General features: G+C 36.2%; 10 protein-coding genes across 29 annotated transcripts; 6 read left to right on the top strand and 4 right to left on the bottom strand.

The window, feature by feature from the left end:
- Positions 1-569: 569 nt before the first annotated feature.
- Positions 570-31,113, bottom strand: LOC306883412 (soluble guanylate cyclase 88E-like). Of its 5 annotated transcripts, none has more exons than XM_079438648.1 (13): positions 31,043-31,113; positions 29,471-29,543; positions 14,605-14,755; positions 11,489-11,648; positions 9,455-9,515; positions 4,747-4,861; positions 4,498-4,627; positions 3,952-4,098; positions 2,934-3,080; positions 2,747-2,829; positions 1,941-2,050; positions 889-973; positions 570-722 (listed from the first exon to the last, which is right to left on the bottom strand). In XM_079438648.1, the coding sequence occupies exons 6-10, from the start codon at positions 4,839-4,841 to the stop codon at positions 2,752-2,754; spliced, it is 597 nt and encodes a 198-aa protein (XP_079294774.1). In that variant the 5' UTR covers positions 4,842-4,861; positions 9,455-9,515; positions 11,489-11,648; positions 14,605-14,755; positions 29,471-29,543; positions 31,043-31,113; the 3' UTR covers positions 570-722; positions 889-973; positions 1,941-2,050; positions 2,747-2,751. The 5 variants fall into 5 exon arrangements, with proteins under 5 accessions (XP_079294774.1, XP_079294775.1, XP_079294773.1 ...); XM_079438649.1 differs by having other exon boundaries at positions 9,488-9,515; XM_079438647.1 differs by having other exon boundaries at positions 29,471-29,628; positions 31,043-31,091.
- On the top strand, positions 8,007-21,304 carry LOC306883411 (myozenin-2-like). The gene is made up of 6 exons (XM_079438644.1): positions 8,007-8,068; positions 9,453-9,537; positions 11,481-11,638; positions 14,858-15,020; positions 16,752-16,935; positions 20,285-21,304. Exons 2-6 carry the CDS (start codon positions 9,462-9,464, stop codon positions 20,466-20,468), a joined length of 765 nt encoding a protein of 254 aa, XP_079294770.1. The 5' UTR covers positions 8,007-8,068; positions 9,453-9,461; the 3' UTR covers positions 20,469-21,304.
- A 787-nt stretch (positions 31,114-31,900) lies between the features above and the next one.
- LOC306883050 (long-chain-fatty-acid--CoA ligase 1-like) lies at positions 31,901-53,188 on the bottom strand. Of its 14 annotated transcripts, none has more exons than XR_013785320.1 (22): positions 53,121-53,174; positions 47,507-47,719; positions 47,299-47,413; positions 46,994-47,058; positions 45,890-45,991; positions 45,150-45,249; positions 44,706-44,881; positions 43,242-43,274; positions 43,042-43,093; positions 42,701-42,774; positions 41,230-41,307; positions 40,963-41,097; positions 38,121-38,255; positions 37,921-38,016; positions 37,758-37,830; positions 37,577-37,665; positions 36,738-36,854; positions 35,629-35,772; positions 35,130-35,231; positions 34,909-34,980; positions 33,679-34,278; positions 31,902-33,155 (listed from the first exon to the last, which is right to left on the bottom strand). XR_013785320.1 is itself a non-coding variant. In XM_079438119.1 (21 exons), the coding sequence occupies exons 2-21, from the start codon at positions 47,699-47,701 to the stop codon at positions 34,138-34,140; spliced, it is 2,094 nt and encodes a 697-aa protein (XP_079294245.1). In that variant the 5' UTR covers positions 47,702-47,719; positions 53,121-53,188; the 3' UTR covers positions 31,901-34,137. The 14 variants fall into 14 exon arrangements, 2 of the variants coding, with proteins under 2 accessions (XP_079294245.1, XP_079294244.1); XR_013785321.1 differs by having other exon boundaries at positions 33,811-34,278; XR_013785326.1 differs by lacking the exon at positions 53,121-53,174 and adding an exon at positions 49,423-49,599 and having other exon boundaries at positions 33,811-34,278.
- A 17,126-nt stretch (positions 53,189-70,314) lies between these two features.
- Positions 70,315-73,751, bottom strand: LOC306883028 (arylsulfatase I-like). The gene is made up of 2 exons (XM_079438084.1): positions 73,448-73,751; positions 70,315-72,155 (listed from the first exon to the last, which is right to left on the bottom strand). Exons 1-2 carry the CDS (start codon positions 73,729-73,731, stop codon positions 70,763-70,765), a joined length of 1,677 nt encoding a protein of 558 aa, XP_079294210.1. The 5' UTR covers positions 73,732-73,751; the 3' UTR covers positions 70,315-70,762.
- Positions 73,752-82,773: 9,022 nt separating this feature from the next.
- On the top strand, positions 82,774-88,361 carry LOC306883718 (uncharacterized protein). The gene is made up of 9 exons (XM_079439134.1): positions 82,774-82,918; positions 83,481-83,536; positions 83,630-83,646; positions 83,813-83,890; positions 84,780-84,841; positions 84,940-85,081; positions 85,795-86,748; positions 86,852-86,946; positions 87,935-88,361. The coding sequence occupies exons 1-9, from the start codon at positions 82,802-82,804 to the stop codon at positions 88,016-88,018; spliced, it is 1,605 nt and encodes a 534-aa protein (XP_079295260.1). The 5' UTR covers positions 82,774-82,801; the 3' UTR covers positions 88,019-88,361.
- A 2,250-nt stretch (positions 88,362-90,611) lies between these two features.
- LOC306883409 (coagulation factor VIII-like) lies at positions 90,612-132,699 on the top strand. The gene is made up of 25 exons (XM_079438642.1): positions 90,612-90,829; positions 92,356-92,453; positions 92,546-92,668; positions 93,229-93,441; positions 93,568-93,741; positions 94,073-94,297; positions 95,253-95,499; positions 95,580-95,760; positions 97,774-97,861; positions 98,180-98,397; positions 100,510-100,660; positions 100,815-101,024; positions 101,607-102,693; positions 103,130-103,295; positions 103,802-104,044; positions 104,577-104,805; positions 105,318-105,500; positions 106,013-106,129; positions 106,259-106,330; positions 106,652-106,737; positions 107,339-107,500; positions 108,421-108,565; positions 130,418-130,566; positions 131,176-131,358; positions 131,824-132,699. The coding sequence occupies exons 1-25, from the start codon at positions 90,681-90,683 to the stop codon at positions 131,977-131,979; spliced, it is 5,055 nt and encodes a 1,684-aa protein (XP_079294768.1). The 5' UTR covers positions 90,612-90,680; the 3' UTR covers positions 131,980-132,699.
- A 5,583-nt stretch (positions 132,700-138,282) lies between these two features.
- On the bottom strand, positions 138,283-196,549 carry LOC306883712 (monocarboxylate transporter 8). Of its 2 annotated transcripts, none has more exons than XM_079439125.1 (7): positions 195,479-196,549; positions 171,530-171,674; positions 165,398-165,878; positions 150,547-150,690; positions 149,458-149,686; positions 146,646-146,885; positions 138,283-143,166 (listed from the first exon to the last, which is right to left on the bottom strand). In XM_079439125.1, exons 1-6 carry the CDS (start codon positions 195,879-195,881, stop codon positions 146,665-146,667), a joined length of 1,623 nt encoding a protein of 540 aa, XP_079295251.1. In that variant the 5' UTR covers positions 195,882-196,549; the 3' UTR covers positions 138,283-143,166; positions 146,646-146,664. The 2 variants fall into 2 exon arrangements, with proteins under 2 accessions (XP_079295251.1, XP_079295252.1); XM_079439126.1 differs by lacking the exon at positions 138,283-143,166 and adding an exon at positions 146,341-146,368 and having other exon boundaries at positions 195,479-196,242.
- Positions 196,550-207,474: 10,925 nt separating this feature from the next.
- Positions 207,475-212,900, top strand: LOC306883155 (LRRN4 C-terminal-like protein). Its single transcript, XM_079438270.1, has 2 exons — positions 207,475-207,803; positions 210,506-212,900. The coding sequence occupies exon 2, from the start codon at positions 210,513-210,515 to the stop codon at positions 211,248-211,250; it is 738 nt and encodes a 245-aa protein (XP_079294396.1). The 5' UTR covers positions 207,475-207,803; positions 210,506-210,512; the 3' UTR covers positions 211,251-212,900.
- Positions 212,901-214,192: 1,292 nt separating this feature from the next.
- Positions 214,193-241,435, top strand: LOC306883510 (protein transport protein Sec24B-like). Of its 2 annotated transcripts, XM_079438812.1 has the most exons (24): positions 214,193-214,428; positions 215,931-216,536; positions 216,658-216,804; positions 218,308-218,418; positions 225,775-225,858; positions 225,947-226,110; positions 226,201-226,385; positions 226,508-226,610; positions 227,676-227,802; positions 228,273-228,382; positions 228,474-228,586; positions 228,669-228,787; positions 229,655-229,710; positions 229,898-230,104; positions 231,314-231,437; positions 231,520-231,678; positions 233,040-233,213; positions 233,330-233,440; positions 234,636-234,811; positions 235,041-235,178; positions 237,434-237,538; positions 237,648-237,740; positions 239,501-239,604; positions 240,425-241,435. In XM_079438812.1, the coding sequence occupies exons 1-24, from the start codon at positions 214,383-214,385 to the stop codon at positions 240,537-240,539; spliced, it is 3,477 nt and encodes a 1,158-aa protein (XP_079294938.1). In that variant the 5' UTR covers positions 214,193-214,382; the 3' UTR covers positions 240,540-241,435. The 2 variants fall into 2 exon arrangements, with proteins under 2 accessions (XP_079294938.1, XP_079294939.1); XM_079438813.1 differs by lacking the exon at positions 218,308-218,418.
- Positions 241,436-252,150: 10,715 nt separating this feature from the next.
- Positions 252,151-256,006, top strand: hopx (HOP homeobox). The gene is made up of 2 exons (XM_079439148.1): positions 252,151-252,440; positions 255,796-256,006. Exons 1-2 carry the CDS (start codon positions 252,279-252,281, stop codon positions 255,871-255,873), a joined length of 240 nt encoding a protein of 79 aa, XP_079295274.1. The 5' UTR covers positions 252,151-252,278; the 3' UTR covers positions 255,874-256,006.
- The last annotated feature ends 839 nt before the right edge of the window (positions 256,007-256,845 follow it).

Below are 256,845 nucleotides of genomic sequence, written 5' to 3'. Positions count from 1 at the left end.
TCGTTAGGACCGAGCTCCTCGTTTTGTTCTGGTCGTTCTCCAGCTGGTCCTGTCTCCCCTTCACGCCCCGTGGTGGCAGTAATCCAAAAAAGATCGCAGTCATCCAAATGATGAAAAAAGTATTACCGTAAACAATGTATTTTGCGACACTACGAAATAAACGATAGAACATAATATGAAATAATATGAACGACTTTTTATTTGGTCCATCCGATATATATCGTCATATCGCACAGCCCTGCACTGAAGACTGGAGTAATGATCCTAAAAATTCAGCGGAATAAATTACATTTTCATTTATTTTTTTCAAATCTTCTTTTAAATTAATAATAAAACATGCCTTATTTAATTTTTAATTGATTTATTTTTATTATTATTAATTAATAAATAAATGCTGTTTTGGTGAGCATAATACATTTCTTTAACAAACAAAAAAAACTCTTCTACTTGGTCTCATAACAGAAACTGAAATGTCTGTTTCCTGCATAAATAATCAAACGCAGCAGAAGTGATGTGTGAAATTATTGAGCCTGCTTATGATCTACTGAAATATATTGAACAACAGTGATTAAATGAGCCACTCTGTCCCTCCTGCTTTATTTTCACATCACTTTGAGGAAACAGTTAGCCAGTACAGTAAGCAAACAACACACAGACAGAGAAAGATCAGACGATTCTTGAGAAGAGCTGCAAAGTGTCATCTGTGATGGTAAATTACCACACTGTAAAAAAAAAAAAAAAAAAGTTGAGCCAAATTTTAAGGCAACCAGCTTCAGCAGATTTTTGAGTTTTCTCAACTTATTTTTTTAGGAAATATCTAAACTTTTTGTTGTATAAACTTAAAACAAGAAGTTGAGAAAACTCAAAAAATCTGCTAAAGCTGGTTACCTTAAAATTTCTAAGTTGGAACATGAGCGTTTCCATCTTTATCTCTCTTTCCTTTCAGCCAGTACGTCTCAATCTCCACATTCCCCTGACAGAGAAAAACAGATTACATCAATAAAGTAGTTGTAGTTTGTTGACGGATCGGTCATATCTTTCAAATGAAACCATTATCCCTGTATCATGTTAAAATTACGAGTATGAATGTTATTTTCTAAATCAAACTGATAATTTGATTCAATACAAGTCACTAAAAATCACAATATGAAAAAGAAAAACAGGTAAAAACATTTAACATGATACTTCTAACAATCTACAAAAAAAGAGGTATTTAAAACTATTTTAAATGTAACTTTTTTTTATTTAATAGGAATATCAAACAGTATTTTAAATGCATATTTTTTACTTTAAAGTTTTTTATTTAATTTAAAAAAATGGTGTCTGTATGCTTTCCTGAAGCTCAAAATAGTCGCAAAACCCCTGCATTGTTTATTTATTAGTTTGCTAAAGCAGCATCACTATTATTATTGCTCATTATTCTTTCCTCGTTAAACAGCACTAATTATAAAGGTGGTTAGACAGGTCTCGGATCAGTTCACTGGATCTCAGATGGTCCTGTTTGAGAAAGTTTTGAGTAGATTTTTCAGTCCAGTTACTTAGTGACTGATCTTGATGGTGATGGTACCGCGTCTCTCAAAGATAAAGTGACTTCCTTTCAGGTGCTCATAAGTAGCGCTGCTCAGCTGTATGTGCATTTCCTATAAATAACAGATCAGTCGATCAATAGAGTCAAATGTCAGTCAGACAGCAGGCGTTCAGGCCTGTGAACGGCCACTAGGAGTTCAGTTCTGTTATAAACAGAGGAATGCTCAATAAAACCAACAAACATCAATCTAATGAGTGTGTAATATTATGGGGGCTTTTGATTAAAACTGCACTAACCCCATCATTCCCGTTTCAACGAAATGCTCAAATTAAGGACACACAAATGTGTGTGCAATATATATGATGAAGTATAATAAAGTCCAAATATGAATTATGTTGCACTTTCCATCTACCTTCCCATTGCTCTCCATGGCAGATGCCGTGTGGACTGTATCACCATGAAGACCGTAGCGAGGCATCTTGTGACCTATGACCCCAGCCACCATCATACCAGAATGAATTCCTAAGAGAAGAATGAAACAGGTCAAAATAGCACAGTCATAATAAAATATCAGTACAAAGTCCTTGTCTAACAGCTCTTTTTAATACCTAGTGAGCGTTTTGAAAGAAACCAAGACTTATGTTTGGCAAGAATGCATTAAATTGATCAAAAGTGAGGGTAAAGACATTAATGTAACAAAAGATGTTTCAAATAAATGCTGTTCTTCTGAACTTTCTATTCATCTGCTGACATTGATAATGTTTCTTGAGCAGCAAATCAGCATATTAGAATGATTTCTGAAGGATGTGACGCTGAGGACTGGAGAAATGATGCTGAAAATTCAGCTTTGATCACAGCAATAAATTACATTTTAAAATATATTCAAATAGAAAACAGTTATTCTAAATTGAAATAATATTTTACAGTATTACTGTTTTTGATCAAATAAATGCAGCCGTGGTAAGCATAAAAAAACGTATTTTTAAAACAGTTTAGAAAAATCATCCTGATGTCAAACTTTTTAGTGTATATTGCATAAAATTGTTCATTATTTTGCAAAAAAATAAAAATGAATGTAAATAATGAAAAAACTAATTCTAAATTTAAAATAAAATACTGTATTCAGTAAATTAGTTAATTAATAAGAAAAGACGTTCCCACACGAATCTGGATATTGTTTCCGTTGGACGGGTCTTTGAGATGATCAATAGAACGAACCATATCTAGAGCCATGTCACAAATATTGTGAGTGTGATACTTGGTCTTTTCTGGAGCGCCTGCCACCACCATGTAGGCATCACCTATAGTTTCAACACACACACACACACACACACACACACATCAGTGTGAGAAACATCTGTATCAACATGTGATCGTGCTGGAACCACAGAAGAAATGCGCTCACCTTAAACACTCTGTGATTCTCACTGAGTGTGTCGAAGAGTGTGTACATGGTGTTGAGCATGGAGACCACCTGCGTGGGAGTGATACGACTGCAGATACGAGTGAAGCCCACCACATCGCTGAACAGGATGGTCACATCAGGAAACACCTGAAAATGATCAGACATAGTGATGATCAAGTCGAAACTACATAAAATGATTAAACCAGTCAGATGAAAATGAAAATTGTAAATGTGTGCCATCAGAATGAGAGTCCAGACAGCTGATAAAAACATCAAGTAATCCACACCACTCCAGTCCATCAGTTAACATCTTGTGAAGTGAAAAGCTATGTGTTTGTAAGAAATAAATCTTTCTCTTCTGGCCAAAATACCAGTCCATATTTCATAATAACATTCCTCCAGTGAAAAGGTGCATCGCCTGTTGTCCTCTCACATTAAAAGCAGTTTTTCACTTCACAAAATGTTAACTGATGGACTGGAGTGGTGTGGATTACTTGTGGATTATTGTGATGTTTTTATCAGCTGTTTGGACTCTCATTCTGACGGCACCCATTCATTGCAGAGGATCCAGTGGTGAGCAAGTGATGTAATGCTACATTTCTTCAAATTTGTTCCCATGAAGACACTCTTGACCTGCCCCGAGGATGAATACATTTTAAGGACATTTTTGGGTGACCTATTCCTAAAATCTGACCCATTCCAAAAAGTTCACTAGCTTCACTTGTTTAAAAAATGTTGAAGCTCATAATTAATTGTTGCTTGAGGTTTTTTTTTTAAGAAATTAATACTTTTATACAGCAAGGATGCTGAAGTATGAAAATTCAGCGTTGCCATCACAGGAATAAATAATATTTTAAAATAAAATTAATATTTTGTTGCACAAGATTTTAGAGACAACATTTTCAATAATAAAAACAAAAACTTTCATGAAAATCCATAAATCCAAATGGAAAAACAAGACTAATTGGTTTAGACACTCGTAACACCTGCATGAAATTAAAGGTGCAGGTGTTCTAACCTCACAGGTGTTCACAGCTGGTTCTCCTTTCCGCAGTCGCTTAGCAACAGGTTTGGGAATCATTCTGTTCAGAAGACCATCCGTCTTTTTTATCTCGTAGTCCAACATTTTCATGCTTTCCTCTAACTTTCTGGATTTCTTTTGCTCCTGTGGGACAGAAAGAGAAAGACAAAGATATAGAGAATGAAGGACAGGCAATAAGAGGAGAACAGGTCTGTGATGCCCTTAGCATGTGTTGTTGAGAATGCTTTTACACTTTAAAATAGACCACTAAGGGAACCAAATAAAGGAAAGAAATCAGTTCTCCAATGCAATCCAAAACTGAATTAAAAACAGATATACAAATTGATTAAAACGATACAGACATTAAAAAAGATACTGAATGATACTGAAATAGTTTTTCTTTGTTTGTTTGTTAGTTTTTTACATATAAGTCTAAATTCTTTCTCAGACCCCTACAGTGCAAGAGCAAACTGAGCCGAATGACACATGGAGCAAACTGAGCCTGATCTGGATTTCTGCAGGCTTGAGGCCCGACAGCTGTACCTGTATGAGGGCTCTCTTGAGCTCTTCAGACTGCTGAGTTCCTGCCAGCACCAGATCTCTGCTCGAGTCATGCATGCTCAGCTCATTGATGTACAGACCTATCTTAAACATGGCACTCAAACTCTCCATGCTGCAAAGACAGCACACACACATACAAAGAACCTGTTTTTAAGCACTATAATTATTATGCATACAGAAAACAAACAGAAATACACCCGCACTGTTTAATGTGTGTGTTTTGTGTCTTACACTGGAGTGCCCAGGAAGATGATGGACTCCCACTCTGGCATGTATCTCATCTGACCCAGTTTCAGGCAGCGGCTGCCATCACCCCAGCTCTCCATCGCATTAGCACTGTTTCCATCTGACACCATTAGAGGACAACAAACATGTTAGCATTACTTTATTCATGTGTTTTCCTCTTAAACATCAAATATAGTGAAGCTAGACTTAATTTCGATGTTAAAGTCAACCCAAACCGTCATAATATTGTTTTATAACTCATTTATTCACCATCATTTTGTTTAAAGACCCATATGACTTTCAAATGAATCAAATATTATTTACTGGCATAACTGTGTAGAGTATAAAAATATATTAATAAATGCATGTAAATATATAAAATTGCAGTAAATAAGTAAATGAATAAAGTGCAAATAGAAAACTGTCATGATATTTTTTGTCATTATAGAGCTGATTGTATTGGTCACTTTTTAATTATATGAAAAAGAGCATCTGGGACATTCTACTGGTGTTCTACTGGAATAAAGAAAGGTCTGAAATAACATAAACGTGAGTAAACAACAACAGAACTTTCATTTTTGGGTGAACTCTCTCTTTATATCACTGTCCAAAATGGGAAGAATCTCAGTAATCTCAGTTCAATAAACAAGTTAATATTAAGCGATTTGCATTTTAGGAACACTGTCTGATTTTGATCTGTTTCGTCAACGAAAATTGTTCCAAACAAACTGGTGGTTTTAGTTTGATTTTTAAAGGATAATTTCAGTGATTTAAAACATTTCATATTTCTGTATTTACAACTTTGTATTTAATCACATAACTGTATGTATGCTCAGTTTTGATTTCAATTTCATTGTATTCAGTTCCTGTTTTGTCTGCCTTAGTGATCTATTTTATAGTTTTATAGTGATCTAGTTATTTCTCCGTTCTTTCTCTGTTTTCCCACCGCTAGTTTCAAGGAGGGAAAAAGCTTGCGGGCTATGTGCAGGAGTTTATTAACAGCTGCTGCAATGACCTCCCCTTGATGGAGTGTTTTAGGTGTGGGCTGGATCCCTGTTGGACCCTGGAAAAGTACATCAATTTTGCACCACGGGTAGATGGAGAGCTCACGCCTGCCTTGATGAACGAGCCAGAGACTGAGAAGTGGACAGAGCCAAGAATTTCCCCAGAGCATGAGCTCCACTGTGAGTCTGACCAGGTGTGCGAGCCGGTGGTATTAGTGGAGCTCAATACTGATTGACTGGGAAATGGAGGTAGTGCTTCCCACCTTGCCACCATTGGTTCTAGACTCCAGCACTGCTCCTACTCCTCGTCCTCCTCCAGTGCCCCTGCCTTCCCTTCTCAGTTGGACTTTTACAGCTCGTTGATCCGCATTCTTGGGGGTGGGGCGTGCTTTAAAAAGTATGCTGTGTTTTGGTTTCATTTTCATTGTATTCAGTTCCTGTTTTTTTGTGTCTTATGCTCAGTATACATTGTATGATCTCGGGCTGTCCCAGATGAATAATGACCAATGTAAAACAATCACTGGGATTTCTTTGGTTGTGGCTCCTAAACAGTGGTCCTGCTACGTCATACTGTGACTGTTGTCACGGTCTTGCGAGTCTGGTATGTGGGATTCCAATAAGGTATCTATTGTCCTCTGCCTCTTTGTTTTCAGTAAACATAAAAACCACAAACGACGAAGCGTGATTTATCTTGCTCTATCTGTTTACCATTAGCACATGCTGATGACATTTTATTTTTCTATGCTAACTTACTAACGTCATAGACTACAATTCAATCCATGTCATCATCATCCAGTCTATATATGCAAGTTTATTAGATCAATGTAGTACAGTGTGATTTGTAATCATCTAATAAAACTGCTGAAATCGCACAGACTATAAAAGGTTTTTGTTGATCTAGCTAGTTTTCCTTTATTTATTCACCTGTCTGGATTCAGTTCATTATCTTGAAGTTCCTCTATTTCTGATCTTCCTTTGTCTGGTATTGTAACTGTTTTGTTGCTGTTTACCTGTGGATTTATCTAAATTATTTAATAAATACTTTTATTCAGGAAACCTCCTTGTTTAGCATCCTCCTTTGTCTTCTTCGGACACTAAATGTGACAATAATATTGTTATGAATTTAAATGCATTCATGCCACCTCTGAGCCTCATTATACAGTCTATAAATATGCCTAAATGCCACTTTTTGTGTTCTATGCCATCTCTGTAGTGCAAAGATTTTAATTTAGAATTTAATTTTATTGGTAACTTATTCTTCCTGATTGCGATTCATTCTAATGGAATCTATTGTTTTAATTTTGAAAAGATTATAAATATAAGTTAATGAATTTGACAAAGGAAGACATTTATAAAGGTTATAAAAAAATGTCATTACACAGATAAAAAATACTCCTGCAAATCACTTTAAGGAGTCAAATATTGCCTCGTAATGGGGAGGTTAACAGGTTTAATAGGTTTCTGTTTGAATGTAAAACATTTGAACAAAAGTATTAATAAATAATAGAAAAAAGAAAATGGTTATTTTAAATTGCAATAATATTTTACAATATTGCTGTATTTCTGATTAAACAAACGCAGCCTTGGTGAGCAAAAAGGACTTTAAAAAAAGCATTAAAAAATAAAAACATTGTAAAATATCTTATAGATTCCAAACTTGGTAACTAGTGTGACATTTATTTACACTTCAATACAGAAAAAGGCAACCATATAAAAAAGAGATTGCATATGTATACTTCTTCTATATATTGTATACTTTCAGTAGGCTTTCTTGTATACTTCTTTTATACCTCAATTGTGTCCTACAGAAATCAACAAGATTAAATGCAGAGCAGATTGGAAAACGACATTTCAAAAATTATCTTAAGCTCTCAAATTGTGCTCGGATCAAACATCACATTCAAATAGTTCTCAGAACCTTCAAACTCTCCCGACACTAAATGAACTGAGCCTTTAGCACCGCATTTAAGCTCAGGTCAAAGGTGAAGGTCCAACTGTGACCCTGACAGTGAGACTAAATGGATCTTAACCAGGACTGAGTGACGATCTCCAATGACAACAAACACAAATACAAACAGACATACAACATACAGACCAGTCCACACGCAAAACTGGCATCAGGTTTTTATTATGGGGGTCAGCAGGGGTGCGTCAGGGACTAAATGCTTTGCCCCATTTAGCTCCTGTCGTTTGGCTAAATTAGCAGCGATGATGTCATTGGGCAGGGGCTGAGATGAGTCTATAGAAAAAAGCTTCACACTGCTGCGCTTTCACACTCAGATCAGCCAACACACCGCACATCATCTTCTCCAGCACACACTCAGGTAAGCCAGAAACTCGCTCGTCTGGGTAAGAGGGATGTGGATGTGTGTGTGTGTGTGTGTGTCTGGACATGTAATCCGCACAGCAGCCGTGTAAACGCACAATGTCCAATCAGATGTAATCTGTCAAATCTGAACTTTTATCATGACAAAATGCTTCCTGTAACTTCAATGAAGAGCAGCTAAACTAAGCCAATAAATTTAGTGGAGTTAAAAAAAATAAACTGAACATTTTAATCAAATGAAATTGAATGAAAAAAAAAAAAACATACAGTAACTCCAGTCAAAAGATTCTGTCATAAAGCATTAATTTTTTAAGTAATTTCACACAGAGTATAGTATTATCAAAAATTAACTTTCATTAGGGACCAATATTTACTCTCTAGAGTTGACTTTTATGGGCATTGTTTACCAGATAAAACACCCTGCATGTCATTTTTTAAAGTCAAATACTAATTCAATATCAGTTATCATATGTACTGTTACCTATTAAATCAACATGTAAGTTATATTTTATGCAATATTATAATTTAATTTATATTAATTAAATAAAATGTGCAATTTTCAATAATAACACAATTATTTTATTATTACAATATAGTACAATAATATAAAATAATATATTGTAATAACACAATTATTTTATTATTACAATGTATTATTTTATATTATTGTTTAATATTTTATCAAAATAATATAAAAAAAATTATTAAAAATACATTGGATGCTATTATGTTGTGCAATTCAACTCAATATTCAACTATTAGAATATAATTTTTAAAATCAAAATATTTAAATGTTACAATTACAATACACGGGAATTCATTACAAAACATTACTAGTCCAAAACTACAGCAGATATTAATTTTAAAACATCTTCAAACTCTCCCGAGACTAAATGATCTGAGCCTTTAGTGCCACATTTAAGCTCAGGTCAAAGGTAGAGGTCCGGCTGTGACCCTGACAGTGAGACTAAAACATGGATCTTAACCAGGACTGAGCGACGAGCTCCAATGACAACAAACACAAATACACACAGACATACAACATACAGACCAGCCCACACGCAAAACTGGCATCAGGTTTTTACCGTGGGGGTCAGCAGGGGTGCGTCAGGGACTGAATGGGAATTCATTATAAAACTACTATTACTAGTCCAAAACTAAAGCAGATATTAAATTTAAAAAGTCTAAAAATAATAATAATAATAATAATAATAATAATAATATAATTTGTAATTGAATTAATAAAATAATAATTACATAATAGCTTAAATATTAAAAATAATAAAACTACTATTATTATTATCATTATTTTCATTATTATTTTTATTATTATTATTATAAGCAGGATATGAAACATTTGCTGTGTTGTGATGTGTGTTCAGACCGAGAGGATGCAGATGGCACAACGTAGTCTCACCAAACAGAGACAGCAGCAGGCCATGATCCTGAGCAGAGAAACAAAGGGAGGTAAGACACACACACACACACACACACACACACTACAAAAATACTTAGATGAAGCCCTATAGAAGCAAAAAACACCCATTCTTACAAAATGACATATCATGCTATAAAATAATCAGAGCAATCATATGGTGATTGCGGACGGACTTCAGACTTGTAAGGACTCATATGAGAGACGGTGCAGTTGATTGACAGGAGCAGAACAGATCAAAGCAGATTCTTCCTCAGTCACTTGAGTGATTTAAACAGAGGGAAATCTCCACATCCAACATTCCTGAAACTATCCCAACGCCTCAGTGTGTTTGTTTGCGATTTTCCATTGACGTAAGCCACAGCATGTCCATCCGATCTGGCATCACAGCAACTCCAGCTCAGCTGAATCTGACTCTGGAGAGGGAATTTTATAAGAATAAGCAACGGGCCGCTGCTAGCATGAGCCCTGGCAGGAATGCCCTCACTGAAAAGGCCACTTGAGGGCGAGTCCATTTCTCCAAGGGTTCCACATTCTGCAGTCTAATAATAATCATCACTGTTACCCATATAACACAACAAACACAACAGCAGCGGTGACAGAAGAACCCGAGAGCAATGACAATGCAAGAGATCAGATCAGTCAAAAAAAGAGCGGCCCTAAAAAAACATTTGGACAGTAAAGCCCCACTTAGAAATGTTACTAATAAAATATCAGTCCAGACCTTTAATCATGAGGCATGAGACGCCACCACCAAATTACATCCTCATAAAGCACTTTACACCACTGTGCAATTTTGGGATCGGTAAGATGTTTTTCATCTTTCTGAAAGAAGCTCACAACAGCTGCATTTGTTTAATGGCAGTTGGACCCGAAGTTTGTGGGTTCGAGTCTCAGGTCCGGCAGGGATTGTAGCTGGGGGAGTGAATAACCAACACTCTCTCCACCTTCAATACCACGACTGAGGTGAGACCCTTGAGCAAGGCACCGAACCCCCAACTACTCACCGGGCGCCGCAGCATTGGCTGCCCACTGCTCCGGGTGTATGTTCACTACTGTGTGTACATTTGGATGGGTTAAATGCAGAGCACAAATTCACCATACTTGGCCACACACCACTTCCCTTTTAAGGGAAGTCGTGGTCTAATGGCTAGAGAGTTGGACTCGTAATCCAAAGGTTGCGGGTTCGAGTCTCAGGCCGGCAGGGATTGTAGGTGGAGGAAGTGAATGTCCAGCGCTCTCTCCACCCTCAATACCACGACTGAGGTGCCCTTGAGCAAGGCACCGAACCCCCAACTGCTCCCCGGGCGCCGCAGCATAAATGGCTGCCCACTGCTCCAGGTGTATGTTCACGGTGTGTGTGTGCACGTTGGATGGATTAAATGCAGAGCACGAATTCCGAGTATGGGTCACCATACTTGGCTGTATGTCACTTCACTTTCACATTTTTTTTTATTATCAACTTTTTTTGAATATATTTTTAAATGTATTCTTGTGACACAAAAAAAATTATTTTCTGGAGCCATTACTCCAGCAGGGATATTATAATGAACTAAAACTAAAACCAATGAAAAAATGTTGTTACTTGAAATAAAAATGTGTTAATTGAAATAAAATTATTTCTAAATCAAAATTAATTTGAAAAAACTATATAGACATTTCAAAATAACAAAAAAATAAAAAAATAAAAGCACAACAAAATAACTAAGACTTTAAAATTAACATGCAAGCAGAAAATATAAAAATAAAATCTAAGTATATCAGTGACACTAAAATAACATACAGCAAAAAAAAAAATCTATGAGCCCAAAGTTGAATACATATGTATTAATCTATTAATCATTCAGTACCATGGTAAAAACTGTTCCAAAAACAAAAACTCTTATGAAAATGATGTCCATACTGTAAAACACTTCACAAAGATCAAGGATGAATGACACTGATGTCACTAAAGCGAGCGTATGTGTGTGAGAAGGTCTGAACCTTGGGAAGAAGATCAGCGTTCCTAGGGATGTGATGATGGAGGAGCTGAACCTGAACACCAACAGAGGATCCATCATGTTCCAGGAGCGCCAGAGGAGAGTGGAGAGATTCACTCTGGAGAACTCAGCAGACGGTCCCTTCATCTTATACGTAAGACACCCTGTTTTAAGACACACAATACTTCCATGAAATTTTGGGGAGAAAATTTAAAACTGAAATAAAATATATACAACCCGAATTCCAAAAATTTTGGGATGTTTTTTTTTTTTTATTTGAATAAAATGAAAAAGAAAAGAATTTCAAATCACATGAGCCAATATTTTATTCACAATAGAACATAGATTACATTTACATTTAGTCATTTGGCAGACGCTTTTATCCAAAGCGACTTACAATTGGGGAATACAAAAAGCGATTCATCTTGAAGAGGCAATCAGACAGAGGAAGTGCTCGTAACACCAAGTCTCAGTCATTGTTCAAATAAGTACAAGCTAGTAAGGGAGGGAGAGAAAGATAGAGGGAAAGAGTGAGGTTTTTTAATTTTTTTTGAGTTTAGGATGAAGTCAAGTACTGCCGAAAGAGATGAGTTTTCAGTTGTTGCTTGAAGATTGACAGGGATCCGGCATTCCGTATAGGGGTGGGAAGATTATTCCACCAGCCAGGAATGGTGAACGAGAATGTTCTGGAGAGTGATTTTGAGCCTCTCTGTGATGGTACCACAAGGCGTCGCTCACTAGCAGATCTCAGACTTCTGGAGGGGATGTAGGTTCGTAATAGTGAGTGGCAGTAGGAGGGTGCTGAGCCTGTGGTAGTTCTGTATGCAAGCTGTGTTGTGCAGCAGGCTTTGTCAGAAAGGGCCTGATCTTTCTGATGTTGTGTAGTGCAAACCTGCAGGATCGAGCAGTCTTTGCAATGTGCTCTTTGAAGGTCAGCTGGTCATCAAAGATTACACCAAGATTTCTGACCGAAGTTGATGGGGTAATCATTGATGAGCCTAACTGAACCGTGAAGTCATGCTGTAGGGTCGGAGTGGCAGGGAAGACTAGAAGTTCCGTCTTTGCAAGGTTAAGCTGTAGGTGATGTTCTTTCATCCATGCCGAGATGTGCGCCAGGCAGCCTGGGATCCATGCACCGTTGGGTCATCTGGTTGAAAAGAGAGATAGAGCTGTGTTTCATTGGCGTAGCAGTGATAGGAGAAGTCATGTGCATGTATGATGGGACCCAGCGATGTAGTGTATGTGGAGAAGAGGAGGGGTCCAAGAACCGATCCCTGAGGAACTCCAGTGACCAGTTGATGTGTTTTGGATACCTCCCCTCCCCAGGCCACCCTGAAAGATCTACCGGTGAGATAGGATTCAAACCAGCGAAGTGGAATCCCAGTGATGCCCAGTGATGAGAGGGTAGACAGGAGAATCTGATGATTGACAGTGTCAAAAGCAGCAGAAGAGGACATGTTGTAGGATGGCTGGATAGGAGAAGTTTGGATACTTCTGCCTCGGTGAGGGGACAGAAGGAGAAGGTGGGAGGTGGAGGTGTAGATAAAATAACAAATGTTTAAACTGAGAAATGTTACAATTTTACAAATTTTACAATTTTATCCACAAAATGAGCTCATTTCAAATTTGATACCTGCTAGGTTATGAGTTTCTGGAGTTTTGATGTTGGAATTTGGTCCCATTCTTGTCTGATATAGGTTTCCAGCCGCTGAAGAGTTCATGGTCGTCTTTGACGTATTTTTTGTTTAATGATGCCCCAAATGTTCTCTATAGGTGAAAGATCTGCACTGCAGGCAGGCCGATTCAGCTCCCGGACTCTTCTACTACGAAGCCATGCTGTTGTAATAGCTGCAGTATGTGGTTTTGCATTTTCCTGCTGAAATACATTTCGTCTGGAGGGGAGCATATGTTGCTTTAAAACCTTTATGTACCTTTCAACATTCATAGTGCCTTCAAAAACATGTAAGCTGTCCATACCATATGCACTTATGCACCCCCATACCATCAGAGATGCTGGCTTTTGAACTGAATGCTGATAACACACTGGAAGGTCTCCCTCCTCTTTAGCCCGGAGGACATGATGTCCGTGATTTCCAATAAGAATGTCAAATTTGGGCTCATCTGACCATAGAACACTTTTCCACTTTGAAAGAGTCCATTTTAAATGAGCCTTGGCCCACAGGACATGATGGCGCTTCTGGACCATGTTCACATATGGCTTCCTTTTTGCATGACAGAGCTTTAGTTGGCACCTGCAGATGGCACAGCAGATTGTGTTTACTGACAGTGATTTCTTGAAGTATTCCTGGGCCCATTTAGTAATGTCAATGACAGAATCAGCCCAATGAGTGATGCAGTGTCGTCTGAGGGTCTGAAGACCACGGGCATCCAACAAAGGTCTTTGGCCTTGTCCCTTACGCATGATGTTATGCACTGTAGATGATGAGATTTGCAAAGCCTTTGCAATTTGACGTTAAGGAACGTTTTTAAAGCATTCCACAATCTTTTTGCGCACTCTTTCACAGATTGGAAAGCCTCTGCCCATCTTTACTTCTGAGAGACTCTGCCTCTCTAAGACATTCCTTTTATAGCTAATCATGTTACAGACCTGATGTCAATTTTTGTTTAGACCTGTAGCCATCATCAAATTTGAAATGAGCTCATTTATTGGATAAAAGTGTAAAATTTCTCCGTTTAAACATTTATGTTATCGAATAAAATATTGGCTCATGTGATTTGAAAGTCTTTTAGTTTTCATTTTATTCAAATTTATAGCTAGTGAACAAGAGCAACTTTTCTCATTTTATTGTTTAAAAAAAGTACTAAAATAAACTAAATCAGCTAAAACTTAATAAAAAGTATATAGAAGCACACACACAAATGCATGTGTGTGTGATAAAAAACAATGATAAAAACAAATAAACAAGAAAATTACTAAAACTTTAACTAAAATATAACAAAATTATAATTAAATATAATAGTAACAATACATAAAAATAAAATCTATTTCAAAATATGAATAAAAACTCTAATATTACATTAAAATCAATGAGAGTATAGTAACTCTTGAATACTTAGGCTAATTATGTCTATGAACAAAAGAATAAAAAAGAAACTCACAGGTTCATAGATAGCAAATATAAGGTCATGTGACGGATATGCCCAGAATATTGCCTGGATTTACTGCAAGAATCCATTTGATGAGGTAATGAAACCCGTCTCACGTTCTCCTGCTGGGCATCCTTTATGTCAAACACTCCCAGCTGCAATGCTACAGATTAGAAAAGACAGATGTGGCTTCAGGTTAAAGGTCATGCATATATGCTTTACAAGACACTGGATAAATTGCTCTGTCCTAAACATCTTCCATCAGAACAACATGGATCAGAACCAAATCCAGAACCAGAACCACATGATGACAGACATGCAGGGAGGGAAAGAAAACCTGCTGTATCCAGTGGCCGGTAAACACAGCCTCGTCACCACCCTCAAGAACACAGTTGCCAAGAAAGGAAGCCCTAACGTCCTGGCACCAGGTACACACACTCTTTTGATTATTAATTACCAAATACATGACTTTTATTGTCATTTCTCACAAATGGGTTTCGATACGTTTCATTATATCATTGACTTGAGCAAACTTGAAATCCAAAGTAGCCTCTGAAATTGGTACCTATACGCTACCACCTAGTAACCATTTAGGATATCCTAGCAATTGCATAGCAATGGACAAAAAAGATACTCTGAACACAAGAGCAACTGCTTAGCAAAACCCTGTTAACCACATACCTTAGAAACATGACAGTGAGTTTTGCAAAAACAAGCACAGCTAACATTTTATATAAAAAAACAAACATAAAAATCTAATTTATATTTATAATAACTTTATTTTATAATAGTTTTAATTATACATATTTAACTTTAAATTGTCTTAGTAAGATTAATAATTTGTGTTCATAATCTTGACTCAAAGCGCATAAAAACTTGCACTGTAAAAATGACTTTAACGTAGTTTTCATTTTTGTATTACTAGTTTATATGTCTTCCAGTAAAATATCTAAAAATATTTTAAAAAAGACAAATACCCTTGTTGAGAACAGTGCTGTTATTGCTAACTACCAATTTAAAAAACTATTACATATGAAATAAATACTATACAAATATCACAACTTTTAAAAATTGTTTTGGTAATTCAAATAAAGTGTAAATAAAAATCAAATCAATTAAAATATGAATATTAGATGAAAATTTTATACAAAAAATGAAAACAAAAACGAACATAAAAACTGAAATAAGATTAAATTGAAGTACAAACATTATTAAAACTTAAATAAATTAAAGCTATACATGAACACATCTTTTAAATAATAATACAAATAAATGACAAAAGAACATAAATTTACTAAACAAAAAAATAAATAAAAAATGCAAAAATAAAAAGCTAATTCAATTTCTTAAATACTGTATTTATTACAGTAAATACATTAAATACTGTGTGTGTGTGTGTGTGTGTGTATGTATATATATATATATATATGAAATACTTAAATACATAATCCATGACAATTGTGTCTTTAATATAAACTAGCATATTTATTTCATACAATAACGAAATTTTTCGTTATTGTATGAAATAATTATTTCATATTTCATACAATAACGAAAAATATGAAAAATACATACTTTAATATGTAGCCTATTTATTAACATACGTATAATTAAAACTAACAAAATAATTTACAAACAATAAATATATCAAAAGAATTGAAAAAATAAATAAATAATTGGTCCTCTTTAATATATTAAGTATTGGTCCTTCTTAAATACATTTATCTTGCTTCAATAATTTTTAGATATTTTAATTAACTGGCAAACAGACAAAACTGATCGTTAAGAAAATGATTTTTGCAGTGCATAGAAACACATAAGTGTATTTCTGAATATGAGGAGCATGCTTGTATGTATTTCTGACGTCTCTGAGAGCAGCTTCGCTCTTCACTCATCTGATAAACTGTAATCATTAGCTCGTTGCTGTGCTTAATTATCTCCGTCTAATGTTCTTCCTCCGTCTGTGGAGCCCTTAATAAACATCCATCTCCTGTTTCCATCTCCTTATCTGCCCGTGGCCCCTGAAGGGACCAGTCTGGATGTCCGCTCCTGGGCGAGCTATGAGCTAAACACCGTAGCATGCTAGAATGCGCTTCAGGACAGCAAAGCTCCCTCTATAATTGGCCTGTGAATCACCAAGCACCATCCTATCCTTTTAGGCTACTCTGGGCCGCTTAGAGAGATCCCTCGAGAGAAATTCAACGCCACGGTGATCCCGAAGTCTTATTGTTCACCATGGCAGGAAGCCCTGGGAGAAAATGAAGAGCTTGTGTCTTCACTCAACCCTCAGATAGCGGAGCCGCCACAGAAACTCCCTCCAGCGAACTACAGGTGCTTCAACAGGTAAGATAGTACCTTTCAGGGAAAGTCTGTTCACTTGGCGGCCATATTTGAAACGGAGAAATTCTGAAATCATAGAAAAACCAACTTACACACTTCCTTTTGAATTCCATTTACACATTTGACATATGTAAAGTCTTTGATTAAACTACAATAATAACACAAAAATTGGAATTAGGTCGCGTTTGCTACACTGCAAAGACTCACTAATTTAGTCCATCAACAAATTACAATTCTGTGAAAAATATAGTGCAGCGCATGACATGGATTTCAACACTGTTGTTCAAATGTTTATGGTCGGTAATATTTTGCATTAGGACACTTAATTGCATCATTTACTCTGCTTACATGTAAAAGCATGTTGCTGATTGTTAATTGTGCCAAACTTACTTAAAGTTTTTGTTAAAGATTATATATTATATATAAACATTCAAATAAAATAGCCTAATTGGGGTTCTTGAAACTGATCAGTGTAAATTCTGCATTTTAAAATAGTTTAATTTAAATTTAACTTTTGTGATATTTACAAAACAACCAAATTCTTTTAGTGGAGACTGCAATTAGGCCTATTTGATTGAAAATACAGTAAAAACAGTAATATTGTACAATATTATAATCCAACCTGAATTTTCAGCATCATTACATCAGTGTCACATGAAATATTTCTCAAGATTATAAATGTTGAAAAAGCAGAAAACGTATGCATCCAACACAACCGAGGTTCTTTCGAAAGATCACCATGACCTTTAATGCATGACAAATACAAATGTCTTGCAAATGACGAGTTTTTCTTCAAAAGCGGTTTTGTCAACCTTGTACCTTGGTTTTTAGGTGAACCGGTGCAAAAGACTGCTGAAAGTAACATAGCTCCAGCTAAATGTCTTTTAAATTATTACATGTAAAAAGATTGCAATGGGTAATTTATTTCAGTCAGTTCCTGTTATTTTTATAATACACATCAGATGGTCAATGAACAGGTTATGAGCATGCCGTCTGACTCTAACTATTAACTATCCTTCATCATGACTGCTGAAACAAAACCGAAAGAGTTGCATCAAATGGTTCATCGATGCATCACAATAATGTGACACAATATAGCCTACTGCAGCCCATGTAGGGTTGGGATTCCCCTGTAACAGCTTCTTTATTTGGGAGGGATTAAGTCTTCATTCTCTGCGGTACCAGAAAGCCGAGGCAAAATATGATATGAGAAACGGCCTTGAGTGTCACCAAGACGTTTTGGCACATTAGCTCCATGCGTGCTGATGGTGTGCCTTAAATAGACCCAACAAGACTAATCCACAATATCAAATTATGAAGTCCACTTAAGAGAGCTGCGACGTTTCCACTGCGTCTTCCCATTTGAAACGGGATCCGCAGAGGAGCGAACGGCTGAGGAACTATTTAAACGCACCGCCGGCTTCTCCTGTCACGAATTTCAGAGCCTCAAGACACATTGCGCATACAGAAGATCAGGTTTCTCAGATACAAACTATAATTGCGTCACCATGTGGAGTCAAATCCAGAAGCAAGAATATCTTGAGGCTGCAGGACTGTGTCCATCAAGTGACTTATAGTTTTGAAACTGAACAAAATTACATGCAGTTTCTTCAAACTTCATGCAATTTTATTCCAGATGAATTATTGGTATTGAATACCAACTTTACACCATCAAGTTCTCACTGAATCGGGATTATTCTCATTAACTAATATGATTAAAAACATTTTTAGCAAATAAAATGAAGCTGGAATAATAAGTTAAGAATAAATAATTTTAGGTTGAAGCATTAAAATTACTAACTGTAATAATATATATATATATATATATATATATATATATATATATATATATATATATATATATATATATATATATAAAGAGTAACTGTAAATAAAACCTGAAATTTAACTAAAACTGAAATACAAATAAATTAAACCTAAATATTAAAATAACAACAAACAAAAAAAAAACTTGACTTTTTTTAAACCCCACTTTATCACTCGTGTGAATTCTAAGTTATTCTGTTCTCTTATAATAGGACTAAAGGCAGTGTTCTAAAGAATGGTACTGGCTGTCATGTTACTGTCACTGATTAAGACAGGGGAGGGCGGCAGTCTGTAAAAGTTTTACGGGGTGGGTTTTCTTTATGTTAATGGGTTTTTAAAGGCAGACTTGAGTTAATTCATTTGCAGTGGTACAAATTTCTCTCATTTGTTCAGTTCACTTATTTGTTTGATAGTAATGACTGAAATTAATATAATAAGTTGTAATGTCAATGGTTTAAATGGCCCCCATAAACGTACAAGTTTTTTACAACTACTGCACGAAAAAAGGTTGACAATGCTTTAATCCAGAAAGCTCATTTGTGGATGGATGATGTTCATAGATGCAATAATAAATATTACGAGGTGGTCTCTTTTGCTGCGACTGACAATAAAACTAAAGGTGTTTTGATAACTTTTTGAAGAAATTTAAATATTTCCATTTTAGACAGAATTGCCTGTACATCCCTTGTGAAAAGTAATTCTCCCTGATCCTAACTGATAACTCCGTTGTTTCCGCTTCGGTTGTTTGCTCTTTTCTCCTCGTACAATCACGCAGACCATTGTTCTTTTTGTATTCATGTATGTTTTTTTTTCATGTACTTGAGTTTGTCTTTAAAAAAACAAAAACAAATTGTTCACAAAACAAAAACAAAAATAATCAAAATGAGAAAAGCACATAACAAAATTATTGAATATGAAACTAAAATATAAATATTATATGAAACATGTAAACTAAATAAAAATATTAAAAGGTTGCCTTGGAAACGAGCTGAAATGTGTTTAAGTTGAAGAATGAAAATTACTACTTGTAAAATAACTGAAAAAAAAAAAAATATATATATATATATATATAAATAAATGAAAATTACAATAGTTATACATTTTATAAATTCATAAAATATCGAAAGGTTGCCTTGAGCTGAAATGTGTTTAGTTGAAGTTGTTAAACAGAGCTTGACTAGATACGATAGACTAGATATTAAAATTATTATTTGTAAATAAAATCTCAAATTTAACTAAAACTGAAGTAGAAATAAATGAAACCTAAATAGTAATATATAAAAAGAAAACAAAAAAAAGACAAAAGCACATAAAATTACAAAAAATTTGACTAAAATTAAAATGAAAACTGTAAATATAAAAATATAAATGAAAACTACAATGAAAATACATAACTATAATAATTACAAATATTACAACAACACTGCATTGAATATTCAGAAATATGCCACATGATGAAAGTGAATGGGTTGTGAGAGCACTTGTAGATTCAGTTCAACTCTTCTTCATGTGGTTTTTGCTTTAGAGCTGCAGTGCCATTTGGAGGTCCTGTGCGCAGTCAGAGGGTGATTCCAGTTATTGGCTTTGAAGCTCTGGAGGCTCCAAATCTTTCTGGCATGACCTTGGCCACCATGTCCAAACGACGCAACTTCAACAGAGCCCCGCGGGGATGGGGCATCAGATACTCACCCGAGTCAAATGACCTGTGAGCTCGGTGTTGATCCACACCTGTAACATTAGAGGAAAAGACTGTCGCACTGTAAAGACCTGCGCTTTGCACTTTCAGCCCATCCCATTATGTTCCCTGCAGGTGAAAGGCCACAGGAGAGCAGCTGAAAAACATTAGGATGAGGAGATGGTTTTTGCGCAGTGCTGGATGAAGGAAGTCTTGGCTGTTCTCCTAAACCGTTAAAGGAATAGTTCAGCCAAAAATGACAGTTTGCTGAAAATTTTATCCATTCAAAGATGTAGATGAGTTTGTTAATTCAAGGGAACAGAGTTGGAGAAATGTAGCATTACATCACTTGCTCACCAATGGATCCTCTGCAGTGAATGGGTGCCGTCAGAATGAGAGTCCAAACAGTTGATAAAATGTTCAGCAAATTGTCTTTTTGGATGAACTATTCCTTTGACACTGCAATACAATGAGAGCTCAGTCCAAATCTTATAATTATTCATAATAGCCTCTGGCATTTCATAATTGTAGACATGTAATATGCGGTGTTCACGGTAGTGTTTCAAGTGTGCAGCAGGGGCCCCTAAAATGTGTTAAGACACTTTAAGGACATGGAAAATATGCGTTTGATATTGCATTAGATGACTAAATATTAAAAATCTTTGTTTTCACACTCTTTTTTGTCATGTTTTTCTTGTAAAATGTGTTTGTGCATCTTTCTTAAAATAAGAAGCACTTGCTTTGATATGTTGTGTCTAATGCAAAAGTGTCTAAACAGAGCAGACTGTTCATTTAATGATGGCTAGTTTCGTGTTCACAAAAGAAAATGGTAACGGCAGTTTCTTTCAATAAAAATGACTTGTTGTTTTGGAATTTCTTTTTTCATGTTACAACAGAAAAAACCTGAACTGACAGTTCATTAAAAATCCTTCAGAACACAAAGAAAAACAGAGAAATATTAGAAAACATCAAGTTCTTTTTACACTTAAGAGAAGCAAGTCAGTGGCTATGCAACTATTGTTTCTTTAAAAAAAAAAAAAACATTTTTTAACAGTTGCATCCTTTAAATAGACACTACATTTAATTATGTTAAATCTCTAGATGTAAAAGTGAATGGCATATGTGTGAGGATCTAAAAAAAACTGTACAATAACAATTCAAATTAAGCAATTCTTTTTTCACAAAAAGAAAATGAAGCCTACTTTAGGACCCTAAACATTTGCACGAATTAAACACTATTTATCCACCCAAATTGTCAGTAATCTACAGTAATGCAACAACTAACTCATTGTTTACTTTCATGTGGGACATTTTTCATTTTTGCACAACTGTAATTACAATTTGGGGGAAAATGGGTTAAATTTTTCATGTCAAACTGCAGAAAGTCCTAAACGGCGCTTCATTTTCAATGTAAACTCAAGTTAGCATTTTGATGATGTTTTAAACACTGACTTATGATAATGAGGAGGAAGAGAGTTGGTGTCTGAAGTAAGATGGGTAAACTTTAATAACAAGGGCCTATTTGTTGGTATATAAGATGTGACTGAGGCATGATGATGTGGCACTGAACCCACAAGAGCACCCCCAATCACATGACCATACCATAGTGTACCAGTCAATCACTCTGTATGATGTCACAGATCAGATTCCGCCTGCTGATGACATCACCTTCACAGATCAATAACCGCAGCAGCGAGGGAATCTTTAATTAAAATAAGTAAAATTAAATGAAATACATACTTATAGGGAGACCTGGTACTGGTTCAAGTCTGGTGCCCATCTCATCAAACTCGTCCTTGCCATCCTTCCCTTTAGCGGCCTGTGATCGGCCCCACTTCACCGCCAGCCTGCGGCCATTAATGATGAGCTTATTGAAGGTTTTCTCTGCTGCAAGCTCTATTCCCTGTCACGTGGCAAACTGAATGAACGCGCACTGCTGCCTCTGAACCAGCGTGATTGTACGGATCTCAGTACCGTACTGGTACTCTGTATGTAAAGGTGCGTTCACGCCATATCGTAATAACCGTAATTACGAGATACCAACTTGTAAAAAGCATTCACATCCTTGTAGAACGCTCTCGGTTACTCACGTAACCTCGGTTCCCTGAGATGAGGGAACGAGACATTGCTATGGGAAATACCCTTTCCTCAAATACTACTGAAGCCTTATTGAATCACGCCAGTTAAATTTGCCAATGGCGTTCAAGCGCGCAAAATATGAACGGGAATCCAACTCTATATAAGTCAGTGCTTGTACGTCATCCATTCAGAATCTTTGACTGAAGCAACTTGGCATTCTAAGATCCTGAGCTAGGTGACACGGCAATAAGCGCAATGTCTGGTTCCCTCATCTCAGGGAACTGAGGTTACGTGAGCAACCGAGAGCGTTCCCCTTCGATTCGGTCACTCTACATTGCTATGGGAACGTATAAAATCCCGCCGTGTCACAGCGATGGAGCTTGGCTCGACTAAGTATGTCAAATTTCACATTTGGAGCCATAATGAGTAAACACAGGTAAACACAGCTCAGGTCTACAGGACCTAGTCGAAACCATGTAAAAGTCAGTGGGGGGCGCGGCAACTAGACGATGCTGTGTCACACCAGTGTCGGAGTTAACTCGGGTGAAACAGAGAATGTGAAATGGCGGCGGCTTCGGCGCTTTGACATATATATTAGTTGAAATTGTTTAATTTCAATGAAATCATGTGTTTTGATGCAACTCAATAAGCTGAGTAGGCGTGTGCGCTGCTCGTACTGACAGCACATGCGAGGCAAACAACGACACATCTAGGTCATAAAACCTCGCAAAAGTGCTGGATGACGACCCGTCTGCCGCCATACAAATGTCCTTAATAGACATGCCATTTGCTCAGGCCCACGAGGACGCAAGTCCGCGGGTTGAGTGGACAAAGCAATTGTGTCAACGATCCAGTGTGACAGCCTTTGCTTGGACACAGGCAGGCCTTTTGTACGTCCACCAAAACATACAAATAGCTGCTCAGAGAGTCTAAACTGTCTAGCACTCGATATAAGTGCGCACCGCATGTACAGGGCACAGCAAGAGTGTATTAAGCAGCTTCGTCCCGGCGTGTGTTTCGGGGCGGAAAGCAGATAGTGTTATGACCTGCGCTTTTAATGGAGTAGAAAGCACTTTAGGCACATAACCTTTTCTAGGCTTCAAGGTGAGTCTGAAATCACCTGACCTGAATTCAATACACGAGTTGTCATTTGAAAGCTCCTGCAGGTCTCCAACTCACTTAACAGAGGCCAGCGCTGAGCAGGAGCGCTGTCTTGAGAGAGAGCACTCACAAGCTCGCTGATTGGATGGGTCCAGTGAGAGCGTCAAGCACAAGCGCCAAGTCCCAAGTGGGTAGAGTAGAAGGGCGAGGAGGGTTCAGCCTTCTTGCTCCTTTTAAAAATCGTATGATCAGGTCATCTCTGCTGATCGGGCGATTTTCGACATGCGCGTGAAAGGCAGTTATATCGGCCACATATACTTTCAACGTGGATGGCATACGACCACTATCAAATCGCTCTTGAAGGAAGGAAAGAATTATTGGTATTGGGCAGTTGATTGGGTCTCCGCCCCGCAATATGCACCAACTTGAAAAAACTCTCCATTTATGTGCGTAAAGACGTCTCGTAGAAGGAGCCCTAGCCTCAGAGATAGTGTTCAACGCGCTGAGGGAAGTGCATCTGTTACTGGCAAGCTCCGTCGAGCGGCCAGACATGAAGGCTCCATGACTCTGGATTTGGGTGCCATATCGTTTCTTGTGCCTGAGAGAGGAGGTCTCTCTTCAGTGGGATAATTCACGGGGGGGCTACCAGCATCTCCACCAGTTCTGGGAACCACGGCTGATTGGGCCATTTCGGTGCCACTAACAGAACAGATTCCTTTTCCTCTCTGATTTTGCAAAGCACGCGAAGCAGAGGTTTGACTGGAGGAAAGGCATACTTGCGTACTTTCGGCCAGCTGTGAGCTAGTCAAGTCAAGTCAAGTCACCTTACTTATATAGCGCTTTTTACAATGCAAATTGTGTCAAAGCACTGCACAGTATCAAAAAAAGGAAAATAAAGTGTCAATAAGTTTGAATAGTGTCTTTGCAATAAGGTCGGCGATATCGCTGGAAATTAAGCGTCCCCAACTAAGCAAGCCAGAGGCGACAGCGGCAAGGAACCAAAACTCCATCGGTGACAGAATAGAGAAAAAAACCTTCGGAGAAACCAGGCTCAGTCGGGGGGCCAATTCTCCTCTGGCCAAACAAACCAGCAGTTCAGTTCCAAACTGCAGCAAGTCAGGTTGAATGGGCTCAGCTGGTTCCAGTGGTCTTTTCCGATGGCTGTCTAAGTGGCGGGGTCCTCAATGGGGATCTGTCTCTGGCGTTCATCCAGGTGTTTGGCCTCTGCCTACGATCAGGGACACATACGTCATCTCCCGGCGCTGATCCTCCATCTCAGGTGTTCGGTCATCTCAGATCATGTAATGGTTAGATCCAGACTGAAGTTCTGTAATTCCTGGCTACCACGGGATGTTAATCAGGTAGTGGGGGTGGTGGGGGTGGTGATGGCGCAGTGGATAAGACACATGCCTTTGGTGTGAGAGACCCGGGTTCGAATCCACTGTGAGACACCAATGTGTCCCTGAGCAAGACACTTAACCCCTAGTTGCTCCAGAGGCGTGCGACCTCTGACATATATAGCAATTGTAAGTCGCTTTGGATAAAAGCGTCAGCTAAATGAATAAATGTAAATGTAAATGTAAATGTAATCCCGTGGCAGAAACGTAGAGACAAGCAGAGACATGATTAGCGTAGCTGCTGTTCCATCTAAGCAAAAATAAATTGTTCAACCCAAGCTAAAGAATAATAATAATGTACATTTGATCAGATATAACTGCAGTACAAGATTATAAAATGCATTATGTGTATGCTTGGCTAAAGAAATGTGTCTTTAATCTAGATTTAAACAGAGAGAGTGTGTCTGAACCCCGAATGTTATCAGGAAGGCTATTCCAGAGTTTGGGAGCCAAATGTGAAAAAGCTCTACCTCCTTTAGTGGACTTTGCTATCCTAGGTACTACCAAAAGTCCAGAGTTTTGCGACCTTAGAGAGCGGGTTGGATTGTAGCGTGGTAGAAGACAAGTTAGGTACGCAGGAGCTAAACCATTTAGGGCCTTAAAGGCAAGTAATAATATTTTGTAAATGATACGGAACTGAATAGGTAGCCAATGCAGAGACTGTAAAATTGGAGTAATATGATCATATTTTCTTGATCTGGTAAGAACTCTAGCTGCTGCATTTTGGACTATCTGTAGCTTGTTTATTGAAGATGCAGGACAACCAGCTAGCAGTGCATTACAATAGTCCAGTCTAGAGGTCATGAATGCATGAACTAGCTTTTCTGCATCAGAAACAGGTAGCATGCTTCGAAGCTTGGCAATGTTTCTAAGATGGAAGAATGCTGTTTTTGTAACATGGGAAATATGATTTTCAAAGGACAAGTTGCTGTCTAAAATAACACCCAAATTTTTGACTTTAGAGGACGTAACAGTACATCCGTCTAGTTGCAAATTATAATCCACGAGATTCTGTGTACGGTTTTTTGGTCCAATAAGTAATATCTCTGTCTTATCTGAATTTAGTAGGAGGAAATTATTGGTCATCCAATCTTTTACACTTTTTACACAATCTATTAGCTTAGATAGTTGAGAAGTTTCATCTGGTCTTGTTGAGATATATAATTGAGTATCATCAGCATAGCAATGAAAACTTATCCCGTGTTTTCTAATAATATTTCCAAGGGGCAACATGTAAATTGAAAATAGCAGAGGACCTAGGACAGATCCTTGTGGTACTCCATACTTTACTGGTGATAATTGAGATGACTCCCCATTTAAATGAACAAAGTGGTAGCGATCGGACAGGTAGGATCTAAACCATCTTAAAGCCTGTCCTTGAATACCAATATATTTTTGTAATCGATCAATGAGTATATTATGGTCTATAGTGTCAAACGCAGCACTAAGATCAAGTAATACTAGCAATGAGGTGCAGCCTTGATCTGAAGCAAGTAGTAAGTCATTCGTAATTTTAACAAGTGCAGTTTCTGTACTATGATTGGGCCTGAAACCTGATTGAAATTCTTCATAGAGATCATTTTTTTGCAAAAAGGAGCATAATTGAGTAGACACAACTTTTTCTAAAAATTTTTACATAAACGGAAGATTTGAAATGGGTCTGTAATTTGCCAGTTCATTAGAATCTAGTTGTGGTTTCTTAATAAGAGGCTTAATAACCGCCAGCTTGAATGGTTTTGGGACGTGACCTAAAGATAACGATGAGTTAATAATATTGAGAAGCGGTTCTTCTGCTACAGGTAACAACTCTTTCAGTAGTTTAGTGGGTACAGGATCTAATAAATACGTTGTTGGTTTAGATGCACTGATAAGTTTATTTAGCTCTTCCTGTCCTATAGTTGTAAAGCACTGCAGTTTTTCTTTAGGTGCGATGAATGAAGCTGAAATACTAGACGCAGTAGAATCTACATTTGTTATTGTATTTCTGATGTTATCTATTTTATCAGTAAAGAAATTCATAAAGTCATTACTATTAAACTGTGAGGGAATGATTGTTTTGGTTATTATCTATGAGTTTGCGGATATGCTCTACCCTGGCAGCTTTTAGAGCCTGTCTATAGCTGGACATACTGTTTTTCCACGCAATTCTAAAAACTTCTAATTTAGTTTTTCTCCATTTGCGCTCAAGAGTACGAGTTTCCTTCTTGAGAGAATGGGTATAACTGTTGTACCATGGCGCAGTACGTTTTTCTCTAACCTTTTTCAATTTGAGGGGGGCAACAGCTTCTAATGTATTAGAGAAGATAGTGCCCATGTTGCTAGTCATTTCGTCTAGTTCATGCGTATTTATGGGTATACAGAGCAGTTGAGATAAATCAGGCAGGTTATTTGTGAATCTGTCTTTGGTGGCTGGAACAATAGTTCTGCCCAGACGATAACGCGGAGCCATATAACTAACATCAGTAATACGCAGCATGCACGATACAAGGAAATGATCAGTAACATCGTCACTTTGAGGTACTATATCTATATCAGTAAGATCAAGTCCATGCGATATAATTAAATCTAGCGTATGATTAAAACGATGAGTGGGCCCGGTGACATTTTGCTTGACTCCAAAAGAGTTTATTAACGCAAGTCCTAACGCATCGTTTGTATTATCAACGTGAATGTTAAAATCTCCGACAATTAGCAGTTTATCAACATTAACTAGTAGATCTGAGAGGAAATCTGCAAATTCTTTTAGGAAATCTGTATATGGCCCTGGCGGTCTATACACAGTAGCCAGAGCAAGAGATAGGAGAGATTTCTTTTGCATATCTAACAGTGTAACATTAAGCAGAAGTATTTCGAATGAGTTAAACCTCCTGTATCCTGTTTTCTGAGTAACATTGAGAATATCACTATATATTGTTGCAACACCGCCGCCACGACCAGTCTGACGGCTAGTGCATCCACTCCCAGGGGAGAGTGTGTCAGATAATAAAACAGCGGGCAGTGAGTGTTCTCCGCTGATGCGAAGAGATCCACCTCCACCCTGCTGAATACACTCCAAATCATATTGACTTTCAAAGGATGTAATCTCCACTCCCTGTGGAATACCCCGGCCCTCGACAGTAAATTCGCGCTGTAGTTCAGGCGTCCGGGGACATGTACTGCCCGAATGGAGAGGAGGTGTCGATCTGCCCACAGAAGGAGGTCTCTCGCCAGCCGCAGCACTGGTAGCGAGTTCACACCGCCTTGGTGATTTATAAACGCTACCACTGTCATGCTGTCCGTCCTGATGAGAACGTGACATGAAGAATGTCTGGGAGAAAGCACTCGAGCGCTAGGTGTACAGCACGGAGCTCCAGACAGTTTATGTGCCATGACTTCTCCGTTTCTGACCATGTCCCGAAGGCTGGTCTGCCATCGCATTTGGCTCCAGAAAATAACGACTGTAGAAGCCGCTCTCGCGGTCTGTGAGGGGCGCCGTCTCTACAGCGCGCTTTGCGAGAAGATTGTGTATTTCCTCTCACAGAACTGAGGCATTCCGCTCCCGTACAGTGGACATTAACACATTGTTGAAACGGGGCAGTCTGCAGAAGAACTGAAGCGTGTAGCCGTTCTTTATTGATTTCATAACCCACTCTAATACCTCTGGTAGTGCCTGCCACGCTTCCATGGTCAACATGGTGTAATATATATATATATATATATATATATATATATATATATATATATATATATATATTTTTTTTTTTTTTTTTTTCTATTTTATTTCAGCTAGATGCCAAGGAACCATTTCTCATTTTCATTTAGTTGTACTAAAGTAACTAAATAGCAATGTACTAAAATAACTAAAGCTGAAAAAAAATTCAAATAAAAACCATATAGACATATTTAACAAAAACAAAACAAAAAAACAAAAAATGACAAAATTAAACATTACTATAAAATAAAAATCTAAAAATAAAAACTCTAAATATTAATAAAAACTATAATACTATCTCAATTATGCTCAAATGATACTGCTGATTTACAAAAAGGCCTACAAATTAAGAAAGAAGATTTTTCAAATGTATGTTTCATTCAAATACATGTACACTTTTAGTTTTAATGACAAAAAAAGTAGTATTCAAAATGTATAATTTAGCATACAATTTGATAAGGACTGGAACAATGTGTTTAAATTCTCAATTTAATGTAAAAGAACTTCACAAAATAAGCTTTTCCCCACACATTTTCTGTCATTTTTTGTCACTGTTAAGATGTAGTAAAACACCCACAGATGTAGCAGAAAAATATGTGGCTTATGTTTGCATTCTCTTCTGTCACAGGCCATAATCCTAACCTTGAAATCAGGATCAGGCATATATTAAAATCATGGGTGTGAAAAAGGCTGAGAATTGAACAAATAATTGTAGTCCTGCTCAGAGGAAGAGATTTTCTAGTTTCGGTTCTGGTGTGTAACTCTTACCGTACTCCAGGTCCAGCAAACACGTTTAACAGACGTTCTTCATCTTACTGCAGGTCTGACACACCTCAGTCTTCTTGAAGCGCATCCGTACACCAGGACACCAGCGGAAAACAGTGCAAAGGCAGTGTTGTATAAACAATAAGCATATGACAAGCAACCTATAAAACATTTGTATGGCATGAGTTCAGGCTTTCAAACATCCAGTGGTATAACCTCAAGAAAACCTGACAATATTCATGATTGAAAATCTAAATAATTGTTAAAAAACACCTTTTATCATGGAAAATACTTTTGAAAACTTTTTTTGAAAATACTTAAGATACATATAAGATACAGTCAGTTAATTCTTAACATATTAAGTATACAGTCATGTGCATTCAATATGCAAAACCAACTTTTTTCTTCATGATTACATAAATTGCATCAAAATGTTGAAACTGATAGATAATATAAGTCATCCAAAACTGTATTAAATTAGCATAATATAAATATTACATTTATAATTACTTGGCATATGCATTTAAAAATATATTTTTCGTCATCTCAGACAAGCTTTTTTGTCAAATGTTGACCCATTTCCAACAATAAGTGCTTTACTGTATCTTCACACTTGCTTTAAGATGTTGTATAAATTCCTGATCTCTCTAAACTGCTCCCTCAGCAAGTTCTACCATGTCATTCACCTCATTAGAGGAGCTAAAGATAGTTTAAGCAATCACAGCAGCACTGATATCTGCTAAAGGAGAGAGAGCTGGCGTTCCGGATACTCATGTCTTTATGGCTCAGAAAGGGACAGATTTTCTGCTCACTGCTGAAACAGCTTCTAGTTCAGGACAGCCAAAGCGATTATTTGGATGTTTGAACAGAACAGCATGTGCTGACATTTGGCGCATCTAAAATCAGTTGCCTGTGTGTAAATATAATGTCATGAAGACATAATGGAAACAATGGATATAAACTGATATAAACAATGGAACAGCTGGATAAAAATAAATAACAGAGACAAATGGGATATATAAAGCCTTCCTAGAAATCCCAACCATGAAATACACAAAAACATCAAATGCATATTGGTTTAACTAGCAGGTGAATTAGCAGTTGTTGTGGCGTGACCAACTTGAAGACATGTTATAGAGTTTATGATAAGCTTTGTCAACGTTTTGAAATTTATTTTCATTTGTCTCTTCTAAACTGATATATTTTGTGAATTGCCGAGTGGTTACGAGAGAGTAAATAATAAGTAAACAAACCTTTTATCGTGATAATGCCAAAAAGCATCATAAAACTCATTACTAATATTTGACAGTAAAGATATTTGTAGAAAATATTTTAAACTGATATTAAGACCTTTATTAATCAAAACATCTCTGTAAACTTCATTAACGATTATAGTCTAATACATATCTGAACAGCAAGCACGAGCAGAGTGTACGAATTATTATTCAATTTCTCTCAGATGAAAATGTGTTGTTAAAATCTCTTTCTTTCAATAAGCCAAGAAACAGACACAGTTTTGATGCAGTCTGCAGTGAGTTAAGTGTTTGATAATCATTAAAACATACAGAATCTTACCAGTTCTGTCTGTTATAGGTGTTTGGAGTGAGGGACGTCGCCATTCCACGCACGCACGACGTCTCGACGTCACGCATCCTCTTAACAAAGATGTTTTTGGGGAGAGAATAATAAAACCAATAAAGAAAAAAAAATGTATATTAATGGTTTACTTAAAAATGATTAAAATATTAATTTGTGAAAATTAATTTATAATGAGAGAGAGAGAGAGAGAGAGAGAGAGAGAGAGAGAGAGTACTGTGTAGATTTTAATTCTTAATTTAAAGTTTTCGTGTGTTTAAAGTGTATTAACTTTTATTTTAGGACATGTAAATATCGGAATTAATATATAATTATTTTTAAATAATTCTTATATTTTTGCACACAGGCATGCCAGTACATACATTAACCCAATTTTGTATTTAAATGCAATTATAATAATAATACTAATTATTATTGAACAAACTAATGAATAAGCACTATAACTAATATATTTTGAACATGCACAATTTGGATAATCCCATGAGATAAACTGCATGTCTTGTCTCTTTTTTATAGAAATATAAAATAATATTCTTGATAAACAATAACTTTAAAAAATAAAATAACTATTATATAATGTATAACTAAAACAGTCATTTTTAAAAGGCAGTTAAAATGAGCACATAATACATTTCCACCTACAGTAACTTATTTTGCTACATTTCATGTAAAATACTTTGAAATTACAATTTCAACAAATCAGTTAAATATATTTACTAAATGGCAATTTTCATTGATTCTTTCTATGCAGTTCTAACAGAAAGTGCAAACTGGAAATAAATAGTTTTAGATGAACCTATAATTAAATTTTCATAGAAAACAGCTTTAACCAACCCTTCATCTTCCATAAATCATATTTAATTTTAATCATGTACATCTCTTACACAGAAAATTTACATTATTCATTATTATCACAATGATGTATTTTAGTACAACTGAGTCATTTTAAAAGTGCACTTCAGTTTTTCCACACATGACAGTTGTTTTGGCTTATCTACAGGTCATTTCACACACAAGATAAAGCTTGAATAAAACAAACAATAAAAACAACCTGTGCATAATAAACACATAATTACAATGAACATGAAGCAGCAACCATCAATGAAACCAGAGGACACGTGGAAAGCTCCTGTATTCTGCAATGCTGTTACAGCATAATGATATGAGACATGTCACATCTATAATATTATACCTGAAAACATCTGTCATTCACATAAATAGCCAACTAAATTAGATGAGAATGTAAGCTGTCTTAAAGGCAACATTAAAGATGAGGAAAGCATCATATAGACAGCATATGGCTTATATAGATACATATTGTGATCACACAGGCTGTGTTTAAACTCAGTGGACCTTATTCATGAAACAAGCAAAACTAATTTGAGTAAATCATTCATAAAAACTCATTTTTGAACCATTTGCACACATTTTGTAAGGCACTATCATTTAGTAAAGCTGCTTTAGAAAAAGATCTATATAAATATATATAATTACATTGAAAATTTAGCTGAACAAAAATCTGATTTGCTAGTGTTTCTTGAATAAAGGACAAATAACAGTCGTTTTCCTCAAATACAAAACTTCCCTTTTTTTATGTCCTGTTAATAAAGAGTCCAGAAAAAGGCTTCAGAACACTCAAATATCTACTGGAAGACAAAATCATGAAATATTTCCCACTCTCCATCTAGTGTGGAGTGTGTGCTTCGTCCTTCATGTTGATTGTGAGGTACAGTACAAACATTTTGGCTTATTTTTATTTTTTCCTTTTTTTTGTTGGTATGTGTGTGTTTTCCTCTCTCATCAACAACACTCAATGCAGTTGATGTCCATTAATAAGGAACATTTCTCCCTGAGATTGTACATAATAGTTCCCAAACACACACATACACAATGTAGCTACTGCTGCTGAAGCAGTAGTTTAAAAACATTTTAAAGAAAGGCTTAAAACTTAAAAATGTAGGTTTGCTGTATGAAAGAAATAGTTTGTTGAAAATGTAGATTACTCAATCCATCCAAGATGTAGATACGTTTGTTTCATAAGAACAGATTTGGAGAAATGTTACATTACATCACTTCCTCACCAATGGATGCTCTGCAGTGAATGGGTGCCGTCAGAAAGAGAGTCCAAACAGCTGATAAAAACATCACAATAGTCCACAAGTAATCCACACGACTCCTGTCCATCAGTTACTGTCTTGTAAAGTGAAAAGCTGCATGTTCGTAAGAAACAAATCCATCAAGATGTATTAACTTTAAACTTTCACCTCCTGGCCAAATACCAAAAGTCCATAATAACACTTCCTCCAATGAAAAAATCCATCCGCTGTTGTCCCCTCGCATCAGAATCCACCAATTGATTTAAAACAGTTTTGGTTTCACTTTTAAATGGTGCTTGATCTGTGCATATTTCTTTCCTGATTCAGATTAGATGACTTTCACTGGAGAAAGCAATTTTATGGATAGAGGACTTGGATTTGTATCTCACAAACATGCACCTTCACATGGACTGGAGTCATGTGAATTATTGTGATGTTTTTATCAGTGTTTGGACTCTCATTCTGACGGCACCCATTCACTGCAGAGCATCCATTGATGAGCAAACGATGTAATGCTACATTTCACCAAACCTGTTCTTATGAAGAAACAAATTAATCTACATCTTGGAGTGAGGATGAGTACATATTCAGCAAATTTAAGCAGAATGGCATGTTTGGCTTATCTATATCATATCATTAGAAAAAAACTGCTCTTAAATAAAAGAGGAATATTATTTTGTCCTCAATATAACAGCATTAGGTTGTTTTTGTTCGTGGATTTCTCTTCCCTTTCTCTTAAAATAGTCAAAGGCAAAAATGATGGTGTCAAAATGTAGACACATTTCCCTGAGGCGGGATCTTTAAAGCTGAAATCGAGTGATGAAGCTTCGAGTAACACAGCTGATCTAGGGTATATAATCTTATTCTGAAATGCATATAAAAAGCTCTCTCAGGCCTCTTGTTTTGAACCAGCTCTATTCAGGAATGGGACCCAGATCAGCTCTGTTACTCCGAAATATCTGAGGCACTTCCTCTGCTTTACATTTTGATGATGGAGTAAAGCTCATCGATCTGTTCCCTGAAGCAGTTCCTGAGATCAGTGCGTTTGGCTTTCAGCGTGGGCGTCAGGAGGCCGTTTTGGATGGAGAACATCTCGGTGTGAAGAGCAATGTCCTTCACCTGAGAAGTGATGATGATGAAAAAGCAGTCATCATTTATTAAATAATTTCTTCATGCATTTTAATGCAAAAATTAGGCCTAAATTTAAGATTTATATATTTGAACTGCATATACGATTTCCATCCTAACAAACTTAATGTGATGCATGTTTGCCAGTCATACTTAAATGAAACAGGTCAAATTTCTGTAATAGTACTAATAAACAATGCATTGTAAATGCACAATAACTAGGTTTATATATCTGTCACTAATAAATCAAATTCGCTCAATTCTCATATGCATTTTAACTAAGTGAATATTGCTTGTTCCATATATTAGCCATATTCATACTTCTTAAATATACATATGTAATTATTTTCACAATGAAAATATTTGATCATTCAAAGTGCATTGTTTGCATGTATTTTGACAATATGATTATTTAAATTAAATTAAATCAAATGCAAATAATTAATAATAAACTAGGCCATCATTTCTTGGAGTGCAGAAATCTTGTTTCTTACCGGTTTCGTTTATATATAATTCACAAATATACAGCACACATCAAGTTTATTAGTTTAAAAGTTAAAACTGTATAATCCAATTGAATGGAAATTAATATTTTTTTGAGTGCATCAAGGCAAACGTCACCTGTTCAAAAGACTTCAGACCACTTTCTTTACCCAATTTGACAATATCCTCCAGAATGGCTTTCTTCACCGCCTGAAAACATAAAAGATACATTATTTACTCTCAAACTTTGTGATTTTTTAGATATTTACATTTTATTCAAGACCCAAATATACCTATGCATGCAACTCTCTGAAAAGTGTGGAAGTGAATAAAAATGCACCTGGAAGATCTGTCTTTACCTTATTTTTGCACAGTTCTTCATATGAGCCCTCTATGCCTCTCTTCTTGGCCCAGCCGGGAAGAAAGTCTGGATCAGGCACAATGATGGCTACCAGACAGGCCTGCGGAGAAAATGAGAGAACAATAAATAATAATGTCACGGTGCACACACGAGGAGGACACAGGAACACGCAGACGAGGACGTAAACTCAAATAATAGTCTTTACTGAACACATCAAGGCAGGGCAAGACAAGGCTTACAGACAGGAAACACCGGGGGTAACGAGTAGACCAGACGAAATCTAACTGAACAGACAGGACTAATATACAAGGGATAATCATAGACAATTAGACAAACACGGCTGGACAATAATTAACTAATGATTACATATAACAAGGACAGGAAACAAACCAAATATGGAAACATGAGGCGGGAACACATGACACACACGACAGAGGACTGACAAATAAAGGCTTGTTCTGTAATGCCTCCATCTGTGTGTTGTTCTCTCTCCTCACCTGCAGACTGTCTCCATGTACGAAAGCCTGCGCTACAGCTTCACTCCTGATGTAAATGTTCTCGATCTTCTCTGGAGCGATGTATTCACCCTGAGCCAGCTTAAAAATGTGCTTCTTACGGTCCACAATCTTTAGAGTGCCATTCTGCAAAACAAAAATGGTGTGGTGGTTGAGTATATATATGTAAATAGAGTATTCATACAATATAAATACAATATAAAATTGATACAATATTCATACAATATAAATAAATAGATTCTTTCACTAATAGCTGAAAACTATAAATTAAAAGAACTATCAAAATATTTCCAAATAGTCCATTTAAATACTGGCATATTTTACATGAAGTAAACCTGTTCTGTTAAAAGAACCAGTAGCTAAATGGTTATTTAAAGTATGAACATTCATGAACATACACTTATGTTAGAAAATTAGTTCATTTGTCATGCTCATCAAAAATTTGCATTATGCAAAAAAAATAAAAATGAATTGTCAGTGATTGGGTGTTTGTTTGTTTTTTAGTGAAGTGGGGTGTTTTATTTTAAATAAACTACTATTAAAATGTTTGGTAAAACTATTTTTTTAAGAAATTAATCCTTTTATTCTTCAATTTTTATTGATTGACAAAAGAATTCCATTTCAAATAAATGCTGTTTCCATAAAAATATTAAGCAGTAAACTTTTTCAGCATTGATAATAAGAAATGTTTCTTGAGCAACAAAGCAGCAAATTAGACTAATTTCTGAAGGATCATGTGACAGTGAAGACTGGAGGATTGATGCTGAAAATTCACAGTAATAAATTACACTTTTAAATATATTCAAATAGTAAAAAGTTATTTTAATTTGTAAAAATATTTAATATTACTGTTTTTACTGTATTTCTGATCAAATATATGCAGCCTTGATGAGTAGAAGAGACTAAAAACATTTTAAAAACTCAAACTTGAGTAGTTTTAATTCCACTTGTACACATTTAATTATGATGTTTTATTATTTTTTATAATGCACCAAAATAGTGGATCTAAATTCTTCATTTTCTAAATTAGAATAAAATGTGCCTGTGAAGTGTGAACGCAGAATGAAGGTCCTATATTAAACCACTCTTACCGGCAGCCACCTGCCAATGTCTCCTGTGTGAACCCAACCGTCTTTATCAAGAGCCTCCTTCGTCTTCTCAGGGTCTTTTAGATACCCCTTAAAAACATTAGGACCCCTCACACACACCTGCCAGAAACAACACACAACACACCTGTCAAATGTGTGAAAGACCACATGCAAACACACACAAGATTATTACTGTTAACTAAAACTAAAACCATGAAAAAGTTTAATTTTTTTAAATAAAATAAACATTAACTGAAATAAACATTTTAAGTTTAAGTACTAAAATAACTAAAAATAAATAAACTGAAGCAAATAAAAAAAATTCAATTTAAAAATGAAAAATAATTAAAACAAATGGTCCAACTTTATATTGTGTCCCTAATACCATGTGTACACAATATAAAGTGAGACCAAACTTTCAAATTAATGTGAAAACAAAATAAACAAAAAAACACAATATTAACAAAAACTATAGTGTCTGTTTTTTTTTTTTATATATATATAATTTGTCAACCTTTCCAAAGCATTAACAAAAAATTTGTACAACTGCAACATTTTTAATTTATTTCTCACATTACCTCTTTCCACCACAATAAAAACTTTATTTACTGTATACTTAATATACAAATTAAGTATATGGAAGGCCTATATTTAAATTACAGTATAACATATATATATATATATATATATATATATATATATATATATATATATATATATATATATAAAATGAAAACTGCAATCTTAATCTTTGATTATTCATGGTCCACACATATAATATGACTACATAAAATCACTACAATAGTATCTCATTTATATTAAAACAACACAAACACACACACCTCTCCCTCGCCTTTAGCTGCATAATAGTTCATCTCTGCCACATCCACTAGTTTGATGTCATTACAGGGCAGAGGAGCTCCAACATGACCTGCAACGACACAATAAAACAGTCAACATAAACGTGCAGCTGTGTTAATAACTGCACATGCATCAGTGTGTGTGTGTGTGTGTGTGTGTAACCTGCAGTCCAGTCTCCAGGTAGTGTAGTTGTGCTGCCAGCAGTGCATTCGGTCTGACCGTATCCTTCATAAAACTGTAAGGAAACAACATTTAATTCACAAACTGCAGCATAAAATACAGTGGAATAAGTTTAAATTAATGTGTTTAAGTGATCAAACTGTACATGGCAGCCCAATGCAGCTCGTAGGAAGGTGAGAACAGGAGCTGATATAGGAGCCGCTCCGGTCAAAATCATTCGAACGTTTCCTCCAACACTGGCCTACAGGGGGCAGCAGAGACCCATTACTACACTAAACACTTCAACTCTTTCTAATTGTGTCTGGACAGAAGACACAGCAAGCACATTCTCAGGTCAATATTCACCTGGACTTTCCTGAAGATGATCTTATCCCACACACTGTCTCTCCTCATGATCCCACTCTTCATCTCGTTCTCTTTCCTCCTGAACGCAAACTCCAGGATGCGTCTCTTCAGGGGACTGCTGGCCTGTCCGTAGATCTACGAGAGGGTTTCACTACATTACTACTACACTAGAGCATCTACAGCTCTGTTCACACTACAAGCGACACGCAGCGACAAAGTGACACCATCCCATTTATTTCAATGGAGAGCTGGCAACACGACCAGATGGGGCGTGTCCAGCGATGCAACAAAGCTCAGAAACCTTCAACTTTATGCAAATGAAGAATGACTTTCGGGAGCGACAGTCAATAGGAAAGAAGACGGTTGAGCTCATGTGATTGTTCTCTTCTCAGCCATAGATAAACATATGCAATGGAAGAAAGTAGGCATTTTTGTTTGTATGTATACGGTTTTAATTTAGAATTAGATTACATTTAGTCTTTTGCCTCCAAAATGTTTGTACTCAGCGGCAAGAAACCTGATTCGCGGTCAAGGCAACCAGTAGCGACGCCCACTAGCGACCTCATCGCCAGCCCCTTGCAACAAAAGTCGCTGCTAGTGTGAACAGGGCTTGACACGTAAAAAACACTACGAGAGGAAAGACATAAATGAGGTGATGGATCACAGATCATACAGGAATACAGTTATAACGAATGGTTACAAAATGTTTTACTGAGGCAAATGCAGGGGTTAAAGTAAAAAAATAGCCAATAGCCCTTGACAGGCTCAGACTACAGATTATGGTGGGCTATTTGAAACAGCAATACCAAGACAGGTTACTCTCTACAATATGGTGCAAACACATGTAACATTTTAGGATGCTTTTGATATCAAGTTTTGCTGGTAAGCTTTGTCCTTGACAGGGTACAAGATGACCTACAATCTAAAACATGAAATTTCTGTTTCATTCAAAATAAATAAATGGTAAATTAAATACTAGAAAATGAATATAAAATAGGAAATATACAAAGACAGTTTACTACAGAAAACTGCAGTTCAGTTCAGTTAACAACAACAAAAAACATTAAAATGCTCCAAGAACTGGTAACTTAAACAGGGTTCGTACAGATACTGCAAAATTAAATTCCAGGATTTTCAAGGACTTTTCAAACATCACTGTTTTGGTTTTCAGGGAGAAAAATCAGATCTCACTTTGTTGTGATATCACACAATATTATTATTTTCTTTCAAATTCTAATAAATAGACTAATAAAACAAAATGGCACAAAAAAAAGTGCAGCACATGCAAAGAATGCAATGACTGTGGCAACTTTAATATTTGAAAGGATACTATGGCAAAGTTATTGCTTTCCTTATTCAACCAGCTTTTTTTCCTTTTCTTTTTTTTTTCTTCATGAATATATGAATGACCTGAAGAATGAAAGCTATACCATACATTTGGAAAATGATGAGCTATATCACCGTTTATTGACACTAGGGGTGTGACAATACACTTAGCTCATGAGATGAGACTAAATACAGATACTTGTTTTAATACTTTAGGAAATTGTCTTTTAACTGCGACTCTCTATTATGCGCGACTCGTGTTTATAAGAGCAACAATTTCTGATTGGCTAGTAATGTTTGTTTGGTTGAGAGTGAAAGCTGTGTTCCTCTCATATTATTGGTAGGCGAACTCAAGGACTCGAACGTGATATCAACAAGTGATCAACAAATGTAGGAGGACTTTCTTTTTTTCCCCACAGCCAAACGCTGCACAGTGCCGGAGAACTTTAAGCCCTGCAAATGATCAGTTAAGAAGTAACAGTAGTAGTACAACTACAAATAATGATCAATTATTATTAACATATAATAATAATAATATAATAATAATAATATATAATAATAATCAAAATAAGTTGTATTTTAAATCATAAAGAACTATATTACTATTTTCACAGTACTACTATTAGGCTGTAAAATTAAAAAAATATTAAATAATAACAACAACAACAACAATAATAAATTTAGCTTTTATTGTTTATTAACATTTATAAATATATTACAACTGAACTAAAACTACTGTACTATAAAAAGGGGTATTTATTCATATTAATAATAATAAATAATTATTAAAATTATTTAATATAATTATTAACTTTTTTGAATCATTCAATTGAATAAAACAATAAACATTGCAATTTTTATAATACTATTTATACTATTAAATAAAATGAGCATTTAATAATGATAATATTACTGTTAAATCAAATATTTTATTATTATTTTAATTATACAAATTAAAATCAAATAATCAATATATCGCAATTGCATTAAAACTACTGTACTATAAAAAGAGGGTATTAATAATAATAATAATACTAATGACCATTTATTATTATTAAATAATTATAGCAAGCAATTGCAATAATACCATTTGTAAAATTAAATAACATTAGTATGTAATATTATTAATAATATTAATAATAATACATTTTACTTTACAAAAACAAAATTACAATATTAATTTGTTTTCAAACATTAAACTATGACAATAAAGATTGAATCTATTGAGCTATTATTTTGGTGGGAAACCGCAGGGAGAGATAAAGCTTCTCTTTTGTTAATAACAGATTTAGAAATGATTTGCAGTACAAATTTGGGAAGATAATTGATGAGTGCTGCATTTTTAAATGTATGCTATAATAAGCAACTCAAACCCACAGCATTTGCAGAGATGGAGTTAGTATGGATCAGCATTTAATGAAACGCATTTTAAATATATCTGAAAACAGCCAATTTGCCCCTTTGATTTACACATTCCTGTTTGCTGCAGGCTCTTATACTAGATATGTGTGCTCACCTTGTCAAACATGCGGTTCAGCAGACGAGGAACCACAGGAAATATGGTGGGCTTCAGGGTCGTGAGGTCATCCATCAGAAATCGAATGTCACCCTGGAAGTATCCGATACGTGCGCCGTGCATCAGAGTCAAACCCTGAGAGTGAGGAAACAGCAGCAGTCAACATGAACAGACATGAGGTGTCACAAGCAGTGCACCATTTTTAAACCATAAATAATGTGTTTATTAAAAAACTACTTGAATAACTTAAAAGCACCCGGCACAGACCTGTACGACTCTCTCAAACATGTGTGCCAGGGGCAGGTAAGAGATGTGTGTGTCCCGAGGACTGATGGGACAGGTGGGCTGCAAGACAGAGGTCAAATCAAATGTGAACAACAGAAATGTGCAAATGACTCATTTAGCTGATGCTTTTATCCTAAATATGAAAACTGAAGCATATTACAGGTCTAGTCTCCCTGGCGGATCACTTTGTTCAAATATAAGTCACTGACTGATTATTAAAGATTTCTATGTGACCATGTATAAATTTCAAATGACTAAATAAATTTCAGTAACACTTTACAATAAGGTGTCATTTGTTAACATTAATGTATTATGAACAAACAATGATCAATACATTTATTACACTATTTATTCATCTTTGTTAACGTTAGTTAAAAATATAGATATAAAATATAAATATAAAAATACAGTCATTGATTGTTAGTTCATAGTGCATTAACTAATGTTAACAAACACAACTTGAGATTTTAATAATGCATTAGTAATGCTGAAATGAACCTGTTAACGTTCACCAGAGCGACAATCGCACTGAAGCGGTTTTTTCCCCACTAGTTTAATGTTTATGAATGAATTTAACGTGAAAGAATATCGTTATTTTTCTTGAAGCCCTCCTGAACAACATGTGGTGATGTAGGTGCTGTTTGATCTTTTTTTGCAATTCTGCAATATATTTCAGATATATTTTACTCATAAGAATTTCTAGGGGTGCCAGTAATTGTATCCAACATGTATTTGAGAAAAAAAAATAATAATAATTCATAATGATATTTCCCCTCAATTTAAATTCTTATTCTCCAAAGAAAGCTTAGATTTTTATGATGTTTTTAAATAAAGATCAAAAGGATTACCAATGCACATTTATTTTCACAGCCTTCTTTTATCATATTTACCAAGGGTACCAACAATTCTGACCACATGTGTAACTATAAAAGAAATTATTAAATTATAATTTATCAAATTAAAATTAAAACAAAAATACAGTAATTTCAACAAATATTACACATTGTAAATTAGCATTATTTTTTTCGTTACAGTAATAAGAATTGGGGGTGAGATGTGCTTTGTCATGAAAGTGATTAAAATTGTACTTTAAAGTAAAATATAATAATAATAAATACATTTTTCATATCAATATTATTCTGATTATTTTTTATTATAAATTATAGAAATTAAACAAATCAAAAATCATTAAATAAATATTTTACTATTGCAATAATAAACCAAACATGCACAACAGGATTTTCCTAGCTAGTCACTTGGCTGACACGTTTATCCTAAATATCCATAATACATTAACATATTAAAGGGTCCAGCCTCCTGGAGGATCATTTCTTACAAATGTAAATATAATGCAACTCAAAGTTTTTTGCCAAAAGTTGAATAAAATAAAACAAATAGTGAAAATTATGTTCTGCTTGACAAACTGAAGGCTATTATTTGAGACTGCATTTACCTTTGTGACACAGATGAAGGCAGAAACATTAGACACTACGTTTTTGTGGGTGAGCATCGCTCCTTTAGGGTTTCCTGTGAGAAACGAGAAACTTTGTGTCCGTCATAGCACTCAATTCACATGTGGCCTGAAATTCTCTTTCAAATTGATATTACAAACAAGAATTTGGAGTGCTATAAGAGACATTTACATTTCTGCATTAGTCAGACACTTTTATCCAAAGAACATTACATTGCATTGAAGCCAAATGTACATTGATCTCAATTCATGCATTTTCTGGGAATTGTACCATGATCTTTATGTTGCTAGTGCCTAGAATGAAGTAACCAATAAAAACATACCTGTGGTTCCACTTGTAAAACAAATAATAGCTAAGTCATCGGGCTGAGGGGGCTGCAAATACAGGAGGAATTAAATAAATTGAGAATTTTAAAGAAATAATAAATGCAGAGAAAAGTAGCATCCAGACTTTTTCCAGAAACAAACCTTTTATAATTATAAAATATACAATGGCAAACTGAAAAAGAAACTACAGACTAACCACAGGATGCTGTCGATGAGCCTTGCCGATATTCTGCAAAGGAAGGGAAACTTATTTAAATAAATGATGGAGACAGAGGAAGTTCAGTGAAAGAGGAAGAAACTGCAGGCGTGAATGAGGTTTGTGTTTGCGCTAAAGACCGAACTGCAGACTGAAAGCAATCAAACACAAGAACAGCCAATATAAACAGGAAATAAAAAGTCAAGTGCCACATCAAACTCAGAAAGTTAGCAGTGTAAAAAGGAATTACCAAACTGAAGTTCACAAGATGATGAAATGGTAATTAGATAATACGAATGTAATCAATATAATTAATTTATTAATAATTGAATAAATAAAAAAAACTATTGATTTTAAAACAAATATAAAAACACTTATGCAACTTGCATTATGAAAACATTAAAATAAAGACAATCACAAATTTGTAAAAAAGGCTGAGTATGTTTAAATTGGAAATACTAACATGCTGTAAATGAATGCTGGAAGATACATTCTGTATATGCTTATTTGATTTAACATTGTATGTAAGGCATGTCTCTCGTATGTTGTTGTGGGGGGGGGGGGTTCAGTTTTGTTTTTTGTTTTCTTTTTGTCAAAACAATAAAAAGTTTTTAACTAAAAATCATAATATAATATTAAAATAAATAATACAAACTAAAAACACTTACAATTATGAAATTTAAATAAACTTAAATCATAAAAATATAATATTAAAATAAATACATATTAAATTAAAACATTTTAAATCACAAAAAAAAAAAAAATACAAATGAGAAAAAAAATAAAAAAAAACGAATTAAAAGAAATACAAATACAAAAATATTATAAAAATTTAATTTAATATAATATAAAATGTAATATTAAAATAAATAACATTAAAATACAATTAAAAAATACTTAAGCAATTCAAATACAAATTAATATTAAATCAATAAGTGATATTAAAATAAAACAAGAAACACGTGAGCAACCTAATTAAACCATAAAATTAAAATGTATTAATATAAAAACAAACAAATATTGTATTTGTTTATCTGCATGTCATGTGACCAATAACATTCCTCAAAGAAACGTGAACATGCAAGTATGTTTTGAAATTAGTGAAATATAATATCTTTTTTTTTGGGGGGGGGGGGGGGTATTGTACTCTATGGTATTCTATAGCGTAAATACTATGGTGCTTTAATATGATATTCATACAGTTCATCCAATGCCATAACGGTCACATGGTACTTAAAAAAAAAAAAGTTAGTAAGGCTTGAAGGACGTTCTATAAATAGCAGCTGAAGTGTCAGTGAGCTCTGAGGGCAAGCGTTCAGTTATGCAGGTCACCCAGTTACCACAGCTGATCCACGATCCGGGTCACTGCAAGACAAACAAACCCCACCAGACACAAACACACGCATCGATCCCTTTCACTGGGGTTATACAAAGATTTGAGCAGGCAATCTGCGCTTTATTCACCTCTGCGTCTCTCAGACTGATGATGTCGATGCCGCACTGCTGTGCTCTGCTAACCAAATCAGCGTCAAAGTTTTCTATGAGGATCAGGGTTTTGACTGATTGCTGCCGGCCCGAAACACAGTCCAACAGCAGCTTGGCCTTCTCAGGTACGTCACATATGACTGTAGAGATGCAGGCTGCAAAACGCACACAAATGCGTGTAGTAAAACAGACAAACAATAATAAAAAATAAACAAATACATTCATTCTCTTGATCTTGATGCTGAATACTTAAAGTTAGGAATCCCTAACCCTAATATGTTGACCTAGCAAACACCAATAAAAAGACAGCAGGGACATCTTGTATGACACACATCTACATGCATACTAAAAGCAATGACTAATAAATAAACTTAATGTAAACACACTATTTCAAGATAAAAACTGCATAGAAAGCTGACATACTTTTGTCGAGGATGTAGCTTATCGCTTCTGTGCCCAAAGTGTCATACAGAGGAACTGATATCAGAGAGTATGTGTAGCAGGCCAGCTCTGAAATCGTCCACTGGAGAAAGATTTCTGACATTAGTCACAAAATATTTGCAATCTCAAACGTTAGAAGATGAACTGCACATTCGTTCGTTGTAACCTGTTTGACACAAATTCAGAGTCCCAAATAGAGCAAAAACTCAAGACAGGAGATTCTAAAGTTGTCATTCCAATTTAAATAGAAAAAAAGAGATTAATGTATACATTTTAAAGGTGAAGTGTGTATTTTCTGCACCATTAACAATCGAAATGGCAAATAATGCTTTAAAACTGTTTTTTTTTTTTTTTTTGGCCTGAAGCAATGGTTTGATATTAAAAAAAAATGATGGATTTGTTTCTCAAAAACATTTTGCTTTTCCCTTCCCAAGATGTTAACTGATGGTCTGGATTGGTGTGGATTACTTGTGGATTATTGTGATGTTTTTATCAGCTGTTTGGACTCTCATTCTGACGGCACCCATTCACTGCAGAGGATCAATTGGTGAGCAAGTGATGTAATGCTACATTTCTCCAAATTCAGCGAATTTTCTGCAAATTTTCCATTTTGGGTGAACTATTCCTTTAAGGTGAATTACATTCATTTAAACCAGGTTAAAATCTAAACACAAGCGTAAAGTTACTTTTGGGCAATAAATCACATATTTATTAGTTCTGACCTCTGGTCTGTTCTGAGAAAAGATGCCGATGTAGGGGTCTCCATCCTTCGAGTGTCCTTTGTGCAAAAATGCTGATCCCAAATTCTCTGCTCGCTCAATCACCTGATGAAGAGGAAATAACAAATAACTTAACCAAACCAGAATACAATTTATATGCAGTTCACTGTGCACAAGAAGGGGGAAAGAAAGGATCTATTACATCAACTTATTTCTCTAAATAGTTTCAATTCAAAGAACTTCATTTTTCCATTAGGAACTTCATATGTTAAAGGTTATCAGTGCATGCATTCAGTACCATGTGCAATCTATGTCGCTTATTAACAAGACAACAACCTGCACTTAAGAGGTCTGTAACCCAAAATCATCTTTTCTACAGGTGTGTCGGATGCTCTGATTACACGTCTCACACAGATTAGGCGTTTTGAAAGAAGAACATAATGTCTCACTGTATGAATTACTTCAAAGGTTTTACAGCATGCTAGATGTATATATTATGTAAAGTTTTTTTATGAAATGACCCAGTGCACCAGGTAACTTATTAACTTGAGAGCTAAGAGAACAGTAAATGTGAGCTATAATAAATCCCAAAGCTCAACTAAGGATGGGCGAATGGTATGTACCAGTGTGAGAGACGGGACAGTTCTGCATTGTGACATTTTACATTTGTACACTTATGTCTTAAAACACTTCTGTTTTCTGTGATGGATTTAACATTGTGAAATCTGCTGATTTAAATATCACCAAGGTAAAGTTATGAAGCATCAAGCATCAGAATCCTTTGAAAATTATGAACAATACACAGCATGTCATAATTTCTAGCAAAAGTATGTTTATGAATTTACTGCTGTTGAGTTTAATAATAGATGCAAATGTCCACATATTAATGCAAAATATGAATTTTAATAAATTATCTGAATTCTAATTATTACTGATACCCTTAAAATTTAATAGGAAATATAAAATAAATGTATTGCTTAAATACAAAAATAAAATAAAATCTTAGTGAAAATATCGGAAGACTTACATAATTACAAAAGCATGTATCAATTACAGAAAGCATGGATCAAAACAGAAACAGACATGGATGCAGATGTGTCATCCTACCTCTGAGTACGAAAGCCATTCATATGGCTGCTTTGGTTTTCTTGATCCCAGACAGGGACCGTTATCTAAAAGAAAAAGTAAAGATATCACATAAAGGCCAATTTGATTTTTCAGTTTGTTGTTTTTATACAGTAAATTCATCATCATGTGATATATTAATGCTGACCACTTAACCACAGGTTGACTTAGTATTTCATTGCAAAATATAACTATATTATGACCCAAACCTTTATATAAAGTTAGATGTATGCAACTTTATTATTTATTTATTGCTTCAAGGTTAAAATAAAAGCAAAAGTACATACTTGACTCCCTCAGACCCCTGTGAAACCACTCATACATGGTCTTGGAATCCTCATAGAAATGGCTCAAGAGCGGCCCTCCGTTTAAAACCGCCCCTCGACGAGCGAATTCTCCAACCTGATCGACAAAAAGCAAATGCAAAGTTTTATATCAAATCTCTGATTGCAATAAGACAGGCTTTGAGTTCATCTTAATGTAGTATTATCTTACCGGCAGCTCTACTGACTGCATGCGCAGGTCACAGGGTGCTTTGAGGGCTTTGGGTCTGGTGGCGAACCAGTACGCCGTGACGGCGGTGAACGCACCCATGCCGAGAAGGGTGTTTGTGGAGAGGCTGCGGAAATAGTCCCTCACCTCAGACAGCTCAGGGATTCGCAGCTGCTTCAACACCTCATGTGCCTGCATGACTACAGCGAACTCAATCTGTAGAGGACAACAAGGGTTAAATTAGACCCTACTGCACTTATACCATAATACAGGGAAAAATACTTTGATATTACCATATTTATGTATCATGAAATAGTAAGGAACTTCAAAAGATAAAAACAAACAAAAAATACAAAAAAACTTAAGCAGAGCTAACGTTATCTGTTCCTTGTTTGTTGTAGTGTTTGTTTCTGAGTTTTCAAAATTGAATACAAAAGACAAAAATAAATAAACAAATAAAGTAATGTGGTTTACCATGGTACATGTCTAAAGAAACGGAATTTATTAAGAAATTAAATATATACACACAGGGTACAACAAATCATGGTACTTCTAGAAAACACAAAAGAGTCTTGTTTTGTTTACTTGTTTTTTTTATTGTGACTATTTTGCAAGCACATTTTTTAACCCAAATAAATTACCATAATGCAAAATTTCAAAAAGATCAAAAAAAATAAGAGAAATGTGTTTGTGTCTGGCAGGAAACTTTCTTATTGCCCTTCAGTGATTCATGAAATCAGTTCTGTAAAATCTGTTTTTATTGGCACATTATTGAGCTATAAAATCCTGTCAAGTGTTTTGAAATATTGTAGGAAACCCATTGATTAAATCTTAGCAATCAATTGGTAATCAAAGTGAACTGTGACACATTATCTTTGCAGAGAAACAGTCAGTGCTGAAGGGTCAAACTGATTAAACGATCTGATGTTGTGTAAGGTTATCTTCATCTACTACACCTTTGATTCAGCTCACATCAAGCTTTGCTTTTACATAAGAATAAACCTTCACAGCAATCAACAACTCCTGTCATTAAACCTAAATTTGACAAAACAGGCTTCTGGGCAAAATTACCACCAACATCTAGTGTTCTCTAGATATTTTGCTTTGCAATATTATTTTCATGACTACGAAGCACATTTCCCCCAAATTTCTAATACATCAAATTTACAGTATTACTAGAATACATTTTACAAGAAAATACTTTCAGACTTTAAAATTTCACTTTTAATTCAATGTGTTACTTGCAGTTGGTTTGTTATTCCTGAGTGATTCTTTTGTAATAAATTCTTAGTAAAACTGTTTCAAAGTAAGTCCTACAGTGCACTGATCATCAACATTTTTAGTTGAACAAAAGGAAAGTTTTTTTTTATTTGATCAGTTTATCACAGAACGTAAGGATTTTAATATTGAACAGGTCCAACTACACATTATAACCATATTCAAGTCAACTATATAAACTACAAGTTTCATTTGCAACAAGCTAACTCAGATAGCAGCAGTATTAGGGCCATGAGTCACCTTAGTCAGCTATGTGATTCATGTTAAACCTTGCAAGGACGCGTTACCACTTTAACCTCTCACCCACTTCTATTCTTACTGCCCTGGGGCAAATCATTCTGAGAAACTGCCCTTGTAAAATCAATCATGAATGCATACAAACAACACAGAGTTAAATCCTGTGGAGACTTGGAGCTAAAATACTATGAACCATTCAATATCCTCATTCATTCAGAACAGCAAATACTAAATTCTCTGCATTCTGACAAAAGCAATTATACTATAAAATAGTTTCTTCAACTTTGCTAGTACACGCCTTGCTTGAAAACCTGCCCTTCCTCAAGGTGTTGACGGCAAAGTCAAGCCATCTCAAATCACCCGGCAAGAACTCAACATTACCATCACACACACACACACTTCACCTGAGACTAGGAGAATAAGGTACGTCCAAACTTGGGCGGCGTTGTGCTTCCCGCACCCACAGAATCACGCCAACAGGAAGGTGAAACGACCAGGTGAAGGTAAAAACAGTTCAGTCTGAACAACTACAGGTTGAGTTTGTGCGCAACCACGGGTCAGACCCCTGCCGACCCCTTCCTGCTCCTTATTGGACAGACACACACTCTTAGAACCCGCTGCATCAGCCAATCACAGCACAGGAAGTCAAACAAGCAACAAATAATAGTTAAAGTCCTAAAATAAAACACAACTGACTAGATATGATAGTTACTGTCTCGATACTCAACAAGAACTCTATGCTGATTACATTACGCTGATGTTCTGTAATAAAAATTGACTTTATTACTCAGCAAGGATGCATTAAAATGAACAAAGGTGACACCAAAACATTTATAATGTTACCGTCTATTCATCAAAAAAAATAAAAATTATTAACTATGGTTTACACAAAAATAGCAGCACAACTGTTTTCAACACTGATAATAATAAATGTTTCCTGAGCAGCAAAGCAGCATATTAGATTGATTTCTGAAGGATCATGTGAACATCTGAAAATTCAACTTTGATCAAAGGAATAAATTACATTTTAAAATGTATTCATTAGAAAACAGCCATTTTAAATTCTAATTTTTGATCAAATAAATGCAGCCTTAGTGAGAATAAGAGACTTCTTTAAAAACATTACAAATTTTGACCCCAAACTTTTGAAGAAATTTAATGCCAATAAACCGCTAAATTTCAGCCTAATTGATATATCAGTCAACCACTTTAATAGCTTCACACTTCTGTTTATTTATCAAAGATCTCCTTATTATCTCACTGTGCTTGGTGTCGGCCCATCAAGAGGAGCTGATAAACATAAACACTTTGTCTCATTCCACTGGTGTACAAACTTTCCAGGGCAAAGGTAACATGACCACACAGCCACATCCTTTAAACTCTTCCTGTGACAGAGGAGGGGTGAGTGAGACCAATGACAGACCCTCAGGCCGGTCACCCGATGGGCGCAGACACAACCCCCTCCCAGAGAAAGGCTGCTATTTAAAACCAGTGGCACAACAAATGGAAAACAGTGGCATGAGGATGAGTGGAACAGATCCAGATTTATTAAAGGCATGTGATTTAATGACCAGAGACCAGCGGACATATGACATCTGCATTAAGCTCAAGAACAAGACAGCTTTCCACTGATTTGAGGTGTAAACTTTAGTGCAATGTAAATTAACTCACTTCAAAATCAAAAGAAAATCATTTTGCATAAACATATATATAAATAAAATAACCAGTAAGATTACTTGCATTTTTCATGACATTCCCAACAAAATTCTCACTACTGTAATATGCCTCTTTTTGGGTCCCACTGGTTTTTTTCTTAGTCATTCATTATAAATTAGATTAATATTTACTTGTCAGACATTTTATCAGCATAAAGGCAGGACAGAAAATAATACTACCATTGCATAATCTTCTATTCAAAAGGTTGGGGTTGTGAAGATGTTTTCATGTTTTTGAAAGAAGTCTCTTCTGTGCATTAAGGCTGCATTTATTTGATCAAAAATACAGTAAAAACAGCAATATTGTGGAATATTATAACAATTTAAAACAGCCGTCTTCTATGTGAATATATTGTAGAATTTACTCCAGTCTTCAGTGTCACATGATCCTTCAGAAATCATTCAAATATGCTGATTTGCTGCTCAAGAAACATTTCTGATAAGTAATACTGACAACAGTTGTGCTGCTTAATAATATGGAAATAACATTTTATTTCAGGATTTTTAAATAGAACATTTAAAATAGAAATCTTCTATAACAGTACATGTCTTTATGCACTTTTCAAAAAAAAAAAAAACTTTAAAAATGAAACCATAAAAATGGCCCTAAAATAGGATTACATTTTTATGCAAAGCACAATTTCTTAGGCTTTATGGTGAATTATGACACATTCTTGAGAGGTTTCATGAGATTCACTTCTCTACTATTCACTCTAGATCATTTCTTTCAGTCATTCAAAAGGAATACGTTGACATTGTTTCAAAACCCATATGACAGACATGATTGCATCACACTGCATGTCAAACACTCACTGACAAGTTCCAATGAGATTGAACAAACAGAAATGAGTCAGGATGTGCTTACCTCAGCAATGACCATCAATAAATAAATATTGACCAATCAATCAGCAGATGTATCGTTCTATCCATGATAAAGGACACTCAACTAAAGGCTAGTCAAACTGAGAAGTGGGAAGTGGTATCTTTGATTCAATTTAAAATATAACTGTGCTGCAACTATTCAGGAAAAAAAAAAAAAAAAAAAAAAAAAAAAAAAAAAATCACAACATTAGACAATTATGAGTCTGTTGCATCACGGATCAGTGGATCTTATTTACAGCTTTAGACAATAATGAACCTAATAAACCAGATTAAATCAGACAGGCAGTATCAGGTCTGACCTTGTGATATCTATCACATGTCTCTGACCGGGACAAAGGTTGAGTTTTACTCTGCTTATGAGTGTTGACAAAATATACACTGCCATCTCACTTATAAATTCTTGAAAGATATGTGACCAATAAATGCATGGATGAATACAACAATCAGCAGCATTCATTATTAATAAAGATGAACAGGTGTGGTCTACAGGCACCCATTCACACGCTTAGACGCCCATGACCTTTTGTCCTGCGTATCAGGAGTCGTTTTCCAAACCCTTAGTTTCCACCATACCTGTTCATTAGCAACACAATGACCAAACCAAACAAGCCCTGCACGAATACCAAATTATACATGAATCATTGTCTTAACCCAAACCAACCATCTACACAACCACAATGAGGGCAAGAAATAATATACAATCACAGTGTGTACACTACAGCTTCACAGTAATGGCAAATTTGAAATTGCATGAAACTGCATTCATTGTTTGTTTCCCATGAAAGCCTATTATTTAATACTAAACCTTTAATTTATGCACACAGGTGATTTCCACAGGTAGGAGGGATGTTGGGAATGAAAACAATAAACAGAAACTTTGCTGTTGCCATACAACAAGGTCAGAAGGGACACAATGGATCTCATGTAAGACGACATTCAATATAGGCCACAATACTTTAATACAGATTAAAGCTCAATTTTAAGGAGGAAAATTAAAATCTATAACTGTACTTTTGCTAAACCACATGATGAATGCATTTAGAAGTCAGCAAGTTAAATTAAGAACTTGAGTCATAGTATGCAGTCATACACATATGACAGATTACTTTCTGTCTCTAATTCCCAAACCAAGAGCAGCTTTAAATATTAAATACATAGGCTCTTTACAAAACACATGCTAAGTTAAAAGTAAGGGTTTGCACTTCACACAATGTGTATTTGTTAAATTATTAAAATACATATCCAAACAACAACAACTAAAGTCGAAACTGGAATAAAGAGGAGTTCATAGTGTCATATTTCAGTCTCATACACACATGCTCTTCAGCAGTCATCCATATGCATCAATGACACGTCGCTATGTTGCAAAACACAATCAAAGCTGCTACTATATAACGCATTTCATTACTCAATAAAGAATAAAATACATCAAGAACTGCAAAAGACTTTTAAACCTTTTAAGACTTAAGACTAACCTTTTAAAGTATTTTAAGACTTTTACTGACCTGTATGAGACAGAACCCTTCTGATAAACGCACGTGCGTGTCTGACGGCGAGCGTTTACTACTTTTTCCGCTGTGTTTGGTCGCCAAAATCCGCACCAATCAGAGGCGCCGTACGAATGGACAGACTGTTAGGAGGCCTGTGATTGGTCGCTCGTTTGACTCGCAGTAACCCGCGTTTAGGACTCGTTCACCTTTGCACAGACTTTCACAAGCGGGAGCGCGCGCAGGTGTGAGATTATATCAATATCATATCTATACTACAAGAGATCGATAAATACACCTAGTATGTGTAATAATTCAGCTGTATTGATCATTTAATATGCTAAATATTTACTATTTATAAAAAAAAAGGTGTCGGACACATAGTATTATACAATATTGTAATAGAAGCAAATAGGCTACGAAAACTTGAGCTTTATTGATTAAATAGATTAAAGCAGCGAACCGAGTATTTTTTTTTTTAATGACACGTGTGGATTCAATGCGATAATACTGATCAAAACGATAAAATAGCGACATTCTTGTTCAAACGACAGATATATACTGCTAAAGATTCCACTAATAACATTTTCAAGGAATATGATAAACTAATGTTGATATATTTATTTTATTTTTATTTTTTGGATGTGTGACTGGGCCATGTTTGTGCTTAAGTAATAAATGAAAACTCTAACAGTTTGAATCATAAATTCAGTCTGTTTGAAGATTGTTTTCTTCTTAAAATTACTGCAATATTTATAAGCTGAATTTCTCAGTACAAAGACCTGCATGTATAAAATGATGTTCTCACTTTAATATATATTATATTTAAATTATATTGACTTTAAACATCAACCTGAATCTTCTAGAACTTTTAAAATCAAGTTTGAATTGGTTAAATTATTTTGATGATTTAATGGGGAATAAGATCTATATAGTCATTAATAGAATATTTTATTTAGACAGTATTTGTTTACAGTATTTGTTTAGTCAGTTGTGCATATGTGTAAAGTTTTGCTGAAGAGTTAAATGTGAAGTTTCTATTAAAATAGCATATACACACATTTACACACATACAGAACAGGATATATCTGATAGATCTATCTATAGATCTATCTATCTATCTATCTATCTATCTATCTATCTATCTATCTATCTATCTATCTATCTATCTATCTATCTATCTATCTATCTATCTGTCTGTCTGTCTGTCTGTCTGTCTATCTATCTATCTATCTTCATTCTTTCTTTCTATCTATGTATCCATCTATTTGTCTATCTATTCAAAATGTATATATACTGTATATGTTTTTCAAAAAAAATTTTTTTAACTAAGACAGTGTTGCTTTTCCCTTTGGACTGATTTCTTTTTTAAATATATATTTTGGTATATTTTATTAATGTAATAGTCATTTAACTTCTTAAGAAAATGTATCTTGATTTAATAATGTTTAAATATATGTAATGAAACAAATACTGAGGTAGAAAGACATTTTTGCAGTGCACTGTCTGTCAGTCTCAAAGGCAGTGTCAGTCTCAGTGGATCAATAGTCTCAGGAACTGTGGCAGTCTCTGAAGTAGAGGCTGTAGATGTTTTGGAGGTGGCTGCAGTAACAGAGACTGTGGCGGTAGTTGTAATGGTCTCTCAGGCAGTGGCGGTAGCAGAGACATTGGAACAGATCATAGCGGAAGCAGAGACAGTAGCAGTCTCACAAGTGGTGACCCTTTCAGAGTCAGTCCCAGTGCCAGTCCCAGAGTCAATCCAAGAGTAAGTCCCATTAGACAGGCACTCCATGCGAAATCTGAGAGCCAGTGGGAGTCCCAGAAGGAGTGGCAGTCTGAGAGCCAGTGGGAGTCTCAGAGCCAGTGGGAGTCCGAGAGCCAGTGAGAGTCTGAGAGTCAGTGTCACTCTGAGAGCCAGTGGGAGTCTCAGAGCCAGTGTCAATCTGAGAGGCAGTGGGAGTCTGAGAGCTAGTGGGTGTCTGAGAGCCAGTGGGATACTCAGAGCAAGTGTCAATCTGAGAGCCAGTGGGAGTCTCAGAAGGAGCGGGAGTCTGAGAGCCAGTGGGAGTCTGAGAGCTAGTGGGAGTCTGAGAGCCAGTGGGAGACTCAGAGCCAATGTCACTTTGAGAGCCAGTGGGAGTCTCAGAGCCAGTGGGATTCTCAGAAGGAGTGGGAGTCTGAGAGCTAGTGTCACTCTGAGAGCAAGTAGGAATCTCAGAGCCAGTGGGAGTCTGAGAGCCAGTGGGAGTCTCAGAAGGAGTTACAGTCTCAGTGGCGCAACAGTCTCAGGAACTGTGGCAGTCTCTGAAGTAGAGGCTGTAGATGTGTCGGAGATGGCTGTGGTATCATAGATTGTGGCGGTATCTGTAACGATCTCTCAGGCAGTGGCAGTAACAGACATTGGAATAGATGATGGCGGCAGCAGAGACAGTGGCAGTCTTAAAAGTGCTGGACGTTTCAGAGTTAGTCCCAGTCTGCAAAATCTGAGTGCCAATGGGAGTCCCAGAAAGAGTGACAGTCTGAGAGCCAGTGTCAATCTGAGAGCTAGTGGGTGTCTGACAGCCAGTGTCAATATGAAAGCTAGTGGGAGTCTCAGAGCCAGTGGGAGTTCCAGAAAGTGTTGCAGTCTGGGAGCTAGTACGAGTCTCAGAAGGAGTGGGAGTCTTAGAGCCAGTGGGAGTCTCAGAGGAAGTGGGAGTCTCAGAGCCTGTGTCAATCTGAGAGCCAGTGGGAGTCTCAGAGTCATTGTCAGTCTGACAGCCAATGGGAGTCTCAGAGCTAGTGGGAATTTCAGGAGAGGGAGTCTGAGAGCCAGTGGGAGTCTCAGAGCTAGTGGGAATTTCAGGAGAGGGAGTCTGAGAGCCTGTGGGAGTCTCAGTAGGAGTTGCAGTCTGAGAGCTAGTGGGAGTCTCAGAAGGAGTGGGAGTCTTAGAGCCAGTGTCAATCTGAGAGCCAGTGGGAGTCTCAAGAGGAGTGGGAGTCTCAGAGCCAGTGTCAATCTGAGAGCTAATAGGAGTCTCAGAGTCAGTGTCAATCTGAGAGCTAGTGGGAGTCAAGATTCAAGATTCAAGATTTTTATTTGTCACATACACAATTATACAGAGTATAACCAGCAGTGAAATGTAGGTCAGGTCCGCTCCAAGGACAGCGCAATTATATAGAATACAAATATGAGAAAAAGAAAAGTAGAAAAAAATAAAAGAATAAAATAAAATAAAAGATAAAAAATATAAATATAAATGTGCAGGTCAGTATGTTGGTGACTTAAATAGTAATAAAGAGGAATGTGCAAAAAAATGTGCAAAAAAGTTGTACAGGGTATTTAAATAGCAGCAATATGAGGTAGAGAAAAATTATGAATAGCTTATTGATATGGTGATATTTACATGGAGTCAAGTGATGTTATGACACAGAGTTAGAGTTTAGGAGCCTGATGGCCTGGGGGAAGAAGCTCCTCCTAAGTCTCTCAGTTTTTGCCATCAGGCTACGGAAGCGCTTACCAGATGGAAGCAAAGTGAATAGACGGTTACCAGGGTGATTTGAGTCCTTGATGATTTTGACAGCTCTATTTTTGGCAGCGTTTGAGGTAGATGTCCTGCAGAGAGGAGAGAGCAGACCCTGAGATGCGCTCAGCTAAGCGCACAACCCTCTGTAGTGCTTTGCAGTCCTGATTCGAGCTGTTTCCATACCACACTGAGATGCACTGAGTCAATACACTTTCTATGGTCCCTGAATAGAAAGTTTTCAGGATTGCTGGTGAGACCCTGAATTTCCTCAGCTGTCGCAGATGGTACAGTTTTTGCCTGGCTTTCTTAACCAGTGTTTGGATGTGTGTAGTCCAAGTCAGGTTCTCGGAGATGTTTACACTGAGGTACTTGAAGCTACTCACCCTCTCCACAGGGGTCCCACTGATCATAAGAGGAGTGTAGGGCTGCTGCTGTCTCTTCCTAAAGTCCATGATCAGCTCTTTAGTTTTGCTCACATTCAGAGAGAGACAGTTGTCCTGGCACCATGATGTGAGTCTCTCTACCTCATCCAAGTATGCGGTCTCATCATTGTTGGAGATGAGGCCCAGAACCACAGTATCATCAGCGAATTTGATGATAGATGTGGAGCTGTGAGAGGACACGCAGTCATGCGTGTTATAACAAACTCCTACTTCTATGGGTAAAAGTTTACTATAAATCTGAAAGTCTTTTGGGAAGGGATCTACATACCAACTTATCACACTCGTTAAACTGTTTGATGTCAAAAAAAAACAATAAAACAGAAAACTGACTTTCTTCGCAGAGATGTATTATGGAAAAAAATAAACAATAGAGAAATGCACAATAGTAAACACAAAACAAATTAACAAACCATAATCCAATAGTACAAATGACTCAACCAACAAATATGAATACAAAATGAATAGTCATAATGATATGAGCATGTAATGTCGGATGCAACGAATGTGGTGATACTTATATGCCACAGTCCATAGGGGAAAGAAGAACTCTTCTAGTCTAGACAATGTAGATGCACACAATTACTCAATCCTTGTTAACAGTCCAGGCCAAATTCAATACTCCACACAGCAATTCCAGACACAAGCCGAAAATAGTTCTTCTCTTCTTGATTAATATCCCGTTTCGGTAACCCAAGGCAAATGAGATATTATGCCGGTAAATTAATCCTTTCTAGTCCCAACATGTACCATGAAGTAGAAAATGGACCATTGGTACAAAAGAGGGTAGGTAAAAGGAGTCATTTTTGATTGAGCATAAAACGGTACGTTTCCCAATCAGGACATCAGTAAAGGCAAGGTTACCAGAGGGAAGCCATGTTTTCCTCTTACCAAACAGCTCTCCTTCTTCTACTCCCTACCTGTATTTAAGCTTAGCATAAAGGAACAATAGTGTCCCTAATGGTGGGTAGTAGAATAACACTATAAGTAACATTTAACTGTTACAGTGTAGAGAGAGTAGAGCAGGGGACTCAGGACACAGCCCTGTGGGGCTCCTATGTTCAGAGTGATGGAGTTTGAGGTGAACTGGCCAACTTTCACCACTTGAGGTCTGCCGGTGAGGAAGTCTTGAATCCAGTCACAGAGTGAGGAGTTTAGGCCAAGGTCTGTGAGTTTAGAAGCCAGCTTGATGGGGACTATAGTGTTGAAAGCTGAGCTATAGTCAATGAATAGCAGCCTTACATAATTCCCATTGTTGCTGTCCAAGTGTGTGAGGGAAGAGTGGAGGACGTGAGAGATGGCATCGTCAGTGGATCTATTTGGGCGATAGGCAAACTGAAGAGGGTCCAAAGTATCAGGGATGGAGGAGCAGATGTGGCTCTTTACAAGTCTCTCAAAAACCTTCATGACTATAGATGTGAGGGCAACTGGGCAATAGTCATTCAGGCAAGAGGGTTTATTGTTCTTTGGCACAGGGATAATGACAGATTTTTTGAATGAGGTGGGAACCACAGAGGTAGCAAGGGACTCATTAAAGATGGAACAAACCACGAGCTGATCGGCGCAGGACCTCAGAACACGGCCGGTTATCCCATCAGGTCTGGCTGCTTTCCTGACGTTCACTTTCTTTAGCGCCCTCTGAACCTCATCCTCCGACACGGTGATTACAGGATCATTGCTGCTCTGCCTGCTGCTTCCTGACACGCTGGACGGCAGAGACGCGCCGCCGCCGTTGCAATCGAAACGGCCGTAGAAGATGTTTAACTCGTCGGCCAGCAACGGATCTGCTCTCACCTCCGCGGAGGATTTGTTTCCGAAGGTCCCTGCCACATCCGTCGAGTGTCATTGAGCTGGAAATGAGACTCAATTCTCTCTCTTTATCTGTGTTTGGCGGCTCTTACTGCGCGTCGTAGAGCATAGCACGATGCTTTGTACTCGCTCATATTCCCGGTCAGAAGAGCCTCATTGTAAGCGGCAGTGCATGTGTTAACCACAGCACGGATTGTTCTGTCCACCCACGGTTTCTGATTGGAGAATGTCCTTATAGTTATTGTTTCTGTAGCTTGCTCGGTTAGCGTGTTTACAAAGCTTAATGCTACATCCGTGAACGCTGACGTCAGAAGAACTCGCCCAGAACATGTCCCAGTCGACATCATCAAGAGCCGCCTGCAGCATAGCCTCTGAGTGGGAGGACCAGCGCATCACTACTCTCTGCACCGGAGGATCCTGAACGAGCCTTTGTTTATGTTCCGGTGTGAGGAAAATGGCGGCAAATGACCGATTTGCCAAAAGCCTTTAGTGAGGGGGCTTTGTAGGCATTCTTGAACTGAGTGTAGCAATGATCCAGTGTGTTTGGTCCTCTAGTTGGACAGGATACATGTTGATAAAAGTTCAGCATGACCTGCCTGAGGTTGGCTTTGTTAAAGTCTCCCGCAATGATAAAGGCAGCGTCAGGATGTTTGTTAGTGTAGCCGCTGAGCACATCATGAAATTTAGACAAAGCCAAGCCAGTGTCCGCCTGTGGTGGAATGTACACAGCAGTAACAATGATTGATGAAAACTCCCGGGGCAGATAAAATGGGCGGCAAATAATGGAAAGATGTTCCAGATGAGGCGAGCAGGAACGCGACAGAATGGAGATATTCCTGGGGTCACACCATTTCTTATTGATCATGAAACACACTCATCCACCCCGGGATTTACCGGCCTCTGCTGTTCTGTCCGTCCGAAAAACAGAGAAGTTATCACTTGGCATAACAGCAGTGTCCGGGACCGAGGACGAAAGCCACGTTTCGGACAAACAAAGGATGTTACAGTCCCTCATGTCCCATTGGAAACTAATCCTGGCTCTAAAATCGTCCATCTTATTCTCCAAGGATTGGACATTTGCGAGCAGAATGCTCGGAAGAGGAGGACTGTGAGCCCTTTTCCTGAGTCTATCTCGAATCCCAGCGCGTTTCCCGCTGTGTTTCTTGATCCGTCGCCTCGGGGGGTTGTTGTTTATCTCTGCGTTCCGAAGAATCTCAAGAGGCCACGCTGGATTCGTGGCTAAAGTGTCCTGGAACAGGTTGGTGCAGCGGTTTCCAATGTCCAAAAGTGTTTATATGTTATAGGTGAAATGTGTAAAAAGAGAAAGTAAAAGTAAGTAAAAAAGTAAATTAAAGCAAAATCTAAGCTGAGCGGCCTGTACGGGGTCCGAACACAGCGGCGCCATTTTGTACGTGTCTCAGAGTCATTGTCAATCTGAGAGCCAGTTGGTGTCTCAGAGCCAGTGGGAATTGAATCAAGAATGACTGCAAGGCCTAGAATAGTGAACAACAATTTAGCATTCAAAATATTCACATTCTCCACTCATTAAGACACATTTGATGAATATAATTAACTGCCTAAATAATAATTTACTTAATTTACTTCAATATATACTCAAATGGATTGATAACACAATAACTTTCTTATTGCGCTTGCCTTGACATTTTGTGGAACGGCATCGCTGTTGTCTCTTCCTGTATTTTGTGTTGGGGAAAAAAAAAAAAAACATTCAGCTTTTTTGCCCAAACATCTTCCTGTAAATGTCAAGATCACCCTTCATTATTATGTCATAAACTAAAAACTGAACTATTTCATGATACCTTCCAAGACTGGGCTCGCTCTAAGCACTGCATCTTCTTCCTTATCGAGAATGACTGCGAGGCCTGGAACAGCAAATTAAAACAAATTAGCACTCAACAAACTATTTACATTTTGCACTCATTAAGACACATTTAATGGACACAATTATCTTGATTTATTTTAATATATACTCAAATGGAAAGATGTTACAATAACTGTCTTATTAGGGCCCAAGCCAGTAAGGCGCAGGGCCCTATTGTTCTTCTAAGGATTATTATTAGGGCCCAAGCCAGTAAGGCGCAGGGCCCTATTGTTCTTCTAAGGATTATTATTTTTTTTTTTTTTTTTATTTTTTATTTCAATCATCCGGGCACTTTTGGGGGCCTTAACGTGCCCGAAAACTCTCGAAAATTGGCACGCACGTTGGAACCTGCGGCCATTAGGACGCCGCTGAGGCTGGGACCCGGGCGTGGCACAGGGGCTCTACGGCGCCCCCTGGAAAATTGTCAGAAAGCTTGATGTATAGCTCACACATACTTGCACGTATTCATATGAAACTCGGTACACATATAGAACTCATTGAGCCGAACAACTTTCGCGCAGCATGTCATAGGCTCCGCCCAACAGGAAGTCGGCTATTCAGGGCTGTTTAAAAAGCGCATGCTCTGGAATTTGATATACTCCTCTGAGGATTTCCATACGATTGCCACCAAACTCGGTGAACATGATCTCAAGACATTGGGGACGCTAAATTGCGAAGATATTTTTGATATGTCGAACGGTTTGCCCGTGGCGAGGCGATGAAGTTATGGCGAAAAATGAGACCCAGGAAATGCCTAATAACGTCCACATACATTGTATGATGTTGATCAAACTCCAGTGGTTTGTTCGTTGTATGATGCCGATCGGATAGATGTGACTATTATGACTGAAAGTTATAGCGCCACCAACTGGCTGCAGGAAGTGTGTCGTTTTCAAAATTATTTGAATTCAGCATCTTATTTTTACTCGATTTGCTTCAAACTTCACCAGAATAATGTCAAAACACGGCCGATGTAAAACTGTGAAGGGAATATTGATATCTAAAATTATGTTGCCATGGCAACGTGTCAAAGTTGAAAATTCGTTTCTGGTGATTTTGAGGCAGATAACATGTTTAGAATGTCATGAAACTCAACACACATATCCATTTTAATGATAGTTAGACACTGGAAAAACCTCATAAACGGGCGTGGAAGAGGCACTCTATAGCGCCACCTTTTGTCAAAAATGGGGGGGTTAGTTTTAGCTACAGACACCAAACTCGGTACATAAATTGTTCTTATTAATCCGGACAACTTTCTAATTTACAGTCATTAGCTACGACCAACAGGACGTCGGCTATATTTATTTTAATGTGGGTTTTTTTTTAAAACGGGCTGTAAACAAATTCATACTCCTCAAAGCAGAAACACGTAAATCACACCAAACATTTTTTCTCATGATGCCAAAATACTGAAGATGCTAAATTGCGGACGGATTTAGGATATCTTGAACGATGATTTAATGGCAATTTATTAAAGTTACAGTAAAAAAGAGATTTTTTTTTTTTTTTTATCTTTTAAGAGCAGCTTCCAAACACTTCATAAAAAATTACATACACAGAACAATACAGTCTGAGGATATGTGATTAATTTCATGAATTTACAATACACTATGCAGAGGAGAAAATTTAAAAACTATCAGACAGTTGTTACAATGCTTCTATGAGTGAGAGTTCCCTGTCAGCCTGCAGCTGAGTGAGGGGGTGGGGGTGGGGTGTGAGTGACTGTGTGAGTGACTGTGTGGATTGAGGAGCTGGGTGAGAGAGAGAAAGAGAGAGAGGGTCTGTTTTTTTTAAATCTTTAAAAAATGCTTATAAAGCATTAAAGGTTTTCATAACACTTTATAATTAAGTCTCAATTGTTAACAGTAGGGAATGCATTAATTAACATGAACTAACAATGAAAAATATAATTTTTTACAGCATGTTAATTCTTCATTGATAGTATGAACTTACAATGAACTAACAATGAACAAAATATTTTTAATGTTAGAAAAATAGTCATGTTCAAAAGAGAAACTTTAAAATTTAATAATATATTAACACATTTTGGAATTAATATTGATCAACATTAAATGGAATATAATTATTAATGATTATATATATATAATGATAGCTACAGACACCAAACTTGGTACATAAATTGTTCACATTAAGCCGGACAACTTTCTAATTTACAGACATTAGCTACGACCAACAGGAAGTCGGCTTTTTTTTTTTTATGTGTTTTTTTTTTTCAAAACGGGCTGTAAACAAATTCATACACCTCCAAGCAGAAACCACAAATTCACACCAAACACAGAACAAGACAGTCTGAGGATATGTGATTAATTCCATGAATTTACAGTACACTATGGCGAGAAGAAAATTTTAAAACTTATCAGAGATATCCTGTCACTGTGCTTCTAATGTGTGCGGTAGGTGACTGGGTGAGTGACTGACTGTGTGAGTTCAGTGAGTGTGGAGGGGGAGAGAGAGAGAGAGAAAGAGAGAGAGAGAGAGAGAGAGTCTGTTTAAACTTCTCAATAAAATCCTTAAAAAATGCTTAAAGCATTAAAGGTTTTGATAACACTTTATAATTGAGTCTCATTTGTTAACAGTAGGGAATGCATTAATTAACATGAACTAACAATGAAAAATATATTTTTTAAAGCATGTTAATTCTTCATTGATAGTATGAACTTACAATGAGCTAACAATGAACATAATATTTTTAATATTAGAAAAATAGTCATGTTCAAAAGATAAAACTTTAAAATTTAATATATTAACACATTTTGGAATTGATTTTAAACATTAAAACATTGATTTCAACATTAAATGGTATATATTTATTAATGATGTAAATTAACAACAGTTAAATAATGTTGTTTTTTAACATTGGTTAATTCACAAATAACATTAAATATTAACAATATATTTTTTACTTTATTCATTTGTGTTAGAAAAAATTATTCATTTTAGTTAATGGAAAAATAAATCATTAAAAAATGCTTATAAATCATTAAAACCTTTGGTAACTATAATAATTTCTCATTTGTTAGCATTAGTAAATGCATTAACTAACATCAACTACCAATGAAAAATATATTTTCATAGAATTTAAAGTTTTATATGTTGTTCTGTGTGTGTGTGTTTCACAGAGTTGATGGTTTGGATTAACCCTTTAATTGCCGTATCCCTTAAAACCAAACTGCCAGAGGGTTACTGTGATGCTTGTGCTCGCTGGGCACCGTTTTATCGATGCCACCGGGGTGGCGTATGCTGACGGCTTGGGCCCGTCATCGCTGCTCGCAGCTATATTTTTTTTTTTTTTTTTTTTTTTTTTTTTTTATTTCAATCATCCGGGCACTTTTGGGGGCCTTAACGTGCCCGAAAACTCTCGAAAATTGGCACGCACATTGGAACCTGCGGCCATTAGGACGCCGCTGAGGCTGGGACCCGGGCGTGGCACAGGGGCTCTACGGCGCCCCCTGGAAAATTGTCAGAAAACTTGATGTATAGCTCACACATACTTGCACGTATTCATATGAAACTCGGTACACATATAGAACTCATTGAGCTGAACAACTTCCGCACAGCATGTCTTAGGCTCCGCCCAACAGGAAGTCGGCTATTCAGGGCTGTTTAAAAAGCGCATGCTCTGGAATTTGATATACTCCTCTGAGGATTTCCATACGATTGCCACCAAACTAGGTGAACATGATCTCAAGACATTGGGGACGCTAAATTGCGAAGATATTTTTGATATGTCGAACGGTTTGCCCGTGGCGAGGCGATGAAGTTATGGCGAAAAATGAGACCCAGGAAATGCCTAATAACGTCCACATACATTGTATGATGTAGATCAAACTTCAGTGATTTGTTCGTTGTATGATGCCGATCGGATAGATGTGACTATTATGACTGAAAGTTATAGCGCCACCAACTGGCTGCAGGAAGTGTGTCGTTTTCAAAATGCTTTGAATTCAGCATCTTCTTTTACCTCGATTTGCTTCAAACTTCACCAGAATAATGTCAAAACACGGCCGATGTAAAACTGTGAAGGGAATATTGATATCTAAAATTATGTTGCCATGGCAACGTGTCAAAGTTGAAAATTCGTTTCTGGTGATTTTGAGGCAGATAACATGTTTAGAATGTCATGAAACTCAACACACATATCAGTATTAATGATAGTTAGACACTGGAAAAAGCTCATAAACGGGCGTGGAAGAGACACTCTATAGCGCCACCTTTTGTCAAAAATGAGGGGGTTAGTTTTAGCTACAGACACCAAACTCGGTACATAAATTGTTCTAATTAATCCGGACAACTTTCTAATTTACAGTCATTAGCTACGACCAACAGGAAGTCGGCTATATTTATTTTAATGTGGGTTTTTTTTAAAAACGGGCTGTAAACAAATTAATACTCCTCCAAGCAGAAACACGGAAATCACACCAAACATTTTTTATCATGATGCCAAAATACTGAAGATGCTAAATTGCGGACGGATTTAGGATATCTTGAACGATGATTTAATGGCAATTTATTAAAGTTACAGTAAAAAATATAATTTTTTTTTTTTTTTTATCTTTTAAGAGCAGCTTCCAAACACTTCATAAAAAATTACATACACAGAACAATACAGTCTGAGGATATGTGATTAATTTCATGAATTTACAATACACTATGCTTAGGAGAAAATTTAAAAACTATCAGAGAGCTCTTAGACTGCTGAGTGAGAGCTCCCTGCCAGTCTGCAGCTGAGTGAGGGGTGGGGGTGGGCTGTGAGTGACTGTGTGAGTGACTGTGTGGATTGAGGCAGTGGGTGAGAGAGAGAAAGAGAGAGAGGGTCTGTTTTTTAAAATCTTTAAAAGATTTTGATAACACTTTATAATAAGGTCTCAATTCTTAACATTAGGAAATGCATTAATTAACGTGAACTAACAATGAAAAATATATTTTTACAGCATGTTAATTCTTCCATGATAGTATGAACTAACAAAGAACAATTTTTTTAAAGCATTTATTAATCTTTTTAATGTTAGAAAAATAGTCATGTTCAAAAGATAAACTTTAAAATGTAATAATATATTAACACATTTTGGAATTAATATTGATCAACATTAAATGGTATATAATTATTAATGTTTATATATATATAATGATAGCTACAGACACCAAACTCGGTACATAAATTGTTCTTATTAATCCGGACAACTTTCTAATTTACAGTCATTAGCTACGACCAACAGGAAGTCGGCTATATTTATTTTAATGTGGGTTTTGTTTTTAAACAGGCTGTAAACAAATTCATACTCCTCCAAACAGAAACACGTAAATCACACCAAACATTTTTTCTTATGATGCCAAAATACTGAAGATGCTAAATTGCGGACGGATTTAGGATATCTTGAACGATGATTTAATGGCAATTTATTAAAGTTACAGTAAAAAAGAGAAAACTTTTCTTTTCTTTTTTTTCTTTTAAGAGCAGCTTCCAAACACTTCATAAAAAATTACATACTCAGAACAATACAGTCTGAGGATATGTGATTAATTTCATGAATTTACAATACACTATGCGGAGGAGAAAATTTAAAAACTATCAGAGTTCTCCTGTCTCTGTGCTTCTAATGTTTGCGGTAGGTGACTGGGTGGGTGACTGACTGTGTGAGTTCAGTGAGTGTGGAGGGGGAGAGAGAGAGGGTCTGTTTAAACTTCTCAATAAAATCCTTAAAAAATGCTTATAAAGCATTAAAGGTTTTGATAACACTTTATAATTAAGTCTCATTTGTTAACAGTAGGGAATGCATTAATTAACATGAACTAACAATGAAATATATATTTTACAGTATGTTAATTCTTCATTGATAGTATGAACTTACAATGAACTAACAATGAACAAAATATTTTTTATATTAGAAAAATAGTCATGTTCAAAAGATAAAACTTTAAAATTTAATAATATATTAACACATTTTGGAATTGATTTTGATCAACATTAAATGGTATATATTTATTAATGATGTAAATTAACAACAGTTAAATAATGTTGTTTTTTAACATTGGTTAATTCACAAATAACATTAAATATTAACAATATATTTTTTACTTTATTAATTTGTGTTAGAAAAAATTATTCATGTTAGTTAATGGAAAAATAAATCATTAAAAAATGCTTATAAATCATTAAAAGCTTTGGTAACTATAATAATTTCTCATTTGTTAGCATTAGTAAATGCATTAACTAACTTCAACTACCAATGAAAAATATATTTTCACAGAATTTAAAGTTTTATATGTTCTGTGTGTGTGTGTTTCACAGAGTTGATGGTTTGGATTAACCCTTTAATTGCCGTATCCCTTAAAACCAAACTGCCAGAGGGTTACTGTGATGCTTGTGCTCGCTGGGCACCGTTTTATCGATGCCACCGGGGTGGCGTATGCTGACGGCTTGGGCCCGTCATCGCTGCTCGCAGCTATATTTGCACTTGCCTTGATACTCTCTGAAACGGCGTCCTAGTTGTATATTGGTTGTTTTGCTGGTCATATTTTCTTGTTTGTTACCCTCCATTTTCATTTTAACTGGTGAATTTTTGTTCACTCTAATGATGTTGGTTCTGGTTTGTTGAGAACCACTTGGGAGGGGATCTTTTAGACAACCGTGCAAAGTTGTCTTGAAGACAAACTTGCAAACTGTATATATCAGTGGAGTCAACTAAATTGTATGAAGTCGAGCAGATGAAACTTTAAGAGAGTTTATTACCGTAGTCGAACAAGCTGAATAATTACAGAGCGGATATGGATTAATCTGACAGCAGAAATATATTATACAATATTATACAATAAACAAAAAAGGCCTCTAACATTAGCTTGCTCTATTCTTTTTCTGTTCTATCTGTTTTCTTTTTATTTATTATATAATAAAAAAAAACTTGCTACGTGTATTGCGTCAGGCAGCAAAACAGCCCCAGATCATCACACTACCACCGCCATATTTTACTGTTGGTATGATGTTCTTTTTCTGAAATGCTGTGTTACTTTTACGCCAGATGTAATGGGACACACTCCTTACAAAAAGTTCAACTTATGTCTCGTCAGTCCACAGAGTATTTTCCCAAAAGTCTTGGGGATCATCAAGATGTTTTCTGGCAAAACTGAGAGAAGCTTTTATGTTCTTTTTGCTCAGCAGCGGTTTTCGTCTCGGAACTCTGCCATGCAAGCCATTTTTGCCCAGTATCTTTTGGTCTACTTCACTTTGTCAGGCAGGTCCTATTTAAGTGATTTCTTGATTGCGAACAGGTGTATCAGTAATCAGGCCTGGGTATGGCTAGAGAAACTGAACTCAGGTGTGATAAACCACAGTTATGTATTAACTGGGGATATGTATTAACATTGAAACACTTTTTCACACAAGGACATGTGGGTTTGGATTTTGTTTTCCCTTCATTTAAAAACTGCATGTTGTGTTTACTTGTGTTATCTTTCATTAATATTTAAATTAGTTTGATGATCTGAAACATTAAAGTGTGACAAACATGCAAAAAAAAAAAAAATCAGGAAGGGGGCCAACACTTTTTCACACCACTGTACATACACTCACCGGCCACTTTATTAGGTACACCTGTTCAATTGCTTGGTAAAACAAATTGCTAATCAGCCAATCACATGGCAGCAACTCAATGCATTTAGGCATCTAGATGTGGTGAAGACGACTTGAAGTTCAAACCGAGCATCAGAATGGGGAAGAAAGGGGATTTAAGTGACTTTGAACATGGAATGGTTGTTGGTGCCAGACGGGCTGGTCTGAGTATTTCAAAAACTGCTGATCTACTGGGATTTTCACACACAACCATCTCTAGGGTTTACAGAGAATGGTCCGAAAAAGAGAAAATATCCAGTGAGCGGCAGTTGTGTGGACGAAAATGCCTTGTTGATGCCAGAGGTCAGAGGAGAATAGGCAGACTGGTTAGAGATGATAGAAAGGCAACATTATCTCAAATAACCACTCGTTACAACCAAGGTATGCAGAATACCATCTCTGAACGCACAACACGTCGAACCCTGAAGCAGATGGGCTACAGCAGCAGAAGACCACACCGGGTGCCGCTCCTGTCAGCTAAGAGCAGGAAACGGAGGCTACAATTCGCACAGGCTCAGCAAAATTAGACAATAGAAGATTGGAGAAACGTTGCCTGGTCTGATGAGTCTCGATTTTTGCTGCGACATTCAGATGGTAGGTTCAGAATTTGGCGTAAAGAACATGAAAGCATGGATCCATCCTGCCTTGTCTCAACGGTTCAGGCTGGTGGTGTAATGGTGTGGGGGATATTTTCTTGGCACACTTTGGGCCCCTTAGTACCAACTGAGCATCGTTTAAACACCACAGCTTACCCGAGTATTGTTGCTGACCATGTCCATCTCTTTATGACTACAGTGTACCCATCTTCTGATGGCTACTTCCAGCAGGATAATGCACCATGTCACAAAGCTCAAATCATCTCAGACTGGTTTCTTGAACATGACAATGAGTTCACTTTACTCAAATGGCCTCCGCAGTCACCAGATCTCAATCCAATAGAGCACCTTTGGGATGCTGTGGAACGGGAGATTCGCATCATGGATGTGCAGCCGACAAATCTGCAGCAACTGTGTGATGCTATCATATTAATATGGACCAAAATCTCTGAGGAATCTCTCTTTCCAACACCTTGTTGAATCTATGCCACGAAGAATTAAGGCAGTTCTGAAGGCAAAAGGGGGTCCAACCCGGTACTAGCAAGGTGTACCTAATAAAGTGGCCAGTGACTGTATGGGTATATATATATATATATATATAATTCCAGGGAGGGACAGGAGGGGAAAATAAAATGTATTTCATGGGGCCCTAAATTAAACAATAATTCTCAAGGTGCAAGAAACATTTGGAAAGGATTTCCTTCCCCATTAATGGTAAATTATATAAATATTGTATGATATGGGGGAAAATATTATAATAATAGAGGCTGTTCAAAATCCTGCCGTGCCACAGAGTGCCACTTAAATACAGTAGTTTTCCTAAACTTTGTTGTTCATGTACATAATGGCCTATGCTGCAAAAGATTTACATTAATAGATATAAAGCTTGAATAAAGTCTAAAAATAAAAATAAATAAATAAATAGAATACTTCTTAGAATACTTAATTTTTTTAAAGAACTTATTTGTGGTCAGGAGACAAACCAGTACATTTAAGCATCTCAATAAAACGAATCAGAAGTCTCTCAGTTTAGAGTCTGGCGCCCTCATCTGAGAGGCCCATTTCTCTGAAAGACACACACTTAACAAGCAGCCCTTTATACCGTCTCTGTGTGCAGCTATAGTGCAGTCCCAGAAGGCCCCTAACCAGTATTTTTTATAGGTAAACATATGCTTTGCATATGTTAAATAAACAAGATAAATAAAAAATATCAGGAAATCAGCTATAGCATAGCAAACCAACAAATGCACTATTATTTGTCCAGTAGTCTAGATAAAGAATTCTCAGGTGTCCACTAGAGGGCAATCAGTCCACTGGAAATTACAGTTGTCTCAGTACAAGAGAATTTGAGTCTTATGAAAAAGTTTATTTTATTTATGCAAATCACTGTGAGTTTTTGTAATCAGAATAGGTAGAATCAGGTAGCAAACAAACATAAACAGTCACATACATACTCAAAACAACTTAACAGATTAATTTTAGTCTCTTAGCTGATATTTTATATAAATATGAGGTGCAAGCACTGTACACCAGATAAGAGAGGATATAAAATCCATTCATTATTTCAACATTCATTGCACAGGGATTCAAGGTCACATTATCAGAAAACCGCAGGGGTCAAAATCTGCTCAAAGAAAAGACGTGGATGATCAAAAACAGTAAGCAGAAACACATGCTTCAGTGAATGTGATCATAGGACTCTCCATACCAGGCAAATTCATAATCAGATTCCCTAAAATAATAACGTGTTACTGTCAGCAGCATCTGTAATAGTCAGTTCCTGCAGAATGTGTTTGTTCAAATCCTGTTTGACATCATTCTGATGTTAAGTCTTCTAAAAAATGACTTCATTTTGCAGAACTTCCGCTTTTGCTTCTTGACTTTTCTCTTTCGAAGGTAAAACGCCTCCCAGTTTTCTTCATCTCCTTCCCAAGGAACCCAAGCCCCTCCGTTGTGTCTCGGATCGGCTCTGGGATCTTCTGCAGGGTAGCGCACCGGAACGGCGGTCCGGTTGTAGAACGCTAACCGGGCCAGCAGCTGCTTGACCACATCTGGCCGGTGCTCTGAGAGATCGTAACGCTCATACGGATCGTCCGCCACATTGAAGAGCCACAAGGATTTCTTCGCTTCCGTGTGCCGTTCCAAATTCCACCAACATTCCGGAAAGTTTCCCAGCATCTGAGGCGGAATCCAGTCTCCATATCCAGGATTTCCGGTCAAGAGCTTCCAGTCTCCGACTCGAACCGATGCCTGTATAGCTGTATTCCAAATCCCGTATCCATTTTTTAAAGATCCATGCCTGGCAGCGTTGTAGAGCGGATCGATATTATGTAGGATCTCCAAACGTGGAGACTCCTTCCCACTACTAATGGTTTCCCACATGTCATATCCATCAAGCCCGTCCATCTGGGAAACGTTCCCTCCTGCGAGTCCCACTAGTGTTGGGTACCAGTCGGTGATGTGAACCAGAGCTTTGCTAACTCTCTTCCTGCGTCTCAACAATGGACTATGGACGAATCCAATGCCACGGACGCCTCCTTCCCAATACGTCCCCTTTCTTCCCCGTAGAGGCCAATTGCTCCCGCCAAAAAGCGGCTGTCCGCCATTATCTGTAGAAAAGATAATGACGCTGTTCTTATAGAAGCCATACTTTCGGAGCGCATACGTCACGTTCCTTACCGCCTCATCTACGGCCGAAACCATCCCGGCGTATTTCCGCCGAAACACATTTCCCATTTGTCGATACGTATAGACGTATTCCCTCGGCGACTGCAATGGCGTGTGCACGGCTTGGAAAGAGAGGAAAATGAAAAGAGGCAGGGATGAAGGATCGTGAGCGGCGAGGATTTTTCGGACTCTTTGTGCATACAAATGTGTGGAATAACGCCCTCCCTGACCCCACGCCACATGCTCGCCCTCGTGAAGGTCGTACCCGCAAATTCCCGGCCCGTCGCATGACTTGTAAGTGTAATAATCCACGCTGCCCGTCAGAGAGCCGAAGTACGTGTGGAATCCACGGCGGGTCGGCAGGCAATCGCGCTTGTAGAAGCCCAGGTGCCATTTGCCCACCATGTGCGTAGCATATCCCGCCTCCTGCAGCCGCTGCGGCAATGTCCGGAGGTCAAAGGGCAAACAGCTGGGCTGTCGAGAGCGGATTATCGAGTGCTGGAGACCCGTATGGATCTGATATCTAGAGCAGAAAGGGAAAGGAAAATAACTGGATCAGAACTCACAAACACATCTCATCATGGATTGATTGATTTATTTCACACACTGTATTGCCATAGACATCAGAACTGCACATAACTGAATGATTTACTTTGTGCATGTTTATTTTAATCCTTTTGTGCTTTTTTTATGTCTCTCATATTCCTTTAAAAGTGTACATTTACTGTAATTTGAATTAATTAATTTATTGTTTGTACTGTATTTTTTTATCTCTGTAAACTTAAGATCACTATTTTTATACATTTTTATGTACAGCACTTTGTATGAAATGTGCTATTAAATTAATTTACTTTGTCCTGTCTTGACTTTTCATAATCTGGACATTATTTTTATGACAGTTTTCTGTAAAGCTGTTTTAAAACTATGTGTATTGTGAAAAGTGGTGCACAAATAAATTTGATTTGTCTTTATTAAATAAGTTCTTATGTTCTACCGTTAAATATTTATTGGCCAAAAATGTTGCTCTTTTGTCACTGTTACTTCTGTCATAGTGATGTCAGATTTGTGAATGAATCATTTATTCGAGTGAGTTTTGTTCAAGAATCACTCAAACTGATACGCAATTGGTCTGAATGATTAAAATGAAAATAACAATGATTTTCCACCAAAATTATTTGTTCAAACAGTGCTGTAAATTGTCTGTACATTATATATTTGATGAAGATAATGGCCACACATCTTCCAATAATGCATAATGTTTTCCAATATAATGCACCATTTTTATTAACAGGAAAGTAGTAGGCTATATACAGTATGTTTGACCAAATACACTTTTTTTTAAATGATCAGTAATTAGTTTACTTAAATCAGTGTATCTCAACTTTTTTCACTCCAACGCCCCACATTGTCCACAACAATATCCAAAGGCCCCATGACTTCTCCAGTTGTTCCTGTTTACTGGATAAGAATTTTTAAAAACATTTTTCACATACAATTTCTCATTAAATATTTTAGAGCTTGGCATAAACTGTTTTCATAAAATGTATAAAAATGCACACAGGGTTATAAGATTTTATTAATTTACATGACTTTTCCAGTTCTATACAAATCACATTATTTTAAGTCATCTTGAGGCCCCTGTCTTGAATGAGCATTGTAAATTGCTTTATTATAACAATATCACCTTTTCAAAACGGTATGATGACCATGGTGCTTTTATCTTATTTACCACTCATTACCATATTTATGTAGCAAAAATACCAAGTAAACGTCCACAAACATGGTGCAATCAGCTGACTGAAGCGAGTGAGGTACCTGCCAGTGATGAACTGACTGCGAGATGGAGTGCAGATGGGCTGGATGTAGTAGTTCTCCAGCTTCACTCCCTCCGCTGCCAGCTTGTCCAGTGTCGGTGTGTGGATGTCTCTGTTGTGGTATCCGATGTCGTTGAAGCCCTGATCATCTGTCATGATGAAGATAATGTGCGGACGCGGATGGTTAGGCTGCTCGACCTGGTTCGGACTCGTCCAGTCCTGGGACAGATAGCCCAGACTGAGCAAACTCATCACGGAGAGCGCCTTCAGAGCCGCTGCTGTCATGGCAGCGCGTTCAAGCGACTGCAAGTGAGGAAAAAATCATGAATGCACGAGCGTAAAGTTTGCGTGAGGAGGCAGAGCGATGTATGTGCGCGCCGTGAGGGGTCTGGCTGTGTCTCAAAAACTAGTGAGCTGCCTAGAGCACTTTTTTCCCCTGCACGTGCCCAAAACTGCTGCACGCGCCTACAGTGGCCAACAATGCAACCAGGTTGAACAATGTCTGGTGAGATTAATACTTTCACAGTAGGCTATGTTTGCTATTCATGCAGCACACACGATAGCACAGACGCCCTATGAAGGCACAATGCATTTCGGATGTTGCACACTGATATGATGCTCTCTAAAGTAGGCTGCACTGTAAAACAAATAAATAAAAATAACGTGTAGGCTAATTTACGGTTTTAAAAAAATGCCAGAACGTTACCGTTTTTATAGCTATTATTACATTTTTAAAGTTTAACAGATTTTGTACAACCTTAAATACAGCCTACTATACAAACATATATTATAGTGTCAATATACGAATTTACTAATTATAATTATACTAATTATAATATACTGACAAAAGATGCTTTTACTTAATAATCAGTGTTGGGGAGTAACTAGTTACATGTAACGGAATTACGTAATTTAATTACAAAATAAAAGTAATTGTAATTAGTTACAGTTACTAAGAAAAAATGTTGAATTAAATTACAGTTACTTATGAAAATGTTAAGGATTACAAAGGGGTTGCTTCAAAAAATTCACACACACTCCCACATACAGATTTAATTGATTTATTTCATAAATTGCAGTGACTGCTCTAAAATATGAAACACCAATGTTTCAGAAGTTTATAACATGCTTATACGATAACTCTTATATTTCCTATATGGGTTTATGTATATGCTTTATTTTTTTAAGATTAACAGTTTTTTTTTTTTCATGTCATTGTTAGATGCCAGTGTTTCCCGTCATAGATATGAAAAGATTTTGATTTCAAAAACAGTATCATAGCTATTAAACTATATCTTATGATTATAAATCTGTATTTAAACTCAGAATGAGTTTAAAGTAAGTCAAAAATGATTTTGTGGTGGCTGTGCTTCAAAGGGGACATCGAATGCCCATTTTCCACAAGTTGGTATGATTCTTTCTGGTCTTCTTGAAATGGTCTCAGTGGTCGTGAAAAACAAAACCCTTTTTACCTCGTCAAAAACAGCTCTGCTCACAGTGACTTGTTTCGGTGCATATTTCTTTACATGCTAATGAGCTCTGCTCACCCCACCCCTCTCTTCTGCGGAAGAGCAAAGGCGATTCGCTGATAATCATAAAAAATATAAAGTGTGAGACTTACTTCTTCTGGAGGTGCAACTGGATCATGAGCAATGGGTACTGATCCGTCTTTGAGTTTTAACTTTTTAACAAAACCTGCCTTGAATTGTCCCTCATTCAGAAAACAGTCTGGAGCAAAATGATTTGCGCAGCCAGACATACACAAATTTAGTGAAAGTGAAGTGAAGTGACGTGTGGCCAAGTATGGTGACCCATACTCAGAATTTGTGCTCTGCATTTAACCCAAGTGCACACACACACAGCAGTGAGTAGTGAACAAACAAACACACACACACACACACTGTGAACACACACGCGGAGCAGTGGGCAGCCATAATGCTGCGGCGCCCGAGGAACAGTTGGGGGTTTGGTGCCTTGCTCAAGGGTCTCACCTCAGTCATGGTATTGAGCATGGAGAGAGCACTGGTTATTCAATCCAAAATCAAAATGGCGTGATAATTGAGACGGTTTAGGTTTTTGGGGGATTAAAAAGAAAGGAGTGAATTTGTATCATTGTAGGGTGGTTGAGTCCACACACTGCCAAGACACATGTATATGCAAATGAAGATATTTGGTCTCCAAAGTCTCCTCTAAAATTTAAATATTATAATCTGTATTCAAGTGATGAAGGATTTCGAAAGTCTGACAGTAAGCAGTGTTGAATACTACTGTAAGGTTAACCCTGTCTGCTTTACATGTTTGAAAATGATTAACAGTTGAAAACATTAGGAATTTAGAAAATTCATCAAAAAGTCATCAAATGTAATCAGTTACATTACTTTAATAAAGTAACTGAAAAGTTGCACTACTTATTACATTATAAGCAAGGTAGCTTGTCATCTGTAACCTATTACATTTCCAAAGTAACCTTCCCAACACTGTATATATACTATATTATATATATAATATACACAAAGTACCATCATGGTAACAAACATGACACACACAAAAAAAAAGGAAAAATAGAAAGAAACTGCAATTTCAATGAGAAACCATTCAAATGTGAGAGGATTCTGGGAATGCTGATTTATACTTGTAAATATGTAAATTATAATGAAAATGTCTTACTTCTCAAATTTAATACTTTTTAAAATAATGCACATTTGACAGAATGTTATTGTAAAATTACACTGTAAGAAAAAGTCAGTAGAAAAACAGATAATGTTTTTGCAGAAAATTAATAGTACAATTTCTATTAAGGACATTTCCTTCAACCCTAAAACAAAATTTCTAAATAAAACACCTGTGAAAAATCAATATGAAAAATGACTTACATTAACACTATAAGGCTGTATTTTTACAGACTTTTCGTAGGGTGTACATGAAATGTGCCATACACATGCATTACAGTTTTTCACCATAAAGTAAGGGAATTTATCCTTAATCGATTATTGTAGCATTTTCATAGTATTTCATTATCTTGTTTTATATCTTATCTTATCTTTCTTTCTTTTTTTTACAATGTGCTACATTTTGTAGTTAATCTACATTACTTTGATGCCCAAAAATGCTGTACATAACATTACTCCAAATGTTTTTATAGTTTTTTTTTTTCTTGTATGACATTTCTAAGTAAGCAGCTCACTAGGTTTTGGCACATGCAGCAACAGTTCAGTTTTTTCCTGCTTTCTAGGATTGAGTCCTCACCACCCCTTAAATGCAACAAAGAGACATATTCAAGAGAGATGTCTTCTCTAAGTGTGTGTGATGTCTTGTCATTGACGAACAGCCTATAAAATAAATGCATTACGTCAATGTCTTTCATCTGTGGTTTGGAGCCATTTGCAAATAACTGTTGATTTATATTATCATTTATCATCATGGACATATTATGACATGGCTACAGATGTATAGGAAGTACGATCATTTTTACAACCTGTTTATAAGCTCAATAAATGGAAGACAGTCTTTAGATTTGCTGTTATTCGTTTGGCAAATGTTTTTTATTAATCTCTAAACACAAGCTGAGGCCCCAGAGGATTCCTGCTATTAAAACATGCCGTAGGAGTATTTAGGGGGACCAGGGGTACAAACCGTGCTTGAACAGAGACCGTGTTTGTGCGCACAAGAGCTCTTTTATTGGGACTTTGAGCGTTGTTATTATACATGAGCTGGCGCTCACTGGATTCACTGTGTGCACATCACCTGAAGCCGCACACTTCGCTGATAAGATCTGAAAGAGAAACATGCATTTCTGCTCACATCTGTGTCCATTTAGCACTGGTGTCAACATATCGTGCAATGAAGTCAACATTCTTTGTAAAATAAATGCTAAAAATATGTTGTATGAATGCCAGAATGCTCCAACTATCACGTCACATTGAGAGGAAATCAGCATGCCTCAACTGTCAAATCATACATTTTTAGCATTTTGTTCTTAATAAAAAGTCAAACAATTGGATATTGAGAAAATGTTTAGGATTAAAGATGTTTTGGTTGTGGGGATTGAAGATGAAACTAGAGATGAGAGATAAAGTGTTAATAAGAATCTACACTTGAGTCTACATAAATGAATCATAATTAAAGGAATAGGTCATCCAAAAATGACAATTTGCTGAAAATGTATTCACCCCCAGGCCATCCAAGATGTAGATGTGTTTGTTTCTTCATAAGAACAGATTTGGAGAAATTTAGCATTATATCACTAGCTCACTAATGAATGGAGGAAGAGTTATTATGGGTTATGGACTCAAATTTTGAGCAGAAGTGGCAGTTTAAAGTTAAAAACCTCTTAATGATGGATTTGTTTCTTACAAACATGCAGTTTTTCACTTCACAAGATGTTTACTGATGGAATGAAGTCGTGTGGATTATTGTGATGCTTTTATCAGCTGTTTGGACTCTCATGCTGATGGCACCCATTCACTACAGAGTTTTATATTTGAATTTATAAACTGAAATTGAATTCAACTGATTAAAAGTTTAAAGTTTAACAAAAACAAACAAACAAAAACAACTGCAGTGCAATGCCGAAGAAATATACTTTATAAGAGTGATTCAAATTTTCTCTCCTACTTCAAATATTTGGCCATGAAAATATCTTACATGAGTGAGTACACATTACTTTCCCCAAAAGCAACAACAGCAAATCCACCTTATATTTCTCTGATGTCCGTTTTAGCTCAAACCTCCACATTCTGAGTTGCTGCCAAGCTGTTACTATCTTTAATGTTGACTTTGCAGAACAAATGTACACAAACGCTTTTAGGTCTCTCTATTAATAGAACTGCTCATAAATCTACTAAATATTATGTCTGATATTTAAAAAAAAGTGAGCTATTTAAAAAATCTGGCCTTTATGGGCAGCTTGTACAAATTGCTTTGGTCACAGTCACCTGGTCTCGTTGACTCAGTGATTGTTCTGAGATGAATGTAGACATAACAAATCAAAGTAAATTATCATACACACACAAAAAAATCCAATTCCTATTTTTGTTATTCTCTACAGGCATGTTATGGCTTATTGAGTGTTTTTTTTTCTTTTTTAATAAATTACCTATATACCTTAAACACATTCAATGTCATGTTTATTACAATAAACTAAAGAAAGTGTTAATATATGGGTAAATCAGGAGTTAAATATGCTTTTAAAAGCATTACATATTCGAACATGGCCAGAATGTGCGTGTGTTGAGACACAATGCAAATTGTGAATTCATCTTCTTAACACAGTAAAACTGTGCGTCTTTACACATACTACGGAAATTATATATCAGCACCTATAGAGACCAATTATTAACCTTTATTTATGTCAGAAGTAGTGGAGGGATGAATGATATAATACATCCCAACCTGGGATTGTACATTTATAATCTCGCAGAGTAAATGTTCTTCAGCTACTGTTATTGTCACCTCTGAACATGTTAAACTCTTTTGTAACTTCAAATCTGATCTTTTTTCTTTTTTCTTTTATGGCCTGAGAGAAAGTGAGAAGATGAAAGGAAAGGCAGCAGAGTCTGAGGAGATGTTGAATTTGGCGTCGCGAGAGTGTTATTAAAAACCCTTCGCCTCATGCTAACACTAACTCTATTTAATCATCTACCATTTCCAGTAAAACGGCACACTTTTCATTTTCAAGCTTTCAAAGGATCTCAGGTTCTCATATTTACATATAGTCTGTTCAGAGAGGACTTTTTTTAAAAAAAAGATAAAATGATAAAATGCTTTTTATTTCCTGCTATGAGCAGTTTCTGAAACAGTCCAGTCGTTTGGTTCTGCTTTTATAATCTATATTCTCAGTCTGGTTTAGAGTATTACAGAGTATTGCGTGGATCTACTGTCCCCGTCCTAAAAGGGATTTTTGTGCATAAATGACCAATCAAATATCTGTTTTCATAGAAGGTAAACAGCCAGGTTGTTATAGATCGAGAGGGGGTGGCTGTTAAGCAGTTTTCAGCAGAGGCTAGTTGTCAAAGAGAGGGATGTAAGCGGAGGTCAGACCTCAGAACAGCTATATTTCTGGAATGTGTGTTCGTTTTATATCCTGGGGAAACTGAATCTTGTTTTTGGATGAAACCTGAGAAAACGGTGTATACAGCACACACTCACACAAGCAGAGCTTAACGCTTGCAGACGGCTCAGTGAAACATCATGACTATGACTGCAACAATATAGGAGAAACTATTAATGTGCATAACACAAGGAAATCTATAATACTCTTTCCACTCCCATTCATTCTTCATTCAATCACCTGAGCCATAAAGAGCAGAACCCATATATATATATATATATATATATACAGTGTGTGTGTGTGTATATATAGCCCTAATACTGTATGTGTGTGTGTGTGTGTGTATGTATGTATAGCCCTAATACTTATTTGATCAGAAATACAGATAAAAACTGTAATTTTGTCAAATATTATTGCACTTTAAAATCACAATTTTCTATTTTAATATACTTTAAAATTTAAATTTATTCCTGTAAAGCAATACTGAATTTTCAACATCATTACTCCAGTCTTCAGTGTCACATGAACCTTCAGAAATCACTCTAATATACTGATTTATAATCAATGTTGGAAACATTTACATTTACATTACATTTACATTTAATCAATTTGCAGACACTTTTGTCCAAAGCGACTTACAAATGAGGACAATAGAAGCAATCAAAAACAACAAAAGAGCAACAACATGCAAGTGTTATGACAAGTCTCGGTTAGCCTAACGCAATACACATAGCAAGGTACCAGTATAGAAAATAAGTATAGAAAAAAGAAAGCTAGAGGTTTTTTTTTTTTAAAGAAACAAGTAGATAGAATAGAAAAAAGAAAGCTAGTGTTAGTTTTTCAAGAAAAGCAGTTAGAGAATAAATATGCAATTGATAGTGGGTCAAGTGTGTGTGTGTGTGTGTGTGTTTTAAATAAAAATAATTAGATAAAATAGAATTAAAACAGAGAGTGCTAGAGTTAGAGGGTCAAATAAAGATGGAAGAGATGTGTTTTTAGCCGTTTCTTGAAGATGGCTAAGGATTCAGAGTTGTGCTGCTTAAAATATTTTGGGACCTGTCATACTTTTTTCAGGATGTTTTGATAAATAAAAAAGATAAAAAGTAGTTATTTTAAAAATTTACTGACCCTAAGTAGTAGTGTATATTGTAACACAAAATTTATATTTATAATAAACACTGTTCTTTTTAACCTTTTATTTGTCAAAGAATCCTGAAAAAAAGTATCACAGGCCCCCCCAAAAAATTGACTGTTTCAACATTGATAATAAATCAGCATATTAGAATAATATCTGAAGGATCGTTTGACACTGAAGACAGGAGTAATGGCTGATGAAAAATCAGCGCTGCATCACAGAAATAAATGACATTTTAAAGTATATTAATATAGGAAACCAAAATTAGAATATGCAATAATATTTCACAATATTACAGTTTTTTTCTGATCAAATAAATACAGCCTTAATGAGCAGAAGAGACTACATTAAAAAACATTTAAAATCTAACTAATCCCAAATTTTTGAACGAAAGTAGCGTGTGTGTGTGTGTGTGTGTGTGTGTGTGTATATATATTCAACAACAACATGAAACCAAATTATGTATTTGTGTGTGTGTGTGTATACAGTATAAATATATATATATATATATATACACACACACACAATATGACATTCACGGCTCAGGTGATTGGCTTAGAAAGTTCTGCGGTTCTTCAGTTCTTCTGCAGTATTGCAGTCTAGACTTTCTTGGTCAGAATATGCCGTGACTGTTGAACGCCTGTCAAGAGAGAAACAGTCCACAGATAATTGCATAGTTACAGCATCTACCTCTACCAGAAGACGATACCTGCAGAGGAACCAGCCAAACCCTGATCTCCTGGCAAAACCATTTACAAACTTTTTTTCCTCAGATACTCATGAATGGAGCTCTGTGAACGCTAGTTACCCCGCTCCTCCTGTCAGCTGACCTGAACTGCTTACCATCACCCCGAAGAGCTAGTGAAGAGTTTCTCCTTCATTAATCGTGTAAACAGAGCCAAATGTTAGGTTGCATCATAGTCATGAAAGTTTGAAACTGCTGTTGTGTTTCGGGTTTATCTGAGTTTGTTCTTCCCACCCTGAATCCTCTTTAGAGAAACGTGTAAACACGAGTGGCTGCGTTGCCCTAAAATAAACATATTCACACACACACCCCCTTCGTCTAGGCATCCACACGCTCACACACTCCACAGCTCAAACCCTAATCCAAACACACCTGCTCACACTCATTTCACCACACTGGCCAGTTTGGATGTCTGGATTTGATTGGTCGGAGCCAGAAGTTGGAGCAGTGGTCGTTTGTGGTTTTACACTTACACAGAGATGTTTTTCCCTGATGTGACACGCTGACTCTGGTGTTTTTGAAATTAGATAAGTTTCCTGACCCCAGTGAACCGCTCAGGTAACATGTTCAAAACAGACCACAATATCTGCATTGGTTGTGATGACCTATCAAAACATGTGCTAGTACTTCTTGGTCACTTAATATATTAAATAATATCAAATTGCATGCAATTAAATGACATAATTTTACAAACTGTGCTTTAACAGTTAAAGAGTCATGGGCTAGTGGTTAGTGTATAATTTCTCTCTAATATTTCAAAGTATTTTATAGTTAGATTTAATTTAATGCGTTCCTAGTGAATAAACTTAAATATAAACACTTTTTATATCATTAATTTGATGTGTTCTTAGTGAATAAAATTATATGTATATAAAGCAACTGCATTGAATATATATATTGAATAAGAGTGTATAAATGTATGTGTGTGTGTGTATTATTATAATATTTATATATAATATATTTTCTATATTAATAATTAAATATTATTAGATCTAACTATTTCCTTAAAGTTCACAATAGTGTTATGTAAAATTGCACCAGGACCCCTAAGAAGAGAAACACAATTTCAAATGGGAAAAATTGCACTGAAAGACTTGATTTTCAATAATCTTTCAGAAAATAATTACATTTTAAATATTTTACTACTATAATCCTGAGGTAGAACTGAAGTATTTACACACTTTATTTTTTATTTTATTTTACACACACACAGAGAGAGAGAGCATCTCTCACATGCTACGAAAACGGATCACACATTTACGAACTACATTTCCCATGATGCAGTGTGAGCAGTGGAGAGTTCAGGGGTTAGAGTGAAGGAATGCACGTGTCGCAGCTGCTCGAATGTAGCGGAAATAGAAACATGCAGCAATGTTTTTCCTAAGTTTCGCGCGCACCCGTTTTTAAACTCATCCCCATCCCAAACATGGCCTCAAATATTACAGACGCCTCGCAGGATGAGCTGATCAATTTAATATATCATCATTTAAAGGACAACGGCTACAAGAAAGCAGCCAAAGAGCTGAGAAAGCACGCGCCCCAGGTGCAGATATGTTGTTTTTTTAATGTGTGTTTGAGAGAGCGAGTGCATGCCTGTATAGTGTAGGTCAAGAGACTGCATTATTGCATGCATTTTGAATCATGTCAAGAGAATTAAAATAAAGCATTTCAAACGCTTGCATTACAGCAGTCGAACCTAATCCGATGCATTTACCAATATCAGTTTATTTGGTGTTTATCACTTCAGAGCACACTGAAATCACTGCATTACTATAAGATGCCCATAAACCATAATGCATTAGTTAAAACTGTATTTCTACCTCTGTAGTTGGCACTAACTGCATGCATGCGTTAAATATGACTTGAGTGGAAGAAACAAGCTTTTTAAACTCATGCATGTAGTGCAAATTAACTTTGTCCTGTGGTTACTGATATTAGTGTACGGATAAACTAAGCACCAAATAAGATTTACACACGCTGAGGTCAGTGAAACAGTTCACAGTGCTTTATTTGTTCTATTAAAGTCAAAGTCAAATCTCAGTATTGTGATATGCAATTGTCTGAATGCACGTAATGCTTGGATTAAATATGGCTGTCAATTACAGGTTGAAACTGAAGAAGTGAAAGCATCCTTGAGCGAGATCTTTAAGAAGTGGGCAAGGTAAGCCGGTGTATGTGTCTCATGTTGTAGGCTTTATTGAAATGGTTTCAAACTAATTTGTCATTTTTCTTTTTAACAATGTGATGCGTTCAGCTCAGATGATGAAGATGGTATGTATATCAGAGTTTTTACTAAATATTATTTATCAGACGATTCACTCTATAAATCTGAGAACTGTACGTGAATCATTTTAATGGAAATCAAAGTGACAATTTAAAACTCATGGAGTTTTCACTAATATTAAAAGAGACCAATTGAAACTCTTTGAATCCACAGGTGTTCGGACTCCTGAGCTCAAGAGTCCTGCAAAAAGCAAGTCAGGAACCAAGTCTAAGATCACAGCACCCTCTGCTGGTAAACGAGTAGTTCATTGCAATGTTTCTACTGTGATATGTGTGTTTGAGCAGTGTTTTTGTCTGACATTTATCTGGAGCTGCCACGGATCTGACAATCTTACTTAAAGTTTGCTGAAAATTTACTTTTCTTCATGGAAACAGATTTGGAGAAATGTAGCATTACATCACTTGCTCACCATTGGATCCTCTACAGTGAATGGGTGCCGTCAGAATGAGAGTCCAAACAGCTGATAAAAACATCACAATAATCCACATGACTCCAGAAAGTCAATTAATTTGAAAAGTAAAGCTGCGTCTTTGTAAGAAACAAATCCATTATTGAGACTTTTTTTTAATTCAAACCATTGCTTCTGTCTAAAATGCATGTCCTCTATCCATATTATCGTTTTTTTTCCAGTGAAAAAGTAATCTCGCCTGAATTAGGAGAGAAATCTGCTCAGATCTCAGAACAGTCTAAAACAGTTAAGAGATGGACATTTTTTCACTGGAGGAATTGATGGATTTGTGAATTGTTGACATTAATTGGTTGGATTGGAGTCACATGGATTATTGTGATGTTTTTATCAGTTGTTTGGACTCTCATTCTGACGGCACCCATTCACTTCAGAGGATCCATTGGTGAGCAAGTGATGTAATGCTACATTTCTCCAAATCTGATGAAGAAACAAACTCATCTACATTTTGGATCGCCTGAGGGTGAATACATTAAACAAATTTTAATTTTTGGTAGAAATTTTCTTTTAAATAGGAAGAATTTAAGCATTTCTTTTAGACAAATGTAGTACACATATTCCTAGTTGTGATAGAGATAAACTGTGATACTAGCCCTCAGTTAAAGTTTCTTTAAGTTATTTATATTTTTGGTTGTTTGTTTTGTGTACGGAAAGTAGTTGGTCCAAAAAAGTCTGTGAGCAACAAGACGACTTCAGGATTGGCGAAAAAATCTACGGTATTTGATTTAAAACTGACCAAAATTTTTTACCCAAACTTAACTGAGCCACCATACAAAAGTCACCTGACATATTCATCACTTACTCCACTCCACAGAAACAGAAGAAAAAAGAAACTGTGACAAAACCAAGGAAAAGAAAAAAGTCGGTGCCTCCATTGACCACTGCAGGGAACGATTCCGATTCAGACTCGAGTTTAGATGTGGAGAAGTGGAGGAAAATGGTTTCTCAGTTATCAGGTGAGACAAACTGTAAAAATGCACAATAGAACATGTTGAAAGGTTGTATTACCTGCAGATGGGTAAATCACACAAACACCATGCTTAACCACAAAATCAAGAGAAAGATATTATTTATTTATGTTTAAAGGCACTTAGCATAAAGAAAATGAAAAAGTTGTTAATTGCATTGTGACATTATTTGCATGACATTTAAAAACATTTATTTATCCCCAAACTCTCATCCTCATAATGCAAAACAAAGAGTCTTAAGACATATTAATATTATTTCAGTCACTCAGTCATTTAATAATAATAAAAAAAAGACTATTAGTAGGATCACCATTGAATAAAATGGTAATTATCCTCCAAAAGAAGCCTTGAAAAGAGAAATGAGTCTGGATGAACTGGAGTAATGAGAGGAACATTTGCTTAATGTTCATGAAAATATCTTTTTCTCTCTTTCTGTGTATGTATCAGAATATTAGAATGATTTCTGAAGGATCATGTGACACTAAAGATGAGTAATGGCTGCTGAAAATTTATCATTATAACCATAATTGAAAAAAAACTGCTTCAAATTTTTGTGGGAACCATGATACATTTTTTTTTTCAGTATTCTTTGGTGAATAGAAAGTTCAAAAGAACAGCATTTATTTGAAATGTGCGATGTTTACATAAGATTAATACAGAAACATTAAATATGATTATTGACGTTTGTCTGTTGTAACCAGATGCTGATCAAGTGAAGATGGATGTTCTCTCGAACTTGGATAAATCTCCTGTCTCCTCACCTGCGAAGTCTTCAGCAAAGGGAAGGACGACAAAGAAGCCGGCAAGAGCTAAAAAAGAGGGAAACCCAGCCAAGAAGGGAAAGTCCAGTACACCAGCAAAGAAATCGACTGCCAAACCTGATGACATTCCTGTAACGACTGATGCATCTGAGACTCCTTCTAAAAAGTCAAAAGACAAAGATTCTGCAGCTATTTCTGAACATCATGAAGTTAAGACACCATCCAAAAAGACTGGGAATAAGAAAAATAGTATTATCTCAGGTCTTGATGTGGTTAAGACCCCTAAAAGAACTAAAGCTAAAGCTACTAACTCATCTGTTCAGGATGAGACTGATAAACCAGAAGCACATCATGAAACTAATGGACTCTTAGAAACTGGCAAAGCTGCCACTCCGTTGACAAGGACTAAAGAGGTTAGTGTATCCAATAGGACTCCTAAAAGAGCTCACTTTAAAAAAGATGAAACGACAAGAAAGAAGCTCAAAACAGCCGCATCGGATGCTGATCTCACGCAGTCTGACTCTACAAACAGCTTTTCGAAAAAAAGAAAAGTCAAGGCTGCTGATGACGTGGAAATCCAGAAGGACGTTCCTTCAGAAACGCCCTCAAAAAGTAGTAAATCTCAAGCTAAGACTGTAGATGCTGATGGTTTGGGAAATGAGGAAACCTCTAGTCACGATCTAAAAACTCCTTCCAAAAAAAGAAAACACAAAAGGGAAGAAGCTTGTGACGTCCCAGCACCAGAGGAGGCCACGCCAGAGCCCAAGAAGGCCAAGAAAGACAAAGAGAAGAAGAAAAGCAAGCAGGGTGAAAATGCAGATGCTCTTCAACCACCAGCAGAAGATGATGAAGAAGAAGCATCCGTTCCTGTAGAAAAAAATGAGAAGAAAAAGAGTGAGTGATTAAATATATGTAAATCTTGGCTTGTGGCTTTATTTTACTGCTTCTTTCAGTTTTTGTTTGCTTCTGTTCCCTTTCACACTGAAATGATGTACAGAGAAGAAAAAGGAGAGAGATGAAGAAACAGAGGAGATAGTCCCTGATGATCCTCCTGTATCTGCTACTGATGAGGAGGTGGTAGTGCACAAAAAGGTAAACTTGGTGAATGAATTGCATGATTGAAATGGCACACAGTTTCTAAAAGAAAATAAGCAGAATTTTCTCCATTAAAAAATCATGGAGATTGGTTGGAAGTTGTGTTTTTAAACTTTTAAATGTTGCTAAAACAGCTGATTGTGTTTCATAAATGGTCTTAAAGTGCCTTATTATGGGTTTTTATATATTTTGGTTTTGGGAGTCCCCAACAACAGGTTGACATGCATGCAAGGTCAAAAAAACACTTTCATTGTCTTATAATATGCGTTTATTTTTACCTTGTTTGCTCAACGACTCCCAAACGATTCATTTTTCCAAACCCCTCCTTTGTGTGATGCTGATCTGCGGTGATTGGTCCGATTGGTCTCATTTTCGTTTCATCATGCCTGTAATGCCTGATAAAGAGATAAAGATATATTGCTGCAGCCCGGAGACCTCCCAAGTGGGAGGGACTTATGCTGCAAGTAGGTTGGGACGGCTCCAAGAGGGACGGAAGGTTTAGGGTTGGGTTTGGTATAGGGCATATTAACAAGACCCAACCCATTTGGAGCTGGCTCCGACCTCGATAAAGCAGTGCTGCTTTATGTACAGCGTTACTGGGGAAAACCGCTATTTTTACCGCTCAAAAAGTGGCACCTGGTGGCAATGGATGAATTTTCATTCAGACCAACGTGAAAAGGTCTGCGCAAAGTGGGCGGACAATATGCTAATGTTTCATGTTGGCTCAACATGGAACGGTTTGGGATTCGTTTTAATGATTCAGTCGACTCTTTCTTTTGAGAGACCATAACTATATACACGGTGCACTTTCAGATATAAAACTTTGCAGTTTGTTTTCATTCACTTAGAGCATGAAATCCATAATAGGGGCACTTTAAAAAGTCTTTATCTTTATGAAACCAGCAGAAACCCTATACAATAATAAAACTGATTTAGGTGAACTGTTCTGTAAGTAAATTACTTATACTGCTCTTTTATTTTCCAGAAAAAGAAGTCTTTATTTTCCAGAAAAAGAAGTCAAGAAAAACAACTCGGTAGTGATGAAACTCATGGACTCAACAGCACATAATGGATGTAACGGCCCTCCAGACTTCAGTTCTCAATCTCAATCTCGGCTGAAATAATTATTTAACCTGAATGCATGCTCCGTCCCTATTGTATGGATCATGTTTGTTCATATGTATGTAATCCAGTGTTTTTATGTCTTGTATTTTTATGGGGAGGTACCTTTTGAGAAATATTTAGTATTGTTTTTTTTTGGTTCAATTCAAGTTTATTTGTATAGCGCTTTTTACGATACAAATCGTTGCAAAGCTGTTCTACAGGAATTTAAGTTTCCACAATATATTTATATATTGCAGAACCTTAATATGTTTGACTTATTTGTAAATAAACTAAATTTGGTAATTCTGTATGTTGTCTGAGCATTGGCATCCTCTGAGGGGTTGGCATCATCTTTTCTCAGGTGTTCGGTCATCTCAGATCATTTAAGGGTTGGATCCAAGCTGAAGCTTCTGTAATTCCTAGTTACCACGGGATGTTACATTTGATCAGATATAACTGCAGTACAAGATTATAAAATGCATTATGTGTATGCTTGGCTAAACAGATGTGTCTTTAATCTAGATTTAAACAGAGAGAGTGTGTCTGAACCCCGAACGTTATCAGGAAGGCTATTCCAGAGTTTGGGAGCCAAATGTGACAAAGCTCTACCTCCTTTAGTGGACTTTGCTATCCTGGGTACTAACAAAAGTCCAGAGTTTTGCGACCTTAGGGAGCGGGTTGGATTGTAGCGTGGTAGAAGACGAGTTGGTTGTCTTGTTTTTCTATTTTTGATAACTGGATTTCCTGTGATTAAGTTGAATTGTATGCCTTTTGTATTTTTAAAACCTTTTTTTCCAAAGAAAAAAGAATCATTGTTTATTTTCGTTTTAGTCACATGATAGGTTTTCTTAATCTTTATAGATTGTTAGTAGATCTAGTGGGTGATGGTCAAAGTAACCTAATAATGTAATCTATTAATACGCATAAAAACCTGTCTGTTTGCTTAATTAACAGATATGGGGGTCATGCCATAACATTATTAATACGACTGACTTTATATTTAATGTGAATTTATTCTGGAACAGGTGGGATTTCAGGGCGATTCTAAAAAAGAACGCACCTCGTCGTTTCATTCTACATTCTGTTTTGCTACCGTGATGTCTGTATACTTCAACATTGGCACTGAATCATCTATTCTAAAGTATCATGGTATTTCTGTGTGAATGCGTGCGCGTGATCTCCACTAGGTGGCGGCGTGGCCTTATAATGATGCGATTCCTTACAGTCTGCTGTGTCATGTTCAAATCTTTTTTGGGCAGATCTAGGACTTTTTTTACACTGTTTCCTAATTACACAAGAGAAAACTGAAACTAGACTTTAGACATTTAAATGCAGTATTTCCTTATGGCTCACGATGTATTAATAGCCTAAAATGCACAACGACTTATAAGGATTAAATTAAACTGCTAAAAGCAGATGCGATGTTTAGTCCACTCTCCTGCGCAATATGTCACAGTGTGGCTGATTTACAGAACTAACCGGGACTACACAGATTAGTGCCTTTCTGCTGTTCTCTAATGAAGATATCACTCCGCAATATCATTGAGTGACGCGGTCCACACCTGAAAATAAATAATATCTCTCCGCGCTGTCAATACTGTCGTGCTTGTTTATCGCCGTATAATGGACTGAAACCAAATATCACATGGAAAAAAAATATGAACAAGAATGTGTTGTTTGGATATGTACAAAGTAATTATTAATTTATCAATAAAAAAAGCGGCAGGCAGGGGTTCTTTAAGAAATAGACAAACAGTAGCTATTTGTGAAGAGTTGTAAAGTCAAACATTTCTTTCCTGAGATATTGGTCAGATTTATTTATTTTTTCCTACAAAACTTCACTTAGAAATTGACTAGCATGTGACAACCATGATTCATGGCAAAATTTAAGCCATTTAAAACAAAGAAAACATTTAAAAAAAAAGTAAAATAAAACTATTACATTTAGGTGATCATTCCTGAATGTGTATTTTTTTTAGTTAAACCTCACTTTTTGGAGTTAAAAAGAGCACAGCATTGATAGAAAACATTGCATATAGTTTTTCCAGGTGAACCTCCTTTTTTGCTATTTATCCTATTTTGTTTCTGGGTTAGGAAAGAAAAAAAGTCTTTGTTGGAGTTGTTTTGGTAAAAAAAAAGAGCACATCATTGATAGAAAACACTGCATACAGTTTTATTAGTGCGAGTTTAAACCACCTTTTTCAATATTGATCTTTTTTTTTTTTTTTGCTATTTATCCCATTTTGTTTCTGGTTAAGGAAAGCTGAAAAACCTCTGCTTTAAAAGGTACATTATTTCCAGTGCTAATTTAATTAAACGTTAAGTGTAAATGATTAAGACTGTTAGTAGTGCTTATGACAAGCATCACTATTACTCAAAACATCTGCGTTTCAGGAAAAAAGAACTAAAAATACTGCAGAAATTTGCAAAAGAGTGCACCTTTATCCATTTTTTCTTACTTCATTCTTTGTATGACTCAAACATTCATCATTACTCATGATTATCATGAACACTCTGTCTCGTTCTCTTTGTGGCTCCTCCCTAAACACTTTTCCTGTGCAGTTAAATATGTCCTGACAGCATCTCAGCATCTCATTCAGTCGCGTGTTTTAACTTGTGCTCCAGTGATGAAGGTTGTTCTGTTCCTCCTCTCCCTCACGGTGTGTCTGAAGTCTTCCTGTGTCCTGGCGAAGACTTTGGACTTCTTCATCGCAGCAGTGGAAACAAAGTGGGAATATGTGTTTACAGACACAGCAGATCCTACTGCAAACCAGAGGTGGGCACTTTAATTATTATGCACACATAAAACATACATGCTTTTCAATTACTGCTACCCATAGATATTTATTATACTCCTTGTATGTCTTTTATTATACAAATTTTGCTACAGTGTTCTCAAAACAGCACTGTGTTCAAACAGTAAGTGTTTTATCAGAGTAAACTGGAATCTGACCATCACGCATAATGTCATCAGTTAGTTATTATGGAAAGGAAGCAGCTTTGAGAAAGTGTTTGATCTTTCCATTAGTTGGCATGGACTCAGTCCAGCAACACTCAAAGGCAAAAGCTTTCAGGGCTGTCCAAACTTGTTGTTGTATAGTTAAACAGAGCACAACAAATGTGAGCATAGTCTGCACTTAGACTAAGTCAATGTCATTCATAGCTTGATTGATTTTTTTAGTGATCAGAAGCCTGCCTGTTAGTTATATATAATATATTCTTGTAGTGATTTTCAGTCCATGAATAGTGAATATGTGGTCAGAACAAACATGCTTTGATTTGGTGTTTTTAGAACAGAGCGTGATAACAGCTCGTGCCCATTAGTGTCAAACCGCAGCAGATCATTTGCTGAATATGCATTTTTCTTGCAACCATTGTAATCCGTTATAAGACCAAATGTTCTGTTACACTGTAAAAAAAAAAAAAAAGAGTTGGGCAAACTTAAAAGTTTAAGGCAACCAGCTTCAGCAGATTTTTGAGTCTCAACTTCTTGTTTTAAGTTTATACAAAAAAAAGAAAGAAAAATTTCCTAAAAAAAAAAAAAAACAAACTTTTAAGTTGGCTCAACCTTTTGTCTTTTTTTTTTTTACAGTGTATAAATTGGTACAAAAAATTTGAAATACATAATCATGAAAGGAACAGTTCAATCAATAATGAAAAGTTTCAGAACATTTATTTGCTGAGTTTTTTTCTACATCAGATTTGGACAGATTTAGCATTACCAGAATTATGGATCATCTGCAGTGAATGGGTGCCGTCAGAATGAAAGTCCGAACAGCTGATTAAAAACATCAAAATAATCCAAAAGTAATCCACACGACTACAGTCGATCGATTAATGTCGTGTGAAGTGAAAAGCTGTGTGTTTGTTAGAATCCATCAAGATGTTTTTAACTTCCAATCACCACTTCCAAAATTGTATAAATTGATGCAAAGAGTCACAATAATCCACGAATACATCACAATAATCCACAAATGTGGATTATTTTAGGATTATTGTGATGTTTCAATCAGATGTTTGGACTCTCATTCTGACGGCACCCATTCACTGCAGAGGATCCATTGGTGAGCAAGTTATGTAATGCTACATTTCTCCAAATCTGTTCTGATGAAGAAATAAACTCATCTATATCGTGAATGGCCTGAGGATGAATACATTTTCTTTTCATATTTGTGTGAACTATTTCTTTCACTATTTAGCAATGAATTCCTAACTCTAGTGGATTAATAAAGTTGCATTGTATTATGTTGCATTGAACTGTACTGCAAATACTTCTAATAACAGCATAATTATTCCTAATAGGAAATTTGCATCAGGTGTCCAGAAATACATCAAGGCTGTATATACAGAATACACTGATTCCACTTTTACAACACCAAAGTCAAAACCTCCATGGGCTGGTCAGTATGAATGTAGAAATCTCTGCTTCTTAGGAAAAAAATATTAAGAAGCTTAGAATTGAATAAATAGAAAATTAAATGATCTGTTTCAGGTATTCAAGGCCCGACTATCAGAACAGTGGTGAACGACAAGGTTGTGGTGCACTTCAAAAACTTTGCATCACAATCTTTCAGTATTTCTCCCATCGGCATTCAGTACTGGAAACATTCGGAAGGTAAATCTAAAAGAATTTGCATTCAATCTATAAAAATAAAGGTTCTTTACTGGCATTGATGGTTACATAAAGAACCTTTAATATTCATGCAATCTTTCCATTGCACAAAAGTTTCTTTATAAGGTAACAAGGTTCTTTAGATTATTAAAATGTTCTAAGAGTTGTTCTTTTAAGAATTGCTCATTGAAACGTTTTTGGGAACAAAAATAGTTTTCCTATCACATTGCTGTGAAAAAAAAACCCTTTTGTAATGTAATTAATTTAATTCCAGACTGGCCCACTTTTACAGCATAAGACAAATTGTTTCTAGACTGAACTCGCAACATCATTATAGACTTGTTTTGGAATTCTGTAAAGTATTTTGTAACACTGGATATACTAATAAATTCCAGAGTGCATAAAATACATGTGATTTCCCATATAAACCAGCATATAGTAAGTGTGGGCTTAACCAGCAAAACGAAAGCAATACTGTGAGATATACAGCAATATCCTGATGGGTTTGAAACCCCATAATGTGTAAAGATAAACCTCAACATCCTTCTGCTTTTCAACGGCAGGCACGGGGTACGAGGACTCCAGCTCTGTTCAGGAGCGAGCAGATGATGCCGTGCCTCCTGGTGGTTACTACAAGTACGTGTGGGACATTTCCCCCAACTCTGGGCCAACTACATCAGATCCAGACTGTCTCACCTACATTTACTCATCACAGGTGGACATCATCCGAGACTTTAACAGCGGACTTGTCGGGACTCTCCTGATTTGTAAAACAGGTGTGACTCTGTTGCTTCTCTATTGGGATTTGTCAAATATATCTCGTAAAATCTCACTGACATTTTGAACTGAATGAGAATGCTGGTGTATGTTTGACCTGTCCTATAACATTTGACCTCTCATAGAAGCTCTGACCGAGGAGAGACAGCGGAAGGTTCCGGAGTTCATTTTGCATCTTGCTGTCTTTGATGAGAGTAAAAGTTGGTACCGGGATGTTGGCCGAGCAGACAAACTGAAGAAAACACCCAGTCCAACCCAGTACCATACCATCAATGGATACATCAACTCAACATTACCAGGTGCCATAAGAAATGGTTATCATGTGATAAGAATGAGATTTTTGCAAATCTTAGTAAATCGCGTTGCATGATTCATTTGAATAATCTCCAAAGCATATTCAATAAGGTAGATGAGTCACAAAAATAACTCTGTCCATGCCTCTGTCCAGTGCTGATCCCACTGCGTATCTTTAGTAAATCCTGACAGTAGTTTTTTAACACCATATGAGGGTTTGCGTTGGCGCAAGTTGATAGTAAATCTGGCCCTTCATTTCTTAATTGTGATATTGGGGTGGACATGTTCTTTACAGGTGCAATTGTCAAACATATTCTGTCATTGCTGTTTCATCAGGTCTAACTGTGTGCCAGAAGAGTCCAGTGGTGTCCTGGCATCTTATTGGTCTTGGCTCGACCCCAGAGATCCACAGCATCCAGTTTGAAGGACACACACTAAAGGTGTTTGACCATAAGCGGGTGACTGTAGAGATGACGCCCATGACCTTCACTACAGCCCTGATGAAGCCATCTGCTACCGGGAAGTTTTTGATCTCTTGCAAGATCCACTCTCATCAGACAGGTAAAACTCATAAAATGTAAAAATATTCATGTACTGTCATAATAACGCTATCACCAGTACATAGTTTGTAAGATAAAATAAAGGCATTGCAGCTGAGGTAAAGTTTTTTTTTAAAGAAATTAATACTTTTAATCAGTAAGGATGCATCAAATTGATCAGAATTGGTGGTTAAGTTATTTATAATGTTAAAAAGCTTTCTATTTCAAATCAATATTGTTCTTTTTATCAAAGAATCCTGAAAACACATATATCACAGTTTCCACACAATGTTTTCAACATTGATAATAATAAGAAATGTTTCTTGAGCAGCAAATCAGCATATTAAAATGATTTCCGGAAGAGTAATGGAGTAATGATGCAGACAATAAAGATTTGCATCACAGGATAAATTACATTTAAAATATATTAAATAGAAAACAGTCATTTTAAATAGTAATTATTATTTCAAAATATTACCGTTTTTTTGTATTTTTTGTAAAATAATTGTAGCCTTGGTGAGCATAAGTGGCTTCTTTCAACAACATTAATAAATCTTACTGACCCTAACAGCAGTGTAGGATGTGCAACATGAAGCTCTTAAACAAAATTTTCTGCTGGAAGAGGCTTCAAAAGTTCAAAAATTGTGGCGATAATGCACAAAAAGCTGCATAATGTCTTTTCAGATGGATAAGTGATCATATTTGTGACTAGTTAAGTTATAGATCTTTTTAAATCGGATGTTTTAAGTAAAAGTGAAGCAACAGCTTGATTGGCAATCATACGGGCATTTGTTGGACAAGAGGTTGTTGTTTGTTTAATAAGGGTAAAGATTTAGATCAAGATGACCTGAGAAATATGTGCTTTATACTTTGATGGTCTAAATGAATTTGCAAGGAGTATAAAGTGATGTTTGGTTTAGAAATGTAATTGAATAAGACTGTGAATCACTGATGTTTCATTTAACTCTCTTCTCCAGCTGGTATGAATGCATTCTTCACTGTTGATAACTGTCCTGACCCTGTGGCAGCCCCGATCCCAGACAAACGAAACGTCATACGTGATGATGATGAGGAGGATGAAGACAACATGTTCTCCATTGTGTTCAAGCAAGGAGGCCCTGTATCAGTGCTTCGATCGAGTGCCAAGGGAAGACCTAAAGTGTGGGTTCATTACATCGCTGCAGAAGAGATGGACTGGGACTATTCGTCTCAAAGCGGCGACCGGTACGACTCGAGTATGTCCTGAGATGAATGATGTGAAACCGACTGAAAATAATGCTGATAATAATGTTTTCATGTTTTAGGACTTCATCGTCGTCAGCAGCAAGACCTGAGTGGTTCAGAAAAGGTCCTCAGCGTTTGGGTGGTGTTTATAAAAAAGTGGCTTTCGTGGAGTACACAGACAAGACCTTCACTAAGAAGAAAACCACCGGAAAAATGCTGATGGGCCCCGAGCTCAGAGGGGAAGTGGGAGACAAATTTCAGGTAGGGAATGTGTATTTACAGGGATAGTTTACCCAAAATCCATTTATTCATCCTTGTATTTCTTTCATGAAACAGAGACAGACTGGTCGATCTTTTCCCTTTAAGTCAATTGGTACTGAAGCTTTTAGAGGTAATTGTATCATAAAATTAGTCCATATGACTTGTACAAAAAAATGTAGTGTGACACTTGCATGGATGAGCTGATCAATCATTGATCAAAACATTTAGAAAATAGATAGCATTTTTCATTTCATGGAGACTTTACAATGTTAAACTGAGACAAATTTTATGTTATATATATATATATATATATATATAGTGCACTCTAAAAGTATTGAAACAGTAAAGACAAAATTGCTCTGTTGGCTGTGGAGTCAAGGCATTTACAAATATGATTAAAAGATGAATATGAGACAAAACTACAGAATGTCACATTTTATTTTTGGGTGATTCAACACATAGATGTTTTACCAAATAAAAAGAACAGCACTTTTAGAGTTCATCCCACTCATTGATGTGAGCATAAGTATTGTAACAGTTGCTTCACAGGTCTTTCTAAGTGATCAACTGTGTCCTGTTGCATTAATTCTTCACATATTAAAAGCAGGGAATGTGTTGTATCAGTTATATCCATTACTTCTGTATTCTGAATCTTGCATTGATGACACACAAACCAGGAATAAGATAAGGGAGCTGACTTTGAGAGAAAAGCAAGCAATTTGGATGCTAAAAGAAAAGAGGAAGCCAGTTAGAGCTCTAGCAAAAACAAAGGGCATGGAGAAATCAAGAGTTTGGAAACCACCAGCGACACCAGCAACCAACAACGACCTGATCGGCTGAGAAAACAACAGTAGTTGATGACAGACAAATCATAAAAGCTGTGAAAATGAACCCTAAAAGACGTGTCTGTAAAATCACCAACAACTTCCAGAAAGCTGGGGGGATGCTCTGACAATCTACTGTCCTCAGGAGACTTTGACACAGAATTACAGATGCTACACAGCAAGATGCAAACCTCTGACCAGCACCAAAAATAGAAAGGCAAGATTAGAGTTTGCAAAAAAGCACAAAGGTGAGCCAGAAGAGTTTTGGGACTGTGTTTATGGACCGATGAGACAAAGATGAACCTTTATGAATCTGAGTGATGGGAAAGCAAAAATGTGGAGAAAAAAAGGGAACTGCAAATGATCCCAAGAATACAGCCTCATCTGTAAAGCATGGTGGAGGTGGTGTCATGGCATGGGCATGCATGGCTGTCTCTGGAACGGCCCTCTCAACTTTACTGATCACTTAATGTATGATGAAGGTAGCAGAGAATTTGGAAGGGTACAAAACCATCTTGCCTACCAATATTCAAGAAAATGCCACCAGATTCATTGGGAAGTGCTTCATATTGCATCAGGACAATGACCCAAAACACCCTGCCAGTTCAGTCAAGGAATTTATAAGGGCAAAGAAATGGAAAGTCTTAGATTGCCCAAGTCAATCTCCAGATGTATATCCGATTAAACATGAATTTCACCAGCTGAAGAGGAGAGTAACGGCAGAAACTCCCCAAAACAAGCAACAATTGGAATTGGCTGCATTAAAGGCTGGGAAAAGTATTTCAAAGAATGAGACCAAGAGTCTGGTGATGTCTATGGATCACAGACTCACTGCTGTGATTGTGTGCAAGGGATCTGCAACTAAATAATAGCTTTTCATCTTTTATATCTGCCTTATGTTCAACTGTCCCAATACTTATGCTCACATCAATGAGTGGGATGAACTCTAAAAGTGCTGTTCTTTTTATTTGGTAAAACATATATGTGTTGAAACGGCTAATAATAAAATGTGACATTCTGTAGTTTTGGCTCATATTCATCTTTTAATCATATTTGCAGATGTCTTGACTCCACAGCCAACAGAGCAATTTAGTCTTTACTGTTCCAATACTTATGGAGGGCACTGTATATATATTATTATTTTTTTTTAATTTTCCAAAATTCACTCTTTTTTTATATATCTTATCAGATTGTTTTTAAAAATATGGCCAGTCGACCATTCAACCTTTATCCAAATGGCCTGACCAGTGTGCAGCCTTTGAAGAACACAAACAAGGGTATGAGTCATTGCATTTCATTGTACATTTTCACATTGTACATAAGGGAAAAGTTTTTATACACACACACACACACACACACACACCCACACACACACACACACAGCAGCAGCACAGCTATGTAAAAAAAATCTTTAAAAGCATTTGCTGAAACCATTTACCTGAGACAACAGACAGTTATGCAGTTTAGTGTCATTATACAAAAAATAGGCAACACTTTACAATAAGGTCCCATTAGTTAACATTAGTTAGTGCATTACCTAACAATAACTAACTTTTAATTAATTTAACAGATTTTTCTTTCTTTGTGGGTTGAAGACAAACAGGTGGACCTTCGTTCTTTGGCCGTTCCCCCAGGTGAGATATTGACATACCTCTGGAAACTCACAGCTGAAGATGGACCCACAGAAGTTGACCCACGATGCCTCACGCGCTTATACCAGAGTATGGTGGATCCCATTCGGGACGTGGCGTCTGGGCTGGTGGGACCCCTTATCATCTGCAAATCCCAATCTCTGGACAAAAGAGGCAGAGTGGTGAGAAGAGAATCTGATGTAGATCTGTTTACCTCTACCCAGACTGACTGGAAAAATGTGCCTGTACCGACATTTCGATTTGATTTGATTTGATTAACTTTATTAATCCCAAAGGGAAATATTCATAATATTCATTGGGATACTTCATAATACAATATTTCATACTGCCCCATAGTTTCAAGCATCATAATACACTCTACACTATATTACACAAATACAATTTAAAATAATACATCAATCATCTAATATGACATTGATTATATAAGCTAATGGCTGTTGGTAAAAATGACTTTTTATATCGTTCCTTATGGCATCTGGGCTGAATTAATCTTGAGCTAAAAGTGCTCACACATGCTTGAACTGTTCCATGAAGAGGATGACAATCTTGTTTCATTATACTGACCAATTTATCAGTCATTCTATCCTGTGCAATCACATCAATAGTGGGCAACTCGCAACCGACAACAGAACCTGCCTTTTTTATCAGCTTATTGAGTTTATTCTTCTCCTTCTCTAGCAATCCCCCTCCCCAGCAGGTGACAGCATACAAGATCACAGATGACACCACAGAATCATAAAAAGTCTTCAACAGTGCCTGACACACTCCAAAGGATCTCAGTCGCCTTAATAAATGAATGCGACTCTGACCCTTCTTATAAACCTGTACTGTATTGTCAGACCAATCAAGCTTGTTATTCAAATATACACCCAAGTACTTATATGACGTGACAATCTCAATTTCAGACTCTTGAATATTCACTGGCACCACTTTGTGAGGATATCTACTAAAATCAACCACAATTTCCTTGGTCTTACTAGCATTAAGCCTAAAACCATTCGTTTCACACTAGTCTACAAAACTCTTTAAAAGCTCCCTGTATTCACTCTCATCATGCTCCTTTATACAGCCAACAACTGCAGAATCATCTGAAAATTTCTGGAGATGTTTTTAGAGTTGTACTGAAAATCTGAAGTATTAAAAGTAAATAAAAACGGAGCTAAAACCGTTCCTTGGGGAACACCAGTGCTACTTGTAACTACTTGGGACACACAGTTATGCATCCTTACATACTGTGGTCTATTTGAGAGGTAGTCCATTAACCAACTGACCATACTCTGATGTAATCCAGCATTTTCTAATTTATTCTTGAGTAGTGCATGCTGGAGAGTGTTGAATGCACTAGAAAAGTAAAAAAATGTGATTCTAACTGTGTTACCTAAAGTGTCCAAGTGATTTAGAGATTTATTTAAAAGATAGATAATTGCATCATCAACCCCAACCCCAGTTTTGTAAGCAAACTGCAGTTTATCCTCAACAGCACACAGTAACTGCTTAATATAGTTTAAAACCAACCCCTCAAAAACCTTCATCAACTGAGCCGTTAAAGCTATTGGTCTATACTGTGAGAACTCAGTAGGATTAGTTTTCTTAGGGACTGGTACTACACATGATGTCTTCCATAAAACAGGTACCCTTTCTAGACGCAAACTCAAATTAAAAATATAGTGAATTACCCAGCATATTTGATATTTCTGCAAAAATTGCACCTTTCACGGCACTTACAAAGTGTAATGTCCAGTAAATGGTGCTAAAATCGAATGTTAAAAGCAAAAGTGAGATAAAAACACATTTGCTGAAAAAACTATGTCATTTTAGTTTGCTTCTTTAAATCTTTTTAAAACTCTTGAGTGCATTGCTGTACCGGGTGCACTACCGAGCAAGTTTACCATAGCAGACAAGCCATACATATAGAGCTGGTTATGTGATGTAAACATGAAAATGTATTAGTTTACAAATGAATCAATATGGTGAAAGTGTTTGAGGTCATAACGTAGTACTGTGCAATGAACTGTGTGAAAATAAGTCTTTATTACTAAATAATCTGCCCCTTAATCATAATTTGCATGAAAAAGAATAAAACTTATTGGTGTTTTACTATCGCTAGTATACATTTCAGCTGGAAGCTGCAGTGAATTGCACGCATATAAGTATAGATTTATGCAGAAATGTAGGTAGAGGCACGGTTTTCCTTTGAGCCTATGTTGGTTTATCCGATGGATGGATGGATGGATGGATGAATGGATGGAAATTATTATAATATGTTTTCACAGGTAACTTCAGATAAAGAGAAGAAGCTCTTGTTCACTGTGTTTGATGAAAACAGAAGCTGGTACTTTGAGGAGAACATTAAAAAAAACAGTGAAGATCCAACTAAGATTGACCGCAACGATCCAGATTTCTACAATTCAAATGTCATGCACAGTAGGTGTTGATTTTTAGTCTCTTGATGTAAATTATTGAATTATCTGGGGTTGTTTTGGGTATTTGTATTATGTAAAAATGGGATTCATCTTCATTTTCAATTAGTTAAATTGCAATCACTTTTGTTTATTAAGACTCTCTGTCTGTGTTTCAGCTGTTAACGGATTCATGTTCAACCACCTACAATTGAGGATGTGTGTTGGCGATGTCATACTCTGGCATGTGGCAAGCATTGGCATTCAAAACAACTTCCTGTCAGTCTACTTCACAGGAAACACGTTTGAGAGGGATAAAACATATGGCACTGTCCTCACGCTCTTCCCAATGACTGGAGACACAGTCACCACTGAAGTGGAGATGCTAGGTAAGAGTCAGAGGTCAAGATATTGGCTGGAGCGGATGGTTTGAAAAATAAGAAGGTTTGATGAAGGGTCATGATTATCATTAAATAAAACTAAAATGAAAACAATTAAAAACATAAAATAAGCATGGCCTGAAATAAAATAAAATATAATAAAAAATTATTTCAATTGTCTGCTATAAATTTTATGTTATTTGCTACAGTTCTCATTTAGTTTGAGTTGAATTACTAAAATTACTAAAACTAAAACTCAAATAAAAATGAATAAAAACCTAAAGTAAAATTAAATTTAAAAAGAAAAATATAAAAACTAATTGACACTATACTCTTCTGTGGAGCTGCTTTACAGTAGAAATTACATTTTTCGTAAATAGATGAATTCTGCTATATTAAGTTATTTTTCCTGTTTATTAATGTAAAGCTGCACTGAAACAATACATATTGTATATATTGAAAAATAATGCTGTTTAGGGCGGATCAAGTTATCAATGAAAGATTATGAAGACGAATATTAGAATCTTTCAGAATTAAACCAGGAACCTGTTTTGATACCATGTTCATAAGTTTGATGTTTGAACTTTGTAGGAGAATGGGAGGTCAGCGCATTTGACCCGTCTCTGAAACAGCGAGGCATGAGTGTTCGCTACAAGGTTGTTAACTGTGAAAGAGTCCTACCTGTGGTGGACAATGAAGACTACGATGATGAATTAAATGAATTCATTGAACAGAATTTCCCTATTCCACGAGGCACAATGGGAAAGAGCCACACTATCGCCGTTCGCGTGTGCCGAAACAGAACTGTGACAGACTCCGCGATTGGGCGAGAAAACATGAGCTCAGACACTGAGAGACAAAACAGAACTCGTGTGTGTGAGATAAGATATATTCCCGTAAAGCGGGAAAAACATCTGGATGCGTTATCACAGGGCGGTATTCCACAGGATATTTTGGATCAACTGGATGGGGAGATGAGCGGAAATTCTTTGGAACGTCAAAAAAGGTCCCACCATGAATCTGAGCCTTACAGAAGAAGGCCAAATGTGATTGATTCTACAGTCACATCAACTACAGCAGAAAACAAGGCATTAACAGGAGAACATCAAAATATGAACACTGCAAACATACAGTTGAATGAAGATGAAGGCAATAAAACACATCCAACAAATGACCTATTTCGAAAATTCCTTTTCAAAGATAAAAACCTCTCGGATAACCAACTTCTAAACGACTCTATGGAGGAGAAAGCGAGGAATCGAAGGGAGCTGTGGAGTGACAGCAAAGACAAAATAAACAAAGTGGATGCGAAAGTTCAGAGCAAAAATGAAGTTCTGAAAGACTCTGGAAGTTCTGGTCTAAAGCAGGACAAGATGGAGGAAAGTTTGAATAGTCATAGCTATGACTACAAAGATCCAAAGAAGTTCCAATCAGATCTGGAATCGGGTTTGGAGCCAGAGTCAAGTTCATCAGAAAACCAGACCTATGGCAGGAAATCCCTGGCAAGTGACTATGACGATTATGGCGATGAAGGAAGTGTTCTCGGTTTGGAGCATCATGTTGAAGATAATGTCGGCATTAGGTCCACAGAATCAAAGTTCAGAAGTTACTATATCGCAGCAGAGGAAATCATGTGGGATTATGGGATCAATAAACCAGCTCAACTCATCAAACCAAGGTAACAAAACATTCTGACGAGCCACAAACATATTTTGGGTAATTTTAGTGGACAATTCTAAAGAATTTCTAATGTTTCAAATGTTAAATAATAATAACAATACCTTTCATTTATAAGATGAAGAGCAAAAATGCCTTAAAAATCTTATTTTTCACAGAAATGTCATAACCACATTTTTGTTCATTTTAGCAGACGATTCTCAAATATTTCTAATAACACAAATATAATATGAAATTATATATATAAATGTTACAAATTGTATAAAATCTCATTTTTGATTTAGATGTTTGTAAATAGTTAGTTTTAGTCTCAAGAGCAGAAAAACGATCCTAAATCCTTATGTCATAAAAATGATGTCGCAGTGCAATGCTGTTTTAGATCGGGATATTAATATTATTGTAAGGGCTTAGTCAATTGTACTCAATTGTACTCACAGGGACATGCAGAGAGGAATGAGAAAATATTTCCCAGCCTATAAAAAAGTGGTTTTCAGAGCCTATCAGGACAGAGATTTCAAGCATCCAATCAAACGAGGAGAACTGGACGAGCACCTCGGCATTATGGGTCCTGTGTTGAAGGCAGAAATCAATGATGTTCTTACTGTAAGTCTCTTCATTAAAGCCTCTTAATTTAATTGAATATTGCATTCTTAAGGTGCAGTCACATTTACTGTTATTTGGATGAATTTTCATTTGAGAAATCCAGTCGTTTCAATAGAAATTCAAGTTAAATTGAAAGATTTTTCCGCACAGATCGTAACGGGTTCAAGCTGTTTAAGCTAATTTGTTGCACTGACCAAAAGAAAGCTGTTTAAAATAGACTTCTGTGTGAGTTGTGCTTCATAAGTTGCTACATCGTTGAAAATAGAAAACTGTTCTTCAAATTTTGAGGAAATTTCACTAATGTAACCTCCAAACTAGCTTACTTCCTCTATCTAACATTCTAATAAATGTGGCATTGCATACTACAAATATTATTGGCTCTGTAACGAATTGCTTATGCTGCTCTATTGTAAGTCGCTTTGTATAAAAGCATCTGCTGAATGTATAAATGTGACCACACCTTTATCATTGAACACGCTAATTTCTTGCATTTCTTTTCCCACAAGGTGGTTTTCAAGAACCTGGCATCCAGACCGTACTCTTTCCACTTGCATGGGGTGTACGATAAGACGCAGGGGAGTTTCAGCCCTGGAACAGGCCCAGAGGGCGCTAAGGCTGAAGAAGTACCAGGTGATCCAGTTCCTCCAGGGGGGGAAAGGGTTTACAACTGGAGAATCTCCAGACGACAAGGTCCCTCAGCGTCAGAGTTTGACTGCAAGGCTGGAGCATACTACTCCGACGTCAACATGGTAATTCAATGTGAACACGTGAATCAAAATCAGGTCGAAGCACAAAAATTTTACATTTTCATGTTGTCTGTAAAGCCTCCTGTACCATCTAAATGATAAAACCTTTGATGAAAAACCTGTTGCACACAATCTACTACATGCATTTTGTCATCTGATTGATAGTTTATACTTTTTTATCAAATAAAAGGCCTTTAGTATAATTGTAAAAACATCAAGTCACCTTCAGGTCATAGTTCACGCGTCTGTTTGCTGTAAAATCTCATTTTTAAAAACTAAACCTAAGTATAAATGGATTTTTCAACATTTTATCAAGATGAGCACTTACCGGATTTAGATTTACTTGATTATCCATGCAACATTTTTTTTTTTATGAACCATAAAAGCCTGCTCAAATGACACTCAACAAAAAAATTCCCATAGTATGGATGAACTGATAAAATGTATAGCTTGAATGCACTGCAAGTCGTTTTGTGTCTGCCAAACATTTAAATGTAAACTTAAATAACTTCTGTATTCCTCCTGCATTCAACAGGAGAAGGACATCAACTCTGGTCTAATCGGTCCACTGCTGATATGTCGTCCTGGTACCCTTCGTCCACGCATCTTGCTTCAGCCCGACGTGACAGATTTCTTCCTTCTCTTCACCACCTTTGATGAAAGAAAGAGCTGGTACCTCGACTACAACACCAGGAAGTTTTGCAGTCCTCCCTGCCAGGCCAAAGTAGATGACCCGTGGTTCGAGATGAGCAACAAGTTTGCGGGTACATGTTCAGAATTCATGATTAACACTGCATTCATCTCTTATGAGACAACCAGTCTGGTCTGTATATGTTCTTTGTCTCAAAAAAAAGATTTGTTTCTATGACAAAGCTTATAACACCAAACAGACGCACAAGTGTTTGTGCTTTTTATTGTGTTACTTATGTAATTTGGTGGTTAAATCACACACACAAACACTTTTCTATTACTTCTCCTAGTACAAGAAACAGGACGTATAATGTAACATGCTGAACTAATCTAGCTAATTGCCAATGTTCCAAACACCCAGTTTTTCTAAATATAAACAAACTATTTGGAAATTCATTGATTCAGGGCAACACATATTTAGATTAATGCATTTGGTTGCTGATTTTATCCAAAACAACTTACAATGCATTAAAGGTATAATTTTTTTTAGTTCACGCATTCCCAGGGAATAGAACCTATGACCTTGGCATATTAGGAAATGTAATAATAGCCATAATCATTGTGTTGTATTTCTTGATGCTTGTAGCTATTAATGGCTATGTGTCAGAGACGCTTCCTGGCCTGATAGTTGAACAGTACCGGACGGCTCGCTGGCACCTCCTCAACGTTGGGAGTCAAGGCGAGTTTCACGCCGTACACTTCCACGGACTGCCGTTTGGAGTCCGAAAAGATCTGGAACACCGTATGGGAGTTTTCAATCTCTATCCCGGTAAACTATACACAAATACACAAATCTTTCACCCGGCACCTTACTTGTCTTTTAGGTTTATATATATATATATATATGGGGGGGGGGGTATTCTGCTCTCTCTACTCCTATCCATGCTAGGCTGCGTGGATAGGCAGGGAGTGTTTGCCCTGAACAGAACCATTCCCCCAACCTAAAATGTATGCTAATCATAAGTTATATTGACAATAGTGGTCCTGACAGAAGTAACATATGTTGCCTTAATCAAAAATGATATTGAGTGATAATATTTCAAAATGATTTCCATTATTTTGACAGATAACAATACAAATACTGTATTTACCTACTTCAGAAACATTCCAGTAAACACTGTTAATAGTGATTAGACGTGAAAAGGGGAGACAATTACATTTTAAGCAAAACTGTTCAACTGGAACATCATACAATCTTTCAAAAACATTTAAAAATCGTAATTAGGCTATTCCAAACTTTTGGCCAATAGTGCATAACGATAAATCTGTCTCATTTGGCAGGGGTTTTTGGGACAGTGGAGATGAGGCCAGCTATCGTAGGAACCTGGTTAATAGAGTGCACCATAGGAGAACATCAGATGGCAGGCATGAGGGCCAAGCTGCTGGTCTATAACCCACGTAAGAGCTTTAACTCTCTTCCTCCATGGCAGATTGTCACGGATCTTTCTTGGCATCCTGTTTCTGCAGTCATGTTTTGAGTAACTAATAGTTAGAGGGCGCCTGAAACAGATTGATTTTGTTTTACAGGATGCATTCAGCCACTGGGAATGCAGTCGGGATGGATTGACAACAAACAAATAACAGCCTCTGACCACTCTGGTAAGAGACAGGGATATTTTTGTAGTATCACTGATAGTTTTGTTATGTTGAATTAGATTTTATTTTTATATTCTGTTTTTACTTTCATTTTCTATTTCAATAATCTTTAAAAAAAAATCTATTTTTTTTGTGTTTTGTCATTTTGTGTTAAAAAAAACATTATGGGTTTAGATTTAGTTAACTACAATAATGCAATGATAAAACTGGTGCAAATCCAATTGAAAATCCATAGGGCTCTTTTGACTTTGGCCACAAAATCTAGTGTTTTAAATAAAATATTTCCACATTTATTGAATTGTTGAAATCCTATTTCTCTTCCAGGTGACTGGAAGCCAAGTTTAGCCAGACTTCAGTTATCTGGCTCTATTAATGCCTGGATGGGCAGCAGCACAGACTCCTGGCTCCAGGTAAAATAAATCTTTTGTTTGCAGACGTAACATGCTGTCCTTTGGCTCATTTTTAATGAACTGTGTTAAATGCTTACATGGAACGTGATGGCTCATATTTAAAGTTAAAAATAACACATTATGATTTATTTGTGGCTCATATCTCACAACGTGTCACAAACAATAGTGACTCTTTGCACCACAGTCAGCAAGTCATGATAAATTATACTTTCACTGTCAGCAAGACAAATTGGGAAATACTTTTAAATACTATAAATAGGTTTTCGCAGTAGATTTTATTTAACCTTTGCTTCAATAGTGCCTGGAAGCAAGACAAAGAGAGAAAAGGTGAAGGATATAAAACAATTAACTTTTAGCAGGGTTCATATGATGGTGGGTTTCCAGGAAAGGCCTGGAAAAGTTCTGGGCATTTATAAAATCTTAATCTTAGCACTGAAAATTAATTATTTTTTTTGTTGCGGAATGTAATTTTTAACAATGCGCAACTTGCTACTCCATTGTTTTAAATTGTTTTAGTAAATAAGCATAAATTAATTGTTAAAAAACAGAATGAGAAAACTTTCCATATCTTTTCTCTTTGTTACTCTATGTGCTGTGTTAGGTGGATCTGTTGAGGCCCATGCTTCTTCATGGCATTCAGACTCAGGGTGCAAAGACCTCGATGGGTTTGAACGAGTATTTCACTATCCTGTACACCGTCAGTTACAGCATCGACCAGGAGAACTGGACTACCTATCGAGGAAACGGTACCAAGTCATCTTACGTCAGTACCAACATCTGAACTTCTCTAAACTTAACTGATTTAAAGGGGCCCGTGTGCTTTTTGTAGCATTTCCTCCCCGAAGTTCTCTTATAATGTATCCCATATCCTCCATCACCCTGTTTTACCTCTGTATATTTAACAATACAATTTAACAGCAATTTATTTTAAAAATGAACAAATTACAGTTTAAGGCCCTAGGAAATATTTTTTTTTCTCAAATTCAGTATTTTCTTACCAATTTCTGGATTTCCTTTTAATGGTTTCATTAAATATTAATAATCAAAGGCATCTCTAATAGATTTTATTTAAAAAAGATTTAAATGTGTTTTCATTTTTCTGCTAAATAAAATTCTAGTAGATATTTTTTTCTGGTAAATATTCCTTTAGAAAATAATGTTTTAATAATAATTTTATTATTAGAAGTAGTACTATCATTGCATTAAGTAATGTATTTCATCATGTCTATCATCCCTACTTATAAATGAAACATAATTTAAGATTGCTTAATGTCTTTGCATTTTAAATTAGTAAAAACATTTCTGGCATTCATATACATAAAGATATACATAAATATGTTAACATGGTATATCAGGTTCTTATTCAATCTCCAAGAAATTTCCAAGATATTTCCTTTTTTTTTTTTTTTTTTTTTTTTGCAATAATCAAATTCTAGAGCTATTTAAAGAAATATTCTAGCTGGCTACAAACCCTCCACCAATTAATCTTTTGCCCTTAAACAAAGATTGCAAAAAAATATTTTAGAATCTTAAGAAACACATGATCAAACTCACTCCTACAAATTATTTTTCCAGTGAAACTGATTTGCTCTTTTAAAAAGTGCTAATAACAAATGTGACTATTTTTTTCTCTTTCATGGTTTCATATTATTCACATCTGTTTTCTTGTTTAATTGTTATCAGACCTACAATGGAAACATGGACGGTTCCAGAATAAAGGAGAACTTGTTTTCTCCACCCATTGTGGGTCGCTACATCCGAATTCACCCACTGACTTTTCAGAAGCAGCCCACGCTGAGGATTGAGCTGCTAGGATGTGACCTTAATAGTGAGTTAACATACACTCGTTGATTACAGTACTTTCTAAGGAAAAACTGAAGGAAATGATAAAGACACTAAAGATAAGAAATCCTAACACTGCATCAACACTATTCAAATGACAAGGTCTTTGCAAAGCACATTTCTTCTTTGCCTTTGTATGCCATTTTTTATATTTTATGCCATTTTTATCAGTATGTAATATAGCCACAGCCATATCACCCTGCAGCCCAAGACCGGTTGCCCAATGAAGCTAAGCAGGGTTGAGTCTGATCAGTACCTGGATGGGAGACCTCTGGTGAAAACTAAGTTGCTGTTGGAAGAGGTGTTAGTGAGGCCAGCAGAGGGTGCTCACCCTGTGGTCTGTGTGGGTCCTAACGCCCCGGTATAGTGACGGGAACACTATACTGTCAAAAAGAGCACTGTCGTTCGGCTGAGACGTTAAACCGAGGTCCTGACTCTCGGTGGTCATTAAAAATCCCATGGCACTTCTCGTAAAGAGTAGGGGTGTAAGCTGGCCAAATGCCCTCTACTGGCCCTTGTCAATCATGGCCTCCTAATAATCCCCATCCACTTGATTGGCTCTATGACTTTCTCTCCTCTCCACCTGTAGCTGGTGTGTGGTGAGCGCACTGGCGTCGTTGTGCTGTGGCTGCCGTTGCATCATCCAAATGGATGCTGCACACTGGTGGTGGTTGAGGAGAGACCCCCCTCCCCCTCACATGATTGTAAAGCGCTTTGGGTGTACAGCAATACACAATAAAGCACTATATAATATGCGTCATTCATTCATGTAGCGATTTAAAAGTGGAAATCTGAAAGCTCTGGATGTTTTTGTTAGTTCATGAGCATCTGTCATCCTGCTGCGGCATCAGAAAGATCAACTTCCTACGTTCATTCAAGCTTCAAAGCTTTCTAACTACAGCATTCCTTGTGTACACTCTTGATTTTCAACACCCTTTCTCCCTTCAAACATCAATTGCAATGTCCAAAGCTTCATTATCTGAGAAAAGTTTGAGTCAAAAAGTCTCTTTTAATTGAGAGAGCTGAATAATGCACATTTCTGCACATTCTGATACACTTCTCCAAAACAAGTCCCTTGCAGTATCGATGTTTTTCAGGATAATATGCTCTTCAAACCAGTTATTATAATTAACTAAAACTAAAACCATAAGAAAAACATTTTTGTTATTTGGTGTAAACGATAAATGAAATGTAAAAAACTTATTACATCTGATTTATATAAAATATTTGGTCACAATGTATTTTAAGGTCCAATTCTCGCTATTAACAAACCATTTTGTCTCAATAAACTACTAATTTGCTGCTTATTAATACTTAGTAAGGTGTTAAGTTTAGGTATTGGGTAGGATTAGGGATGTAGAATACGGTCATGTAGAAGATGTGCTTTGTATGTACTAATAAACAGCCATTATGTTAATTATAGTCAAGCTGATAAGGAAATAGTGAGAATTGCTCCCTATACTAAAGTGTTATCAAATATTATAACTTATTTTATCTTTCTTAATGTTTGGCAAGGCTGTATTTCTCATTTTGATTTATTTCAACTTGATGAAGAATAAAAAATAAAACTGAACTACATTTGTCCTTATATGCATTATTTCAGTAGCCCCTCACTGCAGAACAAAGATCCAGGGGGCGGGGTTGGATCCACATTTAGGGGGTGGGGATGGGTGGGTTTAGGGATCAGGGGGTGGAAACGGGTAGGTTTAGGTAAATGCAAGGTGGGAGGAGTTGGATCTAGATCCAACCACACCCCCTGGATCTTGTGTTCTGCAGTGAGGACCATCTCCATTATTTAGTACTAACCTCCTTGCACATGAAATGAGTAGCATGCTATCTAGCTTTGATATACAAAAATGTGGATATATATTTTGACATAGTATATAGTATAGACATAGTACAGAAAAAATCTAAACCACTGATTCTGGAGAGTACATGTTTAAGCTTCACACTTTTTTGGTGATAATATATTTTAAGAAAAATAAATAAAAATGACAAAATTACTAAAGCTTTAATGAAAATTTAAATAAAAATGGAAAAATGGGGGGGGGGGGGGGTCACGTGATGCTAAAGTCGCACATTAGCTGAGCTCAAAAAAGATGACGAACAACAGTAAAAGACGTTAATATACAATTACCGTCTTTTACTGTTGTTCGTCATCTTTTTTTTACATGTGGGGTAGTTTTTTTAGAGAGATGTCACACAGTCGGAAGCTCGCTTATCTTTCACCATCATCCTGGCCAATTAAGAAGAAAACAAAACCAGCAGTGAAGCAAGACTAAAATATAGCTGCGAGCAGCGATGACGGGCCCAAGCCGTCAGCATACGCCACCCCGGTGGCATCGATAAAACGGTGCCCAGCGAGCACAAGCATCACAGTAACCCTCTGGCAGTTTGGTTTTAAGGGATACGGCAATTAAAGGGTTAATCCAAACCATCAATTCTGTGAAACACACACACACAGAACATATAAAACTTTAAATTCTGTGAAAATATATTTTTCATTGGTAGTTTATGTTAGTTAATGCATTTACTAATGCTAACAAATGAGAAATTATTATAGTTACCAAAGCTTTTAATGATTTATAAGCATTTTTTAATGATTTATTTTTCCATTAACTAACATGAATAATTTTTTCTAACACAAATTAATAAAGTAAAAAATATATTGTTAATATTTAATGTTATTTGTGAATTAACCAATGTTAAAAAACAACATTATTTAACTGTTGTTAATTTACATCATTAATAAATATATACCATTTAATGTTGATCAAAATCAATTCCAAAATGTGTTAATATATTATTACATTTTAAAGTTTTATCTTTTGAACATGACTATTTTTCTAATATAAAAAATATTTTGTTCATTGTTAGTTCATTGTAAGTTCATACTATCAATGAAGAATTTACATGCTGTAAAAAATATATTTTTCATTGTTAGTTCATGTTAATTAATGCATTCACTACTGTTAACAAATGAGACTTAATTATAAAGTGTTATCAAAACCTTTAATGCTTTATAAGCATTTTTTAAGGATTTTATTGAGATGTTTAAACAGACTCACTCTCTCTCTCTCTCTCTCTATCTCTCTCTCTCTCTCTCTCTCTCTCTCCCCCTCCACACTCACTGAACTCACACAGTCAGTCACCCACCCAGTCACCTACCGCAAACATTAGAAGCACAGAGACAGGAGAACTCTGATAGTTTTTAAATTTTCTCCTCCGCATAGTGTATTGTAAATTCATGAAACTAATCACATATCCTCAGACTGTATAGTTCTGTGTATGTAATTTTTTATGAAGTGTTTGGAAGCTGCTCTTAAAAGAAAAAAAAAAAAGAAAAGTTTTCTCTTTTTTACTGTAACTTTAATAAATTGCCATTAAATCATCGTTCAAGATATCCTAAATCCGTCCGCAATTTAGCATCTTCAGTATTTTGGCATCATAAGAAAAAATGTTTGGTGTGATTTACGTGTTTCTGTTTGGAGGAGTATGAATTTGTTTACAGCCTGTTTAAAAACAAAACCCACATTAAAATAAATATAGCCGACTTCCTGTTGGTCGTAGCTAATGACTGTAAATTAGAAAGTTGTCCGGATTAATAAGAACAATTTATGTACTGAGTTTGGTGTCTGTAGCTATCATTATATATATATAAACATTAATAATTATATACCATTTAATGTTGATCAATATTAATTCCAAAATGTGTTAATATATTATTACATTTTAAAGTTTATCTTTTGAACATGACTATTTTTCTAACATTAAAAAGATTAATAAATGCTTTAAAAAAATTGTTCTTTGTTAGTTCATACTATCATGGAAGAATTAACATGCTGTAAAAATATATTTTTCATTGTTAGTTCACGTTAATTAATGCATTTCCTAATGTTAAGAATTGAGACCTTATTTAATGATTTATAAGCATTTTTTAAAGATTTTAAAAAACAGACCCTCTCTCTCTCTTTCTCTCTCTCACCCAGCTCCTCAATCCACACAGTCACTCACACAGTCACTCACACCCCACCCCTCACTCAGCTGCAGGCTGGCAGGGAGCTCTCACTCAGCAGTCTAACAGCTTTCTGATAGTTTTTAAATTTTCTCCTAAGCATAGTGTATTGTAAATTCATGAAATTAATCACATATCCTCAGACTGTATGGTTCTGTGTATGTAATTTTTTATGAAGTGTTTGGAAGCTTCTCTTAAAAGATAAAAAAAAAAAAAAATTATCTTTTTTACTGTAACTTTAATAAATTGCCATTAAATCATCGTTCAAGATATCCTAAATCCGTCCGCAATTTAGCATCTTCAGTATTTTGGCATCATGATAAAAAATGTTTGGTGTGATTTCCGTGTTTCTGTTTGGAGGAGTATTAATTTGTTTACAGCCCGTTTTTAAAAAAAAACCCACATTAAAATAAATATAGCCGACTTCCTGTTGGTCGTAGCTAATGACTGTAAATTAGAAAGTTGTCCGGATTAATTAGAACAATTTATGTACCGAGTTTGGGGTCTGTAGCTAAAACTAACCCCCTCATTTTTGACAAAAGGTGGCGCTATAGAGTGTCTCTTCCACGCCCGTTTATGAGCTTTTTCCAGTGTCTAACTATCATTAATACTCATATGTGTGTTGAGTTTCATGACATTCTAAACATGTTATCTGCCTCAAAATCACCAGAAACGAATTTTCAACTTTGACACGTTGCCATGGCAACATAATTTTAGATATCAATATTCCCTTCACAGTTTTACATCGGCCGTGTTTTGACATTATTCTGGTGAAGTTTGAAGCAAATCGAGTAAAAAGAAGATGCTGAATTCAAAGCATTTTGAAAACGACACACTTCCTGCAGCCAGTTGGTGGCGCTATAACTTTCAGTCATAATAGTCACATCTATCCGATCGGCATCATACAACGAACAAACCACTGGAGTTTGATCTACATCATACAATGTATGTGGACGTTATTAGGCATTTCCTGGGTCTCATTTTTCGCCATAACTTCATCGCCTCGCCACGGGCAAACCGTTCGACATATCAAAAATATCTTCGCAATTTAGCGTCCCCAATGTCTTGAGATCATGTTCACCGAGTTTGGTGGCAATCGTATGGAAATCCTCAGAGGAGTATATCAAATTCCAGAGCATGCGCTTTTTAAACAGCCCTGAATAGCCGACTTCCTGTTGGGCGGAGCCTAAGACATGCTGTGCGGAAGTTGTTCGGCTCAATGAGTTCTATATGTGTACCGAGTTTCATATGAATACGTGCAAGTATGTGTGAGCTATACATCGTGTTTTCTGACAATTTTCCAGGGGGCGCCGTAGAGCCCCTGTGCCACGCCCGGGTCCCAGCCTCAGCGGCGTCCTAATGGCCGCAGGTTCCAATGTGCGTGCCAATTTTCGAGAGTTTTCGGGCACGTTAAGGCCCCCAAAAGTGCCCGGATGATTGAAATAAAAAAAAAAAATAAAAAAAAATATAGCTGCGAGCAGCGATGACGGGCCCAAGCCGTCAGCATACGCCACCCCGGTGGCATCGATAAAACGGTGCCCAGCGAGCACAAGCATTACAGTAACCCTCTGGCAGTTTGGTTTTAAGGGATACGGCAATTAAAGGGTTAATCCAAACCATCAACTCTGTGAAACACACACACACACAGAACAACATATAAAACTTTAAATTCTGTGAAAATATATTTTTCATTGGTAGTTGATGTTAGTTAATGCATTTACTAATGCTAACAAATGAGAAATTATTATAGTTACCAAAGGTTTTAATGATTTATTTTTCCATTAACTAACATGAATATTTTTTTCTAACACAAATGAATAAAGTAAAAAATATATTGTTAATATTTAATGTTATTTGTGAATTAACCAATGTTAAAAAACAACATTATTTAACTGTTGTTAATTTACATCATTAATAAATATATACCATTTAATGTTGATCAAAATCAATTCCAAAATGTGTTAATATATTATTACATTTTAAAGTTTTATCTTTTGAACATGACTATTTTTCTAATATTAAAAATATTTTGTTCATTGTTAGTTCGTTGTAAGTTCATACTATCAATGAAGAATTAACATGCTGTAAAATATATATTTTTCATTGTTAGTTCATGTTAATTAATGCATTCCCTACTGTTAACAAATGAGACTTAATTATAAAGTGTTATCAAAACCTTTAATGCTTTATAAGCATTTTTTAAGGATTTTATTGAGAAGTTTAAACAGACCCTCTCTCTCTCTCTCTCTCTCTCTCTCTCTCTCTCTCTCTCTCTCTCTCTCTCTCTCTCTCTCTCTCCCTCCACACTCACTGAACTCACACAGTCAGTCACCCACCCAGTCACCCACCGCACACATTAGAAGCAGTGACAGGAGAACTCTGATAAGTTTTAAATTTTCTCCTCTCCATAGTGTATTGTAAATTCATGAAATTAATCACATATCCTCAGACTGTATTGTTCTGTGTATGTAATTTTTTATGAAGTGTTTGGAAGCTGCTCTTAAAAGATAAAAAAAAAAAAGTTCTCTTTTTTCTGTAACTTTAATAAATTGCCATTAAATCACCGTTCAAGATATCCTAAATCCGTCCACAATTTAGCATCTTCAGTATTTTGGCATCATGAGAAAAAATGTTTGGTGTGATTTCTGTGTTTCTGCTTGAAGGAGTATGAATTTGTTTACAGCCTGTTTAAAAAAAACCCACATTAAAATAAATATAGCCGACTTCCTGTTGGTCGTAGCTAATGACTGTAAATTAGAAAGTTGTCCGGATTAATAAGAACAATTTATGTACCGAGTTTGGTGTCTGTAGCTATCATTATATATATATATATATAAACATTAATAATTATATACCATTTAATGTTGTTCAATATTAATTCCAAAATGTGTTAATATATTATTAAATTTTAAAGTTTATCTTTTGAACATGACTATTTTTCTAACATTAAAAAGATTAATAAATGCTTTAAAAAAAAATTGTTCTTTGTTAGTTCATACTATCCTGGAAGAATTAACATGCTGTAAAAATATATTTTTCATTGTTAGTTCACGTTAATTAATGCATTTCCTAATGTTAAGAAATGAGACCTTATTATAAAGTGTTATCAAAACCTTTAATGCTTTATAAGCATTTTTTAAGGATTTTATTGAGAAGTTTAAACAGACCCTCTCTCTCTCTCTCTTTCTCTCCCCCTCCCCCTCCACACTCACTGAACTCACACAGTCAGTCACCCACCCAGTCACCCACCGCACACATTAGAAGCACAGAGACAGGAGAACTCTGATAAGTTTGAAAATTTTCTTTTCGCCATAGTGTATTGTAAATTCATGAAATAATCACATATCCTCAGACTGTCTTGTTCTGTGTATGTAATTTTTTATGAAGTGTTTGGAAGCTGCTCTTAAAAGATAAAAAAAAAAAGTGTTCTTTTTTACTGTAATTTTAATAAATTGCCATTAAATCATCGTTCAAGATATCCTAAATCCGTCCGCAATTTAGCATCATCAGTATTTTGGCATCATGACAAAAAATGTTTGGTGTGATTTCCGTGTTTCTGATTGGAGGAGTATGAATTTGTTTACAGCCCGTTTAAAAAAAAAAAACACACATTAAAATAAATATAGCCGACTTCCTGTTGGTCGTAGCTAATGACTGTAAATTAGAAAGTTGTCCGGATTAATAAGAACAATTTATATACCGAGTTTGGTGTCTGTAGCTATCATATATATATATATATATACAAATGAATAATTATATACCATTTAATGTTGATCAATATTAATTCCAAAATGTGTTAATATATTATTAAATTTTAAAGTTTATCTTTTGAACATGACTATTTTTCTAACATTAAAAAGATTAATAAATGCTTTAAAAAAAATTGCTCTTTGTTATTTCATACTATCATGGAAGAATTAACATGCTGTAAAAATATATTTTTCATTGTTAGTTCACGTTAATTAATGCATTTCCTAATGTTAAGAAATGAGACCTTATTATAAAGTGTTATCAAAATCTTTAATGATTTATAAGCATTTTTTTAAGATTTTAAAAAACAGACCCTCTCTCTCTTTCTCTCTCTCACCCACTGCCTCAATCCACACTCAATCCACACAGTCACTCACACAGTCACTCACAGCCCACCCCCACCCCTCACTCAGCAGCAGTGACAGGGAGCTCTCACTCAGAGGCAGGCTGGCAGGGAGCTCTCACTCAAAAGCAGCTCTGATAGTTTTTAAATTTTCTCCTCCGCATAGTGTATTGTAAATTCATGAAATTAATCACATATTCTCAGACTGTATTGTTCTGTGTATGTAATTTTTTATGAAGTGTTTGGAAGCTTCTCTTAAAAGATAAAAAAAAAAAAAAATTATCTTTTTTACTGTAACTTTAATAAATTGCCATTAAATCATCGTTCAAGATATCCTAAATACGTCCGCAATTTAGCATCTTCAGTATTTTGGCATCATGATAAAAAATGTTTGGTGTGATTTCCGTGTTTCTGCTTGGAGGAGTATTAATTTGTTTACAGCCCGTTTTTAAAAAAAACCCACATTAAAATAAATATAGCCGACTTCCTGTTGGTCGTAGCTAATGACTGTAAATTAGAAAGTTGTCCGGATTAATTAGAACAATTTATGTACCGAGTTTGGGGTCTGTAGCTAAAACTAACCCCCTCATTTTTGACAAAAGGTGGCGCTATAGAGTGTCTCTTCCACGCCCGTTTATGAGCTTTTTCCAGTGTCTAACTATCATTAATACTCATATGTGTGTTGAGTTTCATGACATTCTAAACATGTTATCTGCCTCAAAATCACCAGAAACGAATTTTCAACTTTGACACGTTGCCATGGCAACATAATTTTAGATATCAATCTTCCCTTCACAGTTTTACATCGGCCGTGTTTTGACATTATTCTGGTGAAGTTTGAAGCAAATCGAGTAAAAGTAAGATGCTGAATTCAAAGCATTTTGAAAACGACACACTTCCTGCAGCCAGTTGGTGGCTTTGGTGAAGTTTGATCTACATCATACAATGTATGTGGACGTTATTAGGCATTTCCTGGGTCTCATTTTTCGCCATAACTTCATCGCCTCGCCACGGGCAAACCGTTCGACATATCAAAAATATCTTCGCAATTTAGTGTCCCCAATGTCTTGAGATCATGTTCACCGAGTTTGGTGGCAATCGTATGGAAATCCTCAGAGGAGTATATCAAATTCCAGAGCATGCGCTTTTTAAACAGCCCTGAATAGCCGACTTCCTGTTGGGCGGAGCCTAAGACATGCTGCACGGAAGTTGTTCAGCTCAATGAGTTCTATATGTGTACCGAGTTTCATATGAATACGTGCAAGTATGTGTGAGCTATACATCAAGTTTTCTGACAATTTTCCAGGGGGCGCCGTAGAGCCCCTGTGCCACGCCCGGGTCCCAGCCTCAGCGGCGTCCTAATGGCCGCAGGTTCCAATGTGCGTGCCAATTTTCAAGAGTTTTCGGGCACGTTAAGGCCCCCAAAAGTGCCCGGATAGTCGAAATAAAAAATAAAAAAAATAATAAATATAGCTGCGAGCAGCGATGACGGGCCCAAGCCGTCAGCATACGCCACCCCGGTGGCATCGATAAAACGGTGCCCAGCGAGCACAAGCATCACAGTAACCCTCTGGCAGTTTGGTTTTAAGGGATACGGCAATTAAAGGGTTAATCCAAACCATCAACTCTGTGAAACACACACACACACAGAACATATAAAACTTTAAATTCTGTGAAAATATATTTTTCATTGGTAGTTGATGTTAGTTAATGCATTTACTAATGCTAACAAATGAGAAATTATTATAGTTACCAAAGCTTTTAATGATTTATAAGCATTTTTTAATGATTTATTTTTCCATTAACTAACATGAATAATTTTTTCTAACACAAATTAATAAAGTAAAAAATATATTGTTAATATTTAATGTTATTTGTGAATTAACCAATGTTAAAAAACAACATTATTTAACTGTTGTTAATTTACATCATTAATAAATATATACCATTTAATGTTGATCAAAATCAATTCCAAAATGTGTTAATATATTATTACATTTTAAAGTTTTATCTTTTGAACATGACTATTTTTCTAATATAAAAAATATTTTGTTCATTGTTAGTTCATTGTAAGTTCATACTATCAATGAAGAATTAACATGCTGTAAAAAATATATTTTTCATTGTTAGTTCATGTTAATTAATGCATTCACTACTGTTAACAAATGAGACTTAATTATAAAGTGTTATCAAAACCTTTAATGCTTTATAAGCATTTTTTAAGGATTTTATTGAGAAGTTTAAACAGACCCTCTCTCTCTCTCTCTCTCTCTCTCTCTCTCTCTCTTTCTCTCTCTCTCTTTCTCTCCCCCTCCACACTCACTGAACTCACACAGTCAGTCACCCACCCAGTCACCTACCGCAAACATTAGAAGCACAGAGACAGGAGAACTCTGATAGTTTTTACATTTTCTCCTCCGCATAGTGTATTGTAAATTCATGAAATTAATCACATATCCTCAGACTGTATTGTTCTGTGTATGTAATTTTTTATGAAGTGTTTGGAAGCTGCTCTTAAAAGAAAAAAAAAAAGAAAAGTTTTCTCTTTTTTACTGTAACTTTAATAAATTGCCATTAAATCATCGTTCAAGATATCCTAAATCCGTCCGCAATTTAGCATCTTCAGTATTTTGGCATCATAAGAAAATATGTTTGGTGTGATTTACGTGTTTCTGTTTGGAGGAGTATGAATTTGTTTACAGCCTGTTTAAAAACAAAACCCACATTAAAATAAATATAGCCGACTTCCTGTTGGTCGTAGCTAATGACTGTAAATTAGAAAGTTGTCCGGATTAATAAGAACAATTTATGTACCGAGTTTGGTGTCTGTAGCTATCATTATATATATATAAACATTAATAATTATATACCATTTAATGTTGATCAATATTAATTCCAAAATGTGTTAATATATTATTACATTTTAAAGTTTATCTTTTGAACATGACTATTTTTCTAACATTAAAAAGATTAATAAATGCTTTAAAAAAATTGTTCTTTGTTAGTTCATACTATCATGGAAGAATTAACATGCTGTAAAAATATATTTTTCATTGTTAGTTCACGTTAATTAATGCATTTCCTAATGTTAAGAATTGAGACCTTATTTAATGATTTATAAGCATTTTTTAAAGATTTTAAAAAACAGACCCTCTCTCTCTTTCTCTCTCTCACCCAGCTCCTCAATCCACACAGTCACTCACACAGTCACTCACACCCCACCCCCACCCCCACCCCTCACTCAGCTGCAGGCTGGCAGGGAGCTCTCACTCAGCAGTCTAAGAGCTCTCTGATAGTTTTTAAATTTTCTCCTAAGCATAGTGTATTGTAAATTCATGAAATTAATCACATATCCTCAGACTGTATTGTTCTGTGTATGTAATTTTTTATGAAGTGTTTGGAAGCTGCTCTTAAAAGATAAAAAAAAAAAAAAATTATCTTTTTTACTGTAACTTTAATAAATTGCCATTAAATCATCGTTCAAGATATCCTAAATCCGTCCGCAATTTAGCATCTTCAGTATTTTGGCATCATGATAAAAAATGTTTGGTGTGATTTCCGTGTTTCTGCTTGGAGGAGTATTAATTTGTTTACAGCCCGTTTTTAAAAAAAACCCACATTAAAATAAATATAGCCGACTTCCTGTTGGTCGTAGCTAATGACTGTAAATTAGAAAGTTGTCCGGATTAATTAGAACAATTTATATACCGAGTTTGGTGTCTGTAGCTAAAACTAACCCCCTCATTTTTGACAAAAGGTGGCGCTATAGAGTGTCTCTTCCACGCCCGTTTATGAGCTTTTTCCAGTGTCTAACTATCATTAATACTGATATGTGTGTTGAGTTTCATGACATTCTAAACATGTTATCTGCCTCAAAATCACCAGAAACGAATTTTCAACTTTGACACGTTGCCATGGCAACACAATTTTAGATATCAATATTCCCTTCACAGTTTTACATCGGCCGTGTTTTGACATTATTCTGGTGAAGTTTGAAGCAAATCGAGGTAAAAGAAGATGCTGAATTCAAAGCATTTTGAAAACGACACACTTCCTGCAGCCAGTTGGTGGCGCTATAACTTTCAGTCATAATAGTCACATCTATCCGATCGGCATCATACAACGAACAAATCACTGAAGTTTGATCTACATCATACAATGTATGTGGACGTTATTAGGCATTTCCTGGGTCTCATTTTTCGCCATAACTTCATCGCCTCGCCACGGGCAAACCGTTCGACATATCAAAAATATCTTCGCAATTTAGCGTCCCCAATGTCTTGAGATCATGTTCACCTAGTTTGGTGGCAATCGTATGGAAATCCTCAGAGGAGTATATCAAATTCCAGAGCATGCGCTTTTTAAACAGCCCTGACTAGCCGACTTCCTGTTGGGCGGAGCCTAAGACATGCAGCGTGAAAGTTGTTCAGCTCAATGAGTTCTATATGTGTACCGAGTTTCATATGAATACGTGCAAGTATGTGTGAGCTATACATCAAGTTTTCTGACAATTTTCCAGGGGGCGCCGTAGAGCCCCTGTGCCACGCCCGGGTCCCAGCCTCAGCGGCGTCCTAATGGCCGCAGGTTCCAATGTGCGTGCCAATTTTCGAGAGTTTTCGGGCACGTTAAGGCCCCCAAAAGTACCCGGATAGTCGAAATAAAAAATAATAAAAAAAAAAAAAAAAAAAAAAAAAAAAATATAGCTGCGAGCAGCGATGACGGGCCCAAGCCGTCAGCATACGCCACCCCGGTGGCATCGATAAAACGGTGCCCAGCGAGCACAAGCATCACAGTAACCCTCTGGCAGTTTGGTTTTAAGGGATACGGCAATTAAAGGGTTAATCCAAACCATCAACTCAGTGAAACACACACACACAGAACAACATATAAAACTTTAAATTCTGTGAAAATATATTTTTCATTGGTAGTTGATGTTAGTTAATGCATTTACTAATGCTAACAAATGAGAAATTATTATAGTTACCAAAGGTTTTAATGATTTATAAGCTTTTTTTAATGATTTATTTTTCCATTAACTAACATGAATAATTTTTTCTAACACAAATTAATAAAGTAAAAAATATATTGTTAATATTTAATGTTATTTGTGAATTAACCAATGTTAAAAAACAACATTATTTAACTGTTGTTAATTTACATCATTAATAAATATATACCATTTAATGTTTATCAAAATCAATTCCAAAATGTGTTAATATATTATTACATTTTAAAGTTTTATTTTTTGAACATGACTATTTTTCTAATATTAAAAATATTTTGTTCATTGTTAGTTCATTGTAAGTTCATACTATCAATGAAGAATTAACATGCTGTAAAAAATACATTTTTCATTGTTAGTTCATGTTAATTAATGCATTCCCTACTGTTAACAAATGAGACTTAATTATAAAGTGTTATCAAAACCTTTAATGCTTTATAAGCATTTTTTAAGGATTTTATTGAGAAGTTTAAACAGACCCTCTCTCTCTCTCTCTCTCTCTCTCTCTCTCTCTCTCTCTCTCTCTCTCTCTCTCTCTCTCTCTCTCTCCCTCCACACTCACTGAACTCACACAGTCAGTCACCCACCCAGTCACCTACCGCACACATTAGAAGCACAGAGACAGGAGAACTCTGATAAGTTTGAAAATGTTCTCCTCTGTATAGTGTATTGTAAATTCATGGAATTAATAACATATCCTCAGACTGTATTGTTCTGTGTATGTAATTTTTTATGAAGTGTTTTGAAGCTGCTCTTAAAAGATAAAAAAAAAGAAAAGTGTTATTTTTTACTGTGACTTTAATAAATTGCCATTAAATCACCGTTCAAGATATCCTAAATCCGTCCGCAATGTAGTATCTTCAGTATCTTGGAAGCATGTGAAAAAATGTTTGGTGTGAATTGTTGGTTTCTGCTTGGGAGGAGTATGAATTTGTTTACAGCCCGTTTAAAAAAAAAAAAAAACACATAAAAAAAAAAATAGCCGATTTCCTGTTGGTCGTAGCTAATGACTGTAAATTAGAAAGTTGTCCGGATTAATAAGAACAATTTATGTACCGAGTTTGGTGTCTGTAGCTATCATTATATATATATAATCATTAATAATTATATACCATTTAATGTTGATGAATATTAATTCCAAAATGTGTTTATATATTATTACATTTTAAAGTTAATCTTTTGAACATGATTATTTTTCTAACATTAAAAAGATTAATAAATGCTTTAAAAAAAAAGTTCTTTGTTAGTTCATACTATCATGGAAGAATTAACATGCTGTAAAAATATATTTTTCATTGTTAGTTCACGTTAATTAATGCATTTCCTAATGTTAAGAATTGAGACCTTATTATAAAGTGTTATCAAAATCTTTAATGATTTATAAGCATTTTTTAAAGATTTTAAAAAAACAGACCCTCTCTCTCTCTTTCTCTCTCTCACCCACTGCCTCAATCCACACAGTCACTCACACAGTCACTCACAGCCCACCCCCACCCCTCACTCAGCTGCAGGCTGACAGGACCTCTCACTCAGAAGCATTATATCAACTCTCTGATAGTTTTTAAATTTTCTCCTAAGCATAGTGTATTGTAAATTCATGAAATTAATCACATATTCTCAGACTGTATTGTTCTGTGTATGTAATTTTTTATGAAGTGTTTGGAAGCTGCTCTTAAAAGATAAAAAAAAATAAAAATTATCTTTTTTACTGTAACTTTAATAAATTGCCATTAAATCATCGTTCAAGATATCCTAAATCCGTCCGCAATTTAGCATCTTCAGTATTTTGGCATCATGATAAAAAATGTTTCGTGTGATTTCCGTGTTTCTGCTTGGAGGAGTATTAATTTGTTTACAGCCCGTTTTAAAAAAAAACCCACATTAAAATAAATATAGCCGACTTCCTGTTGGTCGTAGCTAATGACTGTAAATTAGAAAGTTGTCCGGATTAATAAGAACAATTTATGTACCAAGTTTGGTGTCTGTAGCTAAAACTAACCCCCTCATTTTTGACAAAAGGTGGCGCTATAGAGTGCCTCTTCCACGCCCGTTTATGAGCTTTTTCCAGTGTCTAACTATCATTAATACTCATATGTGTGTTGAGTTTCATGACATTCTAAACATGTTATCTGCCTCAAAATCACCAGAAACGAATTTTCAACTTTGACACGTTGCCATGGCAACATAAGTTTAGATATCAATATTGCCTTCACAGTTTTACATCGGCCGTGTTTTGACATTATTCTGGTGAAGTTTGAAGCAAATCGAGTAAAAATAAGATGCTGAATTCAAAGCATTTTGAAAACGACACACTTCCTGCAGCCAGTTGGTGGCGCTATAACTTTCAGTCATTATAGTCACATCTATCCGATCGGCATCATACAACGAACAAATCACTGAAGTTTGATCAACATCATACAATGTATGTGGACGTTATTAGGCATTTCCTGGGTCTCATTTTTCGCCATAACTTCATCGCCTCGCCACGGGCAAACCGTTCGACATATCAAAAATATCTTCGCAATTTAGCGTCCCCAATGTCTTGAGATCATGTTCACCGAGTTTGGTGGCAATCGTATGGAAATCCTCAGAGGAGTATATCAAATTCCAGAGCATGCGCTTTTTAAACAGCCCTGAATAGCCGACTTCCTGTTGGGCGGAGCCTATGACATGCTGCGCGGAAGTTGTTCAGCTCAATGAGTTCTATATGTGTACCGAGTTTCATATGAATACGTGCAAGTATGTGTGAGCTATACATCAAGTTTTCTGACAATTTTCCAGGGGGCGCCGTAGAGCCCCTGTGCCACGCCCGGGTCCCAGCCTCAGCGGCGTCCTAATGGCCGCAGGTTCCAATGTGCGTGCCAATTTTCGAGAGTTTTCGGGCACGTTAAGGCCCCCAAAAGTGCCCGGATGATTGAAATAAAAAAAAAAAAAAAAAAAAAAAAAAAATATAGCTGCGAGCAGCGATGACGGGCCCAAGCCGTCAGCATACGCCACCCCGGTGGCATCGATAAAACGGTGCCCAGCGAGCACAAGCATTACAGTAACCCTCTGGCAGTTTGGTTTTAAGGGATACGGCAATTAAAGGGTTAATCCAAACCATCAACTCTGTGAAACACACACACACACAGAACAACATATAAAACTTTAAATTCTGTGAAAATATATTTTTCATTGGTAGTTGATGTTAGTTAATGCATTTACTAATGCTAACAAATGAGAAATTATTATAGTTACCAAAGGTTTTAATGATTTATTTTTCCATTAACTAACATGAATATTTTTTTCTAACACAAATGAATAAAGTAAAAAATATATTGTTAATATTTAATGTTATTTGTGAATTAACCAATGTTAAAAAACAACATTATTTAACTGTTGTTAATTTACATCATTAATAAATATATACCATTTAATGTTGATCAAAATCAATTCCAAAATGTGTTAATATATTATTACATTTTAAAGTTTTATCTTTTGAACATGACTATTTTTCTAATATTAAAAATATTTTGTTCATTGTTAGTTCGTTGTAAGTTCATACTATCAATGAAGAATTAACATGCTGTAAAATATATATTTTTCATTGTTAGTTCATGTTAATTAATGCATTCCCTACTGTTAACAAATGAGACTTAATTATAAAGTGTTATCAAAACCTTTAATGCTTTATAAGCATTTTTTAAGGATTTTATTGAGAAGTTTAAACAGACCCTCTCTCTCTCTCTCTCTCCCCCTCCACACTCACTGAACTCACACAGTCAGTCACTCACCCAGTCACCCACCGCACACATTAGAAGCAGTGACAGGAGAACTCTGATAAGTTTTAAATTTTCTCCTCTCCATAGTGTATTGTAAATTCATGAAATTAATCACATATCCTCAGACTGTATTGTTCTGTGTATGTAATTTTTTATGAAGTGTTTGGAAGCTGCTCTTAAAAGATAAAAAAAAAAAAGTTCTCTTTTTTCTGTAACTTTAATAAATTGCCATTAAATCATCGTTCAAGATATCCTAAATCCGTCCGCAATTTAGCATCTTCAGTATTTTGGCATCATGAGAAAAAATGTTTGGTGTGATTTCTGTGTTTCTGCTTGAAGGAGTATGAATTTGTTTACAGCCTGTTTAAAAAAAACCCACATTAAAATAAATATAGCCGACTTCCTGTTGGTCGTAGCTAATGACTGTAAATTAGAAAGTTGTCCGGATTAATAAGAACAATTTATGTACCGAGTTTGGTGTCTGTAGCTATCATTATATATATATATATATAAACATTAATAATTATATACCATTTAATGTTGTTCAATATTAATTCCAAAATGTGTTAATATATTATTAAATTTTAAAGTTTATCTTTTGAACATGACTATTTTTCTAACATTAAAAAGATTAATAAATGCTTTAAAAAAAAATTGTTCTTTGTTAGTTCATACTATCCTGGAAGAATTAACATGCTGTAAAAATATATTTTTCATTGTTAGTTCACGTTAATTAATGCATTTCCTAATGTTAAGAAATGAGACCTTATTATAAAGTGTTATCAAAACCTTTAATGCTTTATAAGCATTTTTTAAGGATTTTATTGAGAAGTTTAAACAGACCCTCTCTCTCTCTCTCTTTCTCTCCCCCTCCCCCTCCACACTCACTAAACTCACACAGTCAGTCACCCACCCAGTCACCCACCGCACACATTAGAAGCACAGAGACAGGAGAACTCTGATAAGTTTGAAAATTTTCTTTTCGCCATAGTGTATTGTAAATTCATGAAATAATCACATATCCTCAGACTGTCTTGTTCTGTGTATGTAATTTTTTATGAAGTGTTTGGAAGCTGCTCTTAAAAGATAAAAAAAAAAAGTGTTCTTTTTTACTGTAACTTTAATAAATTGCCATTAAATCATCGTTCAAGATATCCTAAATCCGTCCGCAATTTAGCATCATCAGTATTTTGGCATCATGACAAAAAATGTTTGGTGTGATTTCCGTGTTTCTGATTGGAGGAGTATGAATTTGTTTACAGCCCGTTTAAAAAAAAAACACACACATTAAAATAAATATAGCCGACTTCCTGTTGGTCGTAGCTAATGACTGTAAATTAGAAAGTTGTCCGGATTAATAAGAACAATTTATATACCGAGTTTGGTGTCTGTAGCTATCATATATATATATATATATATATACAAATTAATAATTATATACCATTTAATGTTGATCAATATTAATTCCAAAATGTGTTAATATATTATTAAATTTTAAAGTTTATCTTTTGAACATGACTATTTTTCTAACATTAAAAAGATTAATAAATGCTTTAAAAAAAATTGCTCTTTGTTATTTCATACTATCATGGAAGAATTAACATGCTGTAAAAATATATTTTTCATTGTTAGTTCACGTTAATTAATGCATTTCCTAATGTTAAGAAATGAGACCTTATTATAAAGTGTTATCAAAATCTTTAATGATTTATAAGCATTTTTTTAAGATTTTAAAAAACAGACCCTCTCTCTCTTTCTCTCTCTCACCCAGCTCCTCAATCCACACAGTCACTCACACAGTCACTCACACCCCACCCCACCCCACCCCTCACTCAGCTGCAGGCTGACAGGGATCTCTCACTCAGAAGCAGTCTAAGGCTCTCTGATAGTTTTTAAATTTTCTCCTAAGCATAGTGTATTGTAAATTCATGAAATTAATCACATATCCTCAGACTGTATTGTTCTGTGTATGTAATTTTTTATGAAGTGTTTGGAAGCTGCTCTTAAAAGATAAAAAAAAAAAAAAATTATCTTTTTTACTGTAACTTTAATAAATTGCCATTAAATCATCGTTCAAGATATCCTAAATCCGTCCGCAATTTAGCATCTTCAGTATTTTGGCATCATGATAAAAAATGTTTGGTGTGATTTCCGTGTTTCTGCTTGGAGGAGTATTAATTTGTTTACAGCCCGTTTTTAAAAAAAACCCACATTAAAATAAATATAGCCGACTTCCTGTTGGTCGTAGCTAATGACTGTAAATTAGAAAATTGTCCGGATTAATAAGAACAATTTATGTACCGAGTTTGGTGTCTGTAGCTAAAACTAACCCCCTCATTTTTGACAAAAGGTGGCGCTATAGAGTGTCTCTTCCACGCCCGTTTATGAGCTTTTTCCAGTGTCTAACTATCATTAATACTGATATGTGTGTTGAGTTTCATGACATTCTAAACATGTTATCTGCCTCAAAATCACCAGAAACGAATTTTCAACTTTGACACGTTGCCATGGCAACATAATTTTAGATATCAATATTCCCTTCACAGTTTTACATCGGCCGTGTTTTGACATTATTCTGGTGAAGTTTGAAGCAAATCGAGGTAAAAGAAGATGCTGAATTCAAAGCATTTTGAAAACGACACACTTCCTGCAGCCAGTTGGTGGCGCTATAACTTTCAGTCATAATAGTCACATCTATCCGATCGGCATCATACAACGAACAAATCACTGAAGTTTGATATACATCATACAATGTATGTGGACGTTATTAGGCATTTCCTGGGTCTCATTTTTCGCCATAACTTCATCGCCTCGCCACGGGCAAACCGTTCGACATATCAAAAATATCTTCGCAATTTAGCGTCCCCAATGTCTTGAGATCATGTTCACCTAGTTTGGTGGCAATCGTATGGAAATCCTCAGAGGAGTATATCAAATTCCAGAGCATGCGCTTTTTAAACAGCCCTGAATAGCCGACTTCCTGTTGGGCGGAGCCTATGACATGCTGCGCGGAAGTTGTTCGGCTCAATGAGTTCTATATGTGTACCGAGTTTCATATGAATACGTGCAAGTATGTGTGAGCTATACATCAAGCTTTCTGACAATTTTCCAGGGGGCGCCGTAGAGCCCCTGTGCCACGCCCGGGTCCCAGCCTCAGCGGCGTCCTAATGGCCGCAGGTTCCAACGTGCGTGCCAATTTTCGAGAGTTTTCGGGCACGTTAAGGCCCCCAAAAGTGCCCGGATGATTGAAATAAAAAAAAAAAAAAAAAAAAAAAAAAAAAATAATAATCCTTAGAAGAACAATAGGGCCCTGCGCCTTACTGGCTTGGGCCCTAAAAATAATAATCCTTAGAAGAACAATAGGGCCCTGCGCCTTACTGGCTTGGGCCCTAATAATAATCCTTAGGGGAACAATAGGGCCCTGCGCCTTACTGGCTTGGGCCCTAATAATAAAAATAATAATCCTTAGAAAAACAATAGGGCCCTGCGCCTTACTGGCTTGGGCCCTAAAAATAATAATCCTTAGAAGAACAATAGGGCCCTGCGCCTTACTGGCTTGGGCCCTAATGAAGCAAGACTCCGCGGTCCTGTGAAAGCGGGTGACGGTGTGATGTTGAGCTTCTTCCCTGACTTCTCTCCCGCGACGGCAAAGAAGCGAAGCTCCTTCAGTACAATACGGAAGGAATTGAAAGAGGCAGGTCTGCAGACATTTCTTCAGCATCCTGCTACTCTGAAGATCGTCATGAAACACGGCGAGACCAAACTAATGCACTCACCGGACGAAGCGCCTCAATTCCTGAGCTCCATTCCCGCTCCTCATTCTCCTGGGATGGACGTGGCATAAGGGTTTGATAATATTGAGTGACTCGACTTCTGATTTATTAATCTAGATCTTCATGTGTCAATCGCTACTGGCAGTTCTTCATGTAAGCAAGGAAACTTGGTATCACTAATGTACAGTTTTCAATGTACATGATACAGTTATTTATGTTTAGTTATGGAAAGTACATATACTCTTTTTTTTTTAAACCCCCACTTTATCACTCGTGTGAATTCTAAGTTATTCTGTTCTCTTATAATAGGACTAAAGGCAGTGTTCTAAAGAATGGTACTGGCTGTCATGTTACTGTCACTGATTAAGACAGGGGAGGGCGGCAGTCTGTAAAAGTTTTACGGGGTGGGTTTTCTTTATGTTAATGGGTTTTTAAAGGCAGACTTGAGTTAATTCATTTGCAGTGGTACAAATTTCTCTCATTTGTTCAGTTCACTTATTTGTTTGATAGTAATGACTGAAATTAATATAATAAGTTGTAATGTCAATGGTTTAAATGGCCCCCATAAACGTACAAGTTTTTTACAACTACTGCACGAAAAAAGGTTGACAATGCTTTAATCCAGAAAGCTCATTTGTGGATGGATGATGTTCATAGATGCAATAATAAATATTATGAGGTCGTCTCTTTTGCTGCGACTGACAATAAAACTAAAGGTGTTTTGATAACTTTTTGAAGAAATGTAAATATTTCCATTTTAGACAGAATTGCCTGTACATCCCTTGTGAAAAGTAATTCTCCCTGATCCTAACTGATAACTCCGTTGTTTCTGCTTCGGTTGTTTGCTCTTTTCTCCTCGTACAATCACGCAGACCATTGTCCATAACAACTATCTGGTCTAAGGATATCAGTGGTGACTTACGAACTTTGTTTTCTTATCAGATTTGGGAGACAATCACATCATCCTTGCTCCATGGGGGGCACTCGGTGCATTTTTTTTTTTTTGTCGTTTTGTTTCTTCTCTTTGATGTGTAGTTTTTGTATTCATGTATGTTATTTTTTTTCTTTCTTTTCATGTACTTGAGTTTGCCTTTTAAATAAAATAAAATAAAAAATTGTTGACAAAAAAAAAAAAATGGTAGTAAAATCACTGCTTCAAATGGATAAGAGCATGTTTGTTTGTGTGTTTGTCAGGTTGTTCTATGCCGCTGGGAATGGAGCACAGGTTGATTCCCAGCAGCAGCATCAGCGCCTCCTCATTCTTAAACAAGTGGTCACTGTCCTGGAGTCCCAACCTCGCTAGACTCCACCAGGAGGGGCGAGCAAATGCATGGAGACCCAAGGTATCTGTCCATCCATCTTTCTATCTATCCCTCTGTCTATCTACCTGTCTGTCTATCTATTCAATCACTGTATGTTGTTCTTAGAGAGAGTGAAAGGGAATTTTCTTTCTACACTGTGTGTTTTATAAGCTCATTGTGAGAGTTTCCTCTATCCTGTCTGTCTGTGTGAAAGTGAGGCGATCCCTCCATTGTCTCACTCTCTGTATGGTTTTTAAGTTATCGCTATTTCTACTTCCTCTTTGAGCTGCACAGAGAGCCAAGCGCTGTCAGTCAGGTGGATTTATGAGTTAATAAGTGTGATTAAGAGCATAGCTCCATTGCACATGGAATTCTGTTCGGCATAACAACTTTCAATTTATACCTGCAGAAATCTGTGCTTCTTAAAGGTGAAGTGTCATTTTTTTAAAAACAATATGCTTAGAAATTATAAGTCATGAGGACGCTGTAAGAAAAATGATCCATTTGTTGTTAGATTTATCCACATTCATTCTGTACATGGATGTTTGTTTCTCTTGAGTGTGAACATTCATTACTGTAAAAAATTGTTAAACTGATCATCTTCTATGTTGTCTCTTTCTGTCTCCCCTCTCTTCTTCTCTGGTTCTGCAGACTAATAACCCTCATGAGTGGTTACAGGTGGACTTTCTCTCTGTGAAGAGAGTGACCGGGGTGGTCACACAGGGGGCCCGATCCATCCTGAAACCAATGATAGTCACTGAATTTACCATCTCTATTAGCAATGATGGTTACAAATGGTCAAGTGTGAAGGAGCAGGGCACAGACAGTGAAAAGGTACTGCTATATCTGTGTGTATTGAATGATACCAAATGGATTTTGCCTCACGAAAAAAAGTCCAAGTTGTATTTCACTCAAAAATAACAAAACTAAATTTTTCCATAAAGACTTTTTATTGCATTATGGCATTATTTTCTTGATAATTAAGCACATTTCCCCACGAAATTCAAATGTATGTGCATATTTATGTCTATGTAAAATAAACATTTATGGAGGATTGGCTGGAGACCAAATTAACTGCCAATTATTGACTGTTTAATTACATTAGGCAAAAAAAAAAAAAAAAAATGTGATAGCCCTAAGGTTTCATTTTATCATAAGAATCAAATATAATCAATATGATTCTTTATTTCTTTCTTTTGATTTTGGGGTGAAATATGACCTGCACATGTTCTTGATGGGTTTCACGAGAGTCACTCATTCATGTCTATGGTGTTTTGTTCCTTTTTCATCCTGATGTAGATATTTGAGGGAAACAGCAAGCATGATGAGGCGGCGCTGAACATGTTTGATCCACCCCTGTTTACTCGCTTTGTACGGATTCATCCGAAAGGCTGGGTCAACGATATTGCCCTGCGGCTGGAGTTTTTGGGCTGTGACACTCAACCAACCCTTTGAGAGAAAGTGAGATCAATCCATTGTGGTTGAAAAACAGTTTTTTACTTAATTTTATAACGTCTAAAACCCACACGGCTCTGTTTCAAACTACACATTATAGTATGTGACAGATCTGCTAGGCCGGTCTGGTGGTTTTAGAATGGTTTTGTGCACTTTTCAGCTGGGAGACTGCCTATGATGCCTAAAATTGCTGTCTATGTAGGCAGCTCACTTTGGCTTTGAACAGAGCCCATATAAGCACTACATAGGTTTATCACTAGAACAGGTTTTTGTTATGTGATATGATGATTTATGTGTTTTGAATCTGGTTGGTGTCATTATAAGTGTTCTGATCAGTACACTGCTCATTTTACTGTCTGCTTTTGAGATATTATTATTATAGGAAATAAACTACCAATATCTATTTTTCTAATAAATGTACCCTTGCATATCAAAAGTCATGGAAGATTGTTTGTTTGGTTATTAGATGTTTGTATATTCCGGTCTGGAGTAACTACTGAATCCGCCATATGCTGTACTTTTGTATTTTGCACTGTGAAACAGGAGGGAGATTTATTTTGTATTTTGTTTTCCTTCAAATATTTAATGTTTAATTGTGGAAATAAAAAGACTATGAAAATGCCTTGATTTCCCCAGTGTCTCTGTGCTTTTTGTTTCTTTGACAAATATTACTCTTTCACAGACTGTGTTTTGCCAGTAAGAGTCAGTAAATCTGTTTTCAACACCTGGCATTATGCATTCTTAATATTATTTATGACTATAATATCTGCTTCTTCATCAAAACACACACATTTATGTACATGCACACACAAAGTCTCTATAAAATGTGTGAAATTACTGGCGATGCAGATTAATGAAATGTGGTTTATTAGACAATGAACAGAGAAGTAAACAGACTTGCAGGCGAAGGGTGGGATGAAGAGACCCACAGGAATACGATAACATTCCCATGTTCTGGCCATAAAAATGGAGCGTACTATCAGTTCCTGTTTGACAGGAAGTGCTCTGGGGATGTGTTTAGCTTGGAGGGAAAATGAAGGCCTGACTCTGAAAGAAGTCGGTGACCTATTGTGTCACCTGTTATCTCATCAAAGACAAACACTGCTGCTGAGGAACAAACAAACGATTGGAAGCAACTTCACTAACTTTCATTTCTTTCATTAGGTCATTGCAAAACATTACTGCATAATGCTTAACAGATCATTCACGTACATGCTATGTCACTGTTTTTTCTGTTTATATTACATTACATTATAGTGATACCATTTATTTTGTTATTTCATATTAATATGGAATATTATTAGTGTTATTTATGTGTTAGATGCTTTGCATTGCATCTGCTTATTCTTTGTGCACAAAAAGTATTCTCATAGCTTCATAATATTACAGCTGAACCACTGAGGTCACATGGACTATCTTAACGATGTCCTAACTACCTTTCTGGACCTTGCTTGTGGTAGTTACAGCTCTCGGATTCCATCAAAAATATCTTAATTTGTGTTCCGAAGATGAACGAAGGTCTTACGGGTTTGGAATTACATTATTGACAGAATTGTCATCTTTAGGTGAACTATCCCTTTAAGCCTACCTTTTCTGTAGATGGCAGCATCTGCTTTACTCTTCACTGATCCCGAAGCCAGGGCAGCACATGTTGAGCTCATTCTGACAGCGTGACTCAGCATGTCATTTGTCATGCCTCACCAGCATCACCGGAATGGAAGAAACATGACTCAGTTATTTAACTGAGTAAAACTGCCCTCAGTAATGGATTAAATAACGCTGTTACTACTTTTTCCTACCGACATACTCCAACATAAGCATACAAAAATGGATTTTGGTGCTGTTCCAGTAGTCAACAGTGACTAAATCGGGTTGAATCCGTGGGCACAGACGCTCTGAGTAACACATTTAAAAAGGCAGACGGTCATTTGATGTCTTACACTTCATCTCTTTACAATTTCAATCCTGTCATCTGTTACATGCTATTTTTCCTCTTTAAGAGATTGCAGTCATTTTAAATCGTAATGCTGCACTATGAATAATCTTTATGTGAAAGTTTGACTGTAAATTTTCCTTCATGTTTTATATGCTAATTTAAGTTACAAATGGCTGCCTATTCTTAAGTTTAACCAAAAATAAGAGGGATGCAGGCCACGCATTGCCTAATAGGCTATGTCCACATGATCAGGTTGGATTTGCTTACTATTTACAAGGAATTTGCTAGCCTCATGAAACAGATCTGGAAATAATATCGTAAACCTTACTGGCATGTAAATTGATCTCGTGCTTCTATAATGAATTCAGACTGTCTTTTGGTATTTCCGTTTGCTATGGAAGCCCGTTTCCACAACTATAAAAAATTATAAAAAATAAAAAAGATTATTGCAACTTTTTATCTCACAATTCTGACTTTATATCTTAGAATTATGACTTTTATATCACGCAATTCTGAGAAAAAAAAAAATTGTGAGATATAGGGGGAAAAAGTGAATGACACAGAGGGCTGTAATAGTGAATTTCATTGTAGAGTCAGAGGTAATGCAGTTTGCTCTATATATGTCTCAGAGGCATATACACACTCTTAGAAGAAAAGGTTCTATCAGGCGCTACAAATTTGGAACCCCTAAAAGGTTCTATGTTTTAAGGGTTCAATCAAAAGATGTAACCAGGAAAAAGTTTCTATATAGAACCCTTTAGGGCTTCCCATCATGGGATCATTCTTTAGATTCAATTTTTGTTTTGTTTTAATTAAATTTTAAGGCTTAACCAGCTCATATAACTAATTTATCACTAGAAAAACTGAAATATCCATAAACATAACACATCAAGGTTTTGTGTGATCATTTAAGACATTTTTATTAGCATTTACTGAGACAAGCAATATATAACACAGCAATTCATAGTGCAACAGTTACAGAGATTAACATAAATCCATGTTTCTTTATTTATTCATACTTTTTAAAATATTTTTTACCTGTCTAAATAGCACTCTCCATTTTAGAAATATTGTTTTTTCAACCCCCTGCACCTTACTAACCCATCCAACATGTCAGTCACAAATATATGTTGATTGCTAAGAGACCACAAAAACAACAACAACAACTGAACGGAATGTTAACTTGCACAAATACATAAACTTAAAGTTAACATACAAAAAATTATTATAATTATTATTATTAAATAAATACACAAGTAAAGTAAGAATGTGAAAAGTTTGTCATCAAATAGGACCGGTATATTAATGGCACTCTTATTTTGCATCTCACCACCAGGTCATTACCCGTTACCTTAAAATAAATGTCAAGTATTTACTCCACAATATATAAACCTATAAACCAAGTAGTCTGACTTTTTTTCTCTTTTTTTTTTTTGTATGCTGCAACTTTCCACAATTCTGTAACCCATGAAAGATGAACCACATGTTTCTGAAAAGAGAGTTAAAAGACTAACTATTGTTTTTAAATTTATAAGCATTAAATATTAATTTTACATTCAGATAAGCATTTAGACAATAAAAACAAAGGACCCTCGACAATTTCAGCACTGGGAAGGGCTAAATAGTGCTGATTGAAATTAACTGAGTGATGGCTTTTGGATGCTCCATTCTGAACAAAAAGTAGACAGCAAACAGATAATTCTGGCATCTCTGTTAAACAAATAATTATATTTTACTATACTATAACGGCAAACACCAAATACAGTTATCCACAGAAAAAAAAAGGAAACATCTCCATCAGCTGCTTCTCTCTTTGTTCTTCTTGGTGTTAATTCATGTTTACAGGCAGTCTGACGGTGATTTGCCCGAAACTTTGTTTCATCTTTTCCTATAACGTTATGTATAGGTCCAATATAATCTACAGGGCAAAAAAATAAAGAAAATAAAAACTACGCCGCTGTGCAGACAAAACTGATCAGCGCATAGACACACGTTCAAGTTGTTTGCCGTTTATGTCAAAGATCATTTTATGCATCTGTTATAAGAAAAGCCTTTTAAGAATCTAAATGAAACACTGAAACTCATATGAACATGTTGCTTGCCAATAAAAGAGCTGCAGGGCATCTAGAATCATGTTAGTATGCTGATTAAATAGAAGACTAGCCTGTACCTATTAATAAATAGATCAAATTTGTAAAAATAGATTTGTGTTTATTTTCTTTGGAATAAAGGTGTGTCAAAGTAAAATTGAAATAAAAGCACAAATATAATGTAGTATAATAATTTTAAATAGCCTAATGTGTAAATATACATAAAGCATAGTTTTGTGCCAAAAAGGGTTCTTTCTCCTTATATAGAACCTTTTTGGCATAAAGGGTTCTTTGGAGTTGAGTATAGAACTCTGGGGTTCTATATAGAACCCCAAAGAACCTTTTTTTCTAAGAGTGTACATCATTACTGACTATATGTGTTAGGAATTAATTCATTAACGTTACATCATTTTACTCTGTCAGCACGCAACACATAACGTTACACTCCGAAACACAAGCAGGGGGAGTTTCCATGAGTGTGACTGCTGGGTGGGTTTCATCATTCTGGAATAGAACTGATACAATCGAATTTAAAAACACTGCCCCAAATCCTGTCTTATTTATTTTACGGCTTTGTTATGAACTTTTATGATTGATAGGCCTATACTGTATTGTGTGGTTGAGCGTGTTTCTGTAAGGTTCAGGTGGTTGCTTACCGGCCCAAAGCAAAACTTGTATCATTTAGGAAACATTCAGCTCCGACGTCCTGTAAAATCCTAACCACTGAAAGATGAGCCGAGGCTCCCTCACTCACTGACAGTGAGCGCCCTCTGGAGGTTCAGTGGTGTCATTACACCTCCGCGCCTCCAGCACTCACCTACTGAAGACAAACTTGTAACTGTGTAACTTCATTTCATTTTAATCTTATTTCATTTCAAACTAATTTTAAGCTTATTTGTGACCCTGGACCACAAAACCAGTCATAAGTAGCATGAGTATATTTGTAGCAATAGCCAACATTACATTGTATGGGTCAAAATGATCGAGTTTTCTTTGTCAGTTTTCTTGGAGTTTCTAATGTCATCATTAGGATATTAAGTAAAGTTCCATGAAGATTTTTGGAAATTTCCTACCGTAAATATATCAGTACATCAAATATATTTTTGATTAGTAATATGCATCACTAAGAACTTAATTTGGAACTAACTTTAAAGGCGATTTTCTCAATATTTTTCTTTTTTTTTTTGTCTTTTTGTGTTTTCACCCTTACATTCCAGGTTTTCAAATAGTCATATCTCAGCGAAATATTGTCCTTTCCTAATAAGCCATACAAAAATGGAAAGCTTATTTAATCTCAGTATGACGTCATTGTCAGTTATGTCAATAATCACCTCTATTTCTAGGTCATAGTGCCCCATATTACTGCTTTTTCATAAGCGCCACCTGCTGTCAGAGATGGAATCTGCATTTTCATCCAGTTTTACATTTATCTAAAACACTTAAAGTCTTTGCGCACTGAGTTCAAAATTCTTATATGCTATTTTTCATATTCTTCATTGTCACGCACAGAAACCTTGAACACTGAGTCAAAATGCTTGCTATGGATGCAAAAAATGCAAAAAAATCTAATTAAATCAGAATTTTTTTTTTGACGGACAAAAGTTTCGGAGGCAGTGTGTAAACGGGATTAACACAACATGAGGCTGTATTTATTTTTTAACGTGCAAATATTTCAGACAAAAATTTCAGACTGAAAGGCAAATAGCATTGTTCTATTTAATATCAGAATTTTCCTGTTTTAACTGCCTATTCCAATAATCTTTGTAATTTCCGCTTTTTTAGCTAGTCCGGAGTTTGCAGGTAGGCCTCATGAAGCACATATTTAGGTGACGTGTACAGTTATGTAACTAGATTATAAGATAAAAAAGTGGTAAAACCTGTTAAAGAATAGAACTATATGATAAATACACAAGTCCTTCTACAAGTACTGTACGTACATGGAAGGTTTCCATTTCTTTCCACTAAGTTTAGCTGACACTGCAGCATAGTAAGAACAAATACATGCCCTTCAACACACTTTAAACAGCTCTTATGTGTATGTTAGTTTACTCCCCAGCTTTCAGAGCAGAAAGGACTATAAACAGAACTATAATAACAAGTCATAATTCACTTCTCTTGACATTTAGGGCATAAACAGTAGACTTTTTCATCTGTTTTCTTTGCACTGAGGGGCCTGGTTTCTAACAAAATTCGATTTAGCTTATTAACAATCATCAATCGTCATCAAATTGAGAGCAAATATTGACAAAAAGACAATCTGGAGTAACAATTGGTGTGTAATATGTTTATTGTTGGTTGAATAGAAAACAAAAAATTACATTTATTACAGGATCAAAAAATACTTTTCACATAAACACAAAATTACATATTTCTAGCAGCTTAGCTTCAATAATCCTTTAAAATCGCTAATATTTCATGACGATGATGAGGATGAAGATTGAGGTTCAGAAAACAAGTGCTACGGTTGTGTAAAGTGAGAACAGTTGAATAAGATAGAGAAAAACACAAAGAGACACTTTCATGACTGACTTTACTGACCTGTTATAGTAGTTTAGAGTGAGAAATTACTGTTAATTGAAGCCCTATCGCCTGTTATCAGGCTTTACAGCATGTGTCACTATAATACATGTAAGCACCAGGCGGGACGGACACTCTCCAGACACAAGAGGTCAAAGCGTTTGACCCTTCCACCGACCCCTAGAGGTCAACTCTGTGTGTATGCATATATATGAGAAATGTACTTAAACGTAAGTACAGTTTTTGTTGTGTTGACAACTGTAAATATAATTGAGAAGCCTGGTGGAAATGTAGTTTAGAGTATTTTGTGTGCAGGCACATGGTACATCAGAAAGGGCAGAGAGCGGTCTAAAGTATTGATCCAAAAGCTAAAGAGACCTTTACTATGTTTACGCACCAGCTCAACATTTACAGAAAAATCAAGTTTATTGCGTCCCCTAGAGTAAATTCCTGCTGCAATATGCAGGAACACAAACAGATAAATGAAGTGTATTATCTGGCCTTTAAATTGAACTGCATTTTGGAATAAAAAATACAGCAAGTGGACGGGACAAAAAGGCAGTGATGTGAGGTAAGAAAAAGCTAAATCATTATTTTAGTAGGAAAACTACCATTGTGAAATAGTTGAGAGTGAGATCGGTGAGTGAAACAGGATAGAAAAACAATTATTTAAAAAGTAAAAAAAAAAAAAAATGTTGAGCAGTAATTGATTGAATTATAAGTAGATTTACATATCAGAAAGAAGCTGAGTGGTTGGGCAAGGTTAAAAAATAAAAAATGAGTTATCCCTAAAGCCAAAAGTGTAAAATGCAAAGTCATCTTATAATAGGTTGAATTTTGCACTGACTTTTAATAATTAAAAGCAAAACCAGAATAAAAGACGAGAGAGACAGACAGACAAACCACAGTCCCGAATACAAATTTGGCAGAAACTGGACAAAGTTATTAGTGGAATACACAAGCGGCATTAGTCAGACTGCAGGAGTCTGTATCTATGACAAAAACATCTGAAATGAGTGTGAATTTTACTTAATTATTTAGCATTATGACATTTTCATAAATTAAGCATTTTCCTGCACTATTATTATTACTGTTATGCAAAAAACAACAAGTCATTAGTTGCACATATTACTTGTAGTACTGCCTTTATGCAGATTTTAATGTTGTTGAACATATCACAATGCATATATATATATATATATATGCTGTCAAACGATTAATCACATCCAAAGTAAAAGATTTTGTTTAAATAATATATGTGTGTACTGTGTATATTTATTATGTGTATATAAAAGCACACACATACAGTATATATTTTGAAAATATTTACATGTATATATTTATATTCATATAATTTATATTATATATAAACATAACATGTTTCTTAAATATATACATGCATGTGTTTGTATTTATATATACATAATTAATATACCCAGTACACACACATATATTATGTGAACAAAACTTTTATTTTGGATGCGATTAATCATCTGACAGCACTAATATATATATATATATATATATATATATATATATATATATATATATATATATATATATATGTATGTATATGTATATGCATATGTACGTATGTATGTGCGTGTGTGCGTGTGTGTTTTCTCTTGAGATTCACCCAATTCACCTATTCAGACTCTAATGCCTTTATCTATAAAATGTGTTATATAACAGATTTATGAATCCAGCATGCAATAATATGCAGACGGGTGATGAAAAATGAAAAACGTCTGCACTCCCTGAGTTTCTAAGAATCTGAATGTGTCTGTCTCTCTCATTCTTTGTCCCTCACGCATATAAAACATCACTCTCAGTCAAAAATGGCATGACCAAAACTCTGATGAGGATTCATTTGCAGGGCCTGCTTTATGTGATGAACACCGATGATCACATGCAGATCAGGTAGAGAGACATAAACAACAGGAACCATGGTTTGAGGCTCAAAGTTTTGCACGTTTGCAGTCCATGAGTCAGCACAAACTACTGTAGGAGGCAAATCAATACGACTAAGTGCACAAGGGTCAAATATTTATCAGTATGAAACCATAAAACAGGCGTCTGAGGTATGCACGATTTTGTCTTTTTCCTATAAAGACATCGATTCTTCTAAAACAAGCATCTTTAGTCACCACATAACATCATCACACAGTACTAGAACCTGAAGAGGTGTCTTGTGGTCTAGTTGCTTTAGTGTAAAAGCACCGTCTCCTGGTTAAACCTGCAGGACGGGGTCGGTTGAGGCAGTTTGGTTAAGATCGTGACCATCTTTTGTTTTTTATACAGGGCATCTAATGAGTTCTGAGGAAAATGTACCAGAAACAACATTAATTAGCTCAAACAGACATGTTTCCATGACAACACGACAGAAACTGGTGGTTAAAGGGCTTCTGGGAAAGAGTTGACAAATAGACAGATGAAAGTGCAGAGAGAAACTACAGCTCTGTTCCAAATACTAGTGAGCTGCTTTGATGTCTACGGCATGAACGAGCATCCTAACCTCACAAATGCTGTACATAGGCAAATAGTAATAGTAATTGATTTCAATAGATGTCAGCATGTTGCTAAGTCACTCTAATAAGCATGCACACACAAATGTAGGTTAAAATAGTCAATTTTTAATCAAACTGAGCTATTTTTAATGTATCATCAATATTTCTCTTGGCTGAATTGTTTAAGCTCACTAGTTTTTGGAAGAGACTCAGGAAAAGCTGCTCTCACTTAACATGTGAGACATGTTAATATAATCGACCGATACAAAAACACAAATTATCAAAAAGAATAAACTGCTTCAGATGTCACATAGTAATTGATTAATACTCATAAACATGGCCCACTTTGGCCCGGTTTCACATATGGGATATGGGATAAGATATTTAAGCAACTTTTATAAAAATGCCATAAAAGAAAATATAGCAGGTGTGCATTTGGACACAGAACAATGACAGTGACATATTTTAAGAGATGTCAGAGCAAGATACTTTCAGTCGAGACAGCTCAAACATGCATTTTAGTCTGGGACTAGTTTAAGCCTTGTCGGTGAAACCGGGGGTTGTTTTGCTTACAGCAATCAGTTCTTTCCATTCTTAAACAGAATCTCAGATGTGACATATTTCATAGTGTCATCATTCAGTTCAGATCGCGCTTTGATTGTCTTCATAAGTCCATTCAACTCGATTCCAAATGCCAGGTTTGTTTTAATATAACAAATGAGACACAACACATATAACCAAAATATAATTTCTTTAAAAAAATACAATAAATGGGAGTCAAATGTGGATAAAAAGACATATATAAATTTAAAAAAATAGATGATGTAGTGATTTTGTCCTTGAGTGGACCTCAGGAAAATTGTCAAGAAATATCTAGGTCACATTTTACACCAAAAATAAGAAATTATATTTTGCATAAATGGTGGACTGAAATAAAAGATGTAGGATTTACTTTAAAACAATTTTCACTCAGAAATTGCTAGTAAATTTCACAAATAATTCTTTGCAACGAGTAACACAATGAATTAATAGTGAAATTAAGACTGAAATAATATGTTCTTCTAAAAATAATCTCCAATAAATTTTAATTTACAGCTTTGCTTTTTGTTTTTACATTGTGGTATTTTATACTGATTTATTTGTCTGGATTTGATTTCTTTAACTACTGTATTGTGATGATGAACAAGATTGTTTTCGCATTATATAAATTTGGCGGAAATGTGCATATTGTTATAAAACTAAAAAGCAAAAAATATATATATTCATGCAAAATATCATTTCTATTTATTTTCCTTTGGCATTTTTCGCGAGATTCACCCCCTTTATAAATATTTAGACTTTAGTTTTCAACTGTCTCAATGGTCATGGCACAGTTTGTGAACTCCTTATGCATAGCTGATTACTGAACTAAATTTAGCGGATATTATTAAGGACAGAGGATTAGCTTTTTTTATTCATAAAAATGATTCCTCGTTTAGTTTTCATTTCTGCAATTCATAAGCGATGCATGGCTGCGGTACGTTATGATGTAAAATCACGGCTGAGGTTATCAAAGTTGGTAGCAGAAAGTGCACGAAGAAAGACGGATTTGTCTCATAAAAGTTTCCGAAATCAATTCCAAGCAAGTCTATGGAGGGTTTTTTTTTTAATCGTAATATGAAAACATCTAAAGCTTACAAATCTGATTTGCATAATCTAGACAATAAACTATCAAGCTCGATGAAAACAGCACTTTTCTCTGAGCTGGAAATGCTAATCTTTCACATCAAATTAAAGTTTCCTTAATAAAGGTGCTAAAACGTTTGCTGTCCTAATTTAACTGACGGCTCCCACACTACCTGAGCTCTCCGTTCAGATTCTCGTGAGAAATGCGAGCAGGAGGTGATTTCACCCAAATCTGCATGCAGAAGTTGTTCAATCACTCGGCAGCCGGTGGAAACGGCAGTGTGGGCCACTGGAGGAGGGTTTGGGGTCTTGATGGATGATCACGTCTCCTCTCCAGAACAGCAAACGAGCGGGGGGGAAAGCCTTGAGACCTCGAGTTTGATTAGAGCCAAGCAAAGAGGGAATACATCACACACCAGCTTGACACACACTCACGTACACACGCCACAAGCAGTGCTGGTGAGATGAATCCCTGCAGAAAGACAGAGAAACAACAGACATCACGTACTCAGCTGGTTTGCCAGTTTTTCATGTCACACTTCAAATATTAAGCTTAACCCTTTATCAAAGCATGCATGAAACTGCATTTTGCATTTTTTTGTCTATATACTGGGGCCTATACAGAGACTCCATACAGAGACTGTGTGTGTGTATACAGAATATTCACATATATATTCAGTGCAGTCTCTCTATATATATTAGGGCTGTCAATCGATTACAATTTTTAATCTAGACCCGCGCCTAATTAATTACATGATGTGTCGATTAATAAATCTAATTAATCACAAATATACCCCCAAAAGATTTTTTAAAGCCATTATTGTGTTGAATGAGAAAGTATCAAGTAGACATTTTTAATCAAATAAAATGAAAATGGCTGTCCACCGAAGGTCCCCATCCAACCTGACCAAGCTTGAGAGGATTTGAGAAAATCCCCCAATCCATGTGTGCAAAGCTTGTTGCGTCATACCCAAAAAGACTCAAGGCTGTAATTGCTTCAACTAAGTACTGAGTAAAAAGTCTGAATACTTATCTAAATAGGATATTTCAGTTTTTTCTTTTTAATAAATTAACAGACATTTCTCAAATTCTGCCTTCACTTTGTCATTATGAGGTATGGAGTGTAGATTAATGGGAAAAAAAGAATTTAAACAATTGTAGTATCAACATAACAAAACTCAAGTGAAGGGGGTCTGAATACTTTCTGAATGCACTGAATGTGTGTGTGTGTGTGTGTGTGTGTGTGTGTGTGTGTATACATACATAAATACACAATATATATAGGGGAAGTTGTGGCCTAATGGTTAGAGAGTCGGACTCGTAATCCAAAGGTTGCGGGTTCGAGTCTCGGGCCGGCAGGGATTGTAGGTGGGGGGAGTGAATGTCCAGCGCTCTCTCCACCCTCAATACCACGACTGAGGTGCCCTTGAGCAAGGCACCGAACCCCCAACTGCTCCCCGGGCGCCGCAGCATAAATGGCTGCCCACTGCTCCGGGTGTGTGTTCACGGTGTGCATGTGTGTGTGTGTGCGTGTGCATGTGTGTGTGTGCGTGTGTGTGTGTGCGTGTGCATGTGTGTGTGTGTGCGTGTGCATGTGTGTGTGTGCGTGTGTGTGTGTGCGTGTGCATGTGTGTGTGTGTGTGTGTGCGTGTGCATGTGTGTGTGTGTGTGTGTGTGTTCACTGCTGTGTGTGTGTGTTCACTGCTGTGTGTGTGTGTTCACTGCTGTGTGTGTGCACGTTGGATGGGTTAAATGCAGAGCACGAATTCCGAGTATGGGTCACCATATATATATATAGTGCCCACTAATGTTGGCATCCTTGGTAAATATGAGCATAGGCAGCTCTGAAAATAAATCTACATCATTTATCTTTTTATTCAAAAAAGTCACAAGATGGAACAGTTCGCAGAAAAAAATCGAACCGTATGGTTCTCCACACACGGTTCAAACATGCGCTGGTTTGTTATAAATAACACGTAAAAAAAACAACAGGGTTCGGCTAATATATGCTTCTGTTGATGGATGCGCATTCTGGCTTCCCAGTACATTACAACAACAGCGATGAAAAAAAAAAGTGGACAAATCATTGTCTCTTGTTCAATGCGAGTGCCTTATGCTGGAATATGAGCATTTATTCCGTCATTGGTGATAGCACGGGCGCACCGGTGAGACCTGAAGAGCTCACATTGATATCTGTTTAAACTAAACTAAGCTAAGCTTTGCCAGTTTAAACATTTGAGAGCCAGACCCGCACCTCAGAACGCCCGCAAATATTAATCTCTCTCTGAAGTATTGTGTTTGAATGGACAAATTCACACAAAAATTATGTCAAAATGCCTGTCTTGGTAAATATCCTATAGCAGACATAGCTGGCTGAACTTACAATATCAGTGCACTGGATCTCTTATAGTGACAGCACTTTCTTAATATTAATCAAACAGCAACATCAAAGAAATCACTCACTGCTCTTGATTGAATCGCTTTTGTAACTTTAATGAAGATTAATCTTTAATTTATACAGTCAAATATGCAGTGATGTTTTACATTTGATTACTTTTTTTTCAGTTTCTGTACCTAAAAACTAATGCTATAGACCTACAGTTTATTTTATTTGTATCTTTACTCTATTGTATTTATTTGTGCTGTTGCTTGTAGTTAGATTATTCTTATTTTCTTTATTTTTATTTGACAGTATAGTTTTTTCCCTAAGCATAGCGAACCGTACCGAAACCGTGACTCTAAAACCGTGATACAAACCGAACCGTGATATATATATATATATATATATATATATATATATATATACATACATATAATTGAAAGTGGGAGGGGGACTCACATTATGAAATAAATGTTTTTCTCCAATGGATGTTATTTTTGCGTGCCAATTATTGGCACGCCTAGAAATGAGTAAAATGAGTAAAATATCTCTGAAGTATTTTCATTCATATTTACATTTTGTAGCACACCAGGGTGACTGAAATTGTCCAGCCATGACTTCCTGTTCCACAGGATTATAAATATGAGGAACACAAAGGCCAAATTCCCTTAATCATCCATCACAAAGAGTAAAGTAAGAAGAATATAGTTCTGATGTACAGAACAAGATTGTTGAGCTTCACAAAAGAGAAAGTGGCTGTAAGAAAATAGCTAAAGCATTGAAAATCCCCATTTCCACCATCAGGGTAATAATTAATAGGTTCCAATCAGCTAAAGATGTTACAAATCTGCCTGGAAGAGGATGTGTCTATATCGTCCTAATTCATGGTGAGGAGGAGAGTTTGAGTGGCCAAAGACTCTCCAAGAATCACAGCTGGAGGATTGCTGAGATTAGTTGAATCTTGGGGTCAGAAAGCCTAAATAAACATCAAACAGCCCCTATATCCCCACATGTTGTTCAAATGGGTTTCAAGAAAAAAACTCCTGGCTCATCCAAAAACAAACTCCAACATATTCAGTTATCAGACACGACTGGAACTTCAAATGCCACTGGCTTCTATGGTCAGATGAAACTGAAAAAAGAGCGTTTTGGCAGCAAACCCACCAGATGAGTTTAGTACAAACAGGGATAAAAAGTACCCCAGGCCCATCAGGTGTTCTCCAAACTCATCAGGCATTATAGGAGAAAACTCAGAACTGTTATCTTGGGTGCCAATAATTGTGGCTAACGTGAACTAGAGAAAAACATTTATTTCATAATGAGATTTTCCCCGCACTTTCCATTGTTTTACTTCAATGAAAGGTTAGAATTTTGTAATTTGTTTGAATGAAATAACAATTTATAATCATGAATTATTATTATTTTTTTCTATAAACTGGAGCCCAATAGACTGCATTAAAAATATAGGATTCAAAACCCAGAAATAAGTTTAAAATAAAACTTAAATGTAAAACAAACAAACTACTACTATACTTTAATATAAAATACTATAATGATGCAACATAAACTACCTTTGTGTGGCTGTGGGCTTCATATATGTGTCTCCATGTCTGTGTATCCAGGCAGCATGTCTCCATTAGAGCAGTTCTTCAACATCTTGTCCATGCTGGGGTCGTTGGCCTCTTTTCGTCGTCTTTGCATGCGCTGGTGCACCAGAGGTACAAAAAACATCACAATACCCCCCACTATCGGAGGAACACCAGCCAGATAAAACGCCACATGGTAGTTTCCAAAATAGTCATGAAGAAGTCCTGAGAAAGAAGACAAAACATATAAAAAGAACATCTGAGAGATGAAACAGCATTAAAAACGCAGTTCATTTCTGAAGCATGATGCATTTTCAAGTGAAAAAGAATATTCAATGAGGAAAAAGTGCAGGCACTGAAGTTCAGCTTGAAGAGGGGTTTTTTTGCATCACATGTACGTTGATTTCTTAAAGGGGTCATCGGATGCCCATTTTGCACAAGTTGATATGATTCTTTAAAGTCTTAATTAAAAGTATATACCATACTTTGGTTAAAATTTCTCAATGGTAGTGTAAAAAACACCTTTTTAAACCTGTCAAAATCAGATCTGTTTTTAGCAAGCCATTATAGTCCATGTCCCTTTAAATGCTAATGAGCTCTGCTGACCCCGCCCCTCTCTTCCGTGGGGTGATGAGCAGTACTGTTTACTTCAGCCGCGAAACTGGCTAACTAGTACATTATTAGGAAAGGCCTAATAATACCCACGCAAACATAATAATGATTCACGCAAACATAGACACATTTAGGCAGATTGGGAATCGGCGCATTCACTTCAAAGTGAAAGTAACGTTAATCCTCTGCGTCTTCAGCAGCTCAGATGTCGAGAGTAACTGACGACTGCTATATTCATTATTACATCCAACAACAAAACGCCTCAATCGCTCAATCGTAGACATTCTTGTCTTCCCCTGCACTGGAGTCGACACAATGGCGGTCGGACTGTTTACAGCTCACTCAGTTCACTCAGCTCACTCAGGGCGGGTCTAAGGTAAGACGGCCTTGTCAACCAACTATCGTGGGAGGGGCCTGTACAGAACAACTTCATTCTGACAGGAATCTCAGAACAGCCTGATTTGAGAAAGGGGATTTTAAAATAGGGATTTAAAAAAAAACACTGGGTGGATTTTTATCATTATAGGATGGATGTATACACACACTTCCAACACACATTTATGTTCAAACAACTTGAAAAGTGAATTTTGCATCCAATGACACCTTTAATCTTCTTACATGACTTTTTAAATTTATCCCTTGCACATCAGAGTCAGACAGTTTTGTCACTTATTGTGTATGTGTGTACTTGTTTATGCTACATTGTGGCATAAAACTGAAAGTTTTGACATTGTAGGGTCCGGCCTGCGGTCCCCACGAGGGGAAATAATTATTTAAATAGAAAATTATGTTTATCTGAAAGTGTAACAATGCAAACAGGATTTCTGTAAGGGCTAGGTTTAGGGTTGGGTTAGGGGATAGAAAATATTGTTTGTTCAGTATAAAAGTAATAGTCTATGGAAAGTCCCCACAATTCACAGAAACAAATGTGTGTGTGTGTGTGTGTGTGTGAAAATAAAATAAAAAAAACAACAACAAAAAAAACTAAATATTTACTATTGAATAACATACACTCATTGTTCACAATAAGACCTGGATGAGTAAATGGAGTCTGTTTTGATTTCATGTTGACTTTAAATAAAAAGACTAAAGAATGGAACTAATCCAATTTAATGGAGATTCCCCGCTAGGATGGCCACATTAATCTTCAAATGCTCTCGATTTCAAAAATCCTTCTCTAGGAATCTCAATGAGGTTTGCAGTCTAGAACACATCTGAAGCAAAACAACTATGAGCTATTTAGACTTTGGTAAGATGCTCCCCAGCCTCCTATACAGAAGATATAAGATCACTTGAAACTTAAATAAACATTTAGAAGTCAGATCGCAGTTCTAAGTATGTGCAATAACAGTATTTGACAGCCAACCCAAACATAGTTATAATGCCCCCACTGTGAAGGCAACACTTTGAAAATAGATCCTACAAATGATGCATCACGTTCTCGAATGAAGACTCCTGAAACTGATCCAGAGTTCAGACAGGTAACGTCAGTATTCTGTAAATGAACCTTGAGACCTGAAAGTATAAGCTTCATTTACTGGAGTGTACATGGAGCAGATGTTCTGGTGGGTCTAATTCTTCAAAACTAGGCTGCAGAACTGGAAACATATGGAGAACTTCACTGAACAAGAGCATTTAAGTCAACAGTTCTAAGTAAATGTGCTCACAGAGAGACCTTGGAATTTACCCTCCGAAATAAATCTCATTCCTGTCCAAACTGGAAAAACACTTAGTCTGATGTGGGACTTTTCTGGAGAACAAGGCCAAGAACAGCATGCAGGCTGATTAAATTATGTTTTCAACATATTCATCTACAAGTTTTGTGTGTGTGTGTGTGTACATTTTTTTTTTTTTTAATTGTTTTTAAAAAACATTGCTTTACAAGTTGTTTACGTGTGTGTGTGTGTGTGCGCGTGCTTTTTTGTTTCGTTTTTTTTATTTTAAAATCAAAATATTAAAAAAAATTCAAGATTTGCTTTTCAAGTTAAATATTAAAAAGCTTACATAAGCATAACATACACATATATGCATCGTCCATATAAAATACATTGAGTGTTTCTTATAAAATATATTAACTTTTACAAGTTAAAATTGTATTTAAAGGAAAAGTTCCAAGATCCAAAACTAAAAATTAGTCATTCCAAGCAACAAAACAATGTTTTGTTGCAAAAATGAAACTTCTCACCTGCGATCGGGGGTCCCGCTGTCATTGGTATGGCCATGAGGCCGAGGAGGTAGCCGATAGCTTGAGACGCCTGCATGGGCCCTACTAACTCAAAGGCAATTGGGGCCATGATAGTAATGAAACAGCCATCACAAAGACCCATCAATACGAATACCACCACCAGACCTTCGAACACGGTGCACTGAGGTATCATCATTGACATCAGACCCAGTAATATGAACGAGGCCACCTACACATACAGACACACAGAGATCGTCTAAGCACAAGAACTAATGCTGCGCTACATACAAAGTTTGACATCTCAGACTTACAATCATAAAGGCAATCCATTTCCTGATGCTCTAAAAAAATTATTTACAAAAAACTGAATGGTACTGGTAACAGAATCTGAATTTTAAGGGGGAACCACAGAAAAATTCCATAGAAAATTACAAAAATATATATATTTTGATAGATTGTGAAATTCACACAGGAAAATTAAACTATGTTGAAAGCACAATGCTCTTGAAAGCACAATTGCGAAGTTGATATTTTTGTCATATTTTAAACAAGTCAGGCAAAAAAATTTATTGTTATTGTAGGATGTTGTGGAAGTTATTTTTTCATTAAAAAAAACTCACTCTCATAAAACATTAAAACACCATTGAAAATCAATTCCTAGAAGCAAATATTGTCTTTAATGGAAAAGGTATTTATGCAGATGTTCAACTGAAGTTTCCTGGCAACCAAATTGCAAAGGATAATGAAACGGCATTGCAATGAATGAAACAGTATGCTGTCTTTCAGGAAACAGTTATTATATATTGACATCAATTTAAAAAAAGATTCAATATACGTCAATCTAGAACGAGAAATAGAAAAACTTTTTAGAACATACAGAACTTCAGAAACACTGAAGCCATTGATCGGGCTGCTGTGATGTAACAACAGTGTGACCTTAAGCGAGACACTTCACCGCAGCAGGTGTCCTGTCATCATTTCATGCCACTTTATAGTGACACAGCATGAAAGTTGCAGAAACTAACTTCTCCTGTTATGGAATTATGATTCACTGACATGCAGTAAGTAGCTCCTGTTGGATTTCCGTACCTGCATGTAGATTTTCTTTACTCCAGGTATGAGATCCCCGATCTTTCCAAACAGCAGTCGACCGACTCCAGACGACGCTCCGATACACACGAGCAGCACCCATTCCCTCTGAGTGTCTCCAAACTGCTCCTTCACAAAGTTCATCTGCCATAGACAGAGGAAAACTATCAGATGGTTAACACACACAAAACTACCTATTCATTCATCAATGAATTCACCCACCCAACCATCCATCAAATCTATCCATCCATCAAACCTATCTATCCATCCATTCATCCATCCATCCACAATGCTGTTCAAAGGTTTGAGGTCAGTATGATAAAAATGCGCCAGTAATGATCCATCAATCCATCCATCTGTTCATCCTTCCATTCATCTGTCCATCCATCAAGCCATGCAGCTCTATGCATCCATCCATCCATCCACCAATCAATCCATCCATGCATCCATCCATCCATCAGTCCATCAACTCTATCCATCCATCCATCCATCAATCTGTCTATCTGTTCAAAGGTTTGGGGTCAGTATGATAAAAATGCCCAAAAATTATAAATACATATATTTCTGTTTTTAATGAAATATTTTGATGGTTTTAATTATGTTATTAATTAAATATTACCGGTAAGGGGTTTGAGCATTTGTTAATGAATTGATTATATTGAGATATTTGACCAAACAAATGGATGATATAGAGTAGATTTTATATGGATAGGGAAAAAAATAAAAATAAAACACTATAAAACTTGATGATGTAACAATGACTACGTTTACATGGACATCAGTAATCTAATTATTTACCTTATACTGAATAAGACAATATTATGATTAAGGTGTTTACATGAGTTGGTTTTAGAATAATCCTTTCATGTTCCCATTTTACATGTTATAGTACATAGATCGATTAATGGCACACGTCATTACGTCACCACGTGACACCATCCGACGTCCCCTCCAGAATTTCACGTATAAACATATAGTTCGTCTTCGTTATGGTGCCATACAGTTTTGGGTGTTTATTTTTGATTTTATGAAAGTTTCAAGTGTAGTTAATTATTTGTACGAGCATACAGACGACGGTGGTGTTGAAGCTCTTTTATTTGCCGTCAAACTGTTGACCACTGCCGTGTGTGTATCCTGTCGCAAAATGCTGTCGAAAAGTCCTACATGTCTGTACTGCACTTCAATAATGTGACTAAAATAGGAATACTCCACATATCTTAATTCGATTTGTGTTTACATCGATTATTATTTTGTCAGAGAGTCACCACAGTCACAGCAGTCTCCACCAATGACACTCACCAGATCCCAATCCCCTGGAACTCCGAAGCTCAAGTCGCCTACAAGAAGCTCCAGGAGGCCTTCTGCACTGCTCCCGTCCTCTCACATCCCGAACCCCAAATCCCATTCATAGTGGAAGTGGATGTCTCCACCACTGGCGTGGGAGCAGTGCTGTCTCAATACCACGGAGAGCCTCCCCGACTCCACCCTTGCGCTTACTTCTCCAGGAAGCTTTCCCCAGCGGAGCGGAACTACGATATTTGAAATCGGGAGCTGCTCGCCATTAAACTGGCTCTGGAAGAATGGAGACACTGGCTGGAGGGAGCTCAACACCCCTTTACGGTCATCACTGACCACAAAAACCTGGAATATCTCCAAAGTGCTAAGAGGTTAAACCCCCGGCAGGCTCGCTGGGCCCTCTTCTTCACCCGGTTCCAGTTTTCCATCACGTATCGACCCGGAGATAAGAATGTCAAGGCAGATTCCCTCTCATGTATCCATGCCCCCGACGAACCCTCCACACCTGAACCCATACTACCTCCAGCCATCCTTGTGAGCCCCATCCAGTGGGCCCTGGATGAACAGATCCGCATTGCCTCCATCACCGAACCCGCTCCCCTGGGAGGCCCAGAGGACAAAACCTACGTGCCCACTTGCTTGAGGACTTCCCTTCTGGGCTCCCTGCATGCTTCCCCAGGCTCTGGACACTCAGGCAGCCAGCGTACTCTCTCGCTCCTCCAAGCTCGGTAATGGTGGCCCAGTATGGCCCGAGATGTCTCCCAGTACGTTCATGGATGCTCAGTGTGCGCCATCTCCAAGACTCCACATCACTTACCCGCCGGAAAATTAGTCCCATTACCCATTCCACGTCGCCCCTGGTTCCACGTCGGAGTCAACTTCGTCACAGATCTCCCCAAGTCAGAAGGTTATACCTGCAAACTTGTTGCAGTTGACAGATTCTCCAAAGCCGCAAGTTAATTCTCCTCCGGGGGTTTACCCACAGCCCTCAAAACAGCAGAGGCCCTCTTCCATAATCTCTTCCGCACCTTCGTCATCCCGGAAGATGTCGTCTCCGGCCGTGGGCCACAGTTTGTCTCCCGTGTCTGGAAGGCATTCTTCAAACTCCTCGATGTCACCATCAGTCTCTCCTCAGGGTATCAACCCCAGACTAAGGGCCAGACTGAGCGGAAGATTCAGGAGATTTGTAGATATCTCCGGGCCTACTGTCATGACAACCAGCACAGCTGGAACCGCTTCCTCCCGTGGGCCGAGTATGCACAAAATTCCCTCAAGTAAACCACCACCGGCCTCACCCCTTTCCAGTGCATACTCGGCTACCAACCCCCTCTGTTCCCTGGACAGAAGAGCCCTCTGACGGTCCAGCTGTCGACCACTGGTTCCGAGCGAGCGAGAGAGTTTGGGACTCAGCTCATGTCCAACTCCAGCAGGCAGTGCGTAGACACAAGACCTATGCAGATGCCCGTCGGTCTGCCACCCCTGTCTATCGTCCTGGAGATAAGGTCTGGCTCTCCACCCAGGATCTGCATCTCTGCCTGCCCTGCCGGAAGCTGAGTCCCTGCTATATTGGTCCCTTTACCATTAGGACCTTTCACACCGCAGGAACCTTTTCATAGTACCCGAACTAATTGTGGAACTACCCACTTTTTGGCGTGTTCGTAACGCGGGAACTAGGAACAGTTTTTGTTCCAGGAACTCTGTTTGGAGGAACTAAATTAGATCCTACTTCAGAGTAGGGTCTAAAACAGTTCTAGAAACTATTAGTGACGTAAGTGTACGCTGATTGGCTAAACGCGTACGAAAACACCCTCACCCGCCATGATTTAAAACACTGTGTAAACATTGTATCGTACTGAGAGCATTTATAAATGGCATTTACCTGAAGACTTTGTCTACGGCGGTTTGTGCTTCTATCAGGCTCAATGAAATCTAACACTGCAAATTGTCATTGGAGATTCTTTAGGCCTCCTTTCCGTTCTTTCAATCGCTTGACGTATACGTTGAAATTCCATGTCCATTATTGTGAAACCCGCAAGACACAACAAAAACACAGCTCCGATCACATCATCCTCCATCCTCCTGTTGTTAACGTTGTTCTTCTTTGTTTACGTTCCATGTCTCACTCCTCAAGCCTGTCTCTCCCTCTGTCATAGAACCAGATGAGCCTGCAGTACCTCCTCCTCCGGAGATCATCGTGGAGCCCCTAGTCTACAGGGTGCAGGACATCTTGGACTCTCGGTGACGGGGTGGTCGCCTGGAATATCTTATTGACTGGGAGGGATACGGGCCGGAGGAAAGATCCTGGGTGGCCCAGGACGATGTGCTGGATCCCTCTCTCCTGGCCGAGTTTCACCAGAACCACTCTGACCGTCCCGCACCCAGAGGCCGTGGCCGACCCCGTCGCCGTAATAGGGCATCAGGAGCCGCCCCTGGAGGAAGGGGTACTGTCAGAGAGTCACCACAGTCACCGCAATCTCCACCAACGACACTCACCAGATCCCAATCCCCCTGATTTCTGATCACCGCCACCTGTCAGCACTAATCAGCAGCACTATATCCCTGCACTCCTCCCATTCACTCCGTCTGGTCTCATATATTCTATGTTGACTAACCTGACCCACTTACCTTTTGTCTACCTACCAGATACCTCCCATTATCCATAGCTCCTGTGCTCCACAGTCTCCACGCTCCGCTGTTCCATCTGGATCCCCTGGATTAAGAAACAAGGACATTTACACTCAGATAAACCCCAAGAGACTTTCCCATTCCCCGCCTGCTTACCCGGACTTACTGCTCATCTCATTCCCCTCTGCTGCTTTTCAATAAACCTGCTGTTTGTATTGCACTTACCTCTGTGTCCCGTGTCTATCTGCTGACAGACTTTAGCCGGATTAAGGTAATCAAAAATCTCTGTTTACATGGTAGACTCTTAATCAGAGTATTGTTTTAATCGTATTAAAATCAGAGTATTGATGTCTGTGTAAACGTAGTCAGTGAAGACTGAGGTAATGGCTGTTGAAAATTCACCTTTACTATCACAGGAATAAATTATATTTTAAAATATATTCAAATAGATTTCTCAGCAGGCACAGGATGTCAGTTTAACATCAGGTTGATGTCGGACAGATGTTACATTTTGGTTGAGAATGAAAATCGGGTTGAAATCAGTATGTGATGCCAATTTGACTTTGACTTAATGTTGGATTTTGGTTACACAACCTAAAAACAACAAAAATCAATGTCAGCTGATGTCAGTAATGGACATCAAATTAACATTGACATTGATCATCCAGACAGATTTGATGTGTGTCAGGTGTTGAGTAGAGAGAGTGGGTGTGGACGCTGTTACTGGGAGCTTGAGTAGAGTGGGATGTGTGTCTCTCTATCAGTCTCATATAAGAGCATCAGCAGGAAGGGAGAGGGTACTGAGTGTGTGTTTGGAGGTAATGATCAGTCAGATCACATTGGGCGTTGAATTTTGATCACCCGATGACGTCGCAACCAAAATTTTACATCTTATGACATTGTGTGCCTGCTGGGTTATTTTAATATTTATTTTAAATTGAAATATTTCACAATATAACTGTTTTTACTGTATTTGCGATCAAATAATTGCAACCTTGGTGAGCAAAAGAGACTTTTTTCAAAAACATATAGACCCTTTTTCTGTTAGCAAACTTTGTGACATTTTTCTGTGGGCGGAGCTTAGGTGGAGGCAGAAAGATTCCACTGACCGCTTCACTAACGCTAGCTATGAAGTCTGTTTAGCTTGCTTTTGAATAATAACTGGAGAAATTCCGATTTTACCTGCATATGTAAGATATAGATGCACTGTCCAGGACCGCGATTGTTATTTAAAAAGGTTAACTTTAACGGCGAAAACAGATTGGCCGACCCGCACACGATTTTACTCAAAGGATGAACAATCTGACAGGTTTCCCTCCGGTTGAGTGACTCACATCTAACGTGTATAGTTAAGACAAACTCACAATGTCTATCTAGTCATGAAGATGTATATATATTTCAATTTCAGCAGGCAACTATTTTTACAGCTGCATTATTATTCGAGCCACAATTAATCACAAAAATGTATATAACGTACAATTACATATGATTAAGCATATAAATCGTCAGTTTGTTGTTTTACACACATGCACACAGACATTATTTCAAACACGACATAGTGAGATGTGTAGCAATTTATATAGCTCAAAAGGGAATTGTATATAAATAATTACAATTAATTATGATTAATTACAATTCTTTATATCGGCTGACAGTAATAACTGTATCAGAATTAAATTGCCATCATCTAATCTGTTCGACCAGGGAACATTCAGTGTATAATCCTATCAACTCTAAGAAAGGATATTTTCCTGGCCACAGAAAATACTTTCCTAAGTATTAATACATTAGAGCATGTAGTAAGGTTCAAAAATCTTAAAGAGACATTAATATGCAAGGCAGAATCAGAAACTCATGTAATTTGTGCACACAACGTTTATTAACTAAACAATAACGCAAACTAGTCTAACAAACAAGTATACATACGTACAATCACTCATACATGGGAAAGGGCAAATGAGAGTTGATGGACGAAACCATCAGGAAACCAGACAATGAAGTTATGAAAAGAGTCAGTTAACCACCTGAATCAAACCATCAGCGCCATTTATAACTTATACTAAACCTCTGTTTCGTTTAGTTAAATGTACGATACTTGCTTTGCCTTGTGTGTCCGTATGCAGTCTCAGATGAAAGTTCTGGTGGTTTGAAGGTTTGGTGGTGTTGGAGTTCTTCAAGTTCTTCCGGGTTTAAAGGGTGATGAACTCCAAAAGATGATATTCTGGCTCGGTGGTAGTAAGGAGTTTCTTCCCAGGTAGAAAGGGAAAAGAGCTAAGAAAAAGATCTGCTGAGATGCCAGGATCCTTGGTTGAATGGAAACTCAAGGCCGCAAGGCCTGGCACAAAAACTTAGAGGGTCCAGTAAAAGTTCTAGTTTACATCCTCTTAGGATCTAACAAAACCGCAGACTGCCTGGGCGTCACTGAAGTGAGAGCTTTATCTGCTATAGAGGTCACACCTCTGGAGAGTCAAAGAGCCTATGGTGACTTGAACTTTTGGAGGGAACGTTTACGACTCTTTGTCTCCATGCATGGTCATTTGCATATGAATTGGATTGGAAGTTGATATACAAACTATTAAAGATTCCTAGAACACTTATATGTTGCATAGGTATCAACATATAATATACACTCTCAATTAGATCATCTGAAGACTAATTGATAGAGACCAAACATAGTATAAGTGAGTTAATATTAACTAGTGTTCTATCATAAGCATGCATAAAACAGGATACAGTACACAAGAACATATACAAGAACAGTAATAAAATACACAATGACCTAAAGATATGTGTGTTCATTCAAAGAAGGGTTTTTCTATTAATTAATTATAGAAGAGTCCATTTTTATGGCCTAATGTCTCTTTTTCCTAAGGGTGATCCTAAGTGTTGCTCTGCCCGCATTCCTTTGAGTTAATAATATGTGTCTGCGCTTGCTTGGCTATTTGTTGTGAAAAAATAAGGAAAGTGTGTCCAGCTAAGTTCAATTAGTATGTTGTTAGATGGGTATAAAAAAAAGCTTAGTTTACTACGGCAGTTGTCGTGTGATGACCGAAGAGTGTAAAGACCATTGACTCTACCGTGCGACTCCACCGGGCTGGGACACCGGCAAAGGATATAAGTAACAGTTATCACTTTTGATTTCTCCTCTTTTCTACTACTTGTTTCACTTCTGTTTCAGTTTTTATAACCATTTCTTACTATGTGTAAGTAAGTTGTTGTTTTTAGAATGTGTGTTTGGCAGTGTTATTTCTTAGAATTACTGATAAACTATACTGTCGTGATTTGCATTGTTATCTATTTTAATTTTAGTATACAAAATATATATTGAATTTATAAATGTGTATGTATATATATGTATTGTGACGAGCGTCCCGAAGGATCATCAGCGTCGCCCTGGAAACAAGCGAGGAACACCTTCACATCCTCATCACAGGCTGATCGGTCACAGCTGCGGCTCATCAGGCGGCGGCTAGATAAGCCACGCAAGCCCCACACACAGAGAGAGGACTCCATGAGACCAAGCACTAACTCGCCATCTCATTTCTCCCACAGACAGCAGCGTGTGACCATCCCCCCTTGGACACTACACGGACTCACAGCACTGGGAAAGGAGGAAGAGAGCACTCACCGCACTGGAGCACTCCCAAGGACCTTTTTTCCCTGCCTTGCACTTCACACCGCCTCAATAAAGCCACCCTTCGGGGCCTTTAACCTGCCTTCCTTGTCGTGTGATTCCTCACCCCGTTACAGTATATATGTATGTGTGTGTGGTTGTACATATATAGTTGTTGTTGGGTTTTTTTTGGTGTTTGGCTTAGTGTTATGTTAGAATAATTATTATACTCTTATACCGTTTGTTCTTTAATATTTTGAATTGTTTTTAGCTTTATTTTTTGTTTTTCATTTAAATGTTAAGTTTTGACATTTTGTTGTATGCATTTGACATTTTTATTTAATTTCTTTATTTTTAAAATGTGTATAGGTAGTATTTATAAAGTTTTAGCTTTTAGTTTTGGATCTGTTTTTAGTTTTATTACTACAATTTATTGCTTCTGTTGACCTCATTTGTAAGTCGCTTTGGATAAAAGCGTCTGCTAAATGACTTAATAATAATAATAATTAATAAAGCAAGTGCTATCAGATGGGTTGTCACGGCACCAGGGGCCTGGAGTCATTGACAGACATACCAGCACCCAGTATGTGTATTGGGTGGGGGGGTCTGTGACCATTTGTTAATCTAATAACTAATTGATTTGTTAAATCAAATGCAAAATTGTGAGTCTGATTGGTCCAAATGCTACACATAAGAAATCTTTAGATGTGCCCATAACAACAAAAGACAATATTTTATTTAACCTTTTCTGATAAGAAGTGTTTGCTCCAAATGCGAGCATTTTTGACGATCATTTCTGTCCAGTCTGCTCGTTTTATCTCGTTTCACCACAGCTGTCGTCGTTTTTTTGTCTGGCAGTGGCATCAGGTATGCCTTAAAATTTCAAATTGGAGCCTCTGTCTACAACATCGATTCTGGCACCCAACATCACAAGATGATATTTTAAGCTCCTTATATAGCAGAATCTGCGCTGGTTTGAAGGGCTTTTCTATTTCACCACGAGAAACGAGAGATAAACGTGTACATACACACACATACGCACAACAAAAGCCGGGACTAAGTGTTTACTTCTGGTGCAAAGCCTGAAAAAACACGACTGTAGGTGGAAGAGTGAGACTGAAGCGAGGGGGGAAAGGTCTCTCTCATCAACTTTATACCACCGCCCACAAAATACACACACACACACACATCCCAAACACACACATGTTGGCTAACTCACATCTAACTAAATAAACACTTGCTTCAAACACATACCAATGATTTGACATATATCAACAAAACACAATTGCAACAAATGCGCACACAAACACACTTTTCCTAAACACGCAAACACACACACACTTACAGTATAATGATAAAATGTTAGTTAAGGATTTACTTTGAAACTATTTTCACTCTGAAATTACTTAAAATTTTTACAATTGATTACAAAGAAATGGCAAGTATTACATTGAATTAAACATGAAATATTTATGGCTGAAATAGTATTTTTGTAAAAACAATATTCTTTATTTATAACTTATGAAAAGTCATTTTCAAAATATACTACCATTCAAAATTTGGGATCAGTATGAATTTTTGGAAAGAAATTAATACTTTTCTTCAGCAAGGACACATTATGTTGTTTAGAAATGACATAAAATACATTTATATTGTTAAAAAAGGGACTGGATAGAATTTTTTTTGTAATTGTTAAGTCTCTTCTGCTCACCAAGGATGCATTTATTTAATGAAAATACAGTAAAAACAGTAATATTGTGAAATATTATTACAATTTATAATAGCTGTTTTCTATGTGAATATATTTAAAAATTTGTAATTTATTTCTGTGATGCAAAGCTGTATTTTCAGCATCATTACTCCGGTCTTCAGTGTCACATGATCCTTCAGAAATCATTCTAATATGATGATTTACTGCTCAAGAAACATTTCTGATCATTATCAATGTTTTCGCTGCTTCATATTCATGTAAGAATTTATAAGAATTATTTGAAGAATAGAACATTCAAAAGAACAGGATTTATGTGAAATAGTAATCTGTTGTAATGTTATAAAAGTTTGTATACGGTCTGTTTTGATCAATTAAATGTATCATTGGTGAAAAAAAGTAAAAGGTTTCTTAAAAAATAAATGAAAAAACTGACTCCAAACTTTTGAATGCTGTTAATTTGATCACATCTCCAATAACCGCACTGAAGCAATTATACACACGCTGAACAATTTGGGTTTTGAATTACTGTGTTTTACAGGGAAAGGAAAGCACATGATGAAACCATCTGCTTCAAGCTTTTCTTTCAGCAAAGTGCATCCTCTTATATCATCACATTTTATGGCCTGTTTATCACTGTGACCCAAACTCCATTTATGCAGTTCAGTAATCCTCAGTTTAATTCTCTCTGAAAACTAAGAGAGAAGCACCATTACGGCTGAGTAATTCAGGTATCCAAGTAAAAGTATGTGCATCACTATGACAACTGAGAATGAGAGAGAAGGAAAGGTGAAACAAGGACAGAAATCCCAAGAGTCTGACCTGAGATGACACACGCGGAGTTAATAATTCATCATCAACATGTGTGGAGTCATCACAGGCTTTCTGTCATGCAGAGTGCAGTAAATATTTCAGTTTGCCGAACCCTAAAACATTATTTATGCATGGGATGGGTGCATCGCTCCTATAGCCTCCTCTGTTTTCTTCAATTTAAATGCACTCCAGTTTGACCGACTGTAAATCGGAGGCAATAAATTGTTCACTTTGTCTTCATAAAATGGTTGTCGGCTTGTAAACAACGGCCTCTGTGAAACAGCAAATGTCAAAACCCTGTTTAACATTCAGTCAAGAAATTAAAATGTTTTTTTGCATTACTGAACTGCATTAGCGTGCCAAAAACACTAACTTTTTTATGATTTATGCACATGCACTTGGTATTTAAAAAAATGTTAACTAGAAAAGCAAAGAAGAAGAAGCAGAGCTACTGCAAGTTTCATGTTTCATAAATTATGTGCTAAATCCAAAGCACATAATTTATGAACATAATTTACTTCATACAAAAATAGAAATTGAATCAGTCATTGTATAAATATACAAATACAAAATAAGATGATTCTAAACAACAGGGTTATTCTATAGAGTATTATTTATATACTATGATAGTATTTATTCATATTTCAAATTAGCTTTTATTTTTATACTTTCAGCTTTAAGTTTTAGTAATCTTGTTATATGCATTTGCCGTTTTTTAATACTTCTATTTAGCTTTCATTTATTTCAGTTTCAGTTTTAGTAATTTTCAGTAGTGTTCTAGTAGTTAAATAAAACGATTAAAAATCATTTTTGTTAGCTAAATAAAGTTGAATATATATATATATATATATATATATATATATATATATATATATATATATACAGTATATACTATATATATATGTGTGTGTGTATGTGCATATATATATATATATATATATATACATACAAATATAAATGTAAAATTTACACTTTTTTAAACTTAAGAAATATTCCAAATGTTGCCTTGGCAACTAACCTGATTAAAATCACTAAATTTAAAAGAATAGTTCACCCAAAAAATTTTATTTGTTGAAAATTTACTTTTTTATTTCTTCATGGGAACAGATTGGGAAAAATGTAGCAAGTCTTGTGAAGCAAAAATCTTTGTGTCTATAAGCCATTTGTATGTTAAACATTTGTATGTTAAACATTTAACTTATGTTAAATAAGTTTATAAACCATAATAACATTTCCTCCAGTGAAACAGTCCATCTCACATCAAAATCCACAAACATAAACTGTTTTGGACTGTTTTTGCTTGTAAACTGTCCTTAATATATGCATATTTCTCTCTTGACTGAGGAAGTGACAGTTTGAAGTTAAAAACATCTTAATCATACATGTTTTCCCTTAACAAGACATTAATTTACAGACTGGAGTCGTGTGGATTACTTGTGGATTATTGTGATGTTTTTATCAGCTGTTTGGACTCTCATTCTGACGGCACCCATTCACTGCAGAGGATCCATTGTTAAGTGATGTAATGCTAAATTTCTCCACATCTGTTCCCATAAAGAAACAAAACTCATCTACATCTTGAATAGTCTGATGATGAGTACACTTTTTAGCAACTATTCATTTTTGGTTAACTAGTCCTTTCATGGTGATGGCCCCTGTTGAGTTGGTTTTCGCTGAAAAACCACCAATTGACAACTGCGACTCTCAACAATCTCATTTGAGTTTGACTACAATTACTGTGATTTTTAGAGCTAGACAGCATCATATTCTTTGTAAGAAAGAGAGCATTCTGCCTTTTGTATTCTATGGTCTGATATTAGTTGGCTCGATCCAGTTTGATGATTCTAAAATGTCCTGTCAAGTTTTTAGGGTGAAAGAAAGGACAGGAGTGTCATGACAAATAAATTCTGACATAATGCAGAACAGGTCAATATGATTTCAAATCATGACCTCAAATGTAATTAAATGTCTGGAAAAAGAATTTGGGTCACAGTGGGAGTTTTGCAAAATGACAGACTGGTAACAATCAATCAGTGATCGCATCTGAATCTGGACCATTATATGGCTCGAGAAGATCTTCTTTATTGGATTGAACTAATTTAATTAGCATGACATCATTCATCGCTTTAGCCAGCTACACTTGTATTATTCTGAAAATTCCAGCATGTAAATCTGTGGAATCTATAGGCCTGGTGTGCATAAGATCCATCATTATGATTTACTGGTGGAACTCTGCTCACAGCACACCTGGGCTTCGAGCCAAATGTGCGGAAAGCAACATATTAATTAAGCTCAAAATCTGGCATAAAAAATAAAGCTCCCTGGTGAGAGTGAGAACTGCTTTCCACCTGCCGTGCCACGTTTCTGAGGCTAAATATTCATCATTTGTTGCTAATGAATCACTGAAGTAATTTGATTTCAATTTCCTACATAGTGAATGTTGGATTTGTGAGGGTAATTTATAATTACATTCAACCTGAGTAACATGCAGTTAAATTAAATTAGAATTCAGAAATTATAAATATGCCTCAACATTTCTTTCCCATGTTGATTTTAGTGGCCACCACTTAACCATGGATATATAAACATGCATATTAATAATAATAATAAAAAAGCAGGTAAACAGGTATTTTTTTTTTATTGTTGTTGTTTTTCAGTGAAATATGAAATCATTCTTAAATCAAGCTACTTTTACCTGAGAAGCAAAATTATGTAAGACATAAGATTTTATATATATATATAAATATATATGTGTGTGTGTGTGTGTGTGTGTGTGTGTGTGTGTGTGTGTGTGTGTGTGTGTGTGTGTGTAAATACACGTACAGTGCTTTGCGAAAGTATTCATACCCCTTCATTTTTTTTTTCATGTTCTATGTTGCTGCCTTATGTTGAACTGCTTTAAATAAAAAATTGTCCACATCAATACACACTCCATACACCATACTGACAGAGCAAAAACAGAATTGTCACAACTTCGCAAATTTATTCAAAATAAAAACAAATGAAATAAGTACATTGCATAAGTATTCAAACCCTTAACTCAGTACTTAGCTGAAGCACCTTTACAGCACCTTTACAGCATCTGGCAATTATCTGCCATTCTCACCTATTCACCGCTCTGTCAGGTTAGATGGTGTCAGATGCACATTTTTTTCGTGTATAAGCCACTCTTGCTGTGTGCTTAGGGTCATTGTCCTGTTGGAAGGTAAACCTTCTGCCCGTCTGAGGTTCTGAATGCTCTGGACTGGGTTTTCATTAAGGCTATCTCAATATTTTGGTGCATTAAGCTTTTCTTCTACTCTGATGAGTCCCTGCTGCTGAAAAACAGCCCCACAACATGAGGCTGCTACCAGCACACTTTACTTTTGGGATGGTACTCTGGAGGTGATGAGCAGAGCTGGTTTCTTTCAAACATGATGCTTGGAAATGAGGTTTGCAAATTCCAAGTGTGCTTTCATGTGTCTTCACTGAGGAGAGGATTGAGTTTGGCCACACCGGCATAAAGTACAGACCAGTGGAGTGTTGCAGCTATGTTTGTCCTTCTGTAGATTTTTCCCATCTCCACATATGATCATGGAGTTCAACTACAGTGACCATCAGCTTCTTGGTCACCACACTACCACACCACAGTTTTGCCAGGAGGCCAGCTCTAGGAAAAGCCCTGGTTGTTTCAAACTTCCTCCATTAAGGGTAACGGAGACTACATGCTTCTGTGAACCTTCAATGCAGCAGAATTTTTTCTTTACTCTTCCCCAGATGTGTGGCTTGACGCAAACCTGTTTCTGATCTCTACAGGCAGTTTCTCCACAGAGAAATGTAAAACCTGTTTTCCCTTTGAATTAAGAGTTTTCTCCTTGATTTAGGTGTAATCTCCCTTAATTTTTTATTTTTCTTAATGCCATAAGTAATTTTGCTTCTCACTTAAATGTATCTTGATCTAAGAATGTTTGTGTCAGTCCTCTGTCCTGTGTGTCATGTGTTCCTGCCACTTGTGCCCTTATTTGGTTTGTTTCCTGTCCTTGTCTGATGTAATCATTAGTTTATTCGTGTCTAGCCGTGTCTGTCTCATTATGCTGTGTATTTATAGTTCTGTCTGTTCAATGTTATTTGGTCTGGTCTACTCGTTACTCCCCGGTGTTCCTGTCTGTGTCTGCCTTGCCTTGTCCTGCCATGTCTTGCCGTTATGTTGTCAGTAAAGTATGTTTTCTGAGTTTACCTCCTCGTATGCGTGTTCCTTGTTCCTCCCTCGTGTGTACACCGTGACAGTTTGGATATTTGCCAATAAAATTGTTGTTAAAATGATTTTAACAATGTTCTTGTTTACATTTCACGTTTGACTTGGAAGAGAGCCCATACTCTGCTATTGTTAACTAAAACTAAAACTATTAAACTATTCAATTATTAAATAAACTAAATAAAATTAAACTAAACTAAATAAAATAAAAACTGAAATCTGAAAAAACTAAATTAGAAATATTGCCCTGGCCCACAACTAAAATAAATATTTTAGGTTGAAGTACTAAAACTGAAATAATAAAATAAATAAATGAATACTATTTAATAAATACATTTTAGTATTAAATACATTTTAGTATTAAATAAAAAAATTTTTAAAGTTAAATAAAAATATATTCTAGAAAATAACAAAAGCACAAAATAAATAAAACGTAAACATTTAAATAAAAACAAAATAATAAAATGAAAGCTAATTCAGAATAATATCAAATAGTATAACACACAAATAATATTAAAATAATACTGAAAGTGTCACTACATGGTCTCAAACCACAACTCACCAGATGCACATACGGAACGAAGTATCCCAGCACCGCTGTGGCGACGCCGAATGCCCAAACCCGATAGGTCAGCACACCAAACACTCGCACGTTAAAGTACTTCCTGATTTTGGCCAGGCCCTTCTGCCACCTGCTTGCCGACTCCAGGCCAGACAGGGGGTCTCCGTCCATTCCCATGCCTGGCATCGGGCACATCCCACTGGGCATGAGTGGTTTGAAGGTGAGGGCCAGCAGCGACTGGACCAGCATGAAGATGCTGAGGATCTGAAAGGTTCTGGGAAGGCCCAGCGGTCCCATCACTTTCTTGAGCAGCACAGGGAGCCCCATAGAAAAGAGGCTGCTACCTGCCGTCACCACGCCGTTGGCCAAACCCAGTCTCTGTCGAAAATAATGCCCCAGGATCACCAGCGATGGCTGGAATGCGAACGACGATCCACAGCCGAACAGTATCCCATATGTGAAGTATCGAAGACCCAGCGTGCTGAGGAGAGAAGAAAGGACGTCAGTCTGACAAAAGAACAATGCTGATGAAAGGCTGTAGAGTTAAAACTATCACCTTTATACCCTTTTTCACTGCTAAAGCAATTTCTACCATCCCAGTTTAATTCAAATAAGCTATAAATATGTTTATAGAACTTTTTGAATGAGAAGTGCCCTTAATTGTGTTGAAAGTGCAATTTTAGTATCATACTATTATCTATAATATTATTATTATTATTATTATTATACTATACTATTATTATATTACTATTATAGTTTTTTATATTTTAAATGTATTTTATTTTTATGTTTTTAGTTTTCCTTCTAATCTTTTTTTAAATATATTAAATTAATATAAATGATTTTATTAAATGTAAGTGTATTGTTTTGTCATTTTTATTAGTCAGTTATTTTTAAATGTCTATATAGTTTTTTAAGTTTTAATTTTTTGTTTAAATTTATTGTTGTTGTTTTTTGATATTTTAATTAGTTTGTTTTTTTATTTTAATATATCTATAGTTTTTATTAGGCTTTAGTTTTAGATATTTTAGTTCTATTTTAGCATTTTTACTTAAATAGAAACAAATAAAAAAAAGAGAATTTTTTCTAGATAAATAAATAAAATGTTAAAGTATGTTAAAATATATATATATATATATATATATATATATATATATATATATATATATATATATATATATATATAAGCAACAATTTAAAAAAATCTGTTTTTCAACAAATTGTTTTTATATGGTTTTAGCTTTAGTTTTTAATGAACAAAAACAATCCTGTAGTGTACTTGAAACTATATTATAAAACATCTGTGTGTGCACATTATAACAATAATACAGAAAGGGCCATTTAAGTGTATTTAAAATAAGTCCTACTTAACTTAAAGAAAGCACAATAAAACGCATTATATTTAATGTGTTATATTGCATTATATTTCATTTAAATCTAAACTACACTAAAATATTTTTTTATTTAATTGCTATTAACATGCATTTAAGTGTCTGAAAATAATGACATTCAGAGAGCTTTTCTGTAAAAAGCACTCTTTTTGAAAGGAAGGTTTTTCAAATATCCATAAGCAACTTCTAAAAGATAGCTGCACACTAACTAAAGTCATACAAGGTGCAGGATTGATATGAGCACTTTTACAGCAGAACTGTTGATTTCTCATATTTTTCTCTCCTTATTAAACTGAAGCATTTCACTTCCAAAGGACCTGTGACTCCTGAAGCCAGAGAATGTGCAACACAGGGCCAGCAGGACACATTATTTGGTTAACAACCAAACAGATATTAGTGTAAATGATGGATTGTGGGATGGAAGAGAGAAACTCAACCCTGCAGGAGACACTTGTGTTCAAATCACGAGGAAGGGAGGGAAATAGATTGTGTGTGTCAGTGTGTGTGTGTGCATGCACTAGTTATTATTATTATTATTATTATCATACTATACTATTATTCTATACTACACTCTCCCGGACCATCTGAGGACACCACAGTCGGTGGATGCTTTTAAATGTGGTCTTAAAACCCACCTTTTTAGCAGTACTTTTGCTTGAATTTATTTATTTTTTATTTGATTATTATCTGTGTTTTTATATTGTAGCACTTTGGGATTTTGTTGTAATATAAAGCGCGTTACAAATAAAAATGTATTATAAAAAAAAATATTATAGTTAGCGTTTGTGTTTTTTGAGTGTTTCAGGCTCTAAAAGCAGCAGGGCAGGCTGAACGTTTTTTCCAACCTTTTTTTAACAACAGCGAGAGCTTTTTTGGCTTGGAATAAAACCAGCACTCTGTCCACAAAGATCTCAGAAAAAAGGTACTGTGAGAAAACAGCAAGAAGGAAAATAATGCAGGAAAGGAAAGGAGAGAAGAGAAGAGAAAGAAAACAAAGATTACATAAATGTACATGTCCTGCTGTCCTACGTGTGTTTGTGTTTGTCCTTTTGCTTAAAAGACTGTCAGCGTGTTTCTGTAACCTCTTATATAAGCACACTTAAGGAGTGATTTGTCTGCCTCCATCACTTTGACCACAGCATTTCTATAAAACGCAACCCTACCTCCAAAGACATGAACGCACAAAATGAGTGACAGGAGACATTATTGACTGACATCTTACCCTTGTAAAAGAGAAACAAACAAATGTGCCACACACTTTGAAACATTTTTGTCTAAAAAGACAAAAGTACAAAAAAAGGGATCAAAAAGAGAATCAATAACATAATACAAAATGTTTTAAAGGAAAATATTGTTTTTGGAAATATCCATAAGAAAAATATATAATGTGAAAATATTTTACAGAAAATGTTTTTTCGATAAATGCACAAAAAACACAATATAATAATTATTATTTTACATAAAAATACTGTTTAGGGACATTTTTTTTATTTAATTTTGTTCTGCATGCATATATACATATATATATATAGTCATGGCCAAAAATATTGGCACCCTTGGTAAATATGATCAAAGAAGTCTGTGAAAATTAATCTGCATTGTTAATCCTTTTGATCTTTTATTTAAAAAATTCACAAAAATCTAACCTTTCATTGGATAATAATAATTTAAAATGGGGGGAAATATCATTATGAAATAAATGTTTTTCTCAAATATACGTTGGACACAATTATTGGCACCTCTAGAAATTCTTATGAGTAAAATATCTCTGAAGTATATTCCCATACATATTCACAATTTTGAGCACTCCAGGGTGATTATGAACATGAAAATATCCAGCCATGGCTTCCTGTTTCACAGAAATATAAATAGGAGGGAAAACAAAGCCCAAATTCCCTTAATCATCCATCACAATGAGAAAAACCAAAGAATATATTTATGATGTGCAGCAAAAGATAATTGAGCTTCACAAATTAGTGAAGTGGCTTTAAGAAAAGAGCTAGAGCAGTGAAAATTCCCATTTCCACCATCAGGGCAAATAATTAAGAATTTCCAATCAACATAAAATGTTACGAAACCGCCTGGAAGAGGATGTGTGTCTATATTAGTGATGCGCGGATGAGCTAAAATATCTCCCGAATCCGCTGCTTCAAATAAATTATCCACCCACCAACGCACCTATATTTTAGTCTGATTTAGGCAACCGCACCTGACCCGACCCGCACCCGATCGTCACATTCTGGGTTTGTATGGTCATGAAAAACCCGGAAAAGTTATGGAATTTTAAACAGCAATTTCCAGGCCTGGAAAAATAAATATTATTTTTGGAAAAATAAATAAACCCAGAAAGTTTTGGAAAAGTCATGGAAATCTATTTCACAATCCTCTGTAGATAATTAATAGAATTATATTAGATAATTAGTAATAGAATTATGTTTAATTAGGTCCTGAATTTCGGTGCGGGATTGCGCATATATCGCATTACTCCCACAGCTTTCAACTTTAAAATGAGGGAAATTACTGCAAAACATTTATTCAATATAGCATTAAGGTTAGATAAGTAAATAAATCCACACAAACCATCAGATCAAATCAGTCATTTGAAAATAGCGTGAGTGATTCAGCTGTACCGCGTCTTCTCTCTTTGACCTTCTCTTCACATTTGCGCATCTAGAGCTGCTGCACGCTGCGATTCAAGACTTTAGCTCACATTTCGGTACAGTTGACAGAATTGTCAATTTCCTAATCGGTCATTGTTGCATCGTCACAAAAAAAAAAAATTTTCACGTCTTTTTAAGCCACGTCGGTACTCGCGCTCTCCAGAGGCACTTTTCTGTGCGCTCAAAGTCACATCCACAGCATCAAAATGGTCGTCCTGGCGAGTATCCTCATAAGCACTGTCGGTTTTGTCTTAAGTTAATGTAAACAGTTGCGAATGAAAATGCATGTATATAAGTATTGGATCCGTGAAAGAGGTCATGTGACAGCAGTCTAATAAAGCTCTGCCGTCTGTCATTAATGTTAATCAAACAACAAAAGACAGAGGAAATCCCTCGCTGCTCTTGACTAAATAATGTTTTGTTGAATAACTTTAATGTTAATTTACACTTTATTCAAATTCTGTAGCCTATTTAGAAAATGTAGTTAATATTTGCATCATTAATGATTTATCTTATACATCCGCAACCCACCCGTAAATAATCAGAATGCATTTTTTTATTACCCGACCCGCGGCTTATCCAAGGCTATCTCACGGCAATTTGTACGTATTTTACGAGGTGGCTAATTCATTCGAATTCGTACAACCTCACTCGTACGATTTTGTACGAATTGTCTAAACCCCAGTGATGGGTAGGTTTAGGGGTGGGGTTAGGTGTAGGTAATTCGTACAAATTCATACGAATTGGCAACTCGTAAAAGACGTACGATTTAGCAAATATCATATGAATTTGTACGAGTGAGGTCGTATGGATTCAAACGAATTAGCCACCTCGTAAAATATGTATGAATTGCCGTGAGATTGGGCTGGATTATCCGCAGCGCCCGCGGATCTAACCGTCATCCGCGCATCACTAGTCTATATCATCCTAATGCACGGTGAGGAGGAGAATTTGAATCTCTAAAGACTCTCCAAGGACCACAGCTGGAGAATTGCAGAAAATAGTTGAGTCTCGGGGTCCGAAAACAAAAAATATTGTCAAACAGCCCCTACATCACCACATGTTGTTTGGGAGGGTTTCAAGAAAAATTCATAACTCATCCAAAAACAAACTCCAGCATATTCAGTTATCAGACACGACTGAAACTTCAAATGGGACTGGCTTCTATGGTCAGATGAAACTAAAAAATGAGCTTTTTAGCAGCAAACACTCAAGATGGGTTTGGTGAACACAGGGATAAAAAGTACCCCATGTGTACAATGAAATATACTGCTGTATTTTTGATGTTGTGTGCCTATATTTCTGCTGGAGGTCCTGGACACCTTGTTTAGACACATGGCATCATGGATTCTATCAAATACCAACAGATAAAAAATCAATAAGTGACTGACTCTTATAATCTTATAATGGGCCATGTTTGAATCTTCCAACCGTACAATAATCCAAACACAAACCTCAAAAACAACACAAAAACGGGTCACTGAGCACAAAACCAAGCTTCTGCTATGGCCATTCCAGTCCTCTGACCTGAACCCTGTAGAAAATGAGTGAGGTGAACTGAAGAGAAGAAGCACCAACATGGAGCTGGGAATCTGAAAGATCTGGAGTGATTCTGGATGAAGGAATAGTCTCTGATCTCTTGTCAGGTGTTCTCTAACCTCATCAGGCATTATAGGAGAAAATTTAGAGCTGTTAAACTGGCAAATGGAGGTTTAATGGAAGTATTGAATAAAAGGGTGCCGTTAATTGTGGCCAATGTGTATTTGAGAAAAACATTTATTCCATAATGATATTTCCCCCCATTTTAAATTCTTATTATCCAATGAAAGGTTAGATTTTTGTGAAAAGATCAAAAGTGATTAACAATGCAGATTCATTTTCACAGGCTTCTTTGATCATATTTACCAAGGGTGCCGCTATTTTTGGCCACATCACATATATATATATATATATATATATATATATATATATATATATATATACAGTGTATACATATATTGCATATTATATCTGAATTAACTTTGAAAATGCTAAAGTAACACGAAAACAAACTATGTAGATGTGGTTAAAAAAGCATTTACGTTGCGAAGGAACTGGTGAGAAGACCGAGGAAGGCCACAAAAGCTCCGCAGACGGCTGTCTTCCGGCATCCAAAGTGATCTGTGAACATACTAACCACTGGAGAGCAGAAGAATATCATTCCCATCGCCAGAGCACCAACCCATGCTGGAGAAAGAAAGAGAAAAAGATCTGATCAATAAATTGTGAAGTACATTAACCTGATTTTCCATTTGCCAGACTCAAGGTTGGAGCATTGCTATCATAGATATGTACTGTATACATATCTATGGCTGCAAGGTCATTCTGAGTATTTTTAGTGCATTGCTATAATTGCAAGGTGTTTTTTTACTGGCCTACAGTCTCAACGGCTCAGTCTAAATCTGTGGGATTGTTTGCCTGTTTAAGCCGTTAGAAAAGCAACAACAAACCTCTTTTCAACAAACTATGCAAATCCCTAACCATAAGCAAGACAACAGAAAGCCTGTCAGCACCACTAACAGGGGCACTGTAATGGGGGGGAAGGTTCCAAGGGCCCGGTGAGGGAGAGCGGGCGTTCTGCCCATGACCACTAAGATCACTGACAGACTAACCAGCTTTTGTTCATAAGATTAATTTATGTGAACAAAGTTTTCTCATATGATGAATGTGGAAAAACATCCACTAATGCGACGAATTTGTATAAATCTTGAAAATGTCCACAATCTACTTTTCTAACGGATCGTGCCCCTTTGTGTACGTATGTAAATATATCCGCACATATTTTAGTAAGCAGGACATTCTAAAGTTATTAATGTGTTAGAGTGACCAAGAAACATGGATGAATAAGAAAATAAGTGTGATGTGGTTGATATTAAAATGAGCTGTTAAAAGCCGTGAAAGAGAATCAAACCCGGTAATGATGCGGACACATTAAGTATATTTGGGTGTACGCCTAAACAAATACACACAAAATATGTCAAAATGCCCGCTTTGGTGAGCATTTACATAAATACATTTGATTAAGTCTTCAGTAAATGTAAACAACAGGGTGAAAATAGGATGCATGTCAGTATATCGCTCTGGTTACTCACCTAACCTCGATTCCCTGAGATAAGGGAACGAGCGTTGCGTCGTCAAATTTCATTGATGAGTGCTAATGGGGGAAACTCCTGTTTACTCTTTTACTGAAGCAGATTGGTTAACGTCTGTGTACTGCACAAACCAATGGCGCTTGAGCCTGCCTAAGGAGGGGGGGGGGGCCCACTTGCTAAATAAATCGGCCCAAAGCGCCATTTAATCAGAATCAACGACTGAAGCAACAGCCATTGATTCGTGTGCAGCTATAGCAGGGCCAGTTACGCAACGTTCGGTCCCTTATCTGCGCGGCCGGAGAACGACCTTACAGTCATTGGGTCCAAACTCAAGACAGGAAGCACTGATAGATAGGGCTTGCAAGTCACCCACTCGCTTGACCAACGCTAGGGCCAAGAGCAGAGCGGTTTTGAGCATCATGACCCTTAAGCCAGCTGTTTGAAGCGGCTCAAAGGGAGGGCCCTTGAGGGCCCTGAAGACTATAGATAAGTCCCATGTTTGCACAGTCTTAGGGCGAGGAGGATTCAACCGCCGAGCACCTCTAAGGAACTTAACAACCAACTAATTTCTAACAATAGTTTGGCCTGCCTCGGGAGAATGATTCGCAGCGATAGCTGCCACATAGACCTTAAGCGTAGAAGGGGTACGCCCCTTGTCCAGCAACTCTTGTAGAAAAATAAGCACGTGGGACACATTACATGAAACCGGATCCTGGTTAAGTGCTGAACACCAGTCGCTGAAGGCTGACCACTTAAGAGCATAGAGATGCCATGTGGACGGAGCTCTAGCCTCTAAAATGGTATTGGCGACTCCCGTTGGGAGTCGATCAACCTCCCATTGAGCGGCCAGACATAATCTTGCCTTGCGCTTGTGAGAGAAGATCTCTCCACAGTGGAATTGACCACGGTGCTGCCGTCAGCAGCTGGATGATCTCTGGGAACCAGACTTGGTTGCTCCAGAGAGGGGCCATGAGAAGGAGAGAGCACTTAGTTTCTCTGATCCGCCTGATAACCTGGGGTAGCAGAGCGATCGGAGGGAATGCATACAGGCGGGTGTTGGGCCAATCGTGGGCCAGAGCATCCCTCTGCTTCGAAAAATAGGATGGGCAGTGACAGTTGTCTTTGGAGGCGAAGAGGTCGACCTCTGCCTTGCCGAAGACTGACCAGATCAATTGAACCGTCTGAGGATGTAGCCTCCATTACCCCGGAGCTACATTGTCTCTTGACAACATGTCCGCTCCTTGGTTCAATTTGCAAAGCACATGAATCGCTTGTAACGAGAGGAATTCTTTCTGTGCCCAAAGCAGGAGACGTTGAGTCATCCTGTGAAGGGGCGTGACCTGAGGCCACCTTGGTGGTTGATGTAGGCTACCACTGTTGTGTTGTCCGACCAGACCAGGACATGATGTCCTCTTAAGGCTGGCAGGAAGGTCTTCAGGGTCAGACAAACAGCCATCATTTCGAGGCAGTTGATATGCAGGCGTCGTTCATGGGTCGTCCAGGTGGTCGAGCAACAACGACCTGTGAGCGATCAGTTGCCGTTCTGAGTCGGCCAACACCAGCCAGTCGTCGAGGTAGTTCAATATGCGGATTCCCATCTGTCTCAGAGGGGAAAGAGCCGCGTCTATGCACTTTGTAAAAGTGCGGGGGGCCAGGGACAGTCCAAACGGGAGGACTGTATACTGATAGGCCATCCCCTCAAACGCGAATATCAAGAACGGTCTGTGACGGGGCACTGTTTGGATGTGAAAGTAAACATCTTTCAGATCCACAGACAGGATCCAGTCCTCGGCTCGAATTTGCGCGAGGATCTGCTTCAGCGTTAACATTCTGAACGGCCGTCGAATGAGGGCTCGATTCAGAAGTCTGAGATCGAGGATCGGTCTGAGCCCACCGTCTTTTTTGGGAACAAGGAAGTAGTGGCTGTAAAAGCCTGACTAGCTGTCCGCTAAGGGGACCGTTTCCACGGCACCCTTTGCAAGCATTGTGCGTATCTTGGCTCAGAGAACATGAGATTCGTTGTCCTGCACGAAGGTCAGCACCACGCCGCGGAATGAAGGTGGCCTGCGAGCGAACTGGAGCGAGTAGCCTCGTTCTATGGTCCCTAGAACCCAGCTCGACACAGCTGGGATGGCCTTCCAAGCCGATAGCCGGGAGGCAAGAGGTTCTATTTTTATTAATGACATATCTCCGCCCGTAGGGGGAGAAATTACATTTGTGGATTTTTTCATCGAGGGCAGTCCGCCTTGCGGGGAGCTGATCCTCGTGAGTGATTTTGCCTTCAGTAATGACTGTTTGCTGCCGGAAGGGGGAGAACAGACATGCACGAGAGGTTTTATTAATGACAGTTTGTCGCCAACAGGGGCTCCCTGAACTCGCTACACTCGCTAAGCGTCATTTGTAACAGCGCGCTTGGAATTTGCTCAGAAATTTGCTCTTTTCCTCGCCAGATGGCCGCAGGGGAAATCGTTCACTGCCAATGGCTGGATTCGACGGCGGGAGTGGTGAAGAGTAACGTAGAGCAGGTAAGCTTTCCTAGCTTTTTTTTTCCGCTTCTTGTAGAATCAGCAAAGAGATGGTCTAGTCGCTGAAGGAGAAGATTCTGATGAAATGGTGCTTTGGGACGACTTATACCTGTATAGCAAGTTGGCTTCCCCTCCCCCCCTTAGGTGGGCTCAAGCAGTACACAAATGTTAACCAATCTGCTTCAGTAAAAGAGTAAACAGGAGTTTCCCCCATTAGCAGTCGTCAATGAAATTTGATGACGCAATGGGAGTTCCCTTTCGATAGGGAATCAATATTATCTATTTGGTCTGCTGTCCATGTAATTAATGTTAATCAAACAACAAGACAGAGAAAAACAGCTCTTGACTCAATATTTTTGTAGCTTTAATGAAATGAATGTATATTTCAGTATTGCGCATCTATTCAGTTTCTGTATTTCTGAAAAACACTGTTTACTTTATTTTGTATCTTTTTTCTATAGTATTTATTTGTCTCATGCTTGCCATTTATTTCTGTGTTTACTTGTCTTCAATAAGCTTGAGAACTTTAGTTTTACTGCTCAACTTGCAAATTAGTCTTAAAAACCAACATTGTGATAAGATTGTGATCTTTCCTGAAGAAACTGATAAATGTTTGCCATATCACTCACCCGAACAACACAAACAGTATTTGACACATGCATGCACCCAAACACACATTCTTTGTTCACCCAGATAATTCTGCAAAGAGACACAGATGAAAGTCCATCATCTCTGTATTTAGAGCACTGGCCAGTTACAATCGATGCCAAGCTCAGACAAACAAGCACACTGCATGTTTTTCATGGTTCAAAGGTAGTTTAATGTCTGCACAGTATGTCTGGAGTCTAAGAACACTAGTTCAATATTTGACGCTGATCTGTGTGTGTGTGTGTGTGTGTGTGTGTGTGTGTGTGTGTGAGGGAGAGAGAGAGCCCTCCTCGGCGAGTCATTCTTGGCTGAGGTTCAGTAGAAATGTGGCCCCATGAATCCAGAGAGGAAGCGGTACGTTAACAAACCAAGCAAATGAGTGTTTATCCATATTTTGTAGAAGAACACAAGGTCACGTACGGGACGTATGTTTTCCACAGGTTTCACAGTCAGGGTTTTGTTTGTTGTTTTGTTAGCTTTGCAAATTACCGATCTTTCTGTGATGTTCAGTTGGAACTATGAGTTCAGAAGATTAGAACAATGCAAAGAGTCTCTGTTTAGGAATAGAGTGTTCTGAAAGACCAGGTTCTAACAGCTTGGATAAAAGATCATGCAGAAAACATGAGGTGGATAAAGTCTGTGTGTGTGTGTGTGTGTGTGTGTGTGTGTGTGTGTGTGTGTGTGTGTGTGTGTGGGTGCGTGCGTGTGTTTCTATGTGTGTGTGTGTGTGTGTGTTTGTGTGTGTGGGGGGGAGGCTGAGGCCACGTTTGAAGGATTAAACATTCCAGTGACTATTAGGAATGGATTACCTTACTTCTCCAAGAAAAAAAAATCCACACAGAAAGCAGAAAATATCAGAGGTATTTAGTTTTAACCTATCATAAATAATGCACAGCTAACAATAAAACAAACCAGAAAAGGAGTCTGATGCAAATGTTCGAAGAGGGGTTGGTGGAGTCGAACTTGAACCGGTTTGGACCAAACAAAGGGCCTGAACAGTGTTTGCTTACAATATTCAGAAACATATCTCATTGTTCTGATCTTAAATCTTTCATTTTGAATTTCTGAAAGCATTCCCAATGGATTCAGTTGTTTTGCTGGAGGAAAAAATCTAAATGAAAGCAGAATAAAGAGAAACTCCCATTGTGAAAAAGAAGTACACTTTAGAATACTAGAGTAATATAACAGAAGTTATATATTTAAATATAACTTAAAATATATTTATACATAAATCAGTGCAAACTGAATGTAATGTTTGTGGACACCTAATTGCATGTTAATTGCAAATGAATTAAAATTTATTGCAGACTAAATTTATATTAAATGCTATTAGTGTTGCTTTTCTTGACACGCTTAAGGGTTACTCCACCCCAAAATGAAAAATTTGTCATTAATCAGTTACCCCCATGTTGTTACAAACCCGTAAAAGCTTTGTTCGTCTTCGGAACACAATTTAAGATATTTTAGATGAAAACCGGGAGGCTTGTGACTGTCCCATTGACTGCCAAACAATTAACACTGTCAAGCTCCAGAAAAGTATAAAAAAACATCGTCAGAGTAGTCCATCTGCCATCAGTGGTTAAACCGTAAAGTTATGAAGCTACAAGAATATTTTTCTTATGCAAAGAAAAAAAAATAATGACTTTATTCAACAATTCGTCTCCTCTGTGTCAACGTAGCACCATTTTGGAGAATATCCGCTGGACGCAAGCAGTGTACGCTGTTCTGTGTCAGTGATATGGCTTGAGTTTTAATTGTTTGGCAGTCAATGGGACAGTCACAAGCCTCCCGGTTTTCATCCCAAATATCTTAAATTGTATTTATTCATAACAATTAAATAATAAGAAGTTACTATTGTGGTATATATTAGACACAATATTGTCTGATTTTGCTAAATTGTGTACGTGAAAATATTACCTATAAAGCCGCAGAAGAACTGTTGTGCGTCTCCTAATAAAACACAATAGGTGTTGGACTTGAAGCAGCGCTGCACAGACCGTTCTGTGTATGACATCAAAGTACCGCAAGAGCGATTAGACAGCATTTTAAAAAAAAAATTTGATTTCAAATAAGTCTTGCTGTTTTGCTTTTTTGTTAAAGCAGTGTTTCTGTTGTAAAGTTATACAGATACAGTTGTGTTGCTGGGTTTTAAAGCAGGTTTGATTTTTTTTTTCTTCCTTATCACTCTGTATTTACAGGATTTCACTGTCCACTCTGTTCAAATGTGGATCAATGGCTACACATAGATATGTGCACACACTGTCAGAGCTGTGTGAGATCCCTACCATCCTGCTTCTATTGGGGTGAGTAGGGGTGTTAAATAATTTTTTGTTTTTTTGTTTTTTTCCCCATAGGTTGTTAACATTCTAAAAGCTCTTTATTCCAAATATAATACAAGCTTGTCAGTGTATTCAGGTGTAATGTATTATAAGTTGCTTCAGAGGTATTGCAAGTATTATGTGCAACAATAATAAAACAGTGCATTGACATAAAAAAATGAAATTTACTTTTGGTACTTAAGTGCTTTTAAAAGCAAGTACTTTTGTACTTTTACTTAAGTAAAAATCTGTCTTTGCAACTTTTACTTGTAATGGAGTAATATTTGACGAGCAGTATCTGTACTTTCACTCAAGTAATGGAGTTGTGTACTTTGTCCGCCTCTGATGATTTACACTACAAGTGCATATTCAATACAGTTAAGCACTTCTTTGTCTCAAGTGTAGATTTTTTTACATTTTTTGAGAAAAAGTGCTTTCTTGTGCCAAACACATCATACTACTGTAGGATGCAGGGCATTGTTATGCAGATTGTAACTTTAGACTGTAATTTTCAGTGTATTGGGGTTTTTGTGTGTGTGTGCCCATGTCAAGAAGTGTAGAGTGATGCCACACATATGACCCCACTGCAGCCCATGCGGCTGACAGAGTCCTGAAAAACAAGAACATACACGGTTCTCTCCTGTCATCATCTGACTGCTTTTGTAAGCAACGGGTTCTATTTGCTTACATTTTTCTGAATGAAAAATAAACCAGAGAAACCCAAAACTGCCAAAAAAGGAACGAGAAACATCTTGAATCTACAGCTCCATGAACTTTTAACTCTAACATCCTGCACCTTCCCTTTCAAAAAGCATACAGTATATCTGCATTTGCCTACTAACTATGTCTAACAGTGGGTAAATATGCATTAAAAAAAATTATCCAAAAATCCAAACCATCATTTTTCAAATGTCAAAGGTCAAAACTTCCACTGTCATTTCCATGTCTAAAATCATAATTCTGTTGCATTGTGTTGGAATTGGAAAAGACCATTTTATCTATTTGTTTTTAATAAAATGACAAAATCATTTGTTTTGCCAAGGCTAGCAATTAATGTATCCTAAATACACATTAAATAATTATTATTCAGTATTACTTTAATAAAATAAATATTAATGAATAAATAAATAAATAAATAAATAATGTTAAAGTTAATTCATTTGAATAATTTTCACTTTTTGCAGAATCTGATAATATTACTGCTTGATTGGAAATTACACACACAAAAAAATCTGCTCAAGTGACATTTATTATGACAGTTAAAATTGACATAAAATGTATGTATTGGGGTTTTTGTGTGTGTGTGCCCATGTCAAGAAGTGTAGAGTGATGCCACACATATGACCCCACTGCAGCCCATGCGGCTGACAGAGTCCTGAAAAACAAGAACATACACGGTTCTCTCCTGTCATCATCTGACTGCTTTTGTAAGCAACGGGTTCTATTTGCTTACATTTTTCTGAATGAAAAATAAACCAGAGAAACCCAAAACTGCCAAAAAAGGAACGAGAAACATCTTGAATCTACAGCTCCATGAACTTTTAACTCTAACATCCTGCACCTTCCCTTTCAAAAAGCATACAGTATATCTGCATTTGCCTACTAACTATGTCTAACAGTGGGTAAATATGCATTAAAAAAAATTATCCAAAAATCCAAACCATCATTTTTCAAATGTCAAAGGTCAAAACTTCCACTGTCATTTCCATGTCTAAAATCATAATTCTGTTGCATTGTGTTGGAATTGGAAAAGACCATTTTATTTATTTGTTTTTAATAAAATGACAAAATCATTTGTTTTGCCAAGGCTAGCAATTAATGTATCCTAAATACACATTAAATAATTATTATTCAGTATTACTTTAATAAAATAAATATTAATGAATAAATAAATAAATAAATAAATAATGTTAAAGTTAATTCATTTGAATAATTTTCACTTTTTGCAGAATCTGATAATATTACTGCTTGATTGGAAATTACACACACAAAAAAAATCTGCTCAAGTGACATTTATTATGACAGTTAAAATTGACATAAAATGTATGTAAATTAAAACAAATATTTTAATAAATTGTCTGCATATTTTAGTAATGTTAAAATGTAATCTGTACATTTCACTGTACAAGCCACTTGAAAAGCAGCTGAAGTAAATTATGAAAAAGTTCATGGTAAAAACTAGGGCTGGGTATTGTGACAAATTCTGCGATTCGATTCGATTCGATTCTTATTTTTATGGTTTCGATTCGATTCGATTCGATTTAGATTTCGATTCGATTCGATTCGATATCGATTAGCTATCAATATTTCATTTAAAATGTTAGTTTTGCAGACATGGGTTCCATATTTTGATATAAATGCTGGTAACTGAAACTCTCCTACTTAAGTTTATTACTGAAATACACATCTACATTAATAATAGGGTGCACACAGTTGTTTTTTTTAGTGGAGCAATTCGAAAGATGGTGACACCTTCAGGACGAGAGGTGAATATTCATATCCTCTTACGTGAAGCATGCGCATTAAGAATCGATTCGGGGATTTCCCGAATCGATATCGTTGCGTTAAACTGAAGATCGATTAAAATCGGAGAATCGATATTTTTTACCCAGCCCTAGTAAAAACTTTACAAGTTTTTTGTAGCATTCAAAAATAACTAACAAAGAGTTATTATAATGTTATTTTTAATAAAAAATCAACACAATGAATGTGCCTGACGTTGTTAAAATCCATTTCTCTATGAAGAAAATTAATGGGATTTTACTTTAGGAAGCCGACTCTTGCACTCTATTCCTCCACTTTTCACTCATTTAATTTATGCCACTCTACTTTGCTCTTCATTATATCACTCTCTCATTCTCTCTCTCCTTTGTTCCAAACCACCCAGTCCTAATTCTCACTAATGAGTTTGCTCCACATGTTTTATTATTGGATCATTTGTTAAAGGAGGTAGAGAAAGACAGAAAGGACAACGAGGAACGGTGTTCCCTTTCAGTCGGTCACTCAGAGTCACATCGGATGACCAACGAAATTGGGATCTCTCCAGAGAGAATCTCTCTGCGAAAACCCTGGGTGAGGGACCTGCAGGCATTTTCGGTCAACGAATCGTGCATTGAGTTTGGGCCGGCTGACTCCAGTGCAACACTGAGGCCCCATCCCGGCTATGTGCCCAAGGTTCCTAACACTCCCTTCAGGGACCAGGTAGTGAACCTGCAAGCGCTGCCCCTGGAGGAGGCAGACCCAGCCCTAGCTTTGCTCTGTTCTGTAAACGCACTGCGACAGTACGTGGATAGAACTCAGAGCTTCAGGACCTCAGAACAGCTCTTTGTCTGTTACGGAAGACAGCAGAAGGGGAAGGCTGTCTCCAGAGGATGGCCAACTGGATAGTGGATGCTATCACCTTGGCCTATGAACCACAAGGTGTGCCCTGTCCGCTCAAACTGCGTGCTCACTCCACTAGGGGTGTCGCATCGTCCTGGGCACTGGCTAGTGGTGCCTCGCTAGCAGACATCTGTAGAGCTGCGGGTTGGGCGATTCCCAACACATTTGTTAGGTATTATAGCCTACGTGTCGAACCGGTTTCCTCCTGTGTTCTCACCTCAAACGGGTAGTGGCACTGAGAGGACCGGCTCAGAGTCTGCTTGTGGCGTTCTTACGCCTATTTCCCCAGAGAGTTCCTTAACCAGGCAAACCCTGTCGAGTCCTCCAGGGCACTCCGGGCGTTCAGACGTGGCGAAGCGTCTGGCGCCAGGCCTTTCAGCCAATGAATTCTTGAAAACTGGTGTGAGGATAGTGCCCACATGAGTGACCCTATTGGGATCCCATGTGTTTATTCCACGGTACACTTACTAGGGCCGTGTTTCCCTGGCAGACCATGTTCTGCCGTCTCTAATGATGCAGCCTGAACCATCTCAGAGACTTCCATGTGCAATAGGGCCCTACGGGGTTACTTCACATGTCTAAATGTCACTTAACCCCCTCTGGGAGGAGGTGACTCCGCCTCTTCCAAGCGGAAGGGCACGCTTCCCAGTGTTATTCAAGTCCTACTGTTTGGGTTGCTCAAGGAACAACAGTGGTTGACCTTCTCTGTGTAGAGCCCGGTCCTATCGTCTGCCTTATAGGAAGGATCAGGAGGCATACACAGGGCACTGGAAGGGGCAGATCCTGTGGCGTTTTAGTAGGGATCCCAATTTCGTCAGTCATGACTCGGAGTGACCGACTGAAAGGCAACGTCTCGGTTATGTATGTAACCCTTGTTCCCTGAAGGAGGGAACGGAGACATCACGTCCCGTCACCACAGTCGCTGTACCACCGCTGAGCTGCCGGGTCACTGACTCGGCTCCTCAGCGAAAGGATGAATTAATGCAGTGCACCTGCTGCCTCTTATACTCACGCTGTGATCAGCGGCAACTGGATGCAATGATCGCATGCCAATGTCCATTGGCTCGTTTAGTTACACTCGAAGTCCTAGGACAGGGAATGAGGGTTACACACGTAGCCGAGACATTTTCCATCTAGAACAGAAATAAAAGAGGAGACAGAAGAGAGAAAACAAGGAAACGAGTGACCCACTAACACTGACAGATGCTCTTTGACAGATTGTGGATAAAGACACTCAGCCGCAGGGAAGCACGGATCACTCTCTCTGTACATCCCTTTCTTCCTCCTACATGCATTATTCCCTCTATTTTCTCTCTCTGTGTTCATATCCGTCTGTCCTTACAAGACCCCTCAAGTCTATCTGTCAGAGTGAATCTAGAAAAACCTGTCAAGAACACGTCCGGGTCATATGTCAAAGCAAATAAAATAAAAAAGTAAAAACATTTATTTTGAATAAAGACAAATAAAGCCATTGCATTGCATTGTGACTTTATTTTCATGACAAATAAGCACATTTATGCACAAATTTCATTACTATATTGCAAAATAAATTGTAAAGGATTTATACATCATATTTATACTTCATGACAGAATTTGGTGTATTTGCTTTAATTTATCGTGATTTAATTTGAAAAAGTATTTTATTATTTCGGTTAACCATTACCGTTATCAGTTACCGTTTTCTCATTTTGTAAATAAATTTATTTATTGTATGGAATTTTGTGATTTGCCTCTTTCGTGTTGCGGCTTATGAGCCAGCTGTAACATGAGTACCAAACTGAGAATATAACTGTCACAGGTTGCCGGGGTGAGAAGTACGAAGGAGGCAGATAATAAAAACAAACAGCGTCTTTAATAAATCCACAAAGGAAGGCCAAGAAAACACAACCACTTAAAACAACATAAAACAGTACAAAGAAACTGGGGAAAAGCAGGGCTATAAATACTGAACCAAACGAGGGACAAATGAGTAAATTAACAAGGAACAGGTGATTAGAATGACAATTAGGAAACTAAGGAAAACTAGGTCAACTGAAAACACAATAAAAACTAGGGCCTGACATTAACCTATATAAAAATAACGAATTTGTAGGTTAAATATGATTAATTACAATGAAAACGATGCCACTTACAAAAATATCTTTAAAACAGGCCTAATTTTCTTTATGCAAAACAATTAGTTAAAAAAAATTACTAAAAATTATAAAATAACAGTTTTAAAATGTTTAAGCATATTTAATTGTAAAAGCTGTAACAGCAACCTTTTAATTTCTATAAAAATCAAGGGAATTTTAAATGCAAAAGGTAAGTAGATTTGTGACCTACACAAGTATAAACAATACAGGTGCATCTCAGAAAATTAGAAGATGGTGAAAAAGTGATTTTTTTCTTGTAACTTATTTCAAAAAGTGAAACTTTCATATATTTTAGATTCATTACATGTAAAGTAAAACACTTCAAACGTTTTTTTTGTTTTAATTTTGATGATTAGAGTTTACAGCTCATGAAAGTCAAAAATCAGTATCTCAAAATATTATAATATTTCCTAAGATCAATCAAAAAACGTATTTGCAGAACAGAAAAGTTCAAGTTCTTTAAATTATGTTCATTTATGCACTCAATACTTGGTCGGAGCTCCTTTAGCACAAATTCCAGCATCAGTGAGGTGTGGCATGGAAGCGATCAGCCTGTGGCTCTGCTGAAGCACTATTGAGTCTTCAGCCCGTCTGGATTGTTGGATCGACTGTTTCTCATCTTTCTCTTGAAAATATCCCATAGATTCCATATGGAGTTCAGGTCAGGCATGTTGGCTGGCCAATCAAGCGCAGTAATATCATGGTCAGCAAAGCACTTGGAAGTGGTTTTGGCACTGTGGGCAGGTGCTAAAGTCATGCTGGAAAAGGAAATTGCTTTTCAGCAGATGGAAGCATAAAGTGCTCTAAAATCTCCTGGTAGACGGCTGCATTGACTTTGGACTTGATAAAACACAATGGACCAACACCAGCAGACGTCATGGCACCCCAAATCATCAGTGACTTCGGAAACTTCACACTGGATTTCAAGCAGCTTGGATTCTGTGTCTCTCCAGTCTTCCTCCAGACTCCAGACCTTGATTTCCAAATGAAAAGCAAAATTTACTTTCATCTGAAAAGAGGACTTTGGACCACTGAGCAACAGTCCAGTTCTTTTTCTCCTTAGCCTAGGTAAGATGCTTCTGACGATGTTTCTGTTTCAGAAGTGGCTTGGTAGCCCTTTTCCTGAAGACGTCTGAGCGTGGTGACTCTTGATGCACTGACTCCAGCTTCAGTCCACTCCTTGTGAAGCTCTCCCAAGTGTTTGAATCGGCTTTGCTTGACAGTATTCTCAAGCTTGCGGTCTTCCCTGTTGCTTGTGCACATTTTCCTACCCAATTTCTTCCTTCCAGTCAACTTTGCATTTAATATGCTTTGATACAGCACTCCTTGAACAGCCTTTCATGGGTGACCCTCTGTGACTTACCCTCTTTGAGAGTGTCAATGTTCGTCTTCTGGATCATTGCCAAGTCAGCAGTCTTCCCCATTATTGTGGTTTCAAAGAACAAGAGATACCCAGAATTTATACTGTAGAGATGATCATTAATTGAAACTCAAATGTAAATATTCTAATATTTTGAGATACTGATTTTTGACTTTCATGAGCTGTAAACTCTAATCATAAAAATTAAAATGAATGAATCTAAAATATACGAAAGTTTCACTTTTTGAAATGAGTTACAAGAAAAAAATGAACTTTTTCCCCATATTCTAATTTTCTGAGATGCACCTGTAACAAAAGATAAATAGGCTTTTAGGTCACCACTGCTTTGCACGTTCTCCACAAACTGAGGTAGTTGTACTGCATTTCTTGCATAGTAAACAAGCAACAATTGAAACGAAACCCTTTCAGCTGCTGGGATATACAGTATAATGCATACAGGCTACAATACTGACAAAGTGCTGGGGTGAATGATATCATTTTTAATCAATCTTCAGTCTATTCATTTAATGTGTGAACAACACTTCACTAAACATTATTTATAGCGTTTCTGACATCCAGTAATCACAACAGACTTTGTGCTGTGTTACTTTACTATGATAAAAGTCTGTGCTTTTACATTTAGTCAGTTTTAAAGCAAAATTTAAATGATAAATGACGTTTTGCTGCTTTTTCATGTGGTGTGACAGATCTCATCAGTTCAGGCGGCAGAGCGGAGAGCGAGTGAACCAATCTCTCTCTGCTAGTTATAGCACAAAATAAACATGACTGAACATCAGAAGGTGTTGAAAGAAACAGTATGCATCATGTCTAGTGTAAACATTCAATCAGTGCTTCATCCGTGGAAGACATCAATGAAACAGCTTGTACAAATAGTGTAATGTCACATTTACTGCAGGAAAGCCATACAATGTCCATAAAGTCCTAAATTGGCTTAAAAAAAACTGTAGAGAGGAGCGTTTTGCTTAATGTATGCAGTATATTGCATATATTCATTATATATTCAAGCTACTGTTTAAAAAGTTTATATTTTAACAATGAATTGGAGTAGAAACATAATTATTTAATTAAAAAGTAAAAAAGAAAATTGCGGTGCATCACTATTTAAAATACTTGCTATCCTTATTTTTATTAACTTGAATGTGCGAGACTTCCAGTGTCATTCTTCCAGTTATTTTTAGCTGCAAAAAACAATCTTTTATGAAACTTGATATTGCAAACTGGTAAACCCTGTACTTTATTTGTTATCATAGTATTTTAGTTTATTATCATAATCTGCACATTGATTTGTAGCTCAAATAGTTTTACTGTTTACTGCACTAAAGCCTATCATTCTTCTAGTTATTTCCCTAAAGCAGCTAATGAATCACAAGTCTCACACAGAAAATAACTCAAAATTCTCTACACAACATAATTTAGCAAAATTAGAGAAGAAGCCTACTGTACTGAATGCAGTATCTGTTATTATATCTTATAAGGAAAAGCACTTGATTTTTATAATGAATGCTGTCTGTTTCTACCATGAATTACTTTGACTCCAGTTCAGATGTCTTCACAAATCAATCCCTCCTGGGTCCCTGACATGTAGCGTTCAGATCCAGAGTGGAATATTTCACTTTGGTTACACTTGCCTTGATAGCAGCTGAGAGACCTGGCTCTGATCCATCCCTTCTATCCTGTGCAGTGAAAAATTAACTTAAACATCTGGCTAAATACATGAATATGTGAACAGTTGACATTGATAATCATGTTACATGTTCGAAAGCAGAAGCGGAAACATTTCTCATCTTTTGCCTGCGCGTTTTCTATTAAACAGCAAAGCTAATATCAACCACTGACACAGAGCGTTCATTAAATCCAGCCAAAAAATGACCGTGTGCCTTCAGCTCAATCAGCTCACACTCACAATCCCCAGCTGCACATATTGAAGGTGATATTCTCTAATCATCAATGACAGATTCAGACACACTCATCTGGTACTCTTCATGTGCACTGCTGTATTGTGTGAACGTGCACCGCGACCATTAGTAAAGAGAGACGGATTGCTAATCTAGTTATGGCACTGGATTTTAATGAGATTGAGATGCTTTATATTAATAAATGGAAGACATTCTCGCAGGGTAATATTTAGTTTTATTTCTTTTCTATGGGGATTTTCTAGCAAATATAATTCTGTAATATTAATTACATACAATTATTTCTTCTGAACAGGTTTATTATAATTAACTGAAACTAAAATGAAAAATATATTCATTACTTAAAATAAAATACACACACAAAAAAACGTTTTGCCAAGGGAGCATTTCTCATTATAATTTAGTTTAACTTGACATACTAAAAACAATAAAAACAAAACAAACAAAAAAAACATTTTCAATACATGAAATAAAATAAACATTAATTGAAATAAAATATAAAAAATTTAAGGCAACATTTCTCATAATTTAGGCTAGTTTAACCTGATGTACTAAAATAACTAAAAATAAAAATTAATAAAAAACATGGACATATTAAAATAAATACTAAAAATAAGAAAAACACACAAGAACTAGTTGTTTTTTCTTGAAGGAGTATGAATTAATTTACAGCCTGATGTTTCCAAAAATTGACATTAAAAAAAATATAGCCGGCTTCCTGTTGGTCGTAGCTAATGAGTGTAAATTAGAAAGTTGTCCGCCTTGATGAGAACAATGATTGGTGACTGTAGCTAAAACTAACCCCCCAACTTTTGTCAAAAGGTGGCGCTACAGAGTGCCTCCTCCACGCCCTTTTATGAGCTTTTGCCAGTGTCTATCTATCATTAATACTGATATGTGTGTTGAGTTTCATGAAAATCTAAGCATGTTATCTGCCTTAAAATCCCTGGAAAGGAATATTCAAGTTTGGCACATTGCCATGGCAACAATATTTCAGATATCAATATCCCCTCAACAGTTTTACATCAGCCGTGTTTTGTCCTTATTCTGATTAAGTTTGAAGCAAATCGAGTAAAAATAAGATGCTGAATTCAAAGCATTTTGAAAATGACACACTTCCTGCTGCCAGTTGGTGGCGCTATAACTTTGACTCCTAATAGTCACATCTATGCGATCAGCATCATACAACGAACAAACCACTGAAGTTTGATCAAAATCAGACAATGGATGTTATTAGGTATTTCCTGTTTCTCATTTCTCGCCATAACTTCATCGCCTCGCCACAGGCAAACCGTTCGAGATATGCTAAATCCCTTCGCAATTTAGCATCCCCAATGTCTTGAGATCATGTTCACCGAGTTTGGTGGCAATCGTTTGGAAATCCTCAGAGGAGTATATAAAATTCCAGAGCATGCGCTTTTTAAAACAGCCCTGAATAGCCGACTTCCTGTTGGGCGGAGTCTATGACATGCAGTGTGAAAGTTGTTCGGAAATCCCCAGTCAAAGTCGACGATAACATTATAGTGCATTTACCATGAATCGTCGTCGCGCATTCATGGAGGTTACCAACAAGGCAAAGAAAATAGGCTTTCAGACTTTCTTGCTGTATCCAGCACAACTCAAACTTACTCGAGGATCGACACAACACATCTTCAAGTCCCCTTTGGAGGTTGAGGACTTTCTGAGTGGAGTGGACACGCAAGTGAGTGAAGAAGGATAATGTGACACTGGTATTGGTACTGGTATTCTCGAGTCTGCCGCCCTTCTCGGGGTCACGTTGTCCATTAGTTGGGCACTGGTCAGCCATGTTTTTTCTTTTCTTATTATTTACATTTTTGCATTCATTAGAAGTGTTTCTTCTAAATGTTCTCATGTTTTTGTGGGAAGTTGGGTGTCCAAGGGGGTATTGGCGACCAGGGTGGGTGGGCATTTTTCCCTCTGTAATATTAGGTGTTCTTTGAAGAGTAATTTTATTACATAATGCTTGTTGATTTGTTTGTTAATGTTATTTTACAGTGATAATATATGGCATTGGAAAACCTTCATATAATTTCCTGGAACGTGAATGGATTGAATGGCCCCATTAAGGCACTGCCTGCCTTGATTACTTGCATAGACATCATGTTGACCTAGCTTTCATTCAAGAATCACATTTGAGGAAACTAGATGTCCAAAGGTTTTCTAATAAGTTTTATTATGTAGCTGCATCATCCTCATTGAATAGTGAATCACGTGGCACACCTGTTGTGTTAAAAAGGAAGCTTTCTTTTAATATTTTAGAAAGGTATAGCTGTGAGGATGGTAGAGTATCATACATCAAAGCATGTATAGAGGGTCATAATTTTGCATTTATTTAAATTTATGCCCTATTCCAGTTTGATCCCAATTTTTTCCCTGCTCTCACTAAAACTTTATTCCAATAGTTTCAGAGGCAATTTCTCTGAATGACCCTATCTCTTTAGATGAGTTAAAGTCAGCCCTTATGGTTATGAAGAAGGGGAAGTCACCGGGAGGGAATGGAATACCTCCTGAACTATACCTCGCTTTCTGGGATGAATTTGGACAGCCGTTGTTAAATATGATTCTTCATTCTGTTGGTAAGGGTTCTTTCAATAATAGTGATAATATGGCTCTAAAGTTCTATATGCTAATCCTTATGCAGTGGTTATGACAGGTGGCATTTGTTCTTCACAATTTTTCATCTCACGTGGCACTCATCAGGGATGCCATCTCTCTCCATTGTTGTTCGCCTTATCTCTTGAGCCTCTTGCACAGAAAATCCGTCAAAACACTATGGTGAGACCTATTACTTTTTTGTCATACTTCACATTGGATATCTTTATACGCAGACGACATCCTACTGTATGTCAGTGACACAGCTAACTCAATTCCACATGTTCTTTCTGTGTTTAATTCTTACTCTCTGGATATAAGATTAATTGGACTAAACCTGCATTAATGCATTTAAATAATCTATCCTCTCAGTCTGCTCTCCCAACTGGTATACCGGTAGTATCTAGCTTTAGATATCTGGGTGTTGAGATTTCTTCGCCTTTGCACACAATAGCTTTTAGAAAAAAAATTCAAGGTATATATGATCGTATAACCAAAGATTTGACTCATTGGTCAACGCTACCGTTATCTCTACAAGCTCGAATTTATGTAATCACAGTTTTTCTCAATTGCTTTGGCACATTTTTCGAAACTGTCTTAACATTCTCTAAACTTTGAGTGCAAATGTCACAACTGTTTGCTGGAACTTCAGAACTTTATTGCATGTCTGCAAAATGTAGTTACTCACCCAAAACATTTCATTCATGCTTCAAAACATAGTTATCGTGTCAGTAATTTGGCCAAGGCCACCAAAATATAAAGTATTTTTGTCATCGTGTGAGCCACACTGGTCAAAATGTTTAGTTGTTTTTTCACCATGACAGTCAACCATGGAAATTAAGGTTTTATAAAAAAAATCTGATATTTGTTGAGAAGAGTCAACAGTACATAGAAAAAAAGTATATGAACATTTGTATTTATACAGTACATTTATTTTTGTACGAATGTATTATATGTAAAGTAGTGTGGAGTGTAACAATGCACTCTGTTACAGTAGTATTACCTGATGTAAACTATGGCAACAGTTTGGATGACAGTTACTGTACTGAAATGCAGATGGCTGCACTTCGTATGTATGCCATATTTCCTTTCAAAAGTACACATTTACACATTACTGTATGTAGGATATTGATTGAAAGAGACTGTTTCAAAATGTCTGAATTATTGAGGATATTGTCGATCTCCCAATTTTTAGCTGCACCCTTCAGCCATTGTAAGGCCATGATTGACAACATTATTTCATCTGATATGCACCTCTGTCCTTGGCCTCTTCTTCCTCTTCCTCTTCCTCTTCCTCTTCCTCTGTTTTGCCTCTGTACACTTCCATGCATCCTTACTCCTCTTCTTCCCCTCGGCTGTTGTCCCTGATCGTTTTCTGGATGTTCATCCATCGTCAGAATTTGTAACTCTTGTGTTGTCCTCTGTCTATATATGCTTTCCAATTGAAGGGTCATGAAATGCACCTTTGAGCTATTTCAGAGAATTGGTTTATAATTGGTTGATCTATATTCTTATAGATTATATTCATTAGTGAGAGTCAAGATTCACCTGCACAATTCATGGCAAATTTACAAAAAGTCTAATAGAGATGTGTAGAAAATATGCTTGACAGATTATGACAACTAAATTATACGATGAACTAATGACTAGATGTTTTGAGGGGTAAGACAATAGCACAGAACTATACGTATCATACATTTTGTAGCAACCTGAAAATAGCAACTGATAATGTAGGAAACAGCAGACAAATGTACATAATCAGTTGCATGAATGTACCAAAGCAATTGCAACTTGTTCAAAAGAATGAGAAACTTCTTTTATAATGTGCACAAGCTACTAGATGATGTGGAGGTTGAACAAGTAGTTTTGAAAATTTAATTTCTGTTCTGAGAAATGCACCAAAGCAACTGAGAAAAACTGTAATGATGCGCCAAATGTTCTCTATTGCTGAAAGATCTGGACTGCAGGCAGGCCAATTCAGCACCCGGACTCTTCTACTATGAAACCATGCTGTTGTAATAGCTGCAGTATGTGGTTTTGCATTGTCCTGCTGGAATACACAAGGCCTTCACTGAAATAGACATCATCTGGAGGGGAGCATATGTTGCTCTAAATCCTTTGTATACATTTCAGCATTCATAGTGCCTTTCAAAACATGCAAGCTGCCCATACTGTATGCATTTATGCACCCCCATACCATCAGAGATGCTGGTTTTTGAACTGAACGCTGATAACACGCCGGAAGGTCTCCCTCCTCTTTAGCCCAGAGGACACGTCGTCTGTGATTTCCAACAAGAATGTCAGATTTGGACTCGTCTGACCATGGAACACTTTTCCACTTTGAAACAGTCAGTTTTAAATGAGCCTTGGTCCACAGGACACGGCGGCCTGTGGGCCAAGTAACGTATACTGTAACGTATGAGGGCCCGAAGAAGGTCTTCGGCCTTGTCCCTTACGCACAGAGATTTCTCCAGTTTCTCTGAATCTTTTGATGATGTTATGCACTGTAGATGATGAGATTTGCAAAGCCTTTGCAATTTGAAATGAGAAACTGCTTTTATAATGTGCACAAGCTACTAGATGATGTGGAGGTTGAACAAGTAGTTTTGAAAATTTCATTTCTGTTCTGAGAAATGTGCCAAAGCAACTGAGAAAAACTGTAAAATGGATGTTCTACCTCGCATTAATTTTTTTCTCTTCTATGGTACCACTTTCACCACCCGCAGATTACTGGTCCAAGCTTCAAACATTAACATCTAAGTTCATATGGAATGGCAAACCTCCTCGTATAAAATATGCAACTCTACAACGTTACAAAGATGCGGGTGGTCTTGCGGTTTTATTTTTAATAAAAAACTTTAAGTTTTATCACTGGGCATTTATTTTACGACCTGTTATAGCTTGGTTGAATCCTGGCCCTCTCGTCTTTTGGAAATTGGTTGAATCTAATTTGGCATTACCCTACAGATTAAAAGATTTAATTTATTGTAATATCCTGTTGAAGAGTGTGAAACAGCATTTTGGCCCAATTATAACATATCTTCTTTCTGTTTGGCGTGCAGCTGCAAAATTATCCCACAATAATAATAAATGGCACTCTCACACTCCTCTATTTCATAATCATAGTCTACTTGCGGACAATAAACCTTTTGTTTTACCAGAATGGAGTGATAGAGGCATACATGTTTTAGCTGATATATGGGGGTCGCCGGGGGGTGGGGAGGGGGATGGTATGGCATTTAAATTAGGACAATTTAGTGTGTTGCAATTTGTTCTTATTGATGTATGTCTGTTATAATTATTTTCTGTAACACTTAATAAAAAATGTATAAAAAATTTTTTAAATAATAAACCTTAGAAGAACAAGAGGGCCCTGTGTCTTAGTGGCTTGGGCCCTAAATAAAAGAGTTTGTATAGTAAACTATTGATGATTGATCAGCATTTGCATAGGAAACACTTAGATTCATGACCTTGAGAACAAGATTTATAATATCAACACTGGTACCTCTTATAACTATCATGATAAGAATCATAATTATTATATAATAAATAAGGTAAAATAAATAATGTTAAATAGTTGTCTAGCAATTTAAAACCCACATGCATACATATATTAATTATTACAGTACATTATTAAAATTATATATAAAAACCAAAATAAAAAATAAGAATTGAATAATTAGTATAAACTATATCAGTATTTTTACTTCATGTTTAATTCAGTACTTGTAATTTCCCTGTAATTATTTGTGAAATGTTCCTTTTTTTTAATTGTGAGTGAAAATTGTTTCAAAATAAATCATATAATATTTTTTTCAGTGTATTAATGCTTGCCTAATGCAATCTTAAATTCCTTTTAAAACACAATATCAAACTGAAAAAAATACAATGACCCAATGACCCATTGTTTCATACAATGACCCAGAAAACTGAATCAGGCCTGAAAGTAGGAAGAGAATGAACACACACACACACACACACAATATTCACAGGCACAAATAATTCATGCACATATTTTCATTCTTCACAGACTTTATAAAACACGAGGGAGAAACCAAAAAAACACACTTTGTCCATTACGCTCATTAGCACTCTCCTCATTTGTCCTCCTCCTGTGGGCCTGATTTTATTAATATTCAGATGTAAACATCAAATAGTGATGTTGTACAGCCAAGTGGGAGTCTGAACATTAAAACTAACTGAGCTTTTTACTGCGTGTTGGCCGTAAAAATGAAGCTCAGCATGGAAGACAGATGGCGATTTCCTGAACAACAACCAGAGGCCTGCAAGACATTTAGGAGATTATTAGCATGTGGACTCGGTCTTGTTTTCTCTCAAGTTGGCTCAGGCAGAGGATCAGAAGTGAGGTCGGGGGTTGTCGGGTACATTCACAGGTTCAGAAGGGTTCATGACCGATACTGCTTTCGACAGCATTAAGCACTGAATTGATCTCTTGGTCTGGTTTGCGCAATGTGAGAGCTGCTAACATGCTGTTTTATCATGCTGATGCATAGCATATGGACGATATATTAGAAATAACTTGGGAAATGCAAATGATTAAAACTCAGCGACTTTTCACTGTTTGCTCCACTGGTCTGTGTTTCTGAGAAATGTGTGGATAGATTGATGATTTCTCTGACCCGTGAGCTTGGAGTGAGAAATGGAAAGCCCGGATGGGAGCGGAGCGATTACAAAACACTTTGAGCAGTGAAATTGCAGCTACTTTATACAACGACCAGACAAAACTCTAAAACATTTTGTAATAATAATCAGAAAATCCGTTTCTGATGAGTTAATGAGTGACATGGTAAAGTGATGGTATGATACTTTCAGTAATATTCTGGTATTATATATTTGATATATATACTGTAGGTCAAAAGTTTCACATTTTTAAGATTTTTCATTTTTTGAAAGACGCCTTTTATGCTCACCAAGGCTGCATTTATTTGATCAAAAATAGAGAAAAACAGTTAAACTGCATATTATCGCAATTTAAAATAACTGTTTTATATTACAATATATTTTAAAATGTAATTTATTCCTGTGATGCAAAGCTGAATTTTCATTACTCCAGTCTTCAGTGTCACATGATCCTTCAGAAATCATTCTAATATGCTGATTTGCTGCTCAAGAAACATTTCTGATTATTATCCATGTTGAAAACAGTTGTGCTGCCTAATAAATTTGCGGAAACTGTGATATACTAGCATTTTTTTGGTAAGCAATATTAAAAAAAATTAAGAAATTAATACTTTTATTCAGCAAGTTTAATAAATGAATCAAAAGTGACAGTAAAAACAAATGTATTACAGTTTCCACAAAGATATTAAGCAGCAAAAACTGTTTTAACATTGGCAATGATGAGAACCATTAATAATTGAGCATCAGTAATAACTGATTAATAACTGAGCACCAAACAATGATTTCAATACACTGGCCTTCAAAAGTTTGGAATTGATATATAGTATGACATTTATAATAATAATAAATGTTTCTTGAGCAGCAAATTAGAATTTCTGATGGAATAATGATCCTGAAAATTAAGCCTTATATTTAAACTATATATATATATATATATACAGCAATAATATCACTTGGCCTAAAGCCTATTTTAAGGGCTCTACAGCTGTGGTCACTATGAACCATCCTTGTCTTCAGAACTTCTCTTTTGTTCCAATAAACAACTATACATATAGGAGTGACAAAAGGTAAACAAATAGTGCCATAATTATATGTTGCCTTTAGACAAAATCCCGCACATAACATTTTCCAGTGTTTTCTCAGTAGCTGATATGGGAGCAGGTGTCAGTGTGTGATGTGAGTGGGCGTCTCCCTCTGTCTGTGGCGGATGGAGAGAGCAGATTTTAGGCGGCTCTAAGCACCAGTTATGATCCCTTAAGCCTCTCAGGATCAAGCGCGCCTGCAATCTCCTTTCACCTCACTCCTTTCACCTCAAGACTTAGTGAAACACTGAAGCACACTCACCCACTTTAAACTGGGACGCCTGGTCCGTCAGTTCCTGGTGGTCTTTCACAAGCATCATGTGCAGAATCCCGAATGAGTTCTGGATGCCGAAAATCGAGCCGTTGCACCACGTAGCAGCAAACACCACGACCCAGCCGAAGCCCCCCTCCGGGGGAACGAACCCCGGTCCCGGGTGTGCGCCGGGCGGCGTCGCCGGACGCTTGTCGGGGCAGCCGGTTTGTATCAGCTGCACCGTGCTGTCCTCCGGGGCGAGTTTACGCTCCGGTTCCTCGTACTCCTGCGGCTCTTTGTGCTCCACTGCAAGGTGGTCAGTATGTCCAGCCTGCGGTTCAGTGCTCGATTCTTCCGAACCGGGTGTCCCGCTGGCTGCTCCTGCAGTGTTCTCGTTGCTTTCTGGGTGCATCCTGTAAGGAACGGATGCCAATGCGTTTCCAGAATAACTCTTTTATCATATGCTTCCGAACGAGTGGAAAAGAAGAACAGAAATAAATCCCCTCAAGATCTGAAACTAAATCAATCTCGTGTCACTTTGCATGGATGATCACTCATAATCCGATCGATAATGCCCAAATCCTGTTATGAGAGATCACTCAGTTCATAATAAAGCAGCAGGACTTCCAGCAAACTGAGCAGAACACGCGCGCTTTAAACCGTGTCCAAAGCTCTTTGCTCTCGGTTCACATCCCTTTTATCGTGCGCCGACTCCTCCTCTATCATTTGTTGAATATTTACACCGGATCCCGGTGGGCTGCTCTGCTCTGCTCACTTCTGCACTGTTACAGTATAACAGTGGAACGTTCCGAAACGCTCATTCTGCGAGAGATACAATGTAACCACTCAACGTTCTACATACACATTATCGTCAGAAGTTTCAATATAAACGTTCTAAACAACGCGAGTGCGAAAATGTATCAATTAAACGTTCTAAAAACAACAGCGCGCGTTCTGCACACGTTACAATGCAACAATTAAGCGTTCTAAAGAACAATGCAGCGTAGCAGTTCCAGTAAACAACCTCCACTGAGCAGATCCCGCTGGAGGAACGGATTTAAAATTCCACCGGCGCAGGATTACGGAAAGAACCGGATACCGGAGACCACCCCCTCCTCTGTGCCTGCAGCCCGTCCCGCAATTGGTCTGAAATAAGGAAGCGCGCGAGGAATTGTACAGATGACGCGGGGAGAGAAGATTTACAGTGTTATAGGTGCCTCGTGACACATTTACAACCAGTCAATCAAATGAAACCGAGAGCATCCGGTGAGCAATGCATTTGATTTCCCGGCCGGTGTCGCTGGCAAGTGCACAATCCATCAATGCTAGTCAGAAATCAGACCGCTCCTGATTGGAATCGGGTCAAGGGCATCGTTTTGAACGCTCTTCGGGACCGCGGATAATAGTTGAGTCGGTGTAAACGGCGGCGGGCGTGGAATCGGTTCATATAGAGGCGTGTTTGGGGAGCCATGACGGGTTATTATGGTATGGAGGGAGGAGGATCCGTGACGTGCTTCCCTGTACAGTAATGCCTCTAATGTGACCAGAGGGACACATCCACGCATCCTTCCATACATAGGCCTACGTGTGCTTCCTTTATCCAGGAAAACATTTTACATTGGGCAGATGCTTTTATTCAAAGTAACTTAGAAAGTGTTTGAACTATATATTTTTTTATTAAAATACGTGCTTTATCGCGACGCAACGCTCTTTCAGGTGCTCTATGTGCATAACTGTTTTGGTGTTTTGTAAATGCCTCACCAAGGCCGAAAAAGAGCACTTAATATCTGATCATCCAATTATTTCTATTCTCCTCCAGCTGTTTTCTTTGTTAAATTCACAGTGCGTTAATTATGCTTGAGTGATTTATTATAAATCACAGGTGTAGGTTATGTATCAGTTCAGATCGCAATGACCGCTGTTGACCACTAGAGTGCAGCACAGATCAAGATATGAGCCCTGAGGAAACACATGAACAGACCACGTCGACCTTTCAAAATAACTGGAATAAATAATCCTAGTGATAGCTCTTTTCCTGTCTGGCAAGATAACAGCATTCGATGGCTGTCATTAAATAATTTGACCCGATCAGCCAAGAAACTGCAGCTGAAGACCTTTTCATTTTATTTGTTAAAAATTTTGTCCGGTTGTTGTCTCGCGTTGTTTAGAACGTTTATATTGAAACTTCTGACGATAATGTGTATGTAGAACGTTGTGTGATTAAAAGTTTACATTTACATTTATATATGTATTTATTATGTATGTTGTACAACCCGAATTGCGGAAATATTGGGATGTTTTAAAAAAATGAATAAAATGAAAACTAAAAGAATTTCAAATCACATGAGCCAATATTTTATTCACAATAGAACATAGATAACATAAATGTTTAAACTGAGAAATTTTTAAATTTTATGCACAAAATGAGCTCATTTCAAATTTAATTTTTTTGTATTTATTTATTTTTATTATGCAAACAAACATGCTATTTACAGGTGACAAATCAGATACAGAGTAACCAGGGTCAACAAAACATACATGACAGCCAACATGGTTTGTGTGAGTATGAGTGTGTGTGTGTGTGTGTGTGTGTGTGTGTGTGTGTGTGTGTGTGTGTGTGTGTGTGTGTGTGTGTGTGTGAGTGACTGGGTGTTGGGTTTGGAAGTATACTAAACAAAATAATAAAAAAATTAAATAAATTAATCAAAAAAAAAAAAGTACAACAGTAATGATAACAGTAATAATAATAATAATAATAATAATAGTAACATTAATAACAAAAATTAGAGGATAGTAATTAATTAAAAAATAAATAAATAAATGTGGGGAAGTTGGAGGATTAGAAAGAGGACAAAATAGTAATAATAATAATAATAGTAGTAATCATAGTATTAATAACAAAATAATAATAATATTAATAATAGAGAGAAAATAATAATAATAATAAAGCTAAAAAGAGTAAGATATTGTAAGGCTGCCTCTGGGCCCTCCGTGGGCAAGGCATAGTTTAGGCCCAGGACGAGCCATCTAGGAGAGGAGCTGCAGGGCACAAGGACCAAAGTCTCAGCCCCGGCCGCCACTCACATGCCATGTTTACCTCACATATGTACTGTATATGTATTGTTAAGTGTATAATGCATTAAAAAAGTGTGACGTGCAGTGTGGAGCCAGCCCAGTGCAAAGCCCAGGCCCCCATGATCACGTCCCACTTACCCTGTGTGTGTCTGATATACATGTATGCATTTTTTTTTTCTCTCTCTCTTTTTCCCCCTTTTTTTTTTTTCTCTTTTCCCTCCCCTCCTCTCCTTCCTCCTCTCTCCTCTTCCCTTGCTTGTTTTAAAATAGATGTATGTATACCGTCTAGTGATGCATTAAAAAAAACAAGGCATGTAGTGCTGAACCTGCCAGAGGCAAGAAAACCAGGCCAAAGCTGGTACAGGTTGGAGATACAAGGCCCCCGGCCCCACAGCACACCCACCAACCACTAAACCCAACCACACAGGGCCACAGCCAACTGAGGCCCAGAGGCGTGAAAAGAGAAAGAGAAAAGAAAAGAGAGAGAAGAAAAAAAAAAAAAAAAAAGTGCAGATAGCAGAAAGCAACCGTAAGAAAGGATAGAGAAAGATAAAAAAAAATATATAATAATAATAATATTAATAATAGAAAAATATTTTAAGTTTTTGATTTAGTTTGATATTAGCCTTTGTTGCTACCTCTTCCTAACCCCCCTCCCCCATAATCTTATGTAGATATTGATGAATGGTGTGTTGTTGAGGGTGGCTTCAGACAGAGAGGGTCAACGGATTCATGATTGATGGAAGTTTATGAGAGATAACAAAGAGGGGTTCAATTCTGTTGTATTATTTTGAGTGGAAGTTGACAGGTTTTCCATGGAGATGTAGTCTGTTATTAAGTTTTACATTAAGTTACAAATTTTATGCCTGCTACAGGTCTCGAAATAGTTGGGACGGGGGCATGTTTACCATGGTGTAGCATCTCTTCTTCTTTACAAAACAGTTTGAAGACATCTGGGCATCGAGATTATGAGTTTCTGGAGTTTTGGTGTTGGAATTTGGTTCCATTCTTGCCTGATATAGGTTTCCAGGTGCTGAAGAGTTTGTGGTCGTCTTTGACATATTTTTCGTTCACAGTTTTTCTCAATTGCTTTGGCACATTTTTCGAAACAGTCTTAACATTCTCTAAACTTTGAGTGCAAATGTCAAACTGGAACTTCAGAACTTTATTGCATGTCTGCAAAATTTAGTTACTCACCCAAAACATTTCATTCATGCTTCAAAACATAGTTATCGTGTCAGTAATTTGGCCAAGGCCACCAAAATATAAAGTATTTTTGTCATTGTGTGAGCCACACTGGTCAAAATGTTTAGTTGTTTTTTCACCATGACAGTCAACCATGGAAATTAAGGTTTTATAAAAAAAAAATCTGATATCTGAGTCAATAGTAAAAAAGTATATGAACATTTGTATTTATACAGTACATTTATTTTTGTACGAATGTATTACATGTAAAGTAGTGTGGAGTGTAACAATGCACTCTGTTACTGTAGTATTACCTGATGTAAACTATGGCAACAGTTTGGATGACAGTTACTGTACTGAAATGCAGAAGGCTGCACTTCGTATGTATGCCATATTTCCTTTCAAAAGTACAAATTTACACATTACTGTATGTAGGATATTGACTGAAAGAGACTGTTTCAAAATGTTTGAATTATTGAGGATATGGTCGATCTCCCAATTTTTAGCTGCACCCTTCAGCCATTGTAAGGCCATGATTGACAACATTATTTCATCTGATATGCACCTCTGTCCTTGGCCTCTTCTTCCTCTTCCTCTTCCTCTGTTTTGCCTCTGTACACTTCCATGCATCCTTACTCCTCTTCTTCCCCTCGGCTGTTGTCCCTGATCGTTTTCTGGATGTTCATCCATCATCAGAATTTGTAACTCTTGTGTTGTCCTCTGTCTATATATGCTTTCCAATTGAAGGGTCATGAAATGCACCTTTGAGCTATTTCAGAGAATTGGTTTATAATTGGTTGATCTATATTCTTATAGATTATATTCATTAGTGAGAGTCAAGATTCACCCGCACAATTCATCAAGTCTAATAGAGATGTGTAGAAAATATGCTTGACAGATCAACCATTTTGCATTTAATGACTTATACGATGAAATAATGACTAGATGTTTTGAGGGGTAAGACAATAGCACAGACCTATATAATACATTTTGAGCAACATGAAAATAGCAACTGATAATGTAGGAAACAGCAGACAAATGTACATAATCAGTTGCATGAATGCACCAAAGCAATCACAACTTGTTCAAAATGATGAGAAACTGGTTTTATAATGTGCACAAGCTACTAGATGATGTGGAGGTTGAACAAGTAGTTTTGAAAATTTCATTTCTGTTCTGAGAAATGCACCAAAGCAACTGTGTTCTCTTTTGGTGAAAGTTCTGGACTGCAGGCAGGCCAATTCAGCACCCGGACTCTTCTACTATGAAACCATGCTGTTGTAATAGCTGCAGTATGTGGTTTTGCATTGTCCTGCTGAAATATACAAGGCCTTCACTGAAATAGACATCATCTGGAGGGGAGCATATGTTGCTCTAAATCCTTTATATACATTTCAGCATTCATAGTGCCTTTCAAAACATGCAAGCTGCCCATACTGTATGCATTTATGCACCCCCATACCATCAGAGATGCTGGTTTTTGAACTGAACGCTGATAACACGCCGGAAGGTCTCCCTCCTCTTTAGGCCGGAGGACACGTCGTCTGTGATTTCCAACAAGAATATCAGATTTGGACTCGTCTGACCATAGAACACTTTTCCACTTTGACAGTCCGTTTTAAATGAGCCTTGGTCCACAGGACACGGCGGCCTGTGGGCCAAGTAACGTATACTGTAATGTATGAGGGCCCGAAGACCATGGGCATCCAACAAAGGTCTTCGGCCTTGTTCCTTACGCACAGAGATTTCTCCAGTTTCTCTGAATCTTTTGATGATGTTATGCACTGTAGATTAGTGTTGTCACGATACTGGAATTTCTAACTTCGATACGATACCTTGAAAAATATCGATATTCGATACCATTTTCGATACCACGGAGAAAAAAACTGCCACAATATTAAGGGGGTAATTTTTTTAATTTAAAGATAAATGTAACAAGTCGAGAACATGCGGTATATTTTACATGAACAAAAAATGTCTTGAGGTACTGCACCCTCAAAACCACGACTGAGGTGCCCTTGAGCAAGGCACCGAACCCCCAACTGCTCCCCGGGCGCCGCAGCATAAATGGCTGCCCACTGCTCTGGGTGTATGTTCACGGTGTGTGTGTGTTCACTGCTGTGTGTGTGTACTTTGGATGGGTTAAATGCAGAGTACGAATTCCGAGTATGGGTCACCATACTTGGCTGAATGTCACTTCACTGCATTTGTTGATTTATTTATTAATCCTTTATTAATCTTAGTTAAATGTTAATTGAAACTAACGTTTACTAATACATGTACTAATTAAAATCCAAAGTTCTATTTGTTGATATTCTCATTTGCTTCATAACCAAAATATTTCCAGATATAGGGCCCTATGAAATCCGTTTTATTTTTCCCCAAATTCAGTTTTATTTTTTTCTACATTCAATTTTTTCCATTTAAATTTTTCTGGATGCCGTTTTTTTCTGTTTGAATTTTTCTGGACTCTTTTTTTTTTTTAATGGTCAAATTAAATGCTATTAATCTAAAAGCATGTCTAATTCATTAAAATCATGAAAATTATACAATTTAACATTTAATTTATTAAAAGTGTACCAAAAATGACACGTTTAGGGCCGTATGAAATGTTTTATTTTTTTCTCACCTTATGTTTTATTGTTACCAAATTCTGTGTTTTAGCATGTCTATTATTTGAATGCATACAAACAATTTTTATTTATTCTTACAGTAGCCTTATGTAATGTGTTTTCCCCCTCAGAAATTCTGTGTTGTGTATTTAAATTTTACTGGATATCAGATGAAGGCATAAAACAATTTTAATTAATTTATATTTGAATTAATGAAAATTAAACATTTACATTGTTGGCAAATGAAGGGGATTTACTATTAAAATAAAATATTTTGTGATTATTTCTTTTCAGTAGTAGTAAGTAGTAGTATTATGTACATTCTACGAAATAATAGTAATATAGCTTATTTGTGGCACACGGTCTTTAATTGGCTGTTAAACCGAACTTTTATTTTGACGGGTTGCCGTGAATACTTTTAAAGTTCTGTGTGTGTATGATATGATGCTAGTTTTACTCAAATTAAATGGTAAAATGCTCGTAAAGTGCCTTTCAGATCAGTTCTGGAGATATTGTTGATGTATTTATGTCCTCATTGAGACGGCAGACGCTGAAATCACCGCGAGCGCCACATTAGTAAACACAACCGCACGTGCAGCACATTCACACAGAGACGCGCAGAACATGCAGGATTCATATTTAAATCGACCTTTGCAGCTTAATATTTACAGATACTAGTCCATATCGCGATTTGATTTAAGTGTAATGACCTACTTTTGATTAATTCATCCAAACTTTGACAAATTCCGTGACATTCCGCGTTAAACTGTAAATTCCGTTTTTATGACTGGATTCCGTGCGCGTTCTCTGCATCGCGGAGATCATAGATCCCTACAGATAGCGCTCCTGCTGTGTTCTTTAACAACCAGAGCAGTCATCTTTCTATTCACTTCACTTTTGCTATTTAACCAGAGCGAAGGAGACGAGTGCGGTCACGTGTGGTGCTTGTCCACGCGCCTTTGGAGAGAAGTGAAAGTGACAGCTCGGCTAGTATCGGTGTATCGATACTTCGGGAAATTAATATTGGTACCGTTCAGATATTTCAGTATCGATATTTATCGATACTGACAACATATTTTTGACAACACTACTGTAGATGATGAGATTTGCAAAGCATTTGCAATTTAACGTTGAGGAATGTTGTTTTTCAAGTATTCCACAATCTTTTTACGCACTCTTTCACAGATTGGAGAGTCTCTGCCCATCTTTACTTCTGAGAGACTCTGCCTCTCTAAGACATTCCTTTTATAGCTAATCATGTTACATACCTGATGTAAATTAACTTAATTAGTTACAGATGTTCTCCCAGCTGAATCTTTTCAAAATTTCTTGCTTTTTCAGCCCTTTGTTGGCCCCGTGCCAATTTTTTTGAGAATTTTGCATCAAATTTGAAATGAGCTCATTTAGTGGATAAAAGTTTAAATTTATCCGTTTAAACATTTGTTATGTTCTCCATGTTCTATTGTGAATGAAATGTTGGCTCATGTGATTTGAAAATCTTTTAGTTTTCATTTTATTAAAATTTAAAAAACGTCCCAACATTTCCGGAATTCGGGTTGTATATTATTTACATTTTGTATTGTATTCATAGAAACTTGTAGGGGAATCTTTTGATTTGGGCCAGAAATAAATCACCTAGCAACCACCCAGAACAGCCATAGCAACACCTTGGCAACTGTGGCAGTGAGTTTTGCATCTAGTTTTCTGTCTTCTGTCCCATAGACTCTATTAGTAAAATATGGTTTCATACTCTGGCCATTATCATGACGTGCTTTCTTCTTTTCCTGTGATGTCTGAATCTCAGTGGAATCAGATTGGAGTGTGAGACTGGAGCAGGGGTCAGGAGTTCTGGAGGCCAGCTCTTTCCCTATGGATTCAGATTCTTGTATGTAGTGGAGAGGGAGTGGGAGACTGAATGTCCGGGGGTTTTCAGGAAGCAGTGGGTGGAGGAATAAGACATGAACTCCAGTGCCAAAGTGTTTGCCTCATCAAATGAAAACCAGTCTGTTGTGTCAGTGTTTTGACTGTAATGTAAGCGAGCAGATTCAGCACAATCATATCTGTCTGTCCATCTGAGAACGTGTTCACAGCCCTTCTGACAACTTTACCATAGAAATCAGGAGTCATTCTGTTTTGACCAGGGCATGTCGTTACATGGGGAAGAAGTCACAAGAGCTTTGCATGTACCAGTATGATTTTAGTCAAAAACAAATACTTAAAGTTTACTTAAAGCACAAATAATTAAATACACACTGCTAGTCTCATGTTTGAAATAAAAGATTTTAAAGCTCACCAATGCTGTATTAACTGGATCAAAAATACAGCAAAAATAGTGAATTATTAAAATAAAAAAATTCTATGTGAATATATTTTAAAATATAATTAATTCCTGTGATGCAAAGCTGAATTTTCAGCATCATTACTCCAGTTTTCAGTGTCACATGATCTTTCAGAAATCATGCTAATATGTTTATTTGCTACTCTATTATCAAATATCAGTAATGGTTTTTATGATTATCAGTGTTGAAAATGTTTTTGCTGCTTATATTTTTGTGGTAACAGTGATATTTCAAGATTCTTTGATGAATAGAAAGTCATTTCTATTTCAAAATCTATTTGAAATAGAAATCTTTTGTAACATTATAAATGTCTTTATTGTCATGTTTGATCACTTGAATGATAGATAAAACTTCTGCTTTGCATCACAATAAATTACATTTTAAAATATTTTTTAATCAAATTAATGCAGCCTTGCTGAGCATTAAAGATTTCTTTCAAAGACCTTAAAACATCTTATTTCAAACTTTTGATTGCTTGATTAGTTGATTGATTCCAAATTCTAAAAGAATGGTTGAAGACTGTTTATGCTGTTTCATGAATTGTTTTGTGCTTTGTAATTATTTTATTGCTTAAAGCTATTCAGTGGTGGTTTCCATCGGACTGGACTTGTGACAAAAGGTCAGTGTGTGTTCAATGAACTTCATCTTTTTTTCCTGAGCAATATGGTGAAAATAGCTTGTTTGTAGTCAGAGCTTTAAGGTTTGTGTCTGTGTAGAATTTGACTTTGAAAAATAAACCCACCTGTAGTGTTGACCTCCCCTATATAGTGAGCAAAAACAGGACTGTTGATGTTCAGACAATGAATATGTATGTTTTGTCTTCCTGATCACACACATATACACAGAGTATTCATCTGACATGACCATACATGCCCGTATGGCATTTTTTTGCTATGGTATTGTCATTTCGCAGTCTGTGAGATGTTTCTGAATCAGGATGTGGGTATGAACGAGAAATGACAATCTCATTTCCATGTCCATCGTGACGGCATCCACAAGCTTACTGTAAAAGCCTTGCAACATGGAAAATACCTTTTATATTTTACTTTTGAGTTTTGTATTCTCAAAAGATTCTTACTAGATTCACTACAGTCATTTTTGGCCATAGAATTCATTCTATAATAACTGAATATGCATAAATTAATAACAGCATTTATACATATGTACATTTTATTTTACAAAATATATTATATACATTATTTAAATAAATAATTTAGACAGAATACTTTACAATAATACATACATTTATATTATAATATACAATTATTTATTTCACATTAAATTTAATTAGAGTTATTAGTATTTTGAATTAGTTTTTATTTTTATTTACTTTAATTTTAAGTTTCTGTCATTTTTTTATATATATATTTCTATATTAATTTTTATTTATCAGTTTAGTTTATTTGGTTTTAGTTGTTTACTTAAACTAGAAAAAAAGAGGATTGTTGCTATTTGAAATTAAATAAATAAGTTTATGTTTTATGACATTTTGTATGTGTAATTTATATGATTATAAAATGTATTTATATAATAATTTATACATTTATATTACAATCTATCATTATTTATTTCACATTAGAGTAATGAGAATGAGGGCTTTTACTATTATGGTAGGGACAATTTGTTGGGAATATACTTTTATATGTCATTAAAAACAATAATGGCTTTTCAGTAGGCAAATATAATGACGTCTCCTTTTGATTTATGACTTGTCATAATGTCATGAGATTTACCTGAGTGTATATATATATTTGGCTCTTAGTAAAGGTTACCGTTAACAGTGAGCGAGTTATGAGTTATGTATAATGAAACCCCTCACCAGCAGCGTGACCATATAAGGACGGGTTTCCTCTTCCCCTCGGCCTGGAAAGCACAACAATGGAGGTCAACAGAAATGAATATCAGCCGTCTTGTTCGCTCTCTCTCTCTGTCATGGATCATGCTCTGCTGGACATATACAATTATAGAGGGGAGGAATGTGAAGTGGAGTAAATAATGAGCTGAGACTTTGTACATCGCAGCTTTAGTAATAAACAGGACTTTTTAAAGGCATAGTACAACCAAAAGGAACATTGTTTCAGTTAGTATTTACTCATGTTTTTCCAAACCCATTTTATGTTATTTTTCCATGAAGCACAAAATGAGAAATATTAAAGAATCTTTGTGCAGCTCTTTGCCACATCGTGATGAATCATAATGACCATGTCCATTAATATTAACACCATGAAAATTGTCAATGCAATTCATTATTCACTGAAAATGATGCCCAAAAGTCAAATTTCTTGTGTGTAAACATACTTGGTAACAAAGCTCTTTCTGACTTCTGACTTTCTGAATTTTTTTCCTCTGTTTCAAAGCTCATTTGCCATTCTGCATATTTAAACACAGAAATAAAAAAATGACAGAATTTACTCAGAAATTAGTAGTGATTTTCTAAATTAATTACAATGAAACAACAAGTAACACATTGGAATTTTGAAGTAGAAAGACTGAAAACTTTTATTGTTTATAAATGTAAAAAAATACATTGTAATTGTATATAAACACTGTATATATAAAAATGTATAAACAATTTTCACTCAAAAAGTGCTAGTAAATTTCAGAAATAGTTAAAAAGAAACCTCAAAAAACATGAAAATTTGAAGTAGAAATTTGATTTCATGAAGTTTTTTTATGGTTTTAGTTTTATAATAACCCTGCCATGCCTGCACATACACGCACAGGATGGGACACCCAGATGAGTTCCAGCTTGTCTCCTGTTGCTCCTGCTGGAGAAATTAACATGCAGAGCAGCACAAAACTCAGCGGGACTCACAAACACACTTGAAAGGAGCCGAGAGAGGGACGTGGGGAGGGGGATAGCATTGAGGGCCGAAGAGAGTGCTGGAGAGACAATCAAAGCGGCAAGATGGAAATGTTGCAAGCCAAAAAGAGCGAGGCAGGAGGGTAGGAGGCCGCAGACGGGTGAGGGGGTGTACAGAGGGAGGGGCTTTAGTGGAAAGAAAAAAAGGGAAGGTGAAGGAGAAGAATGTATTAGACTGAGAGAAAATAAACCAGAAGTCTGCTGGAGAGAAGATCTCATTCAAGACGTGAGAAGAAACCATTCAGACTGCTGTCAAACAGGTACGCTGAGCTTTTTTACTACAGTTTTGCTGACGCCGAGGCTACAGGTTGCCATGATGAGCAGTATAATAGGAACTGTAATTGTGGACTAATAGCGTGGTATTTTACGATGGGAACCACCCAAACACTACAGCAGCTACTGCAGATATTGTGACTATACGGTCAAACTTTAAACTTTGATCAATCTTGGAATAATGGGTCATTCTAAATAACCGAAATATTTTCAAAGTAATAAGTGTACATTTAAATCTTTTAGATTATTTTATGTAATAAATTGTATAATTTTTTAATATACTTTTAATTTTTAGTAAAATTAGCCAAGTTTTTCAAAATATTTTTAATTAGTTTTTATTTTTGTATTTTCTTTTTCATTTTAATTGAAATATTAACTATATGATAATATATATATAATATTTAAATTCAGTGTTATTTTTTATTATTATTAGTTGAAGTTTTTTAGTTATTTTTAGATGCTATTTTGTTTTGGGGGTTTTTTTTTGTTTGGTTTTTGTTATTTTCATTGTCTGGGTTGGAAACAGTTTGAGGTGAACATGAAATGACGTTCGTCACAGGGTTATTACCGTTAACAAAACTACAACCATAAAAAATGTTACTTTAAATAAAATGTGTTACCTGAAATTAAATTAAATATAATATTTAAAAAAATAATTTCAGTTACTTGCCAAAGCAACATTTCCCGTTTGATTTAACTTGATGTACTAAAATAACTCAAACTAAAACCAAAATAAAAAATACTTTATAGACATATAAAAAAACATAAAAAATAAAAATACTGGTAAATCTAATAAAAATTAAAAAACAAGAAAATTACTGAAACTTTAACTACAAAATAACAACAAAAAGCTATAATACCTCAATTATAATTAATAACATTTTATTTCTGTATATTTGTATATTTCTTTAAAATGATCCTTAAAAAAGTAAACCTAGTGAAATTTACTATCAAATTCAAAGTGAAAATTGTTTCTACACTTTTTAAGTTAAGTTAAGCTAAATGAAAATGAGAAATGCTGCATTGGCTGAAATAAAATACATTTATATCCAAGTATTTTTTCATTTTAAATTTTTTATATTTTTGATTTTTATATTTGAGTTAATATTTATTTTAAGTCACAAAAATGTTTTTTTATGGTTTTAATTTGAGTTATCCCTGGCAATAACTATAACAATATCTACACTGTTTTTGCCCATGCATTATTGTCAGGGCGATGTTAAGATGTTATGAGCTGTTTTTAGCGTATTATTTGCGTATTTATGCCATCGCTAGAGTATTGCTCATTCATTAGAGTCACTCATCGAGTCTCTATGAAGTATCTCTGGTTTATACATGACCTGGGTTCTTCCTCCAGTGTCAGTTTTTGGGTTTCTTCACCTATTTTGTTACACCAGGTAGAAATTGTTAGTCTGATAACCTAGCAGCAGTGGCTTTGTGGTTGTTGCTGATCCAAGAGTGTATCTTTATTGGATGTTACTTTTCAGCAAGCTGGCGTCAATAAGGGACCGGGACTTCTCTTTCGCTTTCTGGCTTTAGAGGGGTTCCCACGGTAACTGTCAGGCGCTGCCTTGAGGTTCATTCCACTGCGATGTGTGTGTGAGCGGAGCCCAGTGTGTGTCCTGTGCTAAAAATACATCCTCATGTTTAGTTTGACTTTAATTCTCTCCAGAAGAACATTCAGGCTGTTTGTTTGCTTATGAACAGAGAGAGACTGTTGAAAGACGGATGCTAACAGTTTAAAGTGAACATGAAATGACGTTCATCACAGGGTTATTATCATTAACTAAAACTGTATGTATGTATATATATATATATATATATATATATATATATATATATATATATATATATATATATATATATATATATATATATATATATATATATTACTTGCCAAAGCAACATTTCTCATTTACATTTGGTTTAACTTGACATACTAAAATAATTAAAACTAAAACTGAAAAATAAATTAATAAATACTCTATAGACACATTTTTTAAAAATACTAATAAAACTATTTAAAAAAGACAATTATTAAAGCTTTAACCAAACTAAAATAAAAAACTTATTCAAGATAATAACATAAAAACCATAATAGTATCTCAATGAAAAAATAACATTTTATTTCTGTATTTTTGTGTATTTCATTAAACAAAAACATCCTTTTAAATGTAACCTTTAAAAAAAAGATAATCAGATTAGTTTTCAGAGAATATATCTACAATTAAGTGACTTTAACATGACTATTTTTTTATTTAAAAAAATATATTATTCATTATTTTTATTTTATCAGCATTTTTATTTTCAGACTATTATACAGAATATTATAGTTTTTTGTTATTATCTTGAATAAGCTCATATTTTAGTTTAGTTAAATTATTAGGAAAAGCAAGAAAATACACTTTATTCAAGTTCAGTTCAAATATTCTAATTTAATTCTTTTTTTTTTCTTTGTGAAAAAGAATATGATGATTGGTACGGGGGTTGAAAATCATTACATTTTTTATATTGATTTTTGTTTATTGCAATAACACACAACAATGAATTGTTCAGAAGAGCAGGAGCTTGTATTAAGCACTTAACAGAGTCAAATCTCATGTTCTTTCATTTGTTCTTATGTCCTGTTTATTTATGTTCTGAAAGGAGCTGCTAAAATGAACTTTAACTGTAACTTTATTTGTTTCAGGATCAAGATGTTGCTGGTGTCACAGGTCAAGTCCTTCCTCCTCCTCCTCCTCTGTGTGATGGAGCTCGTCTGTGCCACATCTGTCAGTCCTTCACTGCATCAGCCTCCTCTCACACGTGTCCGCATTATTGAAGTCGAGGATGACTACGATGAAGAAAGTTCAAAGATGACACACGCACCCCAGTCTCCAGGGGTCACGACCTCTCGTGTAATCCGCCGACCTTGTGATTATGACCCCTGTGCGGTTCAAACAACCCCTTGTGACAAGATTTCAGCCAAAACGGGCTGCCTCTGTCCTGGGCTGACAGGGCCGAAGGAGAGACCCGAGGCTCCAGCGCTCCGGGAGTTGAAGCTGGACGGATCCGGGGAAGTGTTTGTGCATTGGTGCGCTCCTCGCTCCACCGTCACCCATTATGAGGTCACACTGAAAGATGGAAACAAGCAGCTGTTTTTCGGAGAATATTTAAGAAACGGTGCCGTTCCAGGACTGAAAGTCGGGGAGATGGTGTGCGTGGCGGCTGGGAATCAAGCGGGACTCAGCGAGAAGTCGTGTGCACGATATGAGCCTCCACAACCCGACCAGGTGGCTCTGAGCGCAGGGATCATTTCGGGGTGCGTCGGATTCCTGCTGCTGCTCTTGGTGCTCGCAGTTGTGCTCTGGAGACGAAGAACGTGTCGGAAAGGCAGTATGGGAGATGCCGAGGGCCACGGAAATCCTTCATACACCAATGATGGAGCGCTGTGATGGGGAAACAAATGCATGGAGAATGAAACAAGCTGCAAAGAGACTGAGTTTTGTACAAGTGCACTGTCGGTCAAAAGACTGGGATAATTGTTGTTGTTTTTTTTTCCAAAAAAGTCCCTTCTGCTCAGCATTGCTGCATTTATTTGATTAAAAATACAGTAATAATTGTGAAACATTATTGCAATTTAAAATAACTATTTTCTGTTTGAACAGTTGTGCAGCTTCATGTTTGTGTGGAAACCGAGATACATTTGATTTTTTATGATTCTTTAATAAATATAAAGTTCAAAAACAGCATTTATTTTATACATACAGTATAAACTTAATTATTCCAAACTTTTGGCCTGTAGAGTATACAGTGCAAGGTTATTGTGCACCTGACTTAAAATAATGCTCTCTGTTTTAGGTTCACTACTAAACTGCTGTGATTGCTTCGGAATTATTTTATTGTGAGATTGTGAGTGATTTGAATGTTTAAAGACAACATGGAATCAAATCTCTTTACTTTCATAATTCACATTAGTGCTTTTAATGTGAGCTATTATTCATCAGTGCACATTAATACGAGGAAAATAATATTTGCATTTGCAAATCTCTCATCCAAAAAATCATCGCTCCACTTCTGAAATGACTTTCCAAAAAGCTTTTCAAATACAAAACACTTATCACATCAGTTCCTGATAGACAAAATTAGTCCTGTGGTTCATGTTATTGTTTTTTATTAACTAAATATCATTTTCACTCAAATATGTCTCATTATGGAAGAAAAGTGTGTTTTGATTGTGATTTTTTTTGCTGACTTTAACACTACTAATGGTTTAGCACTTAGGAAGCCTGGAGCTTCATTAAGCTAGACAAGGTTTTATAAAGTATCTGTTGTACAGCTACTTTTACTTAGAAAGTATGTTTAACTATTTTAAAGATAATTGATAATGTTTTAACATTAAAGATATTTTAATTGCTTTTACTTGACTGAGTTTGTTTTTTATTCATGCATGCATAAATGCATGCTTCTTTATAAAAGTGACTGTTACTCAGATTGAAGAAGTGGTTGCTTGCAGTGTGGTTGTTGCGTATGCTTCCAGTAGATACGGGTAAAGTGATTCTTTGGTAACATGGAAGGAACTACATCTAATCTGATGAAGTGGCATCATTGAGCAATGATGAATCAAGCACTCGTAACAGATTCAGAGACAGTTATTTTCCATCCAGCTTTGTCAATCATTCCTTGCTGTTGCTCCTAATCTCAGTGTATTGCTGTTATATGAGTGATACTTGCCTCCAGCACAGACACAGAGTGTTGTTTTCTTGGCAAAAGGGAGTGGTATTTATTACTCAGAAGTCTTATGATAAATGATACATCATGAAATTACTATAACCCCAAATAAGCAAATATAAGCGTGAAATGTAAACTCTTTCACCATTAATACTATGGATAAAAACGTCTTGTGAAATGTGCTCACTGATGCTTTTGTTAAGATCAAGAGTCAAGACCATCAATATGGTAATTTCAGCCCAAAACCTGGTTGCACTGGTCTGGATATCCGGGCCATGACTAATATGACTTGAATAAGACATTTAAAGCAACAGATTGGTATAATTAGTCAATCTGTATGGTGCAATTACTTACGTTTTGTAATAAACACTAATTCAATTCCTCTGTTGTGTTAATTATGACTAAGTAAATTCCTATTTCTGTCATCTGAATATAGCCTATGTCTTATGCTTTGGATAAATACATTAAACTGTAATAATTTCAGGAGACATACTTGCCCTCTGCACACAGAAACAAAGTATTCAGATTGGAGTTTAACTGGATCCCAGGTCAAAAGGAGGTTCATATAAAAAAATAAATAAATAAATATTCCTTACACACCATGGCACCAGGAGGGAACGTTATACAATATTTACTGCCACTGTCGCCTTTGACTCACTCAGATGGGGCTTGAAAGATGACTAATATTCAGGAAATATTATCAGTTTGACTGCACTGGATGAGAAGACAAAAACTTGTGTTCAAAAGAAGTCATTTCATAATTGATTACCTTTTAACACTTACACTGGATTGAATCAACACTGAATCTAAATTGTACTGAATACAGCTTAACATAATTAATTTAATAATTGATGTTAATTACTTTATATTAAAGAAACATATTTATTATATAATAATTTTATATATGTGACCCTGGACCACAAAACCAGTCTTAAGTCGCTGGGGTATATTTGTAGCAATAGCCAAAAATACATTGTATGGGTCAAAATTATAGATTTTTATTTTATGCCAAAAATCATTAGGACATTAAGTAAAGATCATGTTCAATTAAGATATTTTGTAAATTTCCTACCGTAAATATATCAAAACTTCATTTCTGATTAGTAATATGCATTGCTATGTACGTCATTTGAACACCTTTAAAGGCGATTTTCTCAATATTTAGATTTTTTTGCACCCTCAGATTCCAGATTTTCAAATAGTTGTCTCTCTGTCAAATATTGTCCTATCCTAACAAACCATACATCAATGGAAATCTTTTTATGGAAATTTATTCAGCTTTCAGATGATGTATAAATCTCAATTTCGAAAAATTGACCCTTATGACTGGGTTTGTGGTCCAGAGTCACATATTAAATATGTATAAAATTACTCAAATTAATATATATAAAATTAAGCTTATTCCAGATAGTTGGCAAGGCAACATTTCTCATGTTTGTTTAGTTTAAGTTACTAGCATACCTGAAAGTAAATAAACTAAAACTAATAAATAAATATAATAAACTTTGACATAATTCTACATAGACATTTCAGATCAGATCTCTCTAGATGAGACACCTGTTTGTGTTCTAAACCTGTACTATCAAATGCATCTTTAATTTTGGACAAAAGCCATTTTTTTCGGGTGCTTCGCTTTATTTTATTAAGACTTTTATTTTGAAGAGCTGTCTCTGGAGTGACCGGCCCGTGATCATCACCGTTAGTCAGACAGACAGACCCTCCGCTCAGCTGTGGGCAAGTCGATGGAGACCCACAACTGGTGACAGCGGCGTATATTTTTATACTCTCGAAGTACTCGGATAGAGACGTCCACACAGGATTACGCGAATCCGATCTCATCCGTGAATAATTACAGCATGAATTCCTCTCAAAACGGAGGCGGAGCGGCGCCGTGTCAGAACGGTACGGGATTAAAGGGAAACCACCTGAGCTAACACGCTAAAGCTAACGCCGATATCACTTTCAAATGCAGATAACTAGCTAAGTGTTGAGCTAAAATGCTAACGGCTAAACTAAGTTGCTAAATGCTAAAATCCTAGTCAAATTCAATGTATAAAGCTAAGCTACGTTAGCGAAAGGCCTAAGCCTTAGCTAAGCACCTGTCATCTGCGGACTTCGACCGCGACAGAGCACAGTAATACAGGAACATTTTTCTGTGCTTGTCATTAAAGTCTTATTGTAGTTTAAGTGTGTTTTACTGAGGATTAAAGTCAGTGTGACTTTCATCTCCTGTCATTAGCCCGTTAGCGGCTAGTTTTGTTCAGGTAACGTTAGCTCAGTTGTTATTTTCTCATTTTAAAGGTCCGATTTATTATCTTCTAAGACTAACCTAAGTTACCTGAATTGGGAGATTAAATATGCCACAGTCTTGATTGTATGTCTCATTATATTAGTTGAGAGTTGAGTTGGCGTAATTGCGCATATCTGGCGCAGATTTCAGCAGAATGTGGTAAATATTTGTTAAATATTCCCAAATATTTCATTTATTATTATTATTTTTTTTAAAACATTTTTACACATCTTTTTTGAGATTATGCGAATGTGAGCTGTACATTGTTACGTGAATATAATTTGCCAATGTTAAACTGCATAAAATGAATAACAGTTTTTGTGTTTTCTATTGTACATTTTCGCCTTCAGTGTGAGCAGGCATTAACATTTAATATGGAGTGACATCTTGTCAAAAAGCCAGGAAAAAATCTGTAAAAAAGTCTATTAATTATTCAAAAGATATTCTTTAAAGTACCATGAATTACCATGCAGTGTTTATATTATATTTTGTCATATTACAGTACATTATATTATATTGTTTTGAAGTTTTAAGTTAATTATTTTTTAATAATTTACAATTTTATGTTTTCCATTTTTATTATTATTATTATTAATGTGTCTTATCTTTAGTTTTGGCTATTTTGGTACATGAAGTTAAACTACATAAAAATGAGAAATCTTGCTTTGGAAATAAAAGTATTTTATGTACTCTAGTCTAAATATATTAATTATGTACTTATATCATTATATATATATATATGTGTGTGTGTGTGTGTGTGTGTGTGTATGTATGTATGCATTTTTTAAATATTTTATTTCAGTAGCATTTATTTTATTTACAGTAACCAAACATTTTTTTTCTTTGGGTTTAGTTACCTATACTAACCCGGTTACCATGTAAATATGGTTTGTACATATAAATACATAATAAATGAATATGGCAATCACTCAATATTGTGGTATTAGTACCATCACTTATTTGTAAAGGGAATTAAAATTGATGCAAGTTTCACCTGCTGTTGGTTTTCACAGGTCAATTTGTATAAAACGTCATTTGTCCAATGATTATGTGTCTCGTTTCCATCATATTTGCATGTTGAAAGCACAAATCAAATTCATGTTGTTTTTGCCAGGTCCAGGACAGACGTACCCTGCCATGTATCCTGCATCCAGCTACTATAGTTCTGCTCCACCTGCTGCTTACCCCACCGTGGCGGGACACAGCGCTCCTCCCGCTGGCAAAATCCCAGTTTCAAGCACAGGCTACATTGGGAACTATTACCAGAACAGCTCAGGGCCGTCACCATATCCAGCACCAGGAACGCATCAGTACTCAAACGCCCCAGTACAGTCATTCCAACAGACTGCGCCGTACTCTATGCCAGCTGGATATTACAGACAGGCTTATAGTCACCCCTCACAGGGGCAAACTCAACCCCAATCTCAGCAGCTGCAGCCCAGCCTGGTGCCAGCGTCCAGCGGCAGCAACCTCTGCACCCCGATGTACCCCATAGTTTCTTACCCATCAGCCCCTGGGAGCAGCCAGTACGGCACTCTGAGATCCTCCCAAACCACCGCTGGGCAGCCACCCGTTTCTACAGTAATGCCACCGCCACCTACCCAGAGTTCTTTGCAACAGTATTCTCAAGGGATTGAGGCCACGCCCACACCAGCTCACCCGGGCTATGGAGCCCCGCCTCTCAGCCAAACAGCCACTGTCAACGGCCAATCGAATGCAGGTCAGTTTGAATTCATGACCTATGCATTTGACTGCATTCTTCATGCAACTGAATGCAGTCAAGCACATGTAACATGCTTGGATAAATTTTATTGATTGTGTATTATCTGATGTATTTCTAGTTCAACAACACTACGAACATAACCTCCACAATCCTATGAGCCATCATTACACCGCGGGCCCTCCTAACTCACAGGGCCCTGATAAAGAGAGGCCGCCCTCAGGAACCCCAGGCACCTCTGTGCATTCCTCATCACAACACCATCCAGGTACAAACGATCCACTTTCACATGTGAACCAACAGTCATTCGTTCATTTCTTTCAGTAGACTGTGTTTTGACATTACTTGTCTTTTTTATTGTTATGCTGATTATGACTTGAACTATATTGATTAATTTATCTGTCCATTATTTACATAATATATTTTTAAATTTTTCAGCATTTTATTAAAAATGCATCTTATTACACATCTTGCTAGGTCTCCGTTTTGGGGGCAAAACAAGTTGTGATTTTTCTGATAAAAAGAAAAGCTCCATGTTTGCTGAGCTGCACAATTTGGTCAAAATTTTATGATTATATAAAGATCAATGTGAATGATGATGACTATCATGATGATTATTATTACAAAATATAAATTATATAAAATAAATAATTTAATTATAATTTTACATTGTAAAAAGTAAATTAGTATTTAATAATAATAATAATTGTATTTTACAGTAACTGAAGTTACAATACTTTATTTATGGCTGTCCTATATGTCATTATGACTATTAAATAATAATAATATTTAATATTTTTATCATTTATCATTATTATTATTATTAAAAACTAAAATAAGCAATATTACTATTGTAATAATAATAAAAATTATTTAAGATTTTTATTTTATAATACAACTGTAAAATTCAGTATGAATAGTGCTAATTACAGTACTAATACAATATTATGGCTGCCTTAATTCATTTTCAAAAATGTTATGATTATAAATCTATATTAACATAAAATAATAATAATAGTTGTATTGTATAAATAAACAAAAAAAAATATTGCTATTCTGATTCTTCGCTGTAAAATATATATATATATATATATATATATATTAATATATATTATGGTACAGCTGTAAAATTGCACATACCTGTATGTATGGCTCTCTTAATTTTCAAACGTTAATCTAGTTTTTATTTCGATGTGAAATAGCAGGGAGCCCTTAAAGCTTCTCTTTTGACAACAGCCAGTTTATAAGTGCTTTTTGTTACAAGATGCTTGACACATTTCCTCCTAAATGCCTGTCAAAGTGACCCAAACTCGGAGCTGATGCAGAGTTTGACTAAATCACAGCCATGTCACGATTTCATGCAGCCTTGTGTCTTGCCCTCACATTTACCCCCCCCCCCCCCCCCCCCCCCCCCCAAAAAAAGTAAAGTGACATCGTCAACTATTTTCATTGTTGAGTTTTTATGGATTAGTTGTTGCAGTTGTCATTGTTGGTGTGTCATTCCTGACAGGTCTCGCCTCTTCTGATGATTCTGTAGCTGAACGTGTGCTTTGTTTCTTACGTGTCAACAGAGAGTCTGTCATATCATTCTGCTTGCTTTTCTCACTCGTTCATCGCTTTCTTTGCTTTTTCCCGTTCTTCCATCATGTGTCGTTACTTTTCGGGTCATGTTAGTGTCCTTGTGTGATTTGGGTAGAACTCCAGCTCGTTCTCGTCCTCTCTCTCTCTGTACTGAACACGTCTGTTGTCTCTGATGGTTGCTGTATTTCAGGGCTGCTGTACGGTGACCGTGGGGTGAATAACGCCGTTAGCTCGGCCATGGGCGATCACTCCTCATCCAGTTCTGACCATGAGGAAGAGGATGAGGAGGATGAGGAAGCAGGTCTGCTTTCGCTTTTTCATTCTTCCAGTGACTTCCAGTGTCTTCCTTCATCCCTCCATCCCAGATTTCAGTCTTTCCACCCCTACACCTCACATTGAAAATGATTAACGCACACGAATTTTCATATGTTCTGCTGTCTTTGCTCCTCAAGATTCATGTTTCATTCTTTCCAGTTATTCATTCACTTGAAATCTACAAATTCCCACACTCGTTCATACAGTCTTGTGTTCTTGTTGTGTGTGTTCATCTTGCTTTTCTGATGACCTTCACTGAGCCACTTAGAGTGTACATAACCATGTTTGAAGGGATTATTAGCATACAGCATAAATATAATTTAAATTAAATAATTATGTATAATTATATGACATACTTATGAATAGCTCTGACTTGTCATAAAATTCTACAAATACATGAATTAAGGCAGGAAATTCAACAGATGGTTTCCAGTTTAATAAATAAGGTTAATATGCATTTAATTTTTTTTCCTGTAATTCAGTTATATGAGTCAGATAGGGAGACATTAAAAATTGTTGTTGTTATCACTTTGTTTATTCAACAGTGGAAATTCAAATTTATTTGTTTAGTGCTTTCTAGTGTTTTTCAGAATACACATTTCAGTATTGCTTTACGGAAAATCATGATGTTAATATTTATATTATCTTAACATCATCTTGCCTTGTATTTGCATTTAGCAGATTAGAGCTAACTGATATTATAGTTAAATTTTGTGATGGTACAAGTAATCATAGTTCAGATTTGCTATTTAGTATATATCAGCCTACATACTGCATGGTTGGGGATAAAGTTGAATGCACAGTGTGGTGTCATAATATAGTTATGCTTTGCAACATAGAATATATCACTTTACATGAGTGTACTGTACATAGGTTGACGTTGGATGTACAGTGCCCTCCAAAAGTATTGGAACAGTAAAGACAAAATTGCTCTGTCGGCTGTGGAGTCAAGACATACAAATATGATTAAAAGATGAATGTGAGACAAAACTACATAATGTCACATTTTATTATTGGGTGATTCAACACATAGATGTTTTATCAGCTAAGAAGTTCAGCACTTTTAGAGTTTCATCCCTCTATCTGATGTGAGCATAAGTATTGTAACAGTTGCCTCACAGGTCTTTCTAAGTGATCAGCTGTGTCCTGTTGCATTAATTCTTCACATATTAAAAGCTGGGAATGTGTCGTATCAGTTATATCCATTACTTCTGTATTCTGAATCTTGCATTCGATGATGACACACACAAACCAGGATGAAGACGAGGGAGCTGACTTTGAGAGAAAAGCAAGCAATTTGGATGCTAAAAGAGAAGAGGAAGACAATTAGAGCTCTAGCAAAAACAAAGGGCATGGAGAAATCAAGAGTTTGGAAACCACCAGCGACACCAACAACGACCTGATCGGCTGAGAAAACAACAGTAATTGATGAGAGACAAATCATAAAAGCTGTGAAAATGAACCCTAAAAGATGCTACACAGCAAGATGCAAACCTCTGAACAGTACCAAAAATAGAAAGGCAAGATTAAAGTTTGCATTTTGGAACTGTGTTTATAGACCGATGAGACAAAGATGAACCTTTATCTAAGTGATGGGAAGCAAAAATGTGGAGAAAAAAGGGAACTTCAAATGATCCCAAGCATACGGCCTCATCTGTAAAGCATGGTGGAGGTGGTGTCATGGCATGGGCATGCATGGCTGCTTCTGGAACGGCCCTCTCAACTTTACTGATGACTTAAAATATGATGACAGTAGCAGAATGAATTTGGAAGGGTACAAAACCATCTTGCCTACCAATATTCAAGAAAATGCCTCCAGATTCATTGGGAAGTGCTTCATATTGCATCAGAACAATGACCCAAAACACCCTGCCAGTTCAGTCAAGGAATTTATCAGGGCAAAGAAATGGAAAGTCTTAGATTGCTCAAGTCAATCTCCAGATTTAAATCCGATTGAACATGAATTTCACCAGCTGGAGAGGAGAGTAACGGCAGAAACTCCCCAAAACAAGCAACAATTGGAATTGGCTGCATTAAAGGCTGGGAAAAGTCTTTCAAAGGATGAGACCAAGAGTCTGGTGATGTCTATGGGTCACAGACTCACTGCTGTGATTGTGTGCAAGGGATCTGCAACTAAACAATAGCTTTTAATCTTTTATATCTGCCTTATGTTCAACTGTCCCAATACTTATGCTCACATCAATGAGTGGGATGAACTCTAAAAGTGCTGTTCTTTTTATTTGGTAAAACGTGTTGAAATGGCTAATAATAAAATGTGACATTCTGTAGTTTTGTCTCATATTCATCTTTTAATCATATTTGCAAATGTCTTGACTCCACAGCCAACAGAGCAATTTTGTCTTTACTGTTCCAATAAGTATGGAGGGCACTGTGTCATATATATATATTTTCAGGCATTCATACTATCCTGATATGCCCTTTTTACTTGCACATCATGCAAATGCCCTTATGTAAGCACACCCGCAAACTCCTAAAACATCATGTAAAAACATGCACACTCACTGCCATCGTTCGGGCCCTGAGGCTCCTGATCTCTTCCCCGCTCCCCTGTCTCTCTTTTCTCTGCTCATCCTAAGACCTGAAGTACAGCAATTGTTGATATCAAAAACACACTTCTCGCAGAACTAGTTTCAAGAAACGTGTCTACTTCCCCCGAACTTCTCATGGCATTCATCTCAAAGTCACACACCCACTCTCATGCACACACACACACACACTCACCCACTCTTTTCCTGCTAGAGGAAGTAGTTTTGTTTTGTTTTTATTGTAAGGCTGAGGCAGCCTGTGAACTATGTTTGGGTATCGTTTAAATTTTATCAATTCCGATTCTTTTCGATTCCCAGTTTCAATTCCAATGTGATTAAGTAATGATATCAAACATTTATCCTGTCTCTTTTTTGCAAACCATTTATCGGAGCTGAATACCATGAACAAACTTCAACAGGCTACATAAAAACTGTACTCTTTAAGAGCTGTTTGTGTGCAAAATAGAACTGCATGATTCTGGATATTGATTGTTTTTTTCAATGAAAGTTGTGGTTCTCATGATTCTGAAGAAAAAACATTAGACAACTAAACAAAATCACATGTAATTTATGAATGAATGATTCGGTGACTCACCCAAGATGTACTTGTTTCATTACTGGATGAATCAGCGTTCTTGAAGGAATCTCTTTTCTTTTCGCCACCTGCTGGCGTAACAAAGTAATTGATAAATCTTTATTTAGTGTCAAATTACATTCAAAAGGTGATTTACTCTATATTAATCGCTGCCGTACACATCAGAGTTTATATCTGAACTATAAACTTTTATCCCAGTACTTCTGTGATTTGAATTTTTTTAACACAGAAATAATAATACTGTGTGGTCGAAAAGACTGTGGAGCTGTTTCATTCATGACAGATGACAGACACAAATTTAAATGTTCAAATCATATTCTGTGTTCCAATTCACATACTGTGTCCTAAATAGTATTAAAAAATAGAATTAGTATGTCCCAAATCATAGTTTGTTGAAAAGAGTATGCCAAAGATTCCCGGATGGTCTACTACTTGAGATTAAAATTCGAAGTGTAGATCGATGCACACTCTAACAGCTAATATTGCCCACAACGCATTGCGTGGTGGACGAGGATTCGATCTGAAGACAGGAGTAATGATGCTGAAAATTCAGCTTTGACTTCACAGGAATGAATTACATTTTAAAATATATATATTACAAGAGAAAACAGTTCCTTTAAATGATAAAAATATTTAACAATTTTATTTTTGATCAAATAAAAGCAGCCTTGGTGAGCATAAGAGACGGTTTTCAAAAAATATTAAAAATCTTTTTTATTCTAAACTTTTGACAGTATTGAGTATCTTTAAATAACTCCTCAAGATGCTGATTAAAATGGACTTTTGTCTTAAAATATGTTTTTGGCTGAGTTTTGTAGCAGCATAGTCCAAAATATCATCATTCAGCTCTGAAGTCAGTGCAAACTTGGCCGGATCTAAGAGAGTTTTCCAGATTCGCTGTATGAGATCAGTCTCCAGTTGATGGGCTGGTAATCTTAATGACCCTGTTTGCTCCTGCTTCATGCAGAAGTGTGTGAGAGTGTCGTGGGCAGATAGTATTTTTAGCTCTTCATTATGAAGTGTGTTGGGGAGCTGTTTTCTCATGGGGAGTTTGGATGCGTCATGTCGAAGCCTGCTACCGATTCATCACACACTCCAGAGGTTTCATCATCCTCGCTCCTTTCTTGGACTTCTTACACTCGAGGGGGAGTCTTGGGTTTGTATGGATGACACTTGCTGTGTTATCGTAGGGTTTGCCTTGTAGATGGCCTCAGAAGGAAGTTCTGCTTCTCTTGACTGGTTGTTCGTCTCACATGGATCTGCAATCAGTGATGAACAGCAGCTGTGAATTTTTTTTTTCTCTTCGTGCACCCAAACTGAAATTTAATTTGTCCATTTATGTTCTGTGGTGGATGTTTCATTGTCCATCCGTTCTTAAGTTCAGGCTGCTGATCCAGTGAGGTAACAGTGAGCACAGGATTTCCAGGGCTTGGCCAATCACGGCCTGTCTCTCTCTCTCTGGTCTTGTCTGGTTTCAGTAGTTGGGTTATGGAGGATTAGTGTTAGATTAAGCTCTGCTGAGGATTATTGTCTTCTTCTCTAAGAGTCCTGATTCTGTAATATCACTGAATATTAGAGAGCAAATGAGACATTTAGCTTTAAATGACATACACATCATCAGAGCAACGGAGAGAGTTCTGTATGGATCTGGGTAGGTGTGCGAAGGGTTTTTCTCTGTACGATATGTTTCATGAAACGGAGATTGTTACTGGTTTCAATCACTGTTCACAAATGCCAATAGTTGGGTGATATTGCGTTAAAATTATATATATATATATATATATATATTAGTGCTGTCAATCGATTTAAAAAAATTAACTAAATTTTATATTGCAATAATTTCACATTCAATCTTCAAATTAATGTACAAACAACATAAAGACAGTATATATTTTTTTACATATTGGTTTAATGGCATCTTTTTTATGACTGAAGGCCAGTATCACTGATACCAATACTGATTTCTCTATAAAGAAATATTTAACCATTGACTATAGCATTCAACATTACAGTATAATTGAGAGCTATCAATTTTAAAATTTATTAGACTTTAAAAAAATAACTAATTTAAGTGAACTTAAAACCATCTTCACATAAACGCATTATAATAAATGTAATATTTACCTGTGCCCTTCAGCAGAAATATGCAGAAATTGAAGTTATCAAACACTAAATTCTAAATTAATCCTTAAAGCTATAAAAGTAATTTGTTCCTTTTATTTATTTATTTTTTCTTTTCTTTTCTTTGTCCTATAATAATAGACATCACAGCAGCTGGTGATTAGGGTATTTTGGCTGATATTTCTTTAAGAGCTGCCGCTGTTGAACATGACGTGCATCTGACACACACAATATTTTCTCTCAACTGTCTTTACCGTTTCTGCACTTCAGGTCTTAAAGTCTCTATTAATAAGCTGACGAGTTGAATCGGGTGTTTTAGATGAGTGAGACAGTGCTGGGCTGCTCCAGGACAGTTTTGGAAACCATTTCAGAGAAGTGTTCTTAAATGGGACTCATATAAAATATATTACATGCACGCAGTTTTAAAGCAGCTTTAATCACCTTTTTGGTAACTTCATGACTTAATTGACCATGACATTGCATGCTCGTAGTTTATTTCGCGCTTTGATATGAAAGGATACAGGCTACAGCGTTCGCCAGCACGTGCAATTTAAGATATAGATTTCATAGATCTCCTCATTCTGAACAACTTTACCTCTGGGACTAATGCTGTCAATCAAATCGTTCATTAAATATTCTCAATTATGTTAAAAACCTACTTTTGCGAACTAGTCCTAGGTTTTTCTCTCTAGATCAATAATTATAAAAAAAAATTGAATTTCTTTCTTTGGTTGGCTATAACGGGGTAATTTAGAAAAGGGGCATGGCTACATATATCCAGAAGCCTATAAAACCTAAACGAAAATTCGAAACTTTAAAAAACTTGGTGAAAACATGTGGAGATCGGATCATAGGTGGTGTAATAACTACCATAACAGTTGATAAACATTATATTTCTATGGTACATTACCTGGAATTGCCAAACAGGCTGTTTTTACTCACTGATATAGGCTTGCTAAATATTATGTAACTTTTTTTTTTACTTATGTCCTTAAATGCCTTAATTTGCTTGAACCCCGATAATTGCTGCTTGCAGTAATATTTACTTTTGTGTGTAGTGTGTATGTTTGGGCATAAAAAGATCTACAAAGTTACAAATCTCAAAGTCCACTCCAAAGGGAGATATTTAGCTTTTAAAAAATCCCTTTTCAAGAACAACAACAAACGTCTTGTTTGGACTAAAGTATTGCTTTCCGGTCGGTTTTTGTGATTTCACAAAGCGGTCCATTAGAATATCATTCAAATAAATTCTGCCTACGGAAAGTCTAATGGTTGGCGGGTGGGGAGAACGCTTAGTTGAGCACTGCATGTTTCAAAATCAAAACGGGTGTTATTATATCGGAAACCTTCAGAAAATTATGGATATCAATTTAATTTCAGCTTGCATGTAATTTCTGAAAAAGCAGCATTTGTGAGTGGAGCGCTGCTTTGTGTACAGCGTTACCGGTGAAACCTCGATCTCTACCACTCCAACAGCGCCTCCTGCTCGCAGAGAATGAATTTGCGTATGTATGCCGCCACACATAGTCTAAGTCTGTGGGACTATGGTATAAATAAATTCAACTGTATAACAGTTTCACTGCAATTCATGTTGAAATGTTAGAATTAAAGAACAGTAAACATATGTATTGCCGTTGCACTTATCTGTACATAGTAAATGCAGTTATTTTTAAGCTGTTGTTGACATCCTATCTAAAATGTGATTTAGCCAAAAATACAACAATAACGTTACCACTTTATCATGTCTTGTAATATCCATGCGTGCAAAGGTTCTGTGCGATCCTCTTGTTCAATATTCTCGGGGTCTGCATTGATATAGCAATATTGACATACTTGCTGCTTTGGCAAGGGGCGTAGCAGTACTGAAACACCGTCTAAGCTGTACGCAAATCACAACGCACTGGGACACCTAAACAATCACAACACATTTAGTTTTTTCGTAAGACGGGCCTTCATCAATAAATAGTTGAATAGTTGAAAAGCATTGTAGAATTTTTGAGTCATTTACTTGCATGCATAAAAATTAGTACAGTCCTAAACCACACATCCCTCTTGCCTGTGTGCTTGCAAACTCTCACAGGTGGAGACAGCTCTTCTACAACCACAGGCAGTGCCTCTCCGGTTCCCAACAGTTATGAGTCTCTGGAGGGCGGCGGTTACTCGGGTACATCTTTACAATGCTCACTGAGACATCTCAATGCCAGATCTGCACTTGAAGGATTCACTAACGCTTTCTCTCTTTCTTTATTCAGATCTTGCAGCTCCTTCTGCTGGTGTTCCCGCCAAACAAGCTCCACCCTTCGGATACAATTATCCAACCATGCATCCTGCTTACCAACAAAACCCCGCCCCCAAACCAGACCCCTCCCCCTCTCACGGCGGGTACAACCCATCAGGATACCAGCCGTACTCGCAGGTATTAACACTAGTTTGGGATTCAGAAAGTCTGTGTCATTCAGGAAGAGGTTTGTAAAATGTGTTTGAGGCTGTGTTTGTGTTTTTGTAGCCTTTCCCATCTCTGTCTGAGCTGTCATCAGCGTTAGGAGGCCTCGGCGGCGTTTCCGAACTGGAGACTGAAACATTGAGACCCGTGAATCTACTCCAGGAGAGAAACATCCTTCCTCCCAAACGCACACCTCCACCTGAGCCCAACTTGAGCAACGACCTGCGCAAGGTCAACTGCAGCCCCGAGTAAGAGCAGAGAGATGACACGCGTGTTTGTGTTTGTCGGAGTTGTGGTTTCACACAACAGGTGCAGACTGAGAAATAGCTTTGTTTGTGTAACAGTTTCTCTTTCTTTCTGTCTCTTCCAGCACTTTTCGCTGTACTCTCACTAGCATTCCCCAGACTCAAGCGCTGTTGAATAAAGCTCGTCTGCCTCTTGGATTACTGCTGCATCCCTTCAGAGATTTAACGGTAGGAGCAAAAAGCATAAATCAAACTCAAATCATGGTCTGGTTGATGCTATGTAGAAGTTAATAGATGTACACTACCATTTAAAAGTGTTTTTTAAATGATTACTTCCCCAAGGATGCATTAAATTGATTAAAAGACATATATAATATTACAAAAATGTATATTTCAAATAAATGCTGTTCATTTGAACTTTTTATTCATCAAAGAATTCTAAAAAATAATGACCACTGTTTCCACACAAAGCAGCACAGTTGTTTTCAACATTGATAATAATAAGAAATGTTTCTTTAGCAGCAAATAAGCATATTATAATGATTTCTGAGGGATCATGGGACACTGGGACTGGAGTAATGTTGCTGAAAATTCAGCTTTGCATTACAGGAATAAAGTACATTTTAAAATATATTCAAAAAGAAAACAGTTGTTTAAAATAATTAGAATGAAAATTCTTGGCCGAATTCCGAACACGGTTCTTCGTGTTTTTTCCCCATATATTTTGCCAATTTTTTTCACCATTGCATAAATTAAATATCCAAATTTAGCTTTTTACTGTTTTGTCTTGCTTTTCAAACAAAACAAAAAAACAATTTCAAAAATATGAAAATATTTACTTAACTAATTTTTTTACATTCTAGGAGACATTATACCAACAAAGCATAATTTAACTTAAAATTATTAAGTAGCGTAAGCTACAGAGCGTAAGAGACTTGACCTATAAAGCATGTTGGGCAGACCTATTGATTGAATGATTTTTGGCCATTCTGAGATTATCAATTAAATTAAGAAATATGAAGTCATATTTTCTGCCCATTGAAAACCCCATATTAGTCAAACAATACTCAGTTGTTCAAAAATTAAAGCCAGTCCCCAGACATTGTCATAGTTGTACCAGCATGAACACATTGTCAGATACAGATAAAGGTGTCATAAACGGGTATATTATCTAGAGTTTTACTGTAACAACATTAGATCATGATAAAGCAGGTTTAATCATCTCTTCATTAACTCTCTCTCTCTCTCTCTCTCTCTCTCTCTCTCTCTCTCTCTCTCTCTCTGTCTCTGCAGCAGTTACCAGTGATCACCTCTAACACTATAGTTCGTTGTCGTTCGTGTCGGACGTATATAAACCCTTTTGTTTCGTTTCTGGATCAGCGTAGGTGGAAGTGCAATCTGTGTTACAGAGTCAATGATGGTAAGAGTCTTACAATTGTATTTCTTTAGTCTTTAGTTAGTCTGGTCTAGGGTTTCCCAAACTAGGGTTCATGAAGCAAATCAGTTAAATCATACAAACTATTCATATATCGAATTAAAATGAACAATTTTAAAATAAAAACGATCAAAATAAAACACTTCAAAAAGATTAAATGTTATGTGACCGTTAACTGATATTAGAGAACCATGAACATGCAAATGCTTTGTTAAAATATTAACTTATTGCCTTGATACTTCACCAGAAATATGAATTATTGAGATTAAATATTAATCTCAGCCTTCAAGTAAAAATTTTATGTCAGACGACAAAAAAGTTTTGAAATCCCTGGTTTAGTCTATTACAGTTATTGTATCATAAATTACTATTAGATTCTCTAAAATAAATAGTTTTATCACATTAACATGTTCTTGAGGGTTTCGATATGTTCTGATAATTGTCTTCTCGATCAGTTCCTGATGAGTTCATGTATAATCCTGTAACTCGTTCATATGGTGAGCCTCACAAGAGACCAGAGGTCCAGAATTCAACTGTGGAGTTCATCGCTTCCTCTGATTACATGGTGAGTGTGTGTGTGTGTGTGTGTGTGTCTGTCTTTAAAGACCTTTAATGTTACGCTTTCATATTAATGTACATTTGCTTTCTCTCTCCAGCTTCGGCCTCCTCAGCCTGCTGTGTACCTTTTCTTGTTGGATGTATCCCACAATGCTGTGGAGTCGGGCTACTTGAATGTGTTTTGCCAGACGTTACTGGACAACCTAGAAAAGTGAGATATTACAGCTGATGAAATGTTTTTGAGTGTCACAGACCTCAGATGTGACCGTTTGCTGTATGTGTCTCTCTCCCAGGTTGCCCGGAGATACTCGTACACACATCGGGTTTGTGACGTTTGACAGCACCATCCATTTCTATAATCTGCAGGAGGGTCTTTCTCAGCCTCAGATGCTGGTGGTGTCTGATATTGATGGTAATCCGGTCTTATTCTCTTACTTTTCTTTGTCTGTTCATTGACTTTGGCTTTGCACTTTAAGACTTAAAGATTTTAGTATTTAAGACTTTAAGATTTAAATAATAAAGTTTTAGAACTGCAAATTGGCCAGTTTTGATTGATAATAGCCATTTACACCTAAATTGTACTATAATTTACATAAAATATGAAAAACGTAATAAAATAGAATATTTTTTAGCAGATTAGCTGTGTTTGTCTGTGTGTGTGTGTGTATACACACACATACACATATATACACATTTATATAAATTTACATTTAAACAATTTTTACAGTCTACTATGTTTCTGAATTCCTTTTGTTCTACTTTATGTCTGGAATATTTAAGTCACGACTTAAAACATTTAGAATATGAATTGCTATTGTTATTTATTTTCTGTATATTTCAATGAAATATATATATATATATATATATATATATATATATATATATATATATATATATATATATATATATATATATATATATATATATATATATATATATATATATATATATATATATATATATATATATATATATATATATAGCAGTCTTCTATATTTCTGTATTTCTATTGTTCTACATTATTTAAAATATATTAATACTATCATATCAATTGTTTATTATTGATCTAAATGCACAGTATCTGATAATCTTCATGACTAATGATTGCTTTTGCCACAGGATTTGGTCACAAATCATTATTATTATCATTATATTGCCTTTCACATATAAACTATACTATATTGCGTCCTTTAAATTCATAACATTCATAACTGGCCTACAGAGCATTACATTGCATCTGATGAGTGATTGAGTGATGTTTTTTTTGTGATTTTCTTAGATGTTTTCATCCCAACACACGACAGTCTGCTGGTGAATCTCAAAGAGAGTAAAGAGGTTTGAATCTTATCATTATCTGTCTCTATATTTTAAGACCTTGTATCTTTGTGTGTGCGCGAAATCAGCTGTGTTTGTGTTCCCATTTCCCGGCTTCATATCTCTGTATCACACAAGCTTTGATATGTGACACCGTTTTTGCAGCTGCATTATCTGACAGAAAGTGTGTTTGTGCATGTGCTCACAGCTGGTGAAGGACCTGCTCAATGCGCTGCCAGGGATGTTCATGGACACACGTGAGACTCAGAGCGCTCTGGGTCCGGCTCTGCAGGTGGCGTATAAACTCATGTCCCCGACAGGAGGCCGGATATCCGTGTTTCAGACCCAGCTGCCCACCCTCGGCGCTGGACTCCTGCAGTCACGGGAAGACCCCAACCTCAGATCCAGCACCAAGGTACCGCTCCTGAATCATCATTCAACTTAAACGGGTCCTGTTCATGCATGAATGCAAACATTCATATCAGTAGATGCTCAGTCATTAGAACATGGGAGGTATTTCAGCCAGTTATAAAGGAATTAACATTTGCCAGCATAGAAATAGGCTCTACCAAGTTGTTGAAGTCCTTAATTTAGTTTGTACAAATTGAAATTAAGTCATAAATGGTATAACAAAAGTCTTAAAGGGATAGTTCACCCAAAAATTGTGTCATTAATTACTCACCCTCATTTCGTTCCAAACCCATAAGTCCTTTGTTCATCTTCGGAACAAAAATTAAGATATTTTTGATGAAATCTGAGAGCTTTCTGATCCTCCATAAACAGCAATGGAACTTCCATGGTCAAGGCCCAGAAACATAGTAAGGACATCGTTAAAATGGGTGAACTATTCCTTTAAGGGGCCTTAAATTTTGGGGACCGAAAAATAGGATTGGCTTTATGTGAATATTAAACTCAAATGTTTATGATTCCATTAATTAAATGAGCGCTGCAAAGTCAAAGTGTGGCGCTGTTGCGCAGTTTACATTCTGTTAATACCACGCATTTATGCTAAGCGATTCTTTATGATTTGCTTTTGATGAATTCTGACAATGTTTACTTTATGGTGTTAATAGTGTAATGTTGTAGATGGTTGTAAGAATACATATTTTATCTTGCTTATCTTTTTGAGCAGCTGGAAGCTTGTGTATTTCAGACTTGTTTATAATTAATGGTTCTGCATTTTTTTAAATATTTTTGTTACTCACTAAACGTATCTGGAATTTAATTCTACATCAACACTTATGGCTTCTCTCTGTGAACAAAAAACAAACATTAACTCACTTAATGTATAGATTTAACTAGTATCGGCACAATAATCTTTTTATTGCCTTTCTTTTAACCATATTATTGTAGTATTAATATTGTAGCAAAATCCAATACCAACCTCCAATTCATATGTATTGGTATATTACTACATAAACCAGTTTTGTACACATTCGTATATATTCAATAATATGTCTTGAGTATTTTAAACTTGCAATTACCCTGTTTGGCAGTTAAATGTGTGCCTTATTAATTAATCAAGTGTATATTAGATAAATGATTTAATGTGATTTCAAAAAAAATTACAGATTCAATGAATGTTTCAGCATTTTGAGTGTTTTGTTGGCTTGTTTCTGTTCAGAACGTCCAGCACTTGGGTCCTGCTACAGACTTTTACAAGAAACTGGCTCTAGACTGTTCTGGACAGCAAATCGGAGTGGATCTGTTCTTACTGAGCTCCCAGTATTCAGACCTGGCTTCTTTAGGTACACATACACACGCTTAATGTTCTTTCTCAGCTCCTATATGTGAACCAAAGTTTATTTAAAAATGTTTCTTCTTCTGCAGCATGTGTGTCCAAATACTCAGCCGGCAGTGTCTTTTACTACCCGTCCTTCCATCACATTCACAATATGGCGCAGAGACAGAAATTTCAGAAAGATCTGCAGCGATACCTCAGCAGAAAGATTGGATTTGAAGCCGTCATGAGGATCAGGTGCACTAAAGGTGAGTGGGCGGAGTTACACAGGCTAATTCTGTGCCACAATTGCTTTGATTGACACTTCCATTAACTAGGGCTGTGTATCACCAGCAAAGTCACGATACAGAGGCCACGATACGATGCGTATCACGATACAGGACTGCACTGAATGTCACCTCAGCAAAATTGAGTAAAACAGCTGTTTATTAAACACTGCATACTCTAGGGCCATTGCTAACTATTGGCAGAGCACGCAGTTGACCTCTGCATTATGAAGGACCTTCATTAATATACCACAGTACAATATAGGTAATGGCATATGTTTCATGTTTACATTGGGCACTCCCCACCAGGTACAGTATTCTGATTGTTTGCATCTTGTTTTTAAGCCCATAAATAATAATGTACTCGTTCTAATAAATTTATATTGTAATGTACTCATTATAATATATAACATAACATATATCATTATATATATAAAACAGCTTTACATTGCTAGTAGGTTATCATTACACTCATTTAACACACTCTGCGTTTAAAGAATAAAAATGAGAAGCGTTCTAAATTAATGCGCTGTCTTCACTGTATCTAACACACACACACACACTCAGTCACTCACACAGATCACGCTGCGTGCGCACAGACATTCAGGACAAACTTTTTAGCACTGCCCCGCAATTTAATCAACTAAATAGTTTAATCGCTCAAGAGCTACGTTATCTTTCTCAAAAAGGAGCAGGTAACATCATTGTTTCTAAAGGAATTAAAGCCACAGCTTCACTGTTAATAGAGAAATGCGGCAAACAGTGGTAATTTGTACATGCATACATAGCCTTTGTCTCTCTCTCTCGCTCTCATAATGAACGCTTGATAAAATTACTTTTCTGAAACTAGAATATCGAAGTGGAGATCACTAAACTTCAAGCTAACCGGTGGTTTCTGAAAGCAAGCGCGTTTATCCACAATGGAGAGAGCCAGGTTGACAAAGATAAGTAACACACTTAGCAGATATTTCCGTATTGCGCAAGTGGGAAGTTTCGGGGATTACGTCTCTTTATATCAGGCGACCCAGTTGTGTTCCTCTGCAGCTAGATTAAACCTTGTTGTAGCCTATATATTATGCTCTATTCATTATTTTTTAGAAACCTTGCACTTTTCTGCTCAATTTTAAACAGTGTTCTTGTGTTCAAATTAAGCGCGGTCCACTGCTGCACACGTGCCACAATATCGATACAGGGCCAGCTGCATCGATACTCGTATCGTCAAATCTCTGTGACGATACATCGTCGTATCAATGTATCGAACACAGCACTACCATTAACCAGTATCTACAGAGCCGTGTTTTCTGTGTCTCTTTTTAATGACACTTTCTCTGATTGGTCAACAGGCTTGTCCATCCACACTTTTCATGGCAACTTCTTTGTGCGCTCCACTGATTTGCTCTCTCTGGCCAACGTGAACCCAGATTCTGGTTTTGCTGTGCAGATGTCAATCGAGGAGAGTTTAGCCGATACTTCACTCGCTTGTTTTCAGGCTGCTCTTCTTTACACGTCCAGTAAAGGTAATCAAGCATTTTGCACAGTTATGCTAATCCATATTTGATGTCTTTACAACGTCAGACCACTCCCACAAACTGAGTAAGATTTCCTCTGATTGGTATGCGTTTATGATTGACAGGTAAACGTCGAATCCGAGTGCACACTCTGTGTCTGCCGGTGGTCAGTCAGTTGAGTGAAGTGTTTGCTGGAGCCGATATCCAGGCCATTTCATGCCTTCTGGCCAGCATGGGTGAGTAGAATAAACACATTGACATTTTAAGTGCAGTATATTATGCCAATATATTGTGCACAGTGTCCTGTTGCTAGTATGTAGGTTTGCTAGTATGTGTATATATATATTGTTTTACATCACACTGTATTTATAGTTGGGCTGTGATTAAGGTATATTTTTATAATGTTTTTTTTTAATTAATCTGTTAAAATTATTGATAAGAACAGTCATTAGAATTAAAAATAAATACATTTTAATTCATTATTTACAAAAATGTTATTCTATATCCTGCCCAATGTTGTCCTCCAAACAATGTAGTTTGAAGGCAATGAAAGCCAATATAGTGAATGTATCTTATGTAGGCTATGTGCAAATAAAAACTAACTAACTTACCATTTGAGAGTAAAAGTTTATAGATTGTAAAAGTTATAAAGAAAAACAAAAGCACAGACTAAATGTTTACTGGTACGAGGTTGGAGGAACATGCATTCATTTGAACATTTTACATTTATACTCTGTTGTAATTTGAAAGTAAATTAAAGTCTGGAAAATATGTAATAAAATATGATTTTTCACAGCTTAAATATACAACCAAGTTAAATTTCAGCCCCAAAAATGCGACCAATTACTGCATTTTGTTTTAAAGACTTTTGTCATTAATTTAAGTAGTGTAAACTGTCACTGCTCTCGTAAAAAATACAATTACTTATTCATTTTGAACTTGCGTTAAATGTAATAAATATTATAGAAAAATTTTAATTAATGTAAATATTCAAGAAAAAAAGTATTTTAGACTAAATAATTGCGCTCATAGTTTAACAGAGCTTCAAAATGAAAAGAAGTTATTCAGGAAAATGCATCTCAATCGCAGAATGCAATTTAAGTTCCTTTGGATAAAAGTGGCAGCCAATTGCTCAAATGTAAGTGACAGGACAAGTAGATGTTTTCCAAGTACGTTGCACAGATGTTATAAATTGATAATTGAAATTTGTTGCACTTTTATTGATCTATTCATTATTTAGTAACAATTTTAGCAATTAGTTGTTGCAGCCCTAATTTAAAGTAATTTAATATGCATTTATAGAGCATTTTTTCACCAGCATGATGTTAAAACAAAATAATCACTATGGAGTTGAGTTTTCATAATTTTAGTCGATTCCTGTTTGTTTTGCTTTGCTGGAAACATCATCTCTGTCTCTGTATCTGTTCGCAGCTATCGATCGCTCCATCTCCTCCAGTCTGTCTGATGCGAGAGATGCGTTAGTTAATGCTGTGGTGGATTGTTTAACAGCATATCGTGCTAACGGCTCAAACATCCAGCCCTCCGGCCTGATCGCCCCTTCCGCCCTGCGTCTCTTCCCTCTATATGTACTTGCTCTGCTCAAACAGGTGGGGGCACTGTATGCACATACACCACCAGAGATTCACTTACTAACCAAACGTCATTCAAAAGCCTTTAAAAGGTTCAAATCTGTTTTTTGGGGGGGAAAGGGCTAGGCAGAAGGCCCCAAATCTATACATTGTTGTTTTTTCATCTGTTAATTGAAAATTGAAATTGAAAAACGATTTGAGAATTGAAAATTCATATACTTCATATGTTGAGTGTTTGGTCCTCCAGAAAGCTCTGCGGACCGGCACCAGCACCCGTCTGGATGAGCGAGTGTTTTCCATGTGTGAGTTGAAGAGTCAGCCGCTACAGCAGATCATGCGCATGGTTCATCCGGACCTTTACCGCATCGACAACATGACCGAACAGGTAACGTATATTCATACGGGTGTGGAATATAATGATGCAGGATTGTGGAGTCCATCCCTGCTAAATAATATTCCTTACCACCATCTGTTGCCATTGAGCCTTTGAGTAACAGATTTAATCCCAGGTTATTCAGGGAGCGCTGGCCCTTTAATTAGTGACAGTATTATTAGTTTTCTGTAAATTGCTTTATGATAAAAAATCCTCCGTATATAACAACATACAAAGACATAACATAGTCATACTACAATAACACAAACATGAACATCAAACACAATGTTGAGTAACACTTTATAATAAGGTTTCATTTGTTAACTTTACTGAATTTACATTCCTTAACAATGCAAAGCATTTATTAATCTTAATCTATCTTAATTTGAACATTTACCAATACGTTATTCAAATCAAATGTTGTGTCTGGTAACGTTAGACAATGGGCACGAGATAACACGAACTAAAGATGAACACCTGTATTTTTATAACAACGATTAATAAATACTGTAACAAGTGAATTGCTCATTGTTGGTTAATCTATGTTAATGCATTTACTATCATTAACAAATCTTATTAAAATAAGAAAAATTACAATGGTAAGATGTGACAGTAAAATATCATTTAAAATTTGTTTAAAAATGTTAATTTTTTTTGTTGGAAAACTGCAGGAAGCCTTTAAAGTGTCTCTTTTGTCGTCATCAATCAGTTTATAAGCGCTTCTCATTACAGTTTGAGAAGATGGCTGGCACATTATAAGTGACCTAAATCATGATTTTGGTTTTATTTCAATTAATTGTGCAGACCTACTTCTAACCTAACCTAGATGTTAAAGGGGTGGTTGATTGTGATTTCACTTTTTTAACATTAGTTGGTGTGTAATGTTGCTGTTTGAGCATAAACAATATTTGCAAAGTTGCGGCGCTGAAAGTTCAATGCAAACAGAGATATGACTAATATATCATCTTTTAAAATTATGGCAGTTTAATGCCTACAAAAATGGCTCGTTGGGACTACAATGAGTTACTTCCCAGGTTTGTGACGTCACAAACCCTGATAAACCCCGCCTCCAGGAACATGCAATGAAGGGTGTGAGGCCATGCTGCGCTGCTTTAGAGAAGGGGAAGAGTTGTTGCCATGCCCTCAAAACTAAGGGTGCACAGAAAAATCTATTCATATATGAATCGCAATTCTGTCTTCTAACGATTCAATCAATGTTCTAGCAGTGGTTTGTGTCCCCCTGCTCTGCATCTCTCTCTCTCTCTCTCTTACTCAGATCATCAGCTCCAATAATGAACTGCTGCAATAATACACTGTATGTGTATAGACATACAGATATTGTTTCACCTAGTTATGGGAAGCATTAAACATGGACGTGCATGCGCGGTTGTCGTGCTGTATTAAAGTTTTAATCAGAATAAAACCATATATTAGAAGCCAACATAGGCAGTAGCATTTACAAATAACAGTGTATCTAAAAGTATGAAACAACAACACACAAAGAAACATAGCATTAAGAGCCGTGTGCTTGCACAGGTTCTGCGCGATCCTCTTCACTAGAATTTTCTGGGTCTCAATCGGATTCAAATTGAAAGTAATATTGGCGATGCCAATACAATACAACCGGAGCGCATGCCGCTGAGGTGAGGGGCAGGACGTTTAGACGTTTTAGCGAATCACAACACACTGGGCCAGCTAACCAATCTGATCCAATCACGTATTTCTGAGGGGAGGGGCTTCACAAAAACAGGAAATTATCAGCACGTTTATAGTAGAAGGGACAGAGCGGTGTAGAATAAAGGTAAATTATGTGAAAAAGAATGTTTTTTTTTTTAAATTAAGCATTAACACATGTTAGACTGCACCCCATAAACACAATCAAGCCTAGAAAAAAACAGTCATATCTATCCATCCCTCTAATATGGATTTACTTTTCCACCTGTAATCCTTTTCTGCCATTTACAAAGTTATGTAAAATCCCTTTTTATATATATTTATCAATGTTTAGGTTTACTCACATTTTGTTATACATCATTCTCAGACTTTCAGACGTTAAATTGTAGTTGTGTTGTGGCACTACAACAAACAAAAACATAACTTTTCAACAGAGTTGAAGGTGACATGCTTTTTATAAAACCTCCTGTATCAATCTGATAAATCAACAAAAATCGCTTCTAGTCAAAGTTCAGTGGACAGTTTTTTTTAAAAAGTAGCCAATAATGAAGTGTGGGATAGAATGAATAGATTGTGTTGTATCTGTCCTGTAGGCGGCGCTGCACCTGAATGACTCTGTGATTCCTCAGCCTCCGTTACTGCAGCTCACTGCAGAGAAACTCAGCAGAGAGGGGGCCTTCCTCATGGACTGTGGCAGCGTAAGCATTACCGCACAAAACCACATAAGTGATCAGGATAAAGCAACGTTGTGTTGCGGCAGCTTCTCTCATTAATTCTACACTGTGATTTCTGCCCTTTGCTCTGTAGGTGATGTATATGTGGGTGGGGAAGTGCTGTAACGAGACGTTCATACGTGATGTGTTGGGCTTCCCCAATTATGCATCCTTACCGTCCAACATGGTGAGTGTGTGTGCGCACATGGTGAACTGTTCTCCATTTCTCACAAGTATTTTCTTTCACCCTGCTGTTAAAGGTATCATATCATATTTATCCTAAGGAACAGGATTTTTCTTGCTCTTTTGCAAAAGCTACAAAAATGACATTTTCAGGATGGAATCACATTGCATTGATGTCACATGAAGTCTTGTGTAATTAGACATTATAAAGGTACCACCTATTCACACCTAATTAATATTCAGTGACTTAATGAATGACTGCTTGAGCTGTCCCAGTCATAGCAGAGCTCATTTATTTATAGGCGTCTAAAAAGTACAGTAGCACAAGCAACCAGTTTAATTTTGAGGGTCAGAAAGAAGTCCAAGGTTATTATCCTAAACTAAAACCATAAAAAATGTCATTACTTGAAATGAAATTAAAATTAACTGAGATAAAATAATATACAAGTACTAAAAAATTAAATTAACTAAAAACTAAATAAACTAAAGCTTAAAAAAATTATATAGGCATATTTAAAAAAAATGACAAAACAACAAAATTACTAAAATGTAATTTAATTATTAATAGAAAATATCTATAAAATCTAATTCAAAATATTTCCAAAAACTATAACAGTATATCAATGATACTAAAATAACACTATATTGGTCATTAAAAAAAAAAAAATTTTGTTGCATGTTTGTTGTTGAAACTTTATCACTTTATCACTGACATACACTTTACTTTTTATAGAATCTATATAGAATCATATTCTATTTTTTATTCTCATATCTATTTGTTATTTTATTTTATTGCTAGTTTATTCTGTATATATGGTTACTGTACTTTTCTATTTGTATTTTTGTAAACTTGAGGTTTTTCTAATTTTGTTGGACAATTTGTTGGACAGTCGTACAATACATTTCACTACATGTCGTACTACGTATGTATATGTATGTGACAAATAAAATTTGAATTTGAATTTGAATTTGAAACATCGGGGAAGTGATTTATAGACTATGGCCTCTTATGTGTTAAAACCGCAATCTTGCCACAAACGCACATTGCCTCGTGTTTTTTTATTATATTCTCCACGTTATGAAAGACAGAAGCTGCTTCTGATCAGCATTAGAACATGAACCAAAGTTTGTCTTGAGTTCAGCTCATTTGTTTTTCATTTTGGAAGGCGTCACTGTCGGTCGGCATTATCTCACCCTGGAGGGGATTGTGGGCCGTGTATCAATTCTCTAAATGATCTAAACCTCACATAATTCACTCCAGTTTCAAAACAAAAACCACTGTCCTAAACATCTGAATGTTCCAGATTCCCCATACTAAGAAATCAGTTTCATTTCATTTCTTTTCCCCCAAATTTCATTTTATCTTTTTAATTTTTCTGAATTCCATTTTTATGTTTGTAATCAAAATGCATGTCTTATTAATTAAAATCATGTAACTTGTAGAATTTAACTATTTATTAAAAGGTTAACAAAATTTAATTTTAGGGCCCTAGTTGTATTTTTGTTCCCAATTTTGTTTTGTTTTTTCTTGCTTCTGTATTAATGTATAAATAAAAGGTTAATGACCAAAAGTGTCTAATTACTTTAAATCATGTAACTTACAGAATTTAACAACAATTTATTAAAAGTTTATCATAAGTTACATTTTTGGGGCCCCTATGGAGTTTCCATTTTACTTTTAAATAATACATTTTTGCTGCAGAAAGTGCTTTACCTATAGAGACTTTGGAATTAACAGAAAACCTATTTATTGTTGTTTTCCAGACTGAGATCCCTGAGCTGCAGACGACGTATTCAGAGCGAACTCGAGCGTTCATTTCTTGGCTGCTGGAGTCTAGAACCTTCCATCCTGCTTTTCATGTGGTCAAGTATGTCTGGTCTCTCTGTTTCTCCTCTCCATCTTCCCCAATCTCTATATCTCTCCCCTTCCGCCCCTGTTATTCATAGTCACAGGGCAGCATATTGTTCCTGAGGGAGGATGCTGTGTTTTTATGCTATCACAGACTGCCTCCTCTCAATATGGGAGTTGCATTCCTTTGAAAGTTTTTTTTTTTTTTTTTTTTTTTAGATGTTGCATGGTTTTGAAATCCATGTTAAAAGAGCCCACTAACATTTCTCTCAGTTTTAAAGGAATACTTCACCCAAAACTGAAGTTTCGTGATTATTTACTCGCCCCCTCGTCTTCTAAGATGCGAGATCGTTGATGGTCGTAATGGAGATAATGAAAATATCTGAAGACTGTTATGAAAATGAATGTTAAAAAATAAAAACACTACATGAAAACCTGTCTATGACAACATTAACACATGATTAGAACACTGTTAGATTATGATCATGATGCAGTAATGTTATTAAAAAAGAAGCATCTAAAAAGGAATAGATGCCTGAAGCTGAAGAGAGACTTTATGCCAATAAACCGAAACCCATTCTATGACATTAATCAGATAACTGGTAACCAACCCGAAACTGATTGGTTACCAGAATTCTTAAAAATATCTTCTTAAATGACAGAATTTTTATTTACACTGGATGGACTGTCATTTCAAAGCCCAGAAATCAAAATTGATCACAATTTCTATTTTGATGAAAGATTGGAAGACATGCTCAGATAAATCATTCACAGTAATATAGAGCCAGTTATGATTTCATGTTGACTTTAAGCCTCATGCAATTATTGTCTTTCTCCAGGGACGAAGCCTCGACCAAGACCAGTTTTTTCCAGCAGCTCGTCGAGGACCGCACTGAATCTGCCTTCTCTTATTACGAGTTCTTGCTTCACATTCAGCAGCAGATGTCGAAGTAGAATGGAGGAACCCCATAGAACCAGCCCCATGTTTAAGGCTAGCTTCTGTTCCGCGGCTCAACTATAGCAAGGAAGCTCTTTGATTGGACCGCAGAGAGGAAGAGACATGCCCCTTGGCCCCACCGGCCAATCAAAGCCTGTGGCTCTGTGGATGGAGTGTTTAAAGACAATTAAGGACAAAAGAAGTTAAAAAGATGATTAATGGACTATTATGGCAAAAAAAGTGAGCGCAGAGGACAAAGATGAAATGTTGTGGACTTGACTTGCACATAGAGACACTGAACAAGCTGTTTTCAATCATTCCCATCTGCTTACTCCCCTTTCATATGTAGCCATCATCATGAGTAGCCAGATGCAGTGAAGAACATTTTCTGTTCATTTTCCTGTTGTATTGTGTTTGTTTCCATTGTCAGAATCATTATAAGCATGTATTTTTGGGTTTTAATACATGCAAAACATGCAGAGTTCTTTGTTGCATATTATTATTCACTCTAAAACATCCGCTCATACACACTTTGTGCTTTTATACGTTTTCTTTATTTGCTCCTTTTGTTCTCCTCTTGTCACTTCCCCTCTCCCAATGCCTCCTGTCCTTATGTAATGTGGCTCGTGAAACCGTGTCCGTCGTGATGGTGTAATAATTCATCTGTCTTCATCCAGCATTGACTCAACAGTGGCTGTGCAAACTCTCCTCTTGTCTTCTCAACATCAGCTGCTTGAAACTGTTCAATGAAGCTACGACGTTCCTCGCTGGCAACGCATTGTTTTCTTTGAGAAAACGGATCAGGCCACCAACAAATGTTGCTATCCAATTTGTAACTCTCAACACAAAAAAATATTTTAATGTGCTATAATTTATGACAAGCTTATTGAATAAAATGAAATGAGCATTCTAGTTTGGGTGTTTGGTTCATTGTCTGCTGCAGACATCATTTGTACGGTAAGTTTCTTTGGATAATTTGAATATTTTTTAGCTAATTGGATATTTTTTTTAAATAATAATAATTATTATTATATTTATTTACATTTATTTAACCAGGCAAGTCAGTTAAGAATATAGTGTATTATATATATATATATATATATATATATATATGTGTATGTATGTTTTATATGTATATATACACACCTATATATATATATATATATATATATATATACATACACCTATATATATATATACACACACATATATATATATATATATATATATATATACATATACAGGTGCATCTCAATAAATTAGAATATCATGAAAAAGTTCATTTTTTCTTGTAAGTTATTTCAAAAAGTGAAACTTTCCTATATTTTAGATTCAGTACATGTAAAGTAAAACATTTCAAAAGTTTTTTTGTTTTAATTTTGATGATTAGAGTTTACAGCTCATGAAAATAAAAAATCAGTATCTCAAAATATATTTACATTTGAGTTTCAATTAATGACCAACCCTACAGTATAAATTCTGGGTATCTCTTGTTCTTTGAAACCACTATAATGGAGAAGACTGCTGACTTGGCAATGATCCAGAAGACGTACATTGACGCCCTCCACAACGAGGGTAAGTCACAGAGGGTCATTACTGAAATGTGTGGCTGTTTACAGAGTGCTGTATCAAAGCATATTAAATGCAAAGTTGACTGGAAGGAAGAATTTGGGTAGGAAAAGGTGCACAAGCAACAGGGATGACCGCAAGCTTGAGAATACTGTCAAGCAAAGCTGATTCAAACACTTGGGAGAGTTTCACAAGGAGTGGACTGAAGCTGGAGTCAGTGCATCAAGAGTCACCACACTCAGACGTCTTCAGGAAAAGGGCTACCAAGCCACTTCTGAACCAGAGACAACGTCAGAAGCGTCTTACCTGGGCTGTGGAGAAAAAGAACTGGACTGTTGCTCACTTTCATGAGCTGTAAGCTCTAATCATCAAAATTAAAACAAAAAAACTTTTGAAATGTTTTACTTTACATGTACTGAATCTAAAATATATGAAAGTTTCACTTTTTGAAAAAAGGTACAAGAAAACATGGTTCATGTTTTCTTGTACCTTTTTTCAAAAAGTGAAACTTTCATATATTTTAGATTTCACCATATTCAAATTTTTTGAGATGCACCTGTATATATATATTATTTGCAATGAGTCTTTTTTCATATTTTTCTAAACTTAAAATTAGGATTTAAACTTTATACATAAAATGAAATTGAAAGTATCCAATCAGAATAAAAACAAAAAAAAAGTATGTATAATAAATAAGTATTATATAGTATGTATTAATATTTTGAATTATCTCTTAATTTAGTTTTTATAATTTAAGTTTAGTAAGTTTACAGTAATTTTGTGTTTTTGTCTTTTTAGTAGTTTTTTATATCTAGCTTTATTTTTAGTTTTAGAGTTAATTATTTACTAGTAGTACTTGAACTTATTTTAGTTATAATAATCTAAATTCAAAAGCTTTTAATAGTTTTAGTTAACAGTCGTAAAAAAATCCTCTAAAAAAAGCAGAAATTTAATCACTTTCTTCTGTAATCTCACCAATATTTTTGTTTTAAGTATCTAAAATGAGACCATTAACGGGGATTTCCCTGTGGGTGTGTGAATGAATTTTATTGTTACTGATAATAATCAAGGGGGAGAAACACTTTTCATGTTTCCTTTTCTTAAAAGCGTCTAAGCAGAGAGGAAAATATAACACTTTTTGTTTAGTCTTACTGAGGAAGAAAGTGAGCGCATGATTGTTATTCTTTCTATTCCCTGTGAATCAGCCCGTAATTAACCACAACAAACACTAAAAATACCTCCTTCCATGTTCCCCCGAGAACATCCAAGTCATTCTGGTCCTTGTTGAATTTCTTTCCCATGCTCAAATTGTTCAACATTAATGATTCCTCGAATCGTTAGCGCGCTGCAGTTCTTTACCGCTTTCAATTTTGAAAGTGAGAATGGGCCTTGAGTCCAGAATATCAGAAAAACCTGAGGCAGGTCAGTAAAAAATTTTTTTACAGTGGATTTTACAGTTGCAGTGCCTGAAAACTATTATTGTTCTCATGCAGATGGTGGGAATGGGAGGGGGGGACAAGTGTTTACTTCTTATGTAAAGCTCAACATTATAGTTTTTTTTTGCGTATGATAAGTATGTTTACAGTGCACGTGACAAATAGCATATGCCATGTTCCAGACAATGTCGGAAGAGGGAACATCCAAATTAATTGAAATGTCTCACTTCCAACCTCAGAGAGTTCCAGTCAATCACACATCATGTTAGTATAGCCTACTGACCACATGATGTTTCCATGACACGAGAACATTTTGTATTTTTGTGCCAATTATGACAAAAACAGAAGAAAAAAAATAACATAAAATGCTGCCATTCATTTTAACAACAGCTAAAAATTAATGATTTAAGTTTGACATAAGGTACCTCCACAATATTTTTGTTAGAAGCAGTGACGTCAAATGACGTGTCTCGCTGAGGTCAGAATTGATCGATTTGCCTCGAGTTCACAGGTAGGATGTCCAACTTGAAGCGGCGCTCCAGGCATTATTTCCAAGTAGGAGGTGGGAAAAATCTGAATTTCGAGTTGTCTAGAGGTGCTTTTCACGCCATATCGTAATTACCGTAATTACAAGATACCAACTTGCAAAAAGCGTTCACGTCCTCTGGGACAGGGGACTTCTGAGAGCTACATTTCATTGGGCACTGTGTGCGATAGTTCAGAGTCAAAATGTGTGAACAGGTCCAAGTAGAACGTCACGTGTTGTCATTCCGAAATTACAGTAATTACGTCATGGCGTGAACGCAGCACGCACTTGTATTGTACATGAAGGGTTGCCAGATCTGCAAAACAAAACCAGCCCAACTGCTAATCAAAACTTGCTCAATTGCATTTTTTCCTGTGTTTTCTACTCAAAATAGTATGGAGCCCTGCACATGACATGCAAGAAAAAATAAATAAATCGTGCGCACGATTTAGTAATTTGTTTCCTAGATTTACTAGATTGTGCGCACAATTTAATAAGCCGTTCCCTCGTTTTAAGTAAATCGTGAGCTCGATATAATAAGTCGTGCCCTCGTTCTAGGTAAATCGTGCACTACCTCCTAACAGGTGCTGGTGCTTTATTCATCTTAAGAAGGCTACATATCGTACACGCCTTCTTTGTGAAAAATGATTCCATGCAATGCTGCAAGGCTTTTGAGAATGTCTCTATAACTCATACCCAACTCAAAATAAAACCCAATTAAATTGTCTCTGTCCATAACATAACATGACATAACATAGCAGCAACATGTTTATGAGAATGCGTACGCGGACAGGAAGTAGGCTAATTATTATTTTGTGCGCACGATTTACCTAGAACGAGGGAACGACTTATTAAATTGTGGGCACGATCTAGTAAATCGAGGGAACGAATGAATAATTTGAGCCCACGATTTACTTAAAACGAGGGAACGAATTAGTAAATCGTGGCACGATCTAGTAAATCGAGGGAACTAATTAATAAATCGTGCCCACGATTTATTTATTTTTTTCTTGTATGTCATGTGCAGGGCTCCGTGAAATAGTATTGTGCGGCAACAGTGTAAAAGTAGCCCAATTCCGCAGATAAACCACGGACTTGGCAACACCGCAGAGTCATAGATTAACCCCATGGCCTATGATTGAACAAAAAAAATCACAAGAAACTCACACTGAAAATTGTGCACGTGACAATGTGATTGTGTGATATTAAAAGTTACCCACAACTAGTTTAAACTAGTACAAAGAGATTTTATGCGTGATAATGTATGGAGAGAAACAGCGCAGACACTGGACAAGAATGAAATTTCAAGTACACGCAATAAGTCACTTTGATCAGAGCAATATGGTTATTTATACTGTACATTTTAGCTGTTAAGTGATTTTAATCAAGTTATGAAGGTGTTGTAAATTGATTCATTATATATTCTATCATAAAAAAGATGGTTCCGAGTTTCCCACTTGTGATTATGACGTTCATGATCATACGTTTATTTGTGCACACATGCTAAGTGTTCCTGTCGAAACTGAAGTGTACTTTGGGGTTAAGCTGACTTTTAGGATAGTTTCAGGTTTAAATTGTAAAATTAGGTTTGATGAATTGTGAATTGTTTGCTCACGGTTGGCCGGTGTAGATGGGAACATGTTTCCTCCCCTGCCGAGATTGAACACATACATCACACACAGACTTTCCATGCATAGAGGGTCTTTTTTCAGTAGGACACACCTATGAGATACTCTGAGGGCTTCTTTAGTGTTGGAGCGTGATGTTCAAGGCTCATAACCACACAACGTATTTGTAAACAAGTGGTCATTTTGAGCGGGACAGACTTTACCCGCTGCCCTCCTGACACACACACACACACACACACTTCTGCTTTTGGCAGCGTCTCCTCTCCACAACAGAACTCTTTGATATTTCTTGGGAATGATGTCACACGCTTCCTCCTGCCCAGATAAATGACCACATTTTCCCTTTACGTGATCCAAGCATGTTTCTCGTCTCTTTGTCTTGTGCTTTGGATACAGCATGACATGCACTGAGAACTCTGAAATTATTCAGTGGAACATTTTGCATCATATTTTGTTCTGTTGTTTGTACACACATAGGTAGGTTTTTTTATGCATTAAATGTATCACTGCCCACAGAAAAACATGGTGGCATTTATAATGTTACAAAAATTCAATTTCCAATGAATCCTGTTCTTTTGAACTTTCTATTCATCAAAGAATCCTAAAAATATGAAGCAGCACAACTGTTTTCAACATTGATAATAATCAGAAATGTTTCTTGAGCAGCAAATCAGCATATTGGAATGATTTCTATAGGATCATGTGACACTGAAGACTGGAATAATGATGGTGAAAAATCAGCTTTGATCAGAGGAATGAATTACATTTTAAAATATATTCACATAATTGTGATATTTCAGAATATCTGAAGTATTTTATCAAATAAATGCAGCCTTGTGAGCGTAAGAGACTTTTAAAAACATTAAAAATGGTTCTGTATACAATCAAACTCAGCTGGGTCTTTTCTTACATCATCCTGACCAGACATATTTCTGATACTATTATATATTTATAATTTCTATACATAAACATTATTGCATTTATAGATATTTATAAATGCTATTATATATTTATAATTTCTATTCATAAACATGATTGCATTTATAGATATTTATAAATGCTATTATATATTTATAATTTCTATTCATAAACATGATTGCATTTATAGATATTTATAAATGCTATTATATATTTATAATTTCTATTCATAAACACGATTGCATTTATAGATATTTATAAATGCTATTATATATTTATAATTTCTATTCATAAACACGATTGCATTTATAGATATTTATAAATGCTATTATATATTTATAATTTCTATTCATAAACACGATTGCATTTATAGATATTTATAAATGCTATTATATATTTATAATTTCTATTCATAAACACGATTGCATTTATAGATATTTATAAATGCTATTATATATTTATAATTTCTATTCATAAACACGATTGCATTTATAGATATTTATAAATGCTATTATATATTTATAATTTCTATTCATAAACACGATTGCATTTATAGATATTTATAAATGCTATTATATATTTATAATTTCTATTCATAAACACGATTGCATTTATAGATATTTATAAATGCTATTATATATTTATAATTTCTATTCATAAACACGATTGCATTTATAGATATTTATAAATGCTATTATATATTTATAATTTCTATTCATAAACACGATTGCATTTATAGATATTTATAAATGCTATTATATATTTATAATTTCTATTCATAAACACGATTGCATTTATAGATATTTATAAATGCTATTATATATTTATAATTTCTATTCATAAACACGATTGCATTTATAGATATTTATAAATGCTATTATATATTTATAATTTCTATTCATAAACACGATTGCATTTATAGATATTTATAAATGCTATTATATATTTATAATTTCTATTCATAAACACGATTGCATTTATAGATATTTATAAATGCTATTATATATTTATAATTTCTATTCATAAACACGATTGCATTTATAGATATTTATAAATGCTATTATATATTTATAATTTCTATTCATAAACACGATTGCATTTATAGATATTTATAAATGCTATTATATATTTATAATTTCTATTCATAAACACGATTGCATTTATAGATATTTATAAATGCTATTATATATTTATAATTTCTATTCATAAACACGATTGCATTTATAGATATTTATAAATGCTATTATATATTTATAATTTCTATTCATAAACACGATTGCATTTATAGATATTTATAAATGCTATTATATATTTATAATTTCTATTCATAAACACGATTGCATTTATAGATATTTATAAATGCTATTATATATTTATAATTTCTATTCATAAACACGATTGCATTTATAGATATTTATAAATGCTATTATATATTTATAATTTCTATTCATAAACACGATTGCATTTATAGATATTTATAAATGCTATTATATATTTATAATTTCTATTCATAAACACGATTGCATTTATAGATATTTATAAATACTATTATATATTTATAAGTTCTATTCATAAACATTATTGCATTTATAGATATTTATAAATGCTATTATATATTTATAGTTTCTATTCATAAACACGATTGCATTTATAGATATTTATAAATGCTATTATATATTTATAATTTCTATTCATAAACATTATTGCATTTATAGATATTTATAAATTAATTGATAAATTAAATTATTATACATTTGTTTTATTTATAGGTTTGAATTTATAATATACATAAGCATTATCATTTATTTGGTGTGCATTTAATTTATAGATATTTTGATATAAGTTATAAATTAAATGATCATTTCAATAATTAATTATAATTTATTCATATTTATAAATTATATTCTATAATTACTCAAAAGCCAAAAAATGTGCATTATTATTGGCCGATGCAGATAATAAAATAAATAAATAAATGGCTGAATAATTTGATAAAATATTACTATATTATCATATATGTATTGTATTTATAAATATTTATTAATTAAGTTAGACATAAATTACACATCTGAATTATAATTTATAAATTATATTTTATGTATATTATATTTATTTGTTATATATTTTATTTATAGGTATTTATACATTATACTCTGAAATACATAAAAATGTTGAAATTAAATAAAGGCTAATTTGACTCTTTGTTTACTCACAATCCATTACCATACTCACTAATGTAAATTGTAAAACTGAGCAAATATTGGCAGATAAATCAACCTGACAAATCAATTTATTTCATGATTTATTTGAGGCACACGTTATCATCAAGGTACTAGATTCAATTGAAACACACCTTTATATTTTCACTATATTGTGTCTGATTGTTTGTTCATATGCTGAATATGTACTCTTCTCCTCCACCCTGCTGACTAACTATAAGCATCCATAAACACACCTGATTAAAATCATCTTCTCTCTAACTAATGTTGCCAAAGATTCATCCTGGACATCCACACCTCATCTCCTCCCTATGCAAACACTCACCTCTCCACCCTTATACAGTAAACACATTAATACTGTTAATATATGACCTTCTGCATCTGCCTGTTCCAACATTATTCTGAGACACTGTATCTCTTTAACAGCATTTTGACTTATGAAAACCTCTCATTATATGTTACAGGGCATTTCAGCACATCTCAGACCTGAAAACACCCCTCCAGGTTAAAGACGGGATCACAGGAGCAAGTATGGACACTGTTACCCAAACCTTTTCAAAGAGCTTCAGAAAACAAAACTGTGAGTCATTCAAACCCAACACCCTCCCCTCGGGCAACAGAAACACGCTTGGGTTAACGGAGGTGTAGAAATGACGTCAAAAGGGCAGGAATCAATACAATGCCAAAGAAATAAAAGAGTTGTCTGTATTGATTCTGTTTTGTTCCGGCTCAAAAGCGAAGGGCGAGCATCAGTTTCATGACCCACTTTGAACAGGTTTCTTTAGCTTCCATTTACATGTAACAGTTTAAGCATAAATATATGATAAATTAATGCAGTTGGTCATTGGTGACTATTGTTATTTCACACATGTGAGTAAACAAGTATAGCAAGATCTAAAACATCATAGAGATCACCTAGCAACAATCCAGAACACCCTAGTAACCACTTAGAAATGACAGCTTTCAGTTACATAACATTCACTTTCCCTATGTGTCTGTTAAGATTATATATATATATAAAAACAACAACAACATGTAATGCAAATTCTAAAACAAGTGATGGATTTTATATAATTAGCATCTTCTCAGTTGCGTAAACAGAACTTAATCCTGAAGAGAATTAGATCTGAAATTAAACTATTAAAAAATTTAAATAAAACATAAATATTAGATGAAAAATTTAACTTCGAAAAAAAACCTTAAAAATTAGAAATGTTGCCTTGGCAAATAAAATTTAACTGAAATAAAATAAAACTATTTTTACTATATATATATAACGACACAAAAATACTCAAACTTTACATTTAAAAATAATATATATAAATAAAAATGAATTCAAAATATCAATTGAAAACTGTATGACAAAAATAAAACTGAAACTAAAAGTACTGAAATCTTTCAAACTAAAACTGAAATAAAAATGAGTAGAAAAAATAAAAATGAAAAAGCACGCAAAATTACTAAAACCTTAACTAAAAATACAATTAAAAATGTAAATATCATAATAAAAGCTTTAAAATATTAATAAATAATAGTATATGTTATTGTAGTTCCACTAGTGACCTGCAAGTGGCAAGAGTTACACTGTCAATGTTTCATTAATCAGGGCAGGTGAATCTGACAGAAGCAGATCACATTATATCACACATCATCATGAAAGCAGCACTGAAAAACATGACATATTTCATGAAAATATACTCTTTTAAACATCAACTTATAAAAGTACTATTAAAGTTATAACTGCTGAAAGAATAGTTCCACAGAATGTGTGTGTGTGTGAGTGTGTGTGTGTGTGTGTGTGTGTGCGTCTGTGCATGTTTATGTGGTTTATGAGGACACAAATTTGTATAATGACATGGGTATGACAGAGGTATTACAATATGAAGGTGGTTTATGAGGACACTGCCTATGTCCCCTTAATTCAAAAGGCTTAAAAAACATACTAAATGGTGTTTTTTTTGAAAATCTAAAAATGCACAAAGTCTCTTGTGAGGGCTAAGTTTAGGTGTAGGGCAATAGCACACACAGTTTGTTCAGTATAAAAACCATTACGCCTATGGAGAGTCCCCATAAACCACAAAAACCAACATGTGTGTGTGTGTGTGTGTGTCTGTGTGTGTGCTTACTCTATAGGGGTTGTGTAGCATGTAAAGTGATATATAATCAGGCCAGAGGGTCCAGTGGTCTCTTTGTGGGAGTGTGGATATCCGTGTCCCCCATTTCCTCTCCTCCTCCACCGAGTTCTCCTCGCCACAGGCTCCTCTACAGCAGACATGTGTTTTCAGGACATGACAAACTGGTGTTTCTGTTTCAGAGAACTCACCGCTCAGCATTCTTCTGATGCTTCACAGTCATGTGCTGTAAACCACTGATGGAGAAACCTGTAAAAACATCCAGGTGGTTGAATTTAGCTGAATTTACCTGAGAAGGAAGAGCGACAGAGAAATAATCCATTTCAACTCTATCAACTGTATCTGTCCAAACTAGATATGATCAAATTACTGACAACTGCTGGACAGCCTGTATAAGTTTCACATTTCACGTGAGCAAGCTAAAAAAAAATACTATACTACAATAAATATTATTTATTCACATATTTAATAAATACGAATATATTAAATATGTTAAATCTATGATAATAATATGTTTTGTTAAATGATTATATTACATACAATCAATAAAATAATAATTATTCATACTTATCTATTTAATTACAATTACATACTGTTTTTATAATACACTACTATACTACTATAAATGTTATTAATATATTAAATAAATATGAATGTTACATGAAGTAATAATAATAATAAATGTTTTGTTTAATGATTCAATTACATTCAATAAATATAATAATTATTATTATTCGTGTACTTATCTATTTAATTACAATTATATATTAATTAATAAAGGGGTGTAGAGCCAGTGGTAGTTTTGTAGACGAACATTAATGCCTTGAATTTTATGCGAGCAGCTATAAAATTACTATATATTACTATTATTATTATACTATATATTATATCATTATTATTATTATATTTTTGGCATGGTAATGAGAAGAGTTTGGAAGGGGTAAAAAATAAAGTTTTTTTATTTATTTATTTTATTTTTTTAGGTAAAATGGCCAGGACATGATCTTGCCAGGGTTTATGAGGTAAGCACAGCATGATCACAGTGATGTACGTTCAAAGGTCTGTCACACTTCAGCCCCCTGTGACATCACCCAGAGGGGCATTACATAATGCAGTGCGAGATCAGAGCTGAGAGCAGATGGAGTTTGGCCATTATCAGTTACAGTACTCACTTCTGACGCCGCAGCGCATCTCACTGACTTTCCCTTTCCCACGGCATTTCCTCGTGGAGGCTGACGCTTCTTTCCCGACTTTGGACTTTATTTGCATGGGACGCTGAGGCTGACATCAGTCGAGCTGTGATTTTAGTTTCCAGTCCGTTTGGAAACATGAGCGCGAGTGGAAACGCGATGGCGATGATCGGGATGCGTTTAGAGGAGGATCAGATTAAAGTTCTGGAGGAGAATTTCACGAGGGTCAGCAAACACCCCGACGACGCCACGCTGATGCTGATCGCAGCGGAGTGTGGACTCAGCGAAGAGGAGACAGCGGTGAGTTTATCAAGAGATCCTCATCTACAGCGCTATCGGGCGACGCGACGCGACGCAACAAACTAGAACGCTTGGGAAACGCGTCACGTTGATTGGCCGATTGGGTGCGTTGCGGTTTTGCCGCTTCTTTCTGATTGGTCGAATGGGAGCGCTCGCGTTTTTTGTTTGTTTGTCTGTTGCTTGTAACGCACAAAATCTATATATGTTTTTAAATTATTTTATATATTTTATATAATATAATGTTCCCTGAACTTTGTCTAACGACGTTCTGACAAGGTTATCTCAAAGTTATGAACAATAATTTTTAAAGTTATTTTTCAACACGTTTGCACAAAAACATTATACATCTTTCAAGTATTTTTGACACAAGTCTTTTTTTAAACCTTAGGCTGCTGCTTACTAGCCTACTAGTTTAGAAAACATGCAAAATAACGTTCATATAATGTTTGCAAAATTCCCTTAATGTTTTCTCTGACCTTATTTTTATAACATTTAAAAAAAACTGGATGTTTTGAACGTTCTAAAAACAATAATAATTAATGTGATAATATGTATTAGCATGCATGTTTTCGTAAACTGGGATTGTACCATGGCATTTACATCTCGATGTAATTACATAATAATGTTGTTAAAAACATAATAATGCTATGGTGTGTGTCCAAAAATATGGTAATATTTTAAAAAAAATTTAACAGTGTACATTTTGGTTCAATCAGCATGACATATGGTTTATGAGCCATTATTGCATAACAACCTGCCTGACTTTATTTGATCAGGGAAAGTTAATGACAGCAATAAATGTTAAAGTAAATAATAATTCCAGAGAGGTGTTTTTCATTGCTCAGTCACTTAACTTAGACTGAGTCCCTCTGGAGGTTAAAACTCTTAATTGCACAATGAAAGTGCATGGATCAACTCTTCTGGGGTGTCAACTTACAACTTTTCAGTGAACACGTGAGATCTTTAACCACTAAGCCACATTACCCATGATGCAAGCTTCTCTCATGCATTGTCTTCATTCCTGTTTTGCTGTCACCAGCTCAAAATAACACACTGACAGCGTTAAAACCCAAAGGCTTGTGAATGGAGAGCTGACACTGACCATAAGCAGCGCGTTGGAGCACAACAGGTGACCCAGAGCGCTTCCGGATGCACCTTCCCTCTTACAGATATGGCCGACATGTTCAAACGCATTATGTCTGATTTCTAAACACACTCATTCAAATGAACAACCCACACAGGAGTCATGATGTAATGGGGCAGTTAGTAATGCTGTAATGCATCTACTTACAGTATCTAATAGATCCCTCAGAGCTTGTGAGCAACACTTCCAGTGCTGAAAGCGGGAAATTAGCCAGAATTTTACTGGAAACACATTCCTTCTTGAGGCTGGTCTGTTTCTGTCACTATGATTTTGAAAAACCAAGTGCATTTATACTAAATGTGAACACCTTTGTGATAAATCATCCTATACAATAGAACAGGCTTAGCAATTCACCATTTTAGGGCTGTGTGAATGTATACGGTGCTTAAATGTATTCACTCGTGCATAAGTAATATTTAATATACCATATAACATTAAAGATTTAGGGGGTTTTGGAAAGAAAATAATACTGTTATTCAGAAAGGATGCATTAAATTGATTAAAAGTGACAGTAAAGACATTTATAATGTCACAAAAGATTTTTGTTTCTTTTGTACTTTCTATTCATCAAAGTATCCTTTAAAACAACCTATAATGATTTCCAAAAAAAGCATAAATAGCTTATGGCTTGAATTGCTCTGCTTCAACCACCTTCTGGTCACACGGCATAAAAGTGCCGTTTATCCTCAGGTATTTTACATTGTTTTCCCATTCAAATGTATGAAGACACATTTACTTGAGGAGCAAAATGACTTAGTCTTGTTTTCTGTGAAACTGATCAAAATGAAGTGAGTTTACGATTAAAACAAGAACAAATATCTGCCAATAGGATTAGAAAAATCTACTTAATTCAAAGTGAAAACAAGCTTTCATAAACCTTTGGAAGATATTTACTTAATTTTAGTAAATACTTCATATTTTCTTTTTGCATTTTCATTTAAGGATGTTTAGATATCAGAAAACAAGACAAAAATACAGAGGAGGATAATTTTTGTATTGCATTACTAGCAACATATAATGCCATGACTGATTTCTGCTCTGACTTAAGACTTTTTAAGGCCTTAATTTGTGGAAGCGTGAATTAAGACTTTTTAGAACCCTATATGATAATTTTTCAAGACTATAAATGTGCAAAATTGTCATGAAAATGTCAGCATGAAAGCAAAGCACAGTGGCTCATCTATGGCTTTATTTCATAGGCAAATTATGACCCAGGGGAAATTGGTTTGAATAACAAACTCTGTCCTGGTTCTGGTGGAAAATATATATCACCACTTTGCATTATTTTAATGCTAAGAAAAGTTAAACGCAAAGGGTGCGGTATGACGAACAGGTGTGCACCTCTCCTTCTCTCTCTGTAAACCGGTCATGCCTGCTCGCCGTGGTGTTGGCTAGTAAACACAGACTCTGTGTGTATGTGCTGTAGGGTTAGTGATGGGTGGATACTCTGATGTAAATATTTGGCTCAGAGTCAAACGCTATGCTGCACTAAAACCTGAGAGGTGAAGGTGAGCGGCGCTGCCTGATATATGCTGTTCACACAAACACAGAAATGCAGTGCTGTTCTTCTTCTGAAAAATAGTGTTTGTGTTTTTTAGGTGAACAAACTAAATGTTACCAAACATAGCATGACTGCGCCTCTTAATTGCCTAAAATGTCTTGGGTTTGGCTTTGTTTTCCTATTGATGGTCTTTCTGCAGTCCTTTAGCAAGTAGGACAACAATAGGACATTTTATGCAGTTTGGAAATCAGAAAAAAGCGTATGTATATAGTCACCCTACCAAAGAAGGGGATTTTATACAGAGCTTTCTATATACTCTCATGGTTTGTTATGTAAAACTGGCAGTTTTCCAATTCTAGTGTTAAAGATCATTGTACCTCAGAGCAGTTGTGCAACTGTCTGTTTCTATGAAAATCAGCTAATTTTGGATACTCTAGGATTAGTTTGTGTGTGTGTAAAAGTTAAATATTTACTTAGTTTCACAAGTCAAATGTTTCACAACTTGTGCTGAAATGGATAACATTAGCTACATTTGCATGTATTAAAATAATCCATTTACAATCAGATTGATGGCCTAATCGGAAAAGCCTTCATGAAAACATATTGCAAACACCCCTCCAGTTTTTAGAAAATATAAATATTCAGCTACAATGATATCTCCTGATTTACAGTCAACCTAATCTCTCTCTCTCTTTCTCTCTGTCCTGTAGAATTGGTTCAGGATGCGAAACGCTCAGTGGAGGAAAGAAGAAGGTCTCCCTGCTGAACTGGGATCAGTGAAGGACTGATGGAAGATCTTCATGTTGTTTTTCTCTCTCTGCTCCAGTGATTGTTCAGTAGACCATCTCACTGTCTCTCTTTTCTTATTTGAGGATGTTTTCTAAAGTTTGAAGATCGATATGGGTCTTTTTTTTTTTTTATCTAAATCTATTTTGTTGTAATCTTTTGCAAAGTTTTTGCCGTATAGAGCTTGTTTGCTTTCTCATTAGGAGGATCATCATGGAGTTGAGAAACATAGAAAAGCAGAGAAAGTTACACTTTACCTGTCTTTATTTAAGAACCTAAAAAAACAAATAAATATATTTTATCATCTCAATTGTTTGTGCTAGACACTATTATGAGATTAAATATTTCATAAAATATTCAAATATTTAAACATCCAAGCAAGCAAAGGATGGACAGACAAGGCAACTTTTAAATGGTTGGCAGAGTGCAGCTGACTGCAGTGTGTGTGTGTGTGTGTGTGTGTGTGTGTGTGTGTGTGTGTGTGTGTGTGTGTTTGAGCAGCGGGGCGTGAAAAAACATCCCACACCCTCAACAGAAAAACAAACATGTTCATTTGACTGCAGCATAGATGCTAAGCTGAACACAAACACACTGAAGCATGTTTCCTGGCATATCTTGGAAGATACTAAAATACAGCTATAAAAATATGAAACTTTAGGCATTGTAAGAAATTTTAGTAAATACAATAAATCCATATGAGTGAAAGAAAGAGGCAATGTAGTGAGCTACTAGATCACATTGTCATTGGTTGATTGCACTATTTGTAAAAGTATAGCATTACATCACTTGCTCACCAATGGATCCTCTGCAGTGAATGGGTGCCGTCAGAATGAGAGTCCAAACAGCTGATAAAAACATCACAATAATCCACAGGTTTGTTGTTTTTGGTCTTTGTTTGAGGCTTTATTTGGGCTCCCATGTTGGTAATCTCTGCAACACCTTAAAAAAAACTTGGGTTGCAGACAACAAGGCAG

This window comes from Barbus barbus (genome assembly GCF_936440315.1).
Source record: "Barbus barbus genome assembly, chromosome: 17".
In the NCBI taxonomy this organism is placed as follows: domain Eukaryota; kingdom Metazoa; phylum Chordata; class Actinopteri; order Cypriniformes; family Cyprinidae; genus Barbus; species Barbus barbus.
The sequence above is the reverse complement of the archived record's forward strand: the minus strand, read 5'-3'. Positions and strand labels throughout refer to the sequence as shown.

Coding starts and splice junctions, on each gene's coding strand:
- LOC306883412 (XM_079438648.1), bottom strand. CDS start 4,841: ATGGAGAGCTGGGGTGATGGCAGCCGCTGCCTGAAACTGGGTCAGATG. Junction 3,081..3,951: donor CAGCTGTGAACACCTGTGAG/GTTAGAACACCT, acceptor GATCATTTTCAG/GTGTTTCCTGATGTGACCAT. Junction 2,830..2,933: donor AGAATCACAGAGTGTTTAAG/GTGAGCGCATTT, acceptor TTGAAACTATAG/GTGATGCCTACATGGTGGTG.
- LOC306883411 (XM_079438644.1), top strand. CDS start 9,462: ATGCAGATGGCACAACGTAGTCTCACCAAACAGAGACAGCAGCAGGCC. Junction 9,538..11,480: donor GAGCAGAGAAACAAAGGGAG/GTAAGACACACA, acceptor GTGTGTGAGAAG/GTCTGAACCTTGGGAAGAAG. Junction 11,639..14,857: donor ACGGTCCCTTCATCTTATAC/GTAAGACACCCT, acceptor ATCTTCCATCAG/AACAACATGGATCAGAACCA.
- LOC306883050 (XM_079438119.1), bottom strand. CDS start 47,701: ATGCAGGCACATGAGGTGTTGAAGCAGCTGCGAATCCCTGAGCTGTCT. Junction 47,414..47,506: donor TGCAGTCAGTAGAGCTGCCG/GTAAGATAATAC, acceptor TTTGTCGATCAG/GTTGGAGAATTCGCTCGTCG. Junction 37,666..37,757: donor ACCTGGAGACTGGACTGCAG/GTTACACACACA, acceptor GTGTCGTTGCAG/GTCATGTTGGAGCTCCTCTG.
- LOC306883028 (XM_079438084.1), bottom strand. CDS start 73,731: ATGACAGCAGCGGCTCTGAAGGCGCTCTCCGTGATGAGTTTGCTCAGT. Junction 72,156..73,447: donor AGTCAGTTCATCACTGGCAG/GTACCTCACTCG, acceptor TTTCTGCTCTAG/ATATCAGATCCATACGGGTC.
- LOC306883718 (XM_079439134.1), top strand. CDS start 82,802: ATGGCCTCAAATATTACAGACGCCTCGCAGGATGAGCTGATCAATTTA. Junction 84,842..84,939: donor GATTGGCGAAAAAATCTACG/GTATTTGATTTA, acceptor TCCACTCCACAG/AAACAGAAGAAAAAAGAAAC. Junction 86,749..86,851: donor AAAAAATGAGAAGAAAAAGA/GTGAGTGATTAA, acceptor AATGATGTACAG/AGAAGAAAAAGGAGAGAGAT.
- LOC306883409 (XM_079438642.1), top strand. CDS start 90,681: ATGAAGGTTGTTCTGTTCCTCCTCTCCCTCACGGTGTGTCTGAAGTCT. Junction 95,761..97,773: donor AAGTGGGAGACAAATTTCAG/GTAGGGAATGTG, acceptor ATATCTTATCAG/ATTGTTTTTAAAAATATGGC. Junction 131,359..131,823: donor AGGGCACAGACAGTGAAAAG/GTACTGCTATAT, acceptor ATCCTGATGTAG/ATATTTGAGGGAAACAGCAA.
- LOC306883712 (XM_079439125.1), bottom strand. CDS start 195,881: ATGCACCCAGAAAGCAACGAGAACACTGCAGGAGCAGCCAGCGGGACA. Junction 150,691..165,397: donor TCGTTCCGTATGTGCATCTG/GTGAGTTGTGGT, acceptor TGTCTATGGCAG/ATGAACTTTGTGAAGGAGCA. Junction 149,687..150,546: donor TAAAGAAAATCTACATGCAG/GTACGGAAATCC, acceptor CTGTATGTGTAG/GTGGCCTCGTTCATATTACT.
- LOC306883155 (XM_079438270.1), top strand. CDS start 210,513: ATGTTGCTGGTGTCACAGGTCAAGTCCTTCCTCCTCCTCCTCCTCTGT.
- LOC306883510 (XM_079438812.1), top strand. CDS start 214,383: ATGAATTCCTCTCAAAACGGAGGCGGAGCGGCGCCGTGTCAGAACG. Junction 226,111..226,200: donor GATACCAGCCGTACTCGCAG/GTATTAACACTA, acceptor GTGTTTTTGTAG/CCTTTCCCATCTCTGTCTGA. Junction 226,386..226,507: donor AAGGTCAACTGCAGCCCCGA/GTAAGAGCAGAG, acceptor TGTCTCTTCCAG/CACTTTTCGCTGTACTCTCA.
- hopx (XM_079439148.1), top strand. CDS start 252,279: ATGAGCGCGAGTGGAAACGCGATGGCGATGATCGGGATGCGTTTAGAG. Junction 252,441..255,795: donor TCAGCGAAGAGGAGACAGCG/GTGAGTTTATCA, acceptor TCTGTCCTGTAG/AATTGGTTCAGGATGCGAAA.